The sequence below is a fragment of the Myotis yumanensis genome, unplaced genomic scaffold, assembly GCF_028538775.1.
Source record: "Myotis yumanensis isolate MYYU_CA2020_CCGP unplaced genomic scaffold, mMyoYum1.0.hap1 SCAF_7, whole genome shotgun sequence".
Lineage (NCBI taxonomy): Eukaryota > Metazoa > Chordata > Mammalia > Chiroptera > Vespertilionidae > Myotis > Myotis yumanensis.
The window spans coordinates 37,503,053-37,770,948 of record NW_027223758.1 but is presented as its reverse complement, the minus strand read 5'-3'; the positions used below and the strand labels follow the sequence as shown (position 1 = coordinate 37,770,948).

At 46.0% G+C, this 267,896-nt stretch overlaps 6 protein-coding genes, 1 long non-coding RNA gene and 3 pseudogenes across 22 annotated transcripts; 8 read left to right on the top strand and 2 right to left on the bottom strand.

Annotated features, from left to right (window-relative positions):
• Nucleotides 1–6,134: 6,134 nt before the first annotated feature.
• On the top strand, nt 6,135–81,539 carry MTCL2 (microtubule crosslinking factor 2). Of its 3 annotated transcripts, XR_011472135.1 has the most exons (16): nt 6,136–7,144; nt 25,126–25,350; nt 31,361–31,519; nt 42,148–42,210; nt 42,900–44,081; nt 46,506–46,652; nt 49,406–49,531; nt 50,513–50,743; nt 53,957–54,061; nt 55,499–55,666; nt 57,028–57,279; nt 58,330–58,401; nt 59,358–59,428; nt 60,710–62,048; nt 65,884–66,181; nt 81,527–81,539. XR_011472135.1 is itself a non-coding variant. In XM_070420251.1 (15 exons), exons 1-15 carry the CDS (start codon nt 6,470–6,472, stop codon nt 66,034–66,036), a joined length of 4,962 nt encoding a protein of 1,653 aa, XP_070276352.1. In that variant the 5' UTR covers nt 6,135–6,469; the 3' UTR covers nt 66,037–68,671. The 3 variants fall into 3 exon arrangements, 2 of the variants coding, with proteins under 2 accessions (XP_070276352.1, XP_070276351.1); XM_070420251.1 differs by lacking the exon at nt 81,527–81,539 and having other exon boundaries at nt 6,135–7,144; nt 58,336–58,401; nt 65,884–68,671; XM_070420250.1 differs by lacking the exon at nt 81,527–81,539 and having other exon boundaries at nt 65,884–68,671.
• DSN1 (DSN1 component of MIS12 kinetochore complex) lies at nt 79,411–97,603 on the top strand. Of its 2 annotated transcripts, XM_070420252.1 has the most exons (11): nt 79,414–79,491; nt 81,262–81,310; nt 81,527–81,853; nt 83,444–83,517; nt 84,136–84,208; nt 86,753–86,840; nt 90,349–90,408; nt 90,805–90,879; nt 94,988–95,129; nt 96,044–96,131; nt 96,660–97,603. In XM_070420252.1, the coding sequence occupies exons 2-11, from the start codon at nt 81,277–81,279 to the stop codon at nt 96,761–96,763; spliced, it is 1,065 nt and encodes a 354-aa protein (XP_070276353.1). In that variant the 5' UTR covers nt 79,414–79,491; nt 81,262–81,276; the 3' UTR covers nt 96,764–97,603. The 2 variants fall into 2 exon arrangements, with proteins under 2 accessions (XP_070276355.1, XP_070276353.1); XM_070420254.1 differs by lacking the exon at nt 81,262–81,310 and having other exon boundaries at nt 79,411–79,491.
• LOC139014559 (large ribosomal subunit protein eL34-like) lies at nt 88,478–88,825 on the top strand (annotated as a pseudogene).
• On the top strand, nt 92,687–93,093 carry LOC139014275 (protein FAM136A-like; annotated as a pseudogene).
• Nucleotides 97,604–112,150: 14,547 nt separating the features above from the next.
• On the top strand, nt 112,151–194,009 carry NDRG3 (NDRG family member 3). Of its 4 annotated transcripts, XM_070420246.1 has the most exons (17): nt 112,151–112,237; nt 130,226–130,326; nt 141,674–141,709; nt 151,950–152,055; nt 153,798–153,918; nt 156,495–156,557; nt 157,734–157,794; nt 159,606–159,692; nt 162,866–162,922; nt 180,750–180,853; nt 181,657–181,722; nt 181,845–181,896; nt 186,585–186,632; nt 189,414–189,449; nt 189,539–189,590; nt 191,325–191,363; nt 192,418–194,009. In XM_070420246.1, exons 2-17 carry the CDS (start codon nt 130,270–130,272, stop codon nt 192,597–192,599), a joined length of 1,167 nt encoding a protein of 388 aa, XP_070276347.1. In that variant the 5' UTR covers nt 112,151–112,237; nt 130,226–130,269; the 3' UTR covers nt 192,600–194,009. The 4 variants fall into 4 exon arrangements, with proteins under 4 accessions (XP_070276347.1, XP_070276350.1, XP_070276349.1 ...); XM_070420249.1 differs by lacking the exon at nt 156,495–156,557; XM_070420248.1 differs by lacking the exon at nt 186,585–186,632.
• Nucleotides 194,010–196,356: 2,347 nt separating this feature from the next.
• On the top strand, nt 196,357–225,080 carry SLA2 (Src like adaptor 2). Of its 4 annotated transcripts, none has more exons than XM_070420262.1 (9): nt 196,357–196,761; nt 199,272–199,325; nt 200,132–200,265; nt 202,857–202,956; nt 203,323–203,409; nt 205,061–205,164; nt 220,836–220,985; nt 221,901–222,033; nt 222,457–225,080. In XM_070420262.1, the coding sequence occupies exons 3-9, from the start codon at nt 200,175–200,177 to the stop codon at nt 222,608–222,610; spliced, it is 819 nt and encodes a 272-aa protein (XP_070276363.1). In that variant the 5' UTR covers nt 196,357–196,761; nt 199,272–199,325; nt 200,132–200,174; the 3' UTR covers nt 222,611–225,080. The 4 variants fall into 4 exon arrangements, with proteins under 4 accessions (XP_070276363.1, XP_070276365.1, XP_070276362.1 ...); XM_070420264.1 differs by having other exon boundaries at nt 200,120–200,265; XM_070420261.1 differs by lacking the exon at nt 199,272–199,325.
• RAB5IF (RAB5 interacting factor) lies at nt 219,003–232,259 on the bottom strand. 2 transcript variants are annotated; one of them, XM_070420276.1, is made up of 4 exons: nt 231,952–232,259; nt 230,377–230,480; nt 225,521–225,650; nt 219,003–219,508 (listed from the first exon to the last, which is right to left on the bottom strand). In XM_070420276.1, the coding sequence occupies exons 1-4, from the start codon at nt 232,063–232,065 to the stop codon at nt 219,452–219,454; spliced, it is 405 nt and encodes a 134-aa protein (XP_070276377.1). In that variant the 5' UTR covers nt 232,066–232,259; the 3' UTR covers nt 219,003–219,451. The 2 variants fall into 2 exon arrangements, with proteins under 2 accessions (XP_070276377.1, XP_070276378.1); XM_070420277.1 differs by lacking the exon at nt 219,003–219,508 and adding an exon at nt 223,874–224,067.
• A 182-nt stretch (nt 232,260–232,441) lies between these two features.
• Nucleotides 232,442–237,665, top strand: LOC139013866 (uncharacterized). Of its 2 annotated transcripts, none has more exons than XR_011472138.1 (4): nt 232,442–232,857; nt 233,833–233,918; nt 234,141–234,259; nt 237,260–237,665. It is a non-coding gene; the product is annotated as an uncharacterized lncRNA (long non-coding RNA). The 2 variants fall into 2 exon arrangements; XR_011472137.1 differs by having other exon boundaries at nt 232,442–232,894.
• A 1,245-nt stretch (nt 237,666–238,910) lies between these two features.
• Nucleotides 238,911–241,118, top strand: LOC139014558 (splicing regulator RBM11 pseudogene; annotated as a pseudogene).
• A 7,304-nt stretch (nt 241,119–248,422) lies between these two features.
• TGIF2 (TGFB induced factor homeobox 2) lies at nt 248,423–267,159 on the bottom strand. Of its 5 annotated transcripts, none has more exons than XM_070420267.1 (3): nt 267,091–267,159; nt 261,767–261,992; nt 248,423–251,123 (listed from the first exon to the last, which is right to left on the bottom strand). In XM_070420267.1, the coding sequence occupies exons 2-3, from the start codon at nt 261,956–261,958 to the stop codon at nt 250,602–250,604; spliced, it is 714 nt and encodes a 237-aa protein (XP_070276368.1). In that variant the 5' UTR covers nt 261,959–261,992; nt 267,091–267,159; the 3' UTR covers nt 248,423–250,601. The 5 variants fall into 5 exon arrangements, with proteins under 5 accessions (XP_070276368.1, XP_070276371.1, XP_070276367.1 ...); XM_070420270.1 differs by lacking the exon at nt 267,091–267,159 and adding an exon at nt 266,998–267,023; XM_070420266.1 differs by lacking the exon at nt 267,091–267,159 and adding an exon at nt 266,077–266,217.
• Between the last annotated feature and the right edge of the window lie 737 nt (nt 267,160–267,896).

The following is a 267,896-nucleotide window of genomic DNA, read 5'->3' as shown; positions in this document are numbered from 1 at the left end:
GTATGGGTGGGGTCCCTAGGCCTGGCTGGCAATCAGGGCCTATTGGGGCCCTCTCACCCAGTCCCGATTGGGGCCGGGCTGGCTGGGGCCTGCCAGATGGGGGAAGGGACTGGGGAGGGGAGGTTGGCTGTGGGAGTGCACTGACCACCAGGGGGCAGCTCCTGCATTGAGCGTCTGCCCCCTGGTGGTCAGTGCATGTCATAGCGACTGGTTGACCGGTTATTCCAGTCGTTTCAGTCGTTCGGTAGTAACAGTCACTTAGACTTTTATATATATAGATGAAGTGATCCCTCAGATAAATTTACTACCCACCTGGCACCCAACATAGTTATTACAATATAAGTAACTCTATTCCCTATGCTGTACTTTACATCCCCATGACTATTTTGTAACTGTCAATTTGCACTTCTTAATCCCTTCACCTTTTTCACTCAAACCCCTAAACCCTCTCTCATACTGCAGCCATCAGTTTGTTCTCTGTATCTATGAGTCTGTTTTTTTGTTTGTTTGTTTTGTTCTTTATATTCCACATGTAAGTGAAATCCCCTGGCATTTGTCTTTTTCTGTTTGACTTATTTCACTTAGCATAATACCCTCTAGGTCTACCCATGTTTCTGCAAATGGTAAGATTTCATTTTTTATGGACAAGTAATATTCCATTGTATATACATATATACCACTTCTTCTTTATCCAATTGTCTATTAATGGATACTTAGGTTGTTTCCATATCTTGGCTATTGTAAATAATGTTGCAATGAGCATAGGGATACATATATCTTTTTAAATTAGTGTTTTGGATTTCTTTGAATAAGTACCCAGAAGTAGGATTGCTGGGTTATAAGGTAGTTCTAGTTTTAATTTTTTGAAGAACCTCCACACTGTTTTCCATAATGGCTGCACCAGTCTGTATTCCCACCAACAGTGCACGAGGGTTCCCTTTTTTCCACAACCTCGCCAACACTTGTTTACTGACCTATTGATGACAGCCTTTCTGACAGGTGTGAGATGATATCTTATTGTGGTTTTAATTTGCATTTCTCTGATGATTAGTGGCATTGAGCATCTCTTCATATGTCTATTGGCCAACTGTATGTTCTCTTTGGAGAAATGTCTATTCAGGCCCTCTGCCCATTTTTAATTGTATTACTTGTTTTTTGGGTGTTGAGTTGTATGAATTCTTTATAAATGTTGGATATTAACCTCTTATCTGATGTATCATTGGCGAATATCTTTTCCCATTCAGTAGGTTGTCTTTTCATTTTGTTGATGGTTTCCTTTGCTGCGCAAAAATGTTTAGTTTGATGTAGTTGTATTTATTTTTTCTTTTGCTTCCCTTGCCTAAGGAAATATGTCAAAAATATATTACTAAGAGCAATGTCAAAGAGTTTACCGCCTATGTTTTCTTCTAAGAGTTTTATGATTTCTGTTCTTAAAGTATTTAATCCATTTAGAATTTATTCTTATATATGGTGTAAGAAAATGGTTAGTTTCATTTTTTTTGCATGTATCTACAGTTTTCCCAACAGCATTTATTGAAAAGATTGCCTTTACCCCATTGTATATTATTGCCGCCTTTGTCAAATTGACCATATAGATATGAGTTTATTTCTGGGCTCTCTATTCTGTTCCATTGATTTATGTGTCTGTTTTAATGCCAGTACCATGCTGATTTGATTACTATAACCTTGTAGTATATCAGGTAGTGTAATACCTCCAACTTTGTTCTTCTTTCTGATTGCTGTGGGTAGTCGGGGTCTTTAGTGGTTCCATATAATTTTAGGATTATTGTAGAAACAGGATTCTTAATTCCTAGTTCTAGGTCAGTTTTTTTCTCCCTACATGGCCTGAGGTGGTCCCCTGGATTTAAATATTGTTTAAATGTTGATGACTCATCATGACCTCAGACCAACAGCCACTCTGGGCTCCACGCTCATACGTCAATTGCTTATATGTTCTCCACTTGAATGTCTCCATAAACACCTCAAACGGAATGTGTCCAAAAAGAACTGTTCATTTCCCGCTCCAAACCTGGTCTCTCTTACCCCCGACAACCTCCAAACCTGTCCTGTCTTATTAAATGGTACCATCATTCATCCTGAAACTAAAGCCAGAAACTGGGAGTTGAACTTAACTTCCTTTCTCTGATCTCTCACTTCCAACCAAGGGTGTCTGACTCTTTGAAGCTCCAGAACATCTCAAGATTACCCTCTCCTTTCCTTCTCCACTGCCTCCACCCTCACCCATGCCACCATTGTCTCTCAGAGGCTGGTTCAATAGCCCTTAACCTATTTTCTAGCCTCTCTTCTTACCAACTGCTAGTGTGATCTACTTAAAACACAAATTAGATTCTATCGTGCCCCTGCTTACAACCTCCAATGGGTCATCATTGCATCAAAAACAAACCCCTGCTGCCCAGTCAGCATGACTCAGTGGTTGAACCTCAACCTATGGATCAGGAGGTAACAGTTCCATTCCCAGTCAGGGCACATGCCCGGGTTATGGTTTGTGGGCTGGCTCCCCAGTGTGGGATGTGCAGGAGGCGGCCAATCAATGATTCTCTCTCATCGTTGATGTTTCTCTCTCTCCCTCTCTGAAATCAATAAAAATACACCGCTGCCCAGAGCATGCCTTGCTCCTGCTGTCCACTCCAGCTTTATATATATTGTCTTTGTTCCATCACCCATCAAGTTCCAGTCACATTGACCTCATTTTCTTGAATATCTATCAAGCTTGTTCCTCCTTCAGATTCCCCTACTAATTCCTCTAATTCTCCCTCAGCCAGTTTCTTTCATGATTGATATAATGAAAAACACACACAACACTTCAGTTTTTCAAAAAAATCATCTCCTCTAAGAGGGCTTCCCGGGTTTAGCCTCCATTTAGTTTCCATTATGTCGGTGAATTTAGCAGCTTTGATGAGAGAAAACAAACTTTTCCCACTGGGTCGTCAGCATCCTCATTTCTAACAATCTGTTAGAATTATTTTTTCTGACATATTCTTATTGCTTACGTGATATAAATAGTGTCCTACTCCGTGCCTTCTTGAGTAGAGCTTTAACAGCACACACTGGGTGCCTGAGCTGGACACTGCCCAATGAGGCAGCACAGCAGGCTGAGATTGGATGGCCCTGGGGTAAAATCACTTCCAGCCCTGCTCTTGCAAGCTGTATGACCTTGGACAAGCATGCCAGCTGTCCAGTGCTGTGTAACAAACTACCCCAAAACGTAGTGGCTTAAAACAACAGTATTTATTTTGCAGTTTGGGACAGCTAATTTCTGCTCCACTTGGCATTAGTTGGGGCAGCTCCAGTGCTGGGGGCTGAATTATCTGAAGGTTCACTCTCTCACATATCCAGTGGTTAGCAGGAACCAGAGCTGGAGTTGTTGGCTGGAACCTTCACGTGGCCTCTCCATGAGGCCTGGCCTTCCTCCCAACATGGTGATTGGGTTCCAAGAGTGAGTGGAGAGAGAAGAGGCGGGGAGTGGGAAAGGGAGAGAGAGGGAGAGGGAGAGGGAGAGGGAGAGGGACAGGGACAGGGACAGGGACAGGGACAGAGAGAGGGAGAGAGAACCTGGATTGTGTTGGGTGGAGCCATATTGTCTTTTATAGCCTAGTCTTGGAAGTCATAGTGTCACTTCTGCCATTCTCTATTGGTTGAGGCAGTCACAGAGTCTGCTCAGGTTCAAGGGGAGGGAACATAGACCCCATCACTCAAGTAGAAGAGTGTCAATGCCACATGGTGAAAAGGGTAATTGGGATGAGCTATACACTGCTGGGCCTATTTTGGAAAATGCAATTAGCCACAAGTTTTAACCTTTATTAGATCCTTTCATGAAGTGTTGAGCACAGAGCCTGGCATAAGTGAATGCTCGTGGGTCAAGAAGCTGCAGTCTCTCTGCCTGCATGCAGCCAATTCTGGACTCCCAGCAAGTCTCACTCCTTTTGTGGTTTCCCTGCCTAAACTAAGTCCAGCCCAGAGCACCTACCTTGGCCCCACTCAACCCCAGAATCCCTCCCCACCAAGGCCTTGCTGCTCCTCAGGCTCTCCTGGGCAGTAATGTGGATTCATGGCTCCCCTAAATCCAAAGACCCTCAGGGCAGGAAGGACCCTCCGCTCCCTGCTCAGCCATGGATTTGTCGGAGCTCAGACAGGATTTGTGGTAGAGCTAGGACTTTGGGAGATCCAAGCCACTCTAATTTCAGGACCATGGTGCGTTAGGAGTGGCTGAGCTGGCCTGGTCTAGTATGTCCCCTGCCTGAATTCACACCATTCAACATCTCCAACCCACATTCTGCATAGGGGCAGAAACTGAAGCACAGAGCGGGTAGACAATTTCCAAGAGCTACAGAGCATCTCTCCCTCTGTGCCAGACCAGAACCACCTTACACGAAACGGGAGCCTCAGAGCCGGAAGGGTCCTGTCACCTGTTACAGCAGACTGGACAGGCGGGGACTCTGAGGCCAGGAAGTGGGAAGGGCTCTCTGGCTACCCTGTGATGAAGCTTTTGTGGCCATGTCCCTGCATATACCCTGTGCTCCAGGAGGCCAGGAACGTACAACTGACAAGCCTACTCCTGTGTCCTTCAGGCCCTACCTGGTGCCTGTGGACAGGTGAGTGGACAGTCAGTGGGGACAAGGGAGCTGGTGCCTTGCCAGGAGGGGGTGGGAATGCCCCTGAAGAAGTGTTTCCCCAAAACCTGCTGAGTAGCCCTGTTTCTCACCTGGCTTGGTGGAGGCACATTCACACGCCTGGACACATCTAGATGGGGATGAAGCCATGCCTCCGCTGAGAGGGGGAAACCCAGAAATGTATTCCCTGCCGGGGGAGGTGGGACAGAAACAAAGAAGTGGACCTGGTGCCGCCTGTGCATCTAGGGCAGGAGGAGGTGAAGAAACAGGCTTGGAGGAGGAGGAGGAGAAGGAACGAGAAAATGGGCAGGTGGAGGAAAAGAGAGAAATGGAAAAAAGGGAGCCCACTGCAGCTTCCTGACCCATGGGCCCCTTTGGAGGAGAGAAAGGAAAGGAGGGAGTAACAGGGGGAGGAACAAGAGGCTGCAGGAGAGTAAACACAGCCCTGCCCCCCACTCCGCTAGCAAGGGGGTTCCACCCAAAGGGTGAGTGCGCGCGGGAGGGCAGCCAAAAGACTTAATCCGGCTCTGCCCAGCGGAGGTTCCACCACAGGGAGTGGCAGCGGAGAGACAGACGTGTGGAAAAGTCAGTAGCCCTGGAGGCAGTCCTGGAAGGGAAGAAAGGATTCCCACAGAGCCAGGGCTCCGGGGTCGTCCGCAGTTGCTCTTGGGTGGGAAGGTGTGGGGCAACCGTCTCCAGCCCGTGCCAGGAACCACGGCGGCCAGAACCTACTCCCAAAGCATAACTATTCTGACATCTCATAACGGGTCACTTCCTTCTTAGCGGTGCGGAGCCTGAAATCGGGGTCGCGGAGGAGAGAGTATGCCTGGGATCACTGCGGGTCAAGGCGTGCAGGGCCGGGCATGCACCCAGGGCTCCACGGTGCCTACGCCTCTGACGGGGAAGCGGAGGCGGGAGGACCCAACACGTCCTCGAGGTGTTATGTTTGAGTTCCATCCCGGCTCTGCCAGTGACTTTGGGCTAATCGCGAGCCGTCCGAGGCTTCAGTTTTCGCATCTGTACAATGGGACGATTGGTCTTGCTTTGCACGGTTAAGGGGGCGGAGTTTGCGCACGCTCGCGGAGCGGCGAGGGGCGAGGGGCGAGGTACCGGGTGTGTCTATGGATGCTTGCTCCAGCGTCCTGAGGTCTGCCCGGCCTGGCAGTCCCCTCTTTCTCGGCTCGCGGGGCCCCTGCCGGGACCCTGGGTGCAGGGGAGCCCCCGCCGGGTGCATTCCCCAGGCCCGCAGGGAAAGGGGCGGCGGCGGAGCGACCGAGGAGAGAGCCCGGGCCGCGGCAGCCCCGGCCCGCCTGACCCTCGAGGGGGTCGCTGTTGCCTCGCAGATCCCTCCCTCGCTCGCTGCCAGCGTCCCTCCCTGCCGCTCCCGCCGCGTCCGCCTTTTGTTCGTGGAGCCGCGCGCCCCCGAGCCGAGGCGGCGGGGCGGGGAGCTGGCGGGGCTGCGCGGGGGACGGACCGCGCCGGGCGGAGCCGGGGCCCGGGCCGCAGCCGGACTCGGAGCCCGAGGGAACGATCGGCGCGCAGGCAGCCGGGGCCCGAGCGCGCTCCGGGGGCGCGGCGAGGCCGAAGGGGCGGGCACCGGGCGGAGCCGCAGCCGGAGCCGGGGCGCCTGGAGGCGAGCGGGCCGCTCTCTCCGAGCTCAGAGCAGCGGAGAACCCGTTCAGCGAGGGCCGGGGCCTGAGCGCAGTCCGGGGGCTGAGGGGGGCCGAGAGGAACCGCGACCCAAGCGGCCAGAGCGGCGCCCGGACCCTCCCCTGGGGCGCGGAGGCCGGGCGGGCCCGGGCCATGCGCGCCGCTCGCTGAGGCTAAGGGAGGCCGAGATGGAGGCGCCAGTGGGGGAGCCCCCGGCCCGGGGCTGCGGCCCCCCGCCCGCGCCCGCACCGGAGAGGAAGAAGAGCCACCGCGCGCCGTCGCCGGCCCGGCCCAAGGACGTGGCCGGCTGGTCGCTGGCCAAGGGCCGCCGCGGCCCAGGCCCGGGCGCCGCAGCCGCTTGCAGCGCCGCGTCCTCCGCGCGGCCCGACAAGAAGGGGCGCACGGTGGTGCCCGGGGCGCGGGGCTCAGGGACGCGGGTCGCGGGGGTCCGTACGGGGGTCCGTGCCAAGGGCCGCCCGCGCCCAGGTGCCGGGCCGCGACCGCCTCCACCGCCGCCCAGCCTCACCGACAGCAGCTCGGAGGTGTCCGACTGCGCGTCGGAGGAGGCGCGCCTGCTGGGCCTGGAGCTGGCGCTGAGCAGCGACGCCGAGTCGGCGGCCGGGGGCCCGGCGGGGGCCCGCACCGGGCAGCCGCCCCAGCCCGCGCCGCCCGCGCAGCAGCCTCCGCGGCCGCCGGCCTCCCCCGACGAGCCGTCGGTGGCCGCGTCGTCGGTGGGCAGCAGCCGCCTGCCACTCAGCGCCTCCCTGGCCTTCTCCGACCTCACCGAGGAGATGCTGGACTGCGGGCCCGGCGGCTTCGTGCGAGAGCTGGAGGAGCTGCGCTCGGAGAACGACTATCTCAAGGTGGGGGCGCCGATGGGGGCGAGGGAGGCCTGGGGAGGCGCCGGGTGTCACAGCCCCATGAGGCCGAGGCACTAGCTGCCCACAGAACGAGCTGGATAAAGGGGCCTGAGCCCTCCGGGACCACCCTCACACCGCCTCCCATTTTGTTTTAGGAACCCGAGAAGGAAGTTGGATGAGGAGACTGCCAGAGGGCTCTGATTTGGGAAGGGGAGGGGGTGAGAAACTGCTCTGGAGGAGGACTGGATGCATCACTTGGCATGGCGGGGTGGGTAGTCAGTGAGGGGCCGGACCTCTGGCTTCCGCTGCTCACAGCCCCCATTCCCAGGTCAGAGGGGGCGCCTTTGGTGGGTCTCCTTCCTGGGACGGGCACTGCTGTGCGTGCTGCCAGGGAGACCTGTGGCCAGCCCGTGCCAAGCAGAGGCTGGAGCACCTTTCTTTACCCAGGGCTTTCCCTGGCACAGGCCCGCCCCGCCCCACCCGCCTTTCCAGGCGAGTCCCGTTTGAAAACATGACATCTGGGAACATCCCTTTGGCTAGAGTCCCACTTCCGCCCTGTCTAACGGTCCCACAGCCTGGGAGGGGGATGTCATGGGAGAACCGGTTCAGAGGCAGCTTTCTAGATCCCAGGATACTGCCTCCTGCCCTCTCTGGGACAGACTGAATACACAGGGGTCCATTGGCCCCGCATAACCTGGCCCTTGGCCTTCCCATGTTCCCAGTAAGAGGGAAGCTGCCGATCTGAAAGGGGCGTTTCCTCTGGGCATCTGGGGACCTGAGAGCTTCGCCAGGAGAGTGGGCTTTGCCTTCACCCTTTCCGTGGACCTGGGCAACTGCTGGGTGCAGGCCAGGCTTGGCACTGTGGCCGCTTTGGGGACAGCCCAGACCGAGTGTGTCGACCTTGGCTGGGCAGACTGGAAGCTTCATGGGCTCTTGTCTGCTGCCACTGGCTGGGCACGATTTGGGAAGAGGTTGAAATGTTACCTGCTCTTGTCAGTTGATGGCCTGGCACAACACCCAGCGTGCCTCTGGCCGAGAGCCACAGAGTTAACTGCACTCTGCTGATTTATGCCTGCCTGGCAACACTTAGCTTTGCATTGTTGTTCTTCTGGCCAGATGCATTTCTCTCTCGTTAGAGTTTTTGAGGTCTTGCTCAACTATGTCTCCCCTTCCCCATTTCCCCAGGATCTGCTACCCAGAGTGTGTTCAGTAAATGCCTGTAGAATAGAAGGACAGGGCCTGTCTGAATCAGGGTGATCCACCCCTGGTTAAGTCTTCCCAAAGGCCCCATTCATTCCGTGTTGACAATCAGGGCTTCATTCAGCTCCTATAGTTTTCAGAAGCTAGTGGTGAGGAGAGGACAAGTAGGAGAATGGGTAGAAGGAAGGAGACAAGCCAGAAGGAGGCCTGGCCCTGCCCTCTTGGTGCTCTGAGCTGCTTCCTATACTTACTGCCTGAGATGCTCTAAACTCACACCCTGCCCCCACTGTTCACCCTGGGTAGAGAAGGTGGCCCATAGAGCTTCGCTTCAGGGTCCCCTCACGCACCCACCCCCGTGGCCTGCTGTCCATCCCAGGAAGTCATCTGGCAGAGCTCTGAAGTCCATCTGAGCCACCCATGACAGTTATGATGAAACGTCGTTTCGGAAGCCTGGGGGTTGAGTCCAAGGTCTCATAGGGGCCAGGGTCTGACTGGGGACTTCCATTGCCTAGGCCAGGGCTAACCCTCAGTTTCTCCCATTCATTCAGAGTTTCAGGCTTTATGTGTTGAATTTGGGGTCTGTAGCTTCCTGGCTCTGTGGTCTTGGTCAGGTTACTCAATGTCTCTAGACATCAAGTTTCCTCATTGTAAAGAGACACTTTACATAGCACATCTTCCAACCATAAGGGTTAACAGAGATAATGTGTGCAAACACCACTAGCGCATCTGGCATGTAGTGAGCCTTGGATGAGAGCAGTTGTCATCACTGCTAGTCTCAAGTGGTATGTGACACATTTCCATGGACGCCTTTTATGTTCACTTGTGGATTCTGTGGGGGCAGAGTAGATCTTTCTCCCCATCTGAAGCAGGCTGGGCTCTTTCTCCTGGCTCCTCATGCATTCATTCACCAACTATTTATTTAGTGCCCACTGTGTACCAGATACTGGTGCAGATCAGGGGAATGCAGCCGTGGACAAAGATGAAGAATCTGTTTTCATGGAGCTTTGGGTCTAGCTGGGGACCAAGCAGTAGTCATAAGTAAATCACAATGCCAATCATGACAAGGGTGGAGAAGGATACAGTGTGCCAAGAGCACATGGAGGAGGTGGAGCTGGAGATGCTCAGAGAGGCTAAGGGCTGAAGGATTCGACAAAGCCAACTGAATAGGAGAAGTAGAAAAAAGCTTGTTGATTTCAAGGCCGAATAGAAGAAGGAGTTTGGATGAGAGAGGCGAGCAGGGCCAGAGTGTGCAATTCTCGCTGTGTACACTTGGGTTGGTCCCCAAACTTCTTCAGAGCTTTGTTTAACCCAGCTGCCAACCTCACAGAGGCGAGGTGAAGATCTAGAGACTGGACATGGACCATAAGTGTAGGAACTAATACAGGAGGTTTTGGTTTGTTCATTCTATAGGTGGTAAACCATGGCCAGAGTGGGGAAGGACTTGCTCCAGGTCCCAGAGCTGGTTCTCCAGGCTGCATAAAACGCCCCTCTGGGCCTCTTTGCTTCTAAGATGCAGGACCTGGTTACCAGGAGAAGGACTCCAGATCCCCAGCATGTCCCCTAGAGACTCTGTACTCCCTGGCTTGAGTCCCATAGAGTCTGGTGGGGCCCTGCGCAGGCTCATCTTCCAGCTGGTGGGGGACACTGGGAATTGTCAACTGGGGAAGGCTTCTCGGGTGATGGCAGATCTCCTGTCACGTGAGGCCTGCTCTGGGGCCCAAGTGGGGCAAGCGTAAATGGGCAGCTCTCTCCCAACCAAACGATAGAAGGAGCTGCTACAGAGACGGGAGTAAAGCTGTTGCCACTTGAGTTGTTCAGAGAGGCTGGGTGACCTCGCATGTTCGGATGAAGACGTAGGGTGTGTGGAAAGCAGCTTGTAAACTGTACAAAATGTTGGTGGTTGTGATTACTTGAGGATTCAGGAGGAGATTCGTGTGGTGGCTCAGTTAAGCTGCCTGATCTCAGGGTCCCTTCCAGCCAAGGAAGTCTGAAGATTAACTTTTAAAGTTCTAGGATTCTAAGGTGCAGCTTCTTTTTGCTGCAGAGCAGACACACTGATGATGTTTGACATTCAAAGCCCTGGTGGTCTGAGAACTTCCAGGTCCCCATCATCACTACCTGTCGCCCACCATGTAGTGAGGACATGCTAGGAACCCACCGGGTGTGGGTGGACGAATCTGAGAGTTGGAGCCCAAAGACCTGGCTTTGAGACCTAACTCTGCCTTTTACTGTGTGGCCACGGGTAAGTCACTTGGCCTCTCTGAGCTACTTTTTGTTTTCATCTATATGTTTAAGGTTATGGAACTTGCCTTGGCAACTACATAGGATTGTTGTCAGGAATAAGGGAGGTGTGAATAGACAAAAATAAAAAGAAAACATTTTGTAAGCAGTGAAATCTTGCATCTCTTGGGAAATTGTTAACCAATGAGTAGACAGGATGTCTGTGTTTTCGTTCTTGGGGGAGCTGGGAGAAGCCTGGGGGTTGGGTCCCCTTAGCTGTAGGATGCTAATAAATAGGGAGCTGCTCCAGGGAGGACAAAAGGTCTGATCACACCCCACATGTGGGCTCCGTGAAGCCAAGCCTCCCTACCTTCTTGGAGGAGATTTGAATGTTTGAAGTGCAGCCAATCTAGGTGTCAACCCAGGGAAGCATCTAATCCACCCTCAGTTCCCATTGTACAGTTGGGTAAATGGAGGCGCCAGGTCACACAGCCAGGATTCCAAACCTGATTTGTCCAACTCTGAATCCTATCTTTCTGCGGGATGACTGGGACAGTGAGCTTTTGGTTGCTAACAGTGTGTCTTGTCTGGGACACGGGTTGGTGAGAAGAATCCTGTTGTATGCCAGGCTCTAGGCTAGGACTGGTTAGGCTCTTGTCTCACAAATGCTAGCAACTACTGATCCCCGTTAATGTGCCCAGCTCTGGGTTAAGTAAGCCCTTTGCTCCTCATAGCAATCCTTTGTGGAGGGTTCTGATACTAGACCCACTGGAAAAATGAGGAAACCAAGAGGCTATGTAATGTGGTCAAGGTTGCACAGCTGATCTACTTGGGCACCTCACTAGATGACCCTGCGTTGTTTCCCTTCCCCCATCGCGCTTCCATTCTCTCCCAGGCAGGAGGCAGCCTGAGTTTCACAGAGGCGGGTTCTTGCTTGGCTTTGTTAGTTACAAACTGTGTGACACTGGGTGAGATATTTAGCCTGAGACTCTGTTTCTTTCTCTGTAAAATAGACCTAAGCATGCCTGCCCCAAGGTCCTGGGGAGCCTTTTCAGTGTGATGATGTAGATCTAGTGCACAGAAAATGTCAGCGCCTGCTCCAGTCCTCACCTTCCCCTTATCTGCTTCTCCAGGCATTCATTCATTCATTCATTCACTCATTCACATGTTTTCCGAGTGCCTCCTGAGTACCAGGCCAGTAAATTATGAAGGTCTTCTCAGCTCCTGGGAGCTGTAGGGGGAGGGCTCCGGTCTATCTGTCACTGGATGGGGGGAGGGGTGGTAATCATGGTCAGTAAAACTACTGGCTGGTCCCTGCCTGAGTCCTGGCCCTCTCTGTGGCAGCTGAGAAGTGACCTAGAAGAAGCTGGTCTGAGACCTAGGTCTGTAAGATTTTTCTGCAGTTTGTCAGTCATGGTGGGGGAGGGTGTGTGTATGTAGCTCCAGTAAGATGGAAAAGGAGATGGAAAATGTGAGGCGGTTGCTGCTGGGGCCTGGGGGAACCACGTCTCCCAGGGCTCCCAGCATTCCTCACAGAGGGGCGGGGCCTGTGTCCCTGGGCACACTCACTTGCATATACAAACACACGTATTCACAGCTTGTGCCCAGAGATTCACACATCTCACATACACACCCAGTGACACGCTTACGTTGCATGCTTCCAGAAGCATAGCTCCAGACCTGTTAGAGAGGAGATATGCTCAGAGAACTGCACAAACCCAGGCAGATACACAACTCCTGTGTCATCACACCCATACATTACCAAACATACGCAATGGAGACACACCATTTAGGAAAACCTGGCTCAGAAACACACCCTCACACAAAACTTACACCCCCAAGACATGCTTGGCTGTGTCCCAGAGATGAATGAACAGCCTGGGGACACCCTCAGACAAATTGGAAGTACACATATGTATGCAGGCACACACACAAACCCACGCAGACTCATTACACACAGGTGCTAACATCCACAGAAACCCACAGATCTGCCCATTCCAGGCCAGCAGAGACACGAGCCCACAACCCAGTTACCTCCACTGCCTCTTCCACAAAGAGAGCAGCAGCCGCCCTTGCACAATACCCCAGAGACACACACCGACACGTGGCCACGCACACACAAGGGACACGAGCACAGAGCACTCAGGTGTCAGGCTTGTAGCATTTGCTAATGGGAGCCAGAGACCCACAAACCCAGGTGCCCAGGCACACACACACACACTGGCTGTGACATTTCGCCCACACAGAAACACAGGAAATCCTGGTCCATGTCTCCTTAGGGCTAATGTGTACAAACTATGTTTTCGGCTGCTCTATAAGGCTTCCTTCTGCAAGGCTGGGAACAGTGAGGAGTATAGGAGGCTTGATTTTGTCACCTCCTGGGTCTGGAGGCCCTAAGGGCTGGGTGGTAAGGTGGATGGGGGCTGACAGGTCACCAAGTCAGGAGACGCTACACCAAATGCCCTCCGGTCCTGCTGCCCAGCACTTGGGCCTGGGCCAGTGGGCTGAGTGAAATGGAGCAATCTTTAGGCCTGCCCACAGGAGAAACATTGCCCTGGGCAACTCCCTTCTAATCTCAGGATTTCCTGCTTGCCCTTGTCTCCCTCCTTCTTCCCCTCTCTCCTTGCCTGGGGCTATGGAGAGCCATGTTCCTCCATCCCTAAAACATGCCTGGTTCTGCCTGGGAACCAATGAAGGAGGCCAGGATAGAGGAGATGTGGACACTCAGAGGAGCGGCCTGGAAGACTTCCTGGCAGAGGAGGCATTACAGCAGAAGAGTTAGCCTTGAGTGGCTGTTTCTGTGTCCAGCTGCTGTCACAGTGCCTGACACATCGTAGGGACTTGTGTTTACTAAATATTTGTGGCAGGATTGAATGAAAGACAGTGATCAGAGTCTGCAGGTGAGCTGTAGGCAGGCTGCAGGCTTAAAGCAGAAAAGCTGAGGGAAGCGTGGCTGGGGGCAGTGGTGAGGGAGAGGCTGGAAAGCAGAGTTGGGCCCGTTGGGAAGGACATTGGATGTCGAGCTGAGCTGAGGTACTGTGAACACCTTGCTGAAAGGGGGCCATATTGACCTATAGCAAGGCTAGGAGCTGCCCTCTTTCCATGTGTCTATAGAACTGAGCACAGGCTCAGGGGCTCAGGGTGGGAGGGAAGGAAGGCTGTTTGGTCTCATGGACAAATTCCACCTTTGGGCCGGGTCTGGGGCCAAATCTGCTTTGTCACCTACTCCCGGTGCATGATCTCATGTGTCAGTCCCCTTATTAAGCTTCCGTCTTCCTGTGTGTAAAATGGGAATTCAATCCTTTTTTTTTGCAGGGCACTCAGGAGAATTATTGTTCAGGTATATGGTACTTCCAGCTCCTCCCTGGGCACAGAGGAGGGGAGGGAGCCCTCTGGGGCAGGGCTAGTTCCCCAGGATTCCAGGCAGGGGCTGGACCAGCAGCCAAGGTTATTACTAAAGTCATTCCCTGGTGCCCCAAAGGAAAGACCTCATCTGTGGTCACATTCTCTGCCCTCTGGTGCCAGAGGAACTTGGAGCTGGGATGGGGGAAGAGCCAGAGACACTGGGGTGTTCGGGGCCAGGCTGACCCTGGCCTTCACCGGAGACCCACAGGTCTGCATTCTTAGCAGACAGTGCCGGCCTTTCTGAGAAGTGGCAGTGAGTCAGAGGAGGTGGAAGCAGCAGGCCAGCCCTTCCCGAGTGTCCACGGTGGTTACGAGCACTGGTTTGCATCCTGGCTCAGTCCTTTCCTCTGTGAGCTTCCCCTTTATGAGCCTCAGTCTCCTCCTCTGTAAAGTGGAGATGCTGATAGCACTTACCCTACAGTGTTGCTGTGGAGATTAAATGAGAAAACACATGTATACAAGGATTTGCTGGAGCAGCTTATAGTAAGGACTCAACAGCTATCTGCCCTCATCGCTCATTAGCAGGCTTGGTTCCGATGGCCTGTGGCCCCTGGATCCTTGATGGCAATGTGTGTCTGGCTCTGGGTTGTGGGTCTGGGGATGGAGCAGGGGCCTGGGAGGTATATGCGGAGCTGAATTGCATTATGTGCCTCCCCAAATACATCTCTCCCTCGTGTCCCCCCTTTCCCTCCCATCCCAGTCTTCTCGGAACAGCCGAGGCCAGTGCTGCAATGGAATACTGTAACCCAGAATACGCCTTTGCTAATGGAGGGTCGCCTGGTGTGGGGGGGGGGGGGGGGGGTCGGGCGGGGGAGGCCCTTGTTCTAAGACCGAGGTGAATAATCTCCCATTGCCTGGGCCGCAGAGAGAAGCTCAGCTCCAGTGGAAAACCAGTTTGGGGTCCCATAGTCAGGCTGGACCAGCTGAACATCTTTCCCCTGGTTTTGCCCAGATCCTCTTGGGATCTTCTGGGCCCACTGCATCAAACCTCTCCCCTCTGCACCTCTCCTTGGCCCTGCCCAAGTCCCTGAGCAGCCTGTGTGGACCTGCCTCCCTCAGCCTCACCCTGCTCCACCCAAGCTCCCAGTGCTCCATGCACCCCAGGTCTCTGTTCCTGTGCTGTTCCTGGCACTTGCTAGGTCGCTCACCCTTCCCTTGGTTTCCTCCTCCACCGTTGTGCATTCAGCTCCAGGCCAGGCTCCTCTGTCAGACACCTAGGAGCTTCCTGTGGGCTCCTTTGGGGCATTTATCTCAACTGTAATTGGGTTACTAATTGGGTAATTACAGGTTTCATGTCAGTCCCTCCCACCCTGCTCTGCACTAGGGCAGAGACCTTACCAGAGTGGGACTTAGTCCCTTCCTGTAACATAGGTATCAGCTGAGGCCCAGAGAGGTCCAGGGGATTGCCAGAGCTCACGCAGCCTGCAAGAGGCCAGAGGCAGAAGGACTGGGGTCTCGGAGCTCTTTCCATTGTGCCAAGCAGAGAGAATGGAGGAGCCAAGGCTCAGTGGTGTGATGTGCGAGGGTGTGCTGGCTTCTCAGGCTGTGGGGCCTAGGACCACTCCCTTGACCCTTCGTGTCTTTCCCTCCCCAAAGACCTCTGAGCCCTGTCCTCTCCCTGCTCAGAGATTTGGCTGCAGCCCAGAGGCCATTTAAGGGATGTTTTAAAAACATCCAGATCTAAATGTTGCCTTCCTTCCTGTCCACACAGAAAGGACAGGAGGAACATGGGCAGGCACCTCGGCTGTGAGCATCCCCCCAACCTCAGGCAGCAGGGACTGCAGATGTCTCCCTGCTCTTTCTGGCAAAGCCTGGAATGGGGCATTGACAAGCCAGGCGTGACCTTGGTGGGCACCAGTCTCTGGGCCTCTCCCCCCGCCCCCAGCACACGCATAAACGTACCACAACCCACCCACACACCCACGCACACTCGCTTGAACAGCTTCCCACCAGAGGGAGTGTCTGCAGTGTCCATCACAGAGCTGTGCCAGATCTGGGGGCTCTCTCCTGACTGGCTGTGGAGACTTTGTCTTCCTGAGCCTCCATTTGTTTATCTGTAAAATGGGCATAAAATAATAGCACTCCCTCAAAAGGACTGTTGTTGAGCACAAGATAATGGACCTCCAGTTAGAGGTTAGCCTGTTGTCTGGCACATGGTAAGCCCTTGCCAAAATATCAACTATAATTATTGTCACTATTGTTCCATCATCGAGCCTACGTAGTCTAGTTTATCAGGACTCAAACTGGACTTATTGTGTGACCTTGGGCAACATAGTTGACCTTTCTGACCTCGGTTCTTCATCAGTTCGTTGGAGCCGGCTGGGATAAGAGATAACGTGTGCTGCCTTTCATGTGGCTGGCAGAGGGGGAGCACTCAGGGAGCAACTTGCTCGTTACTTATTGGTGTTGGAGATGCAAGTCTAGGACCCTTATCTCCCCTTGTGACCCTCTGGGTCACTGGGACCAGGCAGCCTCTGTGCCAGCTGGAGTAGGGGCATTGTGTGGCACAGCAAGGCCTGGCTGGCGTCCTGGACCTCCTCAGGACCTGTGACTCTTGACTGCCCCATAACTAGAGCCCAGCTTCTACCCAAGGAAGCGAAGCTGGATTGAGCTCTGGGCTGGGAGACAGGAGCCCAGAGTCCCTTCCTGCTCAACTCTGGACCCTCTGGGAGACGATGGGATTATCCCAGTCCCTCTCTAGGTCTCGGTGTCTCTGTCTGTGAAAGGACGGAGTCTTTGGGTCCCCCTGGCCCTGCTGCTTTGTCCAGAGTCTTTGCTTTTGAGCTGGGAGGAAGTGGAGCTTGCAGAGCCTTCTGCCCTCCTTGGGGTCCAAGTGTGATGATCTCATCTGGAGCCTTGACAGGCCCTGGGGGATGGGCAGAAGGGACAGCAGATGGATGCCCTGCCTCTCGGGGGGCTGGCATGCTGCCCCTGTGTCCCCTGCTGGCCCACCCTGTAGGTCAGCCCTTCTGGGCTGGGCTGAGTGGCCCAGGCCAGAGCCAGGGTGGCAGATGGGCAAGCAGTCTGGGCTTTGGCCCGAGGGAGGGACTGTGGTGGCCAGGGCAGTGTGGGAGAAGGCGGGCCAGGCAGAGGCTCCTGTTCCTCCATGGAGTGGTTGCTGTCCCACAGAGCAAAGGTTCTGGATCCTTCATTCTGCTCTGTCATTCTATCTGGATCTGTTTGCCCAGTCAGGCCCCTAGAACCTAGGGAGGGTACATTGGGGAAGGTTTGGAATCTGGCAGGGATGCAGCATGGGAGTTGGTGGGCTGGGATTTGAGGCCCACCTGGGGTCTGAAGCCTCCATGGACATTAACTTTACAGAATCAGAGAATTTAATTAGTTACAGCAGCGCTGACCAGAAGTGGTGTTCTGGAGGGAAGTGGACCGAGATGGTAATCTTCCCCTCCTAGGGCCCGTTATTCATTCAGAAGCTATTTCTTGAGCTGTTCCTATGTGTGCCAGGCACTGTGCTAGTCTCTGCCCTCCTGAGACTCACACCCTATAAGCAAACAGACCAATAAGTAAAATCATTAGTATCACAAATAAGCCTGTGATACAGTGCATGAAAGAAACACAGTTTTGAGATGGACACAATAGGCCTAGAGAGGTCTGGAAGGCTTCTTTGAAGGGATGGTATGGAGGGGGAGCAAGTAGTACAGAGGTGCAGGGCAGGGAATCAGGCAGAAGGAATGGCAGGAGCAAAGGCTCAGAGGTGAGACAGGCCAGGTGTCTTCTGGAGAAGCCCCAGGTGGCTGGAATGTAACCAACAAGAGGAGGAGTGGGGGGACGATAAAGATGGGGAGGTGGGCAGAGGCTTTTAGTTTAGGTAATTTACATATCGCATAATGGGTTTTGACAAATGCATACAGTTCTGTAATTACCACCACAATCAAGTTACAGAACAGTTCCATTGCCCCCTAAAATTCCCCTGTACCCCTTTGTAATTGCTTCCCCCAACCTCTGACAACCACTGATCTGTTTTCTGTCCCTATGGTTTTGCCTTTTCTAGAATGTCATATAAATGGAATCATACAGTTTGCAGCCTACTGAGCCTGATCACTTCACATGATGAACTTGAGCTTCATCCATGTTGTTGCAGTGTCAGCAATTCATTCTTTTTTTATTGCTGAGTAGTATTCCACTATGTAGATGTACCACAGTTTATCCGTTCATCAGGTGAGGGACATTTGGGCTGTTTCCATACGTGGGTGATCATTGGAGGGTTTTAAACAGGAGAGTAATGTGGTCTAAAAAAAAAAAATCCCTCCACTGTGTGGAGAGCAAGTTAGTGGGGTGCAAACTGGCCGTCATGGAGATTAAGTCCATTGATTCGGTGATGAACCTGGCCTACCATAGATATTCATTAATTGTTCATACCGAAGAGCTGTGCCCTGGGGCAGCTGGGAGGTTTCTTGTTGGAGGTGGCATTTGAGGTGGAGGGGTGAAGAGGTGGGAGACTGGTAGAGAGTGGACGGAGGCTGAGGCAGTGCAGTGTCCCCTGGGAGCTGCGTAGGCTGAAATGCCTGTTCCTGAAGCCTTGAATACCAGGGTTTCTAGAATGTGATCTGCAGGGCCCTTATCAGAGTTCCCTGGGAGAGCTAGGTGAACAGGTACCTCCCATGGCCCACCCTTAGCTGTATGGGGGCTGATTCTAGGATAGGAGGTAGCTGGGGGACTTCTGTTCTGGAACAGTCCCTCCCTGGTGGCTGCTAAGAGATGACTCTTCTGCCTTCAGGAACCTCCTCTCCCCTCAGGGTCAGCTGGGAGTTGTTTCAGGGGTTCAAACCACCCATTGGCACTTACTGTCTTTCTGGAGAGGGACCCCCTGTTCAGTCACTTTCCTCTCCAGTCCCACAGGTAAGGAGACTCACCATCCACTCCTACAGACCAGTTCCATCAGGCCCGTGCCTCTGGAGTCACTTGCAAGCGTTCCAGTGGGCCCCAAATCTAAACCTCACCCTTCTGCCCTCGTTGTACAAAGATGAATCATCTTACATGGATCTAAGTTTCCCACAGAAAGCATTCTTTCCTGGCACATCGAACATATGGCTTGAGAGTGGAGCTCTGCTTCTCCAGTTGGTGCCTGATGGTGGAGGCCAGGGCTGGGGTAGGGACCCAGACCCCGCAGACCAGGCGGCTCTGGAGAGAACAGAGGCCGCATCTTATTTCATGCCTTAAGCTCTCTGCTGAGAATAATTCTCAGAATAATGTTTTAAAACTACTTAAAGCATAAAGGAGGCCAAATACAGTTATCAAAGTATATTTTTTTAATTGTGCTATAGTAATATGGTGTGTTTTTTAACTCATAAGACCTGGTGACAAGTCAGCTTACTACTGTGATTTTAACGCCCTGATGCGTGTAAACAATATTTTGACATCTCTGCAACAACTACTTTGTGATATGAAAATACCTGTGGTTTCTCTTGGTGGCAAAGCCACAGGTACTGCTAATATAGCTGTGGCTTGTCCAGAATAGAAGGATATGGTCATTTTTAGTTAGAGGTTAGTGAAAATAAAGATGTGATTTGTTTTTTCCCCTTCCCATCCAAGTTCGTGGACTTCCTGAATTCTGGTGAAAACAAAAGAGCCTGCAGTTCACGCTCTGAGTCCTGCTTGGAGGTCCCTCTGCGTGGCCTCGGGCGTGGCCCACTTTCCCTGAGTTTCTCCCCATTCTTCGTCTCTGGAACAGGGATGGTGATTCCTGTCCTGCCTGTCCACGGGGTTTCTGTGAGGACCCAGGAGAGGATTCAGATGGAATGTCCCTATAAACTGTGAGGCCCTGTGCAAGCTCTCGCTATTATTAGCAGTAGCGTGAGCTCATGGTTGGCCCTGCAGCCCAGCGTGTATCAAGAGACTCTTCCTGGCGAATTCCCCCAGGATACCTGGGAACCAAGCCATTGCAGGGAGCTGGTCTGCCTCTGAGAGGCTGCTTCCTGCAGGCTGACTTCATAGATCACCGGGGTCGGGGGAGGATTTGGGAGGATGGACAGAGATGCACTTTGTGGACAGGGAGTGGGTGGGTGAGCAGGAGGTTCCTTGGGTAGACAGACCCTGCCCCACCCCGTCCTGGGGTGTCATGGGGGTCTGAGCCCAGCCCAGGCTCTCCCTGACTCTGCAGCTGGCTGGGGGCTGGGATCAGGAGGGCCTACCACCCTGGGCTGTGCAGAGAGACTGGGCAGGGCAGAAGCCATACTCATACTTTCATTCATTCATCCACTCGGAGACAGCGTTGCGTGCGTGTTCTGTACCACATGCTGAGTAATGCTGGGGACCAGACGCAAGTCAGACCTGGCACCTGCCCTTCCCCCAAACCTTGACTTGAAAACAGGCACGTGCAACTTAAAGCTGTTAGCACAAGAGACAAATAGAGTTCAGAGTGTGGGAGTTGAGTCAGATTAGGGGAGGGGATGTTCTGGAAGGATGACATTTTTAGGAGTTAGCCTGGCAAAGGCCATGCTAGCAGAGGGAACACCCGAGCAAACCTGGGTGAAGAACACGGTTACGATGCACCAGCCCAAGGCCACAGGGCCTGTTTGGATTCCAGCTGCACCACTCCCTTGCGTGAGCTGCTCTGGGAAACTTCTGAGCCTCAGTTTCCTCATCTGCAAAATGGGGACATTTTCAGTACCTACTTCACAGAGTTGGTAGGAGGATTGTGCACATCCTGTGCTTGGGCTGGGGCCTCATAGTTAGTGAGCTTCCCGATGGGTGGTAGCTGTTTTTATTTTTCAGTTGCAGTTGACATTGAATATTGTTTTGTATTCGTTTCAGGTGTACAACATAGTGGCTAGACAGTTATATAACCTACGAAGTGATCCTTCCGATATTTCATGTATCCACCCAGCACCTGTGTGGTTGCTACAATATTATTGACTATTTCCCCACTGTTGTGTCTTACATCCCAGTGACTGTTTTGTAACTACCAATATGTACTTCTGAATCCCTTCACCTTTTTCACCCAGCCCCCTACCCCACTCTCCTCTGGTAACTATCAGTTTGTTCTCTGCATTTGAGCTGTTTCTGTTGTATTCGTTCGTTTATTTTGTTATATAGAGTCCACATATAAGTGACATCACAGGGTACCTGTCTTTCTCTGATTTCTTTCACTCAGCTTAATAGCTGGTAGCTATTTTTAATCGTGGCATATCTGGACGGGGTGGGTGGGGGGCAGAAGATGCAAGGTCAGAAGCAAACCAGGAGTGGGGGGGAGATCAGGGGCAGCGTGGGTTCCAGGGGAAAGGGCATGGACCTACTGCAGAAGCCAGTGGGAACTAGTGGAAGGTAGAGAAAGCCATCTGCTTTTTTTCAAACTTTGCCCGATAAATAGGTATCACATCTGTAATCAGAGCAAAATAAGCATTTTCTATAAAGGGAAGGGCTGACTCCCCTGGCATCAGTGTGGGCGCCTCATTCCTATCCCTCATCCTCCCTCCTCCACTCCCTATTCTCAGTCCTGGTTAAAAGAAAGGTCAACTGAAAGGAGTGGCCAGATGGGATGGGTGTGGAGGGCTGGCAGGCTGTGCGTGGTCTGGGCAACGTTCCCCAGCTTCTGTAGGCTGGCGTTTCTGATGGGGGAGGACCAGGGGCCTCCAGGCTCAGAGGTCAGCACTGCTGGACAGCATGGCCTTTTCCTGTCTGTGGTGGAGGAAGATGTTTGGGGTTTCCCCATCCATGTTGGAGGACTCAGACAACCTTGTTGGGTGGCCACTAGGCCTGCTGAATTCCACAGACTTTTGCCCCTCCTTCCCCTTTTCCACAGAATTGGGGGATCTAGGAGCCGGGAGAGGCTCAGCAAGGCCACTGACCTGTCTTTGAAGAAGTTAGAAAGCTTGGGTCCGTCCCCCCCCTCACTCCCCCCCCAGTCCCTTAACTGGATCAGCCAGTCACTGGAGAGCTTTCCAGGGACAGGGATCGAGACTGCAGGAGCCAAGAGCCCCAGGAGATTTGGAGGCTCAGTGAGGTCTTAGAACCTCTGGAATAAAGCAGGATCCTGCTGTCCTGGGTCCCCTCCCCTTGTCCCAGCCCCTTGTCCCAGCCCCTACCTCAGGCCCCAAAAGCTCAGCCTCTGCCTCAATCCTGCATTCACCAGCTTCTGCTGCCCATGCCCCAGCAGACCCAGCCTCTGCAGCCACAAGCCAGTCTTTGTGGACTTGCCCTCTCACATGGGCCGTGCCAGGACGGGCTGACGGCATTCTGCCTGCAGCTGGGAAAAGCCCCCAGGAGCTTGGGCCCCCCTTGGCCACCATGGCGAGAGAGAGCTGGCATGAATGCAACATCCTGCATTTTCAGAAATTGACTGTGGTGAAGGGCAGGCCCCGAAGAGACAGCTGCTCACATGAGAAAGATCATTCATTCATTCACTTACTCAATAGATTCTTACTGAGACCCTGCTCTGTGTCAGGCCCTGGGCTAGGGACTTGTGGTGCTGAGACACATGACTCTTGCCCTTTTAGGGAAAAAGACTGAAAGAAAACTCCCTGCATTAGAGTCCCTTGTGGGCCCCATCCCTGGAGTTTCAGATTCAGTAAGTCTCTGTTGGGACATGAGAATTTCTGAAAAGCGCCCCAGTGATGCTAATGCTGTTGTTGGCCCAGGGAGAAACTATGAGTGATTTGTATTTTGTGTATTTTCAAAACTGTCTCTGATCACTGTTTACTTTTATAAATAGAAAAATAAGTTATTTAAAACTTAAAAGAATAAATGGTCCCCCAGAATGACTGCAGTGCTCTGGATAAGGTCCTCTGTTGAGGGATGCTGCCTCCCATGATCTGTATGTCATATATTTGTTAATGTAGCCCAGCATCATGAGCTTGCCTGTCCTCTGTACTTCCCCTTGGCACATTCCCAGCTTTGAGTCTATTCAGACCCCCACAACCTCCCCATCACCAGGTCCTGTCAGTGTGACTGCAGAGAGAAGAAGTGAGATGCTAGTAAATAGCAGGATGAGGATTTGAACACAGGCCCAACTGGAGGCTGGTTTAGCTTGGATTTTGCCGACCAGCCTGCAGATTTTGCCGACTGAGTGCTGTTGCTTTTATGCTTCTTTAATCTGTCAGCTGAAATGGCATGTGGACCCCTCACTTCCTCATTTCTTTAACTGGTGTGATCATTGACTGTCCCACTTCCTCCTTTCCACTTTTAGTTTTGTCCACTTGGCTTGGTGGTGGGGTGGTGAGTCTGTCTGTGCATGGGGTGGGGGAGGGGATCCTGGTGAGGTGACTTTTCCTCTGCAGCTGGTACTGCTCAGCCCACCCAGAGGAGAGGGGCTGTAGTGGCAAGTGAGGATTGACCCTCACTTGACAGTGGGAACAGGACCACGCCTGTTAGGGTTGGGAGAAGCACATACCTGTCCCCTCTGCCTTCTCCAGAGTTGAGAACCATTTGAGAAAGAGTCCCATGAGTCAAACAGACGGATGTGAAAACCTCAGTGAGCTTTCTTCCTAAGAACTGCCTCTGAATTAAATCCACCCTTCCAGTCTCAGGGGCACTGGACAACCTAGGCCATTCCCTCGGAGGGAGCCACCCATTCTCTTTGGGGAAAGGGAGGCTCAGAGGGCTGGTGAACCCAGTTCTCTAGACTGGCCCCCTTCCAGGGCCTGCAGAGCTGTGTTTTCCTTCTTGGCCACCCCCCTCCCATCAGCACCGTCCTTTCTCTGGCTCCTCAGGGATGCCTTTGGCAGATCATTCATCCTCCATGACTCAGTTTCTCTTTTTAGTGTACAGTCTTATTTAATCCATTCCATCACTAAGAGTAGATATTATTCCATTTGTGACTCAGTTTTCACATTTGTTATTAGACATAATAATCAACCATTTATTCTGCTAGGTCTTCCCACTCATTCCCGTTACACTTTGTTTCACATTGGTATGTCTTCTTGTGGCTGTTCACCTACCTAGACATGTATTCATTCATTCAGGTAATATTTGTTGGGAGTCTGCAAGATGTTAGGCCCTGTGCTGGTGTGGAGGATACATCAGGGAGTGAGGTGACCCTCCAGACCAGCGGTTCTCAACCTGTGGGTCGTGACCCCTTTGGGGGTTGAACGACCCTTTCACAGGGGTCGCCTAAGACCATCGGAAAACACATATATAATTACATATTGTTTTTGTGATTAATCACTATGCTTTAATTATGTTCAATTTGTAATAATGAAAATACATCCTTCATATCAGATATTTACATTATGATTCATAACAGTAGCAAAATTACAGTTATGAAGTAGCAATGAAAATAATTTTATGGTTGGGGGTCACCACAACATGAGGAACTGTATTAAAGGGTCGCGGCATTAGGAAGGTTGAGAACCACTGCTCCAGACACTTACAGTGTCTCTGGGAGACAAGCTGTTCAATAAAGAATTGCAGATGTGCTCATGGTGACCAAGGGGAAGTGAGGCACATCTGGGAGTTGCTGACAGAGGTGGGCAGGAGCTGCCCTGAGGAAGTGAGGTCACCCATTCACTTAAAACCCAAACCCACATCTTTACTCAGCCCTTCAAGTTTCTGCATGGCTGATCCCTGTCTGTTTCTCCAGCTTCAACTTCCCCTGTCGCTACTCTGGCCTCCTTGCTGTATCTTGGCACACTGAACTCTTTACAGCCTCTGGGCCTTTGCACACACTGTTCCCGATGCCTAGAGTAATCTCTCCCTGGCTGTCTCTTTGCATGGCTGTTCCTTTTTGCTTTAGCTCAGATATTCCTGTCTCAGAGATGGCCTTGGCAGGGCTGCATTCCTTGTGAAGGCTCCGAAGGAGAGCGACCCTTCCTCTTTCCCGCTTCCGAGGCTGCCTGCATTCTTTGTTAATGGCCATTCCTCCATCTTTAAAGCATATCACTCCACCCTCTGCTTCCATGGTCACTTCTCCTTCTCCCACTTTGCTCCCCTTGCCTCCCTCTTATAGGGACCCTTGTGATTACCTTGAGCCACCCAGATAACCCAGGAACATCTCCCAATCTGTAGCTTAATCACATTTGCAAGATCCCTTTTGCCATGTAAGGTAACATATGAATAGATTTTGGAAATTAGGACATGGACATTTTTGGAGGGGGCATTATTCAGTGTACCATACCCAGGCCCCCCCGAGGTGCCTAGGACCAAGTTGGGTGTGGCCTGTACTCGTGCACAGGGCCCAGTGACCGTATCGCCCCTTCTCCCTGTAGGACGAGATCGAGGAGCTGCGAGCAGAGATGCTGGAGATGCGGGACGTCTATATGGAGGAGGACGTGTACCAGCTACAGGAACTGCGCCAGCAGCTGGACCAGGCCAGCAAGACCTGCCGCATCCTGCAGTACCGGCTGCGCAAGGCCGAGCGCCGCAGCCTCCGCGCTGCTCAGACGGGCCAGGTGGACGGCGAGCTCATCCGAGGCCTGGAGCAGGACGTCAAGGTAAGCCCGGGGCCTTCCCCAAGCCTCGTAGGTGCCCTTGTTGGGGGTGGGACTCTGCGCCTGAGCAGGACCCGGGTCAGACTGCAGCTCACTCCTTGTGTGTCCTTGGGCAAGCTGCATCACTTCTCTGGGCCTCAACTTTCTCATCTGTAAAGTGGGGATTCCTGGTGAACTGATAGGCCATTGACCAGGGATATCCCATGGTCATATAATATGAGTCCTCCTAACAGCAGCTACTAGTACTGTTTGAATAGCAACCACACACCTGATGGTGGGCTCCAAGTTGTTGGTGCACAGTTCCATGGTGCACGGTTTCTTTATTGTACTAATTAATGGAAAGTAGTGAAGGCCTGGAGTTGGATCAGGCTGGTTTAAATCTTGACTCTCATATGCCCTAATTCTGTGATGTTGAGCAAGTCACCTGAGTCTCAGTTTCCTCATCTGAAAGACGGGTGTAATGGCAGCCCCTGCCTCATAGGGATCTATGAGGGTTAGTGAAATAACGTGGGTAAAGAGTCACTATACACCCCCCAAATGTTAGCTGTTAATTATTATCCTCATTTTCCTGATGAGGAAAGTGCGGCTCAGAGAAAGGAAGTACCTGTCCATGGTCATGTGACCCTCAGTGTGTATGTGGCAGAGCTCCTGCTCTTCAGTCTTCTATAACTCAGCCTAACCTCCTCCCTCCGCCTCGGTGAGCAGGAGTAGGATGGGATGGAGGCTGGCAGCTGGGGCCTCCAGAGGAGAGGGCCACCCTGCCTGTGTGAGCCCTGGTCAGGGGCTGAGAACTTGGTGGAGGGAGGACTCAGCTCCCTGCTCTGAGAACTCAGCCCAGTGTGACCAGGGGGGGATGTAGGAACAGGGAGAGGGGTACCTGGGGAGTCTTCCTGCGGGGGTGACGTCTGAGCCGAGGCCTGAGGGAAAGGGGGCATGAATTAGGAGGTGAAGGAGGAATGCTGGAGAAAGGGGTCCCTGGGAGGGCAGGGGAGGTGACCAGTGACTGCCAGCCCCATGCAGGCTTCTGCAGCTGTTGTCTTATGTGCACAGAGGGATGATGGTAAGGAAACTGATCTCAGAAAAGTTATGTCTCCGAGTCCAAAGTGCACCTCTACCTGAGAGGGCAGCTCCCGGGACAAATGGTGACCCAAATGTTCAAGTGCCAGGCACTGGATTGGGAGCGTGTGGGGTGAGGAGGAGCCCGGGAAACTCAGAGGAAGCTGAGTTTGGACCCAGGTAGTTGATTTCAGGCCGAGACGGAAAGTCGGCCTTAGAGAGATGAGGAAGGGTAGAGGATCTCGGGCTGGGAGCAGGCTAGCTGGGTTGCCAGGGCCTCTGTGGGAGGAGCTGAGAGCAGCCTGAGTGAGCACACACCACAGTGGTGAGAGGGGGGCCTCAGCAGTCTGGGCGGAGGGGTGGGGAGCAGCTCCTTCTGTTGGAATTTGAACTAGCCAATCAGCATTAGCCTTGCCCCCTTCCCTCCCTCCTCTCCCAGCCTCTGCAGCTAGAGCTCTGAGCTCATCGGAACAGGCCTGGGCTGGATGCCTCTGGCCACCTCACTTCGCCCCATGTGCTGGGGATGTTGTGGGGTGTTTTTAAGGTCCTCAAATCCTGACTTCCCTGTGTCTCCTGGGAAAGCTGATGGACCCAGGTGGGAAGGGTCTGGGGCTGCCTAGGAAGGTATCCAGGGGGACTCTGTGACTTGCTCTGCCACCTCTTTGGCCAGTGCCCTCACTGGCCCCCACCTCTTGGGTCTTGAGGCTTCAGTTTCCCCTTCTGTTAAATGTAGGGCTTAGATCAACCGAATCTTCAGGGCTTTTGCAGCTCTAGTGCTTTTATTGAACAGGTAGGTTATTGGTGAGGACGTCATGAATGAAACCCCAGGCCTTGGTTGCCTCTTCTTCTCTCCCACACCCACACCCAGCTCTTCATCCCCTGCCAAGCTCTCTCACTCTCTGCTGGTCCTCACAGCTGACGGGACCCACAGAATCTTAGTGGGAACATTGCCTGGCATGAGGAGGTCAGGGTCAGGGGCCAGAGACCTGCTCCGCCTGTTGTTTGCTGTGTGGCCTTGGGAAAGCTTCTTCACATCTCTGAGCCTCAGTTTCCCCACATGGAAAACGGAGATAAAACCGGTCCCTATTTGTGGAGGTTTTTGTGAGGATAAAATGAAATAACTCAAGTGAAGAGAATGCTATGCACAAAGGTTGGCTCTGGATACTCAGCAAATTGAGCAAATGTTGGTTGTGGTGTTGTTGTTCAGGGGAATTTTAAGGCTTGAATGCATAGGACAAGTGGCTGGGGCAAGCGTGGGGAAGAAAAGGCCAGAATTTCAACCGCCCTGGCTGGACAAGAATCACCTGGAAGGCTTGCTCACCATGCAGATTCTCAGGGCCCACCCTCAGAGCCTGGGAAGCCTATGCAGAGTGTCCGGTTTCTAAATCCGAGGTCTAAATTTCCACCTGGAGGGACTCCTGTGGGAGGCCCAAGACACACCAGTATAATGTTTCCTTTCTTAGCAACAGATGTTGCTGGAGAAGAAGTTCTGGCTTTGGTTTTAATTTCCTGGACGGACCCGGGCAGCTGCCTCAGTTTTTTCATGTGCAAAATGGGGGTGACATTCCCATCCTCCCAGGGTTCCTGGGAGAATTTAGTCACATAGAGCCCTGCAGGGGACTTCCTTAGTGAGAGTTCCCATCCTCCTCCCTGAGGATTCAGAATGACCAAGACACCCTGAGGCCCATGAGCTGAGGGCAGATGGGCCAGTCATCGAGCCAGCCAGCAAGCAGGGCTGCTGTGGCCTGGAGGCTGCTGGTTGCATTTGGCAGGAGCCAGGTCCCAGTGCTGTAAACAGTGACCTCATGACTGAGGGCATTTGTTTGTGCTTTGGGAATTTGCCCTGGTTTCCGGAAGCTGCAGCTGCTTCGCCTCCACAGTATCTCAGCCCCCTACCATGGGAGGAGTCAGGAGGATCAGGAGACGAACAAATGAGACTGGCAGGTGGGGTCCTATGAGGACCTGACAGTGTAGCCCACTGTCGGGCTTACTGTTGGTATTCTCATTGTTGCTATTAATGTGTCATCCAGCTTCAGGCCAACTGCAGGGTCAGGGTAAGAGTAAGACTCTAGAGTTGACTCATCTCATTTAACATCGTGGTCTGTAGCTTCCTAGCTGCGTGACCTTGGACAAGTGACCTTTCCTTTCTGACGCTCAGAGTAGGACTAGTAAAGCCCTTCCGAAGGGGATGACAGGCCCATGATGGGTGCTCAGGAAGTGACAGCTAATTTTATAATCACCTGTGAGAGCAGAGGGGGCCCAGGACCACTGAGACCCCAGAGGGGAGGGGACAGGCATAGGCCAAAGGCTCCTGCCCTTCAGGCCGGGGTGCTCTTTGCTCCCATAGGCTGTCATTGGGGCTCTGGGATCTGGGATTTAAGAGCTCCTGTGTCCACATTGGAATTCTGTAAGCTGCCTGGAATTGGGCTTTTCAACATAGCATCCCTCAAGGGGCAGGGGAGTGGGGAGCACATTTGGAAGGGGATCCCATGGGGAATAGAGCAGAATACAACTGGGGACTCATGGAAGGGACAAAATCTATAGAGTCACTCAGGAACCCAAGAGGATCCAGGAATCCACATGGATCATGACTTCTTGATGAAGAGCCGGTCACCTCCTCAGGTTGAGGCCATGGTGGGGACAGAATAACCCACCAGATGGAGAGGAGCTGGTCCAGGTAGGAGCGTAGTTGGAGAGGAACCCCGGTCCCCAGCCAGGGACAGAGCCCTCCCTGAACAGTGGATGGGGTGGGTGGGTGGGGGAGTATCCCCAGCCAAGCTAGGGCAGGTGCAGCTCCCAGATTTCAGTTGTTCACTCCTTCATCTTCCTCCATCTTTGCTTGCTTGGTGTAGCCTTGGATTTGTTTGGTTATCCAATAAAGATTTATTAGGCATTTAGTGTGTGCCAGACCCTGTGCCACTGCTGGGACACAGAGATGTGAAGGAGCTCAGGCGTGGTCTGGGGCCTTGACCTTTGTCCCACCACTCCTGCCCCCAGGCCTCAGCAGGATGAATGAATGAGTGAATGAATGAAGTTGTGATTAGGACAGGAGTTCACTGGATGACCTGACAGCCCCAAACTGGGGACCATAGCCAGGAGCCTGGGGCTGAACATTTCCAGCAAAAACCCTGCCATCAAACTTAAAAGGGAGGCTATGGAGTATAGAACCTAATCAGAGAAAATCAGTGTACCAGGGTAAAGCAGTAATTTTGACAATGTATTGAAAATTCTATTTTTTGAGCACCTTCTGTGTTCCAGCCACCAGCCCAAGCATGATATCATTTATTTCTCACAATAACTCTCATGACTAGCCTAAATCAACCCCCTTTTACTGATAACCAAACTGAGACTTGGAATGGTTAACTAACTTGTCCTGAGTCACACACTCAGTGAGTGCTGGGATCAGGCTAGATTAGAATCTAGCAAAGTCCTGGTTCTGATAGTGAGGGATTGCTCACTCCACTCTGTGGATGAAGAAAGCTTGGTGGCCTAGAAAGGCTGTGGGAGGATTCTCATGGGCCAGCTTCTGGCTGTCTTTGGAGATCTTCAGGGACAGAGAGAGGCAGTGGGCACCGGAGGGAGGGGAAGACTGCGCTGAATTTCCTTTCTGGCCGTTGTTTTTCCTGGCCTGCTTTGCACACTGCCAAGGGGTCTGTGCCGAGCTGGGCCTGGGCCCAGGCCGAGGGCAGAGCCAGGGAGGGCCCTCTTCCCTTCCGGCAGGGAGGAGGTGCCATGGTCATTTCCGAGCCTGGCAGGCATGGGAGCTGGGCTATCCACCGCACTCTTGCTGGCAAAGACATTGTACCCCTTGTGGAGGCCTGGCCATGCTGGCCCCTCAACCAAAGGCCTGGGGCTCCCCCGAGCTCAGCCCACAATAGCTTTATGTGACCCTGAGCAAGTCGCTTGCATGCTAAGCCTCAGATTCCTTGTCAGTAAAATGGGGACCGAATTGGGGTGAAGATGAATGAAGCTGGCACGCAGTAGGTATTCAACCCGTGGTAGTGCCCAGCCCACTCAGGGCTGGTTGTAGTTTATGAACTCAGATGGGCCCTCCTCATTCCCAGAGGTCCCCTTTCCTGGCCTCTCACCCCCGGCCAGCAGGGCACAGGTCAGAGGGTGTCCTCGAGGAAATGGGTGCTGCTGTTGCAGAGTCCTGGAGCCAGGATTGGAGTTTGCAGCTCTGGTAACTCCTTTCTGCAGGGATGACTTGGACACCTGCCCCAGCCTTGTCATTTGAGGCATGTTCTATATCCCAGATGATTGGGAATAAGTCTTGGGGGTCACATAGTGACGTCCACCGAGTCCTGCCCGTTTCTGGGCTTGTTTCTCGAAGCAGCAGCCACTATTCACCCAGCGCTCACTGTGTAGGCAGCGGGCCAAACCTTTGTGCAATAGCTGATTTAGTCCTCCTGTTGGGCCTGTGAGGTTGGTCTATTATTATTGTACCCAGTTTGTATTTAAGAAGACTGAGGCACAGTGTAGAGAAATGATTTTCCCAGGATGACATGTTGGTCACTGGCAGAGATGGGATGTAAATGGCTCTGGGGCTGCCCATCTTGCTCTGAGTTTCCTTTTTCTTTAAAATGAATTTCTGGTCCCAGCCACAGGCTCTTGTGAGAATTGGCAAGAGTTTGGCTAGGAGAGACTTTTGGAAGCACTAAGGAGCCCTGGGTAAATGAAAAGGTATTCCTAAGAACAGGAAGGGCCTTTATAGCGTTCTGGGGGCTGAACTGTGACATGGACATAAGGAACATGGGGGGCCTGGGTTTGGGTTTTAGTTCTACTACTTCCTGGCTGTGTGACCCTTGGTGAGTTCCTTAACCTCTCTGTGCCTCCGTTTCCTCATCTGCTAAGTGGGGGTAATGAGAGAAGCTGCCTGCTCTGGGGTTGCTCTGTAGCCCAGATGGGATGACCCCTGAGCATGCCCATGCTCTGCTCATCACCTACCCTTGCTCAGGTCTCTAAGGACATCTCTGTGCGGCTGCATAAGGAGCTCGAGGTGGTGGAGAAGAAACGGGTGCGCCTGGAGGAGGAGAATGAGGAGCTTCGACAGCGGCTCATCGAGACCGAGCTGGCTAAGCAGGTGCTGCAGACAGAGCTGGAGCGGCCAAGAGAGGTGAGGACCCCGTCCATCCTGGTTAGGGCCAGGTGGGTGGGGGGGGGAGGGCAGGCTTGTGCCAGCCCCATCCAGCCAGTGTCTCTGCACAGTTAGGCCTCCCTGGCAGAGTTGTTTATTCACTTGTTCCTCCAGCACACGTTTTCTGAGCACCTACTGTGTGCACTATGTGCTGGCCACTAAGGACACAGTGGTGAGTGAAAGACATTCGGTTCCTATCTTCAAGGAGCCCACAGACTAATGAAGGAGACAGTCATTCATCACAGAACCACACCTGTTGGGGGGAACAACTGAGAAAACATGCAGCCATGCCCAGCACGGGGCTGGCCCTCTGCCTTAGTTTCCTCATACATCAAGTGGGACAATAATGCCCCAAGGCATTGTGAGGACGGCTGGAATAACGTATGTGTACATGTTTCAGGGCTGCCAGGCACTGCCACTCAGTGCGGGGCTGGGCCTCGGGCCAGTGTGTCAGTAGAGATCGGGACACGAGACACTTCCTGACTATGACCCCCAGACACCAGCTTCTCTGTCTTCGATCATGCCAGCCTTTCCACCTGGCATGTCCTTTCTTCCTCCTCCTGTTAGGCACCATGCTGGACACTTTATCTTAACAATTTGCATAAAGGCCCAATGAGGTTATGATCTTACCCATTTTGTAGATGAGGAAACAGCCCCTGAGAGAGGGATGGATGTCCTCAAGGTCACGCTGGGCCCAGTGGGCTCTGCAGAAGGAAGATTGGAAGCCATCAGCCTAAGTGACCCCCGAGGGCTGGAATCCTCCCGACTCCAGGGGTCTGTGTTCCAGGCAGCTTCGGGCTCCAGAGGCACGGCTGGGCCTCAGCTGTCTGGCTGCTCATGAGGTACCCTAGGATCATACCTTGTTCCGGGGCACACTCCTCACCTTCCCTGAGGGCAGGCATGCCAGCATTCCAGGGGTACTGAGACACCACAGCCCTGAGCCGCTCTCCAGCTGCCCTATTCGCAGAGCGTGTTGGTGTGATGTGCCAGCAGCTTGTTGGTGTGCAGACGGGGCATTTGCTGCTACGGGCTGCTGTATGGCCCTGCCCCTCTCCAGGGCTGGGTGGGAGGCCCCTCTCTCAGGCGGTCTCCTGCCTCCCAAGGCCTGGTCCAGAACACAGGGCATCATCTTCACACATCTCATTGCTGCCATCCTTGGTAGTGAAAAGGGGAGACAATTTGAGAAAGTACCTTGAAGGTCAGACTGTTCCTGTTGTGGTGGAGAGGAAACTGAGGCCCAGAGAGGGACAGCAGCCTGCCTGAGTTCACCCAGCCTTTCCTTGGCAGAGATGTGGCTGAGGCTTCTAAGTCTCAGTTCTTCTTCTGTGACATCAGGATAATAACAATAACCAGTTTACGAGATTGTTTATGATTATTAATAAGATTGGGGTAGCCCTAAGCAGTTTGGCTCAGTGGATAGAGCGTCGGCCTGTGAACTCAAGGGTCCCAGGTTCGATTCCGGTCAAGGGCATGTACCTTGGTTGCGGGCACATCCCCAGTAGGGAGTGTGCAGAAGGCAACTGATCAATGTTTCTCTCTCATCGATGTTTCTAACCCTCTATCCCTCTCCCCTCTTCTCTGTAAAAAAAAAATCAATAGAATATATTTAAAAAAAATAAGATTGGGGTAACCATAGAACAATATGAAGAAGTTAAAAAGAATAAGGCCAAAACCGGTTTGGCTCAGTGGATAGAGCGTCGGCCTGCGGACTGAAAGGTCCCAGGTTCGATTCCGGTCAAGGGCATGTACCTTGGTTGCAGGCACATCCCCAGTGGGGAGTGTGCAGGAGGCGGCTGATTGATGTTTCTCTCTCATCGTTTCTAACTCTCTATCCCTCTCCCTTCCTCTCTGTAAAAAAATTAATAAAAAATATATTTAAAAAAAAAAGAATAAGGTAGTGTGGCAGTTCCTGAAAAAGTTAAACATAGATTTACCAAATAAGCCAGCAATTCCACTTCTGGATATATAGCCAAGAATTGAAAGCAGGGACACAAACAGATTTTTGTACCTGTGTTCATAGCAGCATTATTCACAATAGCTGAAAGGTATAAGCAACCCAGATGTCTGTCGACGGGAAAAATAGAGTGTATTCATACAATGGAGTATTTGTCAGCCGTAAGAAGGGAGGAAATTCTGATACAGGCTATGACATGGATGAACTTTAAAGAAATGATGGTAAGTAAAATAAGCCAGACTCATCAGGACAAATATTATTCCACTTATATGAGATATTTAGGGCGGTCAGATTCATAGAGACAGAAAGTAGAATGCTGGTTACCAGGGGCTGGAGGGAAAGGGAGTGGGGGTTAGTGTTTAGTGGGTACAGAGTTTCAATTTGGAAAGATAAAAAGGTTCTGGAGGTGAATGGTGGTGAATTCAGTATAATGTGAATGTACTGAATGCTACTGAATTGTGCACTTGAAAATGACTAAAAATGTATATGCTATGTATATTTTACCACAATAAAACAGATACAACCGTTAAAATGGTAAATCTTATATTATGTATACTTTGCCACAATAAAAATAAATAAGGTAGATGTTACAGTTGGCCTTTGAACAACACAGGTTTGAATGGCTCAGGTCCATTTATACATGATTTTTTTCAATAAATACTGTAAGTATATTTTCTCTCCCTTACGGTTTTCTTAATAATATTTTCTCTAGCTTTTGTTATTGTAAGAATACAGCATATGATACATGTGACGTACAATATATGTGTTCATCGATGGTTTCTGTTATTGGTAAGGCTTCTGATCAACAGTAGGCTATTAGTAATTAAGATTTTGGGGGGAGTCAAAAATTATATGTGGATTTTCAGTTGAATGGGAGTAAGTTGGTACCCCTCACCCTTTGTTCTTCAAGAGCCAACTATGTAACTGTATGTATTGACATGGAACGATCACTAAGGTACATAGTTAAGCAGGAGAAGAAAGTTATAGAAGTATACATATTGTGCAATCCCACTAATTATTTTGAAAAGCCATACAAAACAAACTGGTGTTGAAATATATATATATATATATACATGCAAATGCAGAACAAAAGTCTGGAGAAAAACCCACTGAACTGAAGATTAGAAAGGGTGGGAATAGGGTGGACAATAATTTTTGCTTTTATGCTATTAGTCCTGTAGTTAGGGTTGGTTTGTTTTTTAACGATAAGAATGTATTTGAGTATTATTTGTGAAATTTTAAATGCAGTCAAGCATGTAAAGGGTCCATTGTGGTGCTTGACACACAGTAGGTGCTCAGGAAACACTGGTTTACTGCCTTTTTGAAGGTGATGTCAGCAAAGCTGGTATAGCCCTTCCTGATGTGTCTCAGGATCTAGGAGACGTGGCCCTGTGTTTATTTGCTGATTGCCCCCTCCTTCCTCCCTCTGCTCCTGACATGGTTTCTATGGAGACAAGGGTCCCTTAGCAATTCTTCCGCCAGAGCATTGTCAAGATCTGCCTTTGCCATCCTGACAGGTTGCTGTGGCGATGCTGTCACCCAGTGGCTGGGAACAGGAGCCCCTGGCCTGGGCTGATGTGGTTGCCATGGATATTGCTCTTCGCTTGGGGAAGGGGAGGGTGGCCAGCTCTAACCATGCTCTGCGGTAGCGCTGTTGTCCAGCTGGGCTGCAGTTCAAGAATCATAACACCAGCCTCGCCCTCATCAGGAGCATTCTCCCTTCTTGTATTTTAGGAAGAAAGCCAGTATCACTGTTGACAGCTCCCAGTGTACGTAGTGTACGTACTGCTGTCCCATTTTATAATTGGTAATCTTCTTGGTAATTTTTATATTGCAGTGTAATCCACATATGATAAAAGTCACTATTTTAAAGTGTACAATTCAGTGTTTTAAAATATATTCATAATATTGTGCAATTCCAGAACATTCCATTGCCCCAAAAGAACTCCTGTAGCTGTTAGCAGTCATGCCCTATTCCCTCTTCCCTCCAGCCCATGGCGACCACTAATCTACTTTCTGTCTCTATGGACTTGCCTGTTCTGGAAATTTCACACAAATCGAGTCATGAAATATGTGAGCTTTAGTGAGTGGCTTCTTTGACTTAGCATGACGTTTTCAAGGTTTATCTATGTTGAAGCATGTATCAGTATTTCATTCTTTTTTATGACCGAATAATAACCCATTGTATGGATATAGCACATTTTGTCTATCCACTTACCAGTTGATGGACATTTGGGTTATTTCTCCTTTGTGGCTGTTAGGAATAATGCTGCTATGAACACTGTGTACAGGTTTTTGTGTGAATATATGTTTTCAGTTCTCTTGGGTATACACCCAGGAGCAGACTTGATGAATACAGATAGGACTGGGGGGGCGGGGGACAAGGCTCTCAGCTTCCCAAAGCCACCCTTACCCTCACAGTGATGCCCCTGCCCTCCTTAACCCCATCCAGGGGCCTTGCCAGACTCTCCTGTGTTCTCAGAACCTCCAAAGAGGCGCTCATTCCACGGAGTACCCCCAACTGGCACAGGCATCTCGTGCCCAATCCCACTCTGATGGGGTCAGATTACCTGGGGTCACATCTCAGTTCTGCTGGCATTGCCATCTGATGCAGCTTAGCTCTGGTCTGTGTGGTACGTGCAAACATGAACTTGGAGTCACAGGGACCTGAGTTTGAATTCTGATGTTGTCACTTGTTTGCAAATAACTGTAATGCTGTGCAAATCATGTAACTGTCCATTTATAAGATAGGAATATCAATCTCTCCTCAGAGGTGTTTGTGAGAATTAATGGAGACGATCAGGTAAAGCCCTAGGCAGGGACTAGGGACTCGGTAAATATCCATCATCGGATCATTACCCACAGGGTAATGTCTGGAGAAGCCTTTACCTTCGTTCAGTCCGTGTGTTTCTTCATCTCTGGAAGGAGCTCCGCATGCCTAACTGCGAGTTGCCCGTGGAAGGAGTGGTTACATTGGGAATCAACACCAGCCGTTGGCAGCCTCTGTCCCAGTGACTTTTGATTTGGGGCTCATGTCTGCACCACTGTTTCCTTCAGCCTCCCCAACCCCCACCCCACCAGTGGTCTCCTCCAGCCAGGAGCCACACGGCCTCTCTGTCCAGCTGCTTCAGCCGCTCTGGATGAAGAAGGCCTCAGTCTTCGAGAGGCACCCCCACCTCAGCCCCCCCACTTCAGAATAAATTTTGTTCACACAGCACAGTCTGTGTTTTCAGTGAGACCTTTCCAAACATCCCCTCCAAGTTTGGTGAAAATCTACCCAGCTGTTTTGGCAGAAGGTTCATTTTATTCCTTGAAGGTTGGTCTTTGTTCCCTGGCAACATGGAAGCATGGAAGGTGTTAGAGGGCAGGGGGCCCCTCCAGACCTGTGCTCAGGCAGCCTCTGTGTGGGCTGGAGGGCGGAGACACGCTCTACTAGTCTCCTGCAGAACAAGGGAGAACAGAGCTCATGCTTCTAAGAGCCGTTGTTAGACCAAGAACATTGAGAGGCACCATCCTGGTTGCTCAGAGGCGGCCTCCTGAGTTGCTGGTGGGCGGGGAAGCCCTGCTACGTGCCAGGTCAGAGTGTGCCCTTGGGGTCTGGCAGTGGGACTGGCATTCCTGTTAGTACCCAAGCACTGCCCTGTTCACCCTCCGAAGGCCCAGGGCCAGAACATCTGCCCCTGCGGGCTCCACAGTGGGGCTCTGACAGGCCCTGCCTCCTTGAGGGACATCACAGCCCCCAGGCTGCCTGGCCAGCTGCTGCCCTGCAGAGGGGAGGAAGGTTGTGCTCTGTGAGTCCGCCTTGTTTTCCCTCCAGAGCCGCAGAGCAGTGTGGGAGCCCAGATGGCTTAGATGGGATGGGGAAGGGGCAGTTCCAACCGGCAAAGGCTGGGACCACTTCGGCCCTGAAAAGGTTTGCTGCTTCGACCCCTCTGATCTGCCCACTGCCCTTACCTTCTGGTGAGGTTCTAGCGACTCAGAGCCCCCTGTCTGCCTGTTGGAAGGTGTTCAGTGACTTTTCTTAGGGAAAGTGTGTTTTGAAAACATTTTACATTTCCCCCCTTCACCCAACAGGTAAAATATGCTTAGTAGAGAAAGATGGGAAAGTACAAGCCTGTAAGGAAAAAAAATTCACCTGTAATTCAATATTCAGAGGGAATTACTCTAATTACCAAATTACTGCTTGGGTGAGAGATATATGTACTCCCAATATAGTTTTTCTATTTGTACGCACACAGACATTGAAATGTATATGTATAAATGCATTTTTAGAAAAATATATTTTTATTGATTTCAGAGAGGAAGGGAGAGGGAGAGGGAGGGAGAGAGAGAGAAACATCAATCGGCTGCCTCCCGCACGCCCCCTACTGGGGATTGAGCCTGCAACTCCGGCGTGTGCCCTTGACCTGACTCAACCTGGGACCCTTCAGTCCACAGGCCTACACTCTATCCACTGAACCAAACCGGCTAGGGCTGTCTATGTGAATTTTTTAATTAAAAAGGTACTAGGAGCTCAGTGAAGCAAAACTAGCATTACAAAAACACATAAAGGCGTGCCTGGCATACCTCTGAGGACGGATAGGCAGATTCTGGCTGCACTGGTTGCCTTGGGCAAGAGAACTGGTGAAGGGTTCACTGCATTCCTTTCTGTACTTTTTGAAGTTTGAATGCATTATCCAAAAAGACAATAGAAGTAATAACAGCCACACGTAAGAGAAGAGAAGAATCCTCCCCTCACCACCTCCCTCAGTTTGGCCCCTGATTCAAATGAGCAGTTTGGTTTGTAACTTCAAAAAAATTATTTTTCATAGTTTGTATCTTTTTGGGCCTCTGTGCTCAGACATTGCATATTTCTCTCTCTCTCTCTCTCTCTCTCTCTCTCTCTATATATATATATATATATATACACACACATATATATATATTTGGGGTTTTTTTAAAATAAAGATGGGATTATATTATATGCACAGTTTCTGTAGCACGAACACAGACTGTTGTTTTAAAATGCTGGATGTTTTGGGGTTTTCTTCTGCCTGAGGTGCTTATTATAAAAATCAAAGATCACAGAGTCAAGTAAACATAGGAAGGAAAGAAAGTCTAAAAGAACACCATCTATTTCAGGATTTTAAACACAGAGCCAGAGGTCAAGAAAGAGCTCAGCCGGCAGCAGCTGTGGTCACCCTCAGGTTGGGTAGGAGAATGGGTGGAGGTACACAGGGGGACTTCTCTGTCGGCATAGTATAGATTTACAGTGAGAATGCATTTTTGTATGTTAACTTTTAAAACTATATTGTGTAATAAAATTAAAAAGAAAAATACAAAAATGCTGGATGACTATGTCCTCTCTCCAAAAAAACCCACAAAAAACAAAAACACGGGGAAACAAAAGTGGAAAATGCAAGTTTTCTATATCCTCATAGTTAGCAGCCTGCTGTATATTCTTCAGACTGCCCCCCCCCCCCGCCATGTGGGTGCACACACACATGCACACATTTTTATAAAAATGATAACATGCTTTCTTTTTTAAATAACAGCTTTATTGAGATATAATTTCTATGCCATAAAGTTGGCCTTTTTTAAGTATACAGTTCTGTGGTTTGAAGAAGATTCGGAGCTGTACAGCTATCACCACTCTCTAATTCCAGAGCATTTTCATCACCCCGAGAAGAAACCCCGGACCAGCATAGTCCCTCCCTGTTCCCCACCGGCAACCACTCATCTGTCTACCCGCTGCCTAGATTTGCCCATTCTGAACATTTCGTGTAAATGGAATCATAACTATGTAGCCTTTTGTGACTGGCTCCTGTCACTTAGCGTGGTGTTTTCAAGGTACATACATGTTGTAGCCTATGTCAGGACTCCATTCCTTCTTGGTTGAACAATATTCCCTGGTGTGGATATGCCACATTTTGTTTATCCTTCATCAGTTGGTGGACACTTGGGTTGTAGATTTTGTTTGGCAGGTTCTTTCTTTCCTTTACAAGACGTCTTTACTATGTCAGTGAGTCTCACTGTCTCTCCGTCCTTTTTAATAGCTTCAGGCTTTATGTTATCTTATTCCTTTATGTGTATGTGATGGTTGGCACCTCAGGGTGCCTTTGGAGACCCCTGGCTCCTCTTCCTGTCACCTGCTTTCTTCCTCCAGGGAGTCCGCAGTGCTTGAGGAGGTTGGTCACCTAATCCATGGCTCAGTTTTATAGATGGTAAAATAGAGCTGCTGGGAGAAGAAGGGTTCACCCAGGATCACAAATGCAGTGTTGTGGGGTTCCCAGAGTTCAGCTTCCTGCTGAAGTCGCAGCCCCTCCCACTTAGCTTGTTGGTAAGCAAGCTCAGATCGTCAACCTAGAGCCCTCACCTCAACCACTCCACATGGGACTCTACCTCGGAGCAACCCTTCCTGGGCCCCATTTGTGGGGGGGGCTCTTTGTGGGGGGACTTGCTTTGTGGCTCTCACCCCACAAAACAAGTCTTGGTACCCAGCGTCTGAAATATCAGCCTCTGCAGACCTGCCTCATTTGCATTTCAAAAGGTGTTTAGGATTTGGTTGGACTTGAAGATAATACTCAAGATGCCCATCTGGAGTTCATCTTCCTGGCTCTGTGGTTTCTACCTGGGCTGCATGTTACAATCACTTGGGAGCTATTTTAAAATACTGATGTCTGCGACCTACCCTGGACCAATTATATCAGAATCTCTGGGGGTGGGACCTTGGGCATTGTTTTTTTTTTTTATTTCTTTAAGTTCCCTAGGTAATTCTCATGTTCACCCAGATTTTGAACCACTGCGCTACCTCATCAAAGAAGGCCCATTTTCTCCTTCCAAGTTCTTGGAACTAGATCTAGAGCTATTCCAAGACCTGGTCCCAGGTCAGCTGTGGATTTGCTGTGGGACCTCGCTCTCACCTTCAGTAAAGCAGGGGCTTGGATTAGATCAGTGGCTCTCCCCTTCATGTATTCACACCACATGAGAGCTTTCTCAAAAACACCTGCCCAACCCGGAAAGTCAGAAGCAGCCCAAGTGAATCATCCTGCTTCGCAGGAAGATGTGCTCGGTGGAATCCTGCATCTAACTAAATGACTCTTCAACACTGCGAAACTTCAGTAATGATTATTGTACCCTTGGCCCCCCGAAACCCCCTAGGCGAGTGCTATTCACATTCTTGCCAGAGATATATAAGCATTCCTGTTTCTCTGTAGCAGCGGTTCTCAACCTGTGGGCCCCTGAAAATACATCCTGCATATCAGATATTTACATTACGATTCATAACTAGCAAAATTACAGTTATGAAGTAGCAACGAAAATAATTTTATGGTTGGGGGTCATCACAACATGAGGAACTGTATTAAAGGGTCGCGGCATTAGGAAGGTTGAGAGCTTCAGTAGAATGTGTTGTGAGATGTTTGGATTTTTGCCAATCTGATAGGTGTCTCAGTGTAGTTTGAGTTTGCATTTCTCTATTGAACAGCGTTAAGCATCTTCCTATGCTTAGGAGCCACTTCCTTTTTCCTGAGAACTGTTTTTCATATCACCACCCCATTTTTCTATAGGTTTTTTGGATTTTTTTATTCTCTATTTTGTGAAGCTCTTTACCTGTTTAGGATATTGGCCCTTTGTCAGTGTTATGAATTGCAAATATTTTTCCCAGTTTGTCATTCATAGTTTTACTTTTTTAAAGATGTATTATTTTTCCATGTCGATTTTGTTTATCTGATCAAATGTATCCGTTTTCTTCCCCTATCACTTCTGGATCTTGGAGTCATGACTACCTGTTATAGTCTTCTTTTCCTTTCATCTGCATGCAGACTTCTACAGTTTAAATTGAGATCGGTCCCTCATCATTTCCAAGGCTCCTGTGGATTATTTCACCCATATTCATTCATTCTGGGTTAAAGTCCCACTAGAAGGCCATTCCATGAGGACAGGGTTTCCTCGGAGGTGGAGCTTTACGTGCAGAGACTATGGAAGGGTCCCCTTGGGAGTAACACCACCAGGGAACAGAGGGAGAGTGAGGCTGTGGAGCCTTCAGACCGGTGGCTCAGCCCATCTCATGGGGAGCTCTGGAGCGTGGATGGCCCTTTAGAGCTGCCCTGGGTTGAGGCAGTGGAGCGTGGACCAGTCGTTGGATGTGGGCTGCCCTCAATCAGTGGCCATTGTTGTGAGGGGGACTCAACATTGAGGTCTTAGCACTGGGGGAGGACGAGTGCCCCAGTCCTGAAAGGGGACCTGGATGGAGCATCCGCCCCAAATACCTGTCTGCCTTGGCACCTGCCGTATTCTCTATACCTGCCTGTGCTTAGCACATAATAGGTGCTCAGGAAGTCTTTGGTGAATGACTGTCAAGAACAGAAACCCAGATACCCGGGTCGTAGCCAGCCAACTGGATCCAATGTGGTGGTGGGCGAGAGGGTTGGCACCCTGGGCAGGTGTGTTCAGAATCATCTCCTGAAGTGCTTCTGGCCTGTCCCCCACTTGCAACCCACTGGGTGGTCTTGAGAGTCCCTCTGGCTCTGCAGTTGGTTCTGGCCAAGGCCTGGAGATGGCTGGGCTGGTGGAGAAGGGGGCCCCAGTGAAACTGCAGGCTCTGTGACTTCTCTTTGGATGCACATCACCCTCCTGAGCTTTCAATGCTGACTTTTTCTTACTCTCCCTCCAGCATTCCTTGAAGAAAAGAGGAACGCGTTCCTTGGGAAAGACAGACAAGAAGCCTTCGGTGCAGGTACTTCCCAGCAGTTCCCACAGCCCCCAGCCTGTAGCCCCTGCTGGCAGGTTTTAGTCTTAAGGCGTAAGGCCTAACTCCAAGTGGCCTGGGCGTTTCTCTGAGATCCTCACCCCTCTCTAGCTTTTATTCCATCCTCCCCTTGTTCTTTTTCTTAGCTTTGCTGTCCACTTCATTTCCCAAAACCATGCCCTGAACCCGTGATTCTCACACACTCAGATAGATAAAGTGCTATGTGTGTAGCATAGGCCAGGCATAGGATACCGTTAGCCTCTGGTGCTGGATTGTCAGGGTGCCAGGCATTTTTCATACATTATCTCATTTAATCCTCTCCATGGCTCTGTGAGGGAGGGAGTGTTATTGTCCCATTTTACGGGTGAGGAAATTGTCGTAATAATGTTAGTAGTGGTAGTAACAGCAATAGTCACCTTGGCAAAAAAAATGTTGCCTGCTCCAGGAAGCCCGCCTGGACTCCCCAGGTTACGTGTGGTGCTCCATCCTTGCTGCTTTATCAGTGTTCCCCTCTGCTTCCCTCTGGGCCCCCAGCTCCTTGAAGGTTGGGGCTTCTCTGCTTTATTCCTGTGTCCCCAGCACATAGTTGGTGCTCCCAAAAATGCTATGGCTGGTATTGAGCCTCCTAACACTAATCTTCCTGGGTTCTCTCTGTCCCTGTGCCCATCGGGCCCCAGGAGGACAGTGCAGACCTGAAGTGCCAGCTGCACTTTGCAAAGGAGGAGTCGGCCCTCATGTGCAAGAAGCTCACCAAGCTGGTCAAGGAAAACGACAGCATGAAGGAGGAGCTGCTCAAGTACCGCTCGCTCTACGGTGATCTAGACAGCGCCCTGTCGGCCGAGGAGCTGGCAGATGCACCCCACTCGCGGGAGACCGAGCTGAAGGTGCATCTGAAGCTGGTGGAGGAGGAGGCCAACCTGCTGAGCCGCCGCATCGTGGAGCTGGAGGTGGAGAACCGAGGCTTGCGGGCCGAGATGGACGACATGAAGGACCACGGTGGCAGTGGTGGGGGCCCGGAGGCACGCCTGGCCTTCTCTGCGCTGGGTGGCAGTGAGTGTGGGGAGAGCTTGGCAGAGCTGCGGCGGCACCTGCAGTTCGTGGAGGAGGAGGCAGAGCTGCTGCGGCGCTCCTCGGCCGAACTTGAGGACCAGAACAAGCTGCTGCTGGGCGAGCTGGCCAAATACCGTTCAGAGCACGAGCTGGACGTGACGCTGTCAGAGGACAGCTGCTCCGTGCTCAGCGAGCCCTCGCAGGAGGAGCTGGCGGCCGCCAAACTGCAGATCGGCGAGCTCAGTGGCAAAGTCAAGAAGCTCCAGTATGAGAACCGCGTGCTCCTGTCCAACCTCCAGCGCTGCGATCTGGCCTCCTGCCAGAGAACACGGCCGATGCTGGAGACGGACGCCGAGGCGGGGGACTCTGCCCAGTGCGTGCCCGCTGCCCTTGGTGAGGCCCATGGCCCCCATGCCACCCGGCTCTGCAGAGCCAGGGATGCTGAAGTGCTGCCTGGTCTGCGGGAGCAGGCCGCCCTGGTCAGCAAGGCCATTGACATCCTGGTGGCCGACGCTAATGGCTTCTCAGCTGGCCTCCGCCTGTATCTGGACAACGAGTGTGCCGACTTTCGGCTGCACGAGGCCCCCGACAACAGTGAGGGCCCCAGGGACACCAAGCTCATCCATGCTATCCTGGTTCGGCTGAGCATGCTGCAGCAGGAGCTTAACGCCTTCACGCGGAAGGCAGACGCGGTCCTTGGGAGTTCTGCCAAGGAGGCGCAAGAGCCCTTCTCGTCGCTCACCCCCTTGGGCTCCCAGGGGCCCTCCAAGGAGATTCTTCTGGCCAAAGACCTTGGCTCAGACTTCCAGGTAAGAGGTCCAAGTCGTAGGCCCTGTTATTTTTTTTGATAGAACCTTTTTTACTGAAGCACAACACACAGGGGTACACAAAGCACAGGTGTGGAGCTTAGGATTTTCCCAAGCTGAGCACAGTCATATAATCACCGCCCAGAACAAGAACTAGAAGACGACCAGCACCCCTCCTCAGGCGCCGTTCCAGCCACAGTGCCCCTTCCCAAGGGTAGCCTCTTGATTTAGTTTGGGCTGTCTTTGAACTTCATATAAATTGACTCAACCAGCACACGTTTGTGTCTGGCTTCCTTCACTCACCATGTGTTCGTTGTCTCATGTGGCAAGAGTTTGTTCATTCTCTTTCCTGGATACAGTCTCATTGAGTGAATGTGCCAAAATTCCTTACTCATTTACTATTGATAGATACAGGGCTTGATTCTGAGGCCCTGCCTTTTTTTCAGGTTGCCCTTTCTTCTTTTCTTGTTTCTTTCACAATTTTGTATTTTAAAATGAGTATTATTAAAACAAAGAACTTTTCTTCAGGTCAGATGCAAAGGCCAGGAACTCAGCTTTCTAAAGATAAGGAATGAACTTGTATGTCTGGATGTCTGTACAGTATTACTTAGAAAAATTAAAATAGCAAATGTATTTGTCCCCCGAAAAAGCGTTATTGACAAAGTAGTCCATAAACATTCAAAGCGTTTCAGAAGCACCCGAGTAAAAGATGAAGGCCTCCTCTCGCCGGGGTGGGTCAGTGGTTGAGCATAGTCCTATGACCAAGAGGTCACCGGTCACAGGTTCAATTCCCAGTCAGGGCACATGACCGGTTTGCTGGCTCGATCCCCAGGGGGTGGCCAATCAATGATTCTCTCTCATCATCGATGTTTTTTACTCTCCCTCTCCCTTCCTCTCTGTCTAAAAATCAATAAAAACAATATTTTTTAAAAAAGATGAAAGCCTCCTCTTCGTTGCTTCTCACTCCCTACGGGTCTGCTTTTAACAGTCTGGAGCAGCTCTGGCCAATACAGTGGCCTCTAGCCACATGTGGCTACTTAAATTTAAATTAATAAAAATTATACACAATTGAAAATTCAGTTCCTCAGTCACAATAGCCACATTTCAAGTGCTCAGTAGCTGCCTGTGTCAAGGAGTGTAGATCTATAATCCATCACCACAGCATGCCCTTCTAAATCTTTCTCTGTGTAGATGCTCATATATTTATTTTTTCACCCATATTGTCTTTTGTTATACCTACTGTTACCACACAACTTATTTTTCTCATGCAGTGTATCTGTTGGCTCATGTACTTATGAAGCTGTATTTATTGTTCATGCACTTTTGTGTTCAGTGCTGGAGGTGCCATGTTAAGCAAAAACAGATAGGAGTCCTGCCTCCCACCCCTGCCCATATCATCTAGTAGGGAAGAGAGATGTTAATAAAAAGATGCCAGTGAATGTGAAATTACAAACTGAGGTAAGGGCTTTCAAGGAAAGGTACTTGGTTCTGTGAACAAGGAACTTGACCTAGATCAGTGATGGCGAACCTTTTGAGCTCCGCGTGTCAGCATTTTGAAAAACCCTAACTTAACTCTGGTGCCGTGTCACATAGAGAAATTTTTTGATATTTGCAACCATAGTAAAACAAAGACTTATATTTTTGATATTTATTTTATATATTTAAATGCCATTTAACAAAGAAAAATCAACCAAAAAAATGAGTTCGCGTGTCACCTCTGACACGCGTGTCATAGGTTCGCCATCACTGACCTAGACCCTGGGTCAGGCAAGGCCTCTGATCTGAGCTGAGACCAGAAGGATGGGTAACCAGGGAAAGAATGTTCTGAGCAGAGGGAACAGCCTGTGCCAATAGTCGTGGCCAGAAGGAGCATGGTGTGTCCAGGAACTAAGAGAGGGAGTGAGGCGGGACTCTAGGGAGCATCGGGAAGGTTTGAGCTCCATCCTAAGAGCAATGGGATGCGTCTTGCCATGTCTATACGGAGAGATTTCGCTCTTTCTTGTTCACCACTGCACAGTGTAGTGGTGCCATAATTTATTTAATGGGTGTCCTGTTGATGTTGCTTGTTTAAGCAAGCAGACTGCCCCATGTGAGGTCACCCTCTTGGTTCTTTTTGAAGTAGGAATGAGCTGGGACCGCACATGTAGTAGGGATGGTTGAGGCTGGCTCAGAGATTTATGCACAGGACAGACATTCACAGAATCAGTGTTTCACTTTCCACTTGCCCAGTCATTCATCCTGCCAACAAACATTCATGGAGTGGTTGCCGTGCCCGATCCAGGGCTAGGTCTGGGCTACAGACATCCCAGCCCTCAGGGGGGTGGTCAGAGCCTCTTGTGGAGCCCAGAGGCCCAGGGTGGGGCTGTTTCTGGCACCCCTCGGGCCCATCCCCATGGTTATTGTGGTCTCTTCTGCCTGTGCCTCTAGGTGCAGCCACCTGACTTCAGGGACCTGCCGGAATGGGAGCCCAGGATACGAGAGGCATTCCGCACTGGTGACTTGGACTCCAAGCCCGACCCCAGCCGGAGCTTCAGGCCTTACCGAGCTGAAGACAACGATTCCTACGCCTCCGAGGTGGGCCTAGCCCTGAGCAAGCAGCGGGGCGGGTAGGAAGAGAGCGTCTGGGGCTTCCCAAAGCAGCAGGATCCATGGGGCATCTTAGTTGGTGATGATGTGGGTTTTGAGTATTCCATTTGGTTTCGAGATTCCGGAAACCAGGACAAAAAGGGAAACAAGGAAGTGTAGGCCATTCTCATGGCCTGATAAAAGGAAGCTTATAAACTCAATAATTTACAGCATTTACTGGAGCCACTAATTTATGTACAGGAAGGCAGCAGTCTCTACTGTCAGGCGACTGGGTTCACACTGTGGGTCCACTGTATACTGTCTGTAAATCACTTGACCTCTCCGATCCTCAGTTTCTCGCCTTTAAAATAAAGCGATCCCTCATAGTATGTTGAAAGTATGAAATATACAAAAAGCCTCAGCTTAAGCCTGGTCCATGCTGGGTGAGGAGGAGGAGGACACATCACTGGGCCTCAGGGGACCTACCATTGTGACTGACTTTGGGCAGGGACATGGCCTTACTCTGATGCAGCTTTCCCGTCTGTAACATGGGAGGATTAGCGTTGGTAGTGGCTGAAGAATTGCTAGGATTCTCTGATCCTTGAGGACTTCTGAGTGGTTCCAAGCCCTTCCCAAACCTGCAAGAAAAGGGTCCTATCACAGACAATAGGGGAGTGAGAACCTGTGCTGAGAGGTGGGAGCAGGCCGAGAGAGGTCAATGGGGGGGAAAGGAGACATACATAATACTTTCAACAATAAAGAATTAAAAAGAAAAGAAAAGGGCCCTATAGCCTGCATTGGACGAGCTACCTGGGATTCCCGAACCACGGAGAGCCCTGTGTGTGCCCTAACCTGAGCATTCCTGGGAAGGCACTTTGGAGTCCCAGGAAGGCCAGTAGGCAATCTATGCAGAGTGAGTAGCTCCCTTGAAGTTGAAAGATCAAATTCTCTAAGTGGTTAGCGTTTCCTAGCAGCCATGGCCAAAGCGGGGGGAGGGGCGGAATCAGAAGATACTTAGTTCTCATTTTCTGAGAAAAGGAAATAGGCCAGCTCACCTGCAGAGAAAATAATTTCCTGCACGCATTCAAGGACTGCTTCATTCAACCACTCTTTATTGAGCAGTTACAATTTGCCAGGCCTTGTGTTGGGTACTGAGTTCACGGAGAATACTAGAGACAGCAGATCTAGCCCTACAAGGATTTTTAATACAAAACAGGAGTATAAGATAAACCTCAAGTCAGTGCCTTCCATTGCCAAATTTCCACATTATTGGCCAGATTAAAAAATGTGTATTTTTTTCATTGAGGGACATCTTGCCACGCCTGGGAAGGTTTTGTGTAAGGGTGGAACTGACCTTCCCTTTTTTTTCCTCCTGCTTAACATGACACCATAAAAATTTCCCTCAGTTATTAGAAACACATAAAAAATTTTAAAGTGCAGTGTAACATGCATACAGAAAAGCACTTGCATTGTAAGTGGACAGCTCAAATCATTTCCGCAAACTGAACACTCCTGTGTATTCAGCACGCAGATGAATAAACAAGCATGACCTGCCCCAGGACTCCTCTATGTCCTCTTCTAGTCTCCATTCTGATTTCTAACAGAATAGGTTAGCTTTGCCTGTTTAGCTACAAATACTTATAAGCATAATTTCCCATGAAAATGTAGAGTTTTATTGTCTTTTTCTTAAGATTTTATTATAGCAGCAAATAGCTACAACAAAGTCCCTAAACACCATTGCATAAAGATACAAAGAAGAAAGTCAAGATCATAAGATTATCACACAGTTAACTACTGTTAACATTTAGTGTGTCCATGTCCTTCCTGTTTTTCTATTGAGATATATCTTTTCAAACTCTTTATTGAAGTGTAATATTATATAATATACATATAATATGATAATACACATACAGCAGCGGTTCTCAACCTGTGGGTTGCCAACTTGTGGGTCGCGACCCCTTTGGGGGTCAAACGACCCTTTCACAGGGGTCGCCTAAGACCATCAGAAAACACAAATATCAGCGGTTCTCAACCTGTGGGTTGCGACCCCTTTGGGGGTTCAACGACCTTTTCACAGGGGTAGCCTAAGACCATCGGAAAACACATATATAAATTACATATTGTTTTTGTGATTAATCACTATGCTTTAATTATGTTCAATTTGTAACAATGAAAATACATCCTGCATATCAGATATTTACATTACGATTCATAACAGCAGCAAAATTACAGTTATGAAGTAGCAACAAAAATAATTATATGGTTGGGGGTCACCACAACATGAGGAACTGTATTAAAGGGTCGCGGCATTAGGAAGGTTGAGAACCACTGACATACAATAAAGGACACCATCCTTAAGGATATAGTTAATGGATCTTACCTATGTATAGACCCATTTAACACATATATTGATTCTCATCATTATCTAAGTTGTTTGTAACTTTTGCAGTTATAAACAGTGAGTGAACATATTTTGCAAATCAGAATCAGTTTCCACACTATATTATTTTCTTCAAGTAACTTTAAAAAAGACACATTATCGAGTTAAAATTGTAATAGCTAGATTTGACGTGCACTGTTTTGTTCCATCATCATGATGAACCGCTGAGGTAGGGTCAGCCATTGTGCCCAATTTGTACTTGAAGGACAGCTTGGGTCTGACTTACTGCTGTTGCTCTCCTACCACTGTTGTCCTCTGACCACAGCTTCTCCCCTCTTGTTCTCTCCCTCCTCATTATTCATGTCCCTCATCCCTACCCCAGATCAAGGAGCTGCAGCTGGTGCTGGCCGAGGCCCACGACAGCCTCCGGGGCCTGCAAGAACAGCTCTCCCAGGAGCGGCAGCTACGGAAGGAGGAGGCTGACAACTTCAACCAGAAAATGGTCCAGGTGCGTGGTGCTCAATGCCCTACCTACGCTTAACTCCAACCTCCCTTCCCTGATTTGAAGGCAGAAATCTCAGAGGTCCATGAGTCTTAAGAAGGCAGGAATGTCAGGGGAAACCTGAGTCTTCCTGCTTCATGGTTGTGGAGTGTCTGCACATGTGATCACACATTAGCTGTGCTGGGCTGGAATCCGGGGCTCGTCATTGGCTGTCGTTGTGATCTCCGGTCTCGTCTCTGAGTCTCAATTTCTTGTCTATGAAGTACTACCCCCATCTGTAGCCAAAAGGCCATAGGTCTGGCTGGTAATCAAGATGCTAATTCTACTAATAGAAAGCATTTATTAAGCCCTTTCTGTATTGCAGGCCTGTGTAATGCACTTTCCACACATTATGTCCTTTAATCATCAGGTCTTCCTTTATGCTGTGTCCCCATTTTACAGATGGGGAAGCTGATTCCCAGAGAGCGGAAGTACTTTTGCCCAGGGTTGCACATCCAGGCAAAGTGGGGCTAGGATTCTAATCAAGGTCTCTGGCTCCCTCTTAGCCATGACATAGCATTGCTTTCTCTGGGATATTACATGTGCTCAGTCTTCCTCACTCCCAGCATGCCCTTACCCCTCCCTGCCTTCATTGCTCACCCTCCCAAGTTCCTCATTAAATGTGAGTTCATGTGAAACATTGGCACGAAGTACATGCTTATTAGATTATGTCATGGTTTTTATAATCAAACAGAGCTGGATTCAAATCCCAGCTGTTTTCACTGATTCAGTAACTGATTGCTGTTCATTTTCTGAGTCCTCCTCCCTGGAGTAGCAGAGGGCAGTGTTTAGCTCAACAGAATGAGCTGCTAGTGGTGGAATTCCTGGCAGGAATCACCAACAAACACCGCCCAGATTTTCTTCACTGCCCTTGTCAAAAGCCTGGAATGGGGTGGGGTAGTGCCCAGGAAGACAGCTGGGTTGCTCATGCTCTTGTTCCCCTCGAAGCTGAAGGAGGACCAGCAGAGGGCGCTCCTGAGGCGGGAGTTTGAGCTGCAGAGCCTGAGTCTCCAGCGCAGGCTGGAGCAGAAATTCTGGAGCCAGGAGAAGAACATGCTGGTGCAGGAGTCCCAGCAGTTCAAGCACAACTTCCTGCTGCTCTTCATGAAGCTCCGGTGGTTCCTCAAGCGCTGGCGGCAGGGCAAGGTTTTGCCCAGCGAGCGGGATGACTTCCTTGAGGTATGTTTCCTCTGGGACGGGGACCGGGTCGAGGGTGGTATGGGGTTGATAGGACCAGAGGGACACCCAGCTGGCATCGGCACAGCCCTGAGGCTCCTCTACAAGCCATCAGCTTGCAGGCTTCATTCAGCATCTGTCTGTGAGAGCCAGCTCTTTACTGGGTGCTGTGGCTGGTGCTGGGGGATACCGTGGTGAAGAAGACAGACTGGGTTCCGGCCTCAGCAGGAGAAAATCTCCTTGGGGGGCTGGTAGGTCTCTAATTCTTGTTCATTTCCCTTTTTAACAAACCTTGGGGTCTTCAGCAGGCAAGAGTATGTAGGTGATTTTAATAATCTAGTTCTGTTGATATTCCATTATATACAAGTATAGTGTGCATTAATGCTTTTACTCCTTTAAGTATAGCTTACACACAGTAAAGTGTGCACATCTTAAGTTACAGCTGATGAAGTTGTATAGTGTACACCTGTGTAGCCCCCGCTGATCACAATAGAGCACATTTGGAGTGCCCCAGTCAATATGCCCACCCCAGCAGTCAGCACAATTCTGATTTCTTACACCATCAATTACTTTTGCCTATTGTAGAAGTTTATGTAAATGTAGGTAGTCTTTTTGTGTCTGCCTTCTTTTGCTCACTATAAGTTTTGAGATTCATGTTTTGCATATACTAGTTCATTTTTTATTGTTTATGTTTGACTTATGAATATACCTATTTTATTTTTAATGTTACCTTCGATATATAGCAGTGGAGCTTTCCATTTTTAGTAATAATACTTTCCTTTTTTAGATATACTTATTTAACTAGAAAGAGTAGGTTGACTTAAAAACATGAATGAGAGTAGAGGTAGTATTTGGATGTGGCAGGAAACATGAGGAGTGGAACTTTGGGAAGGACTCCCATGGCCCTCAGCCTGTGCAGGATCCTTTGTTCCTCAAAGCCCCTGTGCCCCCTCGTCAGCACTAACATTGCTGAGAGAAGGGAGCACGTAAGGACATCATACCTCAGTCACACCCAGCTGAGCTGGCACTGCTTACCTTGGCCTTTTGGGTATAGGTACCTCTGGTCTAGCCCAAGCTTGGAAAAAATTTGCCTGACATTCATTTGACGGCAAAACCTTTATTTATTCCATTTCATGTTCATATTCATACGTTTATAGGGGAAATACTAGTGTCTTGGAGCACAGGGTGTTACACCAGAGTTTGCCAGTGTTGTTATATAATACTAGAGGCCCAGTGCACAAAATTCATGCACAGGTAGGGTCCCTAGTGTTCCCTTCCCCTGGCTGCCTGCTGCCACTGCTGGCCAGGGCAGGGTTGGCTGGGGGAAGGGGCCACGGGCGATTGGTTGGCCAGCCCCACCCCCTGAACAAACTCCCGGTTGAGGGGACAATTTGCATATTAGGCTTTTATTATATAGGAGGATAGAGTGTAGGTGCCATATTATTCTTCTAAATCCTGATTAATTCTGAATTCCAAGCACACCTGACCCTAAGGATTTCAGAGAAAGAGTTGTGTACCTGTGTATATAGATAGAAGATTGTATATTTAAATACCGTGGCCGGGGACAGAATTGGGGGGTGTTTCTTTATGCAGGCCCTGCCCCCCCCCCCCCCCCACACACACACATACACACACACTTTCCAGTCTCTGCACCTTTCTAATCCTAGAAACCCTTATTCATGTGATTTCTAGGACACGCTCTTGGTTTTCCTTTCACCTCACTGGTTGTTCCTTCTCCACCTCCTTGGCTGGACCCTCCTGCTCTCCCTGACCTGACCTCTGAATGACAGAGTCCCCAGGACTCAGCCCTCAGGCTGCATTTCTCCTTCACCTGCACTTACTCCCCTGGGGAGCTCATCCAGGCTGATGGTTTACATGGCCTTTCTTGCACATTGTGAATCTATTCAGAATCTGACCCAGCTGCACTTCCCCTTCCCCCCAATCTGAGTCATCATCACATCTTGTCTGGATTGTCACAGTAGCCTCCTCACTGGTCTCCCTGCTCCTGCCATTGTACCCCCCACCAAACATCTTACATTCACACGGGTACAGGGGGTACCAGGCAGCACGTACTCCGTGTGGATGGTGCCCTGGGAGCTGTGTGATATGGGGCTCTGTTGCTGCCCTGCATCTCCAGGCGACACCGAGAGGGATTTGTGAAACAAAGTCAGGCCGGGGTCACTCCTCCCCTGGCTACCATTTCACCCGGAGAAGAAGCCAGAGTTTCTGCAGTGGCCTGGTCAGCCAGCCCTGTCCTCCTCTCACTTCCTCAGCCAGACTGTTCCCCCTTCAGGGCCTTTGCATCGGTTTTGTCCTTTTCTTGGAATTCTCAACCTGCAGTTAAGCTCACAGCTTATTCTCTGACCTCCTTCAGGACTTGGCCCAAAGATCACCTTGTCTCCAAGGCCTTCCTTGACCACCATGCATAGCACACCCAGCTCCTTTTCTTGGTCTCTTTTTTCCTTAGCATCTATGGTTATGTGACATTCCATATAGTTAATGACATTTCATACATTTCACATATTTGTTTGTTTTCTTGTTACTGGAATAGAAGCTGAAGGGTTTTTTGTCTATCTTGCTCACTGGTGTATCCCCAGTTCTGAGCACAAAGCCTGGCACATGGTAGGAGTTCAGTAAATATTTGTCGAATGAATGATGACTGTGCACCCCCGTCAGAAGGTGGCTTCCTTCTGCCTCATTCCTATCCTGAACTAGTACCCTGGTCTCTTTGGCCAGCCCTGGACTGCTGCCCAGATTCCATCGGCAACAAACCCTGCTTCCCAGGAAATCTCCTTTCTGTGAACTTGAACCTTTGGTTCCCTTTTCTATAATCAAGGGGAACCTGTGTCTCTTTTATTCCAGCCACTGTGCCTACCTTGACCTGGCCTGACAACATGTCATTTCTGAGTAGCTCTCCGAGGCGCCTCATGGTGTTTGGGGTAGAGATATGGTGGGAGGCCAGAAGTGCCTGACTCTCTAGCTGTGCTCCCGGTCTAGATGGCGCCCAGGGGTCAAAGTTAAAATGTGGGGAATCGGTGCTCAGCTGGATGCCTCTGAGTCATCCTGCACCACAGATCTCGTTCTTTCTTCCAGTCTGACTGTTCAGTCCACTTTCTGTCTGGCCCACTAGCCTGAATCCCCTCCTCCTGAGGGTCAGAACCCCAGGCATGATGCCTTCCCACCTGTTTGAGAGTGTGGTTTTTTTTAAAAAACTAGGTAAATAGCATGAAGGAGCTGTACTTGCTGATGGAGGAAGAGGAATTAAATGCCCAGCATTCTGATAACAAGACCTGCACGGGGGACAGCTGGACCCAAAACACGGTTTGTTCTCAGCCTGTTCCCAGGCCTGTCCTGTCTATTTCTTTCTTTGTCTGATTAATGATCACTTCCTGCTGCCTTCTCTGATCTATCTTGTACTGGCACTAGAGCTGCAGAGGGTTATTGCCTGGTCACTGGCCCCAGATGCTCAGTGTAGTGGGGTATATACGTCATCCCAGGGCAGTGACAGAGGGCCAGATGGTGGACTGTGGGGTCACAGGCAAGGGAACAATTAATTCTGTTTGGAGTGTAATCGTGTCACAGAGAAGTGGTTATAGGTGGTGGGGGTATTTTTAATATATATTTTTAATTGATTTCAGAAAGGACGGGAGAGGGAGAGAGAGATAGAAACATCAATGATGAGAGAGAATCATTGATCGCCTGCCTCCTGCACACCCCCTACTGGGGATCAAGCCCGCAACCTGGGCATGTGCCCTTGACCTGAATCGGACCTGGGACCCTTCAGTCTACAGGCGAACACTCTATCCACTGAGCCAAGCCGGCTAGGGCTAGATGGTGGGTTTTGAAGGATGAATGGGAGTTTGCCTAATAGAGAATGAGGGGAAGACTATTCTGGACCAAGAGAACTGTGTGTGCAGAGGTGTGGCAAGATATTCTGCGATTCCTTGCATTTTGGGATGTACATAGTGGAGATGAGGACATCAGGCTGGGGTCATATGAAGATGGACCTTGTGGTCTGTGGTCAGGAACCCTCAAATCAAGCCAGGGGTAGGGAGAACAATGGAGTCACACTCCCAGGGCACACACAGTGAGCTTGGGTACGTGGGAAACAGGCATGGGCCAAGGAGAAGAGATTTGGGACCGAATCAGGCATTCAGGGAGGCTCCATGGTTCGGACCCCTTATCTGGCCCACAGTGGGTCAGAGAGAATCCTGGGCAAGGAGAAGGATCCAGGACCCAGACACTGCAGGGCCTCAAAGAAGCCAGGGCCTGGTTCAGATTTAGGCAGAGTGATTATGGCTATAACTGCAGGGTTTTTATTTATGTGAGGCTGGGATATATGTTGGCCTAGGACAGTGGTTCTCAACCTTCTGGCCCTTTAAATACAGTTCCTCATGCTGTGATCCAACCATAAAATTATTTTCGTTGCTACTTCCTAACTGTAATGTTGCTACTGTTATGAATTGTAATGTAAATATCTGATATGCAGGATGGTCTTAGGCGACCCCTGTGAAAGGCCAAAGGGGTCGCGACCCACAGGTTGAGAACCTCTGGTCTAGGAGGTGGCCAGAGTTGAGATGACTCGGCTCAGAAATCTTAGGGCTGAAAGTTCACGGGTGAGATGGCCTAGAGAGGGTGTGGGACTTGCCTGAGGCCTGGGAGGGTCCCAGTCTGGACTTTGGGTGAGTGTTCCCAGCCCAGGCTCCCCTCGCGGCCCCCTCTAAACGCTCCTGACCCAGGCCTCGCCCCTGTCTGCAGCCCAATGAGTACATTAAGACACTGGCCGACATGAAGGTGACACTCAAGGAGCTGTGCTGGCTGCTCCGGGATGAGCGCCGGGGTCTGACTGAGCTTCAGCAGCAGTTTGCCAAGGCCAAGGCCACCTGGGAGACGGAGCGTGCCGAGCTCAAGAGTCACACCACCCAGGTGGGTCTCCCGCCAGACAGAGACCTCTCCCCCTTGTCCTGTCTCAGCCCAGCCCTCAGCTGTGGGATCTGGGAGCAGGATGTCCAAGCTTAAGTGCCTGTCTGTACCTGGTGACATCCTTCACACGCACACCTGGACCTCAGCTGCCTGCTGTCCTCGTTCTTTCCTTCCTCTCCTCGCAAGGATCCCCTTAACCCCCTGCTACCTGGCTCTGCTCTGTTCCCTCCGCTCAAACTGAGGGGCTCCTCTCCCCACAACCCAGCATGACCAAAGGAGCCTTCACCAGGAGCTCTGGGGTTTGGTCTCTGCTGTGTACCTGGAGGCAGGTTGCTGCCCTGGAGGCAGTGAGGGGGTGGACTTCCTCCCACTCAGAGAGAGTGCTCTAACCACCTCTAGCCCCCGCCACAGCGCTGCAGGGTCCGGCTTCCTCCAGCCTGCCCCTGTGGCAGGCTACCTTCTAGTGTCATGGCCCCTTGGAGGCGAGTACACTCATTATCTCTGCTGGACAAGTGACAAAGCAGGCACAGAGGACTTAAGTTTCTTTCCTAAGGTCACTCAGCTAGTCAGGGGCAGATCTGACCCTCATGCCCCAAACCTCTGCCCCTCCTGACTCCCATGATCATGCTCTCACCTTCTTCCCAATGCTCAGATTCCTGGCTTCCCCGAGCCATCATGCTCCTCCTGACTCTCCCTGCAGATCTCACAGCTCCTGCCCCATCTGCACATCCCACAGTGTCCACTGTTTGTCTCCCCCTCCCCGTCTCCTAACCCAGCTATTTTAGGTGCTCCTCTCCACTGGGAACCTTGCTGGCCCCATGAGGGTTAAGATCCTGGGGGATGTGGGTTGCCTTAATTCTTGAGGTTGTCTAGTCACCTCCTGCCACCCCAAGGTTTGAGGCTGAGAAAGCCATCACGCTGGAGGGATTCCTGCACACATTCATGACATGACTGTGGGTGCATGTCCCCACTAACTGTAACTCTGTGCCGCTGGTAAGAGTTGTGAAGTATGAGAAGCAGTAACTAGGAGCCTGCCATTTTATAGCTGTGGGAACTGGGACAAGTAACTTACCTCTTTAGCCTCTTCCTCCTGTGTAAAATATCAAAAGTGGTAGTCTCTGCATGAGGCCGACTTTGCATGAGGATACTGAGATCATAAATGCCTGAGAAGCCCTTAGCTCTGAGTGGGGTGGGTAGAAAGTTCCACAAGCCTTGCTTGGGAGGAGGGGTTAGTTCTGAGTGAGGAGTCCTCCCAGGGAACTCTCTCCCCTGTCCCCTGCTGGTGTCCTGGAGGGAAAGAGGGCAGGAGAGCAGAGAGGTGGGGCCTCCTGATGCCAGCGTCCAATTTGCTCTTCCTTCCACAGATAGAGCTGAAGGCCGGGAAGGGCGCTGGGGAACGGACAGGGCCCGAGTGGAAGGCCGCCCTCCAGAGGGAGCGGGAGGAGCAGCAGCACCTCCTGGCTGAGTCCTACAGCGCTGTCATGGAGCTGACGCGGCAGCTGCAGGTCAGCGAGCGCAACTGGAGCCAGGAGAAGCTACAGCTGGTGGAACGGCTTCAGGGTGAGAAGCAGCAGGTGGAGCAGCAGGTAAAGGAGCTGCAGAACCGCCTGAGCCAGGTGAGGCCTGTCCCAGCCCAAGCCACAAGGGGCAGTGTTTGTAGAAAAAGGCCTGGGGTAGGCGCGCCTTCAGGCATAGCTGGATCCAGGTGCTCAGAGAATACAGTAGGAACTGGGTCTTTCTCCCTGCCAGTCTCTCAGACTTGTTTTCCTCTGTGTTTTTTCTTAAGCAAGCTTCCCTCAAACATGGCCACTGTTAGTTTTGTGCTCATATCCTCACAGCTTAGTGACTGCAGTGGAAAGACTTGTCTTTCCTTACAAGGCTCTGATTGGCTAGGTGTGAGTCATGTGCCCATCCCTGGAGCCTGCCAAAACCCAGGAACCAAGAGGGAAGAACCAAGGGTGGGCCCCCATGGGAAAATTGGAGTCCTCAGACCAGAAGAGGGAGATAGGAAAAGCAATCACTGAACATTATGTCCACTGCAGTTCACACCATGCACCCAGCTTAGCAGGCTGCTATGCTCCCCTCATTATTTTGGCTTTTTCCTTTGCTTTACTTTTTATTTTCATTACCTAAATCAGGACTTCATCTTTATACAAGACCCACATATTGCAAAAGCTTATTCCAACCCACTCCCTCCTTTTCTTGCTAAATTTATATTTTTAAATCATTAATTAAATCGTAATGTACATATTGTTTACACTTTGCCTCTGTGATAGACAGCTGTTCACAACAGGGTGTAGAGGCCGTTGTCCTTCAGTTTATCTGCTCTTTAGCATTCCTGGTATAAAGACACCACCCTGATGTGATGCAGCTGCTGCTTCGCTGGTTCAGCTGTTCCAGCAATTGTAGCATGAATTAACATTGTAGTAACAACTGTATTGCAGTGTAGAGTATTAAATATAATGTCATCTATAAGGATGCCCATCAGTGGTTGCTTTTATGGTCCTTTCTCAAGTCCACCTTGTTGGTGGCTCAGACCTGCCGCCCACTGTGCAGGTGGCTTCTAGGCCATGATCTGGGTTCTCCAGGCTTTAAAGCAGAGCCTGGGGCGGGGCCCAGCTCACCAGCTGTGCCCACCACTGACCGCCCTCCTCACCCTTGCCCAGCTGCAGAAGGCTGCCGACCCCTGGGTCCTGAAGCACTCAGACTTGGAGAAGCAGGACAACAGTTGGAAAGAGGTGAGTAGGGTAGCAAGCCATCCATGTTCTTTTGGCTCCTGGCTACACTGGGAAGTCCCTCTGTTGGGGAGGATGTGACGGGAGGATGCTAACCCTGTCGCAAAGGTCACAACCAAGCCGGTGGTCTGGGACTTGGAAGGACCCTCTGCCAGCTCCATTTTTCCATGTCTGGGAGAAGGGCTGGGTGTCTGTATTCTTTTGATTTCATATGTGCCTTTCTGAAAAGCAGGGCTTCTGAATAGCCATGCGATCTTGGGCAAGTCACTCTCCCACTCTGGGCCCCTGTTGCTGCACTGGTAAAATGAGAATCATGTTCTCGGCCTTGGCCCAGCCCGGGTTGTGGAGATCAGTTAGGTCACATGGGTGAAGATTGCTCCTAAGCCTCAGCTGCATTGTCCTTAGAGCAACATGTCGAGTAACCAAACAGCGAATGGACAGGTCCTTTCCATCATCTCGTGCAATCCTCACGACAGCCTGAGGAAGTGGTGTGTGAGTCAGGAGACGTGGTTGCAACGAAAACTGATTCTGGGGAACTGAGGCAGGAGAGGATTTTATTAGGGGCTCCAGAGGGCTGGCAATGCAGGTTCAGAAAAGTGGGGACCTGCTTTGGAACCAGAGTGAGACAAGCCCAGAGCAGGAACCTCCAGATCACTGCTGCCAGCTGAACGGCAGCCACTGGGAGCTGCCACCACATGCAGATTAAGTTCTAAACAGACTGTTTCCTTGGGGTTCTCTCTTGGAATTCCCATTGGCCAAGCCTGGATCACATACCTATGGGGAGGGGAGGTGCGTTATAGCCAGAACCTGACCAGTCGGCATTCTAGGTCAGTGCTGACATCACTCCTGCTCTACAAGAGGAGACTCAGGTGGGGTCAGTCCCCAGAGTGACCTCCTATCACCTTCCCTCAGGGTGTTGGGGGCCAGAACTGACCCTTCTTGTCTCTCTTCCTTGACAGACACGCAGTGAAAAGATCCACGACAAGGAGGCTGTTTCTGAAGCTGAGCTTGGGGGAACTGGCTTAAAGAGGTGATGGCATCCCCTCCACCCACTTCCCCCTGCAGCCCCTCCCCCTGCTCCACCCTCCAGGCCCCACCCTCTGCTCTGCCCTATACCTGCCCCGCGCCTTGCCTCTCTCCTCTCCCATGCCCCATGTGCCCATCTCTGCACCTCAGCCGAGCTGGCAGAACGCAGGCACATGGTTCCTATGCAACCCAGGCCACTTAGCAACTGGGAAACTTGGAGCGGTAATTCCTGTGTATGATTTTTTGTTTGATTCTGGACACGGAAAACTGGGGCACCTGCATACCCTAGCTGGGAAAGAAATTATTTAGCTCTTGTTGAGGTTCTTTCTTCTTGTGGCTGTAGTTAGGAGAGTCAAGCTGGACTCCCATTCCTGGGATTAATGAGCCCCTCAGGCTCTCCAGCCCGTGTCACCACCATTAGGAAACCCATGGAAGGAGTGAGGGCAACAGAACCCCAGAGGGGCCATGGGAGCAGCCTGGACCAGGAAGGTGGACTGTGGAGTCAAGTGTGGGTTTTGAATGCCAGTTCTGCCGTTTCCAGCTCTGACGCTGCGTGTTGCTTCCATCTCTAGCTGGTGGAGACAATAGAAGCTGTCTCCTGGAGTTACTGGAGGACTGAACCGTCTGACATGTGAGAGGCACTGACGTATGCCCAGCATTTTTAGTCATCAGGCAACATGTGTGCCAGGTCTCTGCTGGCTATTTAGTGAAGTTTTAGTTTGGGTTCCCCCGAAGCAAAGACAAGGACTTGAGACCTTGAGACAAGGGTTTGAGTGGAAATGATTTATTTGGGAGTGGATTCCAGGAAACACCTGAAAGTGAGACAGGGAAGGGAAGGCAGCCAGTAAAGGGGGTGTTACCATTCCACGGGCAACCTGAACTCCGTTTTAGTGAAGAACTCTGGGAGCCGGAGCAGAGCTCGCAGCTCAGAGTTCTCCCACCCAAGGAACACGGAGCCACCAAGTCCCACCCATTGTTTGTCGAGGCCTACGTTTAGGGGCACAAACTCTGACTTTTTCCAGCTTCCTCTGTGTGGAAGCCACATGTGCTCCTGCAGTCAGAAGAAAAAGCCCTCAGGTGCTCAGAGCCCGCAGTGCTGGGTGTGTAGGTGTGAGTGCGTACGGAATGTGGGGCAGGGCGCTGACAGAGACTTCCACAAGAGGCGAGCAGGACGGTGTGGTCCCAGCCCTGGGGCAGCACAAGAACCAGGGAGGGAGGCCAGGGGGCCTTGCTTGGGGCATGTTATCTTCCACTAACTCCACTCTTCCTCCTCTGCTCTTCCCAGGACCAAATCTGTTTCCTCCATGTCTGAGTTTGAAAGTTTGCTTGACTGTTCCCCCTACCTGGCCAGTGAAGCTGCCCGGGGCAAGAAGCTGCCCAACAACCCTGCCTTTGCCTTTGTGGGCACCCAGCCGGTGGACCCAGAGAAGGATGCCCAGGCACAGCCACGGGACTGCAGCCGCCTGGGCGCCCTGGCCTGCCAGGACCCGGCAGGGAGGCAGATGCAGCGCAGCTACACAGCTCCCGACAAGACGGGCATTCGTGTCTACTACAGCCCCCCCGTGGCCCGGCGCCTGGGTGTCCCCGTGGTCCATGATAGGGAGGGCAAGATCATCATCGAGCCCGGCTTCCTCTTCACCACTGCCAAGCCCAAAGAGTCGGCAGAGGCCAATGGGCTGGCTGAAAGTTCCTACGGTCGGTGGCTGTGCAACTTCTCACGGCAGCGCCTGGACGGGGGCTCCGGGGGCGGCTCCCCGGCGGCGGGGCCTGGGTTCCCAGCAGCCCTGCACAACTTGGAGATGTCAGGCAACATGAGTGACGACATGAAGGAGATCACCAACTGTGTGCGCCAGGCCATGCGCTCAGGCTCGCTGGAAAGAAAAGTGAAGAGCACGTCCAGCCAGACGGTGGGCCTGGCCAGTGTGGGCACCCAGACCACCCGCATGGTCAGCGTGGGCCTGCAGACCGACCTGCCCCGCAGCAGCCTCCACGGCAAGAGCTGGTCACCCCGCAGCTCCTCACTCGTGTCCGTGCGCAGCAAGCAGATCTCCTCCTCCCTGGACAAGGTGCACTCACGCATCGAGCGGCCATGTTGCTCGCCCAAGTATGGCTCGCCAAAGCTCCAGAGGCGGTCTGTGTCCAAGCTGGACGGTGCCAAGGACCGCAGCCTGTGGAACCTACACCAGGGCAAGCAGAATGGCTCGGCCTGGGCCCGCTCCACCACGACGCGGGACAGCCCCGTGTTGAGGAATATCAACGACGGGCTGTCCAGTCTCTTCAGTGTGGTGGAGCACTCGGGGAGCACGGAGTCCGTCTGGAAACTGGGCATGTCTGAGGCCCGGGCCAAGCCCGAGCCTCCCAAGTACGGCATCGTGCAGGAGTTCTTCCGCAACGTGTGCGGCCGGGCCCCCAGCCCCACCTCAGCGGCAGGGGAGGAGAGCACCAAGAAGCCGGAGCCCCTCTCCCCAGCCAGCTACCATCAGCCAGAGGGCATGGCTAGGATCCTGAACAAGAAGGCACCCAAGTCAGGCAGCAGCGAGGAGGCCAGACTCTCCGTACTCCCCCAGGTGGGGAAAGATGGTATCCTCCGGGACGCAGATGGAACCCCAGTCCTTCCCAGTGAGGTAGGTGGGTAGGGTTGCCCTTTTCCTTGGGAGGTGGGGTTGGCCTATAAGGTCCAAGCTCTTCTGGTTTTCAAGCTCAGGGAATATAGTTAATGTGTTTCAAAAAGTTCTTGTGCTCATCTGGGACGGGGTTTGGAAGGCCCCAGACCTGGAATGACACATGGTCCAGATACCAAGAGACTAGTGAGTACTAGAGATTGCCAGCATCCCCCACAGGGAGGGGGTGTGCTCACATCTCTCCTGCCACCAATGGTGTGCTGGAGCCTGCCCATGTGATTTGTGAGCGTCAGTTGTGCCATCTCTGTGTTCAGTGACATCACCTTGGTACCTTGAGATCGGCCATCATGGGAGAATTTACACTATGAAAATTGGCATATGCCACAAGTCAGGGCCCCTCCCCTCACTCCTGAAAAGCTAGTTATTAAATATTTATCAGCATGCCACTGCCCCCACCCCACCAAGACTCCATGCCTAAGTGCTCTCACTTTCTCTGAGAATCTTTTGCCTGCATACCTCACTCCGGATACCAGTTTCAGATTTTGTCTGGGATTATTTGCATTAGTAAAAGAATGCATATGCATTAGCTTCGCAGAAAGGGAAGTGGTGGAGTATCTTACAGAACCCCAAGGGCAGGGACCCAAAGGCCTCAGCAGCTTCTTTCTGTCTCCCTCTCCTCTCTCTTGAGCTTCATTTTCTCTGATAACGTGCTCAGTATGTATATTTCATTCTTCCTTCTTCTGTTTCTCTCTCTTGCATTTGCATATGGTCAGGAGGGCTGTGCTAGCTCTGATTTTATAACCTCTTTCAGTTCAAGCACCTAAGAAAGACTTACTCAAATCCCTCTGTCCCAGTTCCACATTTTTGGAAGAAAGAAACTGGACAGCTGTACTCCCTTGGTCCAGTGTACTCCCTTGGTCCAGTCAACTGTGGTACATGTGATGTACAGTACATTCAGTGAGGGTTGCATATGGGGGCACAGAGGTGGGGTAGGCTGTGATTGGTGCAATTGTATGTATTGTATGTTTAGGCGGTTTCTAGTTTTTCCCTATTATAAATAATTCTGTGGTGAACATCTTGGTGCAAAAACATTTTTCCACATTTCAGATTATTTCCTTAGGTCTGAGTTGCAGAAATAGGATTACAGGATAAAAGAATATACATTTTTAAAGGTATTTGATAAATGTTGCTAAGTCGCCTTCAAAAGAGTTTGCCTGTGGACTGAAGGGTCCCAGGTTCGATTCCGGTCAAGGGCCTGTACCTCGGTTGCAGGCTCCTACAGGTTAGGGCTCCTGCAGGAGGCAACCAATCTATGTGTTTCAGTCACATCGATGTTTCTCTCTGTCTTTCTCTCTCTCTTCCACTCTCTCTAAAATCAATGGGAAAATATCCTTAGGTGAAGATTAAAAGAAAAAGAAAAAAAAAGAGTTTTCCGATTTCTACAACCCTCATTGTATAGTGAGTGCTTTACTTCTCTGTACTCTCACCTAGCTGGCCACATTTAAAACAAACTCTTTTAAATATTTATTTCTACTTCTTAATTTATAAAAAACTTTAAATTTAATGTACATACTGAACACATCATAAGAATAGGGCACACTGAATTCTAGCCGTAACCGGTTTGGCTCAGTGGATAGAGCGTCGGCCTGAGGACTGAAAGGTCCCAGGTTCGATTCCGGTCAAGGGCATGTACCTTGGTTGTGGGCACATCCCCAGTAGGGGGTGTGCAGGAGGCAGCTGATCAATGTCTCTCTCTCATCGCTGTTTCTAACTCTCTACCCCTCTTCCTTCCTCTCTGTAAAAAAAATCAATAAAATATATTTTTAAAAAATTAAAAAAAATAAAGCTCCCTTTAAAAAAAAAAAAAATAGGGCACACTGAATTCTCACAAACTGAATACATACCCATTGTTTTATTTTCCAAAGAAACAGAACCAGTAGGCTGTGTGTGTGTGTGTAATTGGTTTACACCAATATTATAAGGAATTGGCTTGTGCGATCATGGAGGCTAAGTCCCAAGATTTGCAGGATGAGTTAGCAAGCTGGAGACCCAGGCGAGCCAATGGTTTAGTTCCATCTGGATCCAAGGGCCTGAGAACAGGAAGAGGTGATGGTGTAGTTCTGGTAGAATATATGTACCTAGTGTAGTTCCAGTCTGAAGGCTGGCAGGCTTGAGTCCTAGGAAGAGCCAATGTTTCGGTTCAAGCCTGAAGGCAGGGAAAAATGCCGATGTCCCAACTCAAAGGCCATCAGGCAGGAAGAATTCGTTCTTACTCAGGGAGAATCAGCCGTTTTATTCTGTTCAGGCTCTCAACCTATTGGATGAGGCCGACCCACATTAGGGAGGGCAGTCTCTTTTGCTCTGTCTGCTGATTTAAATATTAATCTCATCCAAAAGCATCCCCACAGAAGCACCCATGTTTGACCAAATATCTGGGCATCCTGTGGCTCGGTCAAGTTGACACATAAAGTTAACGGTCACACCCATGTAACCACACCTACATCAGGAAACAAAGATACAGAGCTGGCTGTATTTTGAATGTTGATTCAAACATTTTGCAGTATATGAAAATTGACCAATTGTTCTAGAAATGTAGCTTATGGAATATTCACAGAGGCGGGAACGCATATGTGTATAAAGAAATATATTGCGCCCTAACCGGTTTGGCTCAGTGGATAGAGCGTCGGCCTGCGGACTGAAGGGTCCCAGGTTCGATTCTGGTCAAGGGCATGTACCTGGGTTGCGGGCACATCCCCAGCGGGGGGTGTGGAGGAGGCAGCTGATCAATGTCTCTCTCTCATCGATGTTTCTAACTCTCTAGCCCTCTTCCTTCCTCTCTGTAAAAAATCAATAAAATATATTTTTTTAAAAAAGAAATATATTGCATTATTAATAAAAATAGCTAACATTTTTTAAGTACTTAATAGGCACTATGCCAAAAGCTTTACATAGCCTATGGCAGTGGTCGGCAAACCGCGGCTCGCGAGCCACATGTGGCTCTTTGGCCCCTTGAGTGTGGCTCTTCCACAAAATACCACATGCGGGCGCGCATGTACAGTGCGATTGAAACTTCGTGGCCCATGGGCAGAAGTCGGTATTTTGTGGAAGAGCCACACTCAAGGGGCCAAAGAGCCGCATGTGGCTCGCGAGCCACAGTTTGCCGACCACTGGCCTATGTGATTTAACTCTCACAACAACTTTGAGAAAGGTATCATGTTCCTCACCCCAGAGAGGAGGAAATCAAGGTCCAGAGATTTAAGTAACTTATCCGAGATCACACAGCTGGAAGTGACAGGGCTGGGATTTGAACCAAGCATTCTAATTCTGTAACAGCACTTTAACCATTGTCCCTATGTGTTGGTAACACTAAAAAAAATAGAAACTACCTAAATGCACATCAAAAATGAATAGAATAAATAAATTAAGGTATTTTCACTCAATGGAATAGTAGATAGCTATTAAAAAGAAGATCTTGACCAAAAAAAAGTGCTCATGTTTTGCAATTGCAGCATAGGCTGTAAGAGGTAAGGTCATTTCGGTAAATATATGTGTGTGCAATTTGGTGAGAATTTACTTTGTTGTGTAGAACCACGGACAGTGTTCACTTTCTTCTCTGTATATTCCAGAATTTATTACATTATGGAAAGTTATTTATGAACATTCATTACTGTTCTAATGGAAGAAAAACAATTTTTAAAAATTCGTCCAAAGAGGGGCTACAGTCCCTGGGACCTGGTCCCTGGCATGATTGAGCCAGCTCTTTGCCTGGCTGGTCCTCCAACCCCTGGGTGGTCAGTCCCTCCTAGCTCCTCCTGATTTCCTCTCTTCCTCCTCCTAGGATGCTGTTTGTGACTGCAGCACCCAGTCTCTCACCTCCTGCTTCGCCCGGCCATCCCGCTCTGCCATTCGCCACTCTCCTTCCAAGTGCAGGCTGCACCCTTCAGAGTCCAGCTGGGGTGGGGAAGAGAAAGCAGCCCCTCCCAGCGAGTGACAGCAGCTGAGCTCCCTGCCTCAACCAGCCCAGGCCATGGATAGCAGAAGGAAACCAGCGGAGAGGAGGGTCATGCCCTCTGCATCGCCTTGCCCTGGGGGGTAGCAGCTGCACCACTGCTAGAGAACAGCTTTCAATCCCCAAGGTAAAGTGGAGTCTCCTGCTGACCATGGGGTGGCGATCTCTGGCTCCTCAGGGGAAGGCAGTGAGTAGGAGAAAGACCAAAACTGTGCTTCAAAGTATCTCCAGAGAGATCCGTTGAGAGCTTATCCCTGTGTCTTAAAGGAGAGTCTTGCCTGGTTCTGCCCGCACCACTTCTCAGAAGAGCTGAGGAAGGGGTACACTCCTCAGGGAAAGGCTCATGGAGATGATCATTGCCAATCACACCCCCTTCATGGGGAGGAAACCTCAATGAGAAGAACTGGTTTTGATCTAGGACTCAGCTTGGGGTTCCTGGTGGAGCTGGGCTGGACATGATCCCCATCCCTGCCTTCCCCCACTGCCTCCTCCTCCCAGCCCCACTGCTTTGAACCGCTGTGACTCTAGGGGGTATGATAGGGTAGTAGCCAGGGCCAAGCATCTGCTTGGAATCCTTCTGCTCTGGATCTCCCTGCACAGAGCCTGGGTACAGCAGGACTAGAAGGTGAGAAGGTGTGGGACTCAGAGCCGGTGAGCCACTGGAACTGCCTCCCTTGCCAAGGTGACAACCTTCCCAGGATATTCCTTGAGGTCAGAAATAGGTAGAGTCACTCTCAAAATCTGGTGCACAGATAAATGCCTAATGCCCACTGCCTTGATCACTGGGGCCTCTTTCCCCAGCACCCTGGAGGGGCACCACATCTCCACTTTGTTTACATCCTGTGGCTGGTGGAGGGCAAAGATATTCCCAGTAAGAGACTCCCAGTTGGCCAGGCCAGGCCAAGGAGCACTCCAAGAGGCTGGTGTCCCAGGACGTAACAGTAACACATTTCTTACGTAGGTTGTTTATTTGAATTTTTCTTACTATAAATATTTAAGGTGGTTTTACTTTATTTTAATAATTTAATTTACCCCCAAAGTCCCTAAGGTAATTTATTGGCGATTAAGACATGTATTCTTGCCGCTGGGATAATGAAAGGCTTTGAACACAATGGACAGGTGTGGGGTCCCCCATGTGGATGAGACCGCTCAGCAGCTGAGCTCTGGTCTCCTGGTCAGGTTTGCCTCTCCCCTCCAGAGCTGGAGCCCTTATCTTGCTCCCCCAACATTCCTGGTCATTGGCCTCAGAGCACTGCTTTTCACTCAACATCTGGTACTTGCCTGGCCCCTGGTAGCCAGTCTGTAAATGCTCACTGACCAGCTGGAGGGCTGGACCCTCATCACCCAAACGTTCTCCATTTCCCCTTCTCATCCCGCCCCCCACCCCCGCAAATCTGACACCTTTCTTTTTTTTGAGTCAAACATGGATTACTAAGACTCTCTCAAGAGCACGGAGATCTCTCCAAATTCCCCAAGTGAGAATTCGCAGGAAAACAGGACTGAACTTCGAGAATGTTGTTTATTGCAGCTTTGCACATGGATCTGAGAGTGTCTACCAGCCTGCCAGCCTTTTCACCAGCCTCTCTTAGCCTTATGACTTCTCATGGCTCTTCTCTGAGTCCCAACTCCACTGCCCACCCTCCCCCACATCCCAAGTGAGCTGCCCGGGCCGTTGGATAGATTGTGCCGTGGCTCATTGCAGTATGGCCAGTATGGCGAAGAGGCCTCAGGTGGCCTTCCCCTTGGTGCCAGTGAGCCCGTTTTGGCTACACACGCGCAGAGGTGTGGCCCTCCTATAACTGGCTGGATGTCCAGAGTGGAAACACCAGGATGAAATGGTTTGTCTGTGGAATTCCCCATGAGGAAGACCAAAAGCCAGCAGCTTGGTTAGTTTGCCCCCAGGACTCAGGAGATGCCTCTGCACTCCCACCTGCTTCTAGTTCTGCCCTTTTAGGTCATCTGGACCAGTTACCCAAAGTCCTTCATCTCCATTCCCTGCCAGAAGAACACCAGGGTCATGTTCAACCAGTCACATAGTGACCTGTATGGGCAGAGCAGGCAGACCAGTGGAGCCATGGGCCAGGCCCCTCTGGAATGTGGTGCTCCCACCCAAAAGGTCAAGGGGCCCCTCCAGGGTTATCTCCAGATGAGGAGGTTCACAACAGGCCACAAGCCACCAGAGGCCTTCTGCCACCTCCCCAAGCTGCAGAGGGCCAGGGAGCCTGCACCCCCAGCCTTGGAGAGAAATCCTCATGAGACCTGAACCCTGCAGCCTACAGACCGCTCAGCCTTACCATCGTCCTCGTCCAAGATTGTCCTTGCCATCCTTGTCTCAGCGCCTGGCCGCCCGGCCCCCAGCTGGTGTCAGACGCTCCAGATCTTGGTTTTCAATAAAGTCCCAGTTTCTACTTTCTGCATGCCACTGTGCAAGGTCACTCATCACTCTTCCTACAGAAGCCTCTGGACATGGGGCTTGATGGGATGGAAACTGTTGTATGTAAATATTCATTTGGTTTGATTTTTAGCATTTTAATTAGTAACTGTGTTTTCTTTTTGGGGGTGGGGAGGGTTTGGTTTGTAAAAACTCTACTCTTTTGGAATGTAATTTCTAAGTTTGTTTGTTTCTTCAAATGTCTTTTAAGTCTTGGTAACATTCCCAAAGGAGAAAACTGCCTGACTCACAGTGGGGACTCCCTGGAACATTGGGGTCCCAGGAAAGAACACCACCCTCTTCCCCTTCCTGCTATCCCTCTGCCTTTTTACTCCTGGTACCTGCCTTTTCCTCCTCCTCCTCTCCTAGTCTTCTTCCTCGTTTCTCCCCATCTCTACTCTTCAACCAAAGTCCCAAGGAACCCTGGGGTCCTAATCCCTTACAGACTGCTAGGCTTGGGCCCATGGTGTTGGCATGAGTTGGTAGGGATAAATGGAAGACCATTGGCATGGTTGGCCCTAAAGTGGGCGACCTCATGTTTCTTCTGAGACCTCTTTCAAAGCCAAATTAGATGCTCCTGGGGTCCTTGATGTCTGTATTTGAAATGAAAATCCTACCACTTTGCTCTAGAGACCCTGTATGCACAAGGCAGCAGAATCCTGTTCCCCATCTCCAGCAACCCCTTCCCCCCAATTCTTTCTCCATCAAAGGATGACCAATTTTAAAACATTATCAAGAGTTCTTACTTAAAAAAAAAGAGTTCTTACTTTCACTGAACTCAAAATGAGCTGACCCCATGGCCTCCCCTACTGGTTGCTTTCCCAGGTGACACAGTTGAGGACTTCAAAACTTGACCCTCTTATACCCTGACCACCATGTGGCTCCAATCATGCCTGCCCCATGCATCTTTTATAGTTTCATCACTCGGTCTGTTTTCTTCTTGCCTACCCAACTTCTAGGCTCTTCCTCCTTCTCCTTTCCCATTCAGAATATCCCCCCTTTCCAGCCTCACCCACCCCCCGCACCCCCTGTCAAGTTCCCACTGCCTCTTCGTTAATAATGATGATGATCCCCTGCACACTCACCCTAGAGCACTATTTAGAAATCACTCTCCCAACTCTGGGAGGCAGCCTTGACAGGACAGGGGTTAGTGTTCCCATTTTGCAAATGAAGGAACAGGTGCAGGTCTCATCCCAGAGTCATGTAATTGGGAAATCATCGAGTCTAGACTAGAACCTCAGTCCACTGGATCCCCAGCCCAAACTCTGTCCTGCTTGCTGTGCAAACCCACTGCCCTACTGGGAGCTCTGTGCAGATACAGGACACCTAGAACACGCCATTGCCCAACCCAGTCTTGAAAGCAGTCCGCCCTCATTCACTGGACCTGTGTGTTCCAGAGGGTAGTCTGGGACTTCTTGTATCAGAATCCTCGGAGGACATGTCCAAATGCAGCTTTCTGGGCCAGGAACCTACATGTTTAATAAGCTCTTAGGGAGGTCCTGAGCACCAGTGGCCCCCTGTTTGTGTTCACAGCCCTGATCACTAGGCCACTTTCTTTTAACCAATAACCACAATCCTCTATTTTAAAAAGAGCACTGTGCTGGGAATTAGGGAACTAATCCTCAACGCAGCTCTGATTTGGCCTAATAACCCCGAGAACTTCCAAGACCCATCAGAAGTAACTTACAATCGGGCATAATACAGCAGAAATAGAATCTTTTAAAATCTTAGTTTAATAAAACAACATAAGTAGAAAGTAAAAAAGCAAGAAGAATTCTCATTCCCCAAATCGGTCTGATGTAATTCCCATAACCATGCAATTAAAATTTACCCTTGAGTTTTCTGGCATCCATACTACAAAGAGAAACACATCAGGTTCCATAACTCTCATTATCCAGTCATGGGAGGCAAGCATATTTGACCCAGGAGACAACTCTTATGCTATTAATTTATAGCATGTGTCCTTCAAAGACCACTAAGCAAACTGACATTTCAACAGATGAACCTAAGGTGTAAGGATGTTTTCCAGGTGACTTGAAAAACAACAACAAACTGCCACCAATTTGAATGACCTCCTTGGACTCAGATCATGTGGCTACTCTATGCCTCGGTTTCCCCAGTTATAAAGTGGGGATAATGTCCTTCTACCTCACATGTCTTGTGATGAGGACCAAATACAATACTGTGCCTGCAAGTCTACTTGGAAAAGCATAAGATTCTATTCAAATGTGAAGTGGTCCAGTCACACTCATTGTCCCTAGGCCAGCCCCTCAATGTCCTGACCCTGGGGGTGATATCCCCCTCACTAGTCTCAGTGAATGGAAAGGGGGCCAAAAGATCATCTGAACCATCCCCGTTCACTTTTTAAAAATTGTGGCAAAATACACATAACGTAAAACTTAGTAGCCATTTTAAGTACATTCACAGTGTTGTGCAATCATGACCAATGTCCATTTCCAGAACTTCTTTATCATCCCAAACTGAAACCATCCACTAAACACTCCCCACTCCCCCTCCCCCCAGCCCTTGGTAAACTCTACTTTATTTGTGACTTTGCCTATTCTGGGTACCTCGCATAAGTGGAATTGTTCACTCTTTGCCATTTTGTGTCTCATCTCACTTTTTTTAGATGAGGAGTCAGGCCCAGAGAAGAGAATGGCTCACCCAAGTTCACACAGCAAACTAGAGGCAGAGCCAGGACCAGAACCCAGGTTTTGGCATCTGTGACCTCTTCCTCTATCTGGGCTGTCTGCTCACTTCCCACCTCTCATCCATCCTCTCTTTTACCATCTTCTTCCAAAGTTTCCCCTCCCCCTGCCTCCTCTTCTCTGCTGGTTCCTGCCCGCAGACCCAGTGCCCTGGCCAATGGCCAGGTTTTCCTCTTCTGGACCCTGAGCTTACTTGTAGCATCCATCTCTCAGCCCTCCCAGAATAGTCTCCACAGTACTACTCCCCTCCCATGGATTTCCCTGTAACCTCAGCACCTCACATCCCCCTTCCCCCTGTCCCCAGGCTCATATTCCTGTCTTATCAGGGAAGTGCCCAAGGTTGGTCTTCCAACTCATGTTTGCTTTCAGACCAGGGGGTGTTTTCTGGGTTCTGTTTTATTTTGTGTTTTCTCACACCAAAGGGGGCACCTTTCCCCAATGCCTTAGGTGGCATCAGCCTTACCAGCCCTTCTCATTGGGCTCGGCCCCAGCCAACCCCCAGTCCAGAAACATCTCCTAGTCCCATCTTTGAGTCACATTATCTTCTCTATCCACAGCCTGCCGGAAGGACCCCAGCATTTCCCACTGGGAGTGTGTGTGTAGGCGGGGGGGGGGGGGGGGGGGGGGTCTTGGATCCTCACTTCTGGCCTCTACCCTGCCCAGTCCTGCATGGCCTTGGTTGAGGAGATGCAGCCTGGCTTGGGGTCTTCTCTCCCTGGTCATCCGTCCATGTCTGTCCATTTGACATCCCACCACTCTTTGCTCTCCCTTGGGCCTCACCAGCTCTGGAACAGCTAGCTCACCCTGGCTGAACCTGTAGCTGACCCTGGCTCTGCCCCTCCCCCTCCCAAAATGCTTGCAGTTTGCAAAGTCCACAGACCCAAGAACTAAAAGAGACATGAAGCTGGGCCTGAGTCCTGTCTGTGCCCAGGGCTCCTCCCTCCCCTCCCTCATTCTCCTTGGACCATCCCTTATTTATCCCATGGACCCCGCTCCTGTCTCTTCCTGCCTTTCACCAGCCCTCTGGACCCCAGACCCCAAGCAAAGGAGCTTTGGTTTCCTCTAAGCATCCTTGAAGGGTTAGGGTAGTCAGGCCTGGCTGCCTTGTCACACTCCATTCTGACACCACTCAAACTGCTTCCCTGAGGAGAAACCTCAGCCAGCAGTCTGAGACTTGCCTCAGGTCTGGGCAGACTTCTTAACTTCCCTGAGTTTAGCTGGTTGTATAATGTAATGATGAGAACTAGGGTGATCCCAGGGCCTTAGGGTATCCCTCATGTTTTGGAGTCCTGCATCACCATCCTCTCTTCACTGGACCCTGGTATCCTAGCTCTTCTCTCAGCTCAGCCCCTGATCTCTGTGCCTTAGTTTACTTCTCCGCACAGGGGATTCACCACAAGATGATTCCTAGCAGCTTCCCAGTTATTTGGTGCCTCCGAGGCTGGGCCTTGCCAGGTCACTGAGGATGGGATACCTGGGGGTTCTCAAAGCAGCTGGAACGTCACCTGGAAACTTGATAGAAATGCAAAGTATTGGCACCATCCGAGACCTACTGAATTCGAACTTCTGGGCTGGGGCCCAGCAAGCTGGGGTTTAACAAGCCCTCTGGATAATTCTGATAAAACAGGAGTTTGCCTACTGCTGACCTATGCTAGCAATTAGTGCAGCCTGGTGAGGGACTGAGGCTGGCCCAGACCAGGAACAGGTGGGAAACACCAACTCTAGGCTCCTGAAAGACTGGGAACTCTCCTTACCTGCCCCCCACCCCCGCCCCAACAAAACCCATGTCCTCCTTGGAAGCTGGAGGACAGGGAGAAGGCACACATTTTTCCTTTTCCTGCCCCTGGCTTGGTTCCAGCTTTGCTCACCTCTCCCACTTGTCTGGGTTTTACAAAAGGTTATGTAGGTTGTACAAGCCAGGCAGGGGTTGGCAGTCCTGGGGGCAGGAGAAAAAGACCCTGCCCATTTATCCCTTGGGAACTTCATAGGCTCATGGCCTCTCTTCAAATGGAAAGAAACCTAACTCAAGAGAAAAATCCTACATCCCCAGCTCCTCCTCCTCCCACCTCCAAGGAGATCTTGCAGATTGTGCCAAAAAGCAGCTCCAACCCCCAGTGACGGGAAGAGAGCCAGAAGCTGTCCTTCCTTTCCATCCTGCCCCTCCCAACTCCTGCCAATACTGTGAAGCCCCCTTCCTGCCCAGCCTGGTTTCCTGGTGAGGGTCCTGCAGCCGAGGGCCCAGGGAAAGGTCTTCAGGAGGGAAGAAACCAAGGGCATCCTTGGGCCAAACTGTCTGCCTCTCCTGTCCACTGTCCTCTTCTGCTCACTCCTATCTTTAAAGGCTCCTTCCCAGGATGGATTGGGTGCTAGGATGACTGTGGTCCAATCCACCAGCTCTCCCTGCCCCTATGTCTTATTTCAGACATGAGAATAACTGTACAGTGTAAACTTACAAAGGGTTTTTAATGGTTGTAGATTGGAAATAAAGTATGTCATATGAACAGTTTCCATGGACTTTCCTCCTGATTTTTCTTGTGGGATGGGTGGAGCTCCCAGCAGATTTGAAACCTGACTGTAGCCTGCCCCTAGTTGTCTGGAAAGTAGGGATCCCTGAGAATGCCCCAGCCAGCTGGCTGGTTTGGGGCCACTGGGGAGGGGCCACCAGGTGTTTCCTGCTGCTGACTGCTGACATCTCAGAGTCTCTCATGAAATGCAGTATGACCACTGAACATGCAGAGTGCTCAAAAATGGAACTGAACTTTTTTACAAAAGACTTAAAAAAATTATCATGGGGAAAAATTTAAAAAAATTATCATGGGAAAAGAAGGACACTTTAGACATGCGTTAATTATCTATTAGAGTATAATTAATTATTCCAAAGCATTTATTCTTTTTTTTTTTTTTTTTTTTTTTAAATATATTTTATTGATTTTTTTACAGAGAGGAAGGGAGAGAGATAGAGAGTTAGAAACATCGATGAGAGAGAAACATGGATCAGCTGCCTCCTGCACATTTCCCACTGGGGATGTGCCTGCAACCCAGGTACATGCCCTTGACCGGAATCGAACCCGGGACCCTTCAGTCCGCAGGCCGACGCTCTATCCACTGAGCCAAACCGGTTTTGGCATTCCAAAGCATTTATTATATCACAGATGCTGTGGGTTAGGAATTCCGGAGCTGGGTAATTGTGACTCTGGGTCTCATGTGAATCAGGCCGCAGTCATGTGAAGGCTTGACGGGGGCTGGAAGATCCATTTGTAAGGTGCCTCATATGCCTGGCAAGTCAGTGTTTGCTGTTGGCAGGAGATCTCAGTTCCTTCCCACATGGACCTCTCCATGAGGCTGCTTGAGTATCCTCACAACATGGTGGCTAGCTTCCCCAAGTGAGTGATCTATGAGAGAGCAGGGTAGCAATCACAATGTCTTTTATGACTAAACCTTGAAAATCATGTTATCATTTATGCAATGCCTTATTGGTTAAACAGATCAGCCCTATGGAGTGTGGGAGAGGACTACACTAGGCATGAACACGAGGAAGCAGGGACCATTGAGGGCCATCTTGGAAGCTGACCACAAAAATTCTACAGGTCTCTGTTTTGAGGATCTAACAACAGCCTATGCTAAGCATTGAGAATGCAAGAGATGGGCCTAGAAGACAGGAAAGCAGATGTCAATCACAGGGCACTCAGGGAGCCTAGAGGAATCAGGAAAGGCTTCACAGAGGACAGGGCCACATGAAGAGGATGGTGGTATGTTGTAGGCAAGAGACTGAGGGGAGATGGTTCCAGGGAGAGGGAACAGCACGTGTGAAAGTAGAAAGAGCAGAGCAGAACTGGGGAACTGTAAGAAGTTTTATGTCACTGGAATGGGTAACGATAAAAGAAGAGGCTGAGTCAGATCACACAGTGCCTTGTGAGGGGACAAATGTCCACATTCTATAGACATTAGGGAGCTGTAGAAGAATTGAGAGCAGGGAAAGGAGACAGAGGAAGTATTGGATCTGGATTCCATTGAGCTATATTCTCACTGTGCTCCAGGATGACCAGCCCTGAATCAGAACAGTGTCTTGGCCCTAGCTAGTTTGGTTCAGTGGATAAGAGCATCAGCTGCGGACTGAAGGGTCCTGGGTTCGATTCCGGTCAAGGGCACATGCCCAGATTGGGAGTTCAATCCCCAGTGGGGGATATGCAGGAGGCAGCCAACAATGATTCTCTCTCATCCTTGATGTTTCTATCTCTCCTTCTCCCTTCCTCTCTGAAATCAATAAACATATATTTAAAAGAAAAATAACACTGTGTTCTGTTCTTGGGATGATGACAAATGAGGAGTTGGAAGAGTAGATAGACACAGAAGATTCTGGGTACCATTGACTCCCAGAAAGTGATATTCAGGGAACCAAGAGCAAATCCCTGCTTTTATTTTTTTTAAACATATTTTTATTGATTTCAGAGAGGAAAGGAGAGGGAGAGAGGGATAGAAACATCAATGAGAGAAAATCATTGATCGGCTGCCTCCTGCACACTCCACACTAAGGATAGAGCCCACAACCCAGGCATGTGCCCCGACTGGGAATCGAACCTGACCTCCTGTTTCATAGGTCAACACTCAACCACTGAGTCCCACCATCCAGGACAAATCTTTGCTTTCAGATGGCTATTGGAGCCAGCAGGCTGAAAACACATGGTAGAAACTTCAGGAAGGCAGGATTCTGCCTCCCGTCAGAAAAAAATTCCAAGGACCACAGCTGCTATGGAAGGATGACCAGTCATGCTCCAGCTGCCATTCCCTAAACTCTCGTTCAGACTTTGTGGACTGCTCATAACTCAACAATTGGAGGTTGCAGATCTGAAAGGACCACACATGCAGGGGGACATTTTTCATGGCGTCATACTGGGTACTGAGGAAGCAGCCTGCTCTTTGGGGCCAACAGGGATAGTGAAAAGGGCACAGGCTGGGCTCTTGGGAGTACAGAAGAGACATCTAGTTCTCAGCCTAGGACCTTAGAGAAGAATCCTCAGCTTAGAGTTAAAATTAGAGAAATTTTCCAGGAAAAAGTAGGGAAAGTCTTCCCAGGTAGAAGGAATGGCAATCAAAGGAGCAGAGGCAAGAAGCTATGGGAGCCCTGATGGGGCAGCTCAGTTGGTTAGAACATCGTCTGGATACCCCCAAGGTTATGGGTTCAATCCCTGGTCAGAGCACATGCAAGAATTGACCAATGAATATATAAATAAGTGGAACAACAAATCGATGTTCCTCTCTCTCTTTCTTCCTCTCTCTCTCTAAAATCAACAAATTAGAAAAAAAAATTTTTTAAGCTATGGGAGTGGGAGCATCAGGCAGTTGGGGAGATGGTGTCCTGCAATGAGACTGCAAAAGAGCATTCTTGAAATTTGCCATATACTATTGAAAGGGCCACAGAGGAGAAAAAGTGCTAAAGCAGGAATAGTAGAACAGGATGAAGCAAACAGTACGTAGCTCCAGTCTATCCTGGGAGACACAGTCCACATTTTAATGGGCAAAGGACCTGAATAAACACGTTCCAAAGAGGACATACAGATGGCCAAGAGACATGAAAAAAATGCTCAACATCACTAATCATCAGAGAGATGCAGATTAAAACTACAATAAAATATAATCTCATATCTGTCAGAATGGCTACCATCAATAAATCAACAAACCACAAGTGCTGGTGAGGATGTGGAGAAGGGGAACCCTAGTGCACTGTTGGTAGGAATGCAGACTGGTGCAGCCACTGTAGAAGACAGTATGAAGTTTCCTTAAAAAATTAAAAATGGAGCTGCCTTTTGACCCAGCGATCCCTCTTCTGGGAATATAGCTTAAGAATCCCACAACACCAATCAGAAAGAATATATGTTCATAGCAGAGTTATTTACAACAGTTATGATCGGAAACAACCCAAGTGCCCATCAGTATTTGAGTGGATAAAAATGATGTGGTACATTTATTTGCACAATGAATACTACACAGCTGTAAAGAAGAAGGAACTCGTGCCCTATGCATATAGCATGGGTGGACCTGGAGATTATTATACTAGACTAGAGGCCCGGTGCACAAAAATTTGTGCGCTGGGGGGGGGGGGGGGTCCCCTAGCCCGGCCTGTGCCCTCTCACAGTCTGGGACCCCTCAGGAGGTAACGACCTGCTGGCTTAGGCCTGCTCCCGGGTGGCAGAGGGCAGGCCCAATCCCTAAGTGCAGCCCCTGGTCAGGCTCAGAGCAGGGCCGATTGGGGAGTTGGGGCACCGCCCCGTCATGCACAGAGCAGGGCGGATCAGGAGGTTGCAATGCCACCCTCAGTCACTTTCAGGGTAGACTGATTGGGGGGTTGGGGCACCGCCCCCTGTTACACTCAAGGCAGGGTCGATGGGGAGGTTGCAGTGCCACCCCCTGTCACGCACAGAGCAGGGCAGATCAGGGGGTTGGGGCGCTGCCCCCTGTCACTCACAGAGCAGGGCCCATCAGGGGAGTTGGGGTGCTGCCCCCTGTCACTCACAGAGCAGGGCCCATCAGGGGGTTCAGGAGCTCCCCGCTGTCACGCACAGAGCAGGGTGGATCAGGGGTTTGGGGTGCTGCACCCTGTCACACTCAGGGCAGGGCCAATGGGGAGGTTATGGCTCTACCCTGTCACACACAGAGCAGGGCCCGTGGGGGCAGGGGGTTGGGGCACCGCACCCTGTCACACACAGAGCAGGGCCGATCAGGGGGTTGGTGCGCCACACCCTGTCAAACACAGAGCCGCAGGGCAATCAGGGGATTGGGGAGCTCCCCCCTATCAGTCACAGAGCAGGGCTGATCAGGGGGTTTGGGCGCTGCCCCCTGTCACGCTGATCCTGGTGCCGGGAGGCATATTACCCTTTTACTATATAGAATAGAGGCCTGGTGCACGGGTAGAGGCCAGCTGGTTTGCCCTGAAGGGTGTCCTGGATCAGAGTGGGGGTCCCCACTGGGGTGCCTGGCCAGGCTGGCTGAGGGGCTGAGGGCTGTTTTCCCGCTGGCAGTTGACTAAAAGCTCCCAACTGCTCCTTGTTTTCTTTTTTTTTTTTTATTCTAGGCCAGCTTTAGCTCTGAGGCCTCGCTGCTGAAAACATGGATACAATGTTGCGATCCCGGGCTGACTGAAAGCCGGTTTTGTTTATCTTCTTATTTGCAACATAGTAATAGTTGCTTAGAGTTGCAGTTGAGAGGCCGGCAAGTGAGGCGGGGAACGTTGGAGTCTGCAGTTCCTGGAGGAAGCAAACCTCCCTGCTCGCTTCAGTGCCTGGCTGCCAGCCGCCATCTTGGCTGACAGTTAATTTGCATAAGGATACGCTGATTAGCCAATGGGAAGGGTAGCGGTTGTACGCCAATTACCATGTTTCTCTTTTATTAGTGTAGAAGAAGATGAAATAAGCCAGTCAGAGAAAGATAAATACATTATGTCACTAATATGTAGAATCTAATGAACAAAGTAACGTGACGAACAAAATAGAACCAGAGGCATGGATACATGGAACAAACTGACAGCTGTCAGAGGGGAGGGGGTGGAGGGAGCTGAATGAAAGAAAGGGAACAGATTAGCCAGAACATACAGTCTATGCATAGCCCATGGACCGGCAGCAGTGCGGCGATGGCCAGGAGGCGGGCGTGGTGGCTGGGTGGAGGTGGGCAAAGCCGGGGTGGGGCGTGGGGCGTGGGGCGGGGTGGAGGAATGTGGGACATCTGTAAGAGTGTCAATAATTTTAAAAAGATGATGAAGAAGAAGCAGTGGGGAGGAGGACCACTAGCTTGGCAACAGGGCCAGAGCTTCAGATGCTGAGGTATTTCTTTGGCCAGTACCTAGGCCCCAGTTTCCCCATCTTAGATGGGTTCTGGGCCGCGGGGTGCAAAAGGTCAGGACGGTGCGGCAGGTCCCTGGAGGGGCCTCTCCGGACGTGGCATAGCTGCGGAGACGTTAACGTGGCCGCTTCCGGGCGGAGAAAGATTTGGACGCGGCGGCGGCTGCAGGGCTCGCCAGAAGTTAAATACCAGTTTGCGCATGCGCCTTGAAGGAGGCGGGCGCTCTGCGTGCGCGTGCGCAGGCCCGGGCCGCCGGCCGCCGGCCGCGCATGCGCCCTTAGTTGGCGGGAGATTTCGGGAGCGGCGGCGGTGGCTGTGGCGCGGGGCGTGGTCCGTGGAAGGCGCACCGGACTCAGACCAGAAATAAGAGGTGCAGGGGCTCCAGGGTTGACTCGTGCCCCGGAGAGTGACCTGCGGTCTTCTATTAAGAGCGGAGGCTTCGGACTGAACGGGCGTCCCTCTGAGGTCAGGAAGTCGCATACCTTTCCCCGGACGCGGCCCCACTCACTCTCGCCCCCGCCTTTTTGGCGTCGGACCTCGGCCCAGTCCAGGCCGGTCGCCGCCCCGCGACAGCGGACACTAGGGGTGCCCCGAGGCGCTGCGGCCTCCTGGGCGAGAGGAAACCCGAGGATGATCGCGCCTCTCCCTTGGCCTGTGCAGAGCCCGCGGTCTAGGGTTGGGGTGGGTCACAGAATTCCGCCTCTGTCCCCAGACAGGCTTTTGCCTCTGAACCTCAGTTCCTCTATCAGCAAGGAGGGGTGAACGACAGTACTTACGGAGCTGTGGAAAGGATTAAATGGGGTAAAGAGTTAATGGTGGAAATAAAGCGGTCACATATAACAGGTCCTGGCATGTCATAAGTGCTTAACAAGCAGCTTCACCAGTGACAGTTGTTGCTGTTATTTCCAGGCCTGAATCTGTGATTGTTGTAACTGCGGGGATTTAGATCCATGGCCTATATCTGCTCTTGTTTCTCTTTTCTATGTCGTCCCTCCAGATATATTCATTTCTCTTTACTTAGCACTACCCTACCCGCCCCGCCTTCCCCCGTACAGATTTCTGCTGGGAGTGAGGGGTAAGCGTGGCAAATGTAGAGATGCCTCAGTCTGGTCCCTGCTGTCTTCCGGTCAGTCCTTGCTGACATGCACTAGGAATACAAATACAGTGTGTCTGGGGCGACGGACATGTAAACAGCCCCTTGCTAGGAAAGAGAAGTGGTGTGAAAGCTCACTTTTGAGCTAGGTTGGGAAGGATGATTAAGTTTTACAGGCTGTATATGCCAAGATTCAAACGTGGTGGCAGGATATGGGCGTAGCAGGAGAGGAGAAATGGGTAGGTTGAGACTATGAAAAATTGGAAAAACCACTGCTGCTCCTGTCTAACAAATGGCTAGGAGAGGAGCAGGGCTGGGTATAGGAAAACTAGTGGACAGGATTATTGGGTGGATAGGGTGGGAGGTGGTGGAGATTATGAGACCTGAACTAAACTAGGAAGTGGCAGTGGAGAAAAGGTTTAGAGACAAACTCATAGATGCAGACAAAAGAGTGGTGGTTACCAGAGGAGAAGGGAGGTGGAGAGAAGACAAAGGGTAAAGGGGGGTCAAATATAAAGGGTGGGGCAAAAGTAGGTTTAAGGTTGTTAAAAAAAATAGTACAATAAATAGTGACAGAAGGAGACGACTTCTGATAATGAGCACACAATGGAGTATACAGATGTTGGATTATGAAGTTGTACATCTGAAGTTTATATAGTGTCATTAACCAATGTTATTGTAATAAATTTAATTAAAAAAAGAAGTAGAGAGGCTGTTAGAGGTTGAATGGATGCAATTCTAGATCTGGACATTTTAAGAGTAAAAAGTAAAGGATAATGTGATTTTTCTAGTTTGGAAGACCATGTAGGTCATAATGCCATCAACTGAGTTAGGAAATTAGGGACCAGTTAAACACAAGATAATTGGGAAATAAAAGAGGTTATGTGTTAAGGGAGATATGAGTATTTCTAGTGATAAGTTCTATAGAAATGCAGAATAGTAGATGAGGAACCCTGCTGGTGGTCTCTGTGGACGACGTGGATGAGGTGGCATTGGGCTGGGCCTTGCCAGACAGGTAAATTTTATGGGAAAGAGATGGGCAATTCAGAGGCTGGAAAGCACACGGCCTATTCCTGTGTAGTAAAACCCCAGTGAGACGGGCTGAAGTGTGGAGAACAGATCACCTCATTTTCCTATTTTAGGGTTCTCCACCCAGGATGACTTCGGTGACTAGATCAGAGACTATAGAAGGTGAGTTTTGTACCTTTTACCTTGGGTTCAGGTTTCTTCACTATCCTCAAATGGTTTCCTGGCTCTTGGTGGAGCTGGAATCACATATTCATGTATTTGCACAGGTACTTCCTCAGTGTCTCCATGATCTGGGGCATACATTTTCCATTTCCACTTTTTTGCACAAATACTCAGTTGTGGGTTTGATTTTATATTTTGACTTTTTTTTATAACAAGTGCTAGAAGAGGAACCAGTGACATCTAAGACTCATGATCATCAAATGGAATCAAATCCCAATCCTGTGGAAGTGTGTAATAAATCGTCTGCCTCCCTGGAGATGACTCAAGGAGTTTCAAAGGAAAGAAGTCACGTTGGCTGTAGCCCTAAAAAAGGGGAGTGTTGTGATCTCAGCCACGAGGAAGGACTTCAGCCCAGGTCCCTTCATTTGTCTCCCCAAGAACAGTCTGCCCATCATCGAGACAGAAGGCAGTCCTGGCGGCGAGCAAGTATGAAAGAAGTCAACAGGCGGAAGTCACTGCCTCCCTTTCATCAGGGCATCACAGGTGGGGTGCTGCACACATAAGACAGTGGAGTTGCAGCTCAGATAAGATGTGGCAGTGAGGTATTACCAGCTATGTGGCGAGTAAATCACATCACCTCTCTGAGCCTCAGTTTCTCGAAGTACAAGATTTAACATGGAAAGTCTCTAGCACGTTTCAGGAAAAACTGTGACCTTAAGTGGCTTACTTAAACCTCCTTTGTCTTATGTTCCTCATCAGTAAATGGGATGAAATATCTATTTTATAAAATTATATGAGGAAAAAAATGAATTGATTATAACACAATACTTGGCACATGGTAAATAGCTCAAATGTTAAGCTATTGTGGTTATTTTAAAGATATTATCTCACTTCCAGATGGCCTATGTCTAACAGGAAAACAGGATAAAAACAGCCACTTAGCATATCAGAAAATTGCTGCCCCAGTTATGCTCATGTATTTCATAGGTGTGCCAAGTAAGCATCAGCAGTTCCCTAAGGTCTCCCCAACCTTTATCTCTGTTCCAGAGCATGTGGACCTAAAATTCTGTATCACAGAAAAATCACTGATGTAATAAGATTATTTCCTTGTTATTCCTGGCCATTTGCCAGATTTCTTTGGTTATAGGCAGAAGGTATTCTGTGTGGTTTTTTTTTTTTAAACTAACAGCAGTGAAAAGTTATCAAAAAAGGAGACAAAAGAACTTTAAAAATACAACCAGCTAAAGGTAGAGGATGAAAAGACATGTATTTCTCAAATTCTCAAAGCAAACTTCCTTTGCTGTATAATAACTGATGTTTTTAAATGAGCATAATTGAAAAAACAGTGACTGCATCCTGTACTTGTTTGAGGATTCAGTGACATAATTATGTAAAATGCCCATCCAATTTGGGCTGTCTCCCCATGTGACCTTGGCAAGTTACCTATTACCTAGTCTTTGTGCCTCAGTGTCATTATCTGTAAAATGGAATTGATAAAATATTTGCCTCAAGTTTTAATGAAGTGTGTGTAGTGTTTAATAAAAAGCCTTTTACATAACAAGTGTTCAACAAATTACTATTAATGTTATCAATTCATTGTAGAAGACAGCATGGTATTATTTGGAAAAACAGGTTTTGGTGACAGACTTGGGATTGAATTCTTATTTCACCAATTTCTGGCCTCAAACAAGTCATCTCCCCTCTGAAGTTCAGTTTCCCCATCTGTAAAATGGAGCTCATAGTTTATAAGAGGACTCTTAAGACAATGTATTTAAAGCATACTGCAGGACCTGTCATAAAAATGCTCAAATGTTTCCGTCTCCTTTGAATGGTGAATATAAAACATCAAAAAAAGTTATTTACCTATCTTGTTTAATAAGACAAGGTTTTAATGTAATACATAGAAGGTTCTTATAACTTTTTGAAGCTAGAATGCACAAATGGGTAAATTTCATTCCTTGGTGATCCTGAAAAAAATCAGATGTGACTATATATGAATTCTCCCTTAATTAAAGAAGGCTGCTTGAGTATTCTTGCCTTAAAATGGACTGCATCAAGAGAGAGGAAATTTTTCAGGTTTTTTATTTTGATAATTGTGAGTATAGCACTCCTTAAATTGATATTTTATGTTAGAGCTCAGCAGATCCATCAGCGTCGACCTAGCAGAAAGCAAACGGCTTGGCGCTCTCCTGCTTTCCAGTTTCCAGGTGAGATTCTCAGGACTGGGAAATGCTTTTTTTAAGCTGTTACTGTGAGAGTCCCAAAAAGAGATCAAAACTGTGTAATACATCTGTTAAAATTAAAAGATGTTTCTCTCTAGTTTGGATTAATTTAAAAGCCAGATATAATCCTAGCAACTGATTTTGTCTGGACTAGGCTCTCTATCCCATTGGTACTGTTGCTGCTAACTGAGCAGCAAAGGGTGAGAGATTTCCCCAATCTAATATCTCTTGCCATTGGCAGCAAATGACAGGGAATAATGGTAATTTAAAGTAGGAATAGGTCAAAATCTAAGTTCAAACAGACATTGGAGGTCTGACTACATACTAAGTCAGTATTATATGGCTAATTGATGATTAGTTTAGATAAGCAAGTCATTTGTGTGAATTAAATGACCATTTTTTTCTCAAACCAAAAATCAAAATGTATAGTCCTACCAACATAGTTTTATTCTGATCTATTTATTTGTTATATGAAAAATCTTAGGTATGAAAATTAAATCATGTTTATTTCACATTTATTAAGCATGTAAAATTACATGAGCTTTGTTGGGACTGGCCTGGAAAATCTTGATTGCTGTATTAAAAATGCTTTTCTTTATTTAGTTCTCTGTTCAGAAACTTGAACCTTTCCTAAAAGGCACTGAGGGCTTCAGTCTTGAAAGTTTTAGAGCCAAAGGTAAGTTGCTAAGAACAGGCAAGTGAGCTTTGACCTTGAACTGTACCTTCTGTTAAAGTCAGTTAAAGCCCCACTTTTGAACCCCATTCACAGGAGCTGCTACCTTACAAAACCAACCCCCTTTGGAATGGCATTAAAATATAGATATGCTGCCCTGACCGGTTTGGCTCAGTGGATAGAGCGTCGGCCTGAGGACTGAAGGGTCCCGGGTTCGATTCCAGTCAAGGGCATGTACCTTGGTTGCAGGCACATTCCCGGTAGGGGGTGTGCAGGAGGCAGCTGATCGATGTTTCTCTCTCATCGATGTTTCTAACTCTCTATCCCTCTCCCTTCCTCTCTGTAAAAAAATCAATAAAATATATTTTTTTAAGAAATGTGTGTGTGTATATATATATATATATATATATATATATATATATATATATGCTGCCTTAGTAGGGTGGCTCGGTTGGAGCATCGTCCCGTACACCAAAAGGTAGCAGGTTCGATTCCCAGTTGGGGCGCACATTGGAAGCAATCAATTGATGTTTCTCCCTTCCTCTCTCTCAAAAATCAATAAAAACATATTCTCAGGTGAGGGTTAAGAAAATAATAATAATAAATACTAATGAAGTTCAGTAGGTATAAAAGTGCAAAGTAAGCCTGCCCTCCACTCCAAACCATAGTCGCAGCTCCTCTCCACAGAGGCAACCACAGCTTCCAGCTTCTTGTGTATCATTGCAGAGATACTGCATTTGCAAACAATTATACATTAAAATCAAATAATACTCTCTACACTGTTCTTTTCCTTGTCTTTTGTTTTTTCTTAACCTAACAGTTTATATTGCAGATTATTCCATATTGCACATGTAGGACTGTCTTGACACTTTAGTAGCCACATGATAGTCAATTTTATGAATGTACCATATTTTTTTAAACCAGTTTCTTATTGTGGGCTTTTAGGGTTTTCAGTCTTTTGCTATTACAATGAATAGGGTAATGGATACTTTTTTGTTTTCTCTAATCCCACTGAGGATATGTTTTTAAATTGATTTTAGGGAGAGAGAAACTTCAGTTGGCTACCTCATATGTACCGTGACCAGGGATTGAACCCGCAATCTGGGCATGTACCCTGACCGGGAATCGAACCCATGACCTTTTGGTGTACAGGACAATGCTCCAACCAACTGAGCCACACCAGCCAGGGAAAATACCTTTTTACACATGCCTTTTGGCACATATACAAGTAAAAATAAATTTCTAGAGTTGCAATAAAATAGGTCAAACAGCCCTAACCGGTTTGGCTCAGTGGATAGAGCATTGGCCTGCGGGCTGAAGGGTCCCGGGTTCGATTCCAGTCAAAGGCATGTACCTAGGTTGCAGGCACATCCCTAGTAGGGGGTGTGCAGGAGTCAGCTGATCGATGTTTCTCTCGCATCGATGTTTCTAACTCTCTATCCCTCTCCCTTCCTCTCTGTAAAAAATCAATAAAATATATTTTTTTTTAAAAAAAAGGTTAAACAAAATGATAAAAATTACCAGATTGCCTTCCAGAAAGGTTGTTTCATTTTATTCTCTCACCAACAATATATGCAGATATATTTGTTTGCATACCTGTTTTTTCACATTTACCAATACAGTTTTATCAAACAGTTCAGATATTTTACAGATGATAAAAGGTATTTTGTAGTTTTAATCTGTTTTTCAAAGAGGATAAACATTTTTAAATATTATTTAGAAATATATGTGCTTCATTTTCTGTTTATGTCCTTCGTTCATTTTTGAAAATTGACATGTAGTGCTTAAATTGATTTGTAGAAACTCTATATTTTAAGGAAATTAGCTGTTCATCTATGATATAAATTAGAAATATTCTTTCCCAGGAATCAGTTTTCAGCTATCTAGGTAGTAGCTGTTTTCCTTACAGTAACTACACAATCATCCAGAGTCAAAATACTCAGTTATCCACTTTAAAAACCAAGAAAATACATGAACTCAGACTTACTTGTTAATTAAAATTATCTCAGAATTGGACCATCACCATAATTAGAATAGATATGTCAAGGTTATCTTGATAGCTATTTAACATCCTTTTCCTTCCTTATTCTTCGCCTGAATGTAATTGTGGACCCTTCAGGTATAAGCAGAGAACTGTTTTTACCTTATGCTTATAATGCTGTATTTGCCTTCAACATTTTTTATAACACTCCTTCCTGTTGCCTGTCTTCTGTGATATATTTCCTTTTAGCACCAGCAGTTCAAATCTCTTGAAAAGAATGAAATGTCAGTGCAGATATATCTTTTTAACTGCTTCTTCACCAGTCAGATCTAAAAAACACTATCAATAAAAGTCATAAAGAGGAATTGTATTACATTTTATCTATACCTACCCCCCAAAAAGATTAAATCTTTCTGCATATTTATACCACTTTTTTGAATAGGTGAGAGTGTTAGAATGTGACGGGACCCTAGAGCTGAGACTACCTTAAGTGTATTAGGCCTTTGTCAGCAGCTTCCTGTGAAAATTTATATTCTGTTTATAACATGTAATTTTATTCTCTCTAGCATCTTCTCTTTCTGAAGAATTAAAACATTTTGCAGACAGACTGGAAAGTAATGGAACTCTACAGAAATGTTTTGAAGATACAAAAGGGTAAGTTCAGTTGCCCTTCTGTCCTAAATTATAATTGAATTAAGGCTTTTTATTATAATTAGACAGTTGTTCATTCACTCATCAAACATTTATTCAGCATCTTCTACATACCAGGCTCTTCTAGATGCTGGAGATAATAGTGATAACTAAGTCAAACAAGGTATTTTGTTCTGATATATTTTAATAGGAGATACAGTCAAACAAATATAATGATTTAAAATAGTGATCTAAGCCCTGGCAGGTTTGGCTCAGTGGATAGGGCGTCGGCCTGCGGACTCAAGGGTCCCGGGTTCGATTCCGGTCAGGGGCATGTACCTTGGTTGCGGGCACATCCTCAGTACGGGGTGTGCAGGAGGCAGCTGATCGATGTTTCTGTCTCATCGATGTTTCTGGCTTTCTAGCCCTCTCCCTTCCTCTCTGTAAAAAATCAATAAAATATATTTTTTAAAAAATATATAAATAAATAAATAAATAAAATAAAATAGTGATCTAAGAAGTCAATAATAGTGACTTGAGGGGGTGGGTTAGCTAGACCTCTACTGAATTTACCTTTGGATTGAGACCTATTAGATCTGAATGGTGAGAAGGAACTAGCTATGGAAAGATGAAAGGAAAAGCATTCTTCATATTTTTGCTAGCCATGCAACAGCCAAACCTCAGTTCCTAATGTCTCCCATCTCAAACAATTTGGTTCTTTAACAAGTTGTTTGGGCCTGTGGACCACAGGGTCCCAGGTTGATTCCGGTCAAGGGTATATACTTCAGGGCACATACGGGAGGCAGCCAATCCATGTGTCTCTCTCACAGTGATGTTTCTTTTTCTCTCTGTGTCTCTCTCTCCCTCCCTTCCCTTTTGTATCTCTCTAAAAATCAGTGGAAAAATATCCTCAGGTGAGGCTTAAAACAAACAAAAAGAGTACATTAGACAAGTACTGTATATAAAAAAGGTTAAGCCGAAACCGGTTTGGCTCAGTGGATACAGCATTGGCCTGTGGACTGAGGGGTCCCAGGTTCGATTCCGGTCGGGGGCATGTGCCTTGGTTGCGGGAGCATCCCCAGTGGGGGATGTGCAGGAGGCGGCCGATCGATGTTTCTCTCTCATCGATGTTTCTAGCTCTCTGTCTCTCTCCCTTCCTCTCTGTAGAAAATCAATAAAATATATTTTTTTTAAAAAAGGTTAAAATAGGGAATCATTAAAAACAATTTTTTACATCTTTATTGTTGAAAGTATTACAGATGTCCTCTTTTTTCCCCCATTGACCCCTTCTAGCTCACCCCCACCCTCCACTTCAAGATGGGAAAAATTTTTGGTTTTTGACTAAATCACTTCTTGAACAACCTTTCAGAACAAATTAAGTTGGAGAACTGAGGTTCCCCTGTAAACTTATGTTCTTTAGCTGTTTTCAAGCAAGAATATTAAGAGAATTTAGAAATCCCAACCCTAAACTTGTAGTTCCTCTATATGGGTGGAGCCCTGCCCTGCAGTAAATCATGTCACTAGAGGTTACATCATAAACTTTTTAGTTTTGACTTTGCAAAGGTCTACTTTTCCACCTATCCTTAACTTAACATTGGTATTCGGGTAATGAAAAATATTTTGACTCATTCTTCTGGGAACAGACTCTTTGGGCATTTAGAATGGTCCAGCTTTTGACATACCACCAGAGATGGTTCTACAGTACAGCCTCTAACAAAACTAGGCTGTCCCAAACCCTGAGACATTGTTTACCTTTATACCAAGAAGGTTGGAAAAGCACCAAAATCTGCACATGGTGTGAGCCCAGGCAACTTTGTGGAACTCGTGCTATGAGACCTAAAGTTCTAATGAGGTTGTCTAAAATGAAAAAACATGTCAGCAGGGCTTATGGTGGATCCATGTGTGCTAGATCTGCCTGCGCCAGGATCAAGTGTGCTTTCCTTATTGAGGAGCTGAAAATTGTTGTGAAAGTGTTGAAGGCACAAGCGTAGAATCAGAAAGCTAAATAAAAACATAAAGGCTTTTTGAGTGAAAAAAAATAAACAGAATTTTGCTTAACATAGTGTCTCTTTTAATGCAGTGTATTTAAGCCATAAGCCAGCATTGATAGAGGCTGTGTGTCATAGGCCTTGGTAGAAAAACATGAAAGGTAGAACAATTCATTTGTTTTTGTCAGGTAGAGTACCAAGTACTAGTACATCTGCAAAATTTTGGCATTTTCAGTGCTTCTGTTCCATTAGAATTAGTCACTCAGCTGTGCTGAGCCCTTAGTGTAAGTCCCCTGTACAGCGATAGCTTCAGTTTAAGGAGGAAGACAAGACAGTCATATGAAAAAGTATTGTTGGGCCTTAAAAGATGTTAAGGTTTTGATTGGTGGAAGGGGAAGACACTAAAAACTGATGTGAACAGGAGTTGAGAGATTGAAAACCCCGGATATTCAGGGTCAGGGTGAGTGAGATTATATTAGACAGAATAGATAAAAGAGAACAGTAGGAATCAAAGTTAATGAACTGGATGGAGCGAGAACAGAGATCCTTAAGTGCCAGATTAAGGAGGTCTTACTTCTCTTCTGAATGCAGTAGAGGGTCACAGAGTTTTTAAGCAAGGAAGAAATTAAAGGAATATTTTAAGAAAGGTTCATCTGGCCATGTGTGAATTGGAATTGATGAGAGAGAGAGAAAAGATGAAGAGATCTAGTATAAAAGTGAGAGGCTAAGAAATAAATATTTGTTGAAAGATAAATTCTTTTTTTTAATGTAACATTTTTATTTTATTTTTTAGGGTTTGAACTTAAAAAAAATTATTTTTATATTGATTTCAGAGAGAGGGGGAGAGGTATAGAAACATCAGTGATGAGAGAAAATCATTGATTGGCTGCCTCCTGCATGCCCCCTACTGGGGATTGAGCCTGCAATCCGGTGTTGTGGTAACCATCTTACAGTGGTTCTCTATCTTGAAGGGAAAGGGGGTTTTGACTGTGCCCTGACCAGGTGTTGAACCTTAACCTCCTGGTTCATAGGTTGACACTCAACCACTGTTGTGGTAACCATCTTACAGTGGTTCTCTATCTTGAAGGGAAAGGGGGTTTTGACTGTGCCCTGACCAGGTGTTGAACCTTAACCTCCTGGTTCATAGGTTGACACTCAACCACTGATCCATACCAGCCAGGCGAAAGATAAATTTTTTTTACTTTTTTTTCCTTTTTTAGAGAAAGAGAAAGCGGGGGGCGGGGGGGGGGGGGGAAAGAGAAACATTGATGTGAAAGAGAAACATAGAAACATAGGTTGGTTGCCTCGAGTATACACCCCAACCGGGGACTGAACCTGCAATTTGGGCACGTGTCCTAACCGGGAATGGAACCTGCGACCTTTTGGTGCACAGGACGATGCTCAACCAATTAAGCCACATTGGTCAGGGCAAAAGATAAATTCTGAACATGTTTTATTGCCTTTGAAATTACGTAAGTTATCATATTAAAAGCAAGTGTTCTTGAAAAATTTGTGTTTATCTCACAAGGCTATCTGTATTCTAGAAAAGCATCAGATTTGTCTCTGGAAGCATCAGTGGCTGAGATGAAGGAATACATAACAAAGTAAGTGAAAATGAATGAACCTTTGTTGAAAAATCTAAGTTCAGCTGGGGAAAATAATTAAACCTGGGAAAATGAGTAATAAACATCCTGTTCTGAGTGTCAATACTGGTGTAGCAACACTGAAAGTTAGCTGCATATTGGGATCTTATGGGTTGTGCTTATGGCCAAATTCATAGAATGGAGTCTAGGGAATAAGGATGTTAATTTAATTTTAAGAACATGTGTTTGATTTGATTAAATTAATATCCTCTAAAACAGTCATGGTTTCTAATTCTTTAATGGCCTTTTTATTCACATCTTAGAACCACAGTAGACACCTAATGTACCATTGGTGCCCTCAGTGATTCAGAATGAGATAATCAAAAACTAACAGAATTTTTTTTTCTGATCGTATAGGTTTTCCTTAGAACGTCAGACTTGGGATCAGCTCTTGCTGCACTATCAGAAGGAGGCTGAGGAGATCTTATCCAGGTTAGATCTATGATTGGAAATCAGAAGCTATGTTTTCACTTTGTGGAGTTTGATTTGAATTAATTTTAGTTTCATTAACACAAATTAAATGACGAATCTTATAGGCTAATCAAAGCTCTGTAAAATATTTATTAGCACCTCTGACCGTAAATGAAGAGTCAAGGAAAGGAAGGGAGCTGGCATCACTATGTTCAATCAAAGAACAGACTTGCCTGTGTTCTGTGTCTTTGACTGCCATTCTACATCCTGTGGGAGACAGGCACATCTCTGCTTTTTACCTGGAATCCTGGGCTGGGCCAAAAACAGTCAGGGGACTGTAGTGGGCACATAGCCTTTGAGCTGCAGGTGTGGGAGAGAACCCTAGCCAAGGCCTTTGTGGAAATGCAAAGACATGAAAGAGGGTGATGGAAAGAGAGGATCTTTGTCTGGGTCTTAAAGGCACAATAAAGTGGCAAAGTGCTAGGTTTTTGTTTAGTTGGCCATCTAAACTAGTGATTTTTAATCTTTTTTCCCAAACAGAATCTTAGGTAAGAACCCAACTACAAAATGGTAGCTAGCCCGGCTTGGCTCAGTGGATAGAACGTCGGCCTGCGTATTGGGGGGTCCTAGGTTCAATTCTGGCCAAGGGCACAAGGGCACATGCCTGGGTTGCGGGCTTGAACCCCAGTGGGGGGTGTGCGGGAGGCAGCCGATCAATGATTCTCTCAAACATTGATGTTTCTCTCTCTCTCTCCTCCCTTTCTCTCTGAAATCAATAAAGAAATATATATTTTTTAAAAATGGTAGCTAAAACTCTAATTGCAAAAGTGGCCTCTTAGTAGAGAGGTGCTTTGAGGAATACGGTTTGAAAAACTTCCCCAGTGCAGGCATTGATGGTTATCAGTTACTTTATTCAACCCGGACATGTTTTCTTTATGAAGACATAATGTATAAGATATGTCAGTTTCGGAAGAAAAAATTTTGATGTGGCATACTTATTGGTTAAGAGGAATGCTTCTGGAAGCAGGCTGCTTCTGTTCAAATCCTAATACTACTTCATTTGTGATATTGGGCAAGCCACTTAATCTCTAAGCCTGAATGAAGTTCCTCATTTAAAAAATAGAGATAAGCCCGGCTGACATGGCTCAGTGGTTGAACTTCGACCTATGAACCAGGAGATCACGGTTTGATTCCGGTCAGGGCACATGCCCGGGTTGCAGGCTGGACCCCCAGTGTGGGGTGTGGAGGAGGCAGCCCGTCAATGATTTTTTCTTGTCGTTGATGTTTCTATCTTCCTCTCCCTCTCCCTTTCTGAAATCAATAATAAAAAATATCTTTAAAAAAATGGAGATAATATTAGTATCTATCTCATTGGGTTATTGTGAGTGTTAAATGAGGTTAAATGGAAAGTGCTTAGCAATGTCTGGCATTCAGTAAATTGTAGTAGTTGCTCTTATTAAAGAGTCACCAGTTTTTATGAACTCTCCATTATATTCAGTTATTTTAGATACTTGAGGTAACCTAGCATTTTTTTGGTGAAAGATCATAGACATTGACTTAAGGATAACAAGCTTTGGCTTTACTCTACCCCAACTGTAGTTCTTTTGTAAATGGATCTTATTGTTAAATGGAATTAACTGACATGAAGCGTCTAGCATTTCCTGGAGTCCAGTGGTGTAAAAGAACTAATGGAGTCCATGGGGGCGCCATCGTGGCACAGTGCTGTACAGGGTCGCCAAGGCGGACCTGTAGCAGCTTCGGGTGCAGGAGGCGGTGGACACCATGGTGAAGAGTCTGGAAAGAGAATATCTGGACGATGCAGGGCCTCATGTTCCGGTGCAGTGCTGGCTGTTGTGAGGACGTCCATGCAGCAAGTGCACCGGTGCATTGAGTGCTTCCACTCACCTTTGACTCAAGCCCAGGCCCTGGTTACCAGTGACTGGGAGAAGTTCCAGGACCAGCTGGCCTGGTGCACTATGCATTGCAACGACAAAGCCAAAGATTCAGTAGATGCAGGGAATAGAGTGTCAGGTGAAGCGGCAGCTGGAGGGTTGTGTGGCCAAGTGTGTGGATGATCATATGAACCTCATTCCAGCCATGACTAAGAAGATGAAGGAGTCTCTCTCATCCATTCAGATACAGAAGTCTTTGCCATTGGCCATGGAGGCTGAGGGCAGGAATCTATTTAAAATGAAGAATAAGAATTTTGGTCTTTTAAGCAAAGTTTATAGATGAAGAAATTAAGGATGGCAGCAAGTTTAAAGCATGTGTCACTTGCCTCTGGACACCAGTTCTTTATGTTTTAGTCCTGGAAAGTGAAATGGAAAAAATTGGTGCTCAAATTTAGGTCAGAGTTTTTGATGTGGCAAATGCTTATCCTGGCAATAGGCATTTCTCTCAGCTCAAGCTAGAGCCCTTGAGGTACCAACAGGCTGACAGTTTCCTCTAGCCTGCCAATGATCTAGTAGAATCTGAGGAGAGGTGTTTCTGTTTGTTGCAACCTTGTATTTACCAGAAGCATGACCACACCATTTCCCATAGGCTGTGAAACTAAATCCATGAGCTTACTAATTTAGAAGTGGAAAAACGGTTTCTGCGTATTTGCTTTGCTTGGTTTTGTTTTATATAGAAGGGCATAAAGTTAATTTAAGATGTGGAGTTGGGGGAGGTAGTTTGGATAAAAACTTCAAAAGGTTTCTTTGGATATCTGTTTCTGCCCAAGATGTGGATGTGCACTTCTCACACATTACATCTTTCAGCTTGGAGGCCCCACAGAAACATGAGAGGCAATGTCACACTGGGTATGGGAGCAGACCTTCCTTCTCACTGGCTGCCATGATGGGCCCTAAGCTTGTCTGCAGCAGAGTGACAGGACAATCTTATAGTGGTTCTCTATCTTGAAGGGAAAGGGGATTTTGATTGTGCCCTATACCAATACCCAGGAATGAACAGTGAAGGAGGAACTGTTGGTTGCTTCATTAAGGGTTATGAAGTAGCCCTAACCGGTTTGGCTCAGTGGATAGAGCGTTGGCCTGCAGACTGAAGGGTCCCAGGTTTGATTCTGGTCAAGAGCATGTACCTTGGTTGTGGGCACGTCCCCAGAAGGAGGTGTGCAGGAGGCAGCTGATCGATGTTTCTCTCTCATTGATGTTTCTAGCTCTCTGTCCCTCTCCCTTCCTTTCTGTAAAAAAATCAATAAAATATATTTTTTTAAAAAGAGTTATGAAGTACTGTATTTAGGAAAAACCTGGTTTTCAGGAATGAAACCTAAACCCAGTATTGCTTACTTAACCCCCTCAAATAACAGCCCTACTTAAGATAATCTTTTGGCAACAGGAAGGTTAAAGGAGAAAAAGTAAGCAACTCAGGGGTGAGTTGTTGCTTCATTAGAGCAAAAGAGGGGCAACCCCCCATTACCAAATACCACTTTTGCCTGGGGCCTGCAGTATTCCTACCCCAGCTTTGGCACCTTACAATTTTGATAAGGACTTTGTTGTCTTTTTACCAACTTATTACTTGAAATGATAATATAGCCTGTCTGTTTGCTGTTTCAGGACTGTGATATATTTTCCCAGTGGTCTGGCTTTAAAAAATAAATAAGTTTTGGGGGTTGGGAACTGTCGGGGAGAGGTCAATGGGGGGAAAAGGAGACATAGGTAATACTTTAAACAGTAAAGAATTTAAATTAGAAATAAAATAAATATGGTTTAATTTTTCCTCCAAAAAAAAAAAAATTAATACTGGCCTGACTGGTGTGGCTTAGTGGTTGGGTGTTGACCCATACACCAGGAGATTGCAAGTTCAATTCCTGGTCAGGGCACATGCCTGGGTTGCTGGCTCAGTCCCCAGCGGTGGGGCATGCAGGAGGCAGCTGATTGATGTTGTTGTTTCTCTTTCATCGTTTCTATCACTCCGTCTCCCTTCCTCTCTCTCTAAAAATTAATAAAATCAAATTTTCTTTATTAAAAAAATTAATACCAGATAATGGTTTTAGACCCCACTGTTAATAAGAAGAATATTGCGTCAGGTTAATGAAGTCTTATTGGAGGCTTTTTCCCTAGGTGATCTTTCATTATTTTCCCCAGAAAGTGATTATAAAAATTCCTTAAAAGCTCCCTTTGTTTTTTAGAGGATCACCTGAAACAAAAATGACTGAAGTTGAACCTACAGCATATCTTGGGTCTTCCCAGAATGAAGTCCTTAATACAAAGCCTGATTACCAGAAAATATTACAGAACCAGAACAAAGTCTTTGATTGTATGGAATTGGTGGTGAGTTGGCTCATGTTTATATTTGGTTGAGTTATCCAGCTTTGCTACATTCTCATCCTTGGAAATGAAAAGACCTGGAGAATATGTTTAATAAGATAAGGTAAGTATATTAACTCTACCTTGGCGAAACATGGAGAGACAATTAAAAGAAACAAATACTAAGTGGTGATTAGTGTTAAAGCAGAGTAAGGGAGACAGTGTACAGGAGGGCAGTAGGATACTATACAGAGCAGTTGTCCCTCTAAAGTGCCATTTAACAGAGACTGGAAAGAAATGAGGAAGTGAGCCATGAGGACATTTGAGAGAATAGTACTAGTATTTTATCGTTCCAAGTATCAGCAGGAAGTAGTTGATAAAGTGTAATTCAAGGAGAGTTTATAAGGGGCTATGTATAAAGTGTAGATATTGGGAAACCGTAAGGGTTAGTGAAGGAACGTGGGGCAGCTGAGCTCTTACTACTCCTAGGCCTGCAGGGAGGAGAGGAGGAAGGGTTACTGTGGCACCTGAGGGGAGAAAGTCACATAGTGGGCTATTTTGAGAGAGAGCCATGACCTTCAGTTAAGAGACGCAGCTAACTCGGAATGATCCTTTCCTGAGCAGGCCTGGGTAAAAATATGCAGACCTCATTCAGCTCCCCCCCTGCTTGGGCTCCCTCTGGACCAAGCCCACCCAGAACTCAGCGGACTTAGGATCCTAGAGGTTATCTCGGTCAGCCTTCTGGGGCATAGAACAGTGTGAAGGAGTGGAGTGTGGATCTTGAGGAGCAAACAGAAAATGCCTGACATAAGCATTCCAGGTTGAAAGAACAAGAGCACAGCTCCCGAGCAGTGCCAAGAGCACAGCTTCCTGGCGTGTTTGAGGAACATCAAAGAAGCCGTGGACCCTTATAGCTCATAGCTGTCTTTCATCTGCAGATGGACGAATTGCAAGGATCAGTGAAGCAGTTGCATGCCTTTATGGACGAAAGTACCCAGTGCTTCCAGAAGATGTCAGTACAACTCAGTAAGTGTATCTCTTGAGGGGACTAGAGGGTTAACCTTTCAGGTTTAAACTGCCCTTTCTTAGCACATGGTCTCAAAGGGTAAGGCCACATCAAATGGTTTGTTCCCCCTCCCCCTCTTTCACAGTAACTATTATGTTGAGGGTACTTGTAGTTGATGGGAAATTCCACAGAAACACAGTAGACTAAGAATTAAATTCCCACAAACCATCTTGTTTTAGTAAATCTGAGATTTAAGAAATACTCATTGCCTTTTTTCCCCTGTTCATTCCTCAAAAATTCACTGACACTGCCCTTACTTACTCTAGCCCTAAATTATTGCTATACATACCTTCATTTTTTTATTTATTACAATGTATTTTGGTTGTAGTTATAGCTGGCTTTCCTACCAGCTGTCATCTCCTTGAGAACGGAGATTCTTATTTGTCATTGTAATGCCCTTCAGTCTGACACAGTATCCATGCAGTAAGTTTGCAATAAATCTTATTTGAATTCAATTGAAATTTATTTTTGGCTCCTTTCCTGTGTAGGCAAGAGAAGTACGCAACAATTAGATTCTTCACCAGCTCGAAAACTGCTCAAGCTTCAGTTACAAAACCTGCCTACAGCACATTGTTCTAAATCTTGTCAGTGACCTTATGCATCTTTGTGCCACAAGGTGCTCTAGAGGAGAGACATGGAAAGAATGCTCCAGCGCATGGTGACTGCGTGGCAATCTAAGCTGGTGATATGTACCTATTGCCTTTGAGGATAATTGGCTGAAGAGCACGTTGTTGTTTTTCCAAAAGTGACAACACTGCCCTGGCTGGTGTGGCTCAGTTGATTGGAGTATCGTCCAGGTCACGGGTTCAATTCTGGTCAGGGCACATACCCAGGTTGCAGGTTTGATCCCCATTCAAACACAAGGCAATTGTGTGTACAGGAAGCAATCGATGGATGTTTCACTTTCACAGCAGTGTTTCTCTGTCTCCCTCTTCCTTCCTCTCTCTAAAATCAATTTTAAAAAAAGTTACAACACTTTTGTATCCAAAAGAATGTTGTATGGACACTTTTTCCAAGAATGTGCAAGATAATTAAAATTCCTGTTTTGGAATGACCTTTAGAATTAGTAGTCTAGTCTTTTAAATATTCTTTGTGATCACATCTCTTCATCTTGTGTAGAAGTTTTTCAAGTTTTGAAACATCCAAAGTCATTTGGGATCAAATCCAATGAAACATTTTAGGGGTCAAATTGGGTTCTGGTTGTAAAGAAATGAGACTAATTTTCTAGTGTGACTCAGGGTGATTTTAGGTATAAAAGTTGTGGGCATTGATTATATTAGGTGGATATGTATATCACTTCACAGGATGTCCAAATTGAGGAAATACTACCCATTCTCTATGTTCTAATGCCCATAATGTGCTTCAGTTTTTAGTATTGGGTCAACATCCTAAATCTTGGATTCATTGTTCTCTGTATTTAATAATCTGCATTATAAAATTGTACATAATTAAAAGTTTTCCCTTGTCTTTGTGTGTATTTTGAGTGTATAAAAAAATTAAAAGTTAGGGAGGTCTTAGGAAATAAGATTCTTTGCCAATTGTGAAAGTGTAGAGATAAACCTCGGCATTAGTTAGATAAAATACCAACTAATTTATTGTTAATGTTTTATTCTCTGATCCTCCTAGTAGGATAAAACCTATTTCATTTAAATACCTAGTTATAATGTTAAGTCTTAAACTGTGGCCTAAGCACCAGCTAATGAGAGGTGATATCTCCTTGCATTGACCTATATTCCTTATTTTTTCATATATTTACAGAGACCCTGCTATTATATGCCAAGCACAATTCTAGTTAATGGGAAAGGAGCAAAGAACAAAAACAAACATGGGACCTCCTCTCATGATTCTCACAGTCTAATGGGTACACAGAGAACAAGAAGGGACTTCTCTGCAGAAGTGATGTTTTAGTTGATTCGAGAAGAATGAAGGAGTTAAATAGGGCAAATTTTTGAGGCAAAATGAGCAGTATTTCCAAAGTCCTGAGGAGGGAGAGAATGAAGCTAAAGAAAAAGCCCAGCCGAAGCCGGTTTGGCTCAGTGGATAGAGCGTCGGCCTGCGGACTGAAAGGTCCCAGGTTCGATTCCGGTCAAGGGCATGTACCTGGGTTGCGGGCACATCCCCAGTAGGGGGATGTGCAGGAGGCAGCTGATCAATGTTTCTCGCTCATCGATGTTTCTAACTCTCTCTCTCTCTCCCTTCCTCTCTGTAAAAAATCAATAAAATATATTTAAAAAAGAAAAAAAGAAAAAGCAGGAATGCTGAATGCCAGTGGAAGAACCACCTGAGAAAGAATTAAAAGTCATTAGAGCAAGATGGGATCAGAACTTTATTTTTAAAAGATCATTCTTGTTGCTGTATGGAGAATAGATAGAAGTAAGCAAGGTATGAATGTGAGAGACCCCAGCCTATTGCAGTAGTCTAGATGGTAAATGATGGCTTGTGGTAGGTGTTGGCAGTGGGTGAGTGGAGTGAATCGCTCAGAGTGTCTGGAATCTTGTAGGCATTGTAACCTATATGTTAAAAGCCTAACTGTCACCCTGACAGTTATGGCTTAGTTGGTTGGGCATCGTTCTGTACACCAAGAGGTCACTGGTTCGATTCCTGGTCAGAACACATACCTGGGTTGCAGGCTCAGTCCCTAGGAGGGCGTATGCAGGAAGCAGTCAAGGAAGCAGCCGATCAGTGTTTCTCTTCCTCTCCCTTCCTCTCTAAAATCAATAAAAACATTTTAAAAAAACAGCCCTAGTGCAAGCATTCAAACTCAAAGGCTAACACAGGCCAAATAAACAAGGTTTAAGTTTATGTGGGCCGCAAAAAAACAAAAGCTTCAATTTTCATAGAAACGTAGGTTTATTTCGATAGAGACATGCTGAATACAAAGGGCTGAAATAAGTGAGTAATCGTTAACATAAAATGATAGAACATTTTAATAAAATATTTTTTCTTGAATATTAACTTACCAGACACTGAATAACTGCACAAATTAATAAGCTTACTGCAAATAAACCTATTTATCTTGTTCTCCGAAAGCAAAATATTTCCTGTTGTGCACAGCAAACAAGTCAGTCCAAGACTAATGATGTGGCAATTAGCTGCTAAAGTATTTGCTGTTAGTATTAGCAGAGAGAAATGGTGCGCCTGTGCATAAGGCGCATAAGGGAAATGAATGCAACACGATTATAATAATCAGTCCTTAGCTAACGTCGTTTGTTATTAATAATTATGTATAAAAGATATTGTAAAAATTAAGTTATTAAATTTTTTATTAAAACGTTTCTTACATACTGTTATATTGGCTGGGTCACAAAAATATTTGTTGTGGGCTGCATGCGGAGTTTGACATGCTTGCCCTAGCGGGTTTGGCTGAGTGGATAGAGCGTTGGCCCAAGAACCTGAGGTTTGTGGGTGTGATTCCAGTCAAGGGAACGTACCTCCGTTGCAGGCTCGATCCCCTGTCCTGACCAGGGTGCATGCAGGAGGCAACCAATCGATGTGTCTCTCACGTCGATATTTCTGTCTCCCCTCCCTTCCACTCTCTCTAAAAAATCAATGGAAAAATATGCTCAGGTGACGATTAACAACAACAACAACAAAAAACTTAACTGTGACTGGGAGAGATTTAAGCTGCAGTTAGATCAGGTATTAAATGTAGATTTGGTAGCCTCGACTTTTAGCATGCGTGACACCATTTTGGGCCTATGGTTTTCTCTTGAACACTACAACTGTAAAATTAGGAGAATGACAGAACCTGTATCACAGGAATACTATCAGGGTTAGATGAAATAAAAGTTTAGAACAGTGATATCAATATGATGGAGGGTAAAAGCTTAAAAAGCTGGGTGGATAATAGAACAGTTCATGAGATGGGAGAGCTAGTAGTTCAATTTGGCGTACTAAATGGAGAAGTCAACTACACTATTAGATTATACTGGTGAAAAACTGGGAAGAAAAATCTGGACTAGAGATAATATTTGCAAGTCACTGATAGGCAGTTATTGAAGCCTGGAGCTTGGAGAATGTCCAGAGTAGAGCATGAAGGGAAATTTTAGATAGCCCCAAAGAAAGCTGGGGCTTTTAAGAATCAGAGTGGTGTTAATTTCCTACATTTTCAGAAGCAGAATAGTATAATGGAAAAGGTATAGAATTTAAAATGAATGTTCATCTCATCCCCATTTTCCTCATCTGTAGAACGGGGATAGATAAATCACTTCTAAAGGTGATTGTACTTTCCTCCAATTTGTTTATTACATTGTATTGCATTTTTTTTGTTTATAAGAATTTGCTCAAACTCAAGCATAAGAAGTATGTTTTAATCTGTCTGCAATAGCTAAACAGGAGAGAGCATAGAAAAATAAGTTATATTTTACTTGCATATAGACTATATAGTGTTATGACATCACTTCTATTTTTTTGTCATTATAGATGAGGAAGTCAAGATTGGAGAAGTTTAATTTAACCAAGGATATATAGATAGTAGTGGAAGGTGAACTAGAACTAATTTTGCACTTAATAAGTGTTAATGAATAAACATAAACCATCTATATCTATAATAATAAAAGCATAATATGCTAATTAGATCCGACAGCCGAACGACCTTTTAGACGACCTTCTGGATGAAGCCGCGCTCCTTGCACGCATTTTGTGCATCAGGCCTCTAGTATATATATAAAATCCTAAGTGGCCTGCTGACCAACTAGCTGGTAGCTATGACGTGCACTGACCACCAGGGGGCAGATGCTCAACGCAGGAGTGGAAACCACAGGCATGAAAACATGGAACAGACTGATGAATCTCAGAGGGAAGGGAGGAGGGCAGGAAGAGATTAACCAAAGATCTTATATGCATACTAGAGGCCCGGTGCATGGATTCGTGCACCAGTGGGGTCCCTTGGCCTGGCCTGCGGTGATCAGGCCGATACTGTTGGGGTCCAGCCCCAGCAGGTCCAGGGGTTCCCAAAGGTGTGGACGGAGTCGGCAAAGAAGGAATGACACGGAGGCAGTGTTCAGTTGATCAGCATAGCGAGGTTTTCTCTAGCCAGGTTCTGTCTTTATTGTCCTGTTACATCTGTATTTATACCAGTTGATTTTAATCCTATCCATTCTATTCCAAAGGTTAGGGCATTTGTTAATCTAGTTCTGTTGAGTTTAATCCTGTCTATGTTAATTTCTGTGTTCCATTATAAGGGCTATTCCCAGGTTACTGCTCTACTGATAAGCTACAAGGAAGTGACTGAAGGAGATGATCCTAAGTAAAGATTATGTAGCTTAAGCGTGATTGTTCATAGTTAAAGTGGTTAACTACTCACTTGGCACTTAATTAAGGGGTTTCATTCCCTCCCTAACTCCAGGGAAAAATCCCCACCTGGGAAAACAACCTTTCTCTGAGAGGTGGTCCTGTTTAAAACACATAGCGCTAAGAGGGGGAGCAAGCATATGCCATATACGCCAGGTCCCTTGAAACATAAGCTGTGCAGATGTTTCTTCCCTGCAGCGACTGTGTCAAGCAGCAAGGGTGGACCAGCTTCTGGCACGATACCAGCTCTCCAACATCCCCTGAGGGGTCCCGGATTGCGAGAGGGCACAGCCAGGCCGAGGGACCCCACTGGTGTACGAATCCATGCACCAGGCCTCTAGTATATAATAAAAGGCTGTGCTCATTTAATATTAGTTTTCCCTCTCCCTAAATTTGGTTCAGGTAATTGTGCTTGATGAATAACAATATTTATAGCCCAAGCCGGTTTGCCTCAGTGGATAGAACATTGGCCTGTGGACTGAAGAGTCCCAGGTTCGATTCTGGACAAAGGCACATGCCCGGGTTGTGGGCGTGATGCCCAGTACTGGGCGTGCAGGAGGCAGCTGATTGGTGATTCTCTCTCATCATTGATGTTTCTCTCCCTTCCTCTCTGAAATCAATAAAAATATATTTAAGAAAACAACAATATTATAAACAGTACTGCCTTGATGTTTGATAATATGTTACATTTGCCCTAATTTAATTAAGAGAATATTTTACTTTTAATCAGTGATACTTAATAAGGAATGTAATGTTGACCTTAAAAATAAGACATCTAGCCCAGTGGGTGTGGCTCAGTAGTTGAGCATCTACCTATGAACCAGGAGTTAACAGTTTGATTCCTGGTCAGGGCACATGTCTAGATTGCAGGCTCAATTCCCAGTAGGGGGCATGCAGGAGGCAGCCGATTGATGATTCTCATTGTGCTAAGGTGAGGAACTGCGGCATGGAAGGGTTATAAAATGTTACAAAATATGCTAAGGGGAGGAAATAAAATATGAAAAATTAAATGTACTTGGACAGAGGGGGATGTATAAGAAAGAATTGTATTGCCAGGATATGAAGATTGTGTATATGCTGGAAGAAGGACTGATGTATGAAGAGCGATTGTGTAAAAAAATTGTGTCAGGGTCAACGAGCATGGAAGAAAAATTGCTAGATTGTCTTAGAAAAACAATGTGATATAATACGCTCCAGCCAGGTGTGACTCTGTTTACCTCCCCTCCGTTCTCATGAACTTTTTGTGAACTTCTAATGAAATGCTTTGTATTCTTTGAACACTGTTTTGCTATAAAAATCATAATGCACGCTTGCTCTTTGCCACATGCCGCGAGGCTTCCCAGAGGGGGAAGGTACGGGCTGTGGTCAGCTGGCCAGCTTAATAAACGGCTTTCAAATTTAAATTCTGAGTCGGTGGTCTATCTCGTTGAGCCAACCCATAACATTTGGAGGCCCCAGCGAGATACCCGGCAGGGGTGAGAGGGACCCCTTGTTTAGGGCTGGAGGCTCTCCCCCGGCAGGGGTGAGAGGGACCCCCTATTCAAGGCAGGAGGCTCTCCCCCGGAAGGGAGGAGAGGGACCCCCTATTCAGGGCAGGAGGCTCTCCCCCGCTTGTCGCCGGGCACTCAGCGAGATACCCCACACCTGTGGAGAACGACTACCAAGGAGGCCTCCAGTCCACCTAAAACTGTCAATTCGGAAACCAAGCCACCTGGACTCTCGAGAGAGGTAAGGGACCGGTCGTTAAACTGGAATTGGGACGTCCCACGGAAGGACCTATACGGAGGGCTGGACGCAGCGGTACTCCTGGTCCTGACCCGCGGCCACGACGGTGGCCGGGGTCCCTGGTTCGTGCGGCTGTAGGCTGCACCGGGTTTGTCTGTCTGGTGTTTATTGTCTTGGTGTTTGTCAAAATGGGTCAAGGGTCGTCGTCTGCTTCTGTGTGCACCCCGCTGCAATGTTTTTTGAACAATTTTCAGGACTTCAAGAAGCGAGCTGAAGGATATGGTCATAATGTTAATGCTTCTGATTTGCAGAAATTCTGTGAAAGGGAGTGGCCCACTTTCCAGGTGGGATGGCCGGACGTAGGGACTTATGATTTAACCACAGCTTTTCGGGTTCACCATGTTGTCTACGGCCGGCCGGGTCACCCCGACCAAATTCCCTATATTCAAGTGTGGGTCGATATTTTGACTGAAAAACCAAGGTGGTTACAAAGTTGTCAGAATAAGGAAAAGAAATTGGGACAGAGACAGACAGTTCTCTTGGCCTCAGCCAAGAAGGGCAAAACTCCCCCTGTTCTGCAGGATACGGGTGAGGAGGCACTCCCTGAGGTCAGACCTCCCCCGTATGCTCCTCCCTCCACCGGTACCACGGTGGCAAATGACCCCGGTCAGGAGCCCCGGCCTCCTCCACAGCCGGTTTCCGTTCCTCCGGGAGCCCCAGTCCAGGGCCCGGCTCCACTTTCCCCTTCTCTCACAAGGCAAGGGACAGCGTATGGAGAGAGAGAAGGAGGGGGGGAGAAGCCGCGGGATCGTGCGGCATCTGCCAGTCCTGCAGCTCCTATATTGCCATTAAGGCAAGCAGGCCCTTTGGATTTGGGTCCGGATGGGCAACCTTTTATGGTTTATGTTCCCTTTTCTACCAGTGACCTATATAACTGGAAGAACCAGAATCCTTCTTTCTCCCAGAATCCACAGGGGTTGATTTCTCTTTTAGAGTCTGTGTTTTTTACCCATCAACCTACCTGGGATGATTGCCAACAGTTGATGCAAACTCTTTTCACTTCAGAGGAGAGAGAGAGAATCAAGGCGGAGGGGAGGAGATTTGTGCTGGGTCCGGATGGGCAGCCTACTTCTGAACAAGACAGGTTGGAGGCTGTGTTTCCCTCCCGGCGACCTACCTGGAATCCCAATACTGAGAGGGGAAAGGAGGCTCTCGATCAGTATCGCCAGACTCTATTGGGGGCCATCCGAGCTGCTGCTCGGAGACCCACAAACCTTTCTAAGGTGACAGAGACAGTCCAGGGGCCTAATGAGAGCCCGGCAGCTTTCCTTGAGAGGCTGTGCGAGGCCTATCGGGTGTATACCCCCATTGACCCTGAGGCCCCGGAAAATCGGAGGGCTGTCGTTGTTGCATTTGTTTCCCAGTCGGCCCCAGATATTAGGAAAAAATTGCAGAAGTTAGAAGGCTTTGAGGGGAAATCAATCTCTGAGTTGGTTGAGGTGGCCCAGAAGGTTTTCAATAATCGGGAGGACCCGACGGCAGATTTAAACACCCGGATGGCCAAGGTCCTCCTGGCCCTAAATGAGGAAAAAGGCCCAAGGGGCCGGAGAGACAATAAGGGCAAAAGAAAGCCTCCCGGAAACAAAGAAGTCCGACCCCGGCTTGGGAAAAATCAGTGTGCATTATGCAAAAAGGAAGGACATTGGAAAAAGGACTGCCCTGAACGTACGGGGAAGTCAACTCCCGTGCTGGTGGAGGAGGTGAATTAGGGTTGTCAGGGCTCAGCTGGCCCCCAAGAGCCCAGGATAACTCTGACAGTGGGGGGCCAAAAGGTGGACTTCCTTGTGGACACGGGAGCCACCTTCTCTGTCCTGCAACAGCCAGTGGGTCCGGTCTCTAAGACCAAAATCCCCATCAAAGGGGCAACGGGAAAAGTAAAATCCTACCCATGGACTAAAGGTCGGATTAATGACCTAGGAAATGGCTCAGTGACTCACTCGTTTCTAGTGATGCCAGAGTGCCCTTGCCCTTTGCTAGGCCGGGACTTGCTGAGCAAATTACGGGCCATAATTTCCTTTGAAGGGCCAGGGCCAGAGATCAAATTGCAAGACCCAGGGACTGCGGGGCTATATCTCCTGACATTGCCTCTACAGGAGGAATATTTACTACACGAGGAGGAGCCGGGGGAAGTCTCAGCAGATGCCTATCTCCAACAATTAAGACAGGCTATCCCGGGAGTTTGGGCGGAGGACAATCCGCCAGGGCTAGCTAAACACCGACCTCCAATTGTAGTCCAGCTGACCAGCAGTGCCACCCCAGTCAGAGTTCGGCAATATCCAATGAGCCAGAAGGCGAGAGCAGGAATCGCCAAGCACATTAAGAGGCTGAGAGAGGCTGGAATCTTGATTCCTTGCCAATCTGCTTGGAACACTCCCCTGTTGCCAGTACAAAAACCAGGGACTGAGGATTTCAGGCCGGTGCAGGACTTAAGAGAAGTAAATAAGAGAGTTGAGACTATCCATCCCACGGTCCCGAACCCTTACACTCTTCTCAGCCTCCTCAAGCCAGAACACCGGTTCTATACTGTTTTAGACCTAAAGGATGCTTTTTTCTCCCTACCCCTGACAAAGCAGAGTCAACCTATCTTTGCCTTTGAGTGGGTGGACCCAACAGAGGGAGAGTCTGGACAGTTAACTTGGACTAGGTTGCCGCAAGGATTTAAGAACTCACCCACTCTGTTCGATGAGGCCCTAAACCAAGACCTCCGTGAGTTCCGTCAGGACCATCCACGGGTGACTCTGCTCCAATATGTAGATGACCTCCTACTGGCCACAGAGGAGGAACAGGACTGTAAGCAGGCCACTCGAGAGTTGCTAACCGCCCTCGATTGTTTGGGGTATCGGGTCTCAGCCAAGAAAGCTCAGCTGTGCACTACCCGAGTAACATATTTGAGTTACAACATAGAAGAGGGTAGACGAACTTTATCCAGCAGCAGAATAAAGGCCATCTTGTCAATCCCAAGACCTACCACCAAGAGGCAAGTTCGGGAGTTCCTCGGGGCGGTGGGTTATTACAGGCTATGGATACTAGGTTTTGCAGAAATTGCACGGCCATTATACTCTGCAACGGGGGGAAAGGAGGCCGCCCTGATCTGGACAGAAAAGGAAGAAGAGGCCTATAAGAAACTAAAAGAAGCCCTGGTAAGTGCCCCAGCACTTGCCCTGCCAGACTTAACCAAGCCCTTCCAGCTATATGTAGCTGAGAACAAAGGGGTGGCGAAAGGGGTCCTCACGCAACCTCTGGGACCATGGAAGCGCCCCGTAGCTTATCTCTCTAAAAGACTTGACCCAGTGGCATCAGGATGGCCCAACTGCTTGAGAGCCATTGCGGCCACTGCCCTACTAGTAAAGGAAGCCTCAAAGCTAACCTTTGGCCAAAATCTCCAAGTAGTTGCCCCGCATGCAGTTGAGACCTTATTAAAAAGCCCCCCGGAGAGATGGATGTCTAATGCTCGTATTACCCAGTACCAGGTGTTGCTGCTAGACCCACCACGAGTCAGTTTCCTGAAAACGGCTGCCTTGAACCCAGCCACACTCCTCCCGGACGAGGAGGCAGAGGCCCCTCTGCATGACTGCGAAGAGACATTGACTGCCCTCACTTCTCTCCGAGAGGACCTCGTGGACCAGCCCCTGCAGAATCCGGATGAAACCCTCTACACGGATGGGAGCAGCTTCGTGATGCGGGGGCGGCAGTAGTGACACAAAAGGAGATTCTCTGGGCACAGGCCTTAGGACGAGGCACCTCAGCCCAAAAGGCAGAGCTAATAGCCCTCACTCAGGCTCTCCGGTGGGGAAAAGGAAAAAGAGTGAACATTTTCACGGACAGTCGGTATGCTTTTGCCACAGTACATGTGCATGGGACCCTATATCAGAAAAGAGGTCTTTTGACATCAGGAGGAAAGGACATTAAAAATGCTTCTAAAATACTTAACCTCCTGGCAGCTATATGGGGGCCAAAGGAAGTGGCAGTAATCCATTGCCGGGGGCACCAGAAAGGAAATAGCCCCGAAGCACAGGGAAATAGATTTGCAGACCAAACCGCCAAGGAGGTGGCTAAAAGACCAGTAGGGCCCTTGGAGGTTCTCGTAGCCCTGCCAGCACGAAGGCTCCCAGAGAAGCCTACTTATCTACCGAAGGAGCAGGAGCTAGCTGAGAGGCTAAGGGCCCGGGAAGGAGAGGCTGGATGGCTAATTCTGCCAGATGGTAGGCCTATAGTACCAGAAGCCCTGGGGCGAACCATCGCTTCCCAGACCCACCAAAGTACCCACCTGGGGGGAACAAAGCTATCAGAACTACTGGGAAGAGAATTCTACATCCCAGGGCTCCAGAAAATATCTCAAGACTTGGCCAGAAGGTGCCAAGTATGTGCCCAGGTGAACCAAGGACCCCCTCTTGTGGCCGCGCCGGGACAGCGATTCCGAGGTCAGAACCCCGGAGAACACTGGGAAGTGGACTTCACTGAAATACCAGGAGGACGAGGAGGATATAAGTACCTGCTGGTTTTTGTTGATACCTTCTCTGGATGGCCTGAGGCCTACCCAACCAAGGCAGAGACAGCACAGGTAGTAGTTAGAAAACTCCTCTCTGAAATTGTCCCCCGGTTTGGCCTGCCACTATATATGGGGTCTGATAATGGTCCAGCGTTTATCGCCAAAATTACACAATCTATAGTTAAAGCCCTGAGAGTAACTTGGAAATTGCATTGTGTTTATAGACCACAGAGTTCTGGACAGGTAGAGAGAATGAATCGGACCTTGAAGGAAACATTAACTAAGTTAAAATTAGAGACTGGCGAAAACTGGGTAAGTCTCCTTCCTTTTGCCCTCCTCAGAGCTAGGTGTACCCCGTACATAAAAGGACTCACCCCTTTTGAAATTATGTTTGGCAGGCCGCCACCTCTTCTTCCCCGCCTAAGGGAGGAAGAAATTGCCCGGCTGTCTACCCGAAATTTGCTTAAGTCCTTACAGGCTTTGCAGAGCAGCGCCACGTCAGCACAACGGGCGGTGAGAGCCATACGGGAGGAGGACGTGCTGAGATCCAGTCCAACACAACCTGCCTTCTCTCCGGGTGACCTCGTCTGGGTGAAGCGTCACGACCCTGGCAGCCTAGAACCTAGATGGGATGGACCCTACCAGGTGGTGCTGAGCACTCCAACCGCCATCAAAGTTGCAGGAAAAAGACACTGGATCCATCGTACACAAGTGAAGAAGGCAAACGACAGCATCGAGAGATGGCAGGTCCAGAAGACCGGAGACCCATTGAAGGTCAGACTCACTCGGTGTACATCCTGACTCTTCTCATCTGTGTGCAGCCAGGGATGGGAAATCCCCATTCAGCCAAGAATTACTCTTGGGAGATCACGAGGACTATTGATGGGACTGTTATAGGTTCTGTTGTAGAAGTAAGGGCGCCTGTCATCCGAACAGATCTCTGTAAACTGTTTGAAAAGAACTGGGGAAATTCCCATAGTCAATCCATGTCGACCAGGTATGGCTGGGGGGACCAACCCTGGGCCACCGGAGGCAAGAGTTATGGGTGCGGAACCTTGTCCCTAGAGCAAGGATTATGGCACACTGAACATTATGTCTGTCCCCGGGAAGGGGGTAGTGACTATGGAGGAGAGGACGACTTCTATTGTGCCTCGTGGGGCTGTGAGACCCTAGCCCTGTGGAAGAAACCTCCCACCGACAAGCTCCTCCGTCTGACCAGAGAGATTCGACCCAGGGCCCCAAGGAAGAACTGCATTGTCGGAGATTGCAACCCCGTCATCCTCATGCCTCTTGCCTGGTGGACTGACCAATGGAAAGGGGGAAAGACGTGGGGGCTAAGACTTTATGTCAGCGGCCGAGACCCTGGCCAGCTCTTCACCATTCAGCGCCGGGCCCTTCCCCGGTGGCTCAATCCGATTGGCCCCTTACTTCCCCTAGACGAACAAAAGAGGCCGAGCTTGCCACAGCATCCAGCCCCAGCAAAGCCTCCTGGTCCCCTTGAGTCACAAAAGCCTGGGAACCCCGGCCCTGCTCCACCTACAGAACAGCTTTTAGGGGCAGGCACAGGAAGACCAAACCAGCAACTGCTGGGAACTCTGGACTTAATGTTTTCTTTCCTGAATCGCACCTCCCCAAACCTAACTGCTGATTGCTGGCTGTGCCTTAACCCTGAACCCCCCTATTATGTTGGAATAGGGGCGGAGGCCAAACTTGGGAGGGACGCTTCTGCCATCAGGAACCTTTCGGTAGAAAGTCTGCCGGACGAACTGTGTATGTGGGGACACAGACAACCAGGACTCACTCTTAGGGACATCCTGAACCCAGAGACTTGTGTGTACCCTAGAAACTACCCCCTCAGCAGTTCCATGTATGGAGATTTATGTAATTCATCTATTATACTTCCAAAGAATTATACGGGAGAGACCCCCACCTACTTAGTAGCTCCAGAGGGGACTTGGTGGGCATGTACAACTGGTATAACCCCTTGCATTTTCTCTCCAGCCCTCCAGCATCCAACAAACCCTGAACTATGCATTCTAACTCATATCCTCCCGCAGGTGTACTATTACTCGGGAGAAGGGGGCCGAGAACATTTAAACCTCGAACCCAAGAGAGTTAAAAGGACCCCCGTCCTAGTCCCCCTCCTTATGGAAATAGGAATAGCAGGGTCCACGGCTGTCGGAACAGCCGCCCTAGCAACTGGCCACCAAAATTATAAAGAATTAAGTAAACAAATAGATAAAGATTTAAGCACTCTTAAAAACACTGTTAGCCAACTGGAGGACTCCCTCAGCTCACTTGCAGAGGTGGTGTTGCAAAACAGAAGAGGCCTAGATCTGCTTTTCCTGAAGCAGGGAGGCCTCTGTCTGGCCCTAGGGGAAACTTGCTGTTTTTACACCAACCACTCAGGGGTAATCAGGGAAAGCCTTAGCCAGCTGCGTAAACGGCTGGCTGACCAAAAAGAGGCTAGAAGGGCAGAAGACAATTGGTATAAAAATTTATTTTCTTGGTCCCCCTGGCTAACTACTCTGCTTTCCACACTAGCAGAACCAGTCATTATACTCCTCCTAGGGCTAATATTAGGCCCCTGCATTGCCAGATGCCTCCTCAACTTCATACAAAATCGAATACAGGCTGTAAAGTTAATGGTTTTACACACCCAATACACCAGAATCTCAGAGGAGGGTGCTGAATCAAAGATTTGATTCGGGCATAAGACCAGTAGGGAATGTGCTAAGGTGAGGAACTGCGGCATGGAAGGGTTACAAAATGTTACAAAATATGCTAAGGGGAGGAAATAAAACATGAAAAATTAAATGTACTTGGACAGAGGGGGATGTATAAGAAAGAATTGTATTGCCAGGATATGAAGATTGTGTATATGCTGGAAGAAGGACTGATGTATGAAGAGCGATTGTGTAAAAAAATTGTGTCAGGGTCAACGAGCATGGAAGAAAAATTGCTAGATTGTCTTAGAAAAACAATGTGATATAATACGCTCCAGCCAGGTGTGACTCTGTTTACCTCCCCTCCGTTCTCATGAACTTTTTGTGAACTTCTAATGAAATGCTTTGTATTCTTTGAACACTGTTTTGCTATAAAAATCATAATGCACGCTTGCTCTTTGCCACATGCCGCGAGGCTTCCCAGAGGGGGAAGGTACAGGCTGTGGTCAGCTGGCCAGCTTAATAAACGGCTTTCAAATTTAAATTCTGAGTCGGTGGTCTATCTCGTTGAGCCAACCCATAACACTCATCATTGACGTTTCTTTCTTTAAATATATCTTTATTGATTTCAGAGAGGAAAGGAGAGAGAGATAGAAACATCAATGATGTGAAAGAATTATAGATGGGCTGCTTCCCCCACGCCTCCCCACTGGGGATGGAACCCACAACACAGCATGTGCCCTGACTGGGAATCCAACCGTGACTTCCTGGTTCATAGGTTGACCTCAACCACTGAGCAACACCAACTAGCCTCTTCTCTTTTAAATAGCTCCCTTCACCCTTCCTATAAAAATCTTCCCTTTTGTACAACCTCACAGAGTATTCTGGTTGCTAGATGGGATGCTACTGGATTCATGAACCACTTAATAAAGCCAGTTAGCTCTCCACATTTACTTGGTTGGATTTTTTTTTTTTTTTTTACAGTAATGTCAATTTGCAAGGCACATCTCTTTCTATCGAGGTTGGTAATTGAAGATTCTTCCCAGTTGGGATCTGTACTTAATGTTGAAGGGTGGTGTGTGAGGGATCCCCTTCTGGCATTCCTCATGCCATTTAAAAGGAGGTTTCCCCTTATTAATTTTCACAAGATTAACTAAATTATAAACTCCTTTGGAAACGAGTTTAGACTTATTATAAACTCCTTTGGAAAGGGATTTAGCCCTGCACATTTTGGTATTATTTAAGTTGTTGGGTCATTGAAGCTTACTGTGTTATCATTTTGAAAAAATAAGTCAATTTCTCATGCTGCACCCAAAAAAGGAGATGGTACTGCAGGCAGTTGTAATAGAGATGCAGCGCGGGACTGAGTCTTCGGTGGTAGTTCTTTAAAGTTCCGTGCTCATTCACCATCACTGCTAAGCCCCTTCCCCGCGCTCAGCACGGTGCTAGGTGCCGCGTGACCTTGGGTAACAATGATCTGGGCCAGTGAAAGGACGCCATGCTCTGCCACAGGCTTCTGAGGGCCTTCCCACGGAGGAGCTGTGGAAGGGAGGGGCCCTCGACGCATTTCCCTCCGGGTAGTCCTAGTTAAGGTTCTCCGAGGAGACTCCTCGGCCGGAGAAACTACACCCAAGATGGCCCCGCGAGGCGCTCCCGGCCCAGCCGCCATCTTGGTCCTTCCCGAGGTGGGCGGGGCCACACGCCGCGGCCCGGAGGCCCCAGCGCGCCTGCGCGGCCGCAGAGCCTCCCCCCCCGCCCCTCGCCGCCGCCGCCGCCGCCGCCGCCGCCGCCGCTGCTGCCGCTGCTGCACTGACGGCGGGGACCCGCGCCTCAGGTGAGTGGGCGCCTCCGCCCGGACGCGCGGCGCTCCTGGCGGGGGTTGCGCTGCTGGCGGGGGCGTCGCTACCCTGGCCTCTTTCTTCCCCACCTGTTCTCCGCTGCGCCGTGGGGCCCCGGTTCGCGCTGCTGGGTTTCTCCGGGTCCCCCCGGCGCCCTCCGCCCTCCCAGTTCGCCGTACTGGGGTCAGCCCGGCCTCCCTCAGGCGCTGCCGCCGGCGACAGCGCGCAGGCAGCAGGGCTGAGCCTCCGGCGCCCCACACCCTCGGTCGCAGGCACCCACCTCAGGCGCGACCCCCCTTTCTCGCTCCTGCTCTGCCGGCGGGGCTCGGTGGGCCTCGGGGTGCCTCGGTGTCGGGCACCATCTATCCCGGCCGCCCCAGAGCTAAGGAGGCTTGGAGATGGGCGGTGAGCTCCCTTTCCACCCGTGCGTCCCCCATGCAGCGAAGAATCCCCTGTGGCGCGACCCCACGACGGCGAGCCCGCGAGGAAGGGGCTTCGTCACCCCTCTTGACAGACGAGGAAACCGAGACAGAGGTGAAGAGCCAGCCCAAGGTCACGCGGCTGGCAAGAGGCGCGGACTGGCTCTTGCCTCGGGGTCTCTGGCCAGTACAGTTGGAATTTGATCTTGAACCTTTAAAATAATTTGAAATGCATTTATCTCTGGATTTGCTTCTTCAGCGTCATAAAAGACTGCAAAGACAGTATTTTCTTCTTGTTGAAGAGGTGTTGCTGTAATAATAATAGTAGTGTTATTCATAAGAGCCTGGGGTCTTGCTAAACTTAATTATCTCAATAAGCTCCGCATTTCCCAGTCCACGGTGTCCCTTCCTTTCTTTCCATGCACCTTTTTTCTGCAGAGCTGGCCTCCCTGTCACAGGTAGACGAGGAGCCTTATGGCTCGCAGGAGGGAAGCTCTCCCCTGGTGGCTCACGGGGCAGAACTGGGGTAAGCCCGCTATGCCTGCGTCCAGATTCCCCCCACCCCCAGCCTGGCCCCCAGAGGATATAATTAGCCTTTCTTTTCTGGCTGCCAGGACAGCAGGCTCGGCTAGCTTGGCCGGCGGGATGTGGAGGTGACAGAGCAGATTTGGCGAGCACTCACCTCATTCTGGGACTTTCTGGCTCTAGTCCAACATTGGACTGGAACATCTTAGGATTTAAGTTAAAGTAAAAAGAGAAAGCGCATTGACAGAGTGCCATTGGATATAAGAAGCTACCGTGATTTAAAGTCCCAAAGGCACAGCTGTAAATGCATGTGAATGCTTCCTCCCGAAAATAACTAACTCAAACTCAAACTGTCTTTTTTTTTCCTTGGTAAATTCCTCTGGACACACTTCAGAGTCCCACTGACGCACCAGCTTCTCTGTGAAGCCTTCCTTGCTTGATTTTCCCAATTAAGATTACACACAAACACAATAAAACTATTAGCCCCTTGAGGTCAGGGACCTTCTTGGCAGCTTCACGCCTTTGGTAAAGACTCGGTGAATCTTCGTTACTCCTTTTCGTTACTCCGAGTGATGTTTTCTTGCTGCCTTTCTGTACTTCCTACTTGCCCTTCAATTTCTCTTTGCTGTCCCTGCCTTTATGTTATTTTTTCCAGTTTTATTGAGAAATAATTGACATATATCTCTGTATAAATTTAAGGCGTACAGCATGATGGTTTGACTTACATACATTATTCATTGATTACCACAATAGATTCAGCTAACATTTATCTTCTCATAGATATAATAAAAAGAAAGAAGAAAAGAAAAAAGGAAACTTTTTTTCCCCCTTGTGATGTCCCTCCTTTTAGGTCCACCACTCAATGGTCTGTAGTCAACCCGGTTTCTGAAAATTTTCAGATAAGGCTCATGCATCAAGAAGCCTGTTTACTAACCCCAACACTGGAGTTTGTATAATTGTACAGAGCAGTTTTTATTTGCATCTTATAGTAAGGTAGCCTGAGGCTTGTGGTCTTTTAGTCTGTCTCTAAATGCTTAGATTCATTTTTACATTTTTTGCCTCTTGTGGCTGACTGGCCCTGGTGCTACCAGAGTGATCACAATTTTTACCATAAATCATTTCATAGTATTTATAATAATAAATATTCAAAAGGGTCCTTGGGGAGACAGCAGATCTGTGCATAGGTTCTCTACATAAATGAGGCTTTTTAAAGAGTTTTTCCAAATAATTTTCTGCAAATATATTAAGCTGTAATGTGGAAGACAGGATGCTGGGAATAGTGGAAGATTCACCATTTAATAAAACATGGTTCCTGTTGAAAGAGCTTGCTAGCTAACTGGGAAACACCATATCTAATTGTAACTCAAGTCAGGTCTAAAAATTGCCATAATAGCATTACAAGCAAAGCAATATCCTATATAATAAAAGCCTAATATGCAAATTGTCCCCTCTGCGGTTGTTCAACTGGGAGTTCCACCGCTCGCTGTGATGTGTGCTGATCACCAGGGGGTAGTGTGGAACATAGCGGGCGTTGGCGATGCTCTGTGACCTCTCGCTGGCTACCTGGGGACAGGGGGTGGGGTGGGTTGGTGGGGGGATGGGGACTGAGGTGCGGTGAGAATGCAGTTAATTCTCACTCCTCCTGCTACCCTCCCCTGGGACGCCAGGGCTCGAGCACCAGGGAGCCCCTGCGCTTAGGTGCTGGGTGCCCACAAGGAGCCCACCCCGCAATCGTGTGGCCTTTTCCAGGTGAGCTGGGCCACAGCCACCAGGACTGCAGGGGCAGTTGGGCTCCCTGTGGGTTCGCGCAGGAGCCAGTCTGCGAGGCCAGCCAGGAAAGAGTGTGCTGCCTTCCCGGCTTTAGTGCAGCACTGCTGGCCGGCCTAGAGGCCCATACTGTGCCCCGACCCACAGTGTCCAGCCGCGCTTACCACATCTCTGCATAGGGACTCAGGCACTGTGACTCAGGCGGAGGGGGGCACCTGGGGGCCCAAGGGCCCAGGTGCTGCCCAGGGCCCAGAGGTCAGCTGGGACCTGCCCTTCCACGCCAGAGGCTCCCACTTCGATCACTGGCCAGGCCTAGGGACCGCCCCCATGCACAAATTTCGTGCATTGGGCCTCTAGTGAAAGTATAATGGAATAAGATGTTCAACATGGGAACATTTCATAAAATCATACATTGTTCAGGCTGAAAGGAGGCATCAAGTCATTGAGTTCAAACTCACTTTTACAGCCTTCATGCTAAGGAGTGAACTTGTCCAAGGTCACAGACCTGGGGCTAAAACTTGAAATCTAGACTTTTATTCATTAAAGGTTTATCAGTATTTCAGTGAATTCATCCTTAAAGGCATTAACCAGCAACTCTATGAAAATTCCATTTATGTGCTTAGAGCAGAGTTGAGGAAGAGATAACAAAAATATGATTCATGTTTTCAAGGAGTTTATGGTCTCTTGGGAAAATATTCCCCAACAGATCGTAATAGGTGTGTCAAGGACTTTCAGGTCCAAAGATTTATAGCATTTTGGGTTTACTGCAGAACTGGGTGTCAGGTAATCTATTATGAAAGGCCTTTTTAATAGTAAGAACTATTCTCTGCTAATGAAGACAGTGTGTACCTAACTGTTAACTCCTGTGGTAGAGGGCCTCGGTGTGGCATAGGAGTTAGAAGAGGTGCAGGAGGGATTAGCTGTGGCAGTGAGAACACTTTGGGGAGGAGTTAGGACTTTCTGGGCTTTGACAGATTGGTAGGGTCAGACTTAATCAAAAGGACAAGGAAAGCATTTTGAAGATAACAATGGTTGATGTGTTTAAGGGACTGTAAAAAAGCTGAAGTCCAGGGTGACCTGACTGGATGAGAGCAGTAGTTCTCAGCCTTTAGTGCACTTCAGAATCACCTGGAAAGATTATTAAAACCCAGAATGTCTGATTCAGTCCATAAGTTTGGAGTGGGGCCCGAGAATTTGTATTTCTAACAAGTTCCCTAATGATTCTAATGCTTCTAATCCAGGGACAATACTTTGAGAATCACTAGATTAGAAGGTTGAGAAGGTAGTATCAGAAACTATCAAAGAACTTGTTCCAAAAAAAGTGTGTGTGTGCGCACGTGCATGTGCACAGGTGCATGTTACATACCAGCATAAGAGAGTTCTGGAAATATACATTGTAAACTGTAGTAGTAGTCACTTCTGGAAGTGGGATTTTTTAGGTGTTGGAGAATTCACTTTTTACCTAATACCTTTCTATATTTTTGCATTATGCACATACTGTTTTTGTATTTTTTAAAAAAGTGACAGTCCTTTTTGAAGATGTATACTGTACTAAAATATTTATGGATTAAAAAAGAGCTTGCTGAAGTAATCTGGTGTCACACAACAAACATTTTTAGAGTGTTTGCTGTATGCCAGATGCTGCTAGGATCTGGAAATACAAAGCCTTTGCTAAAGCTTGCAGTCTGGTGATTGAGATGGGCAGATAACAGTTCTACTGAGTATCATGTGAGCTTCATAAGAGTAAGGATGAAGGTCTAGCTCTGTTGGTGGCAGATAATAGACATTTGGTAAATGATGAATGAATGAGCAAATCCAGACAAGAAGTGAAGACAGTCAGAAAGAAAAGGACAAATGGGAGATTCTGGAGGAAAAATTGACAAGTCTGAAGAGGGATGTTGAAAGGAAGAAGTATGTCAAAGACTTTCAGGTCCAAAAATTGAAAGCATTTTGGATTTTACTGCAGAACTGGGTGTCAAGTCATCTATACTGAAAGGCCCTTTTAAACCCTCCCCAACCCATCCTTTTTTAAAGAGTTGCTTGGAAATGGCACACAGAAACTAAACCTAGATTTATGAGTACAAGTTAGATTTCAGGGCTTTCTTTGCTAAATGAAAGTGTTTTATTTTTTTATATTTTTATTGATTTCAGAGTGGAAAGAAGAGGAAGAGAAAGAGAGAAACATCAATGATGAGAGAGAATCACTGATAGGTTGCCTCCTGCACACCCCCTATTGGGGATCAAGCCTGCAACCTGGGAAAGTGTTTTCTTTAATCACAGTGCTAATTCTACTGTGTTTATACCCTTCACCTACAATCTGTCCATTAAATATTTATTATGTGAAATTAGCTGAGATACATGGAGAATGTTTAAATACCATACAAAAAAGTGTTGTATTATGTCTTTTGAGCTTATCTTTTCAGTGACAGGGATGGTATAGTGACTCAAAATTCTGTCATGTTTCTCACAATGCCTCACAGAGTTTGACATATTATCAGTCTCAAATAAATGTCCATTGTTGATAGTTGAATGGGGTGTACTCTGGAAGAAATAATGACTTTGTTGCGGTCTGAGTTGAATTCTATGTAGACACTATTTATATGATCAAACAGGCTATGCTGTTACACTTGATTGCTATTGAGGAATGTGAAATATGGAGTAGGCATTCTCCCTAACTTTTTGTGTGGAGGTGCTGCTCCATTTTATCTTCCTCGGATGTTTACTATACGAAAATTAATTTCTTAAGTAGATGTGTGGCTCACTCCAGGCTTGGGCTGTGTCATTAGACTATAATCTCTTTACCACCAGAAAGACCTATATTCTACACTTTGGGGTTTTCAAGTGATCAAGTAAAAATTTCTGCTACAGCCACTCTTCACACTTGATTTTATTATTTATTAAGATTTTCTCTGTTATATGTTTTTCAGTATTTTATTTTAATCCTTACCGAGGATATTTTTTCCCGTTGATCTTTAGAGAGAAAGTGGAAGAAATAGGGGGTGAGGGGAGAGAGAAAGAGAGAGAGAGAGAGAGAGAGAAACATCGATGACAGAGAGACACATTGACTGGTTGCCTCCCGCACTCGAGACTGGGGATGGAACCTGCAACCAAGGTATGTGCCCTTGACCAGGAATCGAACCCATGATCCTCCGATCCAAATGCTGACACTCTAACCACTGAGAAACTGGTCAGGGCAGTATTATTATTATTATTATTATTATTATTATTTAGATAATGTTTCAGGTTTGAAGGCTATAGCTGTTACTTGGGAGGAACTTGTAGAGTGATCGTCTAAAAACAAACATAATAAATCAGGGGAAGGAAAATTGTATGTCACTCATAAACACAGTGTGAAGTTGCTTCCCATTTATAATGCTAACCTAAGATTAGCAGTCATATGATAATTTTTCCAGAAATACTCTTTGCTTTCAAAATAGACACGGTTGTTTATTTAAAATGACAGTTTCATCCTTAGAATGCTTCTACATTTTGAAGTCTGAATTTTCATCCTATGGTTAAAATGGAATGCTTTTTAAAATTGTGACATTTTAGTTCTAAAACTATGTTATGTGAAGCCATAATACTTAGCAGAGAGAGAAAAGAGAAATCAGGCTATTGTCTCTTCTCCCTGCAATTGAGAAAGCTTTGGGGACAGGACCCCTCCTGCCATTCTTCAGTTGTTGTTGTTTTTTAAAAATGTGTGTGTGTGTGTGTGTGTGTGTGTGTGTGTATTTTAAAAAATTTTAGAGAGAGGAAGAGGGAGAAAGAGAAACATCAGTGTGAGAGCCGACCATCGATAGACTGCCTTCTGTACGCCCCCAACCAAGGATCAAGCCAGAAACTCTGTGCCCTGACCAGGAATCAAACCAGCAACCTTTTGATGCATGGGATGATGCTCAACCAACTGAGCAACACCAGCCAGGGCTACAATTTTTGAGGATGTTGAATCTTTTAACTCTGGTACTATCCTGTTTACTTGAAGATGTCCCATCTTGTAAACCTTTGTTTCGAAAGGTGGGTTTAACCAGGGTATTGACTAAAATGTGACTTTGGATGATTAGACAGCCCACAGGGTTGCTTTTCAAATACCCCCAGATAGGTGTAGCTCTCTCCTACTAATTAAAGTAATAATGCTAATATCTAATAATACCCAACATTGTATTAATGATACCTAAACTTTATATGGTACTCTTCAGTTTCAGAATTGTTTGCTCAATAAGATCCTGGTAAATTCCAGTAGCCAAACCTGAGAAAATAAGTGGAAGAATTAATGGTTAGTTGGCATCAAGTAGGAAAAGTTGTTTATAGAGGCCTACCCAAGTTCTAGACGCAGGCCGCTCATGTCCACATCCTTACTCTGCAATCCACTAGCTGTGTGACCTTTAGCCTATTACAAAACCCCACCAAGTATCAGTTTCTTCTATAAAATAGGAAGGATTACAATTACAGTACCTATTTGACAAGTGTGTTGGAAAATAAAATGAAATAATGAATGGGTAAAGTGCTTATCACGGTATCTGGCATATAGGAACTGCTTAATAAATTAAGCTGGTATGAGAATTAAGTACTGCATCTTAGGACTCTGGTTGTTCTTTACCTCTACTCGAGTTGTGTTAAAGAACAAATTGTTTTCAGGGATTCTGCCTTGTAGCTGGTAGGAACCCAGAGCACATACCAGGGCCTTGCCAGCAGTCGCTTTCTTAGTATCCTGAGCTGCATTTTTCAAGAGTGGAAGGCAGAGGGTAGTGCTTCTGCTTCTAGAGTTCCTTTAATATGACCCCCATGTTAGAGCTTCACCTGGTTGATAGGTGTCTGGAGTTTTTGAGAAGGCCCCTACATGGGCATTGTTTCGTTCTAGTAGTTGCTTGTACCAGTACCTTGTAATGAATAGAATGAATATAGTATAGGACAGACTCAGTTTTCCAGCTTGACAATCTTTGCAAACTTCTTATTTACCACCTGCTGCCAGAATTCAGGAATCACACAGTGGGAAGGTGGGCCTGTTGTAAAGGGTGCTGCTGCTGCACTTTTCAGAAAAACACAAGGTGTGGATGGCCCTTATCCAAGGCTGTGGACCATTTTCCTGTTAAAATGAGGGTCTGTAAGCATGCTTTAGCAGAAACCTTTAATCACTTTCCTCCCCACCTTTGCTTATGGAATAGAATCTCTGAGAGTATTTCTTCTGGTGAACAGGAACTCAGACTTCCCTTTAGGTAGTACAAAAGCTAAGCGAGTTGTATTTTAAAAAGTCATTGTTTCTTTCATGGAGTTGGGTGGTTTGGCTCATTTATTATGCTTTCTGGGGAGTCTCCTGAGACCCTTTCCTTTCCTAAGGGCCCCCAGGAGACAGCAATGAAACCAACATCTATTACCCTAGATCAGTGGTTCTCAACCTTGGCTGCACATTAGAATCACCTGGGAATCTTTTTAAAATCCTGATTTCTGGGCCTCATCCTCCGGAAATTCTGTTTCTTTGTTACTAATGTTGTGACCCCCACCCCATAACAAAGAAACAGAATTTCTGGAGGATGAGGCCCAGAAATCAGGATTTTAAAAAGATTCCCAGGTGATTCTAATGTGCAGCCAAGGTTGAGACTACTGCCCTAGATGCTTGTGGGGATGCTTAAGCCAGGAGTTTTATGATTAGACTAGAGGCCCAGTGCATGAAATTTGTGCATGGGTAGGGTCCCTTGGCCTGGCCGGTGATCAGGGCTGATCTGTGGGGCAACCAATGGGGCAATTGGGGCCCCCACTCACATTCGCCTTGGCCTGGCGCCGCCCACTCACCTGCTCCACCATCCTGCCACGGTCCCGCTCTCATTAGGGCCCATCAGGGCTGGCAACGCCTCCACTGCTGCCCGCTGCCAGCGCTGCGTCACCAATGCCCACCATGTTCCGCGCCACCCCATGGTGGTCAACACACGTCTAACTCCCAGGCAGTCGAACTCCTGCCCATGGGGACAATTTGCATATTAGCCTTTTATTATATAAGATTAATGAAGTCATCAGATAATTGTGCTTCTTGTAGACTGATGTATGGAATTTAGCCCAGTACTCTGTGAGATATTTCAGAGCCTGGAATAGGAGTCCAGATGCCAGTCCCAGCCCCTCACCTAAACGGCTGTGTGAATTTAGGCAAATAGCTTACATTTCTAGGTCTCTCTTCGCATCTAAAGATGAGGGCATTACTGTAGGCCAGTGGTTCTCAGTCCTAGTTACATATAAGAATCATTTGTGAAGTTTTAAAAACAGTATCAGGGCCCTACCCTAGCCTGATTAAATTGGATCTTTAGAGTTGGAGTCTGGGTATTGCTATTTTTCAAAGCTCCCAGTCTTTCTAACGTGTAGCTAAGAACTGCCAGGTTAGATGACTGTGTATTGAACAGTTGTGTCATTCTGCTCAGGAACCCTCAGTGGTTTTTCATACATAAAGTCCCATTTATGTGCTCTGTGTTCTGACCAGCCTTGTCTTCTTCCCAGCTACATTAATCTCTTTGGTGTCTTCCTGGATATATTTTGTACATTTGTTTTTTCCCCACTCCTGATGTCCTTACCTGGAATGTCCTCTTCCCTTATAACGATCCAAAACATATCCATTCAAGGCCCATCATTCTTATCTCCTTTGGGGAACTCCTGACCATTCCAGTCCTTCGTTATTTCTCCCACCTCTACCCTGGTTCCAAGTTTTGTTTAGCTCTGAATAAAGGCAATGAACAGTAGATGCAGTGTAAGATGTGACACTCAAGCAACATTCTGTCCTCTTGGGGAGGTGGGACTCATGGCAGTGCCATTGGTTTGACTTCTACACTATTAAACATCTTTGTGATATCTTGTATTGTTGGCTATCTCATTGTGTGTGTATATCTTGTAAATATTAGCTGATGAATAGCTTTCTCTGACCTGACTTCAATGGGCATTTTTAACCTTATCTCCTATTTCCAACAGGAACCTTCTGCTCTTGCCAAACTGGATCATTTTCTAGCAGACCTGTACTTTCTCATCTCCTTGTGTTTAAGTTAACCTCCCTTTCTGGAATTCCTTCTTAGTCTTATCCTCTCCACCTACAGGAATTTTATCTACCTTTTTTTTATTTTTAATGCTCACCCGAGGATATGGTTGGCAGGGGAGGGGGGGGGGGGATGATGGTGGAGAGAGAAAGGGGGTGGGGGGAGAGAGGAGAGAGAGATCCAAACATCTATGGATTACCTCCCTTACATGCCCTGACTGGGGATCACCCACATTATAGGTATGTCCTGATCTGGAGTCGAACCTGCAAACTCCTTGGTCTACGGGAAAATGCTCCAACCAGTTTAGACTCCGGACCAGGACTTTATCTATTCTTCAAGGTCCAGTTCACATGTTACCTCCTCCATGAATCTTTTTCTCTGCATCTACATTAACTGTATTAACTGACGTTTGCCCTAAACCTCCATAACCCTTAGAGCGGTGGTTCTCAACTCAGCCAAAGCTTTGCCCCCCAGAGGACATTTGGTAATATCTGGAGACCTGTTGGGTTGTCACAATTGTTGGAGGCAGGTGCTACTGTCATTCAGTGGGTAGAGGCTGGGGATGTTCCTAAACATTCTATGTACATGACACTCCCTACAACAAAAACATCTGGTCCAAAATGTCACTGCTGCCGAGGTTGAGAAATTGCCTTTGAGTTTGCTTGAACTGTAGTGGTTTGTTTATAAACTTAATCTCTCCTATTTAATTGAATTAATGGGTGAAGGCAAACTCCAGTTCCAAATCTCAGCTTTCTTGTTATTAATTTCATATTAGGGTTTAATCCTCGAGCCTGTGGCCTGATCTTAACCACTCAGTGTAATTTAGGACCAGAGATAAAGAGATCCTCAGTGTCGGGTGGGTACAGTGCAGTGAGGCAATCTTCTGAATGTCTCTCCTTTTTACCCCCAAGTCTTAATCTGTGATAACCTGGGAGGCAGTATGATACAGGACAAAGAGTAAGCATTGGGATCAGGAGAAAATTTGGTTTCAGTCCCAGCTGTTGCATTTATTAGTTATATTGTTTTGGTCACTCCATTTCAACCTCTTTAAGCCTCAGTTTCCCTATTGCTGCAACAGATGCCAGTGCCCCGTGTTTTCCCTCACAGTACCTTCGTGATCATCCAATGTGTTGTCAGATGTAAAAGTGCTTTGTAAATTGTAAAGTGCTATACTAACTACTCATTCGGCCACTGGTTCGTAGGTAAAAAGAGAGGATGTGCATCAGCTTGCTGTTGTAGGAGCACCACTGTCTACCTTCTCTGTCAGTCCCCTGGTCTCTTCCTGCGGCTCTTCAGCCATAACTATTTCAGCACCAGCTCCAGCTGGCCCTGTCCAGCTCATTTTCCTCAGTATGCCTCTTTGTTTACAGCCTTCATCCTGTTTTGGTTTTCTGTCTGCAATTTTGCCAAAACCAAAAGTGATTGACTTTGCCTCTAGAATACAAACGAGTGGCCTGGCATCAAGTACATCCTGGCAAAGCCTGATGAAGACCTCACAAATTACCTTGGTCAGGGAAAAGCTACATAACAAGACAGCTTGTAGTTTAGAAAGTCAATAGTACACATAGTCCCTTACTGCCTTTTTTCAGTAACAAAGCAATGTTTTTAAGCACTGGAAATCTCAGTGAGCTTTCTCTGACTAAATGGACACAGTGCAGAGTGAGCTAAAGCCTGAGACCCTCATGTCCCTGGGGTCAGACCAAGTGCATCTTCCCACTGATTTGCAAGTGACCTTCAACTAGTTTTTGAACCTAATCAGGTTGATAACTGAGTGACCTCTTAGGATTGAGTATGGAATCAAATGAGGTGGGGGAGAATATAAAATCAAAACATTTACAGGGAGCTCCTACGTCACGAATGTCAGCCCTGTCAGGGGCCAAAAGGTCATCCTGCCCAACCTCTTCCCTTGACAGGTGGAGGAACTGAGGACTAGAAAGGAAAAATGCTTTGCCCAGTACCACTCAGCTAGGTAGGGGCCTTCCTGGGTCTAGAGTCCACATCTGATGTGCTTAAGGGCTCTTTCCTTGACTGGAAGAATCGGGGCATTCATTTTTTGTGCGTGGGCAAAGGTTGCACTCAGAAATATGTTAAGGTAAGAAACATTCAAACCTGTAAAGCAAGCATGTCAAACTTGTTTGAGGCATGCGACCTGCCAGCCGCGAGTTTGACATGCTTGCTATAAAGAATTTTTGTGAGTTTATTTGAGCCAAACTGTTGACAGTTGCCTGGAAGCAGAATCTCAAAGTTCTGTGATAATGATCCGGAGAATGGCAGTTTTTCAGCTTGCTTTATACATTACAATCAAAAGAGGAGACGTAAGTGGGTTACATGAAGTCCATTGGTGATAGATTAGGGATGTGGGAGAAAGCAAAGGGGGAGGTGGTCAAATGAAGTAAAATGATAGCCCAGCTGGCGTGGATCAGTGGTTGAGCATTGACCTGTGAACTAGGACAGCGGTCGCTATCCGGTGGTCCATGAGGTCTGAAAGGTTGGCGACCACTGAGCTAGGAGGTCACCGGTTTGATTCCTAGTCAGGGCCCAGGTTGCTGGCTCGATCCCCAGTAGAGGGTGTGCTGGAAGCAGCCAATTGATGATTCTTTCTTATCATTGATGTTTCTATCTCTCCCTTCCTCTCTGAAATCAATAAAGATATATATATTTAAATGATAGCTGGTTTGGCTCAGTGAATAGGGCGTCGGCCTACGGACTGAAGGGTTCCAGGTTTGATTCTGGCCAGGGGCACATGTCCAGGTTGCGGGTTTGGTCCCCAGTAGGGGGAGTGCAGGAGGCAGCCCATCAGTGATTCTCTCTCATCATTGATGTTTCTTTCTATCTCTCCCTCTCCCTTCCTCTCTGAAATCAATAAAAATATATTTTTTTTAAAAAGTAAAATGATAGACACATGCTTCTTTTACATAAGTGGGTACAGGATAGTTACATGATAACAATAACAATGAGGGAATTTGTGGTCTCTGCCCTGGTGCATTGGTTGTGCCCTGAGGGGTCCAGAAAAAGGCACGTTACCCAGACATTCCAAAGGTATGTTATCTTAGACGAAAAAAGGCAATAGGCTCAGTTAAGATCAAAGTTGATACAGGCCTAGGACAGGACTACCCGCCTTAGACTACTTTTTAATTTTAAAAGTTTTAATTTCATACCATCCTTTGTGGTTACTTTAGGTCTTTGTGAGTTTGCAAGGCTGTCACAGAGGCCTTCCCAGAGCTTGTCAGGGTAGCCAGCATGTGGCCCCTTTTTGTCCACAAATATATTGTTGGACTTTATTTAAACTGTGTTCTATAGAGCCCTAGCTGCCTCATCACTTCAACCAGTACCCCTACATGTTTTTCTGTTCTCTATTTCAGAGTTTTGGTGCAAAAATTAAAACTCAGTAGTTTTGATCTTTAAAGGTCCTCTCAAGTGCTAAATATCAAAGAACACTGGTGCCTCTCCTGGCCATCCTAAGAACATTTTTGCTTACATTTAAATTCAGAAATGTCAGTTTCTGTATTTCTAAAAGGTAATAGTCATGGGCTTTTTTTTTTTTTTTTTTTTTTTAGCATGGAGAACTGAACCTCATTTTTCCTAGATTTTAATACTATTGACTTTCACTGCCAAAGATAGTGTCTTCTTCTTAGGCTTCCTTCCCCATCTCCTTTCCTCCGGTATTTGACAGTTTTCTCCTCTTTCATGTAAACTACTCTTCTCCCTTGACTTCTTTGACTTTGTATTTCTGCATTATCTCTTGCATCTCTTGAGCATTTTTTCTTTGTTTCTTATTGGTTCTGCTTTCTTTTCTATCACTGAGTTGTCTTCCAGAAGAGCCCAAGGCCTACAGCTCCTCCACGTCTCTGGTTTGGTGAGTGCTGTGGGGGAGAAAAAATAATTTTCCTTCTACCCTTCTGGCTGGCCTAATAATCAAGTTGACACAAGACAGATTAACAGGAGGAAAACAAAGTTTAATAAAATGAACACCTCCAGTATACAGGGGAGAGACCCAGGAAAACTAATGAGTAACTCTCCAAAATGTCAAGCCATCACCTTAAATACCACCTTCAGCTAAAGACAATAGATATTGGGGATAGAGAGTCACCTCTGGAAAATTACCCGGCAAAGCACAATAAATAAAAATAAGATTGTTGTATAGAGTTAAGTGCATGTCTTCATCATTGATAGTAAATGCAGGCATGGTATAGTGAGGAAAACACTTCTACAGATGGAAGTGTCCTTCTACAGTTGTAAATGTCCTTTTACAATGTCCTTCTACTTGGTTTTCAGAGCTTTTCCCTTGTCTGCTGTTTCTTAAAATTAATCAGCCTGAAATAATCAATATCCCAAAGAGGCATATTTTGGGGTGGCAAGCTCTGCTCTCCTTTAGCACCTACACAGATTTTCCTCACTAAATCTCACTCCACTCTGTGTTCCCAACCCTGGCATGTGCCTCGACCAGGAATCGAACTGGTGACCTCTTGGTTCATGGCTCAACCACTGAACCACACTGGTCGGGCTTTTTTTTTGTGTGTGTGATAACTCTTAATGTGGGCAAGGCTCCTAAATAGTTGGGGGCAGGGGAGATTGAAATAATCCATGTATTACTTAGGCACATCTTGGGGTGGCTTGTTCTGAACCCCTACAAAACCTTGGCAAAATCTGACTTCTCTGACCTCACAATGTTTTTATCAATTTTATACCCCTAATTTCCTTTCTTTATATCTGTGATTTTAATAGCCGGCTCAGGCTCTTTTCACCTGCCAGCTAGATTTCTTTCTTTTGTTTCAATATATCTTTATTGTTGAAAGTATTAAAGATGTCCGTCCCCCCCCGCCCATTGACTTCCTCCATTCCCCATCAACTAGATTTCTGCACTAAACTACTAAACTCTATCTTTCTCCAGTATATCATTCCCCTTCTAATTAGTCTGGTCTGTTGAATCTTGTGTTTATTTATTTATTTATTTATTTTTGGGCGGGGGGAGGGGGGGGGACTGTTGAATCTTTTTTAATTCCCATCTGAAATCTTTTTTAGAAGAAGGCAGGATAAAATTAAATTGTCTTCCTCTGTCCCATTCTCCTCATCTCTATTAGGGATTGATTGGTGCTAATAATCTAGCCTTTCTGTTCTTCATCTCAACTCAAATGATCTTCACTCCTCATATGATGAGGTCACCTATTGGATTGTCATCACTCAAAGCTGATTATGCCTAAGATCCTGAACAAGATATCCAGGTGATTGTTTGAGGCTCACTGTTCTAACAAAAAGCAAGAAATAACCATTGTTTCTGAAACTGGTTACCAAGTAATAGATGGAATTTTGTTTCTCTTTCCCTACTCATGTTCTCCTAATCCTCAGCTAACTATTGAGATATTGAGGGGATTTTTGCTGGTGTGATGACTCAAACCTTCATTCTAAGGCATCTGAGTTACTAGTGATACAGAATTACTCTGGGCTTCTATTACCTTTACTTCAAGGAGGTGCCCCTGTGACTAGAGAGGAAGAAACTTGCCCAGGGTTCTACAGCCAGTAGATAGAGCCTGGTGTTGACATTATGGTGTAGTGGGAAAAGCAAAGGCTTTTAATCCTTGCCTTGTACTTCTTAGATGTGGGATATTGGAAAAGTCACTTCACTTCTCTCTAAGCCTAAGTTTCTCAACTTTAGAATAAGAAATGAAGATATCTACCCAAGAAGACTGTTAGGAGGATTCAACATAAGGTGCTTAGGTTATAGTTCCTGGCACAGTATAGGATTTATACTCCCTTCCCCCCGTTTTCCCCAGCCATTTGGTATCAGGCTTACTTCTTCAGTTCAAGGATGGCTGGTTTTCACTTTTCAGTCTTCCTTCTACCTCATAAAGCTGGGAAAGAGGGTTAGCATTTTGTTATTTACTGCAGTTTATAAAATCCCTACTAGCTTTTAAAAATATTAATATCCCTTAGTACCAGGATGGATCTGCCAGTCATATCACTTGTGCAGAGAGAACGTCAGGCTTTAGATTCCCCAGGAGGAAGCCAGTCTGTGTAGCTGGGAGATCTGGAGATGGAATTTTCCACCATGTGGTCTTAGTTTTCTCATAGGTATTAAAAAACTGTTCATTGGCAAGGGCTCAGAACAATTAGAACTAAGCAAAAAATTGAGTCTCTAGAAGAATGCATTAGGTCCCCTTTAATGTGGAAGGTGAACATCTATTGTCTTATTGCCAATTCTTAAGTCACACTATAGCAGCTTCCTGTCCTGCATTAAGTCTGCACTGGACCCAGCTGATGGGGACAGCCTTCTTATTTAATTTGTGCCTTTATTGAAGTGTTTGTCCTGGCCCAAACATCACATCATCACTTTTTTTTAATCTTTATAAATTGCATGGGAACACAGTTGAATGCCAGTCACTTTGGACCTGAGGGCAGCTCAGGCTTTCCTCTGTTCCCAAGGCTCTTGGACAGGCCTTATGCAGTCACATTTGAGTTATCAACATTTTGAAGTATCCTGCTTGCAAGTGAGTGAGTTAGAGTAGGGAATAAAGCAGGTGGGTTGAAAAAACATTTTCAGGAAATCACCATTTTACATGGGAAAAAAGAACAAATGGAAATAGACGAAATCTTAACAGTAGTTGTCTTTAGATGGAAACACTAAGTAAAATATCTTCATTATTCTGTGGTTTCCACATTTTCTAAAGTGAGCATATATAGTATTGCTTTTATAATAGGGAAAAGAACTTTAAAATCGCCATTTTAAATTATTGATAACCTGTGAAGTCCAAATGAAAAGTAGCCACAGTTTATAGTGTGATTAATAAACACACAAGTAGATAGCAGGTAGGCCAATATTTTTAGAGTTAACTGGGTCAAAGCATGACTGCAAAAGAGAGAATTGTAGATGCTGGCTGAAATTTGTGATAAAAGATTCAAGCCATTCCATCTCCTTTTGAAATGTAACTGGTAGAAAGCAAACTAAGTCCAGCCGCAGTGGCTCATTTGGTAGAGCATTGTCCCAAGCACCAGAAGGTCACTGGTTCCATTCCCAGTTGTGGCACATGCCCGGGTTATGGGCTCAATCCCCAGTAGGGGGCGTGCAGGAGGCAGCCAATGTTTCTATCTCCCTCTCTGAAATCAATAAAAACACTTTTTAAAAAATCAGTTTAAAAACAAACTAAAAATTTCAGCTTTTGAGCATTCAGTAGCTTAATCAAGTTTATAGGATGGCTGGGATCTGAGAAAAGAATCATGTTCTACAGGAAAGTTAAATTATCATCAGGCTTGTGCTCTCTAAGTGGCACAAATGTTTGGGATGCTTATGATTGGCATGTGGGGTCCATAGTTTGAAGAGTGTTCCTGCTTGGCATTCTCTGGGTCCTTGGAAGGAATAATAAAAGTCATGGGTCTTACCCACACTCAGGGGAGAGAGAGGTTATGCTAGGATGTGAATATCAGAAGGCAGAGATCATAGACACCACTTTGAGTCTGTCTGCCATAACTGTCTAGTTCAGTCATGGCGAACCTATGACACGCGTGTCAGAGGTGACACGCAAACTCATTTTTTTGGTTGATTTTTCTTGGTTAAATGGCACTTAAATATATAAAATAAATATCAAAAATATAAGTCTTTGTTTTACTATGGTTGCAAATATCAAAAAATTTCTATATGTGACACGGCACCAGAGTTAAGTTAGGGTTTTTCAAAATGCTGACACGCCGAGCTCAAAAGGTTCGCCATCACTGGTCTAGTTTCTTGTGTCTTCAGCACCCTGAGCAGTGCATGTCACATGCTAACCTCTAATATTTGAATGAATGGAAGTAATGGGACTATTATATTTCCAACTCCTGTTTTAATTTTTTTTCATTGCGAGAGAGAAAGGAAAAGAGAGAAAAAACACACACATAAGAGATTTGTTGTTCCACTTATTTATGCATTCATTGGTTGACTTGTATCTGCCCTGACCAGAGATAGAACCTGCAACTTTGGCGTATCGGCAGGATGCTCTAACGCCAGTGGTCCGAAAACTGCGGCTCGTGAGCCACATGCAGCTCTTTGGCCCCTTGAGTGTGGCTCTTCCACAAAATACCGACTTCTGCTCATGGGCCACGAAATTTCAATCGCACTGTACATGCGCGCCCGCATGTGGTATTTTGTGGAAGAGCCACACTTAAGGGGCCACAGAGCCGTATGTGGCTTGCCAGCTGCAGTTTGCCGACCACTGCTCAAACCAATTGAACTACCCAGCCAGGGCCCAACTCCTAGTTTAAGCCTTTTTCTTCACTACCTTCTCTTCTGTTTCAGAGTTACTGATTTATTTTTGAGAATCCTCTACTTTCATCTTCCTCATGGATGAACTTCAGGATGTTCAACTCACAGAGATCAAACCACTTCTAAATGATAAGGTAAAGATTGCTCTGTTTTCACTAAAATGTAGAGACTACTCTTTCCACTAAAATGGCTCTTCTGCGATTAGTTCATTTCTATATTATCTAAATAGTAACTAATTCAAAATATAGTTAGCTTGGCTTTCTATGGAGGGAATACTTTTTAAAATATACTTTTTTAACCATCTTTTTTGTGCCTTTCCACATTTTTCTTTCCTTCTACTTTGTTTCCACTGGCCAAATTGAATCATGTTATCCTTGAGATTTTCCTGCTTTTCAGATAGAGATATTAAGGGAAAAAATAATAATGCAAAGTTAAGTAGAAAGTATGAGAGTGGGATTTGACTTAAAATACAAGTATCTTAAGTTTCAATTTCTTTTTTTTTAATGTATTTTTATTGATTTCAGAGAGCAAGGGAGAAGGGAGAGAGAGATAGAAATATCAATGATAAAGGAGAATCATTGATGGGCTGCCTCTTACATGCCCTCTGCTGGGGATCGAGCCCACAACCTGGGCATGTGGCTTGACCGGAATTGAACCCAGTACCCTTCAGTCTACAGGCCAATGCTATATCCACTGAGCCAAACCACCTAGGGCTTGAGTTTCAGTTTCTCTAAGGAAAACATCCATGGCTAGTGAAGTGCATAGGCTACAACACTCTCCCTACAGTTTGTCAAGTATATGATGGGCCCTAACTGGTTTGGCTCAGTGGATAGAGCATCGGCCTGCGGACTGAAGGGTCCCAGGTTCGATTCCGGTCAAGGGCATGTACCTGGGTTGCGGGCACATCCCCAGTAGATGTGCAGGAGGCAGCTGATCGATGTTTCTCTCTCATCGATGTTTCTAACTCTCTATCCCTCTCACTTCCTCTCTGTAAAAAAATCAATAAAATATATTTATTTTTAAAAAAGTATATGATGGGACCCTTCTGCCAACATGGAGGTTTTCATCCAGGGATGCTTGAATGTCAGGAATATGCCTCATTTTTATTTTAGTGTTAAAGAAGTACACAAGCTAACGACCAGTGTGATATAAGTTACCAAAAAGCTAAGAAAGGCTTATCCTCTCTCTGGTCCCACTCCATTCAGTAAATGTGCCTGAAATTCCTTTTTTTCAATCCTCTTTTGGTTTATTGTCATTGTCCCCTATTAAAATACTCTTGTAGCTTGGCGTGAATGACTACATGGTATTCTTTCCTGAGGGAAGTATTGATGAAGAGTGAGGGTAAAATGGGTGAGGTTGGGATGAGGGGTACACCAAAAGACGTTTTTGCCTGTTACCTTTTTTTTAGCTGAAAGAAAGGCCCTTCACCTACAACTTCTATGGCTGTTGACTTACTATGCATTTTGTTAATTTGCTATCGAATCCTATCAGCTCCATTTTCTCCCCTGTGACATCATCTCCATCTCCACTTTCCCTCCCTCCTTTATCTTTCACCAGATTTTTTGTTTTTTCCCTTGGCAAGCTGTACACTTTGTTTAGCCCCCTTTCGTTTCTTCTGCTGCTTCCCCCTCATGTTTAAAAAAAACTCCTTTAAGTACTGTCTTTTGGTGCATATAAAGGGCTGTCCCCAAAATGATGTGCCACAAAGAAGAGGAAGGAAATAAAATCTTCTGTAAAGTTTATGCATAGCCACAGAAATGAAGTTACAAGACAGGTAGGTAGCCAGTTTAGCTTCTGGAAGATTATAATTTATCCTAAATCTGGCTGATCACCAGAATCAACCGGGGAATTGTTTAAAAATACAGATTCCTGGGTTCCACTCTACACCAACTAAATTGGAATCTGAGGGGAGGAGAAATGGACACACACACATACACCTCTGTGATCGCTGTTCCTGCTTGTTGGAATTACTTGGGGAGGTGTAAAAATTACCAGTGCGTTGGCCCTACCTCCAGAGGTTCTGATTGAATTGTTCTGCGGTGTGGTTGAGCTTTTTAAAAAATTCCCATAATTGCCCTGCCCGCGTGGCCCGGTTGTTTGAAGTGCCATCCTGTACACCAAAAGGTTTTGGGTTTGATTCCTGGTCAGGGCACATATCTAGGTTTCAAGTTCAAACCCCAGTTGGGGTGCATACTGGAGGCAACTGATTGATGTTTCTCTCTCTCTCTTCCCCTTCCTCTCTAAAAAAAAAATCAATAAAAACATATCCTCAGGTGAGGATTAAAAAAAAAAAAAAGAAAACTCCCATAATTGAAAGTGATTAGCCAATGTAGGAAAACCATGACCTAATGGGTCTCAGCTATTTGAGGACTGGGACACAGATAAGAGGAGGACCCTTTCCTAACCCTGGAAGGACATGGGATGCCTGAAGAGGCCCTATACAAAAGAGTTGCAGGATTGACTGCATAGCTCATAGAGAAAGTATATGGAAAAGTGACTGTTACCATAGAAAAGCATTGAATTAATTTCTGAATCCTCCTCTCTGAGGCCACAATGATGCCTTCGCTGTGTCTGATGTATGCCCAAGTTCTATGGACAGAATTGTGCTCCTCTCCCCCCAAATTCATATGTTGAACCCCTCCTACCCGCCCATTGACTTTATTGAAGATAGGGCCTTTAAGGAGGTAATTAAGGTTACATGAGGTCAAAAGAGTATAGCCCTATTCCAATAGGATTCGTGGCCTTTTAAAAAGAGGAAGAGAGAGAGAAAGAGATGGCTACTTTTTGAGGACACAACAAGATGGTGGCCATTTGTAAGCCAGGAAGAGAGCTCTTACTAGAAACTAAACCCTACTGGGATCTTGATCTTGTATTTCCAACCTCCAGAACTGTGAGAAAATAAATTTTTATTGTTTAAGTCACAAAGCCCATGCAGTCTATGAATTCAAGTAATCAATGCCTCACTTCCTAATATCTGTTAGCTCCTCTTTGATATGCCTGTGCTGTTCCTACCCACTTCCCATGCTCTCTCTCCCTAAAAAGTGCTCCAATTCATTGTGCATGAGAGCTCCCCTGCCCCAGTGAAGCTTTATAGAAGTAGATTGGCAAGAGGTCCTCTTTGGATGGGGCATTCCCAAACAAAGAATTCCACCCCAGTTAGCCCTCCCCCCCCAATATATCAATGCTTCTGTCTTTGCTGAGCAAGTGGGTGCTTTTGCATACCCTGTGAACGGCATAATGATGATAATGCTGCTTACCCATTATTTCTTTTGACCCTGCCAATAGCTTGGTGATGTAGGACACACAGATCAATTATTCCCATGTTGCTGGTGAGGAAATTAAGGCTAAGAGACGTGAAGTAGCTTACTCTGATTGAGTACCTAAGAATGCCTACTGCAGAGTCTTACCACTACTGTGGTTTTGGGCTGGAGAATGGTTTATTGTGGGAGACTGTTCTGTGCATTGTAGGATATATCCTTGACCTCTACCCACTCACTGGATGGCAGTAGCACCTCCCCAGTTGTGACAGTCAGAAATGTCTCCAGATATTGTCAAATGTCTCCTGAGGGGCAAAGTTCTCCCCAGTTGAGAGCCACTGCTATTAAAGGACAAGCCTTCAGGTTTGAATAGGTATAGATAGATGTCTTGAGTTTTTTTTATTTTGGGGGGAGTTTTTTTTACTTTAACCTATTCTGCTATTATTTATTAAGCACCTTTTAATGCCAGATGCTTTACATACCTTCTCTCTTTAAATTATCAGAGTATCCCTCTGAAGGAGATAGTATTATTCCTCACTTAGCAGATGAAAATCTGACTGAAAGAGTGGCTTTCCCAGACAGTAAGTGGCAGAGCCAGGACTAAAACTTACATCTTTCTTATTCCAAAACCTGAGGCCTTTCCACCATGTTCACTCAGTAGGTGTTTTGGCATCACCGCTGTGGCTTGCCCTGTCTCTTTCACTTCATCTTTCTCTCCATTCTCCTCATAGACACATGCTTATACAAGACATCACTATACTCTCCTGGCTTCAGGGAGCTAAAGGAAATCTAGACCCAATCTAATATGGAGACATTTGTCCTGAGATGACTGTGAGGAAGCATTCTCAAAATAGCGTTAAGTGAGGCTTTTCTCAGCTCAGAATTGTGAAGAAGTGGGTAATTTTTTGTGCTTGTTTTGGCTCCAGTGATGAAAAGAAGCACCCACTAGCACTTTGCTTTGGGAGGCCAGAAACTGCACAGCAATATGAAATGATTTTTTAAAAAATAGCATTTAATAATTTTCAAAGCATTTTCACAAATCCTCCTATATAATAAAAGGGTAATATGCAAATAGACCAAACACAGAACAACTGAACAACCAATCAAAGAGTGGTATGCTAATGATATACTAAGGCTGCTCAACCGCTTGGTATGACGTGCACTGACCAACAGGGGTAGATGCTCCGACCGGTAGGTTAGCTTGCTGCTGGGATCTGGACGATTGGGACTGAGCAAGATGGGCCGGACACGTCCTGGAGCCCTCCTGCGGTCCCTCCCTGGCCCAACCATGCACCAGTGGGGCCCTTCAGCCTGGCCTGCACCCTCTCGCAATCCGGGACCCCTCGGGGGATGTCGGAGAGCCAGTTTCAGCCTGATCCCGCAGGCCACTTGCCTTGGGAGGGCACCAGATGCAACAGATGCAGGGCTCATGGCTGGTGAGCGCTGCTGTGGCAGTGCGAGCCTCTCGATCCAGGACTGATTGGCATGAGCCCGCAGCAGGTACAATGGGGCCAGGATGGGTGGGAGCGGCAGGTAGGAGCTGCAGGCGGCGTTGGAGTGCGGGTTTCGGCCCCGATCCCTGCAGGCCTCCCAGAGGGACCCCACCCATGCACAAATTCGTGCCCCAGCCCTCTAGTATCAAATAAATCTCGTAACCTCTTGTAAAATAAGTAGTTAAAGGTATTTTCAGCTTTATTTTACAGATATGGCTCAGAGAGGTTATATGACTTGTCCAACATTAGTGTCTAGTACGGTAGTAAAGCCAGGACTAGATCCCACATTTGTTGATTTCAACTTGAATCAGGGGTCTAGAGATCTTCCCATGATCTGCTACCTCTTGAAGCTGGTAGTTTCCACTCCTCACTCAAAAGACCTTATACCAAGCAGGAGAGTTGACTGGGTTTTGCTTCGTTTTTCCTGTCCTCCTCTACCTACTGTTGGTTCAGATATTAATGAGTCTGATGAAAGCCAGCAGCCAGGCTTGAGAAAATAAGTAGGGGGCCACAATTGGATCCTGCAGAATTGAGAAAATACCAAGAAGAGGTATAAATATTTGGTTGGGAGAACAGAAACAAGTTATTTACTTTGTTTTGGTTGTTGTTACAGTAGGAACAGGTAGACCCTATTACAGTTTGATTTCTCTTTCTACTAGAGACTAGAAATAGAAATGTGAGGAGAGGAGGGTAGGAGAGAGAACTCAGGAGTTAGCTTTTTTGTAAACTTCCAATAGTAGAAACAGGCAAAGGGCTAGTGCCAAGGTTTCTTTTAAAAAAAATTTATTGACATTTTCATTAAAGAACTAGAGACCTGATGCACGAATTTCGTGCAAGTGGCTCAGCCCTCGAAGCCGTGGTGGCTTGCCTCGGCCTTTGCAGCCCTGGCTTCGTCTGAAAGGTCGTCTGGAAGGTCGTTTGGCTGTCCGGTCTAATTAGCATATTACATTTTTATTATTATAGATATTTGGAAAGTACTACATCTATTGTGCACTAGAGGGTGGGTGTCCCTTAACATGCTAACTAAGAGGTGATTGTCACATCATTTGTCAGAAATTCTCAAGATGGGACTGGAGCAGCAAATGAGTTCCCAAGCAAGTAATGATACCACTCTGGTAGACAGTTCTCAACCCTCTACAATGTCAGCAGGAGTTGGTGGGAGGGGCTCAAGCCTTAACCATAACTTAGCCTGGTGCCACAGAGTTTTTATTCCAAAGGGTCAGTGACACATAATGTTAGCCTGATAGTCTGTTAAGGTAGAGGTTTTTTTAGAATTGAAATTGTACTTTTTCATCAGTCTGCAGATGGTTATCTAAGTGTCTGACCTCTTTATAAGTTTCTTTATGAAGTCTCAGTTTTTTAATTAGTATTTTTGAAGGTAATAATATAGATAATTAAAATATATATATACACATACAGCCATACAAACACACATACTCACATATATGTAGAACTTTCACTTTTGTCTCTGGATTATAGCTTGAACAGATTTCTCTTTTAATAGAAATGTCATATTTTATTCTCTAATAGTCTTTTAAAATTAACTTGTTTCTAAAATTTTACTGTTTAAAACAGCTCCCTTCCCCCATTTTAATTTCTAGCATATTATTTGCATATAATTCTCCTTCTTTGATATTTTTATTCAAATTGAGTATGTCTATTTTGGGATGTTGATAACCTATGCAAAATGAAGTTTATTGCATTTACTAAGTGCTAGACTGAGAATATAATGGTGAATTAGACACAACCTCACTCCCTTCAAGCTCACAGAACAGGTAGATTTACTTCAAATCTTCCTCTTGGTAGTTGGTTCTGTGGTCTTATCTATCTTGTCTTCTTTTCCATTATATCTTTTACTTTCTGTCTTTTGAAACTATATATTCCTCTTGACTAGATCTCATGTTGGGAAACTACATCTTTCTTCTTCTTCCTAGCAATTACTTGTGTTTGTTTGTTTTTTTAGCTTTTTAAAACTTTCTCCCCGCCCCCCTTTTTTTTCATACTTCTTTTTATTCACTGACCTATTCTTAGTTACGTTTTGCTTAATCTCCAGGCTTGTATTTGAGAGAATTACTTGTTTTTAATTTACCTTCAGGAGCTGCTTCACTTACCTTTTACACCTGGCACGAGATTCTACCAGGAAACGCTCCTCTTAGCCGGTTTCTACCTTGACTGCAACTTTCAGTAATAATTTATCTTTCTTTTTTGTCTTTCCCCCAATTATTATATTATTTTAATTTTTTTCTTGAATCCCTTTCATCTATTTAAGTCTGCTTAGTGCAAGAATCTCTTTGAACATGGAATTAATGGTATCTTTAAAATGTACAGAAATAAAAAAGAAGATACACAGAATTTGAAACTCGTAAAAGTTTTCTTAGAGTAGAATTATGTACCTCAAATATCAGAGACAATTAAGTTCTCATGGAAGGGCTCCAGGAAGTCTTGATCCTTCCAGAATACACCCAATAAGCAGTATGAAATTTTTAATGAGTTCAAATAATATGTCTTCACTTGACCACAGATCGAGTAATGGCCTCCATTCAGAAACTCTGGATGCTAAATACTGTCAAACAAACCCAGGCATATCCTTTCTCTAAGATGATCACTCATGAAGCCTGAAGCCATTCTCCAAGAGAGTCTGGCATCTCTTGAAAAAAATGCCAAGAAAACAAGTGTTAGTCTTCTTTCAATTTTTAGTACTTTTCTTTCTGAGAGCCTAGCTGTGTACATTGGATTAAGAACATGTAGTTGTTTTTTGCTACTTATTCAATAAAGAGATGTTTGCTTTGATTTCTAGAAAGAATCATCTCTTTCCACTCTTGGCATTTTCCTTTGTGCTCATCTCAGAGACTTCAGGGCTTCACAGAATGCCTCATGACTGGTGCTTTATTTGGGGGACGGTGCAAGTTGAATCAGGAATCAGGGGCTCACTGGTCATTTATATTCTACTCAAACCATCTACCCTAGTATATAAGACGGCTCTGCTTTCTGCTTCTTATCGTTAATTAGAAGTTAAACAAAATGGCCCGGCCAGTGTGGTTCAGTGGTTGAGCATTGACCTATGAACCAGGAGGTCATGGTTCGATTCCCAGTCAGGGCACATGCCTGGGTTGCGGGCTCGATCCCCAGTGTGGGGTGTGCAGGAGGCAGCCAATCACTGATGTTCCTATCTCTCCCTCTTCCTTTCTGAAATCAGTAAAAATATATCTTTTTTTTTTTTTTAATATATTTTATTGATTTTTTACAGAGAGGAAGGGAGAGGGATAGAGAGTTAGAAACATCGATGAGAGAGAAACATCGATCAGCTGCCTCCCGCACATCCCCCACCAAGGATGTGCCCGCAACCCAGGCACACGCCCCTGACCGGAATCGAACCCGGGACCCTTCAGTCCGCAGGCCGACGCTCTATCCACTGAGCCAAACCGGTTTCGGCAGTAAAAAAATATCTTAAAAAAAAAGAAATTAAACACAGTGATTTCTCTGAAGGAGTTCTTGGGCATATTATGGGGCTAACGGGAGCCGTGGAATATTATAATCCCTTTTACCAGTAGTGGCATTCCTGAGAAATAAGCGTCCCAGTCTCTCCAAGCTCTGATAGCATCAGACTTTATTTTGTGAACTTGGTTTCATGCCAGGAATAATACTTCAGACCAGCTGTCTCCACCACCCTTTCCAGTTCTCGGTATTATCTGCAGTCTCTCTGATTGGTAACCTATTGTGATTTTACTGCCACCTTTAGAGAACTAAGGTCTGTTCATCCATAGCCTTATTCCTGCAAAAGCTTTCTCTATCTAAATCAGTACTGTCCAGAAGTTTCTCCAATCATGGAAAAATTTTTTTATCTTTGCTGTCCAATAATATAGTTGCCACTAGCCATGTGTATCTGCTGAGCACTTGAAATGTGGCAAATGTGACTGAGAAACTGTAACATTTAAATTTAATTGCCACATGTTACCAGTGACTACCATATTGGATAGTGCTGCTGTAGATGTACTAGTTCCTCTTATCTGGAGGACAGTTTGTTTCCTTAGGGTTTTTTATACCATACTGGGCTGTGTTTTTAAGATCTCTGTTTTGTCCTGCCAGCAGTGGGATACAGAATTGTTTCTAAGAGGATCTTCTTCTTTTTTTTTAATTGACCATTTTATTTGTTTTTTTTTATTTTTTTTTAATGTTTTTATTAATTTTTGGAGAGAGAGGAAGGGAGAAGGATAGAGAGAAACATCCATGAGAGAGGAACATCATTGATCAGCTACCTCATGCACTGTCCCTACTAGGGATCAAGCACACAACCCAGGCATGTGCCCTGACTGTGAATTGAACCAGTGACCTCTTGGTTTCTGGGTCAATGCTCAATCAGCTGGGCAAAATATTTTTTTATTGATTTTTAGAGAGAGAAGAAAGGAGAGGGAGAGAGGGAGGGAGAGAAATACTGATGTGAGAATGCAAAATCAATTGGCCGGGAATTGAACAAGCAACCTTCTGGTGTGTGTGACTGTGCCCAACCAACTGAGCCTTTTTGGCCAGGGCTAAGAGGATCTTGAAGGAGGGATGGGACTGTTTAGTGGCCAGCTGTCTAGATCTCTGAAGGGGCAGCCTTTGGGAAGTTGCTTATTAGTAGCTCCACACCTTCAGGAGACCATTGTAGGCAGAATGTATATTTTATGATAACATAGTTTCTAAATAAAAAGAGGTTTCTTTCAGGGGAAGGGCTTTACTTTATGAAAATCAAATACTTTATGAAAAATCAAATCAGAAGGGTTTTTTTCCCCTCCCAAACACATCACTCATTATCATTTTTATACTCTTATGTCATACTCTTGGACTCTGGCATCTAAAATGCTACAAAAATGCCTCTGAGTCATTCCCATTGACTTTTTTTTTTTTTTTAAATCAAACGTTACTGTGATATAATCTCTTTTTAGAAGGTTGGTGAATTCTCCTTCGGTCTTTTGACTATGTTCTGCTTTTTAAATGATTCAGTGAGGCGTCCTTTTTCCTATCAGCAGTTTTATGGAATGCAACAGATAGGTCAGTGTATTAGGAATCCTGTTTTGTTTTTCTTTCCCTCCAGTGACACTTTCTTCCTCATTCAATTTCAAGTCTTCCATTTCCAATCCATCTATATCTTTGTTCTCCCCTTAATCCTTTCTTTAATTCCTGGTTCTAGGCACTGCTGCCTTCCTTATTCCTCTCAGGAACTCCTTTCCTCCCAGGTGCTCCTTGGTGGGTTATCAGTTTGCTGTCAGACTCTGATCCATGTCTTACCCTCTTCCTACAAGTTCTCACTGCTCTTCTTAGATAGAGAGGCAAGAAGTTACAAGCTTTACTGAGAAAGCAGGCTGCTTTCTTTTATACTAGGGGCCCAGCGCACGAATTTGTGCACCTTGAAAGGAACTGTGGGCCATGAGGCTGCGGTGGGCACAGAGGCGGGTCTCAGCCCATCTTCCACACCCGGCCCCTCCCTCTAGGGCCCCCTGTCCCCTATCTGCCTGTAGCCCTGCTCCTGCCACCACTGCTGCTCCCATGTGCTGATGACACCGGCCCAGCTTGCACCTGCTGATGGCATGGAGCAATTGGGGCCTGTGCCAGCAGTGGGTATAAGCCGGACCGGTGTTGTCAGCAGGTGCTAGCGGCGGCTGCTGCCCCGATTGCCCCTCAGGAGCAGGGGGAGGTGGAGAAGCCCTGAAAGGCAATGGGGCCGGCAGCCACACTTGCACCTGCTGACAGCGCCGAGCAATCGGGGCCTGGCACCGGCAGCAGGTGTGAGTGGTGGCTCCGGCTCTGGCAGCGGGTGTGAGCTGGGCGGGATCGCAGCACGCGGGAGCAAAGAATTTTCAGTAAACACCAGATGTTCGCCCCTATGACAGCGACTGGCGCTCGCCTTGGTCTGGCACCCCTGCTCACCTGCTCTACCATCCCTCGATGCCTGCCATGTTCTGTGCATGCCCCCGGTGGTCAGTGCACGTTATAGTGACCAGTTGTTCAGTTGTTCCACAATTCAGTCTATTTGCATATTAGGCTTTTATATGTATACTAGAGGCCCGGTGCATGAAAATTTGTGCACTCAGGGGGGTCCCTCAGCCTGGCCTGCACGCTCTCACAGTCCTGGACCCCTCGGGGGATGTACACCTGCAGGCTGAGGCCCGCTCCCTGGGGAATCAGACCTAAGCTGGCAGTCACACCTCCTTCTGGCAGCCTGGGAGCCCTCAGGGGATGTCCGACTGCGGCTTAAGCCTGCTCCCGGGGAGTGAGCCTAAGCCGCAGTCAGACATCCATAGCGCTGCCGAGGAGGCCGGAGAGGCTCCTGCTACCACCGCTGCATTCGCAGCTGTCAGCCCGGCTTGTGGCTGAGCAAAGCTCCCCCAGTGGGAGTGCACTGACCACTAGGGGGCAGCTCCTGTGTTGAGCGTCTGCCCCCTGGTGGTCAGTGTGCGTCATAGTGACCAGTCGTTCTGCCATTAGGGTCAATTTGCATATTACCCTTTTATTATATAGGATAGATTCTTAGGAAGTCCACCAAGGTATAATCTCACCTCTAAAAACTCAACTTTTACTAACACATGTTAGGAACCCATCCTGCCTCTGAAGACTTTTTATGAGAAGAACCATTTTAGTTTATGGCAACCAGTACACTACACATGCACTGCTTTCACTGTGAACTGAATTTGCTGCACATTTGGGGAAGCCACATGGGGAAACTGACTGTGTTTTCTGCCTTCTGTTGACAGAATGGTACACGAAACTTCCAGGACTTCGACTGTCAGGTAAGGACTGTACAAGCACCAAGGAGGTCTGTGTACAGGTTTTCTGCAGTGCTTCCCTCCCTGTGCTGGTGGTCTTGTAGAAGTGGGTCTCTCTTCATAGCAGTCACGGCTCCTTCGTGTTCTTTTAGTTATTATATCAAACTTATTTAAAATAATTTGCTATTATATTCAAAATTTGCCTGCCAGGGCCTGTTTTTATGGTTGTAGGTTACTGTGTCTGTGTGATTAAGATCTCCTTTCATCAAATGATACTGGAAACCCCAGTCACAGGTGTCAAATGGAGGATTGTCACCTCACTGCAGAAAAGATGGGGGAAGGGTAGTTTGGAGGGGAAACTTAACAAAATCTTTTCCTAAAAAAAAAGACAAGTGTTATTAATACAAAATGTAGGTTTCTATTAGCTTTATATTTAGAAATACAAAATTCAACCTGACTCATTACTATTTTCTTAAATGATACTGTTCTCTTCCTAGCCTATTTTTTTTGTTTGATTAGTTTTTTCCCCTGTAACTCTATTGCCAACTTAAAAATCAATAAAATGAACCAGCAACTCTTGATCTGTCTACTTTATCTATTGACTGGCCCTGAAAGAAATGGGAGGAAGGAATGAGTACACAGAAATGGGTATCTTATAAGCCCATGCAGTCTGGCTCCTGTTTTGGGGGTGGTGTCAGACCAGTGGCTGTCAGAAGCAGCGTGAAGTAGACTCACAGGGTACTAGGCAGAAAAGGAAGGTGTTGGGAAACCAACTTCCTTGCTTGCAGGATTTCACCAACCCATATACCCAAAGGCAAACAGTTATTTTCAGATATTCATTTTATGTTAACTGTAGTGAAATCTATAGCATTAGTATCAAAAGGAAGGACTAATATTTATCTCATAGGCAAACCAGTTATATCATAATTTACAGAGTAACTATTATAGATATTAAATATATCATCTCCAGTTCTTGGAACAATATCACAAGGTCTGTGTGTGTGTGTGTGTGTGTGTGTGTATGTGTGTGTTTAAATATGTTTTTATTGATTTCAATGAGAGAGGGGGAGAGAGATAGAAACATCAATGATGAGAGAGAAACATGGATCGGTTGCCTCCTCCTGGGGATGGATCCTATAACCCAGGCATGGGCCCTGACTGGGAATGGAACCATGACCTCCTGGTTCATGGGTCGTGTGGCTCAATGGTTGAGCTGGGCACAAGGTAGTAAGTTGGGGTTGAAAAACCCCATTCTTCCTGAATCCATTGCCTGTTCTTTCCCACCTGGAAATGTCCAAAGCTGAGATGTTATAAGGAGTTGACTGGTATGGAAAGCTGAGGTTCCTTGGCAGGATAGATGAGACTCACTTTGTAAGGGGCAGTGTGCTCATTGTGTTGTTATAGATTTCTGAATCCTAGTGTGAAATACCTCTTAGTGTGACTATTTGTTACTTTATATATACAACGCAATCAACCTAGTACTGGTAGGAAATCATTTGCTATATTCCTTTACTCAAAAACAAGAAGTCATATTATTTTTTAATAGATGGTAGCAGTCAAGTTTGGGTTTAGTGTTTTTAATTTTGCCTAATTTCATCTATGGTTTGGATCCTAGATTGAACCTGTTGAACTTGATTGCTGTTAATATTTGATATAATTTACCTAGAAGGAAATCATTTGAGAGAGGGACAGTAAAATTCAAGGTGAGGAATTCCAGAAATAGTATTTGTAAACTCCTGCCAAAAAGTGTGGAAGCATTTATTTTCATCAAATTGGATATCCCCTCCCCAAAAGAGAACATTGGAATATAAAAACTTACAAGCTCATTGCAAAATAGATTTTAAAAATACCAAAAAGTAAATAAATAAATATCACTTGTTTTTTCACTGGTGTTAATATTTTAGAATATAGCCTTTAGAATTTTTTAATGCATACATATACTTAGATATAAATGAAATTGAGTTTTAGAAATATAAATATAAATCACTTTTTAATATTAAGTCTTAAAAGATCTTGATATTTTGGGTGAAGCTTTAGTAACATGTTCTGGCCTTATGAAATACAACTTTTAATTCATTTCTGATACAAATAGAATGGTGGCAAGTGTGTGTCACTGGTGTTTTAATGTACAGCTTCTTTGTGTTTTAAAAAAGAAAAAAACATAGGCTCTTTTCCTCCTTCCAGAACTCAGGAATGCTCTCCTACCACCATTCTCATCTGTATCTTTGTTAAAGGATTATGTGATGTTCTGGAGACTGGTGGCAGCTAGGTCAGGAGTCTAGCAACAGGCTGATTGAAGGAAGGCCTAGGAGTTAGGAACTGTAATGTGGGAAGTCTAGAGTGCCTAATTTGCCTGAAGGCTTCTCAGAAACCATTGGGCGTTCTTAAGAAACAAAGCAGAACAAGTCTATAAAGCTGGCATTGTCACTAAATGGAAAGGCATTCAACCTTGGCATTGGTGTTGTCTATTAGCATAACTGTGGGCTTCTTCTGATCTGCCTTGCCTCAAAAATCTTAAAGGAATCTTTGATGATATCCCAGGAAGTTATCTTGGCATCATCAATTAATCTCATAACTTCAGTCTGAACCAATTTTTCCTTACTAATCAACTAGGTGTTTGTGTGTTTTTTTTTCAATAACTGAAAATGTAATTAAAAGTGTACCATTTCTCTTGGTTCTTCGATTGTCCCAAGTGATTTCATTGCTCTATGGCTTCTCTGAGACAAACAGCAGTTATATTTGTGTAATACAGTAATGAAGAAATGGGTGATTGGAGGTGACATGCTTAGAATTGATGAGAAAAGAGAAATGAGCCTGTTGCCATTTGGAACAATGAATCAGCAGGCTTAGTGTCCGTTTATCTACTTCAGTGTTGCTTAATTCTCTTCTCCTTGTGAGACTGTTTAAAAGCTTGGAATTAGAGCTGAAACAAATGCTGTTGCTTCTGTGTATATGATATTGCTTTAAAGAAAATAACACTTATCCTGTGTATGATCAGAAACAAATTTAGAAAATTCAAAAAAGTATAAAAATAAAGATTGCCTATTATCCTATTACCTAGAGATAACCATATTCTATTATATTTCTTTCCAGTTTTTACTTTTTCATTCTGGTTATCAAAAGAGTACATGCTCATAGTTGAATATTTGGAAAGCAGAGAATTAGAATTAGAAAGTAGTTGGGGAAGAACTCATAATTCTATAACTCAGGGACAACCCTGTTAATAAAGTGTTGAAATATATGTGTATATGTAATATTAAAAATAATTAATTTTTAAATTTCTTTAGTTGGTTATACTGGATATACAATTTTGTATCCCCTTCTCTGACTTAATAATAGAACACAATCTCATTTCCATAGTTTTAAACTCATAAAAATTTCTAATGGCTACCTGTTATTTAATCATATAGCTATGCCATGACATAAGTATTTCATTATTTTTAGAATTAGATTGCTTATGATATCTTCACTGAACATTTTAGTGCATAAATTTCATCCACACTTTGAGTTATTTCCTTAGATTAATTTTTGGAATGAGCATATCTAAGGCCCTTGGCATATCTTGTCAAATTGCCTCCCACTTCCACCAGAGGGTTACTAAATAAATATTAATGGAGAGTGAAAAGCTGCTGTCTGCCAGGATATATCATTCTCATAGAAGAGAATGGAGTTCTTGCTCCTAGGATAATCCAGGCAGGCCAATGGCTGAATAATTTCATGCTGGCTGTTTAAATGCAGTAGCTCTTTAGCCTTGGTTGGTGTGACTGATTGGTTGAGTGTCATCCAGTGTACTGAAAGGTTGCTGGTTCGACTCTGGGTCGGGCCACATGCCCAGGGAGGCAACTGATGGATGTTTCTCTCTTCCTCTCCCTTCTCTCTCTAAAATCAATTTTAAAAACATATTTTAAAAAATTCAGTAGCTCCTCATTGGCCTGCGGACTGAAGGGTACCAGGTTCGATTCCAGTCAAGGGCACATGCCCAGGTTGCCGGCTTGATCCCCAGAAGGGGGCATGCAGGAGGCAGCCGGTCAGTGATTCTCTCTCATTATTATTATTTTTTTTAATATATTTTATTTACTTTTTACAGAGAGGAAGGGAGAGGGAAAGGGATAGAGAGTTAGAAACATCGATGAGAAAGAAACATCGATCAGCTGCCTCCTGCACGCTCCCTACTGGGGATGTGCCCGCAACCAAGGTACATGCCCTTGACTGGAATCGAACCTGGGACCCTTCAGTCCACAGACCGACGCTCTATCCACTGAGCCAAACTGGTTAGGGCTCTCTCTCATTATTGATGTTTCTATCTCTCTCCCTCACCTTTCCTCTCTCTGAAATCAATAAAAGTGTATTTTTTTAAAAAGGAGATAGCCCAATAGGTAAGAAAATAATTTTTTTAAAATGCCATAGCTCTTTAGAGGACTGATTTGTAGAACCCAAGTGTGAGAAATGGTTTTTAGTACCATAATTCAAATGTATGTGACCGGCCTCTTCTAAAGGGTTTTAAACAGTTTTAAACTCTTCCCAATTACTTGTTGAATGGGATTGTTATAAAAATAAGATTAAGTGAAATAAATATCCTGAACATTCCTTCCATAGAAAAGAGGTGTTTGGAGACAGCTGGGATTCAGCTGTCTGCTGCAATCTGTTACAGATTTTGATCAGTAGTTACATGCTCCTCCCCTGGCCTTGAAGGATGCAAATGTGGCCCCAGTCCACTTATTGGCCACTGCTTCCCTTTGTATGCCTCACACACCCCCAGGAAAACTGGAATTATTACTGATCTACCCCTACTTCTGTTCTGCAGTTTTCCTTTCATAATGGCCTCTATTCATAGTTCCTCCCCTTGAGATGCCCTCCACCTTTTGTTGGTTTTGGGGGAGTGAGGGAAAGGTTGATTATTAAGTTTTAAGGATATATGTGACTTTATTCTCAATTGGAGAGGAAAAAAGAATTTTATAGAAAAAAATGAGTTTATTTTTTTAATAATCATCACTCCCAATCTCAGTTCCCTTTTTTCCTGTCACTAGAGGATTTATTTCTCTGACAAGCTCTGTTTCATCATGGGCTTGATGGCTGCCATCTGCCTCAAACTCACATTTATCTAGCTTAGCAACCTTACTGGGAAGAGAAGATCTTTACCTATAATTCTAGGGAAAAGGTCAAGGAAGACGTATTGGCTTAGATGGGTCAGGTCATGGCGGGGGTAGGGTCAGGTCATGGCGGGGGTAGAGGGGGTCACATGCATATACCTGGACCCCTTCCACCTGCACTTTCCTAGAGAGTCCATGTTCTGAAGGTGTTCTGGGCTATTGTGTGTGGGTTAAATCGTCATTCACTCTTTTTCTTCTTATTGTCATCAAAGACTATGTGAAAAAGGTATTAGAGTTGGCTTTGAAGGAGGAAAAGATAGATTTTATGTTGACATATTGCAAGAGAAGCTTCCAGATGAAGAACATGATTTATGAGGTTGAGAGTATGGGTAGTTGAAAAATAAAAGATGTCTGAATGGGTGTTGATTGAACTAGGCTGAAAGATATAAGAGTAAGAGGGGAGAAAACTGAGGATAGAGTCAGAGAAAATGTAATGTAGAACTTTAAAAAGAAAAATGTGTTCTGATAGGTAGAAGGCTGACTAAGTAATTGTGGAGGCCAGTTCTTTTACTAGGGGATTAAATGAGCAAATGAACTTTATACCACTACACAGAGATAAGGTAATGGTGGGAGTATTACATCAAAAATTCCTATATAATAATAAAAACTATACCAAAGGCTCAAATAGTAACTGCTTACTAGATGCAGAAGAAAATTTCATACTAATAAAAACGTTGACATTTCCAAGAGTATGTTGTCATACAAGTTTACCTAACCTCTTTCAGACTGGCCAGAGAGAGGAAGAAGTACTAACAGGCACGTAGTGATCGAAATTTAACTGAGTTCAGAGAGATATGATAAGTCAGATTGTATAGTTCTGGTGATAGCACGTTTAGCTGAAGGAAGATGACTCAGAAAAAAAAGTGAAAGTTAATTATTATTCAATAATGGTAATATCCTAAATGTTTAAATTCTTTAAAAAGACTCTTAAACTACATCTTTGATTAAGAGGAAGACAGTCTAGGATGGAGAAGTGTGTTGGGACCAATATGATTTCAGGTTGTTTTATAAGCCTGGAGAATAAAGGGTCAAATACATAACCTTGGAAATAGTAAATAATCAGAGAATACTGGAAAAGCTCTATGACCAGAGCCTATTAGATGCTACCTGGGCTATGCCCTTGAGCACAGACTCATTGTGTAGTCATATCCTGTAGAATACTAGGGTGCAGGGTGAGGGAACTGCAGAAATAGCCTGTGGAACACATGATATGACTGAAGTGGAAAGGTGTTGGCAGCTTCACCTCTAAATGGCCTGTCTATTGAGTCGGCTCTGTAGCCAGGGTCTCTGCACACTCATCTTTAGATGGAGACTTCAAGCTCTTTACTCACAAGGCCACAAAGGCTACATATAGAAGTCTGTAGGGAGGTGAGTATCTCCTTTTTATATTCTTTGTTCTAATACCAGTTACATTCACAAACTTTGAAATGAAGAGAAACTATATGAATTGCGCAAGCACTCTTGACCCTTTGATACTTTGGTCATGACACAATTAGAGGGTATATTATGGAAGGTAGGAGCTGAAGTCTCCCTAAAAAGTTAAAGTTTTGTTAGTCAATTTTAACTCTGAATTTCATCTAGATTATCAAATGATGAAAAAGTAGTTGCTTTGCCCCATTCCCTCAGCCTACTTTTAACCCATCTGTTATATCTCCCTTTTCATCATTCTTCTGAACTTCCTTCACAGCTCACTATCCCCCATTCCATTCCACACCCTCCCCCACTGCCCCCCTACACACACACACACACACACACACACACAACTATCCCCATCAATTACCTGGCCTCAGGAGGTCTGCTAACCTAAGGGCCAAAGTGTAAACTGGTTTTTCCCTCCAGTCTCAGTAGTACAGCTGAGGCCAAATGAGAATATTTAAACAAGACTCTACTGAAGGAAGATACGACGGAAGGAAGTCTCCAGCAACCAGATTGTCAGAAGGACAAATTGTTGCACATTCTCTTCAATTTGGTTTCTCCTGTAGTGTCACCCATCTGGCAGGGGCCTGCATCGCTCTCCCTCTTTATTCTTTCTTTCTCTCAAAAAATAAAATGGCAGAGAGAGCAAAGCTTCCTTGGGTTCCCTTTTTTTTTTTTTTTTAATATATTTTATTGATTTTTTACAGAGAGGAAGGGAGAGAGATAGAGAGTTAGAAACATCGATGAGAGAGAAACATCGATCAGCCGCCTCCTGCACATCTCCTATTGGGGATGTGCCCGCAACCCAGGTTCATGCCCTCGACCGGAATCGAACCTGAGACCCTTCAGTCCGCAGGCCGACGCTCTATCCACTGAGCCAAACCGGTTTCGGCCTTGGGTTCCCTTTTAAAATCTATCCTCTCTCAGGAGGAAACAAGTCCTAATGTTAGTGCTATTCCTTCTCCTCCAAGTTCTTACACTTTAAATATATAATCTGTTTAGTGCTTCTTTTTTAAAAACCTGTGGTATATTATACACATAACTTTCTGCATTTCATTCAGCATTGTGTTTTTAAGATTTCTCTATGTATTAATGCTCATAGTTCTAGTTCATTTTTATCTGTATTTTATTATATGAATATGTCATAATTCATTTCTCAGTTTCCCTATTGATAAATATTTAGGCTCTTTTCAATTTTTTTTACATTATTAATAAGGCTTCAATGTATATTTCTGTATATGTCTGACCGTATTTGAGAATTTCTTTAAGATTATACCTAAAGGTAAAACTGCTATAGGGTAGACACCTCTAAAATTTACTAGAAATTACTAAATTGTTTACCAGAGTAGCTGGTCCAGTTTACATGCCCACCAACAGTGTATGAGACTTAGTTCTCTACATGTTGGCCAACACTTGGCATTATCTAACTTTAAAAGTTTTGCCGTTCTGGTGTGTCTGAAATCACATTTCTGTGATTTAGTTTATACTATCCTGACTGCTAATACAGTTAATGTCTTCCTTCTCAATTTTCTATCATACCATCTTGTTTATTTCTTTCATAGCATTTATCACAAGCTATTATTATGGGTCAGTTGATTTGTGTGTTTATTGTCTGCCTCCCTGCTAGAACATAATCTCTCTGTGACAGCAGAGACTCTGTCTCTCTCATTCACTGTTTTGTCCCCAGAGCTCAGTCCTTCTGGAAGTAGGAGTTCAATAAATTATTGTTTAATGAATGAGCCTGATTGTGGTGAAGGGAGTTCCTCAGTAAGTCTGACATGACTACAAGAGAAATGCTTATACAGTAACAGGAATTTATCTTTTACTAGAGGCCCAGTGCATGAAATTCATGCACAGGGGTGGTGTGTGTCCCTCAGCCCAGCCTGCACCCTCTCCAATCTGGGATCCCTCTCACAATCCAGGACTGCTGGCTCCCAACTGCCTGCCTGCCTGCCTGATCACCCCCTAACCACTCCCCTGCCAGCCTGATCAATGCCTAACTGCTCCCCTGCTGGCCTGGTCACCCCTAACTGCCCTCCCCTGCCAGCCTGGTCACCCTTAACTGCCCTCCCCTGCCAGCCTGGTCACCCCCAGCTGCCCTCCCCTGCAGGCCTGGGTCTCCCCCAACTGCCCTCTCCTGTAGGCCTGGTCACCCCCAACTGCCCTCCCCTGCAGGCCTGGTCACCCCCAGCTGCCCTCCCTGCCAGCCATCTTGTGTGCACATGGGGGCGGCCATCTTGTGTGTTGGAGTGATGGTCAATTTGCATATTACCTCTTTATTAGATAGGATTCCTTCTATTCAAACCCTATATTTTATTTCATAGCCAGTTAGTGCACAGTACCTGATTCTCTCCTTCATTTCTTCCCCTTTTCAATCCTTTGAATAGGAGGTAGTAATAGTAGAGAATAGCAGGGCTATTGAGTCACTCATGGTTTGATTTGATAGAAATATCTGCTCTAGCCTGGGGCCTATGATTTGAGATACATTGCTCATCACTTAGCCTAAGATTGTTCTGTGCCCTACATCAGAGAAGAAACCAACACTCCGATGAGATTCATTATTACAAAGGAAATTAAGTTGGAAGCCCTTTGCCTTTGTTGGGATTCTTATTGACAGAGTTAATCTTGTCTTATCTACTGTAAGACTTTCTGAGATAGGTGTGGATGACTTTGTCAGCAAAATTTCACTAGGCTAAATATGATAATTTTTTACTTTTGAAAGATACAGACTTTGAAGAAGACTAGAGTAAATTTGTTAACTTATCTACAGTCTCTTTTTTTCCCACCCAACCACTCTTAGTGCTGGTCTTAGCAGCTCTGATTGCATTTTGTTCCAGCTTTGTTCAGTTCCTCAGCTCTGCTCTGACTAATCTTGAACTTTACTCATTGCTTTGGTTAGGATCCTTTAGGGTACAGGGAATATGCCCATTCAAACTAGCTTAAACAGAGACAGTCCAGGGATGTCTCTGAAATTAAGCTAGAACCAGGAATTAGAGCACTGAAAATGCCTGATATTAACTCTCAAGTTTACATCTCTTTCTAGAGAAAAACCAAGCCGAGGGTGGAATCTCTTAGTGCCAATTACAAATTCTCAGGGAAGGAAGCTGACCCAGCATGGACCATATGCCCATCTGACTCCAGTTAGTTGTGGCCATAAGGTTACAGTCTATAAACCTGGCAGCCAACAGCCACTCCTGTAATGCATGGTGACACTGAAGGGCAGCTCCTAGGAAAGGGGAGAGATTTAGGCATACACCCCATAGGTCCGCTGAGCTTACCAGTTGCTGAACATACATTTACTAGTAGAGGTTCTGAAGTCTCTGGCTTTTTACCCAGTAACTTTACATCTTCTGCGTCCTTAGTTTTGCTTACCATGGGTCTTACTGGCTCCTTACTCAACTTGTTGACCACCTTTCCATAGCCAGTTTCAAATATATTATCAACAGATCCCTGATTTCCCCTACTTAAGGAAGTAAGCTTTGTGGATAAGAAGATATATATTTTTCTCATTTATTTATTTGATGTTTATCTGAAAGTAATTAGAAAGTAGGAATATTCTGTATAATATAGCATCTCTCTGGTATGCTTATAGTTCGGAGATGTGTCCTGCCCCAGCTAGTGAATCAGATATGGTGAAACTTCAGCAACCTGGGAAGTCCATTCTGCCTTTGCTGAGACCTTACATTCTCTTGTTACAGGAACATGATATAGAAACTCCTCATGGTATGGTCCACGTCACTATAAGAGGCCTACCGAAGGGAAACAGACCAGTTATTCTGACATATCATGACATTGGCCTCAATCGTATGTATTTGATTTTATATCTTTCCTTTGTATTATAATATTTAATCTCTGTATATTAAATATATACATAAGAGATCCTAGTATTGGAACATAAGTTTTCTTTTCTCTGCCTTTACCTTTCCTCTTCACATTAATGGCAGGATTCAAGTTCCCCATTGAATGCATTTGGGGGATACTGGAATTATATCTCACCTCTGTCAGATTTACTAAAGAACTAAGGTTATATGATGAACTGGTTAAGAAAATAAAACTGAAGTTCGGGGTTTTTTTGGTCTATACTTCTTTTGTTTTTTTTCATACTTCAAGTTAGAAAGTCTAAGATTTGAATTTAACTTAGTGGTGAACTCTTTAATGAATTGGTGAAAGTATTCTTGCTATGGCCTGTCATCAGTGACTTTAAGTGGACTTTTCTAGATGGTAGTATAAGATTCTGGCCCCAGCCACAGGAATACAGTGTCTCTCTATATATTTTCTTTCATTTCTCTGGCTTTCAGAGGAGGTCTGCATTTGAGGCTACAGTCTAGAGTTTTTTTTGTTTTGTTTTGTTTTGTTTTGTTGTTTTTAAATATATTTTATTGATTTTTTACAGTGAGGAAGGGAGAGGGATAGAGAGTTAGAAACATCGATGAGAGGAACATCGATCAGCTGCCTCCTGCACACCCCCCACTGGGGATATGCCCGCAACCAAGGTACATGCCCTTGACTGGAATTGAACCAGGGACCCTTCGGTCTGCAGGCCAACGCTCTATCCACTGAGCCAAACCGGTCAGGGCTGTTTTTGTTGTTTTTTTTTTTTTTTTTTTTTAATATATTTTATTGATTTTCCACAGTGAGGAAGGGAGAGAGACAGAGAGTTAGAAACATCGATGAGAGAGAAACATCGACCAGCCGCCTCCTGCACATCTCCCACTGGGGATGTGCCCGCAACCCAGGCACATGCCCTTGACCCGAATCGAACCCGGGACCTTTCAGTCCGCAGGCCGACGCTCCATCCACTGAGCCAAACCGGTTTCGGCATGTTTTTGTTTTTTAAAAATATATATTTTATTGATTTTTTACAGAGAGGAAGGGAGAGGGATAGAGAGTTAGAAACATCGATGAGAGAAACATCGATCAGCTGCCTCCTACACACCCCCTACTTGGGATGTGCCCACAACCAAGGTACATGCCCTTGACCGGAATAGAACCTGGGACCCTTCAGTCCGCAGGCTGACGCTCTATCCACTGAGCCAAACCGGTTAGGGCTAGAGCTAGAGTGTTTATGGAGAAGTGATTTAATCATTATACTAACAGGTTGGCACTTGAAGCAGTAGCCCCTCCCTTCACCCCAACCTTTTTTAAGATGAATGCTCACAGTCTCCCATATGATGAATGTAAGCAGCCCTAGATACTCACTCTAGCCAAGTTCTTGGACTATATTAGTGTTTCTATGTAAGATTGAAGAATAAGGCACATGAAAAATGACAGCATTATGGGTATAAGATTATCTTGTGCAGCACCAGGATTGGTTTCCACTTTGTAAACATTGTGAAGTATTGAGAATTAATTATTTTCAAGTCATTGAGATATCTGGTATTTAGCTTTTAGGGCAGCTTGAATCAGACAGATTGTTCAGACACCTTTTGGTAGGTCAGTGATTAAAAGGCAGTGAAAGGGGATGATGATACGTAATTTTGTGATCAGTAGTGGAAGTTGGGGACAAATGGAAAGCCTGTTACTTATGAGCATTTTTACTCTTGCAGATAAATCCTGCTTCAATGCGTTCTTTAACTTTGAAGATATGCAAGAGATCACTCAGCACTTTGCTGTCTGTCATGTGGATGCCCCAGGCCAACAGGAAGGTGCACCCTCTTTCCCAACAGGGTAAGGCCATGAGCAAGATCTTTTGGAAGACATGCACTCAGAAAAACAAATGACTGCATTCCAGCTGGATTTTTAAATCCTCACTTGAGGATGTGGATATATTTTTTGTTGATTTTTGAGAGAGAGAAACATTGATGAGTTGCATCCCGTGTGCCCCAACTGGGGATCACACCCACATCCTTTTGGTGTACGGCACAGAGCCCAACCATCTGAGCCACACTGGACAGGGCCCTTCCCAGCTGATTTTAGCACAGTCTACAGGTTATACTTATCAACCAACTATTCTCATATTTCCTCTCCTTGCTCTGGGAGGACTGTTAAATATAATATGTTGAAGAAAACTGCATGTTTTTCCATATCCAGGAATGGCTTTCCAAGATTGGAACCTGTCTTCCTGTAATTGGTAGGCAGAAGTGTCTGGAACGCCCATTTCTCACTGTCTTTTATCTGTTCCTTTCCATCTATTTAAAATCTGTCATTTTGTGTTCCTCCCCAACTACCTAGGCTCGAACTCAGATCCCTCTGAGCTTCCAAAGAGTATTCCCCACTCTACCTCCCAGTCTGGTGACAGGAATTCGAATATCTGTATAACCATTTATTCTGAGAATCTGCCCTATCAGGTAGAGGTGCATTTTTACTGGACTTGGAGCTCTCAGCCTCATCCTAAACCTGCTTTGTGTGGCAGAGCCAGAGTCTCTCTAACTCTTCCCTGTACAGTATGATTATGGAGAAGACCTTGGAAGGAGGAGTGAAAGCACAAGCTGTGGAAAGCTAATTCTTTCCCCCTCCCTTTACTCATCTCCAGAGCTGCCTTTGCCAGTGAAGTTAACCATTGCAGACAAATAATGGCTAACGCTTATATAGTACTTAAACGGTATTCCTGACACTGCTTTATTTCACACTTATTAAGTCATTTTACAACACTCTGGGTTAGGTTTACTATTACTCCCATTTTACAAGTGAGGAAACTAAGGCCTAGAGATAGTAAGTAACTTGGCCGAGATTCTATAACAAATAAACAGCAGAGCAGGGATTTAACCCAGGCAGTCTAGCTCCAGAATACATGCTATTGACTATGTCTAAGTTATTCTGTTTCTCAAACACAAATTGGCCAATGACCAGTTCATATTCAGTAAGACTTGGATCCCACTCCTTTTTTTTACTTTGTGTATAAATGGCTAAAAAGCACTTCATCACTTAAAGCAGCTATTTTCAACCTTTTTAATCTCATGGCACATATAAACTAATTACTAAAATTCTGTAGCACACCAAAAAATATATATTTTTACTGATCTTACCAAAAAATGTATAATTTTTTAAAAATATATTTTTATTAATTTCAGAGAGGTAGGAAGAGGGAGAGAGAGATAAAAACATCAATGATGAGAGAGAATCATTGATTGGCTGCCTCCTGCACACTCCCCACTGGGGATTGAGCCCACAACCTGAGCATGTGTCCTTGACTGGAATCAAACCTGGGACCCTTTAGTCCGCAGGTCGATCCTCTGTCTACTGAGCCAAACCGGCTAGGGCAAAATTTTGATTTAGTCACAATGGATGGCTATTATTGTGTTGGCTGTTGTAATTTTTTTTTTTTTAATATTTTTATTGATTTTTTACAGAGAGGAAGGGAGAGGGATAGAGAGTTAGAAACATCGATGAGAGAGAAACATCGACCAGCTGCCTCCTGCACACCTCCCACTGGAGATGTGCCCGCAACCCAGGCACATGCCCTTGACTGGAATCGAACCTGGGACCTTTCAGTCCGCAGGCCGACGCTCTATCCACTGAGCCAAACCGGTCTTGGCAAGCCGTTGTAATTTTTTATTTGACAATCAAAGGGAAACGAGGTCAGTGCCCCTGACTAGTCAGGTATTACATGTTTTAAAAATTCTTGTGGCACACTGGTTGAAATCGCTGGTTTGTGTTTCAAGCAGAGGATCCTTGATTCTGTAATCTCTAGGTGCTCCCTACTTTTCTCAGATTCCTAGTCTGAATCCATTCCTGGGCATGCTTGATCATTTTAGAATCCATTGGTTCACACCATGAACCAAATTTGAAGGCAATAAAGGAACCTTGTACTATGCCTAAGTGAAACAAACAGCATTCATAATGAGGAGTCCACGATTTGTGACTATGCTTAGGCCCAGTAAAGCTTTGTGTACTTTTGTTTTTAGCTGCCTAGAAATAAGCAGCAGACCAAGAGCTACTTCTTGAATTGATTCTTACTGTTGGAAGTATACTGAACCTGAACCCCAATTGAAGTGATTGTTAGAAATTTGGAAATACCCTGAGAGAGAGCCATATTGCCTGTTCTTTTCCAAAATGGCTTCCTCTGATCCAAGAGACTGCTCTTGAGGATATAAAAACATGTAGGTTCTCTAACCTTCTGTTTAGCATGGCAGACATAGGGAATCACATAGCATGCCACAATCATTTCCAGACTCCACATCACCTCCTTTGAGCCTTTGGTAAAGGAAATGGTTTTATCTAAGAACCCTGTACTTTTCTAGCTGTTCTTGTAATTGGAAAACTTGAGTGCATTCTAATTTAGAAGTTATCCTTCTGGACTTCAGGTACCAGTACCCCACAATGGATGAGCTAGCTGAAATGCTTCCTCCTGTTCTTACTCACTTAAGGTAGGTTCATTCTCACACTGCTTTGTGTGTTCTTTTTAATTTTCACACAAGGGTATGTTTTTATTGATTTCTTTTGAGAGAGAGAGAGAGAGAGATCAGTTGCTTCCTGGATATACCGACCAGGGATCAAACCGGCAACCTTTTGGTGCGCAGAATGATGCTCCAACCAACTGAGCCACCCGGCCAGAACCTCTCATACAGTTTTTAAGGACTTTCTACTATGTGACTGACCTAGGGAATATGATGATGAGCAAAACAGCATAGGCACTACCCTTGTGGTGCTTTCATCTTAGTGGAGGAAATAATTAAAAAATAAGCAAACAAATAATCACAACTAAAGCTGTAGAAGAAGTCACTGGGGGTGTTGTGATAGAGAATAATATCAGGATCTACATAGATAAGGCTAGTTGGGGAATGCCTCTCTAAGAAGGTATCATCTAGCCTCGGACTTAGAGGATAGACAGAGAGCCAAGAAGAGTTTAGACAAAAGGATTGTTATGTCCAAAAGTCCTAGACCAAGTAAGCAAGTGGGAAAAAGGCATGTGGTGAAATTTGAGAAATAGACAAGGACCAAATTACATAGGTCTCACAGATCAGGTAAGAATTTGGGATTTTATTCAAAAGAAAAAATACTGAAGGCTTTTAACCAGGAGAGTGATAATCTAATTTGGTCTTTTTAAATGACCTCTCTAGATATGTAAATTGAGCATCAAAAATGCTGTTTGCATTTTTTTAAAAAGGATTACTCTGGCTGTGGAGAAAATGGGTTGGAAAGAAATGAAAGAAAAAGCAGACTAGTTAAACTATTACAACAATCAGGCTTGATACTGAATATTGGCGGGGGGTGGGAGGGAGGACACAGATGGAAATACTTTGAAGGTAGATTCTATTGGACTTGATGGGTTAGACATGGAGGTGACAGGAAAGTGAACTGTCAAGGATGACTCCCACCCAGATTTTAGTCATTTCATTTAACCCTTAAAGTCAACTTAGAAGTAAATGGTCATATCTTTGTTTTATAGATGGAGAACTGAGGCTCAGAAAGTAAAGAAATTTGACCAAATTCTATATCTGATAAGCATCAGAGCCAGGATTTGAACCCAGTTGTATTCTTTTCCATTTGTCATGCTACCTTCAAGTGAGTTAACCCTATCAATATTTCTGTGTTTCATTCAGTGTGAAAAGCATCATTGGGATTGGAGTTGGAGCTGGAGCTTACATCCTCAGCAAATTTGCAGTAAGTACGTGGAGGATTAGTCTCAATACCCTTGAGACAGTGCCTGGATCACAGCTCTTACTGCTGTGTTAAGTGATCAGGTACTATTGCTTGTCTTATGTCAGTTTTTAAATAAATTTTGTCAGCTCCAGACACAGTTTGTATAAAGCCTTGCTTCATGTTTATAGACCTGAAAGATCACAAATGAGGGCAGTACATCATTAACAAAAAGTAATATTTAGGGGATACTTATGATAGAATTTTGTATAGCCATTAAAATTTTATAAGAAGAGCTTATAATTATGTGATTATGTGATTCACATATACTAAAATGTTAAAATTAAAATACAGATTCACATAAAATTTGTCATATGCATAGGAAAGGACTAGAAGGAAATATACCAAAATATTGACAGGGATTGATGTTGTGTGGTAAGATAATTAATATCAAATTTTGTTTCCTGCTTTTTATAATTTTTCTGTTTATCAAATTTTCTATAGTGTGCATAATCAGTGTAATCAGAGGAGGGAAAGTAAGCTAGAGAGTTTTGAGTGTACATAGAAAGGTTCCTATTGATTTTTATTTAAGAAACTTTTTTCACATGCCTCCTAGGTGAGAGGACAATCTTCTGGGGATGGTATATCATCTATTCATGTGTTTTAAAAAAACAGCTTAAGAAGCCCCTATTGGGAATAAAGGTAAAGGATGTCCCAAAATTCACGCAAGAAGTAATTTTGATAGAAAACACAGGTTTATAATTAAAAATTGTAAATTTTTTATTGATTCATAAAGTATACAGTATAGGGTTATATATGGAATAGCATATCGGGTAAATGGCCTCCACGGCTTTGCTGGCACATACGCACTCTTTTGTTGAAATTTTCCATGACTGTTTTGCATAAATGTGGCTGAATTTCATTGATACAGGGCTCAATTTCCCTCTTCAAGGCGTGGGTGGTCGTGGCCTTGTTGGCATAAACCTTAGACTTCAAAAAACCCCAAAGAAAAAAGTCCAATGGCGTTAAATCGCATGATCTGGGCGGCCAATTCTGATCACCAAAACAGGAAATTACACGACCAGGAAATGACTCATGCAGTAATTGAATTGTTTCTCAGGCTGTATGGCATGTGGCACCGTCTTGTTGAAACCACATGTCATCCACATCCATATCTTGCAATTTAGGCACAAAAAACTGGATTATCATGTCGCGATAGCGAGCACCATTAACTGTTATTGCCTGAGCAGCCGCATTTCGGTCACGGAAAATTTCAACAAAAGAGTGCGTATGTGCCAGCAAAGCCGTGGAGGCCATTTACCCGATATGCTATTCCATACATAACCCTATACTGTATACTTTATGAATCAATAAAAAATTTACAATTTTTAATTATAAACCCGTGTTTTCTATCAAAATTACTTCTTGCGTGAATTTTGGGACACCCTTTATATAAATGTGAAATAGCCAGTTTAAGCCTCATCAGCCCCTTATGCCAAGTAGTTCCAAGGGCACTTCCCCCAGCAGGGAAGACCTACCATGAGCTAATCAACTGCAGAGATACCGAGTGCCTTCTTCTGATGTAGAAATCTATGTCTCTCCCATAGATCCTTGCAGGGCAAGATTATTTGACAGCAATTTAAGAAACTGGTTTTCCAGGTGCTAAGTCAGATTTAAAGAGCTATTTTTCTGAATAGCCTCCCTTATACCTCTCTGAAGTCTTACTTTCAAATCTGCATTAAGGCATAATAAAAATTAATTAACCGTGCTCCATTATTTTTGGAAGAATGCTGGGAGTGGAACTTTCATACTATTGTCTTTGTCGTCTTTTTCAGCTCAATTATCCAGAGCTTGTGGAAGGCCTTGTGCTCATTAACGTTGACCCTTGTGCTAAAGGCTGGATTGACTGGGCAGCTTCCAAAGTAAGCACCAAATGGTATCTGTTGGCTTATCTCTTGGTCCCTTCTCAAAATGACTTAACTGTTTTAGTTTTATTTTTTCATTGAGGGATATACAGTTAAGGGCAAGAAGTTTTAAATACACAACTTGATAAATATTTACATTTGTAATCACACCCAATCAGTATGCAGAATAATTCCAGCTCTGTTCTTAATGCTTCCTCTCTTTTCCCAGAATAACTGTTACTCTGACTTCTATCACCATAGATTGGCTTTATCTATTCTTTTTTTTAAAAACATATTTTTATTGATATCAGAGAGGAACGGAGAGGGAGAGAGATAGAAACATCAATGATGAGAGAGAATCATTGATCAGCTGTCTCCTGCACAACCCCTACTGGGGATCGAGCCTGCAATCAAGATATGTGCCTTGACCAAGAATTGAACTGTGACCCCCCTGGTTCACAGGCTTGAACCTGTGGTTGCCTCCTGATGCTCAACCACTGAACCACACCAGCCAGGCAGGCTTTATATATTTTTAGACTTCATATAATAATAATAAAATAATGTATTACTTTGTATCTAGTTTTTTATTTTTTTATTTTTATTTTTTAAAATATATTTTTATTGATTTTTTTTACAGAGAGGAAGGTAGAGGGATAGAGAGTTAGAAACATCAATCAGCTGCCTCCTGCACACTCCCTACTGGGCATGTGCCCGCAACCAAGGTACATGCCCTTGACCGGAATCGAACCTGGGACCCTTGAGTCCGCAGGCTGACGCTCTATTCACTGGGTCAAACCGGTTAGGGCTATATCTAGTTTTTTAAATTCATTATTGTTGGTTTCATTTATGTTGTGTGTAGCAGTTCTTTTTAATTGTTGTTTAGAAGTCTGTTGTGTGAATTGTTATGTGGTTACTGTGAATAAAGCTCCTGTACACATTCTTTTATCTGTCTTTCATGGACATACATATTCATTTCATTTGGATCTGTATCTAGGAGTGGAATTGCTGGGTCATAGAGCAATTGTCTGTTTAGTTTTAGTAGATAACTGCCAATGTTCCAAAGTATTTGGCCAATTTACATATCAGTAATGCATGAAAGTTCATTATTCCACATACTCCCCAACATTTGATAGTTTGTTTATTTATTAATTAACTTATTGATTGATTTCAGAGAGAGAGAGAAAGAGAGAGAGAGAGAGAGAGAGAGAGAGAGAGAGAGAGAGAGAAACATTGACTTGGTTTTCCATGTACGTATTTATGCATTCATTAGTTGATTCCTGTGTGTGCCCTGAACAGGGATTGAACCCGAAATCTTGGCATATTGAGGATAGTCCTTTTAATTTTTATAAAAGATGGGCAGTTTTATTTGTAATATTAATTTGTTTTTATATGATATCCAAAAGCAAAATAGCTTTCATTATTAAACAGTTTTTAATTGTAGCATCTATTAAATTTTAAGCTGTGCTTATGGGTAAATAAAACTTGTTTTTTTGGGAGGGGCGTGGTTTTGTCTTTTTTAATCCTAACCTGAGAATATGCTTATTGATTTGAAAGAGAGAGACACACATCAATGTGAGAGAGAAACATTGATGGGTTGCCCCTCATACGCGCCTCAACCCGAGATCGAACATGTAACCTGGGTATGTGCCTTGACCAGGAATTCAACCCGAAACCTTTTTGGTATACAGGATGACACTCCAACCAACTGAACCATGTGGCCAGGGCAAAGCTGGGTTTTAATTTGTATTTCCCTAAGGGCCCATGATGTCAAACACCTTTTTAAAAATTTACTGGCCATTTGAATATCATTTTATGATGTGACTATTCAAATCTTCTACTCTTTTTTTTATTAAATTGAGTTGCTGATCTTTTTCCTATTGATCTATGAGAGTTTCTTGCATATTCTACATATGAATCCTTTGCTGGGTGCATGTAAATCTCTTCTCCCAATCTGCAGTTTACATTTTCACTCGTTATTGTTGTTAATCCTCACCCAAGGATATTTTTCCAATGATTTTTTAGAGAGAGTGGAAGGGACAGGGAAAGACAGAGAGAAACATCAATGTGAGAGAAACACATCAATTGGTTGCCTCCTGACCGGGGCCAGGGAACCTGCAACCGAGGTACATGCCCATGACTGGAATTGAACCCGGGACCTTTCAGGCTGATGCTCTATCCACTGAGCCAAATCGGCTAGAGCACATTTTCACTCTTTTAATGAGTGAAATTAATGAATGAGTCACTCTTCAATGAACCCAAATAGTTTAACCTGTGCTAAAGATGTGTGCATTGTCATGTTAGCTATCTGAAAAATGAAGGTATTTGCTATCTAGATAGAATTCTATCTAATATCTCTTAGAGATAGGAAGCTACAGGATATGCTAATGACCTTACAAATATAAACAATCTCAACAAAAACCAGACAGATAAAAGGGATAAGTATCGTTTTGAAGTGGAAAAAATTAGGAGAAAAATGTTGAAAATGCAAGAACATTCAGTAAACATAGCAGTTTCCTCTCACTCCCTGAAATGAAGACAAACAAAAACTGAAAGAAAGAAATTTGTTTCTGTCTCTTGGATGGCTTGAGAGTGGTTGTAAGTCGATTTTTATTATCCATAAATCCAGTGTAAATACAAAAGTACAGGCAGGAATGAAGTAACTAATAGCTGTGACTTCTTGGTCTTAAATTTTCCAAGAAGTTATGGCCCCATTTCTTCCAGCTGCTAACTTCAAATAAGATTATATTATTACTCTGGAAGACACTTCATTTTTTCCTGACTTGTTTCTTGTTTTCATGTGTATTGAAAGCACCATCTCATGAAAAATATGTGAGCCCGGGCTGGTGTGGCTCAGTAGTTGAGCGTCAACCCAGGAACCAAGAGATTGCTGGTTTGATTCCCAGTCAGGGCACACGCCCGGATTCCGGGTTCAATCCCTAATAGGGGTTTACAGGAGGTAGCTGGTCAATTATTTTTTCTCATCATTGATGTTTCTATCTCTCTCTCCCTCTCCCTCTTTCTCTCTCTAAAAATAAAAAAAACCACATATTTTAAAGAAAATATGTGACACTGAGTTGTGGTTTTGTTTGTTAGAGAATAATATATATACAGTACATTGCACTGATTTTAAGTGGACAGCTTGATAAATTTGTTCATATACTTACACCTTTGACACAGATGTTTCTTTTTAGATCTCGGGCTTGACAACCAATGTTGTGGACATTATTTTGGCTCATCACTTTGGGCAGGTAAGTGCCTATTCCAGGCAGGAGAGCTGTGTTTATGGGCTCGCATGCGAAGAAGGGGTTTATCTCAGGAAAGAAGGGGTGGCTTAAAATTCACCTGATCCTAGTGGTGACACTTCCAGTGCAGTGTGAGATGCATGTGACCCAGGAAGGTCCAGTTTTAAGAAAAGGTACTCAGTGCCACATGGCTCTTGGCATTTGGAGAGAGATGAGTGAAGGCAGCCCTCTCACCCTCCCACACACTTGTTCCCTGTAAGCAGCATGCCATCTGTAAATGTTTGACAACATCACGTGCCTCACCAAACATCTTTAGAGCCATAAGTAGGTCTGGGAAAGGCTTCACAGAAATAGAAATTTCAGAGAAAAAAGAAACCTAGAAGTGTTCATGCTAAAAGAACCTTAGAGGTTGTCTTGTTCAATTCCCATGTTTTACTGATGAGGAAACTGAAGTCTCCAGAGGAAATTACATGAATAACAGAGAGAAGGGTCCCAGTTCTCTTTTCAGAGAGAGAAGTGAATTGAAAAATACAATTCTGACAGCAATTACAGTGTGTGTTTTTTCTACACCACCAGCAATTCAACTTAATTATGACACTATCTGCCTGGAGATATCGTCAGATCTCACAGGTTAAGGGATCAGTCCTGCAAGACTGCACTACCGAACCTCTTCACCCCTACTGCAGACACCAGACAGACACAAGTCTAGGTTGTCCCCCATGCTTTTGATGGACCAGCTATAGGTCATAGGTTCCAACAACCCCTCCTTGAGTTCAATTAATTTGTTAGGGCAGCTCACAGAACTCAGAGAAATATTTTAGTTTCTTGGTTACTGGTTTATTTTTAAAGGATATGTATAACTCAGGTATAGTCAGGTGGAAGAAATGCATAGGGCATGGTAAGTGGAAATTCCATACCTTCTTCAGAACTCGCCACTCTCTCAGAACCTCCACATGTTCACAAACCTGGAAGCTCTTTGAACCTTGTCTTTTTAAGGTTTTATGAAGGCTTCATTGCAGTTGTGATTCATTAAATCATTTGTCATTATCTATGGAACTCGATCTCTAGTCCCCACCTCTCTCCCCATAGGTCAGGGGGTGAGACTAAAAGTTCACTAGATTGGTCTCCCTGGCAACCAGCCCCCATCCAGAAATTACTTAGGGGCTTTCCTAGTCACTTTATTAACATAACAATACACATTACTTGCTCTTTTTACTTCTGAAATTCCTAGGGCTTAGGAGCTCTGTGCCAGGGACAGAATGTAGACCAATAATATGTTTCTTATTATAAATCCCAGTATCACAGGTGACCTAGGAAGGAGTGAGGGAATAAAGAGCAATAAGGTTGGAAAACTGAGGTATCTGGAATGGGGAGATGAGAAAAAATAAGAGTAATGTACTCTCAACTGTAGTCTCTGTGTTGGAAGGAAAATGGTAGATGGGGAGAAAACTAGCATTACTGAGTACTCATTATGTGTAAAGCACTTTGATAAGTACTTTAAGGTACAAACTCAGTTATTTTTCACATAGTTCTATTAGATTTATTTTAAAGTGGAGAAACTGAAGGCCAGAGAGGGAACATAACTTGCCACTATTATCCAGATAGATGTGGTTTGAATCCAGGTCAGATTAACTCCAAAGTTAATAATCTTTTTCTTTATTTTTTAAAATATGTTTTTATGCCCTGACCGGTTTGGCTCAGTGGATAGAGCGTCAGCCTGCAGACTCAATGGTCCCAGGTTCAATTCCGATCAAGGGCATGTACCTTGGTTGCGGGCACATCCCCAGTAGGGAGTGTGCAGGAGGCAGCTGATCGATGTTTCTGCCTCTCTATCCCTCTCCCTTCCTCTCTGTAAAAAATCAATAAAATACATTTAAAATATATATATATGTTTTTATGGATTTTAGAGGGAGAGGAAGGAAGAGGAATAGAGAGATAGAAAAATCTATCACTGCCTCCTGCATGCCCCGTACTGGAGATTAAGCCTGAAACTTGGGCATGTGCTCTGACTGCATGGGTTCACACTCAATCACTGTGCCACACCGGCTGGGCTTTCTGTTACTTAGAGTATATTTTATCAAAGTTACAAATTTACATATCTTTTAGAGTAGAGAAGATCTACAGAGTTTATTACAAAGGATCTGCCATCCATTCTATTTCCTGCTTCTTAGATTCTTTTGGCTGTTTTGGGCTTTGCCTCCATATCGCTTTCTTTTTAGTTGAAGTATAATTTACATAAAGGGAAAAAATCATAAGTACATCTCATTGACTTATATACATACTAGAGGCCCAGTGCACAAATTCACGCACCAGTGGAGTCCCTCCGCCTAGCCTCTGGGATTAAGCCGAAACTGGCTCTCCGACATCCCCCAAGAGGTCCCAGATTAAGAGGGGGCGCAGGCCAGGCCAAGGGACCCCACTGGTGCATAATCAGGGCTGAGGAGGGACTACCGTGGGAGTGCTCCAGGGCATGTCCAGCCCATCTCGCTCAGTCCCAATCCCTGGCAGTAAGCTAACATACCATTCAGAGCATCTGCCCCCTAGTGGTCAGTGCACGTCATAGTGACTGATTGACCGGTCGACTGTCTGCCCCTGGTGGTCAGTGCACGTCATAGCAAGCAGTTGAGCAGCTTTAGCATATCATTAGCATATTATGCTTTGATTGGTTGAACAGAGGACCAGACAACTGGACAGTTAACATATTATACTTTTATTATATAGGATACTTTTTTTTTTTTTTTTTGTGCCCTTGACCGGCACAAACCTGGGACCTTCAGTCCCTAGGCCAACGCTCTATCCTGTGAGCCAAACTGGCGAGGGCTATAGGATACTCTTATGTTACCACCACCAAATCAAGATATAAAATATTTTCATCATCCCAAAAAGTTCTCTATTACCTTTTCCTACTCACTAATACCCCTCCCCAAACAAGTTATTCACTATCCTATTAGCTCTAAAGGTTAGTTAGCCTGTTCTTGAATTTAACAGGCAGTTGTGGACCAGTAGTTTTTTTTTTTTGTTTTTTTTTAATATATTTTATTGATTTTTAACAGCGAGGAAGGGAGAGAGATAGAGAGTTAGAAACATCGATGAGAGAGAAACATCGACCAGCTGCCTCCTGCACATCTCCTACTGGGGATGTGCCCGCAACCCAGGTACATGCCCTTGACCGGAATCGAACCTGGGACCTTTCAGTCCGCAGGCCGACGCTCTGTCCACTGAGCCAAACCGGTTTCGGCAGGACCAGTAGTTTTATTGCTAGCTTTACCCAGTGGCCAGATAAGTTTCTATTGAATGAGTACAAAAATTTTTTTCATAAATGTTAAAGGCACGCTTTAAAATTAAATACCCATTGCATTTTGAAGTTATTTATTACATGTTCTTACAAGCTAATATCTTTTTAAAGAATTCTCGTGATTGGCCACAAGCCTTAGAACAGAAAACACAAGAATTCTCGTGATCTGTCCGCAATGTGTAATATGAATGGAATCACAGTGTACACTAGTCTGGATCTGTCTCCTTCTTTAATATATTGTCTTTGAGATTCATCCATGCATTCTGAATATCAGTAATTCTTTTTATTACTGTGTAGCAGTCCATTGTGTTTCAGTACCACAAATGTTCCTATGAACATTTGGGTTATGTCTAGTTTTGTTTGGGGTGTGTTGTTAGTAATGAATAAAAAGCTGCTATGAACAATCTCATACATCTCTTGTTGGATATATGCACTCAATTCCCTTTGCCTACCTCTTTAAATATGCGTATATTTCCACTTGTTGAGTTTTTAGCTATAGGCATTTTCTTTTGGCATTCCATTATGGAAGATGATTTTTCTCTCCTACTTACTTGGCCCCGTGACACACATTTGTATTTCCACCATTCCATCCTCCCAGTGTAACATAACTTGGATTAGATCAATTTCTAGTACTTACACTGTCATCCTATGAAAATATTATTCAGTGCTGAGCCATGACTGCATTCTTTTTCTGTCCAGCATTTCTTCTTTACCAGTTGATGGTGTTAAAATTTATAAATAAAGGACATGGGAGGGACACTGCAAGGTGACAATGGGAGGAAAGCACTTCCTTTCCAGGGTCTGGCCCTTTTGTTTTTAATTTAGTACATAAGTCAGAGTTCCCTGGTGACACCTCAGCAGTCTTCAGGTCACACTTTCCATCCTGTGGGCTCTTTCTAATGAGGTCTGGTTAGGAGACAGCGAGCACATACTTTGAGCAAAGAAAATTTAAATAAAATATTGTTAACTACTAAAAGATGGTTAATTTCTCAGCGGGGTAAAAGAAGACTCCAAAGGATCTAAAAGTAGCTGCTACTTCTAGGCTGAGGGAGCGTGGACACTGAAGGAACTGACTTAGTTGAGCCTCCACCACCAAGCTGGAAAGTATTGCTTCTTTGAAGGAGGCATGGTTTCCACAGAAAACACAGCCAGCCACTAGTGAAGAAATTCGCCAGAGTATGAGGGCCATAACTGGTCCCTTGAGCCACTTACCATATGGGGGAGACATTTGTCTAAAATAAGATCTGAGCTGCTATACAGAAACTGCAGTTGGGTGGGGAGAGTGTGGACTGAGGGTGTGACTACAGCTGGTCTGTGAAGGTTCCTGACACCTTAAGCTACTGGCCTCTGTGCTAAATTTTTTAAAAAGGACTGGCAGAGGGAAAGTGTTTATGCAGCCTATCTTCTGTATTACGAAGAATTGGAGATCTGAGGTTGAGAAACCAGAAATTGATTAACTGTCACAGGTGCTTTTCCCAAATGGCTACTGATTCCATTGGCTGGCTGTCCACATTTAGTAAGGGTGGATCACTAAATGGCCTGTTTGCAGGTGAGGCTTATCACTGGGGTGATCAGACTGGGCCATTTCCTTGGGGAACACTAATGTCAATACCTTTATTTATTTGTTTTTCTTACTGTCTCAGATATGCCTCAAATTTTAATAAGATGCCCTATACACACATTTGCTACTAAAAATTGAAATAGCACATCCAAAAATTTGTTACAACTCAAATAATAAACAATAAAGTTTATAGCTAAATCATAATTCTCAATGATAATATCAGAAGGATCTCCATGTAATAGGCAATAACTATAGCTACATGTAGCTCTTTGGCTTCTTGATTGAATCTCAAGTTCCCTCTCCTCTGGGGTTTTTTTAAGCAGACGCATGGTGTGGTATGTCATAACTTTAATCAGCCTTTGCATCCTTTCTTTCCAAACACTTGCCACAATCCTCACTCCCCGTCTTCTCTTGTAGAGCATGACTTGACTCAGCCCCCAGTCCAGACCCCTTTAAGTTTTTTTCTCTGTCCTGCTTTTGGGGTGAACATTTTGGTGCAAGGGAAGGGAATTTAGTACTAGGGTTGAGAGATAAGTTACTAAGTTTCTTTGCTAGTACTTCTGAGACAGCTTGAGTGCCAGCTGAATCTTGTTCACCAGGCATCTGAGAAAACTCTGGGGTCAAGGGTGGGTTAAGCTTCTTTGGTGCGTCCACTGGAAGTCTAGTCACAGCCTGAAGTTCCTCCTAGATTCTGTCCCCAAAGAGTTCAAGCAGAAGGTGATGCTCAAAACTCAAATTGCTACAATGTAGCCCAGAAAGAACTGCATAGCCCAGAAACAGCGAGAAAATCCCAAATTCCAACTTGATGTCGATACCTTTAGATCTTTTCTGCAGGATTAATCAGATTCCTCAGATAAACTTTGAGATTGCACGCCTGACACATTAGTATTTTTGCATCCAAATGCAGAAAAAGACAAGGCCTCAACATTCAGGCTTTAAACTTTCACTAAACCCTCCTGTTTTCAGCTTGGTATATCACCTACTACCCAAGCCTGTAGTCTACCAGATCAAGGACCTTGTATTTAATTATTTCCAGCGAATAAACCTAAATACAATGAATTTTTGTATATTGGTCTTATATCCTTCAACCTTGCTGAACTAATTTATTAGCTTGACCTCTTTTTATGAATTCCTTAGGATTTTCTATATACAAAAACATGTCATCTGCAAATAGACTTGGTTTTACATCTTCCTTTCCAGTATGGATACCTTTTATTTCTTTTCTTGCCTAAACAGAACTTTCTAGGCCATAACTAGAACCTCTGGTACAATGTTGAATAGAAGTGATGAGAGTAGATATCTTTGTCTTGTTTCTGATCTTAAGGGGAAGTATTCAGTCTTTCATTATTAAGTATGTTGTTAGCTGTGAGCTTTTCATAGATGTCCTGTATTAGGTAGAGGAAGTTCTCTTCTGTTCCTGGTTTATTGAGTCCTTTTATCATGAAAGTGTGTTGGGTTCTGTCAAATGCTTTTTTGTGTCTATTGAGATATATGTGTGACTTCTGTGCTTTATTCTTTTAATATGGTATATTGTTACAGAAGACGGAAGAAGATCAAGCAACGCTTAGAGAGATGGAGTTACATTTATTATTATTATTATTATTATTATTACTAGTAGCCCAGTGCTACTAGTTGGGGGGGGTGTCCCTCAGTTATTAAACATTTATCCGCATAACACTGACTGACCACATTGGTGGCGGTGGTGGTGGTCTTGTCAGAATGTGTTATATTATGCAGATGAAAATCTATTTCAACATATTTGATGTAGATATTTTCAAAGATGGAAGAATTGTCCCTGTCAACTATTTTAGTTGATTCATATCTTCAGTAATTGTCATCATTGCAAAGTTTTCAGTCCCCATATGGATTGCTGGATATAATAGGTCATGCGCTGTCCCTGTCCTTTGTAGCCTTTGTTACCTTAAGGAAGACTCTAGTTTTCCATTTATATGTTTAAGTACCAACCTTACTGGCTTAAAAATGTAAGCTTTTAATACTGCTTTCTCTGTTTTGTATCCTTCCGAAGAAAAGTGGAGTTGGGTTGCAGCACAGGAGAGAAATTCATAAGGGGAATATTGAAGTAATGACTGCAGTCGGAGAAGAGGGAACCTGTTTCCCTGGCCACAGGCGCTGGCACCCACAGGGCTGGCAGCTTCTCCGGGTGGCTGCAGCCTGGGACCTTGGGCGGGTAGCTTGTCCGTCTCCTGGGCTGCAGCAAGCCGCAAGCACTGGCGCTGGCGCCTGGACCAAAGGTGGGCGGCTTCTTCTGGGGGCTTCTTCTTCTTCTGTGCTTCCAGGGAGGGTAGTCAGTTATGTGTCATGCAAACATAGGCTTCACCCATCTCAGAAGCCGGGTGCGGGTCAGGGAAGCGCCGGCCAGGGACGCTGGCGGTGGCTGCTTCCCTGCCGCCGCACCGGGCTTCTGCGGTCACCGATTGATCACCGCAGAAGCGAGTGCAGGGGCAGGGAAGCGGCTGCCTAAGCCCAACTTGTGCCTTCTTGCAGTCGGGGGCCCCTTCCCCTCCCTGCTGGCACCAGTTTTCCTCCGGTGGCAGGAACCCAGGCCTTTGCTCTTCTCCGGTAGGGACCCTCGCAGCAGGCTTCGCTCTCCGCTCCCGCTGCCCCGCTCGGCTCCCGGGGGCAGATCCCGGCGGCGGTGGCATGGAGGGCTGCTCCTACCCAGGGCCAATGGGCTTTGCTCCATCACTTGGCGCCGACATATGCAAATTAGCCGCTATCTTGGCTGGCGGTTAATTTGCATATCGCTGATTAGCCAATGGGAAGGGTAGCGAAGTTATGGTTAATTACCATGTTTCTCTATTATTAGATAGGATTATTATTATTATGCACTGGCTCAGAGAAAAATGTCTCTACAATTCTGGGTGAAGTCACACAGGAAGTTTCCTCTACTTATACCTTTTCACCCTCTTTGTCTCCCAAATATGGGATTTTTTGGTCCCTTTTGCAAGTTCTTAAAGAGCCCCTATGTGCTGGGGCTTTGAGACCTCAACCAAAGGCTTGGCCTAGCACCAGCACTGATAACTTCGTCTGGGGAAGGTTTAATGGCCTCTCTGAAATGGGGAGTAGTCTTATTTTCCTTATTATTTAAGCCAGCAAGTATTTACAGAAGCCAAAATAGCAGGGTTAAAATTTCAAACAGCAGTTTTTATATAAGATAGATGCTTCAATATTACATTTATTTATTTTTTTTGGTATGTTGAACTAACCTTGAATTCTTTGGATAAACGCTGTTTGTTCATTGTGTATAATGTAATCCTTTTTATGTTGTTACATTTGGTTTGCTAGTATTTTTTGTGTGTGTATATCTGTATTCAGAAAGAATATCCATCTGTAATTTTCCTATGATGCCTTTGTCTGGTATTAAGGTAGTACTTGCCCATATAGAATGAACTGAAAAGTGTTCTCTTACTTTTTGTAAGAACTTGGGAAGGATTACTGTGGATTCTTCTTTAAATGTTTGGTAGAATTCACATTGAAGCCATCTGGACCAAAGCTTTCTTAATGGAAAGTTTTTATGTTACTAATTTAATCTCTTGTTATAGATCAAGTCACATTTTTTTATTTCTTCTTTAGATGGGTGGTTTATATCTTTCTAGGAATTTGTTCATTTCATCTAGGTTATCTAATTTGTTGACATGTAATTATTCATAATAGTCCCTTAATAATTATTTTTATTTCTGTAAAGCTGACAATAATGTCTCTTTCATTCCTGTTTTTAGTGATTTGAGTCTTATCTCTGTTTTTGCTGGTCAGTCTTAGCTGACCAACTTTTGGTTTCACATACTTTTCTCCATTCTTTTTCTATTCTCTATTTTATTTATTTCTACTCTAATCTTATTCTTTTCTTTCTTTTGCTTGCTTTAAGTTTCCTCTTCTTTCTATAGTTTCTGAAGGTGGAAGTCCAGTTATGTATTTAAGATCTTTTCTCATTTCACTCTATTATAGTCAGAGGATATATTTAATGTTTCATTGCTTTTCAAATTTATTAAGGCTTATTTTATGTCCTAACATATGGTCTGTCCTAAAGAATGTGACATGTACACATGAAAAGAATATATATTCATTCTGCTGCTATTAAGTAAAAGATCCTGTAGATGTCTGTTAGGTCTGGTGATTTATAGTGTGGTTTAATTCTTCTATTTTCTTGTGTTCTTCTGCCTCATATTTTATCCATAATTAAAAGTGGTATATTAAAGTTGCCAGCTATTATTACTGATGAATTCTCTGTTTCTTCTTCATTTCTGTTTGCCTTTGCTTCATGTATTTTAATTATGTAATTTATTTATTTAATCAGACTGTTCCATGTATCCATGCCTCTGTTTCTGTTTTGTTAATCAGTTGATTTTGTCCATTAGATTCTACATCTAAGTGAGATCATTTGGTATTTGTCTTTCTTTGACTAGCTTATTTCACTTAGTATAATAATTTCCAGGTTCATCCATGCTGTTGTAAAGGGTATGAGCTCCTTCTTTTAAAAAAAATATATAAATAAATAAATAAATAAATAAATATATATATATATATATATATTTAATAGATTTTTTTACAGAGAGGAAGGGAGAGGGAGAGAGGTAGAGAGTTAGAAACATTGATGAGAGAAAAACATCAATCAGCTCCTCCTGCATACTCCCTACTGGGGATGTGCCTGAAACCAAGGTATATACCCTTGACCAGAATCAAACCTGGGACCCTTCAGTCTGCAGGCTGACGCTCAATCCACTGAATCAAACTGGTTAGGGCAGCTCCTTTTTTATAGCCATGTCATATTCCATTGTGTAAATGTATCACAGCTTTTTAATCCACTCATCTGCTAATGGGCTCTTGAGCTGTTTCCAAATCTTAGCTATTGTAAATAATGCTGCTATGAACACAGGGGTGAGGCGAGCTAGCACGGCCATGGCATACTCACCCCCAGGGCGCCTTATGTGCCATGCCAGCTCAGCCTGGTTCAGTGACCCTGAGTGGGGGTGATGAAAGGCTTAGAAAAGACAGACAAGAGAATGAAAGCTGGGTCTCGGTGGGATGCTGCTCCTCTGATGGATAGCGCCAATGCCCACAAGCCCTGTCTTTATTTTATAGTAGATGCCACGAGGCAAAGGAGGGACGTGAACAAGATGTTTACAGCATTCTCGTGGGTTTCAATCCTACTCAACTATATGCACCTGCTCTCAGGCACGTGGGGCCACGTGTTCGGACCATAGGTTCAAGCTTACAACTATAGCTGTTGGCTATAATTGTGCCGGGAAGGCTCTGCCCTCCAAACTGGGACTTGCATGTGGCCATGAGAGGACTGTGCCCTCTCATTAGTCCCAGGCTTGAACCTGTCCAAAACACTGTAGCCGCACCCCACACAGGGGTGCATACCAGTATATTCTTTTGAATTGGTGTTTTGGGATTCTTAGGGTATATTCCCAGAAGTGGGATTACTGGGTCAAAATGCAGTTCCATTTTTAATTTTTTGAGGAAGCTCCATACTGTGTTGCACAGTGGCTGTACCAGTCTGCAGTCCCACCAGCAGTGTACTAGGGTTCCCTTTTCTCCACATCCTCACCAGCACTTGTTTGTTGATTTATTTATGGTAGCCATTCTGGCAGGTGTGAGGTGATACCTCATTTTAGTTTTAATTTGCATTTTGTTGATGATTAGTGACATTGAGCCTTTTTTCATATGTCTCTTGGCCATCTGTATGTCCTCTTTTGAGAAGTTTCTATTCCAGTCCTTTGTCCATTTTTAAAAATATATATATTTTTATTGATTTCAGAGAGGAAGGGAGAGGGAGAGAGAGATAGAAACATCAATGATGAGAGAGAATCATTGATGTCCACCCCATACCTGGGATTGAGCCCACAACCTGGGCTTTTAAGATTCTCTTTTTGTCTTTAATTTTTGGCCTCCTATATAATAAAATGCTAATATGCAAATCGACTGCAGAATGACCGGTCGTTATGATATGCACTGACCACCAGGGGGCAGACGCTCAATGCAGGAGCTGCCCCCTAGTGGTCAGTGCCTTCCCACATGGGAGCACTGCTCAGCCAGAAGCTGGACTCACAGCTGACAAGCGCAGCGGCAGTGGCGGGAGCCTCTCCTGCCTCCACAGCAGCACTAAGGATGTCCAACTGACGGTTTAGGCCTGTTCCCCACAGGCCTAAACCGTCAGTTGGACATCCCCCGAGGGCTCCCAAACTGCAAGAAGGCACAGGCTGGGCTGAGGGGATCCCCCTTACCCCGAGTGCATGAATTTCATGTACCAGGCCTCTAGTTTTAATTATAATGTGTTTTGGTCTGGGCCTCTTTGGGTTATTCTTGTTTGGGGCTCTCTGTGCTTCCTGGACGTGTAAGTCTATTTCTTTCACTAAATAGGGGAAGTTTTCTGTCATTTTTTTCTTCAAATAGGTTTTCAATATCTTGCTCTCTTCTCCTTCTGGTACCCCCATAATGTGAGTGTTGGTACACTTGATGTTGTCCCATAGACTCCTTACACTGTCTATATTTTTGGATTCTTTTTTTTCCCCCTTCTGATTGGGTGTTTTGCTTTTGCATATTCCAGATTATTGATTTGATTCTTGGAATCTTCTACTTTACTATTGAATCCCTGTGAATTATTCTTTTTTTCTCTTTTATAAGTATATTTTTATTGATTTCAGAGAGGGAGAAAGAGATAGAAACATCAATGATGAGAGAGAATCATTGATTGGCTACCTCCTGCACACCCCCTAATGGGGGTCGAGCCCACAACCTGGGCATGTGCCCTTGACTGGAATCAAACTTGGGACCCTTCAGTCTGCAGGCCAGTGCTCTATCCACTGAGCCAAACCAGCTAAGACATGTAAATTATTCTTTATTTCAATTGATGTATGCTTAATTTCTGACTGTTCTTTTTTATATGTCTTTGACATTCTCACTTAGTTCCTTGAAAGTCTCACTAAATCCCTTGAAGCTCTCATTAAGATCCTTGAGTAACCTTATAAAAGAATTGTTTTGAATTCTGTATCCAGTAGCTTGCTTACTTCCATTTCATTTGTAACATATTTGTCTCCGCATTTTGACTGCTTCCCTGTGTTTATTTATATGTATTAGGTAGAGCTGTTAATTCTCCCGAAATTGGTAGGGTAGTCTTGTGAAATAGGTGTCCTGTAGGACCCAGTTGCTCAGCCTCCACAGTTACCTGAGCTGGGCACTATAGGTACGCCCCTGTATGGGCTGTGTGCATAGTTTTGTTATAGTTGAGCCTTGGTTGCTATTGGCATCACTGGGAGGAATTGGCCTCCAGGCCAATTGGCTGTGAGGACCAGCTGCATCTACAGTGGAAGAGATGCTATGCAGGAAACATTCCAATGGAGCAGGACTTGCTTCAGTGGGGCTTTGGTGCTCACTAAGTCTTCCCCTTGCGTGTGTCACTTGTAGATGTATAGAATTGTAATCTGCTATGGCCTGAAGCTGTCCACCAAGTGCACTGGTTCAGGCCTCCTGAGAGGTGCAAAGTCAGCCACTGCCTAGGGCCACCTGGCAGGAGCTACAGAAAGATCTGCAGGTTGCTGCTATTTGTATTGGGGTAGGAAGTGCCCAGGTGAGGCCCAGCTGTGAAGCAAGGCAGGCTGGTGCTACTGTGGGTCTTCGGTCTTTTATTGATAGGTTTGGGGCATGCGGACTCCAGTTGCTGCTTGTTTAAGAGATTTTTACTAAAGTCTGAAGTCTGAGCCAGGACAGCCATTCATATGGAAAAGCAGCTGCAAACAGCTTGGGTGGGGCTGCAAATTGAATGTGGCTGGGTGTCAGGGAATCACCAGAGCAGAGAATAGTGTGGGCTACTCTGATGGCAGCTCTGTGGCAGGGAAGTCCCAGCACAGGAACAGTGACCCTGTGAGCACCCCTTTCGGGGAGAAAGCTACCTCCCTGAGTTCCTGCCCAGATGCCAGACAGTCCAGTTCCTCCCCATATGTCCCTCGATTCCCCCAAAGCCACCACCCAGCACTGGAACTCAGAGGAAGCTGGACAGTGTAAGTTTGTGTGCCAACCCTTTAAGAGGAACACCTGGGAATCCAGCAGCCTCCATGTCACTCAACAACCTCCATGTCACTAAACCATAATTTACAGCCCAAAGTTTATGAGGACTTCTCTTGCCAGCTCTGGAATCCTGGGCTTGGGGTCTGGTGTGGGGCTGAGACCCCCTGCTTTTCATGGGAGGCCTTGGAGATAACCCTCCTGATTAAAGAAATGCCACATGTGGTGTCAGACCAGCCTGTTCCATACCTCCACCTCTCCTTTTTTTTTTAATATTTATATTTTTATTGATTTCAGAGAGGAAGGGAGAAGGCAAGAGAGATAGAAACATCAGTGATGAGAGAGAATCATTGATTGGCTACCTCCTGCACACCCCCTACTGGAGATCGAGCCCGCAACCCAGGCATGTGCCCTTGACCAGAATTGAACCCGGGACCCTTCAGTCCACAGACAGATGCTCTATCCACTGAGCCAAACCAGCTAGGGCAATGCACTTTCTTCTTTTCTTCTCTAGTTGTAGGACTTCCATTCAGACAGATTTCCGGCAGTTCTGAGTGACGGTTGTTCTGTATTTTAGTTGTAATTTTGATGTGGTTGTGGGAGGCAGTAAGTACAGGTGTTTACCTACACCGCCATCTTGGTTCTCCCTCCCTTTTCATTTTAATGATGGTTTCTTTTGCTGTGCAGAAGCTTTTTAGTTTGATGTAGTCCCATTTTTTTTTTCTATGTTTCTCTTGCCTAGGAGATGTATCAGTGAAAATTCTGCTTATGTGAGATGTCTACGATTTTACTGCCTGTATTTTCTTCTAGGATTTTTATGGTTTTGTGACACTTTGCAGTCTTAATCGAGTCTGCTAAATGAGTGATTAGTTTTCCTTCTGCTTTTCCACTTTCAAAATGTTATTGCTGTTTTCATTTTCTTATCTTTGTTCTTATGAGTTTATGACTGAAAAATAATTTTTTTAATTTTTATTGATGGAGTAAAGCTGTATTTTAATCCAACATCTTCAATTAGAATTCTCAAATATCATGATCTTTGCACTACGTAATGGTGGGTAGTGTAGTTACTTTTCTGAAGACATAGCATGTTTGGTTTTGACTGTAGACCTTAAAAACCAGTTCACAGACTTCACAAAATTTCATTCTTAGTGCACTGGGATAGACAAAGGTGTATAAGATATGGCCCTTGTTCTCTAGGAGCTTACCCTGTGGGAAGAGGATATATATATTATAGCACAGGTAAAAAGGGATAAGTAGTAAGATCTACATTTCATTGAGCACCTTCAAATTTCAGATGTTTCATCTACATTAATAAATTCAGTCTAATAATCTCATAATGGGTATTATTCCCACTTTACAGGTGAAGAATGAATTGGTTTACACAAGGTTAGCAGCTAGTAACATATTAGGAGGAGACTTGAAGCCAGGTGTGCCTGAGTCTGAAGTTTTTCTCTTTCTACCATCCCAGGGTCCCTTACAAGAGGTAGTGTGAGGCACCTTAGAGTAATTCAAAGGCAGGAGAGGTTTACTTCTGATTTTGGGATCAGGGAGGGCTTCAAGGTAGAGAAAGTATCCCAGCTGGGTCTTGAAGGGTGGATAAAATTCAACATTTTAGATTTGGGGAGGAAGGAGATCATTCCAGGAATGGGGAATAGTTTGCTCAAAAGCAATGAGAAAGAAATTATAAGACATATTCCGGGGGTATTAAGTAACCTGGGGGCAGACTTCTAGGATACCTGTGAGAGGTTGATTAGGGAAAGCAGTTCTAAGGTTTTCTAACAGTGCCTGGCATGGAAGAATGAGGCTTTGAGTCTTTCATTTGAATATGTTAGAAACACTATTTTAAATAGGGAAAGCCATGACCAGAATTTTAATAATTTTTGTAAAGCAGGAACATCCTCACAATATATACATAATGTGTGTTTAAACTGTATTTTTTTTAAAATATATTTTATTGACTTTTTACAGAGAGGAAGGGAGAGGGATAGAGAGCCAGAAACATCGATGAGAGAGATACATCGATCAGCTGCCTCCTGCACAACTCCTACTGGGGATGTGCCCACAACCAAGGTACATGCCCTTGACCAGAATCGAACCTGGGACCTTTCAGTCTGCAGGCTGAGCCAAACCGGTTAGGGCTAATCTGTATTTTATTTTAATATTTTTATTGATTTCAGAGAGGAAGGGAGAGGAAGAGAGATAGAAACATCAATGATGAAAGAGAATCATTGATCGGCTGCCTCCTGCATGACCCACAACTGGGGATCGAGCCCACAATTTGGGGGTGTGCCCTGATCAGGAATCGAACCATGACTTCCTGGTTCATATGTTGAGGCTCAACCACTGGGCCACCCCGGCTGGTCACATACATAATGTGTGTTTAATTAAAAACGTGTAAGGTCATAGACCAGGGGTCCTCAAACTTTCTAAACATGGGGCCAGTTCACTGTCCCTCAGACCGTGAGCAGGTCGGACTATAGTTTTAAAAAAAACTATGAACAAATTCCTATGCACACTGCACATATGTTATTTTGAAGTAAAAAAACAAAACGGGAACAAATACAGTATTTGTATTTGCATGTGGCCCTCGGGCTGTAGTTTGAGGAACCCTGTCATAGACAATGGGTTGTCACAAGGCTGATTGGTTCATTTAAAATTCAAATAAGCGAATGTTTGTATTGCTTTTATTGCTTTGAAATGGAAACAAATAAGGTTTTTAAACATGAATAATCTCATCTTCAGTAATAGAAAAAAAACACAGTGATACCTCCTTTTTTTAATCTATCACATTAGCAAGGATTAAAGAGTGATCATTTGTACTAGCCAGGGTTGTGGGAAAACAGGTAGTATTAATAAATGAGACAGCTCCAAATGTCCTAATAAGGAATGACCCCTGCCATACTTTAAGTGGAAAAGCAGTGTGTAAAATAGTAAGTCTAACAATTTGTGTTTTTTTAAAAGGTGGGTCGGTGGAGGGCAATTTATACATAACAGCTTTGCCTAAGAAGTGCTGTTAGCACTTAAGTCAGTTTTACTTCTTTTATATCAGTATCATTTCTTCCCTTTTTTATCTCCAACTTTGCTACTCAAGTTCCTCACCAGGCCTTCAAGGGGGAGCTGGCTAGATAACTACATCTCTAATTATTGTGTGCTTCATTCATTGTTTACCTTTCTTACTATAATACCTTTAGTATTGACTAAGTTTCCTTGCAGTGATTCCAGTGCACTACAGCTTCAGGTAGACTGTGATCCATTTGGTCAGTTTCCAACTGTATTCTTGGCTCACATCATCCATATGACGGTGAGAAGGCAAACAAATGTTGTCTTTATCTCTATTTCTCTCCCAAGGATTGCTGGTGATCTTTACACACTGCCCTGGAATAAGTGACTCTCTTGCTATCCCTGATGCATTTTTTCCTTCCAATGCTAACATTTTCCCTCTGCTTAAAACTGCTTACTGGTGTGTGTGTGTGTGTGTGTGTGTGTACACATATGTACATATGTACATATATGCTTATGTACCCAAGAATCTGGCAACTTGTTCTGATGGTCTCTGAGAAGGCCAGCAAGAGAAGGACCATTGGGCAGTGGGTGGTAGGGAGGGAGACTCACTTCTTATTGTGTATGCCATTTTGTTTCTTTTGAATTTTATACCTTTAATAGTGTTGGTAATAAGATTAAATTATAAATTGACTTAGTAAGATATCAAATGGAATGTAATATATATTTCTATAATGTATATTATTAAATGACTAGAGGCCCGGTACACGAAATTCGTGCACTGGGTTGGGGGGGGGGTCCCTCAGCCCAGTCTGCACCCTCTCCAATCTGGGACCCCTCGAGGGATGTCCTACTGCTGGGCATCCCCCTCACAATCTGAGACTGCTGGCTCCCAACTGCTCGCCTGCCTGCCTGACTGATTGCTCCGAACTGCTTCAGCCTACCAGCCTGATCACTCCCTAACAACTCCCCTGCCAGCCTGATCGATGCCTAACTGCTCCCCTGCTGGCCCAATTGCCCCCAACTGCCCTCCCCTACAGGCCTGGTCACCCCCAATTGCCCTCCCCTGCAGGCCTGGTCACCCCCAACTGCCCTCCCTCCCCTGCAGGCCCACTTGCTCCTAACTGCCCTCCCCTGCTGGCCATCTTGTGGCTGTGGGCGCCGCCATCTTTGAGGGCATGGTAGTCAATTAATATATTCCCTCCTTAGTGGCTGTGGGCGCCACCATCTTTGAGGGTGGGGCAGTCAATTAGCATATTTGCTCCTTATTGGCTGTGGGCGCTGCCATCTTTGAGGGTGGGGCAGTCAGTTAGCATATTCCCTCCTTATTGGCTGTGGCCACCACCATCTTTATGATGGTGTGAGGTCAGTAAGCATATTCCCTTTTTATTAGATAGGATAGTATATAAATAGTAATATACTAGTTATATCATTTAAGATACAGGTAAATTAATTATGCTAATTAAGAGATTTATGGCTATTAAGAGAAATGTTACTTGCCATTTATTTTAAGTTTACAGTTCATATAACTTATATAATCCTTAAAACAGCCCTGTAGCTGGTTATTATCTTCATTTTACAGATACTGTCTCTGTTTTTATGAGAAATGGTAGATCATGAAAAAAACACAAATAAGGAAATGGGTTCAGAATGGTTAGGTGACCTGAGTTCCACAGATAGTACTTGAATCCAAATCTAGGGCAGTTTTCCACTGAGCTGAAGGTTGTGTTATTCAGCATATTCCCAAGTTTTTGCACTTGACCTAGAGTTGGCTACCATCTTTTTCCATCACAGATCCTTTGGTGCCCTCATCCAACACAGAATGTGGCACTGAACCAGTCTCATACAAATATGGGCAGGGAGATTTGGTTTCGGACATTGATATTGCAAACCAAACACAGGAGGCTTATACTGTAACTCAGAAGTTTACTTGCATCTTTCAATTGTTCTAGGAAGAGTTGCAGGCCAACCTGGACCTGATTCAAACCTACAGACTCCATATTGCCCAAGATATCAACCAAGAAAACCTACAGCTCTTCTTGTGTTCTTATAACGGGTACAGTTGTTTCCTATTTACTTAAATGCAGACCAGGTCTAAAAACATAATAGACTTTTAGGGGAGCGGGGCAGGGGAGATGAACTGCTTCTTCTAATATGTGATGGGATTGTTTTTGTGCTGTTTTACCTACCACAATAGAAGGCGAAGGGCTTTTAGACAGGAAAACATCTATCAAGAAGAATGAATGAACTGAAGGCTGTTTTGTGCAAGTTCAAATACCAGTTGTTTTTAGGTGTTTTGAGATTAAAAGTACCTAAAGTTATGTACACATAGAAAAACACACAATTTGAGGTAGCACAGAAAAGTGCGTGTGGGGGGGACAAATGATAGAAATCTTGGGCCTTGATTCAGTTTCTCTTTGCCAACATCTTGTAGAAGTAACACATGAACAGAACCTCATTCTTTTTAGTCAATAACTATGTTAGTTACAAGGAAAACATCCCCCCCACCCAAAAAAAAATACCCCTTCTCTTAAAAGGAATTTATTCCTTTATAAACAGGTTGGAAAATTAAATACCCTTAGGACTTGAGGATTTCAGTAGCGTTCCTGTTGAGTTTTACGGTTGCCTCCTTTAGCATCCCACGTAGTCCTTCAGGGTTGAGCTAGGAGCCTGTTCCTGCTCTGTACTGTTCAGGGTGGCTACTTGTGAACAAACTGCATAAGGGCCCCTTCCCTCATCGGGTGTGAGGGAAAGATAGTTTTTACATTCCCTGAAATATTTTGGTTTTCATGACCAGGAAATAACCTGAGTTGTCATGATTTTACCTGAAAAAGAGCATTGCTTCCTTTGTTTCTCTAGACGCAGAGACCTGGAGATTGAAAGACCCATGCTGGGCCAAAATGATAACAAATCAAAGACTTTAAAGTAAGTCCTTCTGTTTCCCCTCTAAATTGCTGGATATCTTTGCCTTTCATAGACGAATTCAGGGTTCAGTGGAGCTTATGTTCTGCTTGCTGAGTGTTGCCTCTTATTTTGGCTTTCTGCAGGTGTTCCACTTTATTGGTGGTAGGGGACAGTTCACCCGCAGTTGAGGCTGTGGTAAGTATGTCCTGATGTGAAGATGAATGAGATTAAAATGTAATAAAATGTGTATAGCACACTGCTGGTGTGCTAGAAACAGTTTGTAAATACTAGTTTTTGTTATTTCTGATTACGAATATAAGTTCTTGCTCTTTGTTATAAATGAATTACTCCTTCATCACTAGGTTTCATCAGAAGGGATCAGTTCACTTTGTGTCAAGTGGTTCAATTAAACGCTATTTGCTTATTGTCAGATTGTTCTACAGCCACCATAAATCTGGAACTGAATCAGCAGGCTGGAAGGCTGCTGGAGCCTGTATGCTTTTCTCTACCTCCTTCTTAAGCACATAGCACATAGCACATTGTTAAAAATAATATATGCTCATTGTAGAAAATATGAAAAAAATGGAAAATAGAAGAACTTGAGGAAAAATCATGATCCAGTTACCTAAAGACAAACTTATTTTATTTTTTTAAATATATTTTATTGATTTTTTACAGAGAGAAAGGGAAAGGGATAGAGAGTTAGAAACATCGATGAGAGAGAAGCATCGACCAGCTGCCTCCTGCACACCCCCTACTGGGGATGTGCCCGCAACCAAGGTACATGCCCCTGACCGGAATCAAACCTGGGACCCCTCAGTCCCCAGGCCGACACTCTATCCAGTGAGCCAAACCGGCTAGGCCTAATTCAGTCTTATAAGTGTACCTTTGTCTATTTAACCTCATTCTCCTGTTGATTATTTCTAATTTTGTCCCATTAATATATTCTGTTGAACATCTTTATAAAATCTGCCTGAATCTTTGGTTATTTTCCTGGGGTGGATATCCAGAAGTGTTTCATAAATCTTTGTAAGATTTTTGATATATTTTGCCAGATTCCTTTCTAAAAAGGACTCATCAGTATGTTGCCACTAGCAATGTTTGAGAATGCCTGTCCAGCACTAGATTTTTAAATTCTATTAATTAATTGATAGGTTAATTAATTTGCACTACTTTGGTTACAAATGAAGTGACAGTTTTTCATGTCTATTAGCATTTGCTTGTGTTTCCCACAGCATATATATAACTTAACGTACCTGTGTGTGAAGTTACCTGGTTATCTCTGGCAGCCTTCACTTTTGCCCTTTTTAGAGCAAAATGTTAGGGAGTAAGGCTTTTTGGAAAGGGAGCCTAATAACTAATCAGGAGTGTAGACATAGGCAAAAAGGTGGGGCTGGGAGAGGGAGTGTTTACAAGGTGAGATACAGTTGATGATAGATTAAATTCACATCACCCTGTATTGCCCTATAAAACAGTCTCTCTCGTGTAGAATACATGACATGGCTTGAGCACATAGGCAGCTGACCCTCACGTCCAAAAAAAAATTTCCCCCCAAAAGGTAATCCTATATAATAAAAGGCTAATATACAAATTGTTCCCCCGAACGCCCACCCCCCGCCCCCGCAATCGACCCACCACACACACACACACAAACACCCCATTGGGGGCAGGCCGACCGGATCCCACCTATGCACGAATTTGTGTCCTGGGCCTCTAGTAAAATTATAGTGATAATCCCAGTTCACCAAGAAGGATTTTTATAAAGGTCAGTCTTTTCTGGCCGAAAAGGTAGAGATAGGTTCTGTGAAAACATCTATCAAAAACATTTCATTTTTTCGCCCTGGCTGGTGTGGCTTGATTGGACCATTGTCCCGTACACTGGAAGGGCATGGGTTTGATTCGTGGTTTAGGACACATACCTAGGCTTTGGATTTAATCCCTGGTTGGGGCGAGTACAAGAGGCAACCAATTGATGTTTCTCTCTCACATTGATGATTGATGTTCTCTCTCCCTCCCCCCTTCCTCTTTCTAAAATCAATAAATATATCCTCAGGTGAGGATTTAAAAATACATTTTTATTTCAAAGAGGAAGGGAGAGGAAGAGATAGAAACATCAATGATGGGAGAGAATCATTGATCAGCTGCCTCCTCCACTCCCCCTACTGGGAATTGAGCCGGCAACCCAGGCATGAACCAGTGACCTTCTGCTACAGGGAACAATGCTCAACCAACTGAGCCACACCAGCCAGGGCTCACACCTTTTTTTGTTGTTAATCCTCACTTGAAGATATTTTTTCCATTGATTTTTTTTGAAAGAGAGTAGAAGGGAGGAAAGAGAGGGAATGAGAGAGAGAGAGAGAGAGAGAGAAACATTGATGTGAGAGAGACACATCAATAGATACATTGATTGTTTGCCTCCTGCATGTGCCCCAACTGGGGTTGGGAATTGAACCTGCAACCCCAGTATGTGCCCCCTTGACGGGGAATCAAACCCTCTACTCTTTGGTGTAGTGGGCCAACGCTCTAACCACTGTTCAGAGCCCAGTGGGTGGAGCTCACACCTTTCATGTTTATAGAGAAGAACATTGCTAGCCCTATCTGTGTCACAAAGTAGATGCTGTTCTAGATAGATTCAGATCTAGCTCCCAGCCAGAGTACTTCAATCCCATAAGCTGGTAGAGAATAGAGGCCTGTCTATGCATGGAAGAGCAAGAAGAAACTCAAACAAGTTCTGGTCACTGTTGGTAGCTATTGTTTTTAGCATATGTGCTGCCAAAGTGAGCACTGTTGCTAGCTATTCTTGCTCACATTTCATTCAGCATCATTTTTTGAGCTTTTCTTATTTGCCTGATGTTATAGAGAATACAAAAAGAGTAAGATGGAGTCTCTGCATTTGGGGAGTAAACATGTAAAAAAATAACCATTGTGCTTAGCCTACCAGATATGGAGACTTCTTACAAAGTTATAGAAATTACAAATTGTTGAACCAAAGGGAAGCATGATTTATTATATTAAACTGAACTTGGGAGTTTATTCTTCTAGAAAATATTTATTGCCTATCTGCTGTATTCTAAGCACTGTGTCTGGCAGTTTTTTAATTCTGCCTTTTAGGCCCTGGCCAGTGTGCTCAGTTGGTTGGAGCATTGTCCTGTACACCAAAAGGTGGCAGGTTCAATTCCTGGTCAGGGCACATACCCAGATTGCAGGTTTGATCCCTGGTGTGCAGGAGGCAATATATCGATGTTTCTTTCTCCCTTTCCCTTCCTCTCTCTAAAATCAATAAAGTTCTTTTAAAAAAAATTCATCCTGGCTGATGTGGGTCAGTTGGTTGAGTTTCATCCCATGCTCAAGAGGTCACCGGTTCCGTTCCTAGTCAGGGCATATGCCCGGGTTTCAGGCTCAATCCCCTGTGGGGGAGCATGCAGGAGGCAGCCAATTGGTGTTTCTTACTCATTGATGTTTCTCTCTCCCTCTACCTTCCTCTCTCTCTAAAATTAATAAAAACATTTTAAAAATAAATAAATCTACCCTTTAGGGTTAATGCATATTCTGTAGTAAACTAGTATGTTTGTTTATCACTGCTTGTATTGTTATTTATATAGAGTAAAAACTTTGATTTGGTGATCCTAACTTTTCAGTCATCCCCTGATTTTATAAGTGTTTTGTATGTACCTGCCCAGAGCAAAAGTTCAGCTGAATCACTGGTTCTTTCCTTGGTAATTTCAAAACCTAACTGTCTCTCTGCCTCTGCAATCCATCATACAGGCCACTGCTGGTTACTCTCTTTAAACAGCTCATACCCTGTCACCTAAGAAACCTTCCATGGCTTTTTGCCTTCTGTGGTAATCGTCAGTGTGCTTCTCCAGTCTCAACCCACTTGTGTCCTCCTCATAAGACTCTTGCCTCTGAAACACTACACGTGCTCTGTACATCCACTTCACATCCCCTGGGTCTTTGTTTATGCTTTCCCTCTGACTCTGGAAGCCTTCAAACACCCACCACTTCTTACTGTATCTCTAGAAAGTCTAGTCATTCTTCTATACTCACTCAGCTCACTTGTGAAATTTTAAAGTGATGTCATTCTGCCTTGTATTATGTTTTCACCACACTAGATTCCAGACTCTTAGTGTACAGTACTTTGTATGTCCGTGCTTGGCAAATGTGTAAAAGGTGAGGGATCCAGTTGATCAGATTGGCCAGAAAACATGGCTAAATCTAGAGATTATCTCCCCAAAACATGTTTTTAAGGTCCCTGCCTTTGTGGATACAGAAGTACAAGATACCAAATATGTAAATACACAAGGTTATAATTGTTCATTATGATAACTGTTGTGAGAGAAAAACCATAGAGGGTTCAACTTTAGATGAAACAGTCAAAAAGACCTTGAGGCACAAAAGAGTCTGGGTGCAAGGAATGGCAAACCCACTACCTCCAGAACATAGGGAAAAGGTAAGAAATGGAGGTGCACAGGGCTCAGCCAGGGTCAGTTGTCTGGGAAGCCATCAAGACCACAGCAGGTGATCATGGCCACAGGTCCAGTTTGCTTTTTAAAGATGTTGGTAATTTGCCCCCATGTTATGTAAAGTGGTAGAAGGAATTAAATTCAACATGTGATTCTTTAAAGACTCTACTTGTAACTGATTCAGAAGTGAAATTAGCCAGATTTTTAGATCTATTCAGAAATGTAAGATATAAAGAGCATCATATAAATATATCTCCCATTTTATTTATTTATTTATTCATTCATTCATTCATTCATTCATTCATTTTGGCTGATTCAGCCACCTCCAAACTGAGCTGTTGATCTGGAAGATCATTCTCATGCCAAGCTATTTCTTATATTTCTAGTAGTTCCTAAATTTTCCTCCTTTTTTTTTTTTAGGTTGAATGCAATTCTCGCCTGAATCCTATAAATACAACTTTGCTAAAGGTGATACATCTTCTTTCCTTATTGCCAACCATATCAGAGTATTTTATACATGGTTCCGATTACTGTATTTCTAGAATAGTTGCCCAGAAAGAAGGAAAGCTTCTTTCTCTCTCTCTCTTTCTCTGAGATTCTCTCATTCCTTTTTTATTAAGAAAAAATTTTCTTAATATATTTTCATTGTAGAAAATTGGAAAATAGAGAAAAGTAGAAAGAATAATGTAAGTAAAAATTATCCATAATCCTACACCCAAAGGCAACCTATGGTAAAAATACTGATGTCTTTTTCCTATACATTTTTAGATCATTAAGACTATAGTATATTTATAGCATTGATTTCTTTTAATATATTTTTATTGATTTCAGAGAGGGAGAGAGAGATAGAAACGTTAGTGATGAGAGAGAATCATTGATTGGCTGCCTCCTGCACGCCCCCTTCTGGGGATCGAGCAGCAAGCCGGGCATGTGGCCTTGGCCAGAATCAAACCCGGGACCCTTCAGTCTGCAGGCCAATGCTCTATCCACTGAGCCAAACCAGCTAGGGCTAGCCCTGTTTTCCTCAACTTTTTTGACTTGAGCATCTTCCGTGTCATTATATACTTCATAAGCATTATTTAATTTTGTGAAAATTAAGATGATGGATAGAAATTCTTTATATGCTAAATCCTATTGTATTAGTAAGGAAGCTCCCAATAACCTCTCTTTTAGGCAAATAGAGAACAGCTCGTGTACTAAATTTTTAGAGTTAGTATCAAGTTTCTCCCCCTTTTGATTGAACTCCAGGCAAGAGCATTAATCTTGCTTTTTCTAGCACTTCTAGTGTAATGTTTAGGGACTGACCCTTTGGTTCAAATTTGGATTACTGTAGATATGAGTGCTGATTTTATGTTGCTTACTGCTGCTTTCTCAGCCTGAAACACCTGCTTTCTTCCCTTTCTCTTTGAAGTGTGATTGAAAAGGAAGTGCTGTCACCAGAAGCAGCCCATAGTTCCTGGAAATATAGCATGAGATTAATACTCAGAGGTGACAAAATTAAGTGTTCTGGGGTCCAGGTGATTGATGAACTAGTCTAAAATATGAATGTTTTTAAAGTTCGTGGTTTCAAATTAGTTTCATACTCCAGAAACAGAAAAGTGAACTCTACAGTAGCCATAGATGTGGGCAAAAGTGCCCATCTACAACCCAATGAGTGAACTGACTCTCCAACTATTTGATAGATGTCAAGCTTGGAAATAGTTCCTCCCAATATTCTTTCTCTGCATATGGCAACTGATTTATGGTTCTAATCAGATTTTGACTCCTAAATATCATAAAAATATAACCTGTGCCAGTGAGGTCTGTTTTATACTTAAATCATGTTAAATGTTTGTCCCTGCTCTTATGCTTATAATTTTCAGGGCGCTGTTTCTTATTAACCCCAAATTTCTTTACCTTCTATAGTATCCCATGTGCTAAATAATAGTCCCTCCCTCAAGGAAAGTTTTTGTGCTGGTGAATAGAAACCATGGGGTTCACATCTCTTTTTTTTAAATGCCAGTCAGCCTGAATAGGATACTGTCTATGAGTACCAAATGCATAACAGGGGAAGGAGAGGGGTGGGCTCTTGGTTAGCCATCATGCCCTAGAAGCAGTATTCTCTGGAGACTGACAGAATCTGCATCACCTGGGAGTTTGTTGCAAATGCAAATTCTTGAGCCCCAACCCAGAATCTCTAGGGCAGGAACCCAAGATTCTGAGTTTTAACGAGTCCTCCAGGTAATTCCAATGCATGCAAATAGAACTCTAGAAATCCTTGCACAAGTGAGAATAACCAGATGTAAAGATTTATGAAGTGCCCTGACATGTGTGGCTCGGTTGGTTGCCATCCTGTACATCAAAAGGTCACCAGTTCCATTCCCAGTCAGGGCACATACCCAGTCGGGGTGCATGCAGGAGGCAACCGATCAGTGTTTCTCTCTCCCTCTTTTTTCTCTCTCTATAAATAAATAAATAAATAAGTTAAAACATTAAAGAAAGAAAAAAAGATTAATGAAGTGAGAGACAGCCTCATCAAATCTAGCTGTGGCAGGAAAGTGGCTGATCAAGCGAGTTGGCCGAATCCACACCAGCACCTGATTTTTAATTTATTTTTTTAATCCTCACTCGATATTTTTCCATTGATTTTTAGAGAGTGGAAGAGAGAGGGAAAGACAGAGAGAAACATCGATGTGAGAGAAACACATCAATTGGTTGCCTTTTGCACGTGCCCTGACCAGGGCCAGGGCCGGGGAGGAGCCTGCAACCTATGGACCCTTTGGTCCACAGGCCAACACTCTATCCACTGAGCCAAACCAGCTGGGGCCAGCTCCTGATTTGAGAATCCCCTTAGTCATGGAATAAATATAATACAGAGCTGAGAGGGAACTTGGAACACACGAACCCTGAGAAGTTAGGGTCACTCTGAGGACTCTGAGAGTACCATTCTTCAGGTGGAGGCGGAACCATGGTTGGTGGTGGTGAACTTCACCACCACCCCTAACAGAAAAGTCCCGCTGTGGGCCTGAAAGCTAGGCTCTGCACCTTACTGATTAAGTAACAGTATTTTCAGATGTATGTACCAGGTCATTGCTAGAATGTAAGTCTTTGTATAAGAGTGCATTGAGGAGATGTATACTTGGAAGCAGTTAAACATTAAATTAAGGAACCTAAAATTCAATCCTTTCCTGTTTGAAAGGACTCGTGGATATTCAGAACATTTCCCTTAAGTGTAAGTTCCAGCTGACTTACATATTTTTCCTCTTTTAGATGGCAGACTGTGGTGGACTACCCCAAGTAGTTCAGGTAAGGAGATTTTTTTTTTTTAAAGCACTTATTTGACTCTGCCTCATTGCCTGTACAAACATTAATGCCTTCTTATTTTGTCACCCTAGCCTGGGAAGCTCACTGAGGCCTTCAAGTACTTTTTGCAGGGAATGGGATACAGTGAGTAGTATACAATTTTCTATCTAGCAAAAATTTATTGGTGTTGGGGTCATTTTGACATCTTGTGGGAGCCCACAATTCTCTGCGCTAGCCAGCCTGAAGTCAAGTAGAAACGAAAACGGTTCTGCAGTGTGTGTGTGTGTGTGTGTGTGTGTGTGTGTGTGTGTGTGTGATGAGCTAAAACACTTATTAAAACAATTAGAGGTTATATGCCAAGCACTCTGTATTTATAACCTTAAGAGGTAAGTTCTGCTATTTGTCCTATTTTATAGAAGAAATTAAGGCTCAAAGAAGCTAAGCACATTTCCTAGAGTGTAACAGTTCAGCCACAGAGCCATGTTCAAACCCTGGAAGTCTGATTCCAGAGCCCCCACACTGAACCACTGAAGCTTAGGCTGGCCTACCTGTAAATCTGAAATTATGATTTGCGTTTAAACTCAGCTGGTTAATGACTCCTGGCCTAGAGCAGCAGTCACCAACCTTTCGGACCTCACAGACCACCAGTGGTCTGCGGACCACCGGTTGGCGACTGCTGGCCTAGAGAAACAAAAGGGTGACTAGAGAAGAAAAGGGTAGTGTCCCTCAGCTAAATCTGCTCCACAACAGGAGGTGAACTTTTTAGAGTGAGTCAAGGGATGTGTCCATAGCACGTGCCACTGTCCTGATCTCTTGAATTGTGAGACCCCTGAGCTTTCTTATTTGTCACAGACTATCCACACTTGCTCCTTTCTTGGAGTTTTAAGAAAAATTCTTCCACCCAGGTACAGAGCTGTTTACCTAGTAGGGTGGTTTTCTCCTGTTTTTGGTATTAGTGCGGATAATGGCCATTGGGCAGCAGCTGGTCCCCTGGGTCTAGCCCAATACCTGGCAGGAAAAGCATGTATGTGTTGTCTAGAGTGGCTGTGTGATCCCCGTCTGTGATCTACCACCAATCAAGCCCATACCTTGTCCTTCTGGGCCACTGGGAGGAACAGGAGCCCCTTTCCCAGCCAATTCTCTCATCCTTCTCCGAGAAAACAGTTGGTCTTCCAGCCCATTTCTTTCTCTCCCCCCCCCCCCCTTTTAATATATTTTTATTGATTTCAGAGAGGAAGGGAGGAGAGAGAGATAGAAACATCAGTGATGAGAGAGAATAATTAATCGGCTACTTCTTACACGCCCCCTACTGGGGATTGAGCCCACAACCCAGGCATGTGCCCTGACTGGGAATCGAACCATGACCCCTGGTTCATAGGTCGATGCTCAACCACTGACCCACACCAGCCGGGCCTTCCAGCCCATTTCTAATCCAGAGCAGGGTAGGCTGTTTATAGTGGAGGGGAAGACCTTTGACTGGTTGAGAGAAGTAACATCTGAGATTCTATAGAGCATCAGTCAGCCTCACCTGTCTGAGATAAAACTTCAACCCTGGCACTCTGGCCAATGTAGCTCAGCTGATTGCATGTCATCCCATGCACCAGAAGGTTGCCGATTCTATCGGGGTCAGGACACATGCCTGGGTTGCAGGCTTGATCCCCAATAGGGAAGGTACTGGAGCAGCCAATTGATGTTTCTCTTTCACATCAATGTTTCTCTCCCTCTCCCTTCTCTCTAAAATAGTTTTTTAAAAAGCAGGAAACAAAAACTTAATCCTTGGCTTAAGAGTATTCTGTCAGTGTCTGCTAGGCAGCTGAGGTTGCCACTTGGCACTCTTGGGTCACTAACCTGCCTTTTCCTGTGTCCACCTGCTTCCAGTCCCGTATGTGCAGCTCAGTCACCTGAGCACCGAGTCAGGTACCTTCCTCTGTGCTGGCCCTGCTCCCGCCTCCCAGCCATGCTCTCCTGGCTGCATTGGCTGCCTGCAGCATGTCCGCAGTTTTCCTGTGCAGTGAGAGCCTGATAGAACGTGGCTCATTGTGCCCCAAGAGTGTTAGCCTGCAGGTCTAGCCCTGGGCCACCAGAAAGGAAGAAAGGAGTGGGTTATACTAGTAATAGCACTTCATCTCATCATCCTAAGTTGAGTTACAGGAGCACTGAAACTTTATAGGCAGGGCCCCTCTTCCCCCATTACCTACTGAACCTTGCATTAACTCCCAGACACAGGAATCAAAGGGCCGCCTTGATTCTAAATAGGACCATCAGAACCTGTACCTAGAAATTTCTGCAGGTGATGGCATTTTTTGACCCCAGCATTTGAAGTAACAGCCGGGGGAATGGCTGGTGCTTCAGGAAGATAGGCAGAGAGGTTATGCCAGGTAAGGCCCTGTTCTGCCAAGTGGAGGACCTTAGGCTCAAAGCAGTGGCAAAACAGGAATCTGAGTTAGACACCCACCCTCAGAGCCCTTCCTGCTCTGGCAGCCACCAGCTTCAGGCATGTCTCCTCCCCGGTAGCGAGGGTAGCCTGTGGACATGGATGGCAGTCTTGTTGTATCGGGCTTGCACTGTGTTTGTGAAACACCTTCATACTTGTGTGGTTTGTCTTTCTTTTTGGTTTATTCTTGCATGCACTGCAGGTTTTGGTTACCTGTGTGGGTTCCCAAAGCTTCCTCCCTAATTATTCATTATGAATGGCGTGGGCATAGCTCAGAGGCAGACTCTGGACTTAGGTTTTTCCTTGTTCTGCTGTGGACAAGAATCAACTGAGATTCCAGATCTAGAGGATTAAAGCAGCCTTGCATATAGCTACTCACCTTGAGCAAATAATGCAAAGTGAAGATGGCTTTGTCTTGTCCTGGGTGTCACCTTAAATGGATTGGGAAAGCTAAACATAAAGCCTTTGGTGAAACTTCTGGATTAACTGAGTTTAACCAGGGCTCCATCTTCTAGTCCTCTTGGTTCTTTTTTACAGTACCATCTGCCAGCATGACCCGGCTCGTCCGATCACGAACCCACTCAACCTCAAGTAGTATCGGCTCTGGAGAAAGTGCCTTCAGCCGATCTGTCACCAGCAATCAGTCAGATGGAACTCAAGAATCCTCTGAGTCCCCTGATGTTCTGGACAGACACCAGACCATGGAGGTGTCCTGCTAAGCAGATTCTCCTCCCCTGGACCATGCAAGTCCATCCTCCTCAAACGACCACTCCACAATATAACATTTCATCCAGCAAACCGGCATCTATCTTTACTCCTGCATGACCACTGACTCTTTCTCTCTGGTATCCTGGATTTATCATTCTCTGCCTGCCCACGCCCCTTTTTGTATGTACCAGGTACCACTTCCATGCCATTACTGTAACATTCCAACATCTTTAACTGATCAAATCTCCATATCTTCTCTTGCCAGCTTTTCTCCATGCTTTCCCAACTACGTATCTGATAAGATTCTTTAATCCTGACGTATGTGTGTGAGCACGCGTGTCTGTGTTTGTGTGTGCATAGATCTGTGGTTTTCGACATGCTTTCTTGTAGAGCTTCTGCAAAACAAAAAAACAAAAAAGGGACTTTTTTTTTGCGTTTTCAATGGTGTTTTTAGGGGAAATATACAGAACAGCTTTCTAGATGGGGTAGGTTACTACATTCTCTTTTGGTTCCAAATTGGTCAACAAGATTTGCAAGGTGACTTCTGAAGAGAGCAGCTCTGAGGAGTGTGGAAGATCATAATCACTGTTTGGACTCTTGACTGATTGTGACCAATAGAAGGGAGCCTGTTACATAGAGAAGCAGGCAGGGTGCTCAGCGACCTTCTCCTGTCCAAGTGAATTTTCATACACTATTCTGTAAGTAAAGGGAGGGATATGTACTGTTAGAAGCCCATGAATAATGAGGTTCTGGTGCAACATGGAGTAGTTCCCAGGGAGTGGGCGTGGCTTAATTATTGGACTCTATTAGAACAGGAAGGTTGAAAACAAAATGCCAGGCATTCACTTCCCTGGAGCAAAACTGTCTGATACTGCTACCAGACATCTGCAAGAAATGCCTCCAGGTCTGTGATGGAGAGATGGAGAAACACTCTCCATCCTCCAAAAAGGGAGAGGTATGGCCTGAAAATTATGTAGGTGGTGAGGAAATGGCAGTGGGAAGAGGAACTGGCATTAACATAATATCCTATTTAATAAGTATAACCTTTTTTGCAGCAAATTTAATGGAAGCTAAGTGAAGTTGAGATAGGACTCATTCTCAGGAAGATTCTTAATTCTGTGAACTCTTTTGTAGGAGGGAAGGGGTCAATCTGTAAGGGCAGCCTGTCCAGGTAACACTGTGTTCAGTCTACTACTGTGTGAGTATCGCTGGGTGGAGGGTGAAACCAGCTGCCACACAGCCGGGGCCCAGCTATTGAGAGCACCGAGATGAAAACACAGGGCGACACAATTCCAAATCTTAGGAAGGGGCTTTCTCGTCGTAGTATTCGCTTTCTGCCAAGATAGGGAATGCGCCACTCTGCTGGAGGACGCCTTTTTACAGATTATTAAATAAAGCTGTATATGTCTCTTGTTACCCAACTGCTGGTCTTATTTCTCTCAAGCCACTCACTGGGGCTCAGGAAGGGACCAAGTTACTGTATATGGGCTCTGTGCTGGGCATTTCCACATACTTGATCATTATCCCACTCAGTGAAGAAATGAAGTCTTGGGATAAATAATTTGCCTAAGGTCATACCAGCAGCCCAAGTCTGTCTCACACATCCTCTATCCAAACCAAAAATCGTGAGAAGTCTAACCATGGTTTGTGATGGAGGAGAAGCTGAGGTCTTGGAAATGTGTTCCGTACCTCAGCTCTGCCGTCTGGGGTTGCTGAGTCCTGCCCCTCAGCAATAATCTACAACCACTTGGTTTTTCAAACAGACCAGGCTGTATTTCTCCGGAAATGACTCTCTTTGTACCCACCAAGAATAATTTCAGGAGGCCACCATCTCAGGTCAGTTTTGAATGATCCAGGAGCACTACAGCCATAGTACAGCAAGGTTGCTGTGTCTGAGGGAGAAACTTGTAAAATGACTCGGACCCTGCTCAGTCTGGTAGAGGAGATGAAACAAGTGCACGCGGACAGATACAGGTCACCGAGCTGAGTTCCCAACATTGCAGGCCAACACAGAGTTCCAGAGCTGGCGGAGGTCTGATGGACAGTTCCTCTCAAAAGCCACACTGCTGCAGCCTTTTTGGCCCACTTGGCATGGATGGTTGCCTGCTCTCCCACCTTAGCCTTGTGCCTGGAGTCAGGCCTTAACTGAATGCACCTTACTGGCCCTAACTGCACTCTTTCCTCTTCTGGTTTTCATTTTCTTTCTTCCTGTTCAGTCCAAAAACATCTTGGGTGCTTGCTTTGTGAGAGGTAAGGAAAGGGCCAGGTATACTGTATGTGATGATTGTATAAAGCTCTCTTCCAGCCCAGCTGGCATGGCTCAGTGGTTGAGCATTGACTTAGGAACCAGGAGGTCACAGTTTGATTCCCGGTCAGGGTACATGTCGGGGTTGTGGGCTTGATCCCCAGCGAGGGGTGTGCAGGAAGCAGTATCTCTTTCCTCCCTTCCTCTCTGAAATCAATAAAAATACATATTTTTTTCAAAAGCCCTTTTCCAAGTCATTTTATCCAGTTCTCAAGGCACAGTGGGTTGTCTCACAGAGATGGAACTGCTAAGGGGAGTTAAGTGACTTGCCAAGGTCACCTCACTAGAAAAAGTTCCTAGTTCTTCCAAAATCAATGTATTTTCATGTTTTTTCAGCCTTTTATTGAGTGCCTACTACAGGCTGGGCCCTTAGCACCTTCCTATATGTTTCCTTCTATTGGCCCAGTGAGATACACACTAGTCTCATTTTATGGATGAGAAATGGTCACAGAACTAAGCGTCGGATCTAGGCTCCAGTGGAGTGCACCTCCACTCTAGCTCCTTCAGCTCTCCATGCCAAGTACTCACGGAATTCATGTCAGACCAACCTTGCCTAGCGTAAATGGAGAACCTGAGCTGGAGTGTGCCCCAGCTGACCAGGTCCCCCCCAAAAGCTGTGTAATCTGAGCTGGAGTCAGCTATATCAGAGCAGTGGGTCATTTGGTGTTTAACAAAAAAATCTCTGCAGTAATACTAAGCCCCCTAATGGAAAGGCTGCAAAGTGGGCTTGGTTATTGAGATTTTAACAAGCTGGGAATTTTATTTAAGTTTCTATGATTGGAGGTAACAATAATCAAAGGCCATAATATCAGAGATTCTTTATCCCGGCTGAGTGATTCCCAAGCGAGGGTGTGCATCAAGAGTTATCTGGAAGGCTTGTGGAAGATTGTTGGCCCCACCACGGAGTTTCTTATTCAGTAGATCTGAGATAGGGCCCAAGAATGTGCGTGTCTAACAATTCCTGGATGATGCTGAGCTGCTAGTCTGGGGACCACACTTGGAGAAGCACTATCCAAAGGTCTTGCTACTCAAAGTGTCCCCAGACCAGCAACATGGGTGTCACCTGGGAGTAATTAGCAATACATAATCTGAACCCCACCCAGCCCAGAGACACTTACCCAAATCTGCTGTTTAACAAGATCCCTGGGTGATTGCTATACACATTGAAGGTTGGGACACATCACTCCAAGGCAGTGCTTTCCAGACTTGCCAGTCAAAGGGATCTCTTAACCTGCTTAAAATTCAAAGTCCTAGGCTGCTCCTCTGGTGACTTGCATTCAGATGTGGGAGGATCCCAGGGTTCTGACACTAACAAGCCCCTCGGGTGACTATTATAATCAGATAAACCTGGAAACTCCTGCTCATTTGCCTCAGTTTTGTGTTCCTTGGGCAAGACCAAGTTGTAAAGACAGAAAACGACCTCTCCCTCCAGGATCATGACAAGGCAGCCGCTTCTGCCCAGGAAACAGGAACTTGGGGAAGGTGGCTCCTTGATGGTCTGTGATGCCGTCAGAGGAAATGGGTGGTTGTGAGAACCACAGAGTCTGCAGATGTGAGCCAGGAGCCCCGAGGACTCTGTCATAGGCTCAGAGAGCTCTGGGCCTTCTTCTCTGGCCCACCTGCGCTTGGGAGGCTCACCCAGTCCAGGCTCCTGTCCATCCCAGGTAACCACAAGCAGAAACCAAGCCACCAAAAGCCATATCGAGGGACTCTCCCTGAAGATTCTCCCAGGCCAAGAGGGTTCTGGATGTCCTAGGACTAAGGATGTTGACAGGCTTCCAGAAGGGCCCCCCAAAGCCCTAACCTCTCCAACCAAAGCATGTGTCTTGGCCGAGCCCCCATTCCAAGCCTCTGGTGACAGGAAAACAGTAAGTATGCTTGTTTTGTTTTCCGATGGCCTTGGGCCTGTGGGGCAGGATGGGCCCCTTAGCGACTGGGAGTGGGCTTTATAGTTGGGGGAAAGGTCAAGGAGAAGGTTTCTATGGAGGATAAGGGATGATTTCTAAGGGTTCTGAAGGAACCGAGGCCCCCCTTCCTACACCTTTGTCCTCTGGAGTATTACATTGTGCCCTCCAGCTTGTCTGCATGCGTAGTCTGGTCCCATCTCAGTTACCAACTTGCTGTGTGACTTTGGGGCCCTCTCTGGGCCCCTGCTTTCCAACTTCAGTGAATGAGAGGAGTCGGGATTATAATCTCTGAAGACACTTTCAACTCTAATATCGTCAGTTCCTCTCAAAAAGGTGATATTTCTCAGCTCAATCGGAGAAAGCTGAGCTCAATCCAAACTCACCACTCGTACCCCACCACTGAGAAATTATCCTCTGAAGCACAAAAACACAAAGGCAGGAATGGCAGACCTAGCTCTGCGCTGACCAGCTGTGTGGCAGTGAGCATGAGGTCGGGCTCTGTGGGTCCTGGTTCTTGTATCTGAGTGGGATTCAAATGCAGACCTCTCAGAGGACCAAGTGAGATGATATAAAAACCATTGTGGGCATTGTGCTGATCTCAGCTGCTTTTTACTACCTCCTTCCACCCTCTGGCCCAGGTCCCCTAGAAAGTGCCTAACACACAGTAAGCTATTCAAATGCTTATAAATTAATTATTAGGTCCTCTGTTTTAAAAGTGTTGGCCAACCCCATGGTCTTCATTTTGCCCCCCAGGAGGCTTCCTGGCCCCACCAGGTGAAGGGAGCTAGCAGAGGGTGCTGGGGGCTTCCAGTCTGAGTGCACTTCTACTTCCTTCGGCCCATCCCCCAGCTCCACCTGCAGCGGGAAGAAGTTTCTGAGTTTAGTGCAGTTGGTGATTGTGGTGACTTTTCTTGCTGAAGGAGGGGAAAGGAAACTAACCTTTACTGAGCACCCATTCTGTGCCAGGGTCCTCGACTGCCCCCATAGCCCTGTGGACTCGGTGTTATCCCTAATTCACAGATGAGATGGAAAGGATGCATGCTCTTTCTGAAAGTCACACAGCTCCAGCCTGGTTGGCCTGAATTAATCACTCATGCTACCTGGGAAAGATCTCCCCTGGGATTTTCTGCACAGTAGAGCATAGAGCCCGCACCTCATACTCAAGGGGAAAGGCTGGGGAGCAGCAGGAATGTTGAAAACCTGACCTGAAGGGGTGTCTTAGCAGTGAAGGAGTCGAGACCTGAGGAGGCAGCAGCACCATCTAGGCTGCCAAGGCTTCAGAATCCCAAAGTCAGCAGGAGCCACTTGCTAATTAGGCCTGTTTTGTATTAAAGAGCTCCTGTCCGCCCTGCCTGGTTTAGCTCAGTGGATAGAGCGTCGGCGTGCGGACTGAGGGGTTCCAGGTTTGATTCCAGTCAAGGGCACATGCCCGGTTTGTGGGCTCCATCCCCAGTGGGGGACGTGCAGGAGGCAGCCAATCAATGATTCTCTCTCATCATTGATGTTTCTTTCTCTCCCTCTTTCTTCCTCTCTGAAATCAATTAAAATATAAAATTTTTTTAAAAAGGGAGCTCCTGTCCCGTGAATCCTGAAACCCCAGTGGGAGGCAGCAGAAACAGGCACTGTTAGCCCCTGTCGATGACACAGAACTGAGGGCAATTTCCTTGCACATAAGGCAGGATTTTTACTCCAGACAGGACTGGCCTGTGAGGCCCTAGAAGTCAATCCATGATAGTGACAGACACCTGTCCTCACCCGTGCATGGTGTTAGGATTCAAGGGTAAGGACAGAGCCTGCTATATCACAAACTAGTGTAATTATGCATCTCTCTACGGAAAGGAATGAAACCACCTCCCTGAAACACTTTAAAATAATGTTTAGAAAAATCAGCATCACCCTGGAAAACTGGGAATTTAAATTATTTTAAGGATAAGACAACTGTCCAGCCCTGGTCAGCTAGCTCATTTGGTTAGAGCCTCATCCCAATAAGCCAAGGTTGCAGGCTCCATCCCCCGTCAGGGAACATACAAGCACCAACCAATGAATGCATAAATGGGTGGAACAACAAGTTTCTCCTCTTTCTCTCTCTCTCTCTCTCTCTCTCTCTCTCTCTCTCTCTCCTCTCATTTTTTTTTAAGACACTGTCCAAAGAACTAATAATTACATTCATCAATTTAGTTCATATGTATTGACCACCTTCTGTGGGCCAAGGGTCTCACAAAATGCTGAGAAAACAGGCAAATAAGGAGAGGTCCTGTCTTCATTGAGCTGTAGAATAATGGGATATTAAATAAACAAAAGCTTTAATAAATGAATAAAACAGGAAGGAACACAACCGGGAGCCAAGAGAGAAAAGGGAAGGCTCTTAGGAGCAGCCTCTGGTGAGTGACATTCAAGGCATATGAAGTAGAAGCAGGCTTTTCACATGTGTGATCTCTGAAGTGTTAAGTATTGTTATCCCCATTTTTCAGATAAGGAAGTGGAGGCAGAGAGGAAATGGCTCCACACCAATCTTCTAAAGCCTTGTAAGTCATCACTGTGTCACACAGCCTCCTAGTCATCTTTGCCCAGCATCACCTTAGCTTGCTGTGACACCAGATTCCCCTTGTCCACTTTTTTGTTGTTGTTGTTAATCCTCACTTGAGGATATTTTCCATTGATCTTTTAGAGAGAGTGGAAGGGAGAAGGAAAGACAGAGATATCAATGTGAAAGAAACACATCGATTGGTTGCCTCCTGCATGCACCCCGATCAGGGCCCCAGACCAGGGAGGAGCCTGCAACCAAGGTACATGCCCTTGACCGGGATCGAACCTGGGACCCTTTGGTCCACAGGCCGACAATCTATCCAATGAGCCAAACTGGCTAGGACCCCTTTGTCCACTTGTAACCCTAGCCATGGGTTCTGGTATGCCTAGAGTGAACTCTGACCTATCATTGTCCCCTGTCACCCAAAATATGATCCCAGGTCAGGAAATGGTTCTGGGTGGACCATCTGAATGAACAGCAAGGGCTGGGGGGTTCAGAGAAAGCTTCCTGGGACAGGGGGCGATTAAGACAGCCCTGAAGGGGAAATGGGACCTTCCAGCCAATGGGCGGTACTCCACACACACAAAGGCCCAGAAACAGAACAGCGCATGGCTGCAGCACAGAAACACGAGAGAAAACAGGGTCCACAGTGAAGAGACCCTTCGCAGTCTGGAGCCTGGTCCTGATGGGAGGGAGATTATGTGCAGGTCTCAGCAAGGAGGTTAGTAGGACAGAGCCAGGGAGGGAGGGTGCCGCACCAGGCCTGGAGCCACAGTTCTGTCCCCATCATAGCCTCTCTTTCAGAATTCTCTCCACGATGTGCTTCTGAGAGTTCTTCTGAGAGGCGATGGGAAGTCAACCCAGCAGAGGGAAAAGCCTGCCAAGCCCAAGCTCAAGTCCCTCTGTCCAAGACCAGGGCCCTGTACCCGTGCAACCAGGTAAGCTTCGGGGCCCAGACAGCCAGGTCTTTCCCAGGCACCACCAGGCTGCCCAGGGCCTTCCTGACCAGCCTCTCCAAACAGCGTCAAGTGTCATTGAGTGCCTGCTGTATACCAGGCCCTCCCTGTAAGCCATCCAGGCAGACCCTGCTCTTGTAGAGCTTACATTTTAGTAGTCAACATTAAACAACCAGGTAAAGGAGAAAATCTAAGAGAGTGACAGTTGCTAACCAGGCTGGGGGATAGTCCTGCAGGCATTTCCCAAGGCTTCCTTCCTCCTCAACCAATGTATTTGGAGACTGAGCTGGCAACTCTAAGACCAATCCCACTTGTGTAGCTCTCCATAGCTGCACTGTCCGTTACAATATCCTCTAATTATGTGAAGCTATTTAAATTTAAGTTAAAACTAATTTAAATGAAATAAAATTAAATATTCAGCTCCTCAAGTCACACTGGCTGCATTTTAAGTGCTCAAAGCCAAAGGTAGCTACTGGCTACCTTAATTGGACAGCAAAGTTATAGAACATTTTCATCATCATTTCTATCTATAAAATTCTAGACAGTGATGCCCCAGAGTCTCTCCTCTTATCCTGAGAGATGCTGTGAAATACTTGAAGCAAAATTAAAGCTATGACAATTGGAAAAAATTGTCATATACAATGAATATGTTGAACCTATAGCTGTTATTTTCTAAGGTAGTCCTGAATAAAAATGCTACTTTTTAGGACAATTAGACAATCAAAATAAATTCTAATATTTTTATGTCAAAGCTACTGCCCCTAGTTTTTTTCTTGTTCCCCAAAATAGCCCACAAATCCTTTCTCAAGACACATCCTGATTTGGGGTTTTGATAATGTATTCATCAGAGTTCTGCAGAGAAACAGAACCACAGAACCAATAAGGTATTGGGGTGTGTGCATGCGTGCGTGCGTGTGTGTAGACACAGAGAGAATTTATTTTAAGAAATTGGCTCATGCAATTGTGGGGGCTGGCAAGTCTCAAATTTGTAGGGCAGGCCGGCAGGCTGCTGACCCAGGGAAGAGCTGATGCTGCAGAATTCCAGAGTTGAGTCTGGAGGCAGAATTCCCTCTTCCTCAAAGGACCTCAGTCTGTTCCTTAACGTCTTCAAGTGGTTGGAAGAGACCCACGCCCATTATGGAGAATAGTCTGTTTTATTCAGCGTCTACTGATTTAAAATGTTAATCTCATCTAAAAAATACCTCTACAGGAACATCTAGACTGGTGTTTGACCAAATATCTGGGGATTTTGGGCTAGCCATATTGAGACATAAAATTAACCATCACAGATAACAGGATTACTCTAAACCAAGTGGCACTTTTAGGAGGAAGGACATGGAAAACACACTTAAACAGAACTAGGAGATTGCAGAATCAGATGTCTGCATATTAGTGTTTGGGCAGGATCTGTCTGAGTCTGAAAACTCCCTTACAATGTCTGGGGCTTCCTTCCCTCTCCTCAGCCCCTGCCCCCAGTATCCTCATCTCCCTGATATCACTCTCTCCAACCACTACAGCCATTGAGTCCCAAAGCCCTATGCCCTGTAGCCACCCAATCTGCACAGAGAGCCTGGGGCCCAGCAGGCCTCTCAGGAAGAGACCTGGAAACCACACAGACCTCCACCTCATTTCCTCTGAATCTAGCTATAAGCAGCAGCCCCAGGGCTGCTCTGAGTCATGCCCAGGGTGGCGGTGGGGGGGCAGTGGGGCGGGGGTTGTGTGTGTGAATCTCCCAGCCCCCATGCAGGTGTCCTGCCTTTGAGGGCTGTGTTCCCTCCTCTACCAGGGTCTCCTGGAAAAGGACAGGCCTCTCTCTGTAGGTCTAGTTCTGGTCACAGCAGAAACATGGCTTTTGGGCAACCTGTTCCATGAGTTATCTGTGCATCAGCCTTACATCCATCCAAAGCCTAAGGCTTTTGTGCCAGGCCTTGTGCACATACAACCAGGGTTCACAGTAGTAGACAAGACCACAGTCCCTGCCTTCAGAGACAGGGTCCCAGAGATGGGTGTTTAGCCAATGATCAGTTATAGTTGTGTTAGATTTTGGCAACAATGTGATTTAAGAGACTCTGACCAAGAGTGTCTGCTAGAGGTTTGTCAGGGAAGGCTTCCCTAAGGAAGGGACATCTCATGCGGGGAGTGAAGGATGCAGGTGAGTCAGCCAGGTGGAGGGGGGCAATCGAGGAGACAACATATGCAGCTTAGCAGTTCCTAGAGGTGCATGGCCAGGGCTTCCAGGAGGGGGAGGGACCCTTCCCAGAAACCTGGTTTGACCCTTATGGTAGGATGCCCTCCACGAGACTTGCTTGCATTGTTTATTCAGGTGTTGGGAATTTCCTTGCACCTGGGATGTCCAGGTCCTGTGCTACAGACAGTTCAGAGAACGAAAACACCAGGGTCAGAGGAGCTCCTATCTGGGGTCACCACAGGGATCTCCACGTGTGTCTGAGAAGACACATAGGAACCAGCCCGGGTGCCTATGTGAGGGTTGATGGTGGGATCCCAGACTCCTAGACCTCACATCTGGAGACCGGGCTGGCCAAGAGGCTGATCATCTCTGTCCCTCCATCCAGAAAGGAGAAAGGCCACAGCCGTGGCCCTGGGCAGTTTCCCGGTGGGAGAGCAGGCAGAGCTGTCACTGAGACTGGGGGAGCCACTGACCATCATCTCTGAGTAAGTCGTTCCAAGGGCATTGTGTGGGGTGATCTGCTCCCTCCCCTTGATACCTGAAGATGCACTGATGGGAGGAAGGGCCACTCCCTCCAGGAGAAAAGAGCATGGCCTTTGGTGCCAAGCTCCCATGTGGCCCTGATGTTGGGATTTCAGGCAGCATGACACACCTACAGGGAGAAGCAGTGGGTGGGCAGGCCATACAAGGGGTCCTGCATCATGCCATTTACTGCCCAGGGGGTACCTGGGTTAGTTGGTGCAAGGAAAACTGGGAAACTCAGGTGGAATCCAGCCTGGTAGGGCCTCATAAATCTCAAATGAGCAGTTCCAAGGGCCTTCTGAGAGGGTCTCCCTCCTTTCTCTCTGCAGAGACGGAGACTGGTGGACGGTGCTGTCAGAGGGCTCAGGCAGAGAGTACCGCGTTCCTAGCATCCATGTGGCCAAAATCTCCCATGGGTGAGTTTCCACTCCAGGGCCTGCTTTAGGGGACCTTCCTGCTTTCACTTCCCACAAGCGTAGTCCTTGATGTCCAGTCCTGTGCTGAGCAAAGCTGGGGACAGGGGAGAATCAGGCCCAGACTCTGCCCTCAGGAGCAGACAGGCCTGCAGGACTTGGGAGCCCAGAGGAGCTGGTTTGCAGGCAATGTGGTGGTACTAGTAGAGAATGCTAAAGGGGACTTGCAAGAGATGGAGCAGCCTGAATAAATGTCCTGAGGCAAGAAAACAAGGGCTTCTGAGGGAGGGCCAGACCTGGGACACAGAGCACTGCCAGCTCTCTGCCAAAAGCCAGTGACAAAAGGAACGGACTCCAGAGCCAATCCCGTGCCTGGAGAGAGAGGAAGGGCAGTGCCTTTCGGTGGGACCTGCCTGAACAACACCGGGCCAGGAACATGTCCCTGTGCAAGTACAAGCTGTGACCTCCCCTCTGCGGCTCTGAGAGAGAGTAGGGCTGCAGCACTGCAGGGCCTTCCTGTTCTGGGGCTCACGGTGTGTCGGCTCTGCTGAGAGTAACACAGTGATCCTGGGACGTGTGGACACCTCATGGGATCAGCTCTCAGAGTTGTCGGCCAGCTAGGGGAACCCACCTTGCCATGTGTGCTCTGATGTCTGGGCCTACTGGTTGGAGGTTTTACACCCACAGCATGGCACTAAGTTTAAGCTAAGGGACACTGACTCTCTAGAAGTGCCCTCCCCTTGCCACTCTTTCATTTACATCCTCAGTTTTCATAAGACATGACAATTTTTATAAGTCAACAAGAATGACTTGTTTTATTTAGTATAAAACGAGTCTAAGTTTGCTGCTGGCACCAAGTAAGACACAGCTTCTCTAATCTGTTTACTTGGAATCATCTCAACTCTGACTCTGGCTCTGACTGTGGAATTTCACAAAATGACACAGAGACAGCATTTCCATCGAATCAGCTTCTGTCGGCTTTGTCTGGGGTCACAGGGCATGACTTAGGAGGCTGATGACTTAGGGCCAGAAAATTCCTGAAGAACCACCCTGAACTTCCCATTACAGTTAAGTCCATATAGATATATAGGTGAGGGATTAAGGGAAAAGAGGGAAAAAAATATGGGCTCAGAGTAATCAAAATCCCAGCATGGAAAGAGGCGTCGGGGAGCAGGGTGGTAGAAGGGCTGAGCTTTGAGAGGCACATATGGTGACCAGTGGGCTGCATGATATTTTCCAAAATTTTAGGCATCTTGAACATTTGAGTTCCAGCTTGTCTGTCCACAAAACAGCTTTGTTGCGAGTTATATTTCTGTGATAATGAAAAAAGTTCGCCTGCATACCTTGGGCTACAAAGTTAATCTTTAAAATGCCCAAATAAAATACTTACTAAAATTTTAAAACAAAATACAACGAACAATTCTTGGAAAGGTGAGTAGCATAGTGATGGTAGGAGACTGGGCAGTGGTAGAAGAGAGGCCAGGACCTCCCAACTTGCTCCCAGCTCCCTGGGCTCTTGGGAATGAGATCTCCAGGCAGAAAAGGCTGGGGCTGACCCCATGAGGGTTTCCTCAGAGGCCCTGGAGCCAGGACCAGGAGGACAAAGCTGGGGGGCCACCACCCCCAGGCTGACCCCCGTCTGCTTCTTCCCCAGGTGGCTGTATGAGGGCCTGAGCCGGGAGAAAGCTGAGGAATTGCTGTTGCTGCCTGGAAACCCTGGAGGGGCTTTCCTCATTCGGGAGAGCCAGACCAGGAGAGGTGGGTAAGCCCTACTGGGGCTTGACTTGGGGGTCAGAGGTGAAGTGCAAAGAGCTGGAGTCAGGCAGTCTGGCTAACTGGCTGCCATGTTGCTGCAGTGAGAGCCCATTAGCAATTGAGAACTAACCTGCATTTCTAACAGGATGTAAATGGCCCTCAGTAGGGAATCCAACAAAAACCTTCCCTGACCAGCAATGATTTGTCCCTCCCCAAGACACCAGACATGATCCTATCTCTTAGCAAAATGTTGACAAGTTGACAAAGTCTCCGTGCTTTGGGGCACCAGCCAGTCAGAGCCAGAAAACCCCATTGGAAGCCATCTCATGACCTTCCTTTCTCTGCTGTTCAGATGGGGAAAGAGGCCGAAGGAGGCATAGGGACATGTCACATTGCACATTCATAGGAGACTTCTCCCACCTCAAGTACAGGGCCTTTGCAAACAAAACATGAAGTTGATGGAGTCTATCTCTGATGCCCCTTCCTCCCTCTGAGCTGCTGACCTGAGTCCCTTACGGCAGAGGCAGAGAGGGACATTGAAGGAGTGGCAGCAGCCACGTTTGTGTTTAGGCCCTTTCAGTGCCCTCAAACAATCCTGTGGGGGTTGTTCTTCCGTTGTACCCATTTTACAGAGCGGAAACTAAGGCTTAGAGAAGAGAAACGATTTGCCTGGGGAGACACAGCTAAGAAGTGCAGAGCTGGGATTCAAGCCCAGCCAGAGTTTACCTCACTTTAGACACCCAGGAAAGGCCCACATGTGACAATAATGGTAGAACTACAAGCACAGTGGTGGTGTAGGGAGGAGATAGTCACAAGTGAGGACCAGCCTCCAGTCCTCGCCCTAATTTGAAACAGCTATGATGGGCTGTCAGGGTTCTTTGTTATTTACTCAGTCTCCCTCCTGGGGGAGCCCCTCTAGCGAATCCTTGCCTCTCCTCCCCTTTCTCCAGGAGCTCCCTGATTTGACCTCTCCCCAGCCCCTCTGGCTATTCTCCAGGCAGCATGAGTATTCCACCCTCACACACACCTATAGGTTGCTGGGATGGGGGCTGGGTCCGAGTGCAGCAGCTGCAAACAGGAAACCACAGCGATGGTGTTGACTTGGGTCAGGGGCTTGTAGCCAGGGCCCCAGTGAGCACTGAAAGCCACAGGAAGTGCTTTGTGCTCAGCTCCTGACCCGCCCCCCCCCCCCCCTTTCTCTGGCCTGGTTCAACACCAAGAGCATACTGACCAGCCCTTATGGTCACTCTACCCCAGGGGTCCTCAAACTACGGCCCGCAGGCCACATGCAAATACAAATATTGTATTTGTTCCCGTTTTGTTTTTTTACTTCAAAATAAGATATGTGCAGTGTGCATAGGAATTTGTTCATCGTTTTTTTTAAAACTATAGTCCGGCCCTCCAACGGTCTGAGGGACAGTGAACTGGCCCCCTGTTTAAAAAGTTTGAGGACCCCTGCAAGGCACATATACAAGGGAAGTATCTGAGAAATACTAGGACAGGAGAAAGCAGATAAGGATCCACATGGTTACTGGGGTTAAGGTTAGATTGGACTCGGAGCGTCCCCACAGCCAACACCACGGGGGTAGATCAGAATGCAGCTCTCAGTATCAGAAAAGGAAGAGACTTGCCAATTCTGCAAGAAAGGCAAAGGTTTCCCTTGTATTACCTTGTAATCCCTCATCTGGGGCTTCCTTTTGGACAGTTTGTCAAACTGGAAACCATGAGTCTTGTAGGCCAAGAAATCATTTTAGTTCCGTTGTTATTGACCAGAGGGTCTCAAATTGTGTGGGCCTCAGAGTCACCTGGTGGGCTTATTAGAACAAAAAACTGGCCCCCACACCCAGTGCTGATGCAGACGGTCTGGGGCAAGGCCTGAGGCTTCGCCTCTCCAGCAGGTGATGAGGCTGCTGCTGTTGGCCTGGGGACCACACTTTAAAAACCACTGATCTGGACCTTGGTTGCACTTTGAAATCATCTGGGGGAACTTTATAAACTGCTGATGCCTGCACCCGCCCCCAGAGTTTCTGACTTAATTGGTCAAGGGTATGGCCTGGGCCCTGGAATCTGTAAATGCTCTCCAGGTGATTTTTTTCCCCTTCTGGTCTGCTGTTTGTTTACTTGTTTTTTGGATTCCACATATTGCATTTGTCTTTATCTGACTTATTTCTCTCAGCACAATATCCTCTAGGTCTATCCAGGTTGTTGCAAGTGGCAAGATTTCATTCTTTTTTAAATTTTTATGGCCAAGTCTTATTTCATTGTATATATGCACCACTTCTTTATCCACTCATCTATTCGTGGGCACTTAGGTTGCGTGAATATCTTGGCTATTGTAAATAATGCTGCAATGAACATATGGATACATGTCTTTTTTATTTATTGCTTTGCCCCCAGGTGATTCTGATGTGCAGCCAGGGTCAAAACCCAGGGCCCTGTAATTCACTGATATGTAGTGGATCTGGACCAGTGAGTGAAATGAAATACAGCAGAAAACTTAAGAGTGTATCACTGGGGTTGGGGAAAATATTGCTTCATCAAACTTTTGTTTGTGTCCTGGATCATAGTGTAAAATTTCATACTGTGGTTTGTGGTAAAAAAAAATGTTTGACACTGCAGCTTTGGGGCCCGAGTGACATCCTAGAGCAGTGCTTCTCAGACTTGCGTGAACAGGAACTATCGGGAGCTGCTTGACAGTGCAGACCCTTGAGCCCCACCTCAGACCTACTGAATCGGACTATTGGGCTCCGAGGTCAGAAATCTGCTCCCTTCACAACCCCCCCTCCCCCATGCTTCTTATGTTCTTTTAAGTTTGAAAACACACTTAAAATCTAGGGAACCCAGATTTAATAAGAGACTGTGTATTTTATGTTTACATGTTGCATCTTGTCATATATAATGGTAGTTAACTGTTGACCGAGTGAGTAATATCAGGACCAGCTTTTCTTTGGCTCAAGGTCTAGATGTACCTCTGGGAAGGCAATTCTGCAGGGGCTCTGAGCCTGTGTGTGGACAGAGGAGGAAGGCCTGTGAGCTTCCAAGAACCCTACTCACAGTCTGTAGGGGGAGGGAGAAAGCCCCCTTCCTTTCTCTAGAGTCCCTCTGGCATACTTGATTGTGTTCTAAGCCAGGGGTAAGCCATGGCAGGGCCCAAGTCAGGCCCAAAACTTTGGTCTGTGAAGGAGCACTGAAGACTTTGTGGAGGTCACAGGACTGTTCCAGAAGTCAGGGCCAGGCCCAACAGTATCACCCCCTTGTCTTCCTGCTGTCCTACTATGTGTCTGTTCTGTGTTGGACACTGTAAAGGTGATTGATTAGCAAGACATGCTTCCTGAGGGGCTCACCTCTGTCCATTCTGAGGGGCTCACCTCTGTCCATTCTGTCAGTTGGCATCTCCTGGGAGTCAGGGCTGTTAACTCATGGTTCCTGCCCCCAGGCTCAGACAGTGGAGGGTCCAAGGTTCAGCATTCTCCTCAAGGCTATCAGCTTCTCAGAGACCTCAGCAGAGGAAGTTCAGGAGGATCCTGCTAGGTCTACCTCCCACACACAGCTCCTAATCTGACCCCTCTCACCACTGAGAACCCCCCGCCTTCCCCACTCCTGGCATTGTCATCAGAACACCTGGGAGAACATGGTGCTTGACCCCAGAGGTCTCTGCAGGCCAGGGTATGGCATTGGCTAAGCCTTCTGGAGCGTTCCCAGGGTGAGGACTTTGGATTTAAGTGTGACAGGGAGGGTTCTGAGTAGGGGAGTGACATGACCTGATCCCTCAACTGCTATGAAGAGAGGGTTTGGCAGGGGGTAAGGTAGAAATGGGAAGCCACGGCAGGCTCCATCTGGGTGAGAAGTGGTCAGATTCTGGATGTGTTCTCAGTGTAGCCATTAGGGTTTTCTGTCGGGCTGGATGTGAGGTTGAGAGAATGGCAGCAGTTAAGGATGACTCCAGGGTTAGTAGCTTAGTAATGGGTAAATAATGCTGCTGTTTTCTGAGATGGGAAGATGGTCGGACCACCCCTTGGGAGGCTCACAGTTGGTTATGTGTTTTGTGGCAGGTGAGGGGTAGGGTTGAGAGACAGAAGATGGCAGAGCAGGACGCTTGGTGCCACAAAGCACTTGTGCCTGGGCAGGCCTAGAGCTGGGGCTTCTCTTAGGCAGAGGCCTTCTGGAGGAGTTGTCTGAGCAGAGCTGAGTTGTAAAGGGAAGGATGGGGTTACTCAGGTGGAAAAGTGGTACATATAGAAGGAACAGTGTAAGCAAAGGGCCAGCGGCCTATACGCGTTATTGGGTGCTTGCTTCTTGCCAGACATGCTAAATGCTTTACCTGCTTCATCACCTGCATCCTCGTGGTGATCTGGTCAGACTGGGACAATTATCATCACTCTTTACAGATGAAGAAACAGAGCTGAGAGATCAAATAATGTGCTGTAAAGTGTGTGCAATTTAAACCCAGGAGTCTGAGTTAAAAAGGAGATGTCCTGGGACTGGGAGAGAGCAGTAGGCATTTGGGACTGGCTGAAACATGAGTGGAAAGGAACAGTGGGTAACAGGCACATAGGCCACTTACAGATGACCTTGGTAGGTGACCTGTCCCCACAGTGGTGTTGAAAGCCTCACATGAGTTTGACAGAGCTTATTATACCTTTCTGGTTCTAGTAACTGTGGTGATAGTGGTCAGAGTGGAGCTGCTGAAGAACCATGCAGAGGATGTAGGGACTTGGTCGTTTAGTTTATGTGGGTTGGTTGGCCTCTGGAACCTATTTTCAGATATTTAGCCTTTTCCAAAACAGGGTTTTTTCAGGGTCACAGAATAGCTCCAGAAGAGACTATTCTTAAAAATACAGAGGTGAAAGAGCTTTTAGATTCATGTAGAGAACAAAGAAAAGGAAGCAGGGATCCTACTCCACACTTCTCTTTATATCCTGTATCCTTGCTAAATTCACTTATTAGTTCTAGTAGCTTTTTTTGTAGATTCCTTATGATTTTCTATATATATGATCACCGTGTCTATAAATACAATTTATTTTCCAATCCATATGTCTTTTATTTCTTTTTCTTGCCTTATATTACTGAGTAGGACCTCTAGTATGAATGAAGTGATGAGAACATTTTTGCTATATTCCCAATGTCATAAAAAATATCCAGAAAAGTGCAGGAAAGAAGAGACTTTATTCAGTTGAAACAGTTTGCAAACCAGAGAAATGCAGGCTCCAGTGGAAACTGAAAGTGCACTATACCCAGACAAAGGGAGGCCACCTTTTATAGAGAAAGTTCCCAATTGGTCTAATTTTATGCAAATTAGGTTTCCAGATTCATATAGTTCTGAATGGTCTGAATTATGCAGTTCTGATTGGTTAGTACTGTGTGTTTTGATTGTTGAATAATCAGTATAGGACAGTTCTTATTGGTTGGTATAGATGCAAAGGAAGATATAATTGTGTAGTTCTTTTTATTTGTTTGTGTGTTTATTTATTGTTAATCCTCACCCTAGGATATTTTCCCATTGATTTTTTAGAGAGAGTGAAAGGGAGAGGTAGAGACAGAGAGAAAAACATCGATGTGAGAGATTGGTTGCCTCTGCACGCACTCCCAGACCACAGCCAGGGATCAAGCCTACAATCAAGGTAGATGCCCTTGATCAGAATCAAACCCAGGATCCTTCAGTTTGGCTGACACTCTATCCACTGAGCCAAACCAGCTAGGGCTAATTGTGCAATTCTGATTGGACAGGGCAGGTTTCAGTCCATTGGTTGAAAGACCAAACCAGGGGTTCTCTGCAGTGGTTTACTGCGTGCGTAAATAAGCAGGCATAGTGTGGGAACCTGAGAGTTCAGTCTGAGGTTCTTCCCAGTTTACAGAGTAAGTGAAGAGCCCCTGCAGGCAAATGGTCCTTAGGCTCTTATTTATAAAATACTAGAGGCCCCGAGCATGAATTTGTGCACGGATGGGGTCCCTCAGCCTGGCCAGTGATGGGGGCTGTCTTGGGAAGTTGGCTGGCTGTGGGAGGGACTGCAGGAGGTTGAGTGTCTGCCCCCTGGTGGTCAGTGCGTGTCATAGCTACCAGCCGGTCATCCAATCATCCAGTCTTAATGGTCACTTAGGCATTTTTTTTAAATTTTCTTTTGAGAGTTTTATTATTTTATTTTATTTATTTTTTTGTATCTTTTTAAAAAATTAAATCTTTATTGTTCAGATTATTACAGTTGTTCCTCTTTTTTCCCCCCATAGCTCCCCTCCACCCGGTTCTCACCCCACCCTCTGCCCTTACCCCCCCCCCACTGTCCTCATCCATAGGTGTACGATTTTTGTCCAGTCTCTTCCTGCACCCCCACACCCCTTCCCCCCACCCCCGAGAATAGTCAGTCCACTCCCTTTCTATGCCCCTGATTCTATTATATTCACCAGTTTATTCTGTTCATCAGATTATTTATTCACTTGATTTTTAGATTCACTTGTTGATAGATGTGTATTTGTTGTTCATAATTTTTATCTTTACCTTTTTCTTCTTCTTCCTCTTCTTAAAGGATACCTTTCAGCATTTCATATAATACTGGTTTGGTGGTGATGAACTCCTTTAGCTTTTTCTTATCTGTGAAGCTCTTTATCTGACCTTCAATTCTGAATGATAGCTTTGCTGGATAAAGTAATCTTGGTTGTAGGTCCTTGGTATTCATCACTTTGAATATTTCTTGCCACTCCCTTCTGGCCTGCATAGTTTCTGTTGAGAAATCAGCTGACAGTCGTATGGGTATTCCCTTGTAGGTGATTGACTTTTTTTCTCTTGATGCTTTTAAGATTCTCTCTTTGTCTTTTGCTCTTGGCATTTTAATTATGATGTGTCTTGGTGTGGTCCTCTTTGGATTCCTTTTGTTTGGGGTTCTCTGCGCTTCCTAGACTTGTAAGTCTATTTCTTTCACCAGGTAGGGGAAGTTTTCTGTCATTATTTCTTCAAATAGGTTTTCAATATCTTGCTCTCTCTCTTCTGGCACCCCCATAATTTGGATGTTGGTACGCTTGAACTTGTCCCCGAGGCTCCTTACACTATCTTCATATTTTTGGATTCTTTTTTCTTTTTGTTTTTCCGGTTGGGTGTTTTTTGCTGCTTTGAATTTCAAATCTTTGACTTGATTCTTGCGATCCTCTAGTCTGCTGTTGGAACTCTGTATAATATTCTTTATTTCAGTCAGTGTATGCTTAATTTCTAGTTGGTCCTTTTTCATAACCTCGAGGGTCTCACTAGATTTCTTGAGGGTCTCACTAAATTTATCGGCAGTTTCTAGAAAATTCTTGAACAACCTTATGAGTGTGGTTTTGAACTCTATATCCAGTAGTTTGCTTTCCTCCATCTCTGTCATTTGTGACCTGTTTCTTTGTCTCCGCATTTTGGCTGCTTCCCTGTGTTGATAGAGTGGCTTTCTGTGCTAGGTGTCCTATAGGGCCCAGTGGCTCAGCCTCCCCAATTACCTGAGGTGGACACTCTTGGTGCACCCCTTTGTGGGCTTTGTGCACAGTCTTGTTGTAGTTAAGCCTTGATTGTTGTAGGTATCACTGGGAGGAATTGACCTTCAGGCCAATTGGCTGTGAGAATCAGCTGTGTCTGCAGTGGGAGAACTTCTGTGCTGGAGACACCCTTCTGGGGCAAAACTTGCTTCAGTAGGGCTTTGGTGCTCACTGAGTCTGCCCCCTGAGTGTGTCCCTTATGGATCTGAGGAGTTGTAATCTGGATGGTCCCACTCTGACCACTGGGTACACTGGCTCTTGGATCTCTAAGGAGGTGCTAATTTAGCCTCTGCCTGAGGCTACCCAGCAGGATCTATGGAGAGATCTTCAGATTCCTCTTCTTTGTTTGGGGTTTGGAGATGCCCAGATGAGGCCCAGCTGTGAAGCAATGCAAGCTGCTGTGGGGCCTTGGGCCTTCTTTTGGAAGTTCTGGGTCTCTCTGACTCAGCTGCAGTTTGTTAGGTAATTTTAGATTGCAAAGGGCCAGGCCTTTCATATGCAAAAGCCTCTGGGCACAGCTTGGGTGGGGCGGGGTCTCAGGGAATCAACAGGGCGGAGCAAGCAGCTATGGCTGATCCTCAGCCCTCCCCTAAGGGGCCCCGCATCTCAGTGTCCCAGTAATCTCTGCAAGCACCTCTGAGAGAAAGCCGCCCTCGAGTTCCAACCGATGCCAGACAGTCCAGTTTCTCCCTGTATGAGTCTGGGTCCCCAGAGACTCGCCCAGAACTGGAGTTCAGAGCAGCCGGGAGCTTGAGACTCCCTCCTGATTGAAAAAGACAACTGTGTCCTCAGTTGCCAGACCTTTCCACGTGCGCCTCCGTACCTCTGCACTTTACTTCCACACCTCCTCTGAGTCTCAGTGTGCTTTTCTCTTTCCTTCTAGTTGTAGAATTTCCACTCAGCCAGCCTTCCTGTGGTTCTGGATGATGTTCGTTTTGTCTTTCAGTTGTATTTTTGAAGTGGTTGTGTGAGGCAGCAGTTTCCAGTGTTTACCTATGCTGCCATCTTGGTTTCTCTCCTCACTTAGGCTTTTATATATACTAGAGGCCAGTGCACAAAAATTTGTGCACTCGGGGGGGAGGAGGGGTCCCTCAGCCTGGCCTGTGCCCTCTCGCAATCTGGGACCCCTCGGGAGATAACTACCTGCTGGCTTAGGCCTGCTCCCGGGTGGCAGAGGGCAGGCCCAATCCCTAGGTGCAGCCCCTGGTCAGGCTCAGAGCAGGGCTGATTGGGGAGTTGGGGCGCCGCCCCCTGTCATGCATAGAGCAGGGCAGATCGGGAGGCTGCGATGCCACCTTCAGTCACGCTCAGGGTAGGGCCGATTGGGGGGTTGGGGCGCCGCCCCCTGTCACACTCAAGGCAGGGTCGATGGGGAGATTGCAGCGCCACCCCCTGTCACGCACAGAGCAGGGTTGATCAGGGGGTTGGGGAGCTCCCCCCTGTCATGAACAGAGCAGGGCCGATAGGGGAGTTGGGGCACCGCCCCCTGTCACACAAAGAGCAGGACGGATCAGGGGGTTGGGGCGCCACACCCTGTCACACTCAGGGCAGGGCCGATGGGGAGGTTATGGCTCTACCCCGTCACACACAGAGCAGGGCCCGTGGGGGGGCGGGTTGGGCGCCGCACCCTGTCACACACAGAGCAGGGCCGATCAGGGGGTCGGGGCACTGCACCCTGTCACACACAGAGCAGGGCAATCAGGGGGTTGGGGAGCTCACCCCTATCAGGCACAGAGCAGGGCTGATCAGGGGGTTGGGGCGCCTTCCCCTGTCACGAACAGAGCAGGATGGATAGGGAGGTTGTGGCCCCGCCCCCTGTCACACACAGAGCTGTAGGGCGATCAGGGGCTTTGGGCGCTGCCCCCTGTCATGCTGATCCCGGTGCTGGGAGGCATATTACCCTTTTACTATATAGGATAGAGGCCTGGTGCATGGGTGGGGGCCGGCTGGTTTGCCCTGAAGGGTGTCCTGGATCAGGGTGGGGGTCTTGCTTGGGTGCCTGGCCAGCCTGGGTGAGGGGCTGAGGGCTGTTTTCAGGCTGGTGGGTGACTGAAGCTCCCAACCGCTCCTTTTTTTTTTTTCTTATTCTGGGCCAGCTTTAGCTCTGAGGCTTGGCTCCAGCTCTGAGGCCTTGGCTGCTGAAAGCAGGTATCTGGTTTGTTTGGGTTCTATAATCGAAACACTGTTTCAACTCCAGCTCTGAGATCCCAGCTGGCTGAAAGCAGGTTTCTGGGGTTTTGTTTAGCTTCTATATTTGTAACAATGTTTCAAACTGCAAGCTCAGAGGCCGGCAGCGGCAGGCGGGGAATGTTGGCTTCCTCCGTCACTGAAGCAAGCAAGCCTCCTGTTCACTTCAAGCTGCCTGGCTGCCAGCCGCCATCTTGGCTGGCAGTTAATTTGCATATCACCCTGATTAGCCAATGGGAACGGTAGCGGAGGTACCATGTTTCTCTTTTATTAGATAGGATATAGATGAGCCCTTGATTGACCAGGGGGAGTCCATTTCAGCAAATAAATTTCTTCTTGGGGTTCATATCAAATAAATCTTCCTTCATATTCTCTAGAATTCTTCTAGAATTCTTCTTTTAGAATTCTTTTAGAATTCTTATAGAATTTTCAGATGCTCTATGTCCAGTTGAGCAGAATAAAAGCCCCCAAAGAAGTCTAGTTCCTAATCCCTGAACTTGTGAATATGTTACCTAGCACTGCAAAAGGAAGTTTGTATATGTAATTAAGCTAAGGATTTCAAGATGGGGAAACTATCATGGGTTATTCAGATAAACCCAATGAAAGCACCAGGGTCTTTACAAGGGGCAGGCAGGAGGGTCAGAAGTTGAGAGAGATTGGAAGACTGCTGGCTTTGAAGATGGAGAAAGGGGCCAGGATATAAAGAATGCAGGTGGCTTCTAGAAACTGGAAGGCAAAGAAATCTTCCTCTAGAGCAGCGGTTTTCAACCTGTGGGTCGCCAACCTGTGGGTCGCGACCCCTTTGGGGGTCAAATGACCCTTTCACAGGGGTCACCTAAGACCGTAGGAAAACACATATATAATTACATATTGTTTTTGTGATTAATCACTATGCTTTAATTATGTTCAATTTGTTTTGTTTTTTTTTTAATATATTTTATTGATTTTTTACAGAGAGGAAAGGAGAGGGATAGAGAGTTAGAAACATCGATGAGAGAGAAACATCGATCAGCTGCCTCCTGCACATTCCCCACTGGGGATGTGCCCGCAACCAAGGTACATGCCCTTGACCGGAATCGAACTTAGGACCCTTGAGTCCGCAGGCCGACGCTCTATCCACTGAGCCAAACTGGTCAGGGCTATGTTCAATTTGTAACAATGAAAATACATCCTGCATATCAAATATTTACATTACGATTCATAACAGTAGCAAAATTACAGTTATGAAGTAGCAACGAAAATAATTTTACGGTTGGGGGTCACCACAACATGAGGAACTGTATTAAAGGGTCGCGGCATTAGGAAGGTTGAGAACCACTGCTCTAGAGCCTGGAGAAGAAACACAGGCCTGCTGACTCAGTGATCTTAGTTCAGCAATTTAGTGGCTTTAAGCAACACAAATTTATTAGCTTACAGTTATGGAGGTCATAAATCTGAAATGAGTTTCACAGAACTAGCAATAAGAAACTTCTACACCTTCTTTTCATAGTTTTCTGATTTTTTAGAGGGGAGGGGATGGGTATTGAATTCTGTCAAATGATTTTTTTATATTTCTATAGGTGATCATTCTATTAATACAGTGAATTATACTGATGTTCAATTTTTTAAAAATATATTTTTATTGATTTTTTTACAGAGAGGAAGGGAGAGGGATAGAGAGTTAGAAACATCAATGAGAGAGAAACATCGATCAGCTGCCTCCTGCATACCCCCTACTGGGGATGTACCCGCAACCAAGGTACATGCCCTTGACCAGAATCGAACCCGAGACCCTTCAGTCCCAGGCCAATGCTCTATCCACTGAGCCAAACCAGTCAGGGCCTGATGTTCAATTTTTAGATCAACCTGTATTCCTGGGACAAAGCCAATTTGGTCATAATGTATTATCCTTTTTATATATTTTGCTGGATTCAATTTGCTAAGAGTTTATTAAGATTTTTTGTATCTATATATATAAGTGATATTTGTCTATACTTTTCTTGTACTGTTGTCTGGTTTTTATATCAAGGTAATGCTGGCCTCATAAAATGGGTGGGAAAGTGTTCTGTCCATCTTTATTGTCTTAAAAAGCTTGTGTAAAACTGGTATTCTTGCCGAAACCGGTTTGGCTCAGTGGATAGAGCGTCGGCCTGCGGACTGAAAGGTCCCAGGTTCGATTCCGGTCAAGGGCATGTACCTGGGTTGCGGGCACATCCCCAGTAGGAGATGTGCAGGAGGCGGCTGGTCGATGTTTCTCTCTCATCGATGTTTCTAACTCTATCTCTCTCTCTCCCTTCCTCTCTGTAAAAAATCAATAAAATATATTTAAAAAAAAAACAAAAAACAAAAACAAAACAAAACAAAAAAAACTGGTATTCTTTCTTTCTTTTTTTTAAATATATTTTATTGATTTTTTACAGAGAAGAAGGGAGAGGGATAGAGAGTTAGAAACATCGATGAGAGAGATCGATCAGCTGCCTCCTGCACGCCCCCTACTGGGGATGTGCCCACAACCAAGGTACATGCCCTTGACCGGAATCGAACCTGGGACCCTTGAGTCCGCAGGCCGACGCTCTATCCACTGAGCCAAACCGGTTCGGCTATTTCTTATTTAAATGTTTGACAGAACTCACTAGTGAAGCCATCTGGATCTAGTCTTCTTTGTAGGAAGTTTGAAAATTATTCATTCAAATTATGTAACAGATATAGGAATATTCAAAATTTTTATTTCTTGTGTCAGTTTCATAATTGGTGTCTTTTAAGGAATTCTCAATTTCATCTAAGTTGTGGAATTTACTGGCATGAAATTGCTCATATGCCCTTATTATCCTTCTAATGTGTGTAGAATCTATAGCGATGTCCTCTCTTCATTCCTGATATTGGTAATCTGTGTTTTTGTGGGCTTTTAAAATTTTTGAAATTGATTTTAGAGAGGAAGTGGGGGAGAGATTTGTTGTTCCTCTTATTTATGCAATTATTAGTTGATGCTTTTAAAAATATATTTTTTATTGATTTCAGAGAGGAAGGGAGAGGGAGAGCGAGAAACATCAATGATGAGAGAGAATCATTGATTGGCTGCCTCCTGCACACCCCCACACTGGGGATGGAGCCTGCAACCCTGGGCATGTGAACCATGACCTCAACCACTGAGCTACGCAGGCTGGTTGATTCTTTTCTCGTGATTTTTTAAATCCTCATCTGAGGATATGTTTATTGATTCAGGAGAGAGAAACACTGATGTGAAAGAGAAACATTGATCGGTTGCCTCCCATATGGGAATAGAACCCACAACCTAGGTATGTGCCCTGACCAGAAATCACACCTGCAACCGTGTGTATGGGGATGACACTCTCACAACCTGAGCTACCCAGCCAGAACCTGTTTGTTTCTTTCTTGATCAGTTTATTTTGAGGTTTATCAATTTTATCGATCTTTTTCAAAGAATCAACATTTGATTTTTAATTTTATTGTTTTCCATTTTATTTTTGCTTTATTTCCTTCTACTTATTTTTATAGCTTCTTAAGGTGGAAGCTTATTTTATTTTATTTATACCTTTCTTCCAATGTAAACATTTAAACTAGAAATGTATCCTTAAGTACTGACTTAGCGGAGCTCACAAGTTTTTGTTTTTATTTAATTAAAAATATTTTCTAATTATGGTTGTGATTTCTTCTTTGATACCTGGGTTATTTCCAAGTATTTGGGGATTGTCTAGATGTCTTTTTATTATAATTTATAATTTAATTCTGCTGTGTCAGCAAACATATCTTTAATTATTTCAATCTTTTTTTTTAATATACATTTTATTGATTTTTTACAGAGAGGAAGGGAGAGGGATAGAGTTAGAAACATCGACCAGCTGCTCCTGCACACCCCCTACTGGGGATGTGCCTGCAACCAAGGTACATGCCCTTGACTGGAATCGAACCTGGGACCTTTCAGTCCCCAGGCCGACGCTCTATCCAGTGAGCCAAACCCGCTAGGGCTATTTCAATCTTTTAAAACTTGTTTTTATGGACCAGTCTAGAGTCTATCTTAATATTCCATCTGAACTTGAAAGAAAATGTATATTGTTGATAAGTGCAGTGTTCTATGTTAATTAAGTCAAATTAGTTTATTGTATTGTTCAAGTCTTCTACAAGCATATCCCTATTGATTTTCTGTCCAATTAAGTACTCAAAGAGGAATGTTGAAATCTATTATAATTATGAATGTCTATTTTTTCTGTTAATTCTGTCAGTTTTGCTTTATATATTTTGAATCTCTGCAATTGGGTGCATACAAATTCAGGATTTTTAAGTCTTCTTGATATATCCCTCATATCTCTGATAATCTTCTTGATCTCGAATTCTATTTTGTCTGATATCAATATTACCACTCTAGCTTTCCTGTGACTAATGTTTGCATGATACATTTTTTTACTTTTAGTCTGGGTTTTAATATTCAAAGTATTTTTATCATACAGTTGGATCTTGCTTTTTAAAAATCCAGTTTGAAAATCTCTGCCTTTTAATTGGAGCATTTAATACTTCCTCAAAATAAACACTTCATAGAACTTCCTAGAACTGATAGTACCTATTGTTTGGTATTCATTCCCACCTTTTATTAGCATTCCACAGGAAAAGATTAAGTGACATGGTTATTGCCTCTTCTTCCAGGTTGTCTGTGACACAGTCTTCTCATCTGGAAAGAGGGAATAATTGTACTTACCTCATAGGGTAGTTATAAGAATAACATGAGATAATCCATATAAAGCATACAGTAGACACTCAATAAATGAAAGCTACAGATAGCGTTAGATCATTAGATGATAGTTATAACAGATTATTATTTTACTAAGCATCTTCTTTCCATTTGGTTGATGAAGTGTTGATTTAAGAAATGAATCCCACTTTACAGTTATCAAGTTATCTCATATACATCCTCATCTGATGAAAAACTACTGGAGATCTGCATAGTATAATGATTTTACATAGTCTTTTTTCTGTGTTCATTTTTCAACCATATGCTTTTTTTGCTTAGTTTTTTAAATTAAAATTTCTGTTGAGACCTATCAGACTGTGCACTTTAAACATGTGCATTTTATTATATTTAAATTATACATCAATAAAGTTGATTTCAAAAACTAAAAAAGGAAAAATTCTGTCACATGCATGTATATAATGTACATATATAAGTTAAAGACTAATGAGAAAACCAACATCCAGGTGCCCACTTACCAGCTTAAGAAATTGTACAATCTCTTAGAAGCCCCATGCATGCTTCGCTGTTAATCATTATTTTCTTCATAGCTTTGCCATACATGTATCTCTGTGTAATAGTCTTGACTGCCTTTGACCTTTATGTAAATAGAATCATGCTGAAGGTATGCTTCTGTGACTTCCTGCTTCAGCTCATTATTTTTGAGGTTTATCTGTGCTTAAATGTGTAGTGGTTATTAACTTTTACTTCTCTACAGTCTTACATTATATAATCCACCATTCTACTGGGTACCTATGGGCTGTTCACAATTTGGGGATTTTCCAAACAATGCTGTGAAAATTGCTCGTGCATTTCTAAGGTAACATGCTGGGATGGAACAGCTGGGATTGTGAGGTAGGTGCATGTTCAGCTCAACTAGTTAATGCCACCTGCTTCCAAAGTGGCTTGTACTAATTCATCTTTTCACCAGAGGGTAAGAGGTTCCTCTTTCTCCATGTCCTTGCTGACATCTACAGACACATTTTCACATTCTAACTCTTCTGCCCACTTGAGTCTTTCTAACAGCCAACACTTAGTGTTCATTTAAACTGTGCCAGGCTCTGTATCCATGATCTCATTTCACAAGAGCCGTACCTATTATGTATTGTCATTTATGACCAAGAGAACAAGACTTTGTCCTTCTCTGCCTATTTCTTCTGCCTGGACCCAGGGCTATCCACTGTGGCCACCTCATCTTTCTTCCTGCCAACTTGGGCAGAGCCAGGTCCCAGCAGGGCCTCAGTCCCACCTTGGACTCTTTCCTCCTTAGGTTGTTACTCCTTGTCAGTCCGCCTCAGCCGCCCTTCATCCTGGGACCGGATCAGACACTACAGGATCCAACGCCTTGACAATGGCTGGCTGTACATCTCGCCGCGCTTCACTTTCCCCTCACTCCAGGCCCTAGTGGACCATTACTCTGGTATGGCCTTTCCTTGCCTCCATGAGAGTAGACTGGGATTTGAGTTTTAGGGGTCAGAGAATCCTTAGACACTTTACCTGCTAAAGAATATCCAGACAGATGGAAGAAGGGCCTCCCCTACCCTCATGCCAGTCCTTGTGCCAAGAAACAGACTGGCAGCTGTATCTTTTTTAAAAAATATATTTTTATTGATGTGAGAAAGGGAGAGTGATAGAAACATCAATAATGAGAATCATTGATCGGCTGCTTCCTGCATGCCCCACACTGGGAATCAAGCCCACAACCTGGGCATGTGCCATGACCTGGAATCGAACCGTGACCTCCTGGTTCATAGGTCAACGCTCAACCACTGAGCAACACCAGCCAGGCAAGGCAGTCCTATCTTTATCCCATGTGTGAGTGCAGGCCAGTAACTCATCCACGGTAGTTCCGAGTCAAAGCCCCAGTGGGAAGCACAGTTGTCTCTACAGGAACTAGGCCCAAATCTGTTGCTATTGTGGAATTCAAGTTGATTCTTAGCATTTTCTGGTGTCTGTGCAATAACAGGCACTGGAGGATGTAGAGGGGAGAATATAACTGGGAAAACTGATCAGGGGTTTGCTGGGAGGTTGCTCATGCGATAGATACTGAGCATTTCTTAGTTTTCTTCCCGAAGTGCTTTCCTAGCCAGAAACTGGGCTCAAAGAGGTCCATCAACTTACCCCAAACCACAGTAAATTTAAGTCTCCCAGAACCTAGCCCAGAATAACTTTTGATTGCATCTCAGACCAACAGCTTGGGGCTCTTGTGCTGTAATCCTTTTTAGACCATGCCCAATCTGCCAAGTGTGTAAAGCTGTCGGGTGAGGGTAGGGGCTGTTGGGGAGGAAAGCAGGGCTGGAGTCACCCATGTCAAGGGTCTAGGTCTCTTCCTCAGAGCTGGCGGATGACATCTGCTGCCTCCTCAAGAAGCCCTGTGCCCTGCGGAGAGCTGGCCCAGTCCCTGGCAAGGACATACCTTTACCTGTGACTGTGCAGAGGGCACCCCTCAATTGGAAAGAGCTGGACAGGTGAGGGGAACCCTGGGCCATGAAGGCAGAACAAGGGAGAGTGAGGCTTTACCCTTGGGAACCCACAACCCAGAATGAACCTGACAACTTCAGGGATACTGGGGGACCAGTGAGCACTGATTGAGCACTTAGAGGACAGCCTAGGTTCATCAGGTGGGTAGGGGGCAGTGGCAGGGAGGATAAAGTGGGCATGCAATGGGCAGCCTGGACATGAAGGTAGCCAGAATGGGAGGAAGGTCAGATAAGATAAGGTAGAACAAAGAGTACCAGTCCTGAGTGAAGAAGTCAAGCTCTGGTTTGATCTGATAGGAAACAGAGAGCCACTGTGAATTTTTTTTAGCAGGAGTGAATTAAAAACAGTGAACTGTGTGGCGAATGCAGGGAAGACGGCTCCTTGACCCAGCTCTTTTCCATTCTCCATAGCTCCCTCCTGTTCTCTGAAGCACCTGCCACAGGGGAGGCATCTCTCATCAGCGAGGGACTCCGGGAGGCCCTCAGCTCCTACATCAGCCTGACTGATGACATCTCCTTGGACGATGCCAAAGCCCAGAGGACAAAAGGGGAACCAAGGTTGTAGCACCTAGAATCCCAAGGCAGGTCAGCCTAACTGTGCACTCCACAGGCAAGACTGAACTGAGTGAGGAGAGAACAGGGATAGAGAGGCACATTCAAGGTCCCACCTCTATCTTGTTCCTTCCTCTCAGCCCTAAGAAGTCACATACCTCCTCCCAGTGCCATGGCCCTGCCTGCAACCTCTAGTTCAAGGACAGACCAGTTGAGAGCAGGGCCAGGGCTCCAAAGAGCCTAAACTTCCTCTGGTGTCTGATGTAGTCAGTGCACAAGTTTGGGAATTCCAGCACATCTTCCTCCCCTGTTAAGTCCCATTCAAACTCCTCCCCCACCTGCTAACCAGTCCCCAGCTCCACCCACAAGGTAGAAACAACCACTAGCATCAAGAAAAAACATTTGAAGAAAATTTATAAGGGGCAGGAAAGCAGAGGGAATAGATGGCTCACCAGAGCAGCAGAACCTGGGCTGTCCAGCCTCCCCCTAACCCTAGAGCAGAGAGGACGTCTGACAGTCCAAGTCCTCAACTGTCCCCACAAGCCCCTTCTCTGGACAGTTGTAGCTCTCAGACTTCTATTTCATTTTGCAACTTATTATTGGGACCTGGCTAAGCCTTACTGGCCTTGCCATCTAGTGGCCCAATGCAAAATGACACCTTCTGAGACTAGCACACTGTGATGAGGTGTTATGTGTGGCTCTCAGTGCTGGGCAGGGGCACTAGGGCATCAGAAAGTGGTAAGCCCTCTCTCCACAAAGCTAAGACCTCAGCCTTAACCCATAAAGGGAAAGAAGCCTGGCTTGGGCTGCTAACGGAGCGGGGAGAGGAAGAGGGGTGGATGTGGGAGGGCCCCACTTCTAGTGTTCCTACTAGGTTCTCAAGCTAGGTGAGGTGGGAAAGGCTTTCCCAGGTATCATCAACAGTTGTCAATTAAAGATCTGATTTATTCAAGTATCTGAAAACATTCTACAATGGAAACTGTTACCAGATGCTGCTTATATTGTGCTATGGACCACGCACATATTGCCATACTGTTTTTGGAAGACTTCAAATGCCACTGACAGTTTAAAAATTGTACACCTGATGGAGAAGTGAGGAAGACAATTTAATGTTTCATCCGGATCCAGAGATGCATCAAATTAAACGACAGCTTCAATCTGCAAACAAGTGTTTCCAATGATGGTATCCAAGAAGAAATGATTGGTGATGGACAATTAGAAATGCTTTCCCAAAGGTGGATGGTTCTTTAAAAAGTTTCAGGTCACAACCCTTGCAGAAAACACTGACGCCCAACACACTGATTCTCGGTCCAGGAAACATGGGTCTTCCAGGTTCCATGTGGCTGAGGTGCCCCTATAATCATGTTTCATGCTGTAACTAAGAGAGTCCTTTGGACCCGACAGGGAGCAGGTGGGGACAGTACACCATCAGTCATAGTGGATGGCAGTGTAAAAGATAATCCAGATGACCTAGAGAGGAGACAAGCAACGTTCATAGGTCACCTGGTCAAAATAGGCCCCTATTCCACAAAACAAAAATGTCAGATAAGAATGTCTGCACAGCGGGCTTCCCAGGGGCTATCCAATGCATAATTTCACTGAACTCAAGCTGTCTCTAACAGCCCAGGGCCACCCACCTGTGCTCCCAAAGGGACCCTGGAAAAGCCTCTCACGCTGCCATACAGCAAACTAAGCACCAGGGAGTGGAGTTATAGATGTAGAAACGAAACAGGTAAAGCAGACTGTACTGTCAGTAGATGTTAGGATTAGCCATAAATGTGAAAACAAAATCACCATTATACCCTGTCAGTGCCTTATCGTATAAAGCACAGATTCTCAAAACTGACTGCCCATTGCATCTAGGACTTTTAAAAGTATTACTGGTATGTAGATGCCCAGGTGCTACCTCCCAGAGGTTTTTATTTTATTGGTTTGGGCTAGGGTCTATAAATTAAAACAAAAACAATGCCTGGCCAGTGTGCTGTGACTGAGTGTTGACCCATGAACTAGGAGTTCATGGTTAGATTCCCAGTTAAGGCACATGCCCGGGTTGTGGGCTTGATCCCTAGTGGGGGGCATGCAAGAGGGAGCCGATCCATGATTCTCTCTCATCATTGATGTTTCTATCCCTCTCCCTTCCTCTCTCTGAAATCAATAAAAGCATATAAATAATAATAAAACAACAATAAAACTTTGAGGTATAATTTATATTCCATAAACTATACAATTCAGAGGGGTTTTTTTTCTGGTATTTTTAAATTTTTCTTACTGAATCTATTTTAAAAAAACACACAATTCAGAAGATTTTAGTATAGTCACAGAGGTGTGTAAACATCACCATATAAATGATTCTGGAACATTTCATCATCCTCAAAAGAAAATAAGTTCCCATTATCAGTTATTTCCCCCCTTTCCCCTTCCCATAGCCACTGATAATCACTTTTTGTCTGTTTGAATTTTCACATAAATGGATTCATACATGAGATCTTTTGTCTTGATTCTTTCACTTAGTATGTTTTCAAGGTTCATCATGTTGTAGCATGTATCAGTACTTCATTCCTTTTTATGGTCAAATAATATTCTGTATGAATATACATTTTATTTATCCATCAGGTGATGACTTTGTACAAGTTAGCTATTATGAATAATGCTATGAATATATTTTTTAAAGTTTTCTAGTTGTTTCTAATATGCAGCAGAGTTGATAATCAGATGTAAAGCTGATGATGGGCTCTGGATTTGCACAAGACTGTACAGTATATCACACTTTTGGGACAACATGACTCAAGAGTGGACATGCCCTCTAGCCTCATGAGTTTTTTAAAAAATGGTACCCCAATCACAGTGTGACTCAATCAGTAGGCTCCCCTTGAGTGATTCATGAAATGACACTACTTGCTGTAAAACTATCAGGTACACATACCATGAACAAAGCAAAAGATGTCATAAACCCTTCTTTCGTGAGCTCCCATGTGCCACCATATTCTTCTTCATCTATCTGTAGGTAGTTGCTGAAGTAGAGGTACAGGACTCCTGCATTGATCAGGCAGAACCTGGAGTGAGGGAGGACAAGCATCAAAAATAGAAGACTCAGGACTCCTACCACCATGGTCCAGCTCTATCAAGGTACTCAAGGTTACACAGTTAACTACCTCTATTATCAGGGACAGTGAACTAATACATGAAAACACCTCAGCCCTCAAAGGAGCTACCCATTTGGCTGACCTAGAGACTTAAAGAAGGAACAACTCTTTTTAGTTGCCCAGCCAAAGCAAAAAATAAAGAGCAGATGTAAGTTCTCCAAGCACCCTTAAAGTAAGATAGACTGGTCCTAAGTAGGACCAGTACTTTACTGGAGCCTCCAGGTAGCTCCTGCTGGGATGAGGGGTGGACGTGGGATAAACACACGTTAAGCTGCTGCTTCATGCCTAATTGAGCAAGCAAGGGAATATATAAAAAAGCCCATGCATAATTCCCAATGGGAGACAATTTCTGGATGGCCACTGTCTGCTACTGCACTTGATGCAGAAGTGAACATGACAGTTCCTGCGCTCAGCTGGCCATCTACTAGGGGGCAAAAAACAGCAGTGAAACCCTGGCCAGTGTGGCTTAGTAGGCTGGAGTGTCATTTGATTCCATCAGGGCACATGCCCAGGTTGTAGGAAGGCAAATGATCCATGTTTTTCTCTCAACATTGATGTTTCTCTTTCCCTCTCTCAAATCAATAGCTCTAGCCAGGTTTGGCTCAGTGGATAGAGTGTTGGCCCCTAGACTGAAGGGTCGCAGGTTCAATTCTGGTCAAGATTTCCATTGCAGGTCGATCCTCAGACCTGGTTAGGGTGCATGTGGGAGGCTACCAATCGATGTATCTCTCTCACATTGATATTTCTCTCTCTGTCTCTCCCCCTCCCTTCCACCTTCTCTAAAAATCAATGGGAAAATATCCTTGGGTGAGGATTAACAAATAACAATAATAATAGTAATACCAGTAGTGAGAGAGGAATTAAAACCAGAGGTTTGCAAGCACCTCTAGGAAGTTCTCTGAGCCCCATCATGTATTATGTAACTGATGGAAGAATTAGAATACAGTGAGTAGTAGTACATCGCCCTGCTCCACAGTTCTCTTGGTACGGTCATCAGGTAAAAGTAACTTATAAAGTGATCAAGACTTTGATCTTTTCAGTTATAATATCTAATCTAATGGGGGACTATATGTCTTAAGTTCCATTCCTTCTGGAGACTGAGATAGAAATATGCAAAGATAACTGGTTCCGCCGAGTGGATGAAGTGTGAGCAGATGTAGGGCAAGGCAGTTAGATGATGCTGAGTAATCTAGTATATAAGAAGGGGGGATCCTGAGGCAGCCTGAGCAAGGTGGGGGTGAGGTAGGGTGTGCTTACATCAGGAAGTCTAGTTTCTAGGTACTGCAAGTGCAAACGTTCTCCTGAGTGGAAGGAACTGGAGCTGGGAGACTGGTTTAGACCTCTACACCATGTTTCAGGACAAGAGTGCAAATAAAGTTTGAGGACAATGACTAGGACAGTGGCTGAATGGGGAGGGAAGAGGTCCCAAAGGCTGGAGCCTAAGGGCCTGGAAGTACAATGTTTCAGTAACAGAAGTAGGGAGTCAGGAAGAATGAAGGTTTTTCTTGGATTTCACCTAAAATAGAGTCCTTGGTTTGGTTATATTGTGACCACATCCTTATCTTCTGCTAGAAATCTTGGGATCTGGCCGATCTAGCTACTTCCCTCTAACAAGAGTTGCATTTTGGGCAGGCTGAGTTTGTGGCTCCAGACAGACTACTAATGGGACTTAAAAATGTCACTCCGTCTGGGATTCAGCTAATAAGCTAGGGCTAGAGAATGACTGGAAATTCATCATATGAGATGAGCTGTAAGAGTGGCTGATTGGTGAGATGAGAGGGAAATACAAGGGAAAGGTGAGATAAGGAACAGTAGGGAGAAATAAAGGGTTGCATGAACCCTTCCTTCTAAGGGCTGCACGCTTAGTAAAAAGGCTCAAAGTGAGCTTACAGATGGGCATAATTTCTATACTGTAAATGAGGGCAAGAACCTCACAGCAAATGTGTAGACCAAGCATGTCAAACTCAAAGGCTAACACGGGCCAAATAAACAAGGTCTGTGGCCTGGGAGTTTGACATGCTTAGTGTAGACAAAGAAATGAATGTGCTGGATTGGGGTTGGGGAAGAACATTAAAAAAGACTGACTTTCATATAGGTTTTTAAAAATTATATCTTACACCCTGGCCGGGTAGCTCAATTGGTCAGAGTATCATCCTGATAAGCCAAGGTTGTAGCTTATCTCTGGTCAGGGCTCATACAAGAACCAAGCAATGAATGTATCAATACACAGAACAACAAATCAATGTTTTTCTCCTTCTCCTTCTCTCTAAAATAAATAAATTTAAATTTAATTCTAAAAACTCCTGTCATAATTTAACAAAATAATGGCTCTAACAAATATGATGACGTCAGGGATGGAAGGCTACATGACAACAGTAATGTTCGGCCCTGCTTTCAATGGTCAATGGGAATGCTTGTTAAAAGAAATTTAATAAGCATTAATAAGCATATTAATATGCTCCAAGCTCTATGAGACAGGAAAGGATGAACAGGGCCCATTTCTGATCAAGCAAAACCTCAGCAGACACAGCAGAACCATCACTCAGTTCTCAGGCAAATTATAATTGAGAGCTGAGGAAATTATTTTACCTTAATGGGCCCTGACCCGTGACCCCACCAGAAATGAGAAGACAAGCTGGGGTCAAAAAAGAGAGCAGCTAAGGCAGAAGTGGGAGGAGAGTCACCAGAACTGAGCGCCAGAGCAAGTCTGCCCTTAACTGCAGGCAGCTGGGTCAGACAGATGGCGGAGAGGAGATGTGAGTAGAAAAATCAATGTCCTTGGGTCCTTTCCAAGAGCAGGGGAAAAGGTGCCAACCAAAGGAGAGAAAGAATTCAAGTTTTGGCTCTGGCAGGACAGTGTGGGACTGTACTCCTGAAAACCGTATTTTACATTCTTTGTAAAGCTAATCATATAATAATTTCAATGAACCATTTATAGAGTGCCTTTGAGGTACTCAGCACTACATTCAGCAATTTACTTACATTATTTCATTTAATTCATACATCTTATAAGGCAGGCATTTTTATTGCCCCGTTTTTAAAAAACATATTTTTATTGATTTCAGAGAGGGAGAGAGAGAAACATCAATGATGAGAGAGTCATTGATCAGTTGGTTCCCTCCTGCACACCCCTACTGGAGATGGAGCTCACAACCTGGGCATGTGGCCTGACTGGGAATCTAACTGTGACCTCCTGGTTCAAAGGTTAACACCCAACCACTGAGTTACACTGGCCAGGGCTTATTGCCCCCATGTTAACGATTAGGAAATTGAGTCTCATACAGCTGAGCCCAAAATTAATGTAGCCTGAAAGTGGCAAAGCTAGAATTTGAATTCAGAACTTTCTATAAAGTTAAAAATAAAAAACAAAGAAAGGTCTGTTTGGCTAGCTTAATCCTTCTGCCACAAGGTATATTAGACTAGCTCTGGTGCTAATTACTCCAGATTGGTGACTTCAGAGAAATCCTTTAGGAATCCTGCAAGACATAATAGGTACAAGGGACTCTGAACCTCTTTTAGCAAGTGGCTGTGGGAAGATGAGAAATTCCCTCTAGCTTTTAGATTGCCTTCCCCCCCTTCTCTGCTATTTTTCTCTTATCTGCCTTTTCTCTCATAGAAAGCTTAAACGGGGTGACCAACATTCTAAAAATATCATCTATAACCACCTCCAACCTGGGAAAACCTCTCTAACCACTAGGTCCTATGTCTCATAATCCCCAATCAGCCCTCATGAAGAGTGCACTGTGTCAAAGTCAGGCAGAGATTAAACTCTTACTGATTTCCTTGTACAAATGCTTTGCTCAGTATCATAAATAAAAAAATCTTCTTAGCCTGGCCAGTGTGGCTCAGTGGTTGAACCAAGAGGTCACCAGTTCGATTCCCAGTTAGGGCACATGCCTGGGTTGCAGGCCCGATCCCCAATGGGGAGCGTGCAGGAAGCAGCCCATCAATGATTCTCTCTCATCATTGATGTTCCTTTTTTCTTTTTTTAATCTCTCTCTCCCTCTCCCTTCCTCCCTGAAATCAATAAAAACAGATTAAAAAAAAAAAAAAAAAAAGCAGAGACACACCCAGGGGCTAGTGTCAATCGTTTCCACTGGCCACAGAAGCACAGAAGACAGAGGGCCAAACCTTCCACTTTTTCACTGCCTCTAAAATGTAAGGACCTCAAACAACTTCTGAAAAAGCCAAGATTCAGTATATCCAGCATAGTGCCAGGCACAAGGGAGTGGTCCTCAAGTATAGAAGCTCTTCCACCTTCCAAACTTCCATACAAAGGTCATCCTAGAACTAGATGATGCCTGCCACCAACAGGCATGTGGTATCCTCTTGCATGAGATCACTTTGGACCCATGAATGAATGGACTAGCCCAGCCTTCAGGAAGGTAACATACCTGACCTAAGATGCTCCTGGGCTTGATGAGCTGAGGAGTGCTACACCAGACCCAGGAATGCCATCCTGAGGCCAACTTTTTGCTTTAATCATTACACACACACACACACACACACACACACACACACAGTCATTTAAAATAATAATTTAAAAAACCCTCCAATGTAGTAATAGCCTTTCCATAAAATGAAAATAAAGTCTCTATTTGAAAAAGAAATGCTATCATGAAACTGCAAGACTTACCCTGCTATTCCCAAGAAACCTCGCAATGGTAACACTCCCCAAATGACACCTAGAACCACAGCGATAATCTGTCGGAACCAGTAGATCACATCTAAAAACTCATCCTGTAGAAAAAAGAGAAATTGCATGCATTATCTGGAGTGGGTGCCACAGTAGAACCTCTTGTAATAGGTGAGGAACAGAAAAGCTTCCTACCAACATATCTTCCAGGGAACTGTCCCCCAAAAGCAAGAGTATTAGGCTCTTGCATCTCCACCTCTTCTTGTACTAAACGGTGGTAAACACACACACACACACACACAACAATGCTTGCCTTGAGTGATGACTTCTAAGGGTTGTGCTCTAAATAAAAATTTTAGAAAAATCCATTGACCTTTTTTGAGAAGCTGCAAAGATGAAATGGCTGTGCTAGTAACTGTGATCCTGGACACTGATACCGCTTATCTCATCTGAGGAGACCTAGACACACCAGCCCCGGGCAGAAGGGCTGACAGTCACCCTAGGCAGCACTACCTTCCCGCACGCCGAGCTCTGAATAGGTCACAAAGGAGAGAAAGGAGAGAAAGGAAAGTGTTGGAGGCAGGTGCCAGCATACCTGTTTTACCTACAGGGCGACCTGCCCTAGATTGCAGAACCAGTCCTTACGGCAGGAGAGAGAAATGACACAGCAGATCCGAGAGGTTTTACAGGAGCTGGCAGGGCTGGGGCACCATCAGGAAGTGCGCCCCATCCCTTCTTACCGGAACTCCAGGAAGGAAAACCTAACTCACCAGTCACCCCCCAACCCCCAAATATAACAGTGTCTTCAAGTCAGCTGGAATCAAGCTGTTTGTAAAGGTCCCTTCCAGATCATGGGTGGGGAGTGCCCAAACTCGGGTCTCAATGTGTGTGACCAGTAAGGAGAAGGAAGTCCTGAAGCCCCAGCCATTCCTCACGTACATGTCTTCTCTTTCTCTTTCTCTCTCTCCTCCTCCCTCCCCTGCAAGGCGGTCTCGGTCGCCCCACAACTCTCACACTTAGGTATTCGGTTTTCCTCGTCCAACAGTAAAGCAAGCAGCGGCAACTCATCTTTGGGGAGCCTCGCTACGTGCTACCTCGTTCACGCACCGCTCACTGATTGCACCCCAGCTCGGAGCTGTTCTGCGAACACATGGCGAGCCCCTGACAGAGCACCCAGTGGATGTCTGTTCCGCTGCTTTTCGCGCTAACGACTACGTCAAGTAGTTAATTCGGAGACGGTAAGTCCCTTAAGGTCCTACTGGGAGTGAAAGGCGAAGGTCAAATCGAATTCAGCTCCATCTCGCCGTCCAAGCACACGCCCTGCCCGCGAGGAACACCTCCGCTGCCCCCTCCACGCGGCTTCTCGAGTGACCCGGGCGGCTGGACCGTCAGGCTACTCCGCGGGGAGCCCCTGGCTCAGCTCTCAGGCCGGGCCCGCCGAGTTCGCCACCCCTTGGCCACCCGCCCCACCGCCCCAGACGATCGGCGGTGCGTGGGGGGCAAACTCGGGCCTGTCCATCCGTCCCCAAGTGCCGCCGGCTCCTCAAACCTGCGCCCTCAGCAGATCCTCCTCACCTTGTCCTCCCAAGCCGCGTCGCTTCGCAGCACCTTGCTCCACACAGAGACTTTGAGGGCCCCGTTGGCCAGCTGCGGCTGAAGCGGCTCCTCCTTCCGCCTCCCGCCGCTCATCCTATCGTCGCGCCCCCCGGACCGGGCCTGGGGCGCGCGGGCCGAGCCAAAAGGAGGCGGGGCCTGGGGTCGCGGGTCACAGCGTTCGGGGAAGCGGTGGAGGCTCCGCAGTCTGGCTCAGGGGCGCGCTGCAGCTGCCCGCTCTTGGTCAAGCAGTCGGCTCAGCTCGCTCGGCCGAGACCAGGTGCCGCGGAGGGAGGAGCAACGCCGTGCGTCCTCCCGGCGACGTGCCCACGCAGCCAATCGGCGGCCGCGCAGCCGTCCGAGTGAAAAAAGTACCCGTGGTCTCAGCGCAAGCGCTCTACGCATGACGGAAGTGATGGCAAGCTCTACGCATGACGGAAGTGACGGAAGGGACAATCTGGGAAGGGGCGCGACACGAGCGCGAGGCGGCGCTGTGGAGACTGGAGAATGGTGTTTGCAGGGAAAGCGGAGGTTGGACTGGAGCGTCGCCCCGTTCCCCGCAGCTCGTCCATTCGAGCCGCGGGGTAGAACATGACCCTGCCTTTCCCGAGGCGTCCTTTCTAGCCCAGACTTTGCTCCCGGGAGCCTCACGCTGCCTCTCATTACTTAGCCCCTGCTCGTTTTCTCCTTAACCCTGTATGTTCCGTAGCACCTTGTTCAGGATGCTAACTCTTGTCGGTAATAACTTAGTGTCTCACCTTGCCCGGCACCCTCTTTTGGCAAGTGAGCCCCGAGTCCCAAAGAGGAGAAATGATTCTCTAAGGCTGCGGAGCAAGTTGGAACCAGCTGAGGACGCCTCACGGGGTTGAAGTGGAGAAAGTACTTGAGGTATCAGAATATCTGCAGTGTCCTCAGTATGTGCCAGGTCAGTGGTCCACAAAGCGTGTTTCTGGACCGGCAGCGGCCACATGGCCTAGAAAGTGGGTTAGAGATGTAAATTCTCGCACCTCCTCAGAAATTCGGGGAGCGGGCCTGTACCCCGCGTTTAGCGCCGTGCTACCCAGTCAGGCGAGACCGAGGCACACCGCTGTGTGCAGGGGACTCATGGCGGCAAAGTAGGTTGCCCAGAATCGTTCATCTAGCACCCGGGTTTGTCTGACTTTAAAATCTGTGCTTTTAACCCTAAGCTTTAAGTTTTAAAGAATAACAATAAGGCCCTAACGTAACCGGTTTGGCTCAGCGGATAGAGCGTCAACCTGGGGACTGAAGGGTCCCAGGTTCGATTCCGGCCAAGGGCATGTACCTTGGTTGCGGGCGCATCCCCAGTAGGGGGTGTGCAGGAGGCAGCTGATCGATGTTTCTCTCTCATCGATGCTTCTAACTATCCCTCTCCCTTCCTCTCTGTGTTTCTCTCTCATTAATGTTTCTAACTCTCTATCCCTCTCCCTTCCTCTCTGTAAAATATCAATAAAATATATGTATCTTCAAAAAAGAATAACAATAAGGTCAAAACAGCCTTTGCGGACCTGTTAACATTCACTGCAGTTCTCCACCTAAGGTGAGCAACAGAATCTCCTGGAGAGCTTTTCCAGAATTCCGCAGCTGGGGTTTCCCACCGCAGTCGAACCCCAAGATCCTGTAGAGGAGGTTGCGTGGGGCTGGACCCCAGAGGTGCTATTAGACATTACTCTGTCTGGACCTGACCTGGGTGTACACCTTTACCCTGACTTCCCCATGGATCTTGTTCTTTTTGGCCCTACCTCTTTTCTGAACCGCTTTCCCTCCCATATGCCAACTACGGTGAGGCCTAACAAGCCCACTCCGGTTAGAAAATGCACCATCGGTATAAAACTTCTTTTACAGGCCCCCGGGTGGTCTGCAGCACCGGAGACAAACTGACCCCTCTCAGAGAATATTGGAAGGCTAGCCCATGGTCAAATACAGAGAAGGTAAGTTTTCAGTCTGCTGGGTTGGATGGTACAGGTTTATTTTGTAATGGGAGTTAAGGAAGACAGCTCGGAAGGAAGAGTAGGAGTTATGAAGGGGAAGACGGGGGAAGAGGAGAGAACATTTCAGAAGATAAAACCATGAGGGTTAATGGTAAGGAATAAAGCCACAAATGAGGAAGAAAAGGGAGGGTCATGTTGAGGAATTTGTTTTTATCCCAAAAGGGAGGAGGAAGCCACCGAAAGGACTTCACTTTCCTGGTTTGCATCTTAAGCAAGATGACTCTGGCTCCTGTTTGGAGGACTGGATCAGAGTGAGACTAACGACTGTGAAGGTTATTCAGGTGAGATTTAGTGGGGCACTGAAGATGGAGAAAACTGGAATAAAATGGAATTAATTTTTTTAACTTAAAAATTGTTTAAGTTGCTGTAAAATATACATAACAGAATTTACCACTTTTCAATACATAGTTCAGTGGCACAGTGAAGTCTATTCACTGTGTTTTGCAGCCATACCCACCATCCATTTTCAGAACCTTTCATCTTGCAAAAGTGAAACTCTGTGCCCTATTAACTCCCCATTTTTCCCATCCCCCAAATCCTGGCAATGACCATTCTACTTTCTGTCTCTGAATTTGAGTAAGTACCTTATAAGAGTGGAATCACACAGTATTTGTTCTTTTCTGATTGGCTTATTTTGTAGCATAACATCTTCAAGGTTCATACATGTAGCATGTGTCAGAATTTCTTTTTTTTTAAATATATTTTTATTGATTTCAGAGAAGGGAAAGGGAGAGGTAGAAACATCAATGATGAGAGAGAATCACCTCCACGCCCCCCACTGGGGATTGAGCCCACAACCCAGGCATACCCTGACTGGGAATTGAACCTGACCTCCTGGTTCATAGGTCAACGCTCAACCACTGAGCCACGCTGGCTGGGCCAGAATTTCCTTTTTAAGGCTGAATAATAACTTTGTTAAATTTTGTTAAATATCCATTGTATGTATATACCACATTTTGCTTACCTACTGAGGGACACTTGGGCTACTTCCCCCTTTTTGCTATTGTGAATAATTTGTCTATGTACATTGGTGTACAAATATCCATCATGTCCATGCTTTCAGTTCTTTTGGTGTATAACCAGAGTTGAATTGTTGGATTACATGACAGTTCTATTTTGAAGTTTTTGAGTAACCTTCATACTGTTTGTACCTGAGAAAATTTTTCCAATGATTTTTTTTTTTTTAGAGAATGGAAGGGAGGAGGAGAGACAAAGAGAGAGAAACATCGATGTGAGAGAGACACATCGATTTGTTGCCTCTCACAAGTGCCCCAACAGGGGTGGGGACCAAGCATGCATCCGGGTATGTGCCCTTGACCAGAATCAAACCCACGACCCTTCAGTCCGCAGGCAGGTACTCTAACCACTGAGCCAAAACGGCTAGGGCTCCATACTGTTTTCTATAGCAGCTGCACCATTTAAATTACTACCAACAGTGCACAAGAGTTCCAGTTTCTCCACATTCTTGCCAACACTTGTTTTCTCTATTTTTAAAGCAAGTGCTGTGAAGTGGTATCTCATTGTGCTTTTAATTTTTATTTCCTTACTGATTAGTGATGTTGAGCATCTTTTCATGTGCTTGTTGCCTATTTGTATATCTTTGGAAAAATATTTGTTCCAGACTTTTGCCCACTTTTGAGTCTGGTCATTTGGTTTTTTGCTGTTGAGTTTTAGGAGTTCTATATGTATTCTGGGTATTTAATCCCTTATCATGTATGTAATTGGCAAATATTTTCTCTCATTCTGTGGGTTGCCTTTTTACTCTGTTGATATTGTCTTTTTATATAACAAAGCCTTTAATTTTGATGAAGTCCAGTTTGTATAATTTGTTGTTGTTGCCTGTGCCTTTGGTGTCATGTACAAGAAATCATTGCTATATCCAGTGTCATCAAGCTTTTCGCCTATATTTTTCTCAGAGTTTTAGTTTTAGCTCTTATGTTTAGGTCTTTGATCCATTTTGAGTTAATTTTTAAAATTTATTTTCAGTTATAGTTGACATACAATATTATATTCATTTCAAATGTACAACATAATGCCTAGATACTTATATTCTTTATGAAGTGATCATCCTGATAAATCTAGTGCCCATCTGGCACCATACATAGTTATTGCAATACTGTTGACTATATTCCCTATGCTGTACTTTACATCCCCTTGACTATTTTTATAACTAGCAATTTGTGCTTCTTAGACAGACAACTAATCCCTTTCAGAATTAATTTTTTAATAAGGTGTTAGGTCAGGGTCCAATTTCATTCTTTTATAGGTGGATATCCAGTTTTCCCACCACCATTTGTTAAAAAGACTTTCCTTTCCCCATTAAGTGGTTTTGACACCCTTGTTGAAAATCATTTTGATACTGAACAAAGTCAGTGGGTCCCTTGCCTGTGGCACCCAGAGAAGCCAAAGTCTGAGGCAACAGGTTTTTCACAAAAAGAAGGAAATTTGTCAGGCAGCCAGACAAGGCTCAAATCAGTCTCTCAGATCCAGGGTTCAGGGCAGGTTTTTAAGGGATTAGAAGCAAGTTCTAATTAATTAGAACCTTGGAACTTTGCCACTTATGGTAAGGGTTCCAGTGTTCAAGTTCCTGTCATGTCCCTATCCTTTGGTTCTGGGTGCAGGTTGAGGATAGAGGTGGCATGTGTGCAGTGCTCTCTGTAAACTAAATCAAGGATTGCATTAATTATGGATCTGCTTTAAGGGAGCAGAACCAGTTTTAGGCTGGTCAGGTGATTTGTGTGCTGTTTGAATTTGACCATACTAATATGTGTGAGGGTTCATTTCAGGGCTGTCTATTCTGTTCCACTGGTGTATTTGTTTTTTTGCCAGTACGACACGGTTTTGATTAACATAGCTTTGTAGTATGTTTTGAAATCAGAAAGTGAGAGTCCTGTAACATTATTCTTCTTTTCCAAAATGTTTTGGTTATTGGGGGTTACTTAAGATTTCATATGAATTTTAGGATGAGTTTTTCTATTTCTGTAAAAAAAAAAAAAAAAAGTCACTGGGATTTTGATAGAGATTGAAATGAACCGATAGATTGCTTTGGGTAGTATTGACATCTTAGTAATATCAAGTCTTCCAATATGTGAAAGCAAGATGTTTTTCCATTTATTTGTATCTTCTTCAGTTTTGTTCAGTGATGTTTTGTAGTTTTCGGTATATATAACTTTCACCTCCTTGGTTAAGTTTATTCTTAAGTATTTTTTTCTTTTTGATGCTATTTTATTTTATTTTGTTGTTACTCTTCACCCAAGGATATTTTTTCCATTGATTTTTAGAGAGAGTGGAAGAGAAGGGGAGATACAGAGAGAGAAGCATTGATGTGAAAGAGACACATTAATTGATTGCTTCACACACCTACCCGGCCTGACCCTGGACTGGGGATGGAGCCTGCAACTGAGGTACATGTTGTTGACCAGAATAGAACTCGTGACCCTTTAGTCTGTGGGCCAACACTCTTAAACACTGAGAAAAACCAGCTAGAACTATTTATTTATTTATTTTAATGTTTTTATTGATTTTTTTGAGAGACAGGAAGAGGGAGAGATAGAAACATCTATCAGCTGTCTCCTGCATGCCCCCTACTGGCGATCGAGCCCGCAGCATGGTCATGTGCCCTGGCTGGGAGTTGTACTGGTGACCCCTTGATGTATGGGACAATGTTCAATCCACTGAGCCAAACTGACCGGGCTAATGCTATTTTAAATAAAATTATTATCTTAATTTCCATTTTGTACTGTTCACTGTTATTGTTTAACTGAGTTTGTATCCTGCAACTTTGCTGAATTCATTAGTTTAACAGGTGTGTGTGTGTGTGTGTGTGTGTTCTTTAGGGTTTTCTACATCTATGATCATATCATCTGCAGAGATCATTTTATCTCCCAACCCCCCAAAAGAATTAATTCTTTGTCATTATGTGAAGCTCTGACCTTAACTCTGAAATTCATTAAATTTGTGTTTTCATGGGAAGAGGGTGTAACAGAAAGTCATATTTGGAAGGTTCCTCAGATTCTACACTCCTGCTCAAGGTCATACAGCAAGTTTGAGATTCAACAGGCAACCAAAATATGATCTGTGTTTTCCTCTTAACTTTCAAGGAGCAGGAAAAGCCAAGTGGAGGAGCTATGGTGGAGAGCCCTTGCCTAGTAGGTTATCTGTGGGACTGTGCCCTGTTCCCTTTTTGCTTTCGCCCAAGGTTTTCCTTCTCTTAGGAAGTAGGGAATCTGGCTGAATCCCACTGCATCCATCTGGTTAAAAAATAAACATACTGGGTGGTCTAATATGGAAAAGAACTTGATGAAGTCAGATTTGGAAGTGAGAGAGACATTTGAAATTAGGAAAAATTTGCCCTTGTCAGTTTGGGGCTTCTTAGCACCACTCAAACATATGATCTCAGCCTTGGAGTGAGTATAGCCATACCCCTGAGATCTTGTTCCAGAGCACCATAACTCACAATAAAGTGAGTTGTAATCTTTTTGCTAGTGGAGGGTCTTGCCTTCAATTTGTAAGAAACGTGGCATCTGTGAAGCTCAATAAAGCAAAGTGCAATAAAATGAGATTCCTCTGTGTCTTCCCAGCTGAATGCCTCTGTACTATTGCCAGCTGCTTGTAGTAGGGTTTGGAGAGGAAGGTGTGCTCTAAGAAGTAAGGTTGCGGCCCCAGACATCATAGATGGGATCACAGAAATCAGTTCTGAAGGGAAAACCATGAACCATGGAAAGAGCAGCTGTTGTGAGGTAGAGGTCTGAATTTGTATCTTGGTTCTCTTTTCTTTTTGCCTACTGTAAATGTTTTGCTAGCACTTTGAGTCCTTAGTAGGTGTTAGCTTTGCTAAATGTTGTACATACATTTGTTTTCCTTCAAAAGCTGGCCAGGAAAGAGGGCGGTGTGTTGGCATCTCCTCCTTAGTCCTCCGCCACGACCGGGGGGATGTTCCCTGCTCAGGAGGAGGCTGACAGGAGGGTGTTTGTGGGGAATTTAGAGGCCCAAGTGTGGGAAGAGATCCTTTACGAGCTGTTCCTTCAGTTTTTTATAGGCTGGGCCATTAACCAGAGTGACTGTATGAAAAGACAGAGAAGGAAAGCCGAAGTCTTTTGGATTTGGCTGCTTTAAACACCCAGAATCGGTGTCTTATGCCATAGCTTTGCTGAATGGAATTCATTTATATGAAAGACCAATTAATCTGCAGTGTCGATTTAGGAGTTCTCACTCTTCTGAACCAGCTAACCAAAGTTTTGAGAGCTATGTTAAGATCAATTCACACAGCTACAGAAATGAAGAAGCCATGGGCAGTTCTTTCTTTCCCATGCAGTTCTTTCCAACTAATAATGCAGCTTTACCTCAAGAATATTTTTTCTTACAGGAGATGCAGTGTCATGCATGTAATCCAGCACTGCAGCTTCCTTACTGTGAGATGACAGCATTACTTTCTAAGAATACAGCTGTGCCTCCTTCACTAAACCATGTTCCAAATCTAGAGGCTGGACCCAGCCCTTATGAATGGACTCATCAACAACCACATGACCCTGTCCTTTACCAAATTAATAAATGAAAGAGGCAAAAACAAACTAGTGATAGAAGCACAGAAAACATTAGAGAAAGTGAATATGGCCAAAAGTTCCGAAAGTGTAAGAAGAAGAAAAGATACTACTAGTATTACCTTCAAATGAATTTATCTACACTGGTCTTGATCCTTAAGGAAAGAAGAAAAAAAGCCTGTGTTCTACCAAATAACAAATGTTATGGCTTTCTTATGTTTTTTTGAAATCTTATATAATAATCCTATCTAATAAAACAGAAACATGGTAATTAGCCATACCTCCACTACCCTTCCCATTGGCTAATCAGGGCGATATGCAAATTAACTGCCAGCCAAGATGGCGGCCGGCAGCCAGGCAGCTTGAATTGAACAGGGAGGCTTGCTTGCTTCAGTGACTGAGGACTCCAACGTTCCCCGCCTGCGCTGCCGGCCTCTGAGCTGCTCTCTAAGAAACAATGTTACAAATATAGAAGCCAAACCAAACCCCAGAAACCTGTTTTCAGTCAGCCGGGATCTCAGAGCTGGAGTCGCAACAAAGTTTCAAATACAGAAGGTAAACAAAGGCCAGATCCCTGCTTTCAGCAGCGGAGGCCTCTGGAGCCGAGCCTCAGAGCTAAAGCTGGCCCAGAATAAAAAAAAGAAAAAAGAAAAAAAGGAGCAGTTGGGAGCTTCAGTCACCCGCCAGCCTGAAAACGGTGCTGGGGTCCAGCCCCAGCGGGTCCAGGGGTTCCCAAAGGTGTGGACGGAGTCGGCGAAGAATGTTTTACACGGAGACAGTGTTCAGAACTCTCTAGCTTTCCTTAGTCTCCGTGGATCTTCCTGTGCCTGGCTGAGGCCACAGAGAGAGATCCCAAGGCAAGCTGAACCTTTATTTTATAGTGAGAGGTAAACAAGGTAGTGGTTTCTAGAGTTACACAGTTCTTGTGAGTTTCACTTGTTTTGACCATAGTTACACTTCCTGCACTTCCCTCAGCCCATTAGCTTCCCAGATAAGATCTAGAGAGCCTCATAAGGTCAAGCCTAATTATGCCAAGAGGACTGTGCCCTCTAAGCTGGGAATTGTTTGTGACTTTGCCCACAGGTCAGTCCGAGGCTTAACCCTATATCAGCTCCCCACATCTCACCCTTCTTTTATTTTTTAAGCTACTATAATGAGAGTTTTTACACTACCATAATGACAGTAAAACTTAAGCATCAAACTTGAGCATCAAGAACAAAACTCTGGCTATTAAAACAATAACAAAACAATGCCAATGCAAAACCCAAAACATTTTAAAACTTATGCATAACATTTCAAAAACAAAAAATGTTTTAAGTCCCAATTTCAACATCCAACAGTTCTGAGTCCAAGTTTCAATGTCCGACAGTTCCTTATGTGTACACGTCAGCAATGATATTTCAGTTCTGGATGGTGGACAAATGGTGGCAATGCAGGTCCGACCCTCTCTGGTTTGATCCTGGGCAACCTGCAGCGACGCACAGCTGCTGACTGCTAGCATGGCAAAGTGTCGTCAGTGTCCTCCATCTCTGGATTGTTTTTCCTCTTGTCTTCATGGCTGGAGCATTCTTGATAATTCCTCTCTGTTACAGGAATCCACATGGTCTTGAAGTATTCTCAACTGAAGGTTAATAAAGGGAATTTTACTTGGGGTCCTTTTTATATTTGCCCCAAATGATTTTCCTTTGGCTTATTTTGACACTGTGTGTGTTTTCCTGGGTGTCGTCCTCCTGCTGGGTTATACTTGGAGAACTTCAATTTAAAAAGAAATCTTTTCCTTTTACAAAAAATAACCTATAGGGTTACTTCCTGGATGTTGACTGATAGTACCACAAGACCATGTATTTCAAGTCAAAGTCATTAAACATTTATGGTGACTGTACTTATTTTCAGATTTGGTATTTTAACAGCAAATCATTAGATTATCCTATAAATATTAGTGGAAGATATTTCAAAATTTTAAAATTTCTCCTTTTTATTAAATTTAAAATAATATTTTTAAACAGCATTCCCTTTCGGCTTATTTGCATATACAGAGGGACCATGGGAAGCCTTCAGTAACTTTTTTAGAAGAATTTTACTTTACTAGGATTCAGTTGTTTACAAAGATACTGGCTTCTTATAGTAGGTACTTTTATTTATAAAGTTAGTAAATTTAGTAAAGTTTTATGTCTGATTCACGAGGTGCAAATGCTGCCCCACCTCCAGCCTAATTTAAAATGCAGCGGCGAGGAGCTTTTGTTATTTTAAATTACATCCTAAAATTCTGCTGCTGTATTTTAAGAAATATCAAACAAAATAACTTGTTTTGCCCTTTCTTTGAAAGGGCCGGCGGGGCACGTGGCCCCGCAGGCATCCGGCAGGGAGGATGACGGGCAGCCATGGCCGAGGCAGCGCCTGACCAGATAGGCGCAGGCCTGCGGACGCCCAGAAGGACCCGGGCCGCCCTCCTCGGCCTCCGAGTCACTTTCGGGCCGAGCAGCGGGCGACCCAAGGGCCAGGCGGGGTGGTGGGCGGCCCACCTCCCGGTGACGCCCACGGCGGCAGGTCTTGCATGGGAGCCGAGTGGCTGGCTTCCCATCCATTAAGGGACCTCCATTTTGTATGGAACCATGTGCTCAGCGAAGGCTCCTTCCCCCTCGGAAGGAGCCTCTGCTAGCCACACCCACCATTTCTCTGGACTAACCAATGGTAATCAAGGGAAGTGCACGCCATCGCTATGACCACATCCTGTGTAATGGGTCACCAGCTCGCACCTGGCCAATCGGCGGGGGGCACAGCCCCCTCTCCCGCCCCTACTCCAACCCTCTATGAAACCCCTGGTTCGAGCAGACTGCTCTTTTTGCCACCTGCTGCTGCGTCAGTAAGGAAGGTAGAGGAGCTAAGCCCGGGCTTAAAATAAAAGACTCTTTGCTTTTGCATCGGATTGGATGGCTCCCTGGTGGCTTCTTGGGAATCTTGAAATCTGGGCATAACATTCTTAGAGGCAAAAACTTAAAATATATTTATTAATTTATATTCGATAAAGCTTTCTATGTGATTTCAAGTATATTAAATTGGCTTTATTAAAAAATCATTTAAGAAGAGAGAATAAACTTTTGAAAACATTTCAGGGCCCGTGAAATGTCTCAAAGTCATTCCTTGGTTATGGTTTTGAAATTCAACTTGAAAGACCATCAAATATATATGTGTATATATGATCTAAAGATTATATACCTTTTATAATTATTAAGAGATAGCAATTAAATTTAAACTGATCTTTGTATTTAAAAATTTCGGTTGGGATTACAGAATTTATCCTCTTTTTTCAATTAGACAAATATTGAAATTTTACTATAATTATATGATTTTTCCCAATTTATTTAACCAGAACTTTAAACTCTTAGCTGGCAAGTTAAATATTTAGCATTTCTCAATCAGTAACATTTTTAAGAATAAACTTCAAAAATACAAGACACAATCATAGATTTAATTCTGTCCTCTGAATTTTTCGTGAGGGAAATTTAGATTAATATTTTAGCATTTTGTTATTTCAGAATATCTAATTCAATTTAGCAAACTCCCAAAGCCTTGGGCTGCCATTGACTGGAAACAGGTAACCATTAAAATGCAAATTAGTTGCCAAAACCGGTTTGGCTCAGTGGATAGAGTGTCGGCCTGCGGACTGAAAGGTCCCAGGTTCGATTCCGGTCAAGGGCATGTACCTGGGTTGCGGGCACATCCCCAGTGGGAGATGTGCAGGAGGCAGCTGGTCGATGTTTCTCTCTCATCGATGTTTCTAACTCTCTGTCCCTCTCCCTTCCTCTCTGTAAAAAATCAATAAAATATATTTAAAAAAAAAAAAATGCAAATTAGTTACATTCTTTCTACCAAGGATGGGAAACTGGGAAGCAAGCCTCTCTTTAGAAGTTTCCACTGGTAGGAAATTTTTGGCCTACCTGCTTGTCTGTTGTGGGGAGGGAGGCTAGCCCTTCCTCCATCAGAAATTGCCTTGGGCATACATACTCCTCTGTATTCACAACTTCCCACTTCAACCCCAAAAGCTGCAGCTTCACATTTCTACTGTGAATTGGCTCCACCCCTGAGCCTCAGCACCTCAAAACAAAACCCCAATTTCGAGCCAAATTGTTAGTTTTAGCTTTTGTGTCAAGAGCTAACTTTGATATGTTAAAAACTAAGTAAAATCCACTTACTCAATCCAAAACAGGCATTAAAAAGAAAAACCCCAAATGCTCTCTTGTATCCATTTTAAGAATAGGATTGGCGCTTTCCGCTACTACCTGAGTCCTGATCTATCACCCCAGGGAGAGCTTGCCAGTCCTGCACTTTCCCGGGGTGGAAAGGCTGCAGTGGGGTTAAGGATAAGGCTCCTTGGGCCTACCTTCTCCCATGCCTCTACATTTACCTTTCCGGCACCTTTCCTTCCTCAGAAAAGCATGGACATACTTCTTGTATAAAACATTCCGTCTAACTGGGAGTAACCTTAACTTCTCTGCTAGCAAGCATATGTTTTAAAAGATCAATACGGAGTCTTTTTTCTTCTAGACTCAGTATGGCACATCTTCTCATTCTAAAGATCAATACAGAGTCTTCTTTCTTCTAGACTCAGTATGGCACATCTTCTCAAACTAAGTTCTGTACTATCCACCCACTTACCCTATTTATCCTCTATAGGGGGGTCTGCAGCACCCTACGGTGGAGTCCTATCCGTCCCGAGTGTGGGGGTTCTCAATATGGGGGGGCTTACCTAGGGGAATCCTGTTCAGGCGCCATATGCTGGGGTCCAGCCCCATGGGGTCCAGGGGTTCCCAAAGGTGTGGACGGAGTCGGCGAAGGATGTTTTACACAGAGACAGCGTTCAGAACTCTCTAGCTTTCCTTATTCTCTGTGGATCTTCCCTGTGCCTCGCTGAGGCCACAGAGAGAGATCCCAAGGCAAGCTGAGCCTTTATTTTATAGTGAGAGGTAAACAAGGTAGTGGTTTCTAGAGTTACACAGTTCTTGTGAGTTTCACTTGTTTTGACCATAGTTACACTTCCTGCACTTCCCTCAGCCCATTAGCTTCCCAGATAAGATCTAGAGAGCCTCATAAGGTCAAGCCTAATTATGCTAAGAGGACTGTGCCCTCTAAGCTGGGAATTGTTTGTGACTTTGCCCACAGGTCAGTCCGAGGCTTAACCCTATATCAGCTCCCCACAAAACGGCCCTCAGGCCCTCACCCAGACTGGCCAGGCACCCAAGCGGGACCCCCACCCTGAAGGAGGTGTGACCAGATGCAAACAGCCATCATCCCCTCACCCAGGCTGGCCAGGCACCCCAGTTGGGACCCCCACCCTGATCCAGGACACCCTTCAGGGCAAACCAGCCAGCCCCCACCCGTGTACCAGGCCTCTATCCTATATAGTAAAAGGGCAATATGCCTCCCAGCACCGGGATCAGTGGAGCCACAGGCCTCCCGGCACTGGGATCAGCGTGACAGGGGGCAGTGCCCAAACCCCCTGATCGCCCTGCGGCTCTGTGTGTGACAGGGGGCGGGGCCACAACCTCCCTATCCGCCCTGCTCTGTTTGCCCTGCTCTGTTCGTGACAGGGGAAGGCGCCCCAACCTCCTGATCAGCCCTTCAGCCCTGCTCTGTGCCTGATAGGGGGGGAGCTCCCCAACCCCCTGATCGCCCTGCGGCTCTGTGTGTGACAGGGTGCGGCACCGCCCTCTATCACCCACAGAGCAGGGCCGATCAGGGGGTTGGGGCGCTGCCACTGTCACACTCAAGGCAGGGCTGATGGGGAGGTTATGGCTCTACCCTGTCACACACAGCATGGCCTGTGTTGGGGGGGGGGGGGTTGGGGCACCACACCCTGTCACAGAGCAGGGCTGATCAGGGGGTTGGGACGCCGCACCCTGTCACACACAGAGTTGCAGGGCGATCAGGAGGTTTGGGCGCTGCCCCCTGTCACGCTGATCCAGTGCCAGGAGGCCTCGAGGCTCTGCTGATCCCAGTGCTGGGAGGCATATTACCCTTTTACTATATAGGATAGAGGCCTGGGGGCCGGCTGGTTTGCCCTGAAGGGTGTCCTGGGTCAGAGTGGGGGTCCCCACTGGGATGCCTGGCCAGCCTGGATGAGGGGATGATGGCTGTTTGCAGCTGGTCACACACCCTTCAGGGTGGGGGTCCCCACTGGGGTGCCTGGCCAGTCTGGGTGAGGGGCTGAGGGCTGCTTTCAGGCTGGTGGTTGTTGACTGAAGCTCCCAACCGCTCCTTTTTTTCTTTTTATTTTATTTTATTCTGGGCCAGCTTTAACTCTGGCTCTAGCTCTGAGGCTTCCGCTGGTTTGTTTGCGTTCTATAATCGAAACAATGTATAACTCCAGCTCTGAGATCCTGGGTTTTGTTTAGCTTCTATATTTGTTACAAAGTTTCAAACTGCCAGCTCAGAGGCTGGCAGCGTAGGCGGGGAACGTTGGAGTCCTCCTTCACTGCAGCAAGCAAGCCTCATGTTCGCTTCCAGCTGCCTGGCTGCTGGCCGCCATCTTGGCTGACAGTTAATTTGCATAAGGATATGCTGATTAGCCAATGGGAAGGGTAGCAGTCGTACGCTAATTACCATGTTTCTCTTTTATTAGTGTAGATTGGGACTCTGGAGCAATAGCATGAGACTCTCCTGTGGCATCAGTGAGTAGTGCAAATTCCTGGGCTCTCTCGGGGTGAGGTCTGGGAATTTTGCAGCTTTGTAACCTCTCCTGATGATCTTGATGCATATTGAGGCTGGAGAACTCTGGGTAATTAGTACCAGTTCTGGCACCTAAAAGCTGTGTGGTATGAGGCAAGTTATTTTAACTGTTTTGTTTTACTCTCAGCACAGGGCTGAGAGGCCAGATAATAACTATCCTATTTCATCCTCCTAGGAGGTGAATATTCCCATTTTATTGATAAGGAAACTGAAGTTTGGGGTAGTAAACTGTCTTGCCTATGGCCACAACAGCTAATGAAGAGACAGCCAGAATTTGAACCCAGGCTTAGATCAGAGAAGTGCTTTGGAAACCAGTAACATTGAGAGCAGTGACTCAGTTATTTCCACATCCCCTCTGAGTTTCAGACCTTTTCCTCTATAGCTCCAGCATAGTGAGGTTACAGCCACCCCCAGGCAGATGTGGGCTGTCTTCTGGGAGCCTTCACATTATCAGCTTCCAAACTAGAGTGTACGTTTTAAATCCAGAGTTCTGATTCCTACCCTAGATAGGAATATCCATGAGGCTGAATTGGGGAAGTTTCCCAGTGAATTCCATGGAGCAATTACCACTTTCAAGAACAGTGGGAAGAGGCCTTCCTTTACCATTAGTCTAAAGGAACTCTCCCATTGTCCATAACTACCCCCCTTTTTATACTGCTGTATACAGGGTCTGCATTTACATCGATACCCAAGAACTTGAAGCATCACACTGGCCCCTTTGTTGAGAGTAGGGGCATAAAGAGGGGGTCAAGACCAGAGAGTAGAAATGCATTTAGAAGCTTTTTCTTCAATGAGACTATTATAGGAAAGGTAGGTGTTCTTATGTAACATTTCTAGCTTGAGGGGAGAGAGGCCCTAGCCACATTATCCCTGCCAACTTTCATTACCTAAGTGCCTCTTCACCCAGAGCTCATCAATTTGAAGCTCAGTACAGAAGACTTTGGTTTCATTCTTTGAATTTGTAAGCCATCTCTCCTGAGGCAGTTGAACCACTCAGTGACTTCCCCTTTTATGGGAATATTGTTTCCCAGATGTAAAATGAGTATGAAACTTACTTTGAAGAGCACTTCTAGCATGTTCCTATTCTGCCAAGCCCCAGGACTAAGTGTCCAATTTGAGGGATATTGACAGAGGGAAGTGGTGAAACCAGGACCTTGGGTGAATGAATGGCTAAATTGGGGCTCTTTCATCTCTAGAACTTGAGCAGTGAAGTTGTCTCCAAATTCCTAAAGGAGCATGACCTATGGGAGATTTGATATCCTTCATCCAGGCATACTAGGGAGAAATCAGAAAGAAGCCAATTTGGTTCAGTAGAACAAGTTTCTAGGGCTTAGCCCAAATCATGTTAGATAGCTGGATGCCAGTAGGCTGGGAGTTGCCCATTACTGGTTCAAATAAGGTCTGGGTAGAATTCAAGGTGACTTCAAACAAGACAGACTTGAATTCATATCCTAGCTCCACTTTTTGAATTCATATCCTTTGCTCCCTCTCTGTAAATACTAATCTCACACCAATAGGTGGGCAAATAAAAATCTCTTGTTTCTTTACCTTTGAGAAGGGCATCTCACTTCTTGTGTGTGCATACAGAAATTGAGAGAGAATGAACAGAGCACAGACCCAGGCATATAGCAAGACTGTTTACTACTCTTGCAGATTTTGTACTGTTTGGGCTGTAATTATAATGTAGTCATTATGACAGAAATGCAACCCCCAGCTAGCTTATTTAAAAAATGGAATTTACTAGCTTATGTAATTGGGAAGTCCAGAGGTGGTACTGGTTTCAGATATGACTACAACATCCATCTCATCTCTGCTTTTGTGCTAGCCTCATACTGTAATCATGCTCTTTCCTCACTGGGAGAGGGAGAGGAAAAAGTTCCCAGTTCCCTGAGTCCCCTCACCACTTAGCAAAATCCAAAGCTCATTGTTGATCCCAGGGAAAACTGGTCCAGATTGGGATGCATATGCCCCCTGCACACCGTGATGAATGGGATATGGAACAGGGTTGAGGCCAAGGAAGTAAGGCTACAGAATGTACACTTACAGGTGGTTTACTAGAGTGGGTAAAAGGTAAAGCAGAGTAAGAACTCGGCAACTGCCCCATCTCCAGGCTGGGCCCTGGGTCACAGTGGATCAATCTGTTTTACTTGAAAAACAAAAAACAAAACCAAACCAAAAACAGTTTTATTTGACAAAAGACAAAAACAAAACTTATTTACAGTAGTTTTCTGCTCAAATTATTTCAATGGGATAACTGTGCTTCTCCTCCAGGTTTATCTCACAACCAAACCAAGCAGAGGCTGCACCACCCCCAGCCTCCCTATCTTGCACAAAGGAGAGAGGGGAATGCCAACCAGAATTCAGCAGCATGGCTCCCACACCCTCACCACCTCCATTGCTCAGTGCACTGTTGGAAGGAAAAGTCCCACCCCAGCCCAACACACTTCCAAAGTCTCCTGCTACAAGCATCTTACAACAGTCACACCAGACCCGGGCTCACAGACATGGGTGGGGTAGAAGAGGCTGGGCAAACAGCAGCGTCAACTAATCTTGAAGCTGCCATGTTCATGTTCATTTTTCCCCAGCTGGGCTGGAGGAGGGTGAGGATCCCTGATCCCCTTCCCACCCACCCAGGGCATGGAAAGAGGGCACAGGACGAGGGAGCACGCAAGAGAGAGAGCTTAGGAAACTTGCCCACTCAGAGCAACGCTCCCTCTGTAAATACTAATCCCCACTCTCACACCAAGAGGTGGGCTAAACCACCCAGAAATGAGGATGCCTTCCTGAAGTCTTCAGAGATCAGCCCAGAAAGGACAGAATACCTGTTTCTGCCTTTTCTCCTGGCCAGACCTAACCAAGTCAGCCAACACCAAGTAACTCTTCCCCTTGTGCCTGACCTGGAAACTTCAGGAAACTACAGGCTGGGGCTCCTGACCTGTCTTTTGGCCCAATAACAATATTATTCAGAACAAAAATATTTTGGCTAATAACCTAGGATTAGTGTTTCTTAGGATATATAAAGATGGGGTATACTGCTATTGAGCACTGTCAGCAATGAAACAACAAAATAAAAACGGGGAGGAGGGAGAACAAGACCAACTGTGATCTGTTTCGCTGTGAAGTTCAGGGCAGGAGCCTCTGCAACTCCAATTTAAAGAAAGGTGCAACACAAAAAGACTCAGGGTGAACAGGCTTCATAATTTCCAGCCCCAGCCTCCTCTGAAGACAGTTCCTCAGGCAGCTGGTGGCAGGAAACTATTCCCTGCTTCTTCTAAGGAGTAGTTTCCTGCCACCACCGTGGGAAAAGCTGCCAGTAGATGGAGCTTTTGACATTCTGGCCACTAATCCAACTTTACCTAAAGGACTCCAAAGGCTGCAGGGCAAAACTTTCAAGGATAAAGAAGGGAAAAACATTAAAGAGAAAAAACAAAAAAATAAAACCCTACTGCCTCAGTCTAGCTTCCTCCCCCCTAACCTCCCCAAAAAAGTACAGTAAAAACAGAAATATAAAAAACACCTCTCCAGTTTTATCATCCTTCTCTGCTCTGTGCCTAGAAAGTTTGGTCAAATTCTCTGTTGGACCCTCTTGCTGGCTTTGGCTTTATCCTCCTTCGGTTCCTGATCCAGAAAAGCCAAAGCCTGTAAAAGTCTTTCTCTCCTTTTTTGGGTAAACCAAACCAACAATAAAATAACCATTAGGAATTCTGCAGAGATTTAACTGGTCCCCCAAACAAAAATACTCCTTCCTTGTAAAACAATCACCTGTTGTAGTGGTGGATCATTCCCAGTTCATCAGACTCTGTCACACAATGCACTCTTATTCCCCACACCTGGGCTCGCTGCCCCCATGAATGCAAACCACAGCAAAAAGGGAGAAATGAACACCAAGTTTGAAAAAAACCTGAATATTCAACTGGAGTCTGTTCTACCTGCTGGGTTCCTCTTTTCTTTTGTTCACACTTAAGAACTAGGAATGTCCACACTGCTTAACAGAGCAGCCAGCTCAGGGACAACCTGGACCCAGCATAGGTCTGAACTCGGCAGGTTTCCTATGTGCAGCCCAGGAAAGCAGCTGGAACAAAGGTGTCCTGTGGGTTCTCTGGAGAAGTAGCAGCACCATGCCTGTCTCCGCTCTCTTGGTCTCATCACCTGAGGAGGCCTGGAGAAAGGCAGTCAGCAGAGGAGGTCCCCATCACAGTGCAGTGACACCAGCTGGTGTCTTCCTGCTGAAGATCCTGGACAGAGGAGATGATCCTGATGTTTGGCAGTGAACCAAAGAAAACTCTGTATGAAAGGGAACCAAAACAGAAACCCAGGACAGCTGGCTCGAGCCTCGAGCACCCCTGTGGGTAGATGCCTACTTGGGGTTTTCAGAGACGAAGGGGATGGGAGTGTGCAGTAACGGCAGCGATAGGTCCTGCTGCTTCTGAAGCTCCATCTCAGCAGCCCTCTGTAGTGCCACCTCCACCAGTAGCTGGAAGCTGCTGAAGTCCTCCTTGTCCTGCTCTGGGGGTGTGGGTGGTGGTGTGTTGAAGAGTCCACCGGTGGGGCTTCCGGCTTCAGCCCTGGTCAGCAGGGTGAGAGTGTTGCCAGGGGTCACCAGGGGTTTGGGGGGTTCTAGCTCCCCTTGTGGGAAGGGAGCTGCTGGCTTTTCCCCCTGGCCTGAGTGGAGTGGCATGGAGCACACAGATAAGGAGAGCACATTGGTGGGGGCTGGTACAGACACAGCCAGCACTGAGGGGCTGCTGCCACGGGGGAGGGCCACATCTGAGGCCTTGCCCCCTCGGCGGGAAATGGTGTATTGGTTGGGGTCTTGGCCATCCTTCCGAAGCATGTCTGGGAGAAGCCGCCGCCGAGCGTTGATGAACCAGTTACATATCTGAAATGAGTATAAGAGACTATGATCAGTTCACTCAATTAAAACCAGCTATGAAGCACCTATGTCAGGCCCCATAATATAGCAGCAAATGACACACACAATCACAGTCCTCACAAAGGTTCATGTTGGGAAGAGAGTTAAAGAAATCATACAAATGAATATAAAATTGCAACAATGATTTATCCAATGAAGGGAAGGTATAATGGTGTGCTGTTGGAGACCCAATGTAGTCTTTGTGGATTCAGGGCGGTATTCTCTGAAGAAATGGCTCCTAAATTGAGATCTGAAGGATGAGTAGTAGTTTAGGTGGGAAGGGAGAGGAACGTTAGATTTAGGGCAGCGGTTCTCAACCTGTGGGTCTCGACCCCTTTGGGAGTCGAACGATCCTTTCACAGGAGTCGCCCAAGACCATCGGAAAACACATATATAATTACATACTGTTTTTGTGATTAATCACTATGCTTTAATTATGTTCAATTTGTAACAATGAAATTGGGGGTCACCATAACAGGAACTGTATTAAAGGGTCGCGGCATTAGGAAGGTTGAGAACCACTGATTTAGAGGGATCAACATCTGAAAAGACCCTGTAACAGGTGGAAGCAGAGTGCCTCTGAGGAGCTCAGACAAGGAACAGCTTAGCTCCAAGGGCTGAAGCTAAGAGTGGTAACTAGAGCTTACCTCGATGGTGGGGATTTGGTTCTTTATTCTAAGGGTGATGGGGAGTGTAGGAGGGTTTTAAGCAAAAGAGCAACTTGCTACAGGGGGTGTGATGAGATGACAAATGTTTGTTCTATTTGGGAAATGGGAAATGAAAGGACCTGGTGCCAAGGTAATTCACTCCTAAATTTCTATAAAGACACCAAAGAATGTCAGAAAGAAGAAAATGACTGTTTCCAGGCAAAACTAGGATCAGTGGCTCCAGTTGAATGTGCATTCAACCAACATCCTTAAGTCTTTTTTCATACATGCTGCTCAGAAAGCTCCCATTTAGCGTTGACCCCATTCCCATCTAATTCACTGTTTAGATCAATCTCTTTGGACCTATGCATGAGGCATGAGATTTCTCACTGTTCAAGTGTTTCTCACTGTTAAGAGTTATGCTGCAAAGCCAAGACATCTTTTTAACAGCTTCATGGCTCTCCCGCCCAGCCTCTTCACTAGTTGTCACTTCTCTTTCTAAAATGCAATGACTGTTGCCCTAGCAGGTTTGGCTCAGTGGATAGAGCATCAGCCTGCAGACCAAAGGGTGTCAGATCCGATTCCAGGCAAGGGTATATATCTCGGCTGCAGGCTCCTCCCCAGCTGGGCCCTGGTCGGGGTGCGTGCAGGAGGCAACCAATCAATGTGTTTCTCTCACATCGATGTTTCTGTCTTTCCCTCTCTCTTCCACTCTCTCTGAAAAATCAATGGAAAAAAATATCCTCGGGTGAGGATTAAAAATAAATAAATAAATAAATAAATAAAATGCAATGACTGTTATTCCTATTCTAGAAAACTGCCATATGTTTCCGACTGCCTACAAGGTCAAGTCTAGACACCCAAACCTGGTGTTAAACCCTCCCCTGCCATGGCCTCTATTTCCAGCCCTTGTGTCCTTTAGCATGTGAAATTGCTCACCAGCCCTTCATCAGGCCCTGTGCTGTTTTTTTTTTTTTTCTTCTTTAAATAGCTCCATGATGCCTTTTGCACATCACATTTTTTTTTCTGAAGTGCCCTCCTTTCCACCTGAGAATGGCTACTCCTCTAAGCCTTAGCTGATCTAAGATATCAGCAATAGGGCTAGAGGAGAGGAAATGGATTCGAAACACCTCTCTGGTCCAGGCACCAAAAGGTTGTGGGTTCAATTCCTGGTCAAGGGCACATACCTGGGTTTGCAGGTTCAATCCCAGGCCGTGTCCAGCATGTGTGGGAGACAACCAATCAGTGTGTCTCTCTCACATTGATGTTTCTCTCTCTGCCTCTTCCTCCCTCCTTCCACTCTCTCTTAAAAACTGATGGAAAAAAATATCCTCAAGTGAGAATTTTAAAAAACAGGCGTAGCTTGGTGGTTGAGCGTCAATGAACCAGGAGGTCATGGTTCAATTCTCAGTGAGAAATGTCCAGGTTGTGGGCTTGATCCCTAGTGTGGGGTGTGCAGGAGACAGCTGGTCAGTGATTCTCTCTCATCATTGATGTTTCCATCTCTCTCTCCCTTTCCCTTCTTCTCCAACATAAAAAAATATATATATATTTAAAAAATAAAACAAAATGGGTGGGAACCGTTTTTTTTTTTTCTGTCAAGGGCCATTTGCAGATTTATAACTTCATTTGAGAGCCATACAAAATTATCAACTTAATAATTAGCCTGCTATATTTGGTCAAACATTTAATTAACTCACCCCTAATGCCTTGGCAGGGCCAGACCAAATGATTTCACAAGCCTTACAGTTTGCAGGCTGGACATTCTCCATCCCTATGTTTCCGACTGCCTACATCCCTGATCTAAAAGATCAACCACTCATATCCTCTTTCCTCTCAATTACTCCTAATGGCCTGGAAATGGCAAGACAGATCCTACAACAGCTCATCTGGCATTATTTTAAAAGTTATGGATTAGACTAGAAAATAGTTTCTTCCCCCTACCATTTTCCCCAAGTCCTTCTTCCTCTTGCCCTCCACTGGAGGGGTCACCAAAGGGGAAAAGCAGCCTAATAACTTTCTTGCTATCTCAGAGGTAACAGGAGAGAAGAAACATTAGAAACTGTGGATATTGGGTGTGGCCTGGTAGGAAGGTATCCACAGATCTGGGCATCTTTCTGAGAGCTTTCGCTGTGAAGAGTTTTCCCATAGCTTCCAATTACTGAGCACTAAACATCTACACAATTTTCTCATAATTACATCAGGTCTATGACTTTGATCAATTCCTATTTTACTGATGAACATTTGTAAACCTCAGCCTGGAGAAGTCAGGCAGGAGTGTCCACCTCTAACCATGGGTCCCCAAGCCTGGGCCTCTGAACCTGGAGGAGTAGGAGTCCCTCCTCTATGAACCTCCCTCAGGCTGTCACAGGGCCTCAGAGCCCAACTTACTTTATTCATCAAAACAGTCAGGTTAGAACTTCTCACTTTCCTATTGCTCTCCCTTTCAAGGCTTCGTGCTTACTCAGATAATACTTATTTGAGTGCGTATTATGTGCCAGACCTAGTTCTTAGTACTGGTGATCCCTTTGTGAATTAAACAGACATGCACTCTGCCCCGTGGTGCTTATAGTCCTGGTTGTGGAGACTGGCAATGAACAAATATGACAAGAGCCACCAATAAGTGCCAGGGAGGAAACAGACAGGAATAAAAGCATAGCATAGAAAGATAAGAGAGACTACCATAGACAAGAGGTCTGGGAAGGCTGAGACCTAAAAGAAAGCCAGCCTTGCCCTAGCTGGTTTGGCTCAGTGGACAGAGTGTCGGTCTGCAGACTGAAGGGTCCTGGGTTCGATTCGTTAAAGGACACATGCCTGGGTTGCGGGCTCAATCCCCAGTAGGGGGTGTGCAGGAGGCAACCAATCAATGATTCTCTCTCATCATTGATATTTCTATCTCTCTCTCCCTCTCCCTTCCTCTCTGAAATAAAAATATATTAAAAAGAAAGCCAGCCTTATAGAAAACTGAGGGAAGAATGTTCTAGACAGAGGGGACAGCAAATGTCAAGGTGCTGAGGCAGGAAAGGGTTTGGTTTAAGAAACTGACAAAAGCAGGCAGGGCTGATCCCACTAGGACAGAACACCATGGTAAAATACTAAAGGGCCCAGCTGGTGTTGCTCAGTGGTTGAGTGTCGACCCATGCACCAGAAGATCACAGGTCTGATTCCTGGTCAGAGCACATGCCCAGTTTGTGGGCTTGATCCCCAGTAAGGGGCATGCAGGAGGCAGCTGATCAATACATCAATGTTTCTATCTCTGTCTCTCTCTCCCTTCCTCTCTGGAAAAAAAAAAAAAAAAGACAAAAAAAAAGACTAAAGGCTTAAACAGTGGCTTGACCTGAATTCCACTCTAGGTCCTTCTCTTGATCCTGTCTCCTCTCTCAGTTTATCCAGATACGCACAGAGCATGCACCAGGAGGAAGAAAAGATGAGAATCCCTCCCCCTTCATCTCCTGTGGCTGGGATACTGGGAACTGTATGGGCTGCAGCAATGCATGATGTTGCTCCAAACATTCCTCTAATGTTCACTGAATGAATCAAAGGCCCAGGTCTCTTCAGGGCTCCTGTATCAATTCTACCTCTGACCATCACCTTTCTTGGTTGATATCCTGGCAAGCCCTTGGATACCATCTTCCTATGAACTCCGTGTCTACACAGCTGAAAGGCTAGCCTCCTATGACAGGAGCTGGTGCCTGGATTTGGCATGGGTCTTTGCCTAGCAGACTATAGCTGCATCCATTCCATTGGTGATCCAAGGACAGTACTAGGCCCCTGGCTCTGTCGGGATGGGAAAGCTCCTGAGCAGGGCAGAGCCTTCTTGTGGGCCTTCTCTCCCTTCTCCCGGGCAGCCTGGAAGGACCCTGACCCTGGGGTTCTCACTTATCCCTTTGTACCTCCATGGTCCAACCAGTACTACTGAGCACACACAACCCCCTACCATTTTTCCCAAGTCCTTCTCAGACACTGGCTGAGCTGAATCCTGGCAAGAGCTGCAAGGGATCCCCAAGGATAAGGCTGACAACTGGTTGCAATGAAGTGAGGGAACTAACTAAGCACTCCAGACACCAGGTTATCATGTCAGCCATCTCACTTGCATTATTAATTTGCATACAAGCCTGGAAAGATAGTGAGCAGTGTCCCCAAAGTACCAAATGGGGAACTGGAACCCAAAGAGAAGAAAGAACTTGCCCAAAGTCACATAGACTCCCGAGTATAAATCCGGGATTCAAACCCAGGTCTCCTGGCTTTAAGGTCCCTACTGCTATTCTTACTCTGCTTTGCTCTGTTTTACCAGAGGGACAGATAGCTGGATAATGATTATCATAATCCTAAAAAAGCAAACACTTGTTTAACCAAAACATGTCAAGTGTTGCTCTGAACATTTCCCATCTAATTATTCATTTAATCTTCAACAACCTATGAAACAGGTTCTGTGAGGATCTCCGTTTTATTTGAACTGTTGAAAAAACAGATCCTGATCAGAGGTTCAGGAACTTGCTCAAGGTCATCTGTGCAAACATATCCGGTTCAGACAGCCTGGTTCCAGGCAGGTGAAAGGACTGAAGAGAATCAGCCTAAGGCCTTTTCTCCTGGTTCAACTGCTTCCATCCCTCTGTCCACAACTGTCTCCTTAGTTACCTGTGCTACGGAAGAGCACTGCACCCCTCCACCTCACCCCTGTATGCAGGGGAAACAGATCACAGTGACCTGGGTCAAGGGAGATAAGGATGAATATTTCTGTTGAGAAAGCAGTCTTGGGGCAGGGAATCTGGGAGTGTTCTCACAGCTGCGAGGGCATCTAGCCCCTAGTTGCACCTCCCATTTTGGCTTATAATTCTGAAAACAGCAGAAATGCGCGCGTGTGCACGCGCGCGCACACACACCATATTCACACCCCTCACCCCCCGCCCCCCATCTGCAGAAAACTTGGCAGACTACTGTCTGTTTTGTCTTCTCATCCGATAGAAATGCACAGCTGAGGGGGGCTGGGTAAATGCAGGAGGCCTGAGTGCACCACCAACGCCAGTTGTAGAGCATGTGACTCACTCCAACTCTAGGTCCTTGGGGAGGGAGTAGGGAGAATGCCAAGGTGAATTCTGTGATTGATAAGGCAAAACAGACTGGGTGCCTGAAAGCCTGTCTCCACCATAAAACAGGGCTCTGTCCGAACAGCTATCGCCCTGTCAGTCTTTTTTTCATTTTTATCAGTGGCTGAGATGAAGGACAAGGGAGGAATCACTGTGGCAAATGGGAGTGGGAGGGGCCAGGAAGTGGATGAAGGCCATGAGGAGCAGAGCAGGGCATTTGACAAGGCGACACATTGCTTCAATTTTAATGTGTTTTCAGCTGTGAAAGACAGAAGCAAAAGCGGGGAGAGGAAAGTGAAGACATGGAGAGACCTTTCCCAAACTCATGGTACCTCCATTGGTGTCGTGATCACCACATCCAAGTGCTCTTAAGGGCAGGCTGGCTATGTTAAAACCACCTTGAGGGTAATTCTAAGAAATAGCTATTTTGGCCCTGGCCAAGTAGCTCAGTTGGTTAAGAGCATAATCCCACTATGCCAAGGTTGCAGGTTCTATCTCTGGTGAGGGCACATACAAGAATCAACCAATGAATGCATAAGTGAAACAAAAGTCAATGTTTTTTCTCTCTCTCTAAAGAAGAGAAAATAAAGAAATAGCTATTTCTCACCTGCTTTGTAGATCTGGTGGGGAAGGGGGCAAGTCAGAAATGTGTGTTTTTAAGCTTCCCAGAGTTCTGCCACTCAGGCTTAGGAACCAATGGTTTAACCCATTGGTGTAATTTGTCCTTGTGGGTCGAGCCCTTTATTTAAGCAAATAAGCTTACACAGAAGTCAAAAGATATACATACATATGAAAGGCCCTGAGGTGGAGAGACGAGGTTGCTGGCAGGAAGAATCGGGAGGCAGCTAGCTTTGGCATCAGAGTCAGGAGAGCAGCTTCAAAGGGTAAGGTGTTGCTGAGTGTCGGGCCAGGCCACACCTGCCACAGAGCAGCCCACTACAGCTTCTCCAGCAGGCTCCTTTCTTACCTGTCTGGTTCCCCATTCCCAAGGGACTGCTGCCCTTACCTCCCTATTCCTTCAAGTCTGTCAAGACTCCACTCACATGCTGCTTCCTGAGAGAAGCCTTTCAGACACCGAATTGGTATTTAATTGCATTAAATTCTTAGTCTTTTAAATAATGTCTTCCCTCCTCTCCTCCCTCCCCTGAGGCTAGCCAAGGGCAGGGAGTTTCCAGCTCACAGCACTGGGCCTAGAGCGGAGCATAACCCCAGTCAATATTACAGAGTGAAGGAATGGAGCCAGAACCTCCCTGCTACACTCACCTTCCCTCCCCAAAACAGCCCCTTAGACCAGTCAGAAACCACAGCAATAAAGAGGGCTTAGAGAGGGGGTCATAGGTTCCACTGAAAAATCCTTCACAAATGACCTTTGTAGTTGGCCTCACCATCCTACCTGCCTAGCCCTGGGCAAGTACCAGCAAACCAGTTAGTTAAGTGACTCATTGACTTGCTAATGAGATAGCTCCTGGGTGGTTAAAAGAGACAATCAAAAGAGATGTCCCCAGGGAAAGAGGAAACAGGCCTTGGCAAAATGCGGATGCTTGTTGAAGCCAGGTGATTGGTACCACGGGTTCATTAGAATATTCTCTTTTTATGGATACAGTATTGCAAATGTTTTAAATAATGAAGTCTTTTTTTTTTTTAATAATGAAGTCTTAAAAATTAAATACACTGAACAGACCGTCCAACCTCAGAGAGAAGGCAGGGGAGAGGTGGGTAAGAGATCAACCCAAAGACTTGTATGCATGCATATTAGTGTAAGCAATAGACACGGACTCTGGGGGGTGGGGGCTTGTCTTTGGAGGTGGAGGGGGGTCAATCAGGGAAAAAGGAGACATATGTAATACTTTAAACAATTAAAAAAAGAAAAAGGGCACTTAAAACAAAAAATTAAATACAGGAAAGAGATGCTTCCAGGAACTTAAGCCCATTTTTCCAGATTGATAAACCACATTTCCTTACTTCTGAGGTCCTGCCTGTTGACATTTCTAACACTTATTTTCATTTTCTGTCACTTCAATAATTATTTCTGAAGCACCTATCAGATACGTGGTACTGAGCTAAACACTGGGATACAGTGATAAATGAGATCAGGCCTCCAGAGTTTAGTGCGTTGTAAAAAGCATTTACAGTCAAGAATCCAAATGCTGACCCAGTCCTAGTGCTGTGGGAAGGCAGAGGTCCTCCACCGGTCGAGAGTCTCCCTGGTCAGATAGGAGCAAAGTGGTCTGGGGTATCTATCAGTGTGGCAGGAATATGGAGAGGGGTGCCAACAGATAGGCACAGGTGATGTTGTCATTAGGTTGGCAGAAGCCATTGAAGGATTTTAATTTTAAGTAGAGGGGTGACAAGTGATCAGACAAGGGTAGCAGGTCCAGATAGAAAAGAAGCCTTATTCCAGAAATATTTAAGGGGTATGTATAGGAACTGGTGACTGACTACATAAGCTGAGAAAGAGCTTCAAGAGGAACCCTTCTAAAGGGAAAGGGCCAGCTTGGAGATGTTATCAGTTATCAAGGAAACTTAAAGTGCCCGTAAGACCTCCAAGCAGAGGTGTACTCTGGGAATTCATAATATAGTTTCCATCAAGGAGTGCCAGGTGGTCCCCACTGCTTTTGAACTCTGGGCATGACTCTAGTGCTGGGTGGCCACTGGAACTCCTCCTACACCTTCATCAGAAGTCTCTAGCTAACCCTTGCCCCAGACCTACATTTCTCTAAGTGGGATCTGGGGATATGCTGTCCTAGGGACCCACCAGTTCTCCACGAGAACATTGTGGCTTTGTGTTTCTGCTGGGATTATGAGCAGGAGCACCATGGCCTGTGGCAACCCAGACTTGCTCACCTCCCGTCGGTGCCTCTGTCACACCACATACCACAGCCCAGTCAGCGTAACACCATTCACTTATAATGATGCCGTTAGATGGAATCTCACTGGTTTTACATTAATTTGCTTTGGAAAACTGTATTTTATAGTTATGTATAAGAGCAAAAGCAAGAGGTTTTTTACCCAGTTTTCAATTTGTTCATAAGTGATGTGATAATAAAAATATTTTCTTTAAATTGAGAAACAGTGTCCCTGACAAAAAGCAATTTCATTATAGTGTGACCAGTGGTTTGACAGTGCAGGTATGAGGCACAGTGGGAATACACAGCAGTGGCCTCACACCTAGGCTGGGAAAATCAGATGCTTTCCAAAGAACATGCTGAAATGGGAGTGAATGAACCAGGATCAGAAAGGTCAGGAAGAAGCCAAGGGAAAAGGCCTGGAGGCCCAGAGGGCTCAAGGGCTCCAGGGGCAGGAAGAACTGAGAGATGAGGCTGCTGAGTACCTAAGTTTGGACTTTTTCCTGAAGTCAATAGGGTCTGTGGAGTGTGTGACACAATCAGAATTGCATTTTAGTGTTTAAGAGAATAGACTTAAAAGGAACAAGGCTGGAGGCAGGAAGACCAGCAAAGAGGCTATCTAGGTAATACTGGCTCTCAGGCTCCAGGTTCTGCTGCTTTCTGTCCCAGCAGTGATCACTTTTTGCAAACATCAGTGACCAAGTCTTTCCTGCTACTGCATCCAAGAATACACACTCCTTGCGGGTAGGAATGAGTCTGGTTCCTCTGTGGGATCCCAACTCTGTCCAGCATAGAGATGGGCATAGTGGAGTGCTTGGCAGTACACTGTAAGGAGCCAGGCACTGCTAGACACCTGGGGTCAGTCCAAGACCTATGATCTAGGAGAGATGAGGAGAAAAAGGAGAGCAGAAGCACTGACTCTGCCAAACACCTCACAGTGTGCCTTGAATTCTTCTCTGTCCCTCCTCCTTACACACTGCGAAAATACTACAATCACCTCCCTTTTTCATAAGGGGAAACTCGAGGCTCAGTGAGGAGGCAGTGACATGGCCCAGGTCAAAGCTACCTCTTGAGGAGAAGATGGGATCTGAGTCAGGTTTTGTGACGCGAAAGCCTTTCTTGTAGGCAGACTACAATCAACCACTGCCCGGCGAGTGTAAGTCAGGTGACAGGAGTTCTGAGGACTGAATACTCACCATGACACTTCATGGAGAGGGACAAGAGCTGGGAAGACCTGGGAAGTTCACAGTGGGGCAAGGGAAGGAGGGAGAAACCATATCATGGATTGGAGAAGTGGTCTAGGAAAGGACAGAAGTGGAAAGGGGGGTGGGCCTTTGCTAGGCTGAGGCCCTGCTCTGTGTCTCCCAGGTAGGTGAGAGCCAAACTGGAGGCAAGGCAGACTGGGGTGTCCTGCCTCAGCACTTATACAAAACACCTACATGTTGGCAACTGAGGCAGTGTCTTGCACTTTGATAAATATCTTAAAGTACTCAAAGCACTTTCACATTCAGTTCTGAATTTGTTCCTCACAACAGTTCAGTCAGGCAGGAGAGGATTGGAACCCCCACTTAACAGACAGGGAAATCAAGATGTGGTCCACAGCTTCTATGTGGCAGAACTGGGTTTGGAACCCAGAATCTCACTTTTGCCCTTTCTTTGACCATGATTCCAACACTGCAGATCACCAGCTGTCCCCTGCCACCAAGTCACATCCAAGCATCACTCTGGGCTGGGGCCGAACTCCAGACACTCAATGCATTCTCACCTTCCCACGGCCTCCAATGTTAACGAGACACCTAGACATTAACACAATTCCCTGCCTCTTCAGAACTCTCAAAAAGATCTGAAATCTAGCTGCAATGACCTCATGTCACTGTCCTTCTTTGTGGCAGGGGGACTGGGTGTTCTCATCTGACCAAAGAAGAAACTGAGGCCCAGAGAGGGAGGTGACCAGCCTAAGGTCACACAGTGAGCCAGTGATAGGGCTGGGATAGGACTAAAACCCAATCTTCTGCTGCCCCGCTCCTTACCTGTAGCACAGACAGATTGGTTTGTCCAGAAAGGCTTAGCTTCTCCTGCTCAGAGGGGTAGGCATTGTAGCGGTGCAAGTACAGCCAGTCGCGGAGGATCTTTACTGACTCCTTGGGCAGGTTCCCTCTGCGCTTCCTCTTGCCTGCCAGGGAGAGGAGGCCTTCATCCTCACCCAGATCACTGTCTGACATGATGTCTAAGGGCTAAGCTGGACCTCAGGCAAGCCTGGAACAAGTGACAAAGGGGGTGGGGACATTATATCATTACCATGCACTGCTTCTCACCCTCTTCCTATTCTCTAAACACACCATTATTAGAGCCTCAGGCACCAGAACTATGGGGAAATTACAAGTCAAAGCCTCAGGACATTCCACAGCCTAGGCAACCTAGAAGGGGTGATTCCAAAATGCCTCTATTTCAGTAGATGACTACTGAACTAAATAGCAGCTCATTTTTTTTAATTTAGAAATTTCTCCAATTAGTTTACATTCAATATTACTTTGTATTCGTTTCAGATGTACAGCATAGTGGTTAGACAATCATTTACTTTACAAAATGTTCCTTGTAAATGGCAGTACATTAATAAGCAGTGCAAGCCTAGAAATAATTAGTTACTATTGAGATCTGTACAGAGCATCTTCCACTTATTATCTCAATTCTATCCTCACAAAGCCCTTGTAAGGGGCACACTATTATTAGTGTCATTTTATAGATGGGCAAACTAAGGCCCAGAGAGATTAAGAAAGCCACCTAAGATACTATGGCTCTTAAACAGTTACCACGTGACCCAGTAATTTCACTCCTAGGTATCTACCCAAAAGAAATTAAAACCTATGTCCACACGAAAGCTTGTACACAAACGTTTATAGCAACATTATTCATAATAGCAAAAGGTGGAACCCTGGTTGGGTAATTCAGTTGGGTTAGACTGTCAACCTGATATGCCAAAGGTTTTGGGTTTAATACCGGTCAGGGCTCATAAGAGTCAATTGATGTTGATTTCTGTCTCTTCCTTCTCTCTCTCTCTCAAATCAATCAGTAAATAAAATAAAATAAAGCAAAAGGTGGAAACAATCAAGTATCAATAACAGATGAATGAATAAATAACATGAGGTCTATCCATACAGTGCAATATTATTTGGCCATAAAAAGGACTGAAGTCCTGATTCATGCTACAATGTGGATGAAACTTGAAAATATAATGCTAAATGAAAGAAACACATTACAAGGAACACACACTCTATAACTTCATGTTAATGAAATGTCCAGAATGGGCTGGGAAGGAATAGAAGGGTGATAGCTAAAGGGAGTGAAGGTTTTTTTGAGGTGATAAACATTTTCTGAAATTGACGGTGGTGATGGTTGGATAGTTGTGAATATACAGTTCACCCTTGAACAATGTGGGCGGGGGGGGGGGGGGGGGGGGGCGAGCGTTAGGGGTGCCAAGCCACACAGTTGAAAAACTGCAAATAACTTTTGACTCCCGCAAAACTTGGCTGTCCTGCAGTATTTACAAGGGATTTGTTGATACCCAAATCTGGCAGATGCTCAAGTCCCCCAATAAGATGGTGTAGATCAGTGATGGCAAACCTTTTGAGCTTGGTGTGTCAGCATTTTGAAAAACCCTAACTTAACGCTGGTGCCGTGTCACATATACAAATGTTTTGATATTTGCAACCATAGTAAAACAAAGACTTATATTTTTGATATTTATTTTATATATTTAAATGCCATTTAACAAAGAAAAATAAACCAAAAAAATGAGTTCGCATGTCACCTCTGACACACGTGTCATAGGTTGGCCATCACTGGTGTAGATCCATGCATCCATGGACTTCAAATCACAGATGGAAGACAGTATGGTATTTATTTATTTATTTTTAAATCCTCACCTGAGGATTTGTTTTTATTGACTTTTAGAAAGAGAGGAAGGGAGGAAGAGAGGGAGGGAGGGAAAAAGAAGAGGGAGAGGGAGAGAAAAATTGGTCCTATATGTGGGGCCAGGATCAAACCTGAAACTTAGGTACGTGCCCTGACCAGGAATCAAACCCAAAACCCTTTGGTGTACTGGACTATGCTCCAATCAACTGAGCCACCCAGCCAGAGCCAGGTACTTACTGAAAAAATTCCAGCCCTAGCTGGTTTGGCTCAATGGATAGAGCGTTGACCTGGGGACTGACGGGTCCCAGGTTCGATTCCGGTCAAGGGCATGTACCTTGGTTGCGGGCACATCCCCAGTAGGGGGTGTGCAGGAGGCAGCTGGTCGATGCTTCTCTCTCATCAATGTTTCTACCTCTCTATCCCTCTCCCTTCCTCTCTGTAAAAAAAGCAATAAAAAATATATTTAAAAAAAAAAGAAAAAATTCCACACATAAGTGGACCCACACAGTCCAAACCCAGGTTGTTTAAATTTCAACTGTACTAAACAACACTACCTTGTTCACTTTAAATTGGCAAGTTCTACAGTATGTGAATTATATCTCAATAAAGCTGTTATGGAAAAGAAAACTCACATCCAGGATATAGTATATATAGTATAGTGGGTTTGGACCAAGGTAGTTTGGTCCCCCACCCATACTCCATACCATCTTACCTCCCAGGTCTCCCAAGATGTCAGGAAACTATCCATCACCATGGTCCTATAGCAACCCATGTAACATTTACTGTGCACCTACTGTGTGCCCTGCAGAGTGTTGAGCCATCCCTACAGGTTGTCTCTCATACATTCTCCTTTGTGATCTAGCTCCTGGCTTGGTCCCAGAATCAACTCCTCAAAAAATTATAATAGCCGAAACTGGTTTGGCTCAGTGGATAGAGCGTCGGCCTGCGGACTGAAAGGTCCCAGGTTCGATTCTGGTCAAGGGCATGTACCTGGGTTGCGGGCACATCCCCAGTAGGAGATGTGCAGGAGGCGGCTGATCGATGTTTCTCTCTCATCGATGTTTCTAACTCTCTATCTCTCTCCCTTCCTCTCTGTAAAAAATCAATAAAATGTATTTTTTTTAAAAAATAAATAAAATATTAAAAAAAAAATTATAATAAATGAGCAAGGCCGGGGCTCTGGTCCCTCCAACCCGGCTACCTAACCTTGCGCAAATGTCCTTCCTCCCCTTTCTAGGCTTGAGCCCCCACATCAAATGAAAGAAGGTGTTTCCCTAGACAACCCAACTAAGTTGCTCAGCCCCCTGACAAACTTCTTGTTCACACATGCAAAAGAGATTTACATTTTTAAACCAAAAGTTCCAGGCCAGGCTGATGCCAGAACCTCAAGACTCCTCCCTCCTCAGCCTTTTAACAGTTCCCCAGGAGGCTGGGCCAACAGACTCTGGCATTTCCCAGGTTTTGTTTCCTCAACTTGGGCCAGAGCCCAGATAACTGGGCTGGGCAGGCCAGGCTTTCGAGGGAAGGGTCCACCCTCCCGGCCAGGCCACCTGGAGGCGAGACAGCACTGATTAGAGGTGCCACTCCGCAGAGAGCGCCAACACCCGACTGCTTGCCGAGGTCAGGTGTCTGAAGCCGAGCTGGCCGCGGCAGTCGGGATCTGGGTGAAGGGATGCCGCCCTGGCAGGCTGCGAGTTTACTCAAGGTTATCTGTACAAATTCCACCCTGGCTGCTAGCCAGGTTCCAGACTGCGGGGTTCCAGGGTCGCCCAGTGTCACGACCCCCTCAAGTCGACACAGACCTCTCCACCCTGGTGGCCTGCACCTCAGCCCACTTACCACCCGGGGAGGTACCCCACAGAGACACCCCACAATCACCCCAGACAACCCTCCAACAGCACCCACTCATCCCTCGGCCCCTGGACTCCCCATAAATGTCACCCACACATACAGCACACACTCAGTTTACAGATCCCACTTCCAGCTCGACCAACGGGCACCCACACAACGAGCCCAACTCGCGGGTATCAGCCCACCCACGAACTCAAGCCTCCCCGCCCCGCCCACCCACGACCTCTCGGGCTAGGAAAGCTCCGGACGTCATCGCGCCTGCCAGCAGTTCTCCCCCCGCTGGCTGAGGCAGCAAGCTGGCGACATACCGCCCGGGGCACCCGACTGCACACGCCGAGATGCGGACCTGCAGTCACTCCGCACCAACTTTCTGACAACTCCCCGCCCGGCCGGCCGGCCACTCCCCCGGGCCGCGCACCCGCGCACGCCCCGCACTTCACACAAAGCGCGCAGCCTCCCCGGCGGCCCAGACCCCGTCGGAGCACATGGCTCCCGGGGCGGCGGGGGATCGGCCTGCGCCGGGGCGCCTGCACCCCTCAGCCCCCCGCCCCGCGTCAGCCAGGGCGCCCCAGCTCACCCTCGGGTCCGCAATCCGGTGGGGCGGGGGCTCTGGAAGAAGAAAAACTCGCGTGTCCGTCCCGGGGCAGGAAAAAGTTTGGTTCCCACCCCCTTCCCCCGCGGCTCGGCGCTGACGGACTCTTCGGGGCGCGGGGCCGGCCGAGCCTGCGCGCTCGGCTTTGTGCTCGGAACTCGGCCCGGAGGGGGAGGGGAGGGGAGGGGGCTGGGCTCCCACCTCCGCACCGCCCCCCCCTCCGACCTGCGCCCAGACTCCATGTTGGCCGCCCCCTACCCGGGAGACCGAGCGTTTCTCCCGCTGGAGACTCGGCTCACGCTCGGCCGGCCTGAGGGTCCCGGCGCGCACAAACTTTCTTGGGGTCGCTGGCCCCCCGAGCCCCGCTTCCTTGACCCGCCCGGGAGTGACAGATGCCTCCGAGACAGACTTTCCTTTGTTCCAAAGGAAAGGGGAACTCGCGCGGGCTCCCCGGCCCTCCCAGCTCAGGGCCCTTCCCGCTGCCCCCACCCGCAGCTGTCACTCTCCGCGGCCCCCTCGCCCGCCCGCTCCGCCGCAACGCGGTGGGGGGGGGGGGGGCTGCCGGCGGTTAGCAACGTGCACTTTTGAAACCAAACAAACCCGCCCCCGCGCGCTCACCCCGGCAGGGCCAGGGGCGGCCCATCTGCCGTGGTGGGATCCTAGGAAGCTGGGTCCCCCCAAAGGTCCCCAGACGAGTTTTCTCCCGGCGGGGGGGTGGGGCACCCCCTACCGGCCCCCCGCCAGCACCCTGCGGCCGGGACTCACAGACACCCCCGAGCTCACACACCCACCATCGCACGCGCCAGGACGACGCCACCTCCCCCTCCGGCCCAGAAGAAAAAACTTTCCAAGTTGTCCGCGCGCCCCCCGCCCCTCATCAACTCGGCCCCTGCGCCCCGCACTGACTTTCCCGAGCGGCTTTTCCGTCCACGCGGCCTGGGGCTCGGTCCGCGGCGTCTGGGCGGGGGGCGGGGGGCGCCGGGGGAGCGCGCCGCGTACCTGCCGGGCCTGACACTCGGCCTGACAGCTCGCGGCTGGAAAGCACCTCGCGGCCTGACGTCAGATCCCCTCTCCCCCGCCTGCCCGCTCTCGCCGCTCGCCCTCCCCCACCCGCCCGGAGCGAGAAAACAAACTTCGTGCGAGCGCCGCGAGCGACGCCCACCCCGCGCGGGGCGTGCCGGCGGCCGCGAGGGGCTTGGCCCCGCCCACCGCGCCCGGAGGGGGCGGGGCCGGGGGCACCTTCTTCCTGCGCCTCCCCCCCCTCAGGAATGCCGCATGGCCTCGCTGGAGGAGCGGTGGGAACCCGGGATAGTGCGCTCGGGGGCAGGAAGTGGCCCGAAGCGCCTTTCGGAGAGCATTTCCGGGGCGCCTACTGTGTGCTTCAGGTTGGAGAGGGGGGGGCACTGCTTGGAGGAGAAATAATGTCAATTCCGACATTTGTCATCCTCCCTTCAGTAGGATCTTCCCGCCGCAGTGTGGTTATTCCCATTGCACAGAGGGGAAACTGAGGCCCAGTTAGGCCCGGGGTTCACCCCCCGCTGGTAAGGACCGGGCTCTGAATGCAACCTCTGTTCTGCCCACAAGGGCCCATCGAATCGGGTAGAAAGCTTCTTCCGACACCATCGCAAAACATGTAGGCCGCAGGTCTCGCTCACCCGCGGCGTCCGAGCTGGGCACGCAGGTGTATCGTCCCGTCTAATCCGGCCTCTGGGGTAGGTGCTGGAATACGTCAGTCCCCGAGGTGCCCTGAGTTTCAGAGAGGCCCTTGCTCCTTGTCACACAGTCAACCAGTGTCATTCAGTCCA

Coding starts and splice junctions, on each gene's coding strand:
- SLA2 (XM_070420261.1), top strand. CDS start 200,175: ATGGGAAGTCAACCCAGCAGAGGGAAAAGCCTGCCAAGCCCAAGCTCA. Junction 203,410..205,060: donor GTGGCCAAAATCTCCCATGG/GTGAGTTTCCAC, acceptor CTTCTTCCCCAG/GTGGCTGTATGAGGGCCTGA. Junction 205,165..220,835: donor GGAGAGCCAGACCAGGAGAG/GTGGGTAAGCCC, acceptor TTTCCTCCTTAG/GTTGTTACTCCTTGTCAGTC.
- MTCL2 (XM_070420250.1), top strand. CDS start 6,470: ATGGAGGCGCCAGTGGGGGAGCCCCCGGCCCGGGGCTGCGGCCCCCCG. Junction 7,145..25,125: donor CGGAGAACGACTATCTCAAG/GTGGGGGCGCCG, acceptor TTCTCCCTGTAG/GACGAGATCGAGGAGCTGCG. Junction 46,653..49,405: donor ACGATTCCTACGCCTCCGAG/GTGGGCCTAGCC, acceptor TCCCTACCCCAG/ATCAAGGAGCTGCAGCTGGT.
- DSN1 (XM_070420252.1), top strand. CDS start 81,277: ATGACTTCGGTGACTAGATCAGAGACTATAGAAG. Junction 83,518..84,135: donor TCCTGCTTTCCAGTTTCCAG/GTGAGATTCTCA, acceptor TTCTTTATTTAG/TTCTCTGTTCAGAAACTTGA. Junction 90,880..94,987: donor GCTGAGGAGATCTTATCCAG/GTTAGATCTATG, acceptor TTTGTTTTTTAG/AGGATCACCTGAAACAAAAA.
- RAB5IF (XM_070420276.1), bottom strand. CDS start 232,065: ATGAGCGGCGGGAGGCGGAAGGAGGAGCCGCTTCAGCCGCAGCTGGCC. Junction 230,481..231,951: donor ACGCGGCTTGGGAGGACAAG/GTGAGGAGGATC, acceptor TTTTTTCTACAG/GATGAGTTTTTAGATGTGAT. Junction 219,509..225,520: donor CATCTTTTGCTTTGTTCATG/GTATGTGTACCT, acceptor CCCTCTTTCCAG/ATGAGAAGACTGTGTCACAG.
- TGIF2 (XM_070420267.1), bottom strand. CDS start 261,958: ATGTCAGACAGTGATCTGGGTGAGGATGAAGGCCTCCTCTCCCTGGCA. Junction 251,124..261,766: donor CCAATCTGTCTGTGCTACAG/GTAAGGAGCGGG, acceptor TACTCATTTCAG/ATATGTAACTGGTTCATCAA.
- NDRG3 (XM_070420246.1), top strand. CDS start 130,270: ATGGATGAACTTCAGGATGTTCAACTCACAGAGATCAAACCACTTCTA. Junction 181,897..186,584: donor CACCCGCAGTTGAGGCTGTG/GTAAGTATGTCC, acceptor TTTTTTTTTTAG/GTTGAATGCAATTCTCGCCT. Junction 189,450..189,538: donor GACTACCCCAAGTAGTTCAG/GTAAGGAGATTT, acceptor TTGTCACCCTAG/CCTGGGAAGCTCACTGAGGC.